Source organism: Aspergillus neoniger, assembly GCF_003184625.1.
Source record: "Aspergillus neoniger CBS 115656 unplaced genomic scaffold BO87scaffold_46, whole genome shotgun sequence".
Taxonomy (NCBI): Eukaryota; Fungi; Ascomycota; class Eurotiomycetes; order Eurotiales; family Aspergillaceae; genus Aspergillus; species Aspergillus neoniger.
In genome coordinates, this window is record NW_020291174.1 from 1 (window position 1) to 217,954 (window position 217,954).

Consider the following 217,954-nt stretch of genomic DNA (forward strand, 5'->3'; position numbering starts at 1 on the left):
CTTATAAAGAATTGTAGAAATATGATTTTTATTATATAAACTAGCATGCATTTCAGCAAGAGTAGAAACTTAATATTTTCTGCAGAACTCTTCAAGCTGTGGATTTCTTAAAAACTGTACTTTAAAGTAATTATTAAGTAGTTAGTAAGTAGTTAAGAAGTAGTTAAGAAGTAGTTACCTGTTATCATTATAGAATCATTAATCCAAGTAATAATCTGTTTAAGTCTTTGCAAAATCCGTTCTGGTGGCTTATTTAGTAGTGGAGATAGATATTTATAAATTTCATATGATATAAATAAATAATATAGATACTGTTTAATATCCACAGGAACCAGTGCACTGAATATAACATCACATTGTAGATGTTTTAGTTGTCCAGGTCCTTGGGAATGATCTCTATCTTTTATAAATAAGTAAATATTTAATAAGTAATTATAAACTAGTTACCAAGTACTTACCACACTATTTTTATCTTGTTATTAATGGCTCTATACTTCCACATTCTTCCTGCGGAGGAATAATATCATTATTGAATAGATTTTCTAAAAAGGTAAGATTCAAAGTTGTTATTCTTTGAATAGTACCTCGGTAATGTTTTTTAAGAAAATCAAAATTATTATTAATATATCTAATATATAAAATTGCTTCGCCCTGTGGACCCTTTAAAAAAAGTAAGTATTTACTAAGTACTTATCAAGTGCTTGGAAAATAATTAGTGATTTTAAAAACTTACTGGCTGTGGATATCTTTTAAAAACTGGTTTGCATATTGGTAGCTGGTTAATATAAGCCAGACCTCTTTTGAAGTACTTTATTTGAGAACAATAGAACCTGAAAGTAAGATATAATTAGTTATAAAGTACTTGCCAAGCACTTTATAATCACTTAGTAAGTACTTACGCAAAAGCATTTCTTTTGCTTAAATCCGTTTTTAGGATTTTAAGATTTTGGCAGCTAATACAAATCTTCTTCCAGAATTCATCATCAACGGAAGTATGATGATAGTTAGCAATTTCTAGATTTAAAAATTCATAAGCTAAAACTCTAGAGCATTTCCAAGTCCATCGTTTAACTAGACAGTTAAAAAATGGGCAGAAGATTAGACATTTTTGACCTTTGACTAGTCGCTGATTATATTAAATCTTGAGTACTTGTCAGCTAATTGTAAAGTACTTATCAAGTACTTATATACTACTTCTTGAATCAACTGTTCTACCTCCTCCTGTGTTTATTGCAATGCTGAAATAATATAAGTATATCCTTGAAGATGGGTTGTCGGATATTCAGGTAGATCATCAATATATTCAAAATTTAGAGATGTAAGTGGCGAGGCTTTAGCCTGAATTAAAGATGTTGGAACTGTATTATTCTATATAAATTTAATTAGTTTTTAAGTTCTAGATAAGTAGTTATTAAGTACTTAAATATCTCTAGTTCTTGTATATCAAATCCTCCATTAGAATTCATATATAGAAGCTCTTCGAAATCCATAATATTCGAGTACTTAGTAAGTACTTAGTAATTACTTGCCGTTAGACTGTAAATTATGAATTAAAAGAAAAGTTGAAATTCAGCGGGAAGATACAGTAATTATAAAGATCATGCGACTTGTTATTGATGACTAATGCTTGTTTTGATCACGTGTAAAGGGTAAGGATCACGCGACCCTTCCCGTAGGGTCACGCGACCTGTAGCCACCCTGGCCGACTCGCTTGCCGGTTACGTTAATATAACGTAATCAACGGTCGAACGGGCCACACGGTCAGGCGGGCCATCCTGAAATCCCATATAAAAGATGTCCTTTTAATTCTATTATATATCAACCAGTACTATATCTATGAAGCTCTAACTTTGTAGATAGATTATATATATAAGAATAAGTATTCCATCATTTTTTTCAGACTTTTAAAATTTTTACTATGATAATGAAAACAGATTTTTATATAATACATATAAAATACATATATCGTATTATGATAAGATACTGAATAAACTTATATTAATTTTTGAGGGGTATTAGGTGGTTTTTTATACTATTCATAATTTATATAGAAGAAATCTAATTCTTCTAGACCTGGGTGGTAGAGATAGATTATGTTTAAAAAGATATCTTTTGTATAGTATTACCAGATGGCCCGCCTGACCGTGTGGCCCGTTCGACCGTTGATTACGTTACTTTTTCCAACCGTTCACAACCAGCTGCAACCCCCCGACAACTTACGCCAGCGGCCTACTATAGTACCTGTCAGTAAACCACAATATACAACCTATATATAATCATTAAGTCAGTACTCATAGCTTGAAATGTAGTACGCATAGTATAATAAGCTTGCATGAAGTCGGCCAGGGCTATGGACGATGAAGTCTTTGTAATAAAATTCCAGAAACTGAACCTGGACTCTCTTCCTCATGGTTATCCTCAGAATTTCGAAAGCACACTTGTGAATGGGCCTGGTCACATGACCCGAGGTCACCGCATCGTCGTCCTAACTCCTCGATACTTCCCTCTTGCATGTTATCGAGCCATCCGGTAGCCCTCATAGCTGAAAGTAACAAACGGCGCGTCTGACAGTGGTGGAAGGCACAGCGAGGGTGGGAATGGAGTTCATTACTGCTTCCCTGGAATAGAGTGGTGGGAACCGGTGGAACCCCTTAGTGTGATCGACATCGGAATAACACCCGTCTGCAACCATTTCATAACAACAGGAGAACCTTATTTCAACATCACGGGTATTTTCGCTACCTTGTTGAGGGACAAACCTTACCGTGACAACCCAACAAGTTCGAGGTCGGCGGGATAATCACGTCTGCTCACAAATAATCAGCCCAATGGCGCAATCTGTTGAGTTGACTCACGCAACACCCACCCACATCCCCTCAATCGCCGAACCTTTGGCACCTTACATCAAAAGCCGCCAGGATGCCCTGCTGATTCGGCAAGCTTTGACCATATATCTTCGCTCGCATATCGAGTTCGCAGAGAATAATACCGAGCACCCAGAATGCCACAGTCAATCCCATTTGTCGTTATCAGTGCCTCACGAAGCGGTGGTCGATGTCAAGCGGCTTCCATCAGAGTTGACAGGGTTGCGAAGACAGTACCTGGAAGCGCTCCAATCGAACGTGGCTGCGAGAAGGGAATATCAGTCAGTTGTGGAGAAGGTGACTTCTGTGGGCCGTGAAAGGAGCAAACCACAGGCGGAAAAGTTACCAGTGGATTCGTCCGCGGAGTTACAGGAATACCTGCGGCTTCTCCGTGACCGTCGTCGGCATGCGAAGCTTCAGGTTTTTGAACAGTACATCAAAGAGCTCAAACAACGTGATACGCCCAAACCAGCGGATTTAGAGGATAGTGGGATTCATTATCAGCAGCTTGCGCCACCACCAGAAATCGAAGTTACCCGACATGGCTCTACCACCGGGCTTACCGTCGAAGAGCAGATGCATAGCCTGGAAAAAGCCGTTATCCGGGCCAAAGCTCAGCTGGAGAGAGAGAAAGGGTTATTAGAAGAACTTCAGGCGCAACAAGCGCCCGTAGAGGCCCAAGATATTCCACGCGCAGTTAAGGGCGTGGCGTTACAGCGGACTCGTAATGAGTTGGTGCGTTGGGTGGAGGAGAAATTAGTAAGTGCTGGAAACAATGAGAACCGTTCGGCCTCCCGAGACTTTCATCCCGAAGACATGGATGAGTCTGTGCGTCTGCTTGGGGAGAAGAAAGCACAGATCGCACAACAATACGCTGCATATGCAGATGCTCGCAAGCGTCTGCTCGATGCGGCCTCCAGAGCTTGCCAACCAGTTACTCTCCCGGCTGGAAAGCCCTCATCCCGGCCTACTAGCTTGGTGCAAGGAAAGAATGCATCAGAGGAAACACAATCTCCGGATGCATTGGGTGTCCTTACTTTTGCTAGCGATGTCCTTCAGCCGTTGGCCAGGAGCCAGCGCGCACTCGCACTACAGAAATTCTACCTATCGGGTATGCTTGCGAAGGAGAAAGCCACCACTCTTCGCATTCTGAGCAGGCTGCGAGATGAAAGCCACCTTCTCCCAGAGTACCCGATTCTGGCACGCCAGCCACGGTTTAAACATGCGACAGCAACTCTAGCTTCGCACCAGGCCACGAGTACAGAGTCTGCCAAGCCAGACCAACTTGTTGACCTGGCCGAGGCATGGGCATCTGCTTCGGATGCAGCAGGTATGACTGAACAAGAATACGTCGGGTACCGACTGGAGGAAGGGATAGAGACAGCGCAGGATGCGCTACAGGCGCTGGAAGATGTTTATAGAATACTTAACCAGGACCTGGAGGATACCTTACGTGACCGGCAGGGCAAATCGGGCGAGGACAGTATGTGGCCGTCGGGGGCACGATTGACTAGGTCACGGGCCAAAATGCAGCAGAGCCAACAGCCAGCGAAGGGTCCATGGAGTGGACTCCATGGTCAAGTGGCTGTTGGAAGATGATCTTTGAAGGCGAGCAGCTACTGATGTTACATAATGTTATTTGTTTTTTAAATTTTGATAATACTCGTAGATTGCTTGTCTCCTGTGATAGCGCCCCGTTCATGCCACATTCTGTCCTTGCACACTAGAAAAATTCAAAGATGGCACCAATATAACTTGTTCATCTAACGACTGTTCCGATCGTGTTGTGACGGAGGGATGATCGTCTGATGGTCGAGATAAAATTTCACTGTGAAGAGCCGTTTCCACCCAGGAAACAAAATTCCTTTCAGACACAAGCCGTGCTACCCGGGAGAGAAGATGACAGTCCAATTCAGTATGACTTTTTCTCCCTGCAGCATGCGCTTGTCCCTGTGTTGGGGCATGGATCGAGGCATTTGACGGCGCGTTCAGGTAGATATTGAGGTGGTGATAAAGACCTCTTCGCGCCCGTTCCGCTGCGCGATCTAGATAGCCAATACAACCGTGTCATCTCCAAAGGCAAATCAAATAACACTGCATGGAACCACATGATCACTGACCCCGAAGCGCTGGTAGGGGTGCAGGAAAAGGGAGACAGCAATACACAACATGCTTTGAACTGGTTGGAGAGGATCTTTATCCCGCAGACAGCAGTACAGCAAGAAAACACGATCTGGCCATATAAATAAGCAGGAAGACCGTATGCTGTTGTTGGATGGCCATGATTCACATATTTCATTTGAATTTGTCCTGACATGCCAGGAGAATTAAATTGTATTGATTTGTTTACTACCACATACCTTGGACCTGCTTCAACCGCTAGGTGTTAGTGTTTTTGCCTCCCTAGGCAGTCATTACAGTTACCACCTATGGGAGAGCTTACAAATTGGCCAAGTCAACATCACAGAGCATAGTTTCATACCTTTGTGGTGGCAAGCACGGGAGGATGCCATGACTCCAGAGAACATAGTATCAGGTGGCAGTCATCAGGCCTCTGGCCCATTAGCAAAGAGCGGATATTTAAGCGAGCAGGCTTTGATCTTGCTAATCTTCCTCAGGCAGCTGGTATTCCATCTGATGCTGCAACACCTCCTCCACAGCCTGACCAGTATAATACGATCCTACGCTCGCTCGAGTCGGCCACGCCTGAACGCAGGGAGAAGCTATACAAATACCTCAAGGACTGCTACCTGCATAAATGCTGCAGTACTGATCTACTCCGCCACGAACTACTTGAACTACGCAAAAAGACTAGAGTTCCGCAATGCTCAACGTCAGCTGCATGAGAAAGGTGCATTCGTCCGGGCAGATGGCGTGGTTCTTGACCTCACAGAGGTTGATAAGAACCAACGTGCCTCTATACAAAAGAAGGCAGAAAGGGAAGCGAAACAGCAAGCAAAACCAGCAAAATCTGATGCTTTGAAGCAACGGGCGGATACAGATCAGGATACGCCTACAGTGCCTGCAAAAAAGCGTCGTATTCCTGCAATCACTACACCTGTTCCAACGCGTGAGCCGCTTAACCAAACACCTAGTCTGCCACCTCGTCTGCCAAGTCAACCTATACAGACATCCTACACACCTGCTCACGCCGGTCTCCAGACACAGCTAGAGAGTGACGTTGAAGGAAGACCTCGAATGGCACCTTTCGTGCTTATCCCTACACCTGCATACAGTGTTCCTGGCTATACAGGTCCGATCCCTTCGGGATCCCAATACAAGGACTGAGCAAGCAGTTGGTGGCGCTACGAAGATGACCTCTCTCGATTAGGAATGGCCCATACGCAGCATCCTGCTCAGAGACTCTAATCTCTAATAATTCCTGAATAGCATCATTGTACATAACGAATTTGTATGATACGTTGATAATCGCTTGATTTTAAAGTAAATTGAAATCGTTGTATGCAAATCGGTGGCAGGGCCGTGTGGGCGGGAGCGCGCGTTGCGGGTGTTCCGGAAGTGCGGTGTGTTCCACATTCCCGGAGACCCCTCAAGGGTGGGAAAAAAAAAAAGAAAGAAAGAAAGCCCCTGGTGGGGGTCACCCACGGCCTTAAGATCTCAAGGATAGCTGCAGAGATAGTTAGCAACGTGTTTGATGTAAAGGGGTCCTCGGGAGTACTTGCAAGTCTTACGCGCTACCGATTGCGCCACAGGGGCCCGCCTGGCTGAGGTTAGTCTCAGTATCATGCAATATCAGCTTGCTTTTGTGGCAACTTGTGCCTCACGTGAGACTTGGGGAATAACTATTTACGTATGATCTAAGCCCTTTCAGATTAGCTGTGGCCCCATGTTTTCAGAAACCACCTCTCCTACTCTAGTACGTTCGGCAGAAACCGATAGCTTTATCAGTGGATCTCTTGAATCCTTGTAATACATCGGCTGTGTGGTCGACATCGGTCACCCCATGTCATACCACGTGACGTATCAGACTCCGAGAATGACCTTGATCAGGATGACATGACAATGATTAATCATCATTCCTAACTAGGCATGCTCAACAGGGCTCACAGTAATAGTAGCCTTAAGAGTGGTCTCAATCATATAATGATGACGCCACGAGAAAGTCACATGAGGCATGTGACACACGATGTGTAGATGCAGTTGGCAGCTGCCTATTTTTGGTGCAGGATTCACGGGGAGTCACATCTCGCTGCACCCATAGTAGTGGGATATTAGTCGTCGCTCCGTGAAGCATCGGCGAGTGAAAGCTAATACTGTAAGTGTTCTATTACTTGCCAAATCCACACACACTGGTATAGGGAGATTTCCTTATCCCATACTACAGCCATACAGGAAAGAATAGGAAACCATTTGCACGGTACGAGCTCACACTGCCTTGGAATCATGTCCTATAACCCGGAACGAGCGTGTCAATACTGCAAGTCTTTGGCGCATATTGATAAATACTGTCCTAAATTCAAGAGTTGCATCTACTGCAAAGGAGACCATAACATCATCAACTGTACGAAGATTACGTGCAGAAGATGCAAAACTAAAGGGCACCATCAACTTATCTGCCCGAATACGCCAGACTGTATGTTATCACGCAGAGAGAAAGCTCTTGTATACTATGCATATCTGCTAACTCTGTTGGAAAGCTTTAGACGTTAGCTTGAACTCGATGCCAGGGAGATCGAAGCAACATGGGATGTTCACCACTAAGAGACAGAGCTCAGTATCAGAATTGATCTCTTTTAAAAGACAGAGGCCATTGGACCGTTACACTTCAGTAAATCTGAATATATCTGTCCAGTCACCCGAGCATTCGGACAAGACGTGGTTTGCTATCGATGAAAGCGTGAGGGGTGTGAGTATATCACTTTACCAGGAACGATTGCCCTTAGTAATGACCAGTCTTAGGAGCTTTCACTGCAAGAAGAATTTATCTTTCCATACCTTAAGCCACTGTGCAGTGAAATGATCAGTGAAATCATACAGGGATTATTACCGGGATCATCATCGCCTCATTGCAATTACCCGGAGATCATTGATGAGCATGGTGGTGTGGAGAAAGTAACAGAATCTCTGATCCACCTTATAGGTCCACACATTATCCAGTTCCAGGGCCATGAAGTAACAAGAACTGCACTGAACGCAATTATCTGTCAACAAAGTGATAGTAATGAGCCCTGGAATATGCCTTTAGGTTACGCAAGCATTGTATGTGATGACCGAGATACATCATGGTGGAGGTTATATATAGGCCAATGCTCTTTATCATGGCGGCGGATTGTGTGCCAACATGCCCAGCAAATTATCAAAGGATCAACAGCAAGTCTCTACTACTTTAATCTGTGGATAGGAAACGGTCATCGATATGCTAGGTTTATCAAGCTTTGGGGTTTCCCTAAGAACACGGTGACTGATGGATGGTATCAAGCCTGCAGCAATCTACTTGAGGCCCTGTTCTGCAGAGCTTTCAGGACCCATCACGGAATGTTGAATCGACTGGGGTCAAAGTACCAGAATGATGGTAAGGCCTCAACCTTGGGATGGGGTCTTAATATAATGTCACCGCTCGTGCAGGGAAATTTGGCCCTGAACAAAGAACTTCGGACCAAGGCAAATATTGGTCCCAGTAAGGCACCAGATAGACAGATCCAATACTGGGCCGTTTTCAACTCACGACAGAAGGCAGCTGCTGAGAAGAAAAGACGGAAAGAAAGTATCAAGGCTGTGTTCGAGAAAGATTTCGACATTGCATTACAAATAGCTCTGAATAATGACGAAGAGGCCTTTAACAAGATCAGAGAATCACTCCAGCTACAACAAGAAACATCCAATTTCAGTGAAGATTTGGCTCATATACCCTTTTGCGGTAGTTTGACCTCCGAAGTGGCCGCAATCCTCGACTATGCTGCTGTTTCAGGGGCGAATGATACGCCCATGAGGGCTAGTAATATTGACGACGAGCAGCAAATGCTCACAATTCCATGGTCTCTGGATGGATGTGGCTTTACTGAGGAAAACATTCTCATCTGGACCTACGACTTTAAAAGTTTTACGAGTATAGGTCTTAAGCATCTTGGTCATGATATTCTGACATATCCTGATGCCAGAAAGTTCCATGAGACTTTGCTCGCAAACAGCCAAGCTAAGATTATTTTTCTATATGGGCCTCAATCAGAGAAGCTTATACGAGCCATTGTGAGGTCTTCGCGCCATACTCTGTCTCTACGCGGATTTGACTATCCACTCTATCATGATCCCTTACGGAATCGGCTTTTTATCTGCTGTCCTCCTCTACCTGCAGAGATCTGGTCCGTTAGCACAAGACATAGTATCAAGATAAGCGAGGCTTTAAGATTTGCAGTTAACTTTATCCCATCGTTAAAGTACGATATTAGACCGTTTTTTTGTGAAAACAGCAGGGTTATTGGTTATATCTTGCGCCAAGCAAGGAAAGAAAGACTCGGAGGAGAACCTTTGACTGCTAACACTGTGGACGAGGGTGTCCGGCTCTAGCTAACCAGAAGAAATATGGGCCAAGCTGAAGATATTAAAGAAATAGAGAAGATTGCTGGCTCACTTACTCGCGGCCTTTTAATGGTTTTGAAATTCCTTCCAAGGAGACCGAAAAGTGATGGGAATGAATCCAAAGAAAGAAGCCCGCAGCCCAGCAGGAGAGCCACTGAAAGGGTGAGGGTTCATGAATCCTTCGATGTGGAGCAGTATCAAAAGATAGGAGACTTTGTTCACAAGCATCTAGACGAGCGGGAGGTAGATTAGAGAAACCGATTATCTCGGCTGTGTGCGGAGTCACCGCGGCCTCAAGACAAGGAGAGATGTTCTACTAGCTCTGATAAAGGAGGAACTGATGCGCCATCCACTGATCCGGAGTCTATTGCAGCACTGAAATGCTTTTCACAATGGCAGGGTCAAGCATTTCAGACGGGCGCAGCAGAAATGAAAAGACTGGTAGAACAGTGTCAGGCCGAGGCAGGAGATAGGGACTACGAAGCTCCCATTGATATCCTTCATGGCCTCGCAGCCAGAGTTATAGGTGAAGGTTTTCTTGACCCCGTCGGTGTCACTGCTGCACATTCCGTCATCGCTGGGGCTAGTGACAAGAAGCGGCAGGGCGTGAAAAGTGTTGTGTGGAAAAATGAAGACGTCCGAAATCGTGAATATATCTATAAGCTTAAAGACCAGCTCAAGCGCCACATCTATATCTACTATTGCGAGATTCTGTTCCCGGCTAATATGGATATCTTAGATGAAATGGTCTTTATCAAACTAGAGCTTTGTCCTGCGGGAGAAATACATACAAGTCTATATGCAACCTCAAGCTCTGAAGCTCACGATGATCCGGCCCTAAGTCTAGCCTTCCGGGTTAGATACATCGATACTTTCAGTCGTGAAGTGGTATACTATGCAACAAATCCAGCCATTAATATGGTTTTCAGGGCGAACACCTTGGTGGAGGTTCTGGAGAAGAAATCATTGGAGGATATTTCGCAGTTCCCGAGACGGTTTATCCACATTGGTAGTCAAAATAATGCTCATCCCTTGCTTGAACGCTTTAGGCGTGGGGGGAATACCAGCCCACTTCCTCGTTAATTGTTTGATGATGTGCTGTCTATGTACCGTTCTCCCCTATCCCTTCCCTTACCTTTCTTGCAGTGTACATCAAGCGTCTATCTAGATTCAATTCGATTCATTCCATATCAGACGATCGAGCCCGCTAAGGAAGATGCTAGCTATGCATGTTGCTTCACCGTTTGAAGCTAAGAAGATAGCCCGGAATGCCCTCGAATTCCCCAAACTCGCAGTATTCACACTTAATTCACGAAGCAACACATGCTACGACGTAGGGAGGTCATCACCATAGCTGAACATATACTATACATGAATTGAGTAACTAAATAGTATTGTCATCCATCCATTAGAAAACGCGTGCGATCCATTGCATAGATCTTGGTACTAGTAGTACGAGGCCTATTACATTCATTGGTAAGTTCCATCAGTATACTGTAACTACTAACGAATACTATCATTGCAGTATGACACTTGTATCCTGTATTATATATACAATCAGACACCAAATCTAATCAATCACACTCCCTAGAGGAGAAACCGCGCAAACGAAATTGGGTATATGAATAAAAAGCTTCACAAAACCACACACACCATCCTATGTCCGATCCATACGTACTGTTGTTGAATACAACCATTGTAACCGGTTAGACCAAATACAAACAATAAAGAAGAAAAAAAAAAAATTCACTCCCAAGTCGAAATGAGGAGGATAATAGCAAGCAGCCAGATGATAATTATGACCTCTTTTGAGCGGCACCCTTATGTCAGATTAACATCCTGGAATACGGAAACATCCCAGATGCCTGTCATGTCGAATGGAAAGCCGTCCATCGTGCCAAATGTCCCGGAGATGCTCATCATGTCGTCGACAATATCGTTGTTTGTTTGTGTCTCTGGGAGGGCGATGGCGGCGGGGTTCACTAGTCGATGAGGGTGGGTGCTATCCGGTGGCTGGCCAAGATCTGTGAAAGTGGGCGGATGTTCAGCGCTGGTGGTGGTGCCGGTGCTATTGTTCAGGCGGTTGAGGAGACGCTCGCAGTGATCGAGACACATGTCGGCGACGTCCCAGTCTTCTTCTTCGCGAACACGGCGGAGGATGGATCGGAAGGTTTCGACGTTGGCTAGGCAAGAGCGGGCCACTTCGGGGTCGGTGGTTTCGAGGGCGCAACGGACGAGAAGGGTGGCGGTTGTGGTTAGGTGGAAGGCGCTGTCTGTGAAGTTGTTAGTGCCCTCTCATTTTCTATGCCGGATCATGCAGGATATCTTGGGGATGCGGCATACATGGGAGCCAAAATTCCTGGAAATTCTGCTTCTGGAGGGATGAGATGAATTGCACGATCTCTTCGGCGGATCGCCGACATTCGGTCTGGAAGTAGCGGCGCGCCTCCGGATTATCTGCTTCGGCGTTGTTGACCTCCTAGGCAAAGTGAGTAAAGATGCGAATCGAATAGATAGGGTCCAATGGTACACACGTTGAGTTCAACACGGCTGACGAGCATCTTCACTGCAAGGAAGCCGAGCTGCAGACTGCTTGTACCGGAGATGCGCTCCTTCGTGGTATTCGTGCTGATGGGGTTGCGGAGCCAGTCGGGGAGAGAGTCCTCCCACGCGTCAAGATCCGTGCGGATCTGTCGCACCTTCTTTGTCGTTTCGCGGTGCGCTCGAGACTGCAAGCCGTATACAAGGGGTAGTAGCTCGCCTAAGATCTCAGTGAGCCGGCACAGAGCAATGTGGCAATGCGCAGCTCGCACGCGCTCCGGGGTTCGAGAAGCCTGGGGAATCAGAACTTCAATCGTTGGAAGAGGAACATCATATTGATTTTTAGCAATCTGAGGAGGCACTCCGTGACCAAAACTCCCCCTGAGTGTATGTTAGTGAGACGCCAGATCCATATATGGGCGTAAGTCAAGTAGGCTTACCAGCGATCATGGATGACGACGCCCCACCACAGCCGCATACGGTGGTTTTTCTCAGGGCGGGATAGTTTCCAGTGACTTGGATCGCGGTTGAGTCCGAGACAATGTGCAAGGGAAATCATGCGCCCGCAGCTGATGGCATTCCCTGTCATTGAGAAGATGGGCCGACCGGTAAGATCGATGAGGGCTGCACTGACTGTTGAGAGCCCAGGCGCCGAGAATTCTTCGTGGAGCGCAGCGACAGTCATGTTGACCGCGTACCGGGGATCTGGCTTCGGATGACAGGCCAGCTTGGGAGTATGTTTCCAATAGACTAGCGACATTGAATAGACCTGGCATAAGAGCGACGCTGGCGGGTCTCCTGGGGACTCCGACAAGAATGCCTCCCAGAAAGTTTCCCCATCGAAGATCGGAAATGCTGCATTGAACCTGTCGATGAATCTGAGAAGGAGAATTAGCATGGGGTCTCAAACTACCTTCGGGATCCGTTCGAAGGGAAGGCGTACAGTCTGACTAGGTCGCGCTTGAAGGGGCCAAGGATCTGCTCGAGAATCTCCTTCTGATTTTCCCCGGGAGGAACTCCAACCCGCATACCCTGCCTCCGCCGGGATACAGTAGTGTAAAGAATGGGCTTCCGAGGATCGCTCGAGTAGACGTTGTATGGCTGGCTTTTTGGTTCGACCGATTTGCTGGTCCGTTCCGGCGGCATGTATCTCTCGATAACCTGGGCATCCTCGGCCACGACAGGACCAACAATCAAGACCGACTCATTATGGGGGTCATCGACCCCTTGGCTCCTGGAATCACTTCTCCGACGGTCTAGAGCTGAGTCTGAATGTGCGACGCTGGAAGCGCGGCGGCGGCTGGGGTGCGACGGGGAATCGATTGCGTCTGGGGTATGCTTCCGTTTCTGTCCTAGCGACGAGACGCGCGTGTGATCTGGGACCCACGATTTCGATTCATGGCCATTAGTGAGTGGAGGACCATTATTGGTCTCTTCTTGATAGTGACAATCCGCTCCTTGAACGCGGCACAATAGGCATGATTGACCAGGGATATCAACGGTGCATCGCGATTTGCGCTTCCTGCACAAGTCGCAGGCCCTAACCTTGTGTGACCGGTATGGTCTGGCGCCAGCATTAAAACCCGGAGAGGCCAGCTTTGGTGTGGCAGTGGTGGGAGCTGTGGTCGGCGGCATGGTGCGCCCCAATTGTTCCTTATGGTTGGCGCAAATCGAAGATCATAAGCGGTAGCGATGGCGATTGATTTCTTTTTTTATCGGGCGAATATGACAGGTCAGAATGCCGGACTAACACCGAGAGGTGGGTAGGATTTTAGATCGGGGGGAGCTGCAAGATGATCGGTGGTTTCAACAGTGTTTTGTGCCAAATCAAGTCATCCACACTCGTTGGACCCGGCTAGATCGCAAGGCCGAGGGAGAGCATTGAATCTCTCGGGACTGGGAGGGGAAGACGAGGGGGAAAAGAGAGAGGAGGGGGAGGAGAGGAGATGGGGATGCTAATCGCGAGGAAGCGCTGATAAGTGCATAGTCATTGAGAAGAATAACCCCACACCGTTTGATTTGGAAAGATGATGGAAGAAGCAAGCAGCTCTGTCTGGCTGGAGGCCGAAGATCTCCTTGCGTTTCTGGAAGCGCGCGATCGAAAAAGGCCAGGAGAGAGATTAATTGCCGAAATTCTTGCTTGTCTTATCGGAATCTGCTAAAAAATCCCTGTGGGGCGAAAGGGGCTTAGTCAGCCAAGGCGACCAACCATGTGTCCCCAATTGGTGTACGAAGACCTCCGCAAGAGTACTAGTCCGCTTTGGGAAGTGGTCCTCGGCATCCATGATGATGGATGGATCATTCATCCATCTTCCTCCCTCGTTTGATAGATGAAGTACTAAGTTCTTAGCCCCCCCAGAGCTGATAGAACTGACATGACAAGCACCATCAGCTCGGAGAATCTATTGATCATAACCTTACTCTTTGCTATTGTAGTATGCTCTTTATGATTCTCTCGATCGATCAGTAACCACTGCAGGGACGTAGACTACAGGTCCACGGTTGTTAATCAGTATATCGAGATCCTTTTGTATGTTACATCCGTATTGGCCGGTTGGATGCCGTGTAAGTCATTATTGAAGCAATTCCCGGTTCTACTCAGTTGATCACTTTCTCGTCGCGCTAAACATCATAATGATCCCACTTTAACACGGTCAAAGAATCTCCCTTGAAATGGATTAGGTTGAAATTGATGTAGCTCGTTACGAGAAGATACGAAGCACCTAGGTCCTCACTTCAAATGAACAAGCGGATAATGGGTATATAAATGTGTTAAGAATATGTTCAGGTAATCAATCAATCCACAACACCGGTGTCATCAGCCCAGCTCGGCTGGATACTGCGGCACACGGCCTCGTAATCCCGAAACTTTTGAGAATCGTCCGTCAGTCCTGGAGTAGTCCAGAACATGGTCCAATTCATATCTGATAATTTCCATGTCCCCTGCGAGCGCTCAAAGTACCACTTGTTCACGGGATTGTCCTTGCGGCTGCGCCAGCACACGCCATTCGGAAAACAAGAGCGGACCATTGCATTAAAGACGATATCGGCCACACCACCGGCACCTTGACTACGTTTCAGAACGGCAAACTTGTCCAGATAGGGAACCATGCGAGCTTGGCTCGCCTCACTCCCATCATCCTCTACGCCGGGAGGAAGCTCCCACGTCAAGATGGCGCCTCCTTCATACTCCCCTGCAATGATGAGTCCGGCCAGGCGACCGTTGACTCGGTTGAGGTAGTCTTGTACGTCAAGTTTGCGATTGAAGGAATCCTCGATGAGATGGACCAGTCGGGGCAGGTCGATCGAGGGATCATCGAGCCCCAGACGCGGCCGATCTCGGGCCGTCCAAGGTGAAAGCCATGGATTCGGGATGATGGTCAGCGGCATACCTCGCTTGACAAACGTGGTATGGGAGGCCTGTGTAGCAATCGAGTCCCCTCTGCCATTTAGGGCTGCACGTCGGCTTAGGGGCAAAGAAGACGAGAGCAAAGGTTTGTCGGTCAAAAGATTATGGATGAGCGGGTTCCTCTGTCTTCGGGTTCCAACAGCTGATACATCCGGACTAGCGCCTCCAGGGCTCTGTGCTGAATTTGCAACTTCGAGTGGGGAGGTGATGATACTAGAAGATGCCGAGGGTAGCATCGCCAGTGCGGCTTGGCTTAGTCGCAGATTGTTTATGTGCCCTTCCACCATGCTTGTATCCAGGGTCAGGTCCGACGAGTACGCTTTCTGACTAGGGGGCACTGGGACGACTTCCGTGTCGGTGAATTTGGAGAGAGGATTGCTATCAGCAATGGACGGTAAACCTTCTTCAGGAAGATTATTCTTTGCAGATGCTGCCGACTGCCACACCCGCAGCAACTCGTTCTCAATATCGTCGAATTCCTGTTCCATGTTAATGAAAACATGGGACGTCTGAGGCCCACTGAAAGCAGGAATCCCGCCCAAGGGGTCCAGGAGGATAACTCGATCCAAAGACACTTCCTCCTGCAGGGCCGCGATCCGTTGGGCCGTCAGTATTGGGTCTTCATCAGGGTCAGGATTTGTTGCCAGTCCGGCCAGCTCTTTGGTGAGGGCCAGGATGGCATCGCTGGCCGAGACTGTCACTGCTCGAGGGACGTCTTCTGTGTAAGCAATGGGGGCCAAGACCACGATGTGACCATCGCGCAACGGCCCGAGCAGTACCTTCCGGGATAGCACTTTGGGCGCCTCAGGGTTCAGCGCAGAAACGGATAGGACAGAGTCGATGTGAGCTGATTTCGAATCCGGCTGGGCATCCACAGCTGTTGAGATGCGATCTGCCTGCTCGGCCGCGATCCTCCGCAGTTTGTTAGGATCGCCTGCTGTGCCCGGGTCGACTACCACACAACAAGCCATTCCCAGACGATTCAGCTGCGAGAGGGTTTTGGCCACGCCGTTGACGGTCGAGTCATCGAGAAACTGCGGAGTGGTTATCTTGACCAGGGCCAGGTGCAGGCGCTCGGACACATCTTGAAGGGGGGGTGTTGGAGTTGAGTCATGTCTGAAGACGGGGCTGTCATAGACCGATCGGGAGGCGCCATAGAATGAGGTTGAACTGGTACCCGACGACACTGGTGCTGTCGCTTCCGATACTCCGGATTGCTTGGCGGACGGCTTCAGGGGAGTAGTTCCTTGGTGTTGAGCTTTGAGACGGGCCAAATAAGATTTGGCCTCACGCTTGGTTGAGGCTGAGTTCAACAAGCTGAGGAAGAATTCGCGGTCTAGGAGCTTCTCCTTGGCCCGGCGACCTAAACGATCCCAAGTTATGCTGCTGGAGGAGAACTCGGCACTCTGCTGCACTTGCCGACTGGAAGCCGAGGAAAGACATCGACGCGGGGCACTGCCACTACTACTAGTACTACTACTGCTGACGGCGGTAGCGGCAGCAACACCGCTGCGTTGCAGGTGTGTCGATGTAGTCGATCGCAGCCCGACAAAGGTCCTGGAGCTCATAGTTTCGGACCCGGAGGTGACTCTTTGAGGATGCGTCGGTCTGTAGATGGAGAGGTGGCCATCGATCGACTGGGCTGGAAAAGTCGCTAGGCGCCCACGTGACAGACACTAGGAGCTCCGATGGGGCCGCAACATGTCATGGGCATCAACAGTCACGTGAATGGGGGGATGGCTACATACAGAGTATATAATAGTAGCATTCATAGTGATGGATGGTGGGATTACTATCTATTTAATGTCTATCAGTGCGGTTTGCCAGTAGTAAGAACATTATGCACTCTTCATGATTCGTATAAGTCGTGTCGCCAGCCCAAGAAGTGGCCAATCCCAAAAAAAAAAAGACAAATCACACCAAGATATTTGACAGATTCATGCTTACCCACCAATAAGTATCATCGGCCTGTTCTTCATATCTTTGAGCTCACCCATGCCAGCATGCTTTGCCTTCTTCCTCTTAACCGCCACCCCGATGAGATCCAGCAGCTCCTCTCTCCGGACAAGATCATCCGATTCCAGCTCCTTCATCCTTGTTTCACTAATTGGCTCCCCGTTGTTTTCCTTCCTGAGTATATCTCGCAAGGATACTTCGGCGTTACCGAACAAACATACCTTGAGGTTCCCGTCACATGTAATGCGTAACCGGTTGCAGGTACCACAGAAGTTGTGCGTCATGCTGGTGATAAAGCCAATCTGGCCTTGGAAGCCAGGAACCTGATAAGTTTTGCTTGTGTTGTTCTTATGATCTGGCACCTTTTGAAGAGCGGGGTACTTCTCCTGAATGGTTGCCAGCATTTCTTGGTAAGACACCATTTTACCCTGGCTCCACTTATTGCCATCAAAGGGCATGTACTCGATGAAGCGTATTTCAATGGGGTTATTTCGCCCTAAATCGATGAAAGGGATGATTTCCCGATCATTGACCCCCCGCATTACCACGCAGTTGATCTTTAGCTTGATCCCAGCCCCGGCTTTGTTTAATTCCACCACCCGGTCTATACTCCGCATCACCGCATCGAAACCCTTTCGCCGCGTCATAATCTGGAACTGGAAGGGATCCAACGTATCAAGGCTAAGGTTGATCCCAGTCAAGCCGGCATCAACCATGGCGTCCATCTTCCGGTGCAGCGAGATGCCATTCGTTGTCAGACAGAGCTCACGAAGGCCATTGCGACGCAGTTCCCCGATCGACTGCATGAGGGGAACGATATCCTTGCGAACGGTAGGCTCACCTCCTGTCAAACGTATCTTGGTCACACCCTGCGAGACGAAGAGCGACGAAAGGTATATGATTTCGGGAGAGGTAAGGAGACGAGCCGGTGGAGATAATGGTACGCCTTCCTCAGGCATGCAGTAGAGACAGCGGAGATTGCATCGCTCAGTCACACTGATGCGGAGGTAGTCGTGCTGGCGGTTGAAGGTGTCTGTCAGAAATTCTGAGAAGGGCTTGGCTGATTTTAGGGCGGCCCATCGTGGCGGCACGGAGTTGGTAGAGGGGGCCGGTGAGGATAGCCCATCTTCGGATCGGGTAGCTGTCGCTATGGAATTGGTGCTGTGATTCCGGGTGGTCCAGATGGCTAATTTGGCGACGTGAGAGGCCGGCATAACTCGGCTTGTAATACTCATCTTCGCCGAGCTGGCGCAAGACCACGGTTTTGGCATCATGGAGGTAGTCAGGGTGGATTACCCGGTTTGAACTGAGCGTTAGATCGCTGAGTCAGGAGGAGAGTAAGAGAATCCTCCGCTTCTTGAAGAAGCTGGTTCAAGATGCCGTGTAGTACGGCGGGCATTAGCGGCCATCGAGTAAAAGCTTTTAAAGTCTTTTTAACTGCCAGAGTATAATCGATCAGGACTTCTGTGAGGGGGCGGGTCAAGTCCCTGGCATCACGTGAGGCTGCTTATCGGCCTGGTTTGCCTCCCGTCCCTTGTTGGGCCTATCTGCGGAGTAGTGTTATTAATCATTATCATTATTAGCACTTTAATTAATATTATTTGCGCGGAGATCATGAAGACCAGGTTGGGGCTCCCCATCGGTGATCTTCCGTCCAGCTCTCCATAAGGCCCCAAACAACGGGATGCATGATATAAAAAGTCGCGCGTTAGATCTAGTGGCTGCCACTTGATACATGAGGCATCAGAACTAAATCAAGCCCAAAGTATGCATATGTATCTACAAAGTATAAGGGACCCGCATGAACCCTCACTGCGCGTACAACACGAACACAACTGTCTAAAAACCAACCGCGACTTTTCTTAACATTTGCCCCTATTACATTCGCAACACGCCGAAGAAAGGCAGAAGTTTTCTTAGGAAAGCTGGAGAAGGACCATATCATCACGTGAATCGCGCCACTCACATGTCGATATGATAAGCAGGGCGGTGGAGGCCAGAAAATCTCCCGCTATCTCCGCATTTCCCCAAATCCTTATGATCACCTCAACTCAGCTATTATTTGTATCAATCGACCGTCCCGTGTCGATATCCATGCTGCTTCTATGTCTTTAATACTCGGGCGCGTCCCGCGCTTTCTGTCAGTACGGCTGGCTACTGTCGCACATGCTAAACCGAAACCAAAAGCGACATCCCTGGTCCGACTGATCTCCCAAAACGCAGCTGCATCATCGAGAAGCACTGAGGCTAAAGATCTTCCGTTGGCATATACCTGGCTAACAAGAACGCCGGGCCAAATTGTGAGAATTGCTATCTTCCTATGATCGTTCCCATTGACTAAGGGTTTCAAGAGACACCAGATGACGTCCTTTCGAGCGTATCCCCCATTCCAGAGTCCCTCTCGTTAAACTCCGTACCTGTCCTCCTAGTCACTTCTGCATTCGCCCACTGGATTGATGTGTCATCGAACCGCTTTCTGGAGCAATTGATCAACTCCTTATATCCATCTACACCCAACCACGAATCGTCAGGACCTCTCCATGCCATTGTTGCCGTGGTCGATAAGCTACCCGACCTCCGCGCCAGGCTCGAAGGGCTTGTCGACAGCAAAACTTCATCTGACTCTGATGGAGTTTCGTTCTTGCTGGTAAAGGCAGATAGTATACAGGGAACCATTGCTGCGCCTCGTCGTGTTCGGAATATGGAAGCTGCAGAGTCCAGTCTGGTCTTTACACTTCAACACAACACATACTCCAAGGCTTTGCAGAGGTCGACTCATGAACTCGGACTGCGTCTTGCCAATACAATATTCATCAACGGGAATGATACCACTCTTTTTGCCACGCGTTGGACCTATACGCCTTCTCAACAATATACCTTAGAGCAATCAGTGAATCTCTCGAATTGCACGGTGACCTCAGCGGTCGCTTCCGTCCAAAACTCATTTAATCTACCGCTCTATCCTGTTGGCCAACGAAGGAGAGTTATCTCAAGCATGGGAAATATCCTTCGTCAGTTGGCAAAACATCTGGATAGCCAATCAACGGAACCAATGCCAGCTTCATCTGAACTGGAAAAGGAACTGCCACGCTACATTGAGGAACACGGCATTGTTGATCGAAGGGTTTCTGTTTGGGCCCTGATTGAGAACTCCGAAAAGGGCTTTCAATTGGAAAACAACGCTAATATGCAGGAGAGCCTCGTAAAAGCAATCCGCGCAGGAGGCAAACTCCATCGGGTTATGAGTGGTGGCGGTGGATGGGGAAAGAAACAAGGCCTTCTATCTTTAGACCCTGAAACTACTTTCATTGAAACAGACAATAATCAGGGGCGCCTTGGCCTGGACGATATCTTCGCAGACCAGGAGACTCAAGCGCTCTCAGATATATCTACCCCGCCGCCTGCTTTTTTTGAGATGCCACAACTGGATGAAAGTATGTCAAATTTGTCTCAAGCTGCAGGACCGGGTGACTATATTCAATTCTTTGTTTCTGTGGAATCAGACCCTGCCCCGAATCCTTCTTGTCAAGAGGGGAGCATTCGGTTTAATTTCGGCATTGTTGCTGATTCCGAGGTCATTCCCAGCTCTTCCGATGGCGTGGTGAAGGACCTGGGTATTGTACCTCAGTTCTTTGGTGCGCTATCGGAGAAAGCAATCACTTATTCGCAGCCTGTGGTCGGACCAGAGGCCTCTAATTCCCTCAAATCAAGTGCTAAATTTGATATTCCCGGGTGCCACGTGGCGTTAGTGGTGGAATGATTGATTTGTGTGCAATATCACATGTATCATGGGAATATCATTATGCACAGGCACAGTACCCGATCTCCATGTCCATTGCCTCTTTTAATTTTACGGTCTCATCTTTCGAACCTGACTGTATCTACGGACTTATACTTCTACATCTCCTAATTAGATCGCAAACATGACCATCCCCGCCCATACATAGATTCCCGATACTGATTCGTCATAGAGTTATGTTCTTCCATTAAGGGGAATCAAGAACACACGCCCGATAGAACAAGACATACACCGTTGATCTACTGGTTTGCTTTTACAGTACGCCAAAGCACTTCATCAATCAAAGACCTCACCATCGCTCCAGGCTGGGCTGCCGTACCCTGTATCAGCAATGTCCGGGAGGGATTGTGACTGACTCCTACAGGCTGACTTGTAGACGGAGGGTTCACGGATTCTATCCTACAAATTTGAAAACGAACGTGAAACTGAGGGTCACCATCAAGATAAGTGGGGCTCATTTTTCAATCTTTGAACCAAACCAGAAAGGAGCATCGATTGAATCTGGAAAGACAAGCTGTAGGGCATAGTAGCGCACCCAGGTGGGAACCAACCAGTTGAATGGAAGCGCAAGGATAGAAGAGAGCCGGATTCAGAAGACATGAGTCCAGCAGAGTCACCACAGTGATCAGGGTTGTGGGAGAGCTACTTTTGCATGATCTAGATATTCCCCCACCATTGGCTTGCAAATTTTGCTTTTGACATACATTTATGAGAAATGCATCAGCCCCTGAAGCCATAGTGTCGGCTCCGGTCATATAATTCACGTGATCTGATACCAGGCAGTATCACGTGTCACAAAGTGTCCGATGACCTCATCGACGCCTCCCGACTGCAGTTGATCCGCGTCGTCCGAAGTCGTCAAAACAATCGCCTAGTAGGTTTCATCTCATACAACGTATATGACGTGTAAGTATTCGGTACTTGGGTACGGCTTCACAGCCCATAATATCGGGACTGCTGAAGCAGCATGGGTGTCCATGGGCTCTGGACGGTCGTACATCCTTGTGCACGGCCCATCAAATTGGAAACTCTCAATAAAAAGCGCCTGGCTGTCGATGCCTCGATATGGATTTACCAGTTTTTGAAGGCGGTACGCGACAAAGAAGGCAATGCCCTCCGGAACTCTCATATCGTGGGCTTCTTTCGCCGCATATGCAAGCTACTCTACTTCGGAATCCAGCCCGTCTTCGTGTTTGATGGTGGCGCTCCGGTCCTCAAGCGCCAGACTATAGCAAACCGGAAGAAACGGCGCGAAGGTCGGCGAGAAGATGCCGTGCGGACCGCTGGAAAGCTGCTGGCTGTGCAGCTGCAAAGGTCTGCTGAGGAAGAGGCGGCTATCCGCCGGAGGGGGAGAACGGAAAATGAAGAGGAGGTGCCGGACAACCCTGTTTATGTCGGTGATGCTTTCATAACCGAACAGGAAAAGAAGCAGACGCGGTCATTCAAGAAGAAAGACGCCTATCATCTGCCGGATTTACAAACCAGCCTTGAAGAGATGGGGGCCCCCAATGACCCTCGCATCATGTCACAGGAAGAATTGGAGGAATATGCGAGGCAATTTCATCAAGGAGAAGATATCAATTTGTATGATTTCTCGAAAATTGACTTTGATAGCCCATTCTTCGTCAGTCTCCCGACGACGGACCGGTACAATATCCTCAATGCGGCCAGACTCCGAAGCCGTCTCCGGATGGGGTACTCAAAGGAGCAACTAGACAGCATGTTTCCTAATAGAATGGCATTCTCGAAGTTTCAAATCGAGCGTGTAAAGGAGCGCAATGACTTAACCCAACGACTCATGAATATCAACGGCATGAATGGTGAAGATGCTCTGTACAAATCAGGACATCGTATTGCCGGAGAACGCGGGAAGGAGTACGTCTTGGTGAAGGATGATACCATTGAAGGGGGCTGGGTTCTGGGAGTTGTGGGAAACAAAGAAGGCCAGGAGGACAAACCTATCGATGTTGATCAGTATGGTCAGCAGCTTATATTCCCTGACAAAGAGGATAATTCGGATGACGATGATGGTGGCTTTGAAGATGTGCCTATCGAAGGATTGAACCGACTTCCTAAGCTGCCTTCCCTCCAGAAAGGGGTTTTCGACAAATCAAACAGGAATCAGATGCGTGATAGCTTGGATACAGGAGGCCCCGAACTGCAGGAAGTCAACGATGACTCCCTTTTCGTGGAAGGTGGTCAGAACGAACTAGCGAAGCATAACCACCATACCACAGATACATTGTTCGATGCCACTGGAGATGATGATGATGAAACGCTTCAACGAGCGATCGCGATGTCTCTCCAATCTGGTGTTGGTGCCGATGTCGATACCAACGATGATGATCTACCTGAAATCCAGCTTAACCAGAACTATATGCCTCCAACTATCCACGAGGCCCCCGCAGACCTTACTGATCATAGTGATGACGAAGGAATGGACTTTGTCGCCGCCTTAGCACAATCTAAGAGAGTAAAGAAAGCACCGCCCAAAGTGGCAGGTAACCCCTTCGATGGCCCGCTACCCTTTGAATCACTTAAACCGTTCAAAGCTGGAAAGTTAATCAACCGTGGTAAATCCGCTGAACAAGAAACTGGTGCAACCAAATCCGACAATGGATCAAGTAAGACGAAGGATATCCAGATACTGCCGCCGTGGTTCTCAGGGCCATCGCAAAGTGTCAAGGATGCTGAGTTCGTCAGTGATGAGGTTCACCATCGTCCAGTGGTGAAGCCGCCTAGTGAGCAGGATGTACCAGATCACGTGTTCATCGTTGGCGATGAAGAAACGATGGGGGATCATGATTCAGGGGCTTCAAAGGGCTCAAAACCATTCATTGACTTGGAGCCGACTCCTCAATCGAACGGTGGTGGTCAAGAATCTCAAATCAAACTCGAGGTTAGACCACAAGTAATTCCTGTCGAAGCACAAGCTACTGAAACAAAGGAGGCCGAAGCTTTGGAAGCACATACGGGAGATATCATTCCAGTGGATGCGTCCAATCTCTCCATGACGGAGAAACACATCTCCATTGATGATGAAACAGATTTGAGGCACCCCGAAACGTCGCCCTCGCCTGAGTTCGAGGATGTTGTCATACAGCCAGATAACATACCCACGGAACCGAATACCCTGGATCAATTAGACCAAGTGGAAGAATATTATGATGACGACAATTTTTCAGATCCTGAAGACGAGCAATTACTCGAACAGCTTGCGGCTGAAGGGGAAGAGCATGTACGCTTTGCAGCGACACTAAACTCTACTTCTCACACCGAACTTCCATTTGACTACGAGCAAGAGCTAAGACAGTTGCGGTATCAGCAAAAGAAGGACCGCCGAGATGCAGACGAAGTGTCACAAGTCATGATTACTGAATGCCAGCAGTTGCTGCGGCTATTCGGTCTTCCATACGTCACGGCCCCTATGGAGGCTGAAGCCCAGTGTGCAGAATTGGTTTCACTTGGCCTTGTTGATGGTATTATCACCGATGATAGTGATGTATTTTTATTTGGAGGCACACGCGTCTACAAAAACATGTTCAACCAAAGCAAGTTTGTGGAATGCTACCTCACAACTGACCTAGAGAAAGAGTACTCTCTGTTCCGCACCAAACTCATCAGGCTCGCCCATTTATTAGGGAGCGACTACACAGAAGGAATCCCCGGCATCGGACCTGTAACTGCTTTAGAGATCCTCACTGAATTCAGGACCCTGGAAGAATTCCGTGATTGGTGGACGCAGGTGCAGACAGGACTCAATATGGGCAACGATAGCCATGCAACATTCTACAAGAAGTTCAAAAAGCATGCTACAAAAATCTTCCTACCACCATCTTTCCCCGATCCCCGAGTCGATGCCGCGTACCTGGAACCAGAGGTGGATTCGGACCCGTCTCCCTTTCAGTGGGGAGTGCCCGACTTGCATGGTCTAAGGGACTTCCTTATGTCAACAATTGGCTGGAGTCAAGAACGCACTGATGAGGTGCTGGTGCCCGTAATTCGCGATATGAACCGCAGAGAGCAGGAGGGCACACAATCGAATATTACTAGTTTCTTCAGCGGTCCGCAAGGAGCAGGTGCTTTTGCACCGCGTGTCCGCAGTGGTGGACAGACAAGGATGGAGAAAGCATTTAGTCGACTCCGGCAGCAAGCTGTATCTGTGGAACAGGCTGATTCAATTGGCATAGATAGTCACTTGCATGATCCAGCTGCAGATGGGTCATTGGAGAGCCCAGTACCATCAAATCTGGCGACAGGGAAGGAGACGCGCCCCAAACGAGGGCGTCGTGGAGCACGAAATGCACCGGATGGGCACGATGATATGGCGGAGAGGACTGCTACCAACAAAAAGCGTCGGACCCGCGCCAAGTAGATAGTTGATCGCAGTGATGTCAGGACTATAATGATGTTTGACAAGTGGCTACACGCTGTTGCTATTGCTGTTCCTACTACTGAAAAATATATTGATGGTAGTGCGGCGGGTACCTTAGTAGTCATCTAAGGCCTTAGGATCTTTGTGTAGTATCGGTGTATTCTGTAGTAGTTGCTTCGAGCTGTTCTAGCATTCAATATGCGAGAACTAGTGAACTCGTCTACTCCGAGTAGCGAGATATCCACCTGCAAGACCCCTGGATGGTGGGGCAACTTGGCCTGACCGACACGATCTATTCATTGCCATGGATGACCGGAACTGCCAGAGTCGCTAGCTAGGTCAAGAGAAAGACTTTGCCTCATAGAGAAAGGTACGCACTGCAGTAACCGAAGTACCACTATTATTGCCGTGTAGATAGTGGGGATAGTCCCCGTTAGTAGAAGTGGGCCGGCTGGCCTTCCCCTTGGGTAGCTGTCGATTGTCAGCAAGAAAATAAAGCTTGTTATTCCGTACCCAACCCTGAAATGTTCTGCTTGTCATGAAAATGCGAGAAGAGAAGAAAAGAAAGAAAGGTACCTTCACCAGCGCAAACTGGGGCTATAGGTCAAAATCTACCATATTCAGCTTGTATATAAGACTAGTTCAAGTGGTCGATCTTTTAGGAAGCCAATAACACACGTTATCTGTCACGGTGTAACGAGCACTGCTCTATGCTACACAAATGGGGCTATTGCACAATCGATAGAACCCATATCCCAGCCACGGTAAGGTGGGTCGGATCTGATAGTCTTGTCTTCTAAGGTACCCTTCCGTAACCCGTTATAAGGTTTTTTTCAATCTCGGCTATATCTCATATGCCACTCGTCTCATCACTCGGCTATCGTAGGGTCGGTAGATGGCAGCTTCCCCGTGCGTGAAGCTATCCCCATGACACGATAAGCCCTGCCGACCAGCTGATCCTCCGGCACAACCTGCCGAATCGCGTCTAGTGGCTTGGCGATCGTCAATGGTGGACGATCTTGGGGATACGATTGGTGGGGAAGGAAGAGAGCAGAGCCGGGCGGCGCCGCATCGAACTACCAAACCAAGTTAGCGTGGCCTGTCACGGGGTCGGTGTAGGACTTGCCTATTTGGGAACGAAGGGAGGGTGGCAGCATGAATGAGAGGAAACCCAGATAAATATACCCTCTCACAGTCCGTCTCTCAGCTTCTTCTTCTTCATCATCATCTTCAAGCTTAATTGTCAGTTCCATCAAAGACCTCATCTGGTCGGTGTCCTCGCGACTCACCCGCGCTTTCCCTTCTCGACCTGTCCGTCTATCTCGGCTCCCATCAATAGATGGCGCTCTCTCTTTATCCCCTCCGTCGTCATTCTCACGCATATACTATTGCCCTTTCGCAACCTATTCGCAGAGCCAGTAGGAATTGAATGCACTTATCAAATACGTTTTTCGAATCATACATCATAAACTCAATATCTTCCCCAATCCAAGCCCAATCCAATCACGAGAACAAAGCAAACAAACAAACCCAATATGGCCATCGAGATCCTTCCCCTCACAAAAGAGGACATCCCCTCGGCCGTAGCATGCATACAGAAAGCGTTCGCCGACGACCCGTACTTTCACTGGGTATTCAACAATAAATCCGGGGTAAGTAGCCCTCCGTTCGAGGACCTTCCAATCTCGGTTAGAGATACCAGGTACCTCGAACGATGTACAGACTGAGCTAGACTTGTACATGTAGAATCCCGCTCCCTACTCTGCACTGTCAGTCCCAGCTCTACCATATAAATAAAACTAAACAAAATTATGAACAGTTCGACATTCACCGCAACGCTGCCTCTCTTGCTGCACACTTCCTCTACGGCCTTTCCTGCAACGAGCCTATTTTCGTGGCCAAATACACCACCAACACCCCCAGAGACAAGATTCCCACCGATTTCCCCGTCGTCGGAGTCTGCTGGTGGTACAGCCCGCAACCCCCGTCCGAGCCTGTCCCCTGGTCCGTCTGGGCGCAAGACTGGATCCTCTCCTTCCGCCAGCTGTACAATAACATCCGATTCGGTGGCCGAGGTGGCCTTAATGTCCGTCGTTACTGGCTCTGGAAAGCCCGACAACAGGAGACTCACGACCGAGTTTGGACTGATCCCCGCGGCTACTACTTCTGCAATGTGATCGCGGTCGACTCCTCGATGCGAGGAATGGGGCTGGGTCGGAAATTGGTCGAGGTAGTTAGTCAACAAGCTGACCGAGAGGGCATGCCTTGCTACTTGGAAAGTTCCAAGGGGTTCCCAAACCTGATAATCTATGAGAAATTGGGGTTCGAGATGGTCAGTGAGATTGAGTGTGTGGACGGCAAGGATAAATGCAAGGTATGTGAGACTTTTCAGCTCTTGTTGGGTTTCTTATGTCGCCGTGTGGGTGGGCTAATGAGCACAGCTGTATTGTATGATCCGTCAGCCAAAGATAAAGGCGTAGATGAGATCGTAGATGTATGCCTTATTATCCAAATAGCATGCAACATCCATGTCTACTACTACCATTTCTACAGTGAAAGGCGTTCAACTCCCAAGTATATCGACGCTATATGACTAAAATATCTAACGTGGAGGGGGAAGGGAGAGAAGGTGGCAGACATGATTTCCATAGTTCAGACTACCAAGGATTTGGAGCGAGTGACAGATACTTTTGTCTGGCTTGAGATGGTGGAAAGTCACCTTCCATCTGCTTGGATGACTAGCTCCGAAATATATTTACCCTGAGCCAAGTTGGTACTTAGGAGTAAGATACATCATAGGAAATCCTTCGATAGAAATGATTTTAATATGATTTATGTAGTTAAAGTTTACCTTATCTGTAAAGTGTGGCATCCGAATCAGGTCAACTTCAATTCAGATCGCGCAATTCTAGGATGCTCTCTAATAAGCATAAACACCATCCGCAACACGCTAGCGGTTCGTATAATCGCAATAGGAAATTCTTGGCGGAGGTGTTGTGAAATTTACAAGAAAATGCGGTATCCGTGGGTCATAACCCCATGCGGTGATAAGACAAATTTGTGAAACCATTTCAACACAAGTGGCCCTTGTGGCGCAATCGGTAGCGCGTAAGACTTGCAAGTACTCCCGAGGACCCCTTTACAGCAAACACGTTACTAACTATCTCCGCAGCTAGATTGAGATCTTAAGGCTGTGGGTGACCCCCACCAGGGGCTTTCTTTCTTTCTTTTTTTTTTCCCACCCCCCTTTCCCACCTTTTAACACGGTACAAGTTATATGCACTGTTTGCATTCTTTATTTTCTTTATTTCCTTTCTACCTCTTTCCATCGCGGGGGTGGCCTCTCTCAGATGCTTGTTCATCTGACTCCAATCACCAACCTGGTAAATGCAAGCCGAGTCTGCCCTGAAGTAGAGCCGGATTATCCAAGAACGCAGTAGCGAGTAGAACTTGTGCATACCTCCGACGAGTTCCGAAGAACCAACTAAACATTAAGATAACTAACTAACAATTAACATAAGTAATCTTATCGCTCTGAATAATACACTAGGGACTTAAGTTGCATTTCTTTATACTATGTACCTTAATGATGATTTATAAATCCCGATAAATATAATTGTCAATTCGTATAACCACGAAGCTAGCTTGCAGTTCTATTTACGCCGACTAGAACTGAGTGGATCAATGCATGGAATTACTGGCCGAGACATGATAGTGTTACTGGACAGAGAATATTCTATATTGTTTCCTGTATGGTGGTGTAATGATCCTATGGCTCGAGACCACTCCCAAGGCTATTATTAGGGCCATCTCTGATCCATCCCTAGGCGACCAGTTCCTCATTCATAAACTTAAAAGAAAGTCTTTTGTTGCTGCGGGGCTACCTTGGATCTCCACTACATCGTATCCATGCCGGAGTGACGATTCCCGTTTTCAGGAAAGATGCTTCTACGTACCAACCTGCCGTTCCTGAACAAAGAATGTGGATACAACCCAAAACGTCCAGCTTTTCTTTCTTAAGGTTTACCCATATAATCCCAAAATAGTGACCCATGATTACCAAGAGACTTCACGAGAAGGCGCAAGAAGTGTGCAGTTTGCTACATGCAAGATATTTCACCTTGTTCAATGTCTCCTCTCACTTTGTAGACCATCTTCAACTGGCGCCAGTTCTCAGCATGATTCGGGGGAAATCCAGATTTACGAAATACATTGTCGCTGCATTCGCCAGTTATATTATCCTCACTCTTTTATTCAGTGGTACGGGGGAAAAGTATTGGAAACAGGACTGGGTGAAGATCGCGCGGTCCACGTTAGAGGATCGGGCGCTGGAGCATATTCAAAATGAGACGCTTGGGGTTTGTTCCGTTTTACATTTCCTGATGATGTCCGTTACGTATTTACTAACGGTTTTCGACAGTTTGAACACATTTACGCCATTGGGCTGAAAGAACGAACAGATAAGCGCGATTTTCTCAACCTCGCCGCGTCGATATCCGGGTTTCGGGTCGAATGGATAGACGGGGTACACGCAGAGGACATGAGCGAGAAGGCTCTGCTCAATGTACGCTGTTTTGTGTCTGAGACCTATGACCCTAGTTGACAACTCTGTTAGGATAACTTATTAGCACCATCCGAGATAGGATGCTGGCGCGCTCATATGAACGCTTTGAGCAAGTCAGTATGCTCCTTCGTCATGCGAAAACCCTATCCTGTTATAAGCTGACATTATCATGATATAGTATGGTCCAAAACTCCTACTCAACAGCACTTATCCTTGAAGACGACGCAGACTGGGACGTTAGCATTAGGCAACAACTCCGCGAATTTGCCCGAGGCGTACGCGCGTTAACCAGAAATGCCAATACGACCAAGAGCGCTCCATACGGCACCAACTGGGACATCCTCTGGGTGGGCGGATGCGCTTCATCTGCCGCTCCCAACGAGACGCAATTCTATGCCATCCCAAATGACCCGACTGCCCCCAGTGTCGATCACCGTGGTACGTGGGGCGGCCCCCTCGACTCATGGAAGGAGATTTACCCTGAGACGTCGACTCGTTTCATTTATCGGGCCGATATGGGCTGCTGCACCTATGGGTACGCGGTGACCAAGCGAGGCGCAGAGAGGATCCTAGCAGCCTTAGCGGTCGATCGGCTCGTGGCTGCAGTGGATAACTCCATGGCTGATATGTGTGGTGGTAAGGATGGCCGTTCGCAGATCGAGTGTTATGCGCCGTTTCCCAACATCATCGGGACGTACAAGGCAGCCGGTCTTGCGTCGAAGGATTCGGACATCCGTGAAGGCAGCGACGAGTGGCACGAGGCACAGGCCTGGAACCTCATGTACAGCACCCGACTGAATATTCATCGACTGGTGGCTGGTAGGGATACTGTTTATGCCCAGTATGATGAGGGTTTTCCTTGGTCGCGGCGCGTGTTGGATTGGAAGGAGTTCGAGTACCCGAGGGGTTATCTAGTTTCTTGAGCTTGTTGGTACATATTTGCTAGCGTGACTTAAAGTTATTATATCCAAGAATGTATAGTCCCTTGTTTAACCCTTAGCTATGGCTTTCGTGTCTCCAATAGATAAGAAGAGCCCGGCCCAGATCGCTTTTGCTGCGCAGTCCATGGAACCTGACCCGTACAACAGACCGATCTCTCTTCCAACCACAACGACCCAGCCAAGTGAACAGAGAACCCCAAGCTCAATTTCCACGAAATTCATAGTTTAAGCTTACAAAGTCTGGTCCCTGACGGAAACAGGAGAACCACCCCCCTCTCCCAAGGTTTACAGGAGCCGTACGAACCCACATTCCAGTGCCCGCAACCATCCCTATCTTACTTCCGTTTCCGGCTTCGATCCAGGTTCTCCGCCCCCCCCACTGGCGCACATCACGAGTACGAGAAGTAACTATAAAGTGTAACATTGAGGTTCCTTTCTGACCCGCTCTTTTCTCAATCATGTGCCTTTGGATACGGTAGAGCACACTCGCACAAGTCTGGGTCGTGGGGCCTCATGATGTTTCAGTGCGTTCTTCTGTCTAGCACCACAACCTCTGGGTCACTCTAGACATCATGTACTTGGTAGACCTGTTGGACATGACCTGTAGCGCCACCCAACCAAGGTAGATGTCATTGAGAGAAAGTGGAGTGGATGGTGGTAGAGTTTCTTTCCTTCCTTGAAATAGAGATCCCTGGTGCATACATAGCTTTTAGGACCCGGGGATGATATGCTGTGTTTATTGCAGAGCCTCACCCTCTAGAAAGCAACACGATTCGCTGAACCGATCCAATTATACTATACTGGGTTTTCAACATGGTTGTTGCAGAAACGAACCCGAAGGACGATGAGTGCAAGGGTCTATTGACTTCGATAAGTTGCACTCCTGCAAGCCCACCACCACCACCACCCTCATCATCGGACGATGTGAAGCTGGAGCTGGGATATTATTCATATGAGGACGAAAAGAGGCCTGGGGCGTTGTCTGAAGAGCCGGAAAAGCAGATAGGAAGTGTTGGACTTCTTGTATGGATGACAATTAATATTGTCGCGACTGTTGCTATTGTAAGTTTCTGTCATGCTAGACATGAAGATGATTATTACTAGTTACTGACACACTCAATCAGGTCTTCACTAACAAATCCATCCTCTCCAATGCATCTTTCCGCAACTCACAAGTATCCTTCGCCGCCTACCATTTCACCATCACCGGACTCACACTATGGCTAGCATCGCGGCCATTCTGCGGCTGGTTCAAACCAAAGCACGTATCACCCTATCGAATCCTCCACCTTGTTGCGGCCATGTGCATCCAGGTCATTTTTCAGAACCTGGCTTTGGCTTATTCGTCGGTTATCTTTCACCAGCTGGCGCGGCTGCTCCTTACACCTGCTACGGCGTTGTTAAATTTTGTGCTGTTCCAGTCCAGCATCCCCAGATCGGCGTTCCTTCCCCTGGTCCTACTCTGCACGGGAGTTGGCATCGTCTCGTACTTTGATTCACTACCGTCCGCGAAAGGCAACGATACTACGACACCAGAGGGTATTTTCTTCGCTTTGTCGGGTGTGTGCGCTAGTGCACTGTACACGGTCTTGGTGGGCCGGTATCACAAGAAGCTGGAGATGAGTAGTATGCAGCTTCTACTCAATCAGGCCCCTGTCAGCGCGGCTGTCCTGCTGTGTGTTGTTCCGTGGATGGAGACGTTTCCGGAGGTTGCGACTGTCCCTGGTTCGTTGTGGACTTCGATACTTGCGGTAAGTTGACTTGGTCGTTTCTTTGTTTGACAATGAATAAGTGTAGAGAAGTGGCTGATTTATGCTTTGCAGAGTGGAATATTCGCTTGTCTGGTGAACCTGTCTCAGTTCTATATAATTGATGCTGCTGGGCCGGTTACAAGCACGGTGATCGGACAGCTCAAGACGTGCATCATTGTAGGGTTGGGATGGGTGCTGAGTGATCATGAGATTCTGCGGCAGAGTGTCGCGGGTATTTTGATGGCTTTGACGGGAATGAGCTTGTAAGTTACCTTGTCTTTCTGGTTACTCTGATATAACTGACTTCCTGTAGGTATATGAGGATAATTTTGAGGCACCAAACATGATAAATATGGAATCTGAAGGTGTATACTCCGCGGAGGTTGGCATTGGGTGGATTGTACTAGGATGGGAGTGGATTTGGGGTACATATGCTCGTGTTCGAATTTCTTTTTCCATTCACAGAAAATGTGGCATATAACTATACTGTTTGCAATATCCTGGACAAGCTTGGATCGAAGAGTGCTTAGAAGATGAGATATAAGTGTATAACATCAAATGCAATACTATCTACAGCATCTCAAACGAACGGTATCGATTGAGCCATTTGCTCGATCGAAGCTGTCGGAAAGAGAAAATGGCTCCCGAATTCCCTACCCTTATGCCTGTCGCTCGAAGTAAGTTTTCAAATTCTTTGAAAATCAAGGAACCATCCGCCCGGTCGATCAGTAGGTGCGAGTGGGTCGTATTCGTGTGATGAACGTTTTCGGCAATGGAGCATCAGTGGATGTGACGCTGAGGTACCTGGTCCAAGTAAGACATATCCGCCTTGACTCCATCACTGAATACGAAGATTGTTAATCCACCAATGCCCACCCTGCCATTGTACATGGGACCATGTCCATATTACCTGGCCCTGGTCCAAGATTCTATCTAGGGTGAGGCGAGAACAACTTCAGGGTGGTCTCTTCTATGACAACCCCCAAACCACATTATCGCCTGATCATTGCCCCGAAATTCGAAATCTTTGCCAAATCGCCCTGATGATACTTCAGTCATCTCCTCGAGGATCCTGCCTCCAATGGCTCACATCCCAATTTAACCGGCGTCGATTTCAGCTCTCGTTCGCCCTTGCCATTGTTCTTCTCCTCTCATACCTCTTCCATCTTGATGTCCTCCCAACCGACTATGAGGCCCCCTTCAAAGACCACTATGCTCGCACTCTTTCAGCACGAGAGCTCCTCGCCCGTCCGCTCTCCCAAGATCTCACCACCATCCCTAAGCTTATCCATCAGACGTGGTTCCCTGCCGGTAGCAACATGAGCGACGATGCCCAAACCTGGGTACGAACAATGCGCTCGCAGAATGCAGATTGGGAGTATGTACTATGGGATGACGAGACGAACCGGATGCTCGTGGAACAGTACTTCCCTTGGTTCCTGACAGATTACAACCGTCTCCCCAAGGAGATCCACCGAGCAGATGTGGTTCGCAACCTCTACATGTACCTATTCGGAGGGTAAGTCACCACCGAAACTATTAACCTCGCATTAGCTAACAGCAGTAATCTCTAGAATGTACGCCGACGTCGACACAGAAGCTCTCCGGCCCGTGGAGCCTCTCTTCACCAGCCATTCCACCACCCTTGCCAAGCACAGTCAAATCCTCTCCTCAGGGCCACGCAAGAACGACCATGAATGCACACAGCGCGGCTTTGTCGGCCATATGGCACACAAAGAAGGATTGGATGGCCCCGCCGCCGTCCCTAATGGCTGGATGGCATCACCCCCCGGCCACCCTTTCTGGCTCCTGCCTGTGATCCACGTGATTGAGAATCCCAACGGGAACGGCGATGGATCTGTTGAGTCACTTACGGGGCCTGGGGCACTTGGTACTATGCTACACAAGTATTACGAGGACTTCAAGGATAGTTCGGTGCGGACGCATGTGTGTCGAACGGTGCGGCGGTGGTCACCTGCGTGGGACCTGTACTGTGGACCAGAGGGCAGTGAAGATGAGGTTGGGGCAAAGGCTGATAAGATGGTGGTGTTGCCGCGACAGCAGATCTATCCGTATAGCTGGGCGGATGATAAGCACCCGGCGTGCCTGGCGGCGTGGGGCAATCCGGACTTCAATCCGGATGAGTGTAAGCGGTGGATTGATGTGGATGAGTGGCCGAGTTATTTCATTACATATTGTACGCATTCGTGGTGAGAAAGCATGGAAGTAAGTAGGATTTGATGTGCTGGTTTCTGGGCAATAGACCGATTGGTATTGTGGATTGGTGTTTTAGGTTGATAGTTTTCTTGTTTAACAATAGTTCAAGCTTTTATGGTTATGCTGATCGGAATGTATGGATCTGCGTGAAGAGAACTGCCATTGTATGGCTGGCACAAGCCATGTGTTGTCACTCTTACTATTTGACATACAGAGCCAAGAATCTTCGCTTGTGAATATGCTAGCTCCAACATAAAAGACTATTAGCCAATGTCTCAATAGTGAATAGATGTACGGACATAAAGACTGAAAGGTTTGACACATTAAGTTTTTGCAGGCTCCAGCTTAAGGATGCCCATTCCCAAAACGGAACAGTCACCCTTTCCCGTGCTCTGATTGGTCAATTGGGTCAATGTCCGCAAGCGTCAGCCCTACTCGATTAATAACTATACTACTACTAGACTAGTATACAGAATACAGTTAGAACATCTTCCGAGCTTCCGGTAGGCAAATGGGTTGCCCCGTCAAGGTTGGCCAACTTTCACCAGACATTCTGTTATTTTCTCATCCAGTCTCACCCCATCCCTGTTAGTCGGACAGTCTAGCTCAACGACGTAAGCATGGCCAAAGAATACTATCTAGTTAATCAGCTCAGCTTACGATCCCCTGTCTCATCCTAAAATCTATTTGGAGATCCACCCGCTCCGAAGTTCCCCCATTGCCCCTGAATCCGGGTGTTAATCATCATCGATACCCACAATGACTATATTATTGAGAGTTGGATTGCTACCCGGCCCCTGATCCACCAGCCCCATCCGAGATTCCTCAGACTCAGATCGTAGCAAATGGAACGTGTGCGCGACAACCTAAGCTAGTCCCTCGTAAGTAGCCGCCAATGGACCTGCTACACATAAACGCCCCCAAAACACTGGAGACCAATCAGATTCCCTTCATTTGGACCCCTGCTACGACCTGACCAATGAAAGCAGCTTTTAAATGGCCGCCTACGGACCTGCTGAAGCTTGATTGATGCAGCTGTGCAGTTGCAATGAATGAATCATGCAGAGTAGGGTTACACCCAAGCCTTCCTCCCACGGATGAGACCCCGTCAAAACCCGCAAACGTCCCAGGGTCACACTCTCTCCTTCGTTTAGCCCCAGACCCTGATTTTCTCGGTCCAGACTATCCCGGCGTTACAATGGTTGCCAGTTCCATGGAAATAGACCTAGCACCTAGCAGAAGGAAGTAGTGCTATCCACCACTACTAGTACTAGATATATCCAGGTTTGACCGTGTGATGGTTCTTTTGGCGGAGTGAAACGCCCCTAATGGCCACCTCGCGCTTCTTTGGAGACACTGTTTATTAGTATTACTTTTGTGTCAACTGGAAGGCCCGTTAGAGTCCCTCCCAATAATGGCGATCCTGGATATTCCGCCCAAGGAGGCTTCAGTATGGCCTGTTACTCTGGGCATTCTGTATGTAGTCACCAGTCAGCCAAAATCACCAGCGTTAACCATTAAATGTAGGTCGTGGGTGTTTTGGTCGAATTTGACCATTTTATTCAATAAATGGGTGATTGAGTCCACTGAATTTAGTACGTGAATTACTCCATTCCACTGTACTCATTATGGATCTGAGCATCCAACTAACATAATCCAGGATACCGTGAGTTTGTCTTTATGATGTGAGGGAGTGTATCAACACAGTCTAATCAACAATTCCAACCCAGCAATCATCCTAACAACATGGCATCTCGTCTTCGCAACCCTTGCTACTCAACTTCTCGCCCGAACCACCAGCATGCTCGACGGTCGCAAGAGAATGCGTATGGACGGCCGAACCTACGTCCGCATGATCATCCCCATCGGCATTCTTTACAGCGGTAGTCTCGTCTGCAGCAACATCGTCTACCTCTACCTGAATGTTTCCTTTATCCAAATGCTCAAAGTACACCTCCCATCGCCCCCAATATGATTTGTCAATACTAAGGAATCAAAAACAGGCCTGTGGCCCAATAGTAACCCTCCTCACCAGCTGGGCCTGGCATGTCAAAACCCCGTCGCTCGAATCCTTCCTCAACATCCTCCTTATTGCCTTCAGTGTCGCCCTCGCCGTCGCCGGTGAAGTCCAATTCTCCTGGCTCGGCGTCATCTACCAACTCGCCAGTCTTGTCTTTGACGCCAACCGTCTTGTCATGATCCAGATCCTGCTGTCAGACGAGGGCCAGAAAATGGATCCCCTGGTCACACTGTACTACTCTGCACCGGTGTGCGCTTTCACGAACTTTATGATCGCGTTTTATACTGAGCTGCGCGGGTTCAGTTGGAGTGTGGTTGGGGAGACTGGGTTCGGGGTGTTGTTAGCAAATGCCGCGGTGGGGTTCATGTTGAATGTGTCGATTTTTGTTTTGGTATGTATATCCCTTTTCTTATTGTTTTTGGCTGGTGATGAGGTGGTGATTGTATGTGAGTGCTAATGAATCTGCGTATGTCTAGATTGGGAAGACATCCGGTTTGACTATGACGCTGGTTAGTGTGCCGAAAAACATCCTGTTAATTGTCTGTTCTGTGGTGATTTGGGGCACGCAGATCACTTCGCTTCAGATGGTGGGATATGCGATTGCGCTGTTAGGGCTGTTGTATTATTCTCTGGGGTGGACGACTATTAGGAGGACATATGATTCCGGGTATGTCAGGCTGGTTGGGAGACAAGTAGAGAGGGTGGAGAAAGAGGAGGAAAATGTATAGAGTGGAGGAGATGCGGTTTCTTGATGGCTTTTGTTTTGGTGTTGTTGATTGAGGGTTCTAGGTTGGCGTTTAGAGAGGTATGTAATATAAGATAATATCATACTACTTGGGTATGTTGGAGTCTCTGAAATTATAAGACTATATCAGCCTTAGGTGACTACATTCTTGGGCTAATAAGCAGCGAAAGTCTATGAAGATCGGTATGGAAACCTTGACTAGAATCTACAGCAACTCGCAGAAAGAATGCTATGAATCAGCACACTACTAAAATCACCTCAGTACCCTATAGGTACTTCAGTGTACGCATCATGAAAACACTAAGTTGGGTTATGGCTTGTGCCGTCCGCACTTTCCTTGATCGTGTAGACTCAACTACAACTCGATGCGCTATAACCCTTTCAATGGTCCTATGGTAATGTCTTTCTATGTATATAGCCAGTTAACCATTGCGATCTAATAAGAATAGTGCTAACCTACAGTAGCTCGGCGCTGCACCGTCGGAACAAAGCCCGGGGAGTGGATCCATAATGTCGCGGGGTTGGGACCGGAATTGCGCCGACCAGCGGGGAAGACTCTACGAGTAAGCAGTTCTACTATATCTACCATCTTTTCCCAGAAAAATCCATTAGTAACATTTGAATATTCACATCTTTCTCACCCTCAAGTCTCCTTAAGAAACTTACCATGGACCAACTAAACGACATTGGTGGCCGATTAGCCCTTATCACCGGCGCCTCAGGAGGGTAAACTCTCTTCCACCCCTATCCATACCACACTTGAAGTCAACAAATCCATTATTAACAGACAAATACCATAGAATCGGCGCCGCCTGTGCCCGCCAACTAGCTGCCAAAGCCGTGCACTTAGCCCTCACCTACTCATCTAACCCGACATCCATAACCACCCTCCAGAAAGAGCTCCAAGCCCAACATCCCACCCTCGTCATCACTATCCACCAAGTCGACGTCTCCTCACCCGCCCAGATCACCACCCTTTTCACCGAGATCCAATCCCAACACAGCAACCGCTACCCAGACATCCTCATCTCCAACGCTGGGTACGGCAAACGCGTCCCGCAAGTATGGGACATCACGACGGAGGAATTCGATTACACTCTGACCGTGAATCTACGGGCCTCGTTCCTGCTCGTCAAGGGGGTAGTCGAGCACATGAAGGCGCAGCGCTGGGGGCGGATCATCTTCATGTCGTCGATTGCGGGGTATGGGGGTGGCATTAATGGGTGTCATTATGCGGCCTCAAAGGCAGGGTTGACGGGGATGATGAAGAACCTGGCAACGAGGTTAGCAGAGTACAATATTAGTGTCAATGATGTTGCGCCGGCGATGATTGGGGATACAGGGATGATCCCTAATGCTGAGTCCATTCCGGAGGTGGCAAGCACGATTCCCCTAGGGAGGTTGGGGTTGCCGGAGGAGGTGGCTAATGTTGTCACTATGTTAGTGAAGACGGGGTATATGACTGGGCAGAGTTTGTTGTTGGCGGGAGGGCTGAAATGAGCATGGATGGGTTTCTTCGGTTAATATAGATGTATGGATTCAATTCAACTTCATCTTCATGTTCTTTGACTTCATCGCGCCCGCTATGTATATTTGTATGGTGGATGTGGGCTGTTTCTCTGAGGATTGTGAGCACGAGCACTATTGTTTCTTTCTGGTTGCTAGCTCATCTACTGTATGGTTATCGCATGAGCAAAGGGAAGGTATACCTAGAGAATTTACCGTTCCACAACCAATAAATGAGTAACTTACTAGTAAACACACGCGAACATGATGATGAAAGCACGTACTACTTAGCTAAGGACCCATAGAACACAACCAGTCAGAGAGCAACAATAGCTCATCACAGCACGAGAAAGTACATTTGACAAAAACACAGACAAATGTCAGTCATTACTATTAGATTGTTAGATGTGCCCTTGATTCCTCAACTGTATCGTGAAATTCCAATGTTCCAAACAGGCAGTATTAATCCTATGTTACATCGTCTATTTCTATGACACCGTGAGTACTGAAACAATAACCAGTTATTATCTGTCAAGACGAAGGGACAAAGATATATGGATTTGATCTATCTAGATTTCAAGAAGATGGTTGGTCGGTTGGAAGAGGTGGTGGTCAGAGGCCACGCAGGAAGAAGAAGCGAAGGATCAGCTGACAGCTGCCTGGCTGCAGTAAATGTCTCAACATTATCTACTACCTCTTACCTTCCGGGCGAGAGGGGAGGTTGTGATCCTGGAGGGAGATGAGTATGTGTGGATGGGTAGTATATAGTATACAGCCATCGGGAAGCCGTCATGCTGACATCATTGCCGTTGCATCGCGACGATTTCGATCACATTTCCATCGCGAAGAAAAAGAAAATGGCTACAAACTCACAAGATCCAACAATTTGAACAGTAGCCAGAATGTTCGTTATTACATTTTTGCACTGGATAGCAGACTATCTGCTGTCTTTGGTAAAAATGGTAAGTCATCTCCCATGTCGCGTACCACAGCAATTAACGGGTCTTAGGTCCATAATAGAGAGGTTGGATGGATCACCATAGAGCGCAAGGTAACTTCCTCGCTGATCGCTCTAATACATGCGCCGTACTTACAGGAGACAGACCGGTAAACACATGCGGGAACAGCAGCCGCTATGGAAGAAGCTTAAACTGCTTCTCTTATTCAACCCATTAACAGAATGGCTGGATACCACTCACCTGATGCGATTATACTTGCATCATGCTGCTGTTGAAGAAGGTAGCATCATTATGTCCCTTTCTAAATGTTTTTTTTTTTTTTTTTTTTTTTTTTTTTTTCTCGGGACCCAGTGTTGACCCCAGCAGGCAAACAAGAAGCCACCCCTGCATCTCGGAAACGCATCAAGGCCTTTGTTGACTTCTACCGGATCAATATGAACGACTTCACCCCTTCCGACATAACAGCCTATGCAACATTCGAAGATTTTTTCGTACGTGCCCACAAGCCTGGCTCGCGCCCCATCTACCGTAAAGACGACCCCACGGCCGCAGTGATAGTTGCCGACTCGCGCGTTGTTGCCTACGAAGCCGTAGCCGAGAGCAAGAAGATCTGGATCAAGGGGAATGATTTCTCCATCACGAATCTGGTAATGGATAAGCAATTGGGGCCGAAGTTCGCGGATGGCCCGGTGGCGAGTTTTCGATTGTCGCCGCAGGATTATCATCGGTATCATAGTCCGGTTTCGGGGACTATCAAGCAGTTTCGAAGCATGCCGGGGGACTATTATGAGGTGGATCCAATAGCGTTGCAGAGTCAGGTGGACATCTTGACGAGGAATGCGAGGGATTATGTGGTTATTGAAACAAAAGAGTTTGGGGAAGTGCTGTTTGTGGCTATTGGGGCTTCGCAGGTGGGGACAGTCAGGTATGCACTTTATGAGTTGTGGGTGCCAGTTGAAGAGTGCTAATGGTCAATAGGATTCACCCGCAGTATCAGCAACCGGGGACTCAGATACACAAGGGTGATGAGCTCGGGATCTTCCAGTTTGGAGGGTCGTCCATTATTGTGGCATTCCAGAAGGGTCGTATACAGTTTGATGATGACATTTTGAAAGCGAGTAAGAACGCCATTGCTGTTGATGTTGAAGTGGGGATGAGTCTGGGTCGGGCTGTCGGTGAGAAGGTACATGACGAGCTATAGTAACATTGAGTAGCTAGTAAATGCCATAATGCCATGCTGGAAGCAGGACAATGTTAGTGTTAGTTTGGCTTGTACCTACCCAGTTCGGTGGGCGGACTAAGGGGGTGGACCCATGGTGAACATAAACTTATACCCATGATAGGATGATATATATCAAATGATGAGTACTACTAAGTAGGTGAGAATGACGATCCTGGATTGTAATTTTGGCGTAAGGTTCATCTACAATTAGTCTTTCACAGGCACCCGTCTCCGCGGTAGATGAACAGTGTTCGTCAACAACCCATCATGAAGGAAGCGGGTGCCACCGACAAACTAGGCGTGAGATACCTGACTCTGATAGGCATGACGACAGAAAGAAAGGAAAACAGCTCATGTGAGCTACTAGTAGTTGGATGATCCACTCAGCTATGTTGGTTGATCATCTACTACTTTGGTTATGTGGGGGCCAGTGACTATCACGTGACAACCCAATACCCACTTTCTCCAGCCCAGTCGGTGGCCACCTCAACTACTGCCTATCTATCTATCTATCTACAGAATGGCGCCGGTTATCTAGAGCGACCCTGTTTCCATCATTATTATCTCTCAGCATCATCCCTGCATCTTTGTCCATCACTGTATCGCCATGAAAGGCCTTCGAGGGCAGAATAAAAAGCCTTCTTGGGGGAACACAAGACTATCCGACCTGCTATGGTCGGTGACACTACTTCCAGGCCTGATCTCCGCTTATCAGCCCGTATACCTCGGATCCCGACCAGCGTCGCCCTTCCTCCCTCCTCAGATCCCGCTGGGTGACTCGCCCCCCCTCTCAGACACCCACGAATTCACGCTTCGCCATATCTTTCACCGAGGAACTTATCAAGATCCCGATCTCCACCGCAGACTAGATATCACGCCAGACACTCGTCTTCGGGCCGTCTCAGATGAAGGAGTCGAATCCGATGTCGTCACATCGAACACTCCGCTGGTTGCTTCGTCACAACCACTCACAATCGAAAGACTTGCAGACCGACGCCTGTCGGTCATTGAAGAACACCTAGTGACTGCACGATCTTCTGGCTCGGCAGCTGCGCTGTCGCCGTCCGATTGGGTCATGGATACGCTGCCGGGTCCGAATGTCACGGAGAAGAAGACCGTCGTTGCTTTGGCAATGATGACTGCGAATGACTACATCGAGGTACCTGGGACCGGGGATTGGCAGGATATTCATGGTCGGTTCAACCACTCTGGAAGTTTTGGGTGGCAAGGAGACGGGCTCCGAGGTCACGTATATGCCGATAAGACCAATAGCACGGTGGTCATCTCCCTCAAGGGAACTTCACCGGCCTTGTTCGATGGCGAGGGCACTACTACAAATGATAAAATCAACGACAATCTATTCTTCAGCTGCTGCTGTGGCCAGGGGGGCTCTTACCTCTGGCGGCAAGTCTGCGATTGCCAGACAACCCTGTACAATGGGAACCTGACGTGCATTGTTGAGGCGATGCTAGATGAGAACCGATATTATCGCGCCTCAATCGACCTTTACTCTAATATCACCGAGATGTACCCAAATGCCAACGTTTGGCTGACCGGCCATTCTTTGGGTGGTGCGGTGTCCAGCTTGCTAGGCTTGACATTTGGGGTACCAGTTGTTACCTTCGAAGCTGTTCCGGAAGCACTCCCAGCAGCTCGTTTGGGTCTTCCCAGTCCGCCAGGACATGACTCACGTTACCCTCAGTCACGTAAGAACACTGGATCATATCATTTCGGACATACGGCAGATCCGGTCTACATGGGAACTTGCAATGGAGTAAGCTCAGTTTGTACCTGGGGTGGCTATGCCATGGAATCCGCATGCCATACTGGTCAGATGTGTGTCTATGACACTGTTGAAGACAAGGGCTGGCGTGTTGGACTCAGCAAACATCGCATTAACTATGTCATTGCGAATGTTCTTGCTGGCTACGACGATGTGCCTTCCTGTGCGCCTGAAGAGGAGTGCTACGATTGTGAACTCTGGAAGTTTTTCCGCAGTAACGGCTCTGAAATCACTACTACCACCTCGGCCACCTCTACCTCCACGTCTACTACGACTAGCAGAACATCTACCTGCAAGACCCCAGGATGGTGGGGCTGCTTGGATCCAACCACGACTGGCGAGACAACGTCGACCTCCACCTCCACCTCCACCTGCAAGACTCCTGGGTGGTTCGGCTGCAAAGATCCAACAACCACCTCGGATATTACATCTGCACCAACAATCACCACAACTGAACCTCCCATGACCTCGACCACGACCTGCAAGACCCCCGGCTGGTTCGGCTGCAAGGATGAAACAACAACTCCAGTTATTATTGCACCTGCAGCAACCCTCACCATAACTGAGCCTCCCATGACCTCGACTACTGCCGGCAAGCACTTGGGCAGGTTGTGAACACCTTCAAAGTCAAGCGTCGATTCGACTCACCTTTTCGAACTTGCTTCCTCTGCCGTCACAGCCGCCCGAAGGGACGAGCTGGATGGCGGGCAGGAAGCCTCTTCATCGGCTTGAGGCATAAGCACCGATCATGCCGGCAAGCATAACAATAAACAGCTGCCGTGTCGAGCAACACCCGAATAAACTTTCACGCCGGCACTGGCCCCACGAGACGCCTTACCAGACATCCTCCACACCTGGTTTGACACCGAGGAATTCTTCTGAGCCGGAAAGTTGAACCGCCTTTTCACTCTTGCCAGTTTCGCGTGGCAACACGCTTCATGTGACATAACGCATCTTGGTACGACTATCAGCATTGCTAGACAAGCGTGATTTTGGCGTTTTGAGTTTCCTTTGATTCCCTTTCTTTTGGGCTATTTCTCAGTGGTCCATTTGGCATCGCTGTCATACCATTTTACATTGAGTACTCGCCGTGGCACAGAGAAGCTGGCAAACGGATTGTCCCAATTAATTGCGAGATCATCAGCGGTGAATTTGGGGGCCCATAAACGAGGCGTATCTACCAGCTTGTAAAAAGAATCTGCAACTTCTAGCTGACCGGCCTCTCGGTAAGCGAGAGCAAGGAACATAGCAGACAAATCGCTGCCCATGTTCAATCCCAGCTCCCACCACTCGAGAGCAAGATTATTGTAGTATTCGTGGGGTGCCAGACCACGGACAATGCTGGAGTAAAGAGACTCCAATCTACCCTTTTTGAGTACCTCGCCAGAGTCTTCTTCCGACCGCGGAACAAACGTCTTCTCTCCCCGACGGGGGAACAGTCCTCTCGCAGTAAGGTAGTAGAAATGTGCCAAAGAGGCGCAAGCACTGGGAACACCGGCCATTGCAGCCTGATGCATGTACTGCTCGTACTTCTCATAATCACCAGCCTCAAACATCGCTGAAGCATAACTCGACAAGTAGTTAGGCTCTTGGTAATCCACTCCTGCCAGACGGGCCAGCTCATCTCTGCTAACGCCCCAATTCACTCCCTTCTTCTTCAGCCCCTCTTGTAATTGGATATACGTCGGCCACACCTGGGGAATGTTGTAAAACGAAAGAGGCGTCTCCAGGCCCTCCACTCGTGTTGAAGGATAGATAGTCGACATGAGCTCATCCATAAACGGCACCGCGCTTTCATGTTCCCCGCGGGCAATCAACGTTCTCACATAAACATGCATAGCACGAGGATCACGTTCTTGCAACGCCCATTGTTCAACTTTATCCAGAAATTGAGTGCGTAGGGGGTAATTCGGATGCGCGTCGTCGAGGTTCCGTTCAGCGAGCATAAGGGCAGGGGATCTTGCGCCTGCGAGAGCACAAGCACTGTGGAGCCAAACTTCCAGGGCCCGATTATCGGGACTTAGAAGGCACCTCGAAACGTTCCAGATGACCTCGACATTGGTGGAAATTGCGCGAATGGCACGTGCTGATGGAGGCTGGGAATAGGCGGTGCGCAGCAGGGATTGTGCAATTTGTTTGTATTTGTCGAGGCTCAGCTTCGCGCGCCCATAACTTCCCTCATAGCTGTGGGTTTCCTTCCACCGGTCATAGTGTTCCTCCACGGTCTTTTCTAGCCTTTGTAGCATTTTCTCGACATCGCCTTGGACAGTGTGGGCGAATACTCCGTCAATTGTGAAGACGGCTTGTCTCCGAGTGGATTGAGCTTTCCGCGCGATGGGAGATCGTGGCGCTGCATAAGAGGGCGTCGTCGTATGGAAAGATTTGGCTTCATAGCGGGAGAGTCGGCGATGGCGGGTCGAATAGCTTAGGGGAGGGGAAGTGCGCGTCAAGGAGTTGAATTCCGGGTGCAATTGTAAGCGACATTGTCGCAGGACAGAGGAGGTCCGGGAAAGGGACATTATGAGGACGTTGATCAGCCGTAAGTGAGAGATATCGAGAGGTCACTTGCGTGGAATCCCGACCGGTGTTGATATGATAGCAGTAAGTTGGTCCGGTTGCGGTCACGTGTTACACAAGCCATTATGCACGGTCATGTGATAACTTAGTAATCAAATATTCATGATTTACTAGTTATTATGTTTTGTTTACATATTCTTCATGGCATGAAGTCGTGCTATCATTTCATGGATCTGTCTTCTCCAATATAGTCTACTGTGTTCGGTTTGCATGTGCTGCGGAAAGTGTTGAGTTCAATAGAATACACGGCGTCTCTTTCTGCTCAATGAAGCTGCCGCGATACGATATATTATCAGGGTTGGCAGCTATCGGGGAAATGTAAAAGTCTGAGACAGTGAGACAGCAGACATTTATCAGCATCCGAGAAAGCCCCGAAGTATAGGCTGCTACTACATAATTCAAAGCGCTTAATTACGAGTCAACGGTTCAACAACAACATATATCGGTGCTATACTCAATTAATTTTCCTGTGATGAGGGGGAATGAGAGAATATTTGGGGGGGGGGAGTGAGAGAACGTTGGGGAGGGGAGCGCGATAACACTAGACGAACCAGTGACAGGCGAACAAGTCAAACAAACAACATTATGTGGACCTTGATGAGTGCCTCGTTATCGCATTTGAAAGTATAACCGATAAACTCCGCGTGATCCAGCGCGCAAAATGGTATATAAATCAAAGTTTCCGGGTGTGGATGTAGGGACGGATGTGAGAGTAGAAGTAAGCGTGGATCCGATCTTAAGCCATCAATAACGAGCAAGTAACTGAGCTATGGAGCACGTGAATCCCATTACATGCTTAGCGATTGCCTCGAACAGCCTCCCTAGCCCTAGGTAGCTCCCTCGGCTTAGGTAGAGCGCAACGCGACTTAGTTCTCCCCCGCCTTGTTGGTCTGCACAAAGGATGTCTGGGACTGGGCTTGATGCCCGGAAAGTGTCTCCGCCGACACTTGGTGCATTGAGCGGCGAGGGTTCGGTGAACTGAAGTGTTGACGAAGTGGAAGATCCGCCGACGATACATCCGTGCTTCGAGTGATAGTCTTATGGAATGGTGCCTTGCCAGGCATGCCCGTCGGCATGGGCCCGGTTTGCCTTGGTACGGTCATAGGAATACCAGGCGACTTGAGAACGTAGTCTTCGAACTCTTTCATAGTCCTTCGTTCTTCGCGCAGCTCTTCCCGTTCTTGACGCTCTTCTTTCGTCATGACGCAGTTTTGCAAGCTGACGCCGAGCACGACAACGTAGTATAGGCTGTTAAGCAAATTAGCTGGCCGTTCCCAAGAAAAGGATATCAGAGAATAAGGGCGTCCTCACATGAGAATTATCGAAAATGCAAACAGTGCCTTGGCTTGCATACAGTAGTGAACGTCTGTTTTTACGGCAGCCACTGAGCATTTCTTCGTGATGTACCATGGTGCGCCCGGTTGAGGATGCTCGGGGTCAGACATGTCGGGACCGGCCTGATAACGAACGGAATAGATATACACGGCGATCAAGCCAGCGTGGACAAAGGCCGACAAGGGCGGAGTAAGCATGTGAAGGATGTGGACCGGAATCTTTGTAATCCACACGAAGACACTCAGAATTCCAAGGACGAGGTTGTACTCGGTGATACTGTTCCAGTGTCAGTCATGACATAGGGGGGTTCTGGACCAGAAGGCTTTCACATACAATGAACTCCAAACAATGGGGGTCTTGAAGGACCGATGGTTGGCCGCGGCGTAGAGCCTTTCATTTGGCGAACTGTTAAACCCATTGTCTGCGCCATCCTGCCAAAGCTTCGTCCGGTAGAGGTCATGAGAGGCGATACCCGTAAGCGTGAGGATGATGACCGTAAGAGGCAGTTCGATGGTCATCAATATATACATCAAGTTGTGATTACGCCATTTCGTCGGGAAGAGATCACGAAGCGGCGGCATGCGCATGCGCATCATGACTGATTGTGTTGATAAATTCGAAGTCGTCAAAGCCAGCTAGGAAAATGAAGCACGAAGAATCGTATCACTATAGAAAGTTACTCGCTCTGATGAGTGCCTGGGCTCGTGTTTCACCTGTGACTGATGTCCAGGTCGGTTATGGCTGTACGTTCAGCTCACTGGCATCAAACACCAAGTGCTAACACATAGATGAGAGCAAGAAGACAAAATTGGCTACCGGAGAGAGGAGCTTCGGATGATCAGCCGGGGCGATGGCGAGGATAAGAAGTCTGGCACCCCAGAAGCGCCGGCGTCCATCCTGTTGTGGTGCATGGTCCAGATGAGGAGAAGGGCGCTATCACAGCAAGGCACTGGCAAGCCAGGAAAGCGGGAAATGCAGTTGATGTTTCCCACGGGTTGCATCTGGCCAATGCTTGCCGTCTAGGAAGCGCCAGCATCGGCGCCAGGCCGGGGTCCATCACCAATGAGGCGGCAGAAGTAGCCGTTTGGCTGACAGCCGTCACACGCCTAGTGTGTGATGGGGAAGGCGATCTGCATGCTCCCAGCAACCCTCTACGCACCGAGACTAAGAGAAGAATCTGCCCGCCCGTTGGTGGGTGCGACCCATGAGAGTATCAGCTCTAATAGCTACTCCGTATTAGATGGCTCAATACCTTCGTGCTAGAGGGAAGAAATGTCGAGGCAGGGGGACGATGAATGAGGGGATATCAGGTCATGTGACCATGGCCATGCATTTTCATTGGAAGGGATGCTCGGGGATGTCCAATCAGAGTGCGAAGCGCCCAGGTGGAGCAAACTGGCAGACTGTAAGTACTAGTTGTGATTTACTAGTACAGTACTGTTGTGACTGCACCTGCATAAGAAGACTGGAGGAGGGGTTGACAGTCATTAGGAACACCATCAGTTCCCTGTTTATCTCACTGAGCCATTTCGTTGAATCAGTAGGATGTGATGTTGAAGCACAAAGATGGGAATGAGTACATACAAAGTAGTAGTACACTTCGCTGCAAACAAACCAAGAAGGCACATGACATGCCCCAACGTCATCCATCTAGCCTCGACTCAGCTACTTCGTACTTCTACCAAACCAGCAATGCGCTCTTGATAACTACAACACAGTCAATTTCAGGGCAAAAAATCACTTACTCTAATCCATGTAAAGGCACTAAATGTTTATCCCGCCAGCTGGCCCTGTGAATCCTCTAACTACTGCTGCTACCATCTCCAAGAAGCAACAGTCCTTCGCAACATTCATTGGATCTCCGGATGCGGAGACTCCGACTAGTACTGCAGTGCCATCAACTGCTCCCAGTCCAATCTCTCCATCACCCATCAGCTCTCTTCTCTAAGCGCCAGCTATCGGCTACCAACCAATTGTGCTGTTATCACCAAGCACACCACATGAGCTCCCCGACAAACCGGAAGGGCTCACTGCCCCATCAATTGCGCACCGCTGCCGAACCCCGCCAGAACCGACTGTACAATGTCCGGCTGTCGCATATCGAACAGGCCAATCCTTCCGTGCGACTGCTACAGCTGACCATCCCTCCGGAGGTCCAAAATATCGAAGATGAAGGCCAGGAAGTGGATGAAGTATGATTTTCTTTTCCATAATGATCTATGTCTCTACATGACATTTCCAACCGCACACCTATAATCTCTATACACTCAGCGACATATCCGCTTTCCGACCGACCGTATATACATACTACTATCATACTGACACCCAACAGTTAGCCAACCCCCAACAACCCCTAACATTCCTCCCGGGTCAATGGCTGGACGTCCATATTCCCTCCATCCCAAACGCAGGCGGCTTCAGTATTACCTCCACTCCAGCCGACGCACAAGTCCTCCCATCCCTAGAATTCCCCGCCGAGGCAATCACCACTGATGAAACCGACGTTCCCCCCATCGACCCGCGCGGTCGGCCACCCTACGTAGAGTTAGCCGTGCAATATGCGCCCTCCAACCCAGCCAGCGTATGGCTCTGGCGACCGGCGGATCAGATCCTAGGCACGGAACTTAGTATCCGCGTCGGAGGGAGTTTTGTATGGCCACCATCTTCCCGCGTGGACTTGACGAAAGTTCGAAATGTAGTCTTCGTGGCAGGCGGAGTAGGAATCAAGTGAGTGTTTTATGTCGACCCACCAAGCAGAAAAGATGGTTCATAACCAGATACTAACACAATCATAGCCCACTGATATCCATGCTCTCGCATCTTAACAATGGCGACGAGATATCTCTTCCTCACCCATCATTCAATATTCGATTTCTGTACTCAACGAAACTTCCACGGAAAGAAGAAGGAACAGTAACCGGGAATGGCACAAGTAGTCTGCAGCAGATCTTGTTTCTTTCACGTCTACGACAGATCATTGCGTCGCAGTCACAGATTCGTCGATTGCAGATTAGTTTAGATCTTTTCATCACCGATCCTGGTTTGGATCGAAGTTCTCTTACTGAATTTGCGGAATCTGGGGATCTGAACCTGCACACGCGGAGGATCAATCGGGATGACTTACGCAAGGCGGTCAGTAGAGCTGATGGTAGTATAGAGGCGGAAGAGACGGTGTGTTATGTGTGTGGTCCGCCTGGGATGACTGATGATGTGGTGAGCAGCCTTGAGGGCTTTCTCGGGGACACGGAGCGCGTCTATTATGAAAAGTGGTGGTGATAGAGCAGGAAGGAAGGAAAAGAAGATAAAAATAATCAATTTTCTCGAGAAATTGCCTGCTATCGCGGCCCACGCATCCTGAAGATGCTTGAATCGAATACTAATATGATACAAGGAAAAGAAGATGAATGCCCGCCGGTTAAGTCTCAAATAGGAACGAACGCCTCCCCAGTAATAGATGTAAGAGCCTCGAATAGATGATATCGTCCGAAAAGCAGCGCCAGATGCGTCTCGCGAGACCCAGCTCAAAAAGAAAGGAGAATTAATACCAATTGGCGCCTTGGAAAGGCATCAATCTCCAATTCACTTTTCTTGTTCGGGCCCTTTGACAATGCCACCGTCGATAATCATCATCTCATCAATTTTGGCTTCCGTCTCGCCATACTCCAGCCGCTTGTATGTCACCACACGGCCAGGGTTCATGTCAAAATCATAGAACCGCACGCGGCGCACATAACCCCCGTATCCTCCGTACCCGCCGAAACCAGCACCTCCTCCATAGCACATCCACAGGGACGGCTTTTCCTCGTTATCTCGATTGAGCATGCAGTAGTCATTGACATGGTCACTGAAGCGGGTTAGCAAAGAGTCATGGATGGGTGGGAAAGACATCGCTTACTGTCCGCAGCTCACAAACAGGATACCCTCTTCCTCGAGGGCATCCTTGAAGCCCGAGTTAAAGCCCGGCGCTGTTGGAGCTTCTGTCCAGTTACCCCAATAGTAGTTATTGGGATCACGATACTCCGGCAATGGAATGTGAATGAAAGCCATGTTCATGTGCATGTGGGTGTATTCATGGTGCTTGGTCTTCAGCCCTTGGGCCGTGTTCTTAAACCACCGAATCTGACTCGGCTTGATCCAGTCATACCCGCGATAGTTCCGCTCATCAGGAGAGTACGAGTGTGAGTCCAAAAGGTAAAGGGTTAGCGCGGAGTGGGTGGTGCTTCCGCGGCCAAGAATCTCGACATAATAGTTTCCGACTCCGTCGATTTCCTCGGGGCCTGCAGTAGATAAAGAGTACGGCAAATCCTCCAAGATAGTCATAAGCTCCGGTCGCTTCAGGTTACCCTCATCATCATGGTTGCCGAAAATGGCCGCGTAGGGTATCTTGCGATCAACAAGGAGTTTAACGGACTTGAAAAGAGCACTCTGAGCATCCCTCGACGTCTCACCATTAACCTGGTCGCCACTTAATACAACAAAATCAGGCTGCTCTTCGTCTAGAAGCCTTTCCACGAACTCTAGCGTCCGAGGATCGGCTTCACACTTCTGCCCTGGAACGGGTTCAGCCGGGACAGGTTCACGGCAAGCCCCTAGGCCGGTGCTCAGATGCAAGTCAGCCAGCTGCATGATCTTGAAGCGCCCATTCTCGTTTATCCTGGGCACTGGTTTCTTCGTTTTGGGAGGATCTCCCCGACGGACGCTGATTCGAGTTTCCAGTTCCTCCGTACGGCTATCCAGTAGCAATGGAGTATCCCTGACTTCCCAGCCAATTCGCGGATCGACTGCATCGGCACCGAAGAGGACATCGATAGCGGTGATTGCTTTTCCAGAGTCACTCGCGTGGCGCTTAGCGGTTCGCTTGAGCCAGATACCACCGGGTCTTTGCTCCCATGTCTCTGCCTGGGCCTCAGGGTCCTCCGAATACTCGGGAACAAGTCGGCTAATCTTAAGATCAATAACAACCTTGTCTGTAGGAAGCAGTTCTTCCTCTTTCTTTCGCTCAAATCGAACAAATGCGCTTGAGGTCCAGCCGGTGCGGAGGTAGAGGTCTTTCTCGACCTGGGACCAGGACTCCTGGTTCGGTTGACAGTTTGAGAAAACGTTGATGGAAGAACAAGACACAACGGTGACATCGGTGATGGCGAAGCCAGCATAGTGGGATGGAAGATGGCCGTGGATGGAGGCAGGAAGGACACGGAACCTGTTGTCCAAGGTCACGACGAGAAGAGCGATGAAAGATGCGAAAATCGCGAGCTGCACGCCCGCTCGAACCTATGGAGATATCCAATTAGTTCTAAATCTTCTGATAGGAGCACTCCATGATCAGAAGAGAAGGGACATACAAGTCGGCGTGTCATGCTAGGAATAGTTGATACCCCTGGCCAGTTCTAATCAAATAAGAAGTGGCCGAGCGCAGAAGCATATTGAAACACAAAGCCGCAAGAAAGTATTGGGGCTCACCACAGAGAAGACCTGATACTAGGTCATCTCAAGGGGCCATTAATTCGTAAGGAGGGGAAAGAAGGTGGTCAAGTACCGGAAGATATCCTTCCTATTCATTCATTCAGCTCGGAGCCAATCCCTTTGGGAAGGCGGTCGGTCACATGTCAGTGGCCAGCCGGGGTGATAGTCAGCGACTAACCTGTTAAGGTATAGCCACGTAGACCCCTACGCTAGTCCTATTCAAGATATAGATGGCACCTGCCACATAATATGTGTATCATTCCCTCGAGTAACCTACTCAAGGATACTGGTATGTAAATAAAATTATGCTACCGGTACGTATAGACTCAATTCGTCAGTATCCACCACCATGGCAACTATGAAAATCAAATCTATCGCGGCTGAAAAGCATCAGTTGTTCTTGGGACGGCCCGGGGGAATCTCCTGGACAGCAACACGGCGACTCGGGATTATCTTGGTTGTACTCCGTAATAAGAATAGATAACGAGTTATTAAGAAGCGTGAACAGCCTATGCCAGCATGTTTTGAATGAACCAAAAGAAGCGATCAGCTACGACAGCAAAGAGAAAAAAAAGAAAACAGATAGCATGTCCTGGTTTCGATCCAGGGACCTCCGGGTTATGAGCCCGGCGCTCTTCCCCTGAGCTAACATGCTTAGTGGATATTTTAGGTGTGCCCATTTTAATAAATAATCCAGCTACGAACTAGTCAAACCTACTGATCTATAGCATGTTTTGGATGGGGCTAATTTCCAATCAGCCCGTCTATTACATTTTGCACGCCGACTGCTAGTCGTACCAGCAATCCATGCGACTGAAACGACTGCTTATGATATCCTTATTCATTAGCCCATCATAATACTTTCCCCAGACGTTACAGGCTCGCCAGCTCCGTCTCTGCTGGCAGTAATCACGGTCACGTGGCACGGAGATTCCATCTCCTTCCCGATCCCGCGGATCTTCCTACTAGTACGCTTTCTTGAGCCAGCCCCTTTTAATCGTGTCTCCTCATTGCCTACGGAGTACGGAATCCACGTTTATGCCGGGGTAGGCAACCTTCTCCAACTACATAGCCATGTCCAATATGATTTCCTCGACTTTTGCCCCCAGTCTTTCGCGCCGGGACACCAAATCCAGCATCAGTCATGATCCATCGGTGGGGTCCATGCCACCCCCGTTAACGAGCGGTAGCGGATCACTTGGGCCTCAAAGCGCAGCAGCAATCTATCAGCACATCCACGATATGGCTGCTAAGCGGATCTCTACACTGGGTTATCTGCGGAAAGCGCACGAAGGCCGCATCTATTGGTTCAATACAGTTCACTTTTCCCGGACCGATATCAGTCGACTGCCATACTTTGAGCCCCGTAAACTCGCCCGTCGCGCCATCAATTACCTTCTTTTGGGCCTCTCCCTGCCTCCGATTCTCGATGTCAGCACGACACCCGTGGAATTCCTTCGCGCACTCAGCACCCTCTTAATTGAGTTCGAGGCTTTTCAGCAAGTGCATCCTCCCGACGGCACCTCCTCCTCCACCCTCACTCGCGCCCGTATCCCTCAGATGTTCAAGCGCGCCGCTCACGCCGGCACGAAAGCGCGCCGCACCAGCTCGGCTACAGAAATCGGCCTACCGATACAATCCAGTGACCCGTCAGATTTGAAGTCAATGGCGAGTAACTCAGCCAGCGCGGCGGCAGCGACCGTCTCGTTTCCGCATACGGAGGCCTCGGAGCTCCTCCCCGGTGAGGAATACACATATCTTCTGACGCCATTATTGCCATTTGAACCGGACTATTTCGAAACATTCGTTACCTTGTGTGATATTCTCATTGACTGTTACACGCGATTGGTGTCGCTAGTCTTCACACCTTCAGTATGTACTGTCGCACTGGGGGAAATGTTTTCCAAGGCGGATGCCAAGATAAGGAAGATTATGGTGGCGGGGATCATACGCGAATTTGAGGATGCCAGCCGTCACCAGGCCAAGAGCGAACTCAACAGCGTTGGTCGCGTGGTTTTGGGCGGGTTGATGGGCTGATCTGAAACGGTGACATGGGTTGTCAGGATTCCACTCTCAATTTCATTGCCTCCGCTGGTGACGAACCGAAATGCGGGCGCTGGCAGCTCCCTAACCTATAGCTACTCAAGGCCAATGAGAGGCAAGTGATTGAGTCAACTCAACATCCAGCAAGCGCTATCCCAGTCAATACGTACACCACCAATGTCGCTACCACAGTGCGCCTCAGTAAGGCGAATCGGCGATACTTGACTCAAACTCTCGTCCCATATATACAACACGGCATGCGACAATTACCAAGGAACCTGATATCGTTCTATTGATTCCTTGTCTGAGTTTGCCCGTTGAAAGCAAAACGATTTCATGCCTTCCTAACTCGCTCGCAGAGAGGAGCTGAATTGTGGGCTCCAGCTTCCTCTTAGCCCAGCAGCGAGCTGCCGTGATGGCAAGCGACACCGACCTGAGAAATCTCACAGGGTACCCTCCTATGCCCGCTCGGCGGCGATAGGCTCATGCCACCCTGAAGACCGAGGCTCTCTTCTTCCCCATTGTCGACCTTGTGTCGCCTCGCACGAAGTGCGACGTACTAACTGTTAGTGCGGCCGCTGGCATCGTTTGTATGGCTACCCAGAAGGAAATGCTGAAGACTGCTTGCGCAATGGTATCGATCTTTAATGAAATACAACTTCTATCTTGGCCTGATCGGGCTCGGTATACAAGGTGCTAGCTGTGCAGGTGCTTCACTGTCTGAAGCAAGGAAATGGCTCAGAACGCTGTGCCCGTTGATATGGCGCAAAGTTTACGACACACTAAGTAATGCAGTGTCGCATATATACAAACCGTCTATACCTCGGCTGAATACGAAGAAATTGAAGTTGGCGTCGGACCGGCGTCGCAGTTGGCTCACCAGTTACCTATAAACTACTATTGTCTATTTCTGTTCCTAGTTCCTTCCTGCTCCTTAAGTGCAAGTTCCCTGGTAGGCTTAAGGTTTCCTTCCCGGGTAACCCAGATGGGGCGTACTTGGGGCCTCTAGGCAGCGTCTCCCTGAATAGCATATAGGTCAAAGTGGTTCTGGCCTAGGTAGAATCCGCCTTCGATCTAGCCTTCCCGTCGGATCTCCAAGTGAAGATGCTTATATAGCTAATACCTACGTAACCGCACAAAGCGGAAGTACTCAGGTGCATGAGAGTTAGTCAAAAAGGATGTGTACCCACAGCCGTACGGCTGGCCCCTTCTTGATTGACCCACCTTCTCTGAAACTTGCTGCGAACGGTCCTCTTGGCAGCATATGCCAGCTGGCAGCTGTATTATCTTCTGGCCCAGCAGCGCCCGACAATCCGCAGTTTGCTGCACCTTCGAATTATGCAACTTTCAGGTTAATCCTGTTTACCCCTACCTGAGCAAGGTTTCAATAGGTAATGAGGCTCTTACCTTGCGACATCCTGGACTGTTGTACGTGCTCCGAGAGTGTGTGTGTGCATGTTGGAGGTATATCATCCTTAATTGTACTTTAGATGCTCTGGTTACATAGGGATATTGTGATTCCTTCTTCCAACATGTATTCCTGGAAGGAAATCCAAATGCCTAGTATATAGTAGGTAGACAGGTAGAGTCCCTCACTGTTCCAGAAAAGTTCGCTGATCCCGAAGTCCAAGATGATTGTGATATAGTACAGCAACTATATAGTGATTATACATACTATGAGATACTATATATCCCGAACTGAATACAAAGGGTAGTGGTTTGAATCATACATGCTTATCCATAGGATAAAGACTAAATTTAATTATATATATAATTGAAATTAAAGTATGATATGCACTGCTAGTATCATTAAACCTCTTGCTTAGGTCACTTTGTCTGGAAGCTCATCCAGGATAGTACTACTACCACTACTAGACCACTACTAAATGTACGATCATGAGTTTCGGGATTAACATGAGGCAAGCCACCCTTAGAAGAATGACCTAACCTCCGACAACATCGAACTTACCAGACAGGAGTACCTTGGCTTTCCGCTGTTCACATTAGCATTGAAATTCGCTTTCTAGGCCACGTAAAATTCCATGGTAAAACTATATACCTAAGAGGCAATCTAGTGACAAAATGCATATGAGGCCATGGCTCGAGAATGAGAGTGTGAGCAAGGATAAACACACCCAGAAAGTCTCCTTTATAATCAATCCAACCCTAGGAGGTCCCTCCAACAATACTCGGCATCGTCCCATGGATAGGACTCTCGAACATGTGCTTTCCAGTCAACAATATAGCTATAGCAGCAAGTAAGTATGGGTGAAGGGAATAAAGATTGGGAGATCCTGAGTCTTGAGAAGGGTACAATCAAATGAATCCAGAGAAAAGTCAAAATACATAGCCCTCTTGAATTGATTCATTCTAGTTAAATCAAGGACGAAAGGGTGGAATCATGGTACATGTTGAGCTTGTATCGTTTGGATAAAGACGTCCCAATACGTCGGTCTCATTTGATCACTGGGGTATAATTTAGAGGGAGAAAGGTCCCGAAAATTCTTTTCTTGAAAGGAAGTACACTCGACATCACCTCACAACCCTTTAGGAATTGTGAGGTAGTTGGAAAATGACTGGATGGAAGGTACCTAGACTGGTGACACAGTCGCATTCATCAAACACTATCACTATCACACAGGACTTGAGAATCCGATCTGGAACTCGGTACAAGTGGTTTATGAGAAGTGATCTCCTAATCAGCTATCAGCAAATCATGCATTAAACTTAATCCTCTTCATCTTGATCTTGACTTGTCAATAGCATTATTAGCATAAGCTGTGTACATTTGCTCATGCTGTGCTAGCCATCGCGGATGATTGATTCGTTGAATTCGGCGGTTGCTTATCAGATTTGATTATATAACATGTTACCTGTGTATTGTTTATTTTCTGGGATATTTTTGTTGTTATTATCTTCCATGATTGTTATCTATTTACACATTCTGCCGTGTATGACCGACTTTGCTGCTTCACTTCTCCAGGGCTCTGCGTAATACCTCCTGCTTGGGTCGTATACAATCTTATAGTACTTTGCTGACGTGACTGACTTATAATGATATCATTGACACCGCAGTAAAGCGCACGAGAGCGGATAGAAACGAGCCTGAACAGCTCCCTGGCAAGAAAGCAGCATATAGTAGGAGTGGACATTGCCCACCTAGCCCGGGATATGAAAACCCAATCTGCACATCACTGTTACTATTCAGGTGGCTTGGGAATGAAAGAAGCAGACTGCAGGATTGATGGGTGAACTGCACCGTGCTGATGGCTTGCAAGATAGCCTGGTGGGAGCTGAAAAAATGACAGCTCCTCTGATTATAGGCATTATCAGCGTCTGTGCTCTTTCTCGGATGGTGTCACTGCTAATATCCAAATCAATTGCCCTAGTATATACTCATTTACTCACAATCTAGCTACTCTAGGATAAACGGGGGTACATCCCGGCATCTTTCTGCCCGTCTTTTGCACCCGCCATTCTGACCGCCCTTAACAGGGAAACCCCATCAAGAAAAAAGCAAAAAGCAATTTAGTCAGACCGAGGTTCGACTGGGTGGCAGTAGCGATTCTCTCCCTAAGTGACCACTTCTTTCTGTTCGCGAAAGACTCCTTGGTGGCCTTCTTCCCCCAGGAAAAAAAAGTGCCGGCTGCACAATCGCAGAAGCAAGGCAGAGGATGCGACGTCTGACAGGAGCTTAGAACTATCAACCTTGACCGCCCTTACCAGGGAATGGATGGAATGTCTCTCCGCTAAAGAAAGCTTGAACGGCACCGCCAAAAGTCGCGCCGCGCCGCGCCGCTCGCGCCGCTCCAAAGCTTTTTTCGGCGACTTTTTCTGAATTTTTTTTGTCTGACAGATTGTTCCCCATTCACTCCCTTCAGATAATTTCTGCTGTCTCCACAGCTCTTTGTCAGGTCTTCAGTTTTCACTGGGAGACTGGTTTCTTTTATTTCACTCGACATGGGCGACTCCTCTTCGCAATATACTTCCCCAGGGCGTAAGAATGCCCCCGAAGATTCCGAAGAAGAGAATCGATCGGAATTGGAAATACCTTCGACCCCTATAACACCTTTAAATGGCGCCAAGCAGAAGCTACAAACCAACAATACAACCTCTGGACGGAAGAGGAGAGCTCTGGATAACACCACTGGAGACCGTAATATATCGCCAGCTTCACCGAAAACGTCTCTATCATCGCGGCATAATACATCCACTGATCGTCCGTCAAAGCGCAAGAAGGTCCGCGAGTCCAAAGGAAGTCAGACACAAAACGGCAAAGCAGACAAGGCCACGCACAAGCCCGACGTACTCACGCAGGATGTACCTTCAACTTCACCTTCCCCAGGAACAGAAGATTTGATCGCCCCAGACCCAGGAAGCAAGGACCAAGAGAAAGGATCTGCCCAGGAGGAATCGGAAGCAAAGTTGAACACAGCATCAAAACAACCTTCCGAGAATTTCAAAGGCCTGGTGGATTTCAAAAAGGGCAAACGCGGTTCGGATGCCAGCAAAGGGAAAGAAAATAAATCAACTGGTTTCTTCACGCCAGAAGAAGTTAAAGCTCTGGAATCCTTCAAGCTAGATTTTTGCACCACCCACGGCATGGCAAGCGACACCTTTGACCTCATGATTCAGCATTCAGAAAGGGACAAGTCGAATCCCTTCCCTTGTCCCACGGATATTACCACAAAAGTGGCTTTCTGGAAAAACATCTATGAAATTATCCCACATCGCGATAAGAGATCGGTTTATCGGTTCATGAGACGACATTTCCAATGCACAAACCAGAAGCCACATTATTGGACTGCCGAGCAAGATGACGAACTTATCTTGCTTCATGAGCGCCATGGGCCCAGGTGGGCTCACATCGCCAAAATGATTGGTAGAAGCGATGACGACGTGATACAGCGGTGGAGAAATCACCTCGAACATCGTCAGACGATGAACCGAGGGCCCTGGTCTGAATGGGAAGTAGGTGCACTACTACAGTATCTACAGGACTGGTGGACCCATATGAAGAACCTGGGCCACGAAGTTGGCCGCGATATCTATGAGATAGATGAATCTAAGATTTCTTGGGGAGAAATCAGCAACCGCATGGAAAACTGCCGTTCCAGGCAGCAGTGTGGAGACAAATTTCGCAAGATTAGGCGCAAGGTCTTGACTCGGCGTAGCATGGGGAATCCGGATGCTTTCTACGACCCTGTTGTGGAGGCAAAACCACCCAAGCGTCGAGGTAAATCGAAATCAATCACGCCTTCTCAGAGCCAATCAAACAAGCACTTCAAAAGTTCCGAATATGTTGATTCCGATGACGAATCAGGGGAAGAAGGAACCGAGACCGACAAAATCTCCAGTATGGATCGATCAACGTCCAAGACTGATGACAGTTCGTCTTTAAGGTCGCTTGAAACTGCACCGAAGAAACTGAACAATCCAGTTCATTCTCAGGAAGACAGCGATAGGCCCGACCCGGATACTTCCATCTCCGGATCAGAAGAATCAAATTCCGAGTCAGAAGCAGAGAAATCAATTTCTGATAATGACACCGGTAGTATTCGTTCAGTACATTCGTCTGGAAAGGAGCAGTCTTCGGGGCACAAGGGCATTGGAAGCCTTAAAAGACAACGGCGGTGATTGTGGACAGAAGCCTTGCCCGGGGGAAGTGAACAACGAAAGAACTCACTTTGAAACCGCTTCCCTCCGCTTCAAGAGGCGATCCGATCCGCAAGTTGCGATTTCTTAGCCTACCATCACACCAGCAAGCATACCGCGACACCAGCAGAAAAGCCAGCTAGCAACACTCGGACCGAGCAACATTTGAACCTGGCCTCTTGCCAAGCCCGACATCTCCGATTTTATCTGTGTCATTTGATGGATCCCTCATCGAATCATCAATGCTCACATTGTAGAAGATGTACTGGATCGGAAACGGTAGCGGATATTTGCGGGTGACCTGTATTGGGCCTGGGTTCCGTGATGCGTAGGGTCAATTTTTGGCGTTGCGGAACCAGGCAACATAACTTAGCCAGCGGCACGCGCCGTTTTCGGACGTCCTTCTAGAAATAGATAGTTGCCAAAGGGGCCCGGAGATGTCACGGAAAATGATGGGATCTGCGTCCCCTGCCGTCAATGTACGGTAGATTTTAGGAGAATAAAGACCTGTGTACATTAAGTAAACAAAGTTGTGTAGATTACACGGAGGGATATTGCTTATTTAAATTCCATTTGCTGTATCCAAATAGACAGGTAGTAGATAGTAGAGAGTAGATTGTAGATTGATCGATCGATCGATCAATGGCCGGCCGCAGAGAATTGGCAGACCTTCACGTGATCGCTGGTCCAGAACTAACCCGCGTTTCCTTTTTCCCCCCGTCACAAAAGTCAAGACAAGCCGTGTGCTACTCGGGACTAGTCTCAACGTTAAAACCTGCGAGATAGAGTCCAGAGATGCTGATTAGGCTCCAATGAAATTGTCCGTGGACAGCATGTCTCTTAATTCCGCGCTCGACCGATCGGCATAGCGCCTTTTTACCCTCCGGTTCTTCTGCTGATATTTTTTTTCTCTTTTCTTTGCTGCGCCAATCCGGCCTCCTTTGTCGAACTGTCAAGCTTCCAATCGAATTTTTATTTCCCCCCCCCCCCCAGCAACCACCATAAATCAAGTGGGTGCTCACCGACATAGTGGAGTTCTAGCAATCTCGGTTTCAAAGCTGGCCACTTTATCACCACCTCCCTCAAGACCATCTCATCCAACCGAGTCGTCATTCCCCCCCTCCGCCGCTGGTTTCGCCTGTCTTGTCTTCTTGCATCTCGGGGCTTCCCGTCCTCTCTTTCTTCTCCACGACCTTTCTGTGTCCCCTTATCTGCGCCCGGCCTCCAGCATCCTCTCTTTCCTTCCAACATAACTCTCCTCAAATCATGTTGATCCTCGTTTCCCCAGCTCAAAGTGCTGTTGCGATTGTGGGTCTCTGACCTGCAGCGACTTTGGCCTGGTCTGCGTCTTCTTTTCCTTCCGCCTAGTACATATTGATCGGCAACCAGCCGTCTTCATTCGGCAGCCCCTTCGTTCTTCGAACCTCCTATCCGTTATTCTCCTACCGATACAGTTTTCCTCCCTGCAAATCCAAAGTGTCCCAGTCGGTGCGGGTGAAACCGCAGGATGTTTTCCGCCGTGCTGCGGCGGGCGACCTCGGTCACTTCACGCTTCACCTCCCACATTCCATGGCTAAAGAATCTGCGCATGAATTTTGTTCTCATCCACTATGTCTATATCATCGCCACCGCTTTGCTTTCCTCAGTCATCATCTATCCAGGGGCTAATCTAGCTTACACCGATGCCCTCTTCCTATCGGCCGGCGCCGCCACCCAGAGCGGTCTCAACACCGTCGACCTTAACACCTTGCATACCTACCAGCAGATCGTTTTGTATGTGGTCTCCATGCTGACCACTCCCATCTTTATCCACACTGTGCTGGTCTTTGTGCGTCTCTACTGGTTCGAAAAGCGGTTTCAGCATGTCGTTAGCGATGCGCGCGCCCTTCGCCATACTCGCTCCCGCCTCCGTACTATAAGCGAAGATAAGGATGGTCAGTCTTCTTCCCGGGAAGAGGCTGGGGTCGCTGGTCGGTCCATCGTCGTCCTGCGCGACACACTAGGTCAGCCGGGGAGCCGACAGCAGGTCAAGGAGAAATCCGGCGAGGACTCACCTCCCGCCTCTCCCACCGCGCGGGATCCACCCGAAAAATTGGGCGAAGATGCGAACAATGCCCTCAATCAAAAGTTAGCAATTGGACTAGGAAATAGTCTAGGAAACCTTCGTGTTCCGGCACAGCTGAGCCCAGAACATCACATCGCATTCCTGGAGAATCAACGGAGGAACAAAGGCGCGCTGCGGATACCTAGCCCTCGGGAGTATGACAACGGTGGCGCACCCCAGGTATTGGAGGAAGAGGAGGAGACAAATCGACCTGTTCGCACGTCTAGCAACTCCTCGAGTTCCGAGCGCAGCCCATGTGATATGAGCAAAGAAGACGAGAATGGCAAGGATGAGGACGACGAGGACGAGGATAAGGACGAGGATAGGCCGCGCAGACTTGATGGGCCCCATATCACGATTAACGAGCCAGATATGATTCGAACGAGGACGCGGAACTCTACTTTCCCCCGATTAGATACACGTCCCACTTTCCGTGAAACAAAGAATGATAGCGATGCCTCGCAACTGGGTCGCTTGACATCGCGACGACCAACCTTACACAACCTTTTCCGCACTCTTACGCAGGAACGTGAACGGTCAACACAGCCGTATCTCAGCTGGAATGCCACGGTTGGTCGGAATTCAAACTTTGTCGACCTAACTGAGGAACAACGTGACGAGCTCGGCGGGATCGAGTATCGGGCATTGAAGACTCTGGCAGTAGTACTAATCTCCTACTATGCCTTCTTCCACATTCTTGGCATCCTGTGCCTCGTGCCTTGGATTATGACCACACACTGGGGCAAGGTGGTCGAGGAAATCGGACAGGGTCGCCCTTGGTGGGCCATTTTCATGGCTCAATCGGCTTTCAACGACGTCGGCTTTACTCTCACGCCAGACTCACTATCATCATTCCAGAAAGCGATATTCCCGCTCCTGCTCATGACTTTTTTGATCATTATCGGGAATACAGGGTTCCCTTGCATGCTGCGCCTGATTATTTGGGCTCTGTCCAAAGTGACTCGTGCCGAAACCCCGCTATGGGAGGAACTCCGCTTTCTGCTTGATCATCCACGTCGATGCTTCACTCTACTCTTTCCGAGGAATGCCACGTGGTGGCTCTTTGCGATTCTGGTGGCCTTGAATGGTATTGACTTGATATTTTTCATTATTCTGGACTTGAATGACTCGGTCGTCACATCCCTGCCCACTGGCATCCGTATCGTGGACGGTCTGTTCCAGGCCGCCTGTACTCGAACCGCCGGATTGGCTGTTATCTCTGTATCAGACCTACACCCGGCTGTGCAGGTCTCCTACTTGATCATGATGTATATATCCGTGTTCCCCATTGCCATCTCCTTACGGCGCACCAACGTCTACGAGGAGAAGAGTCTAGGCATCTACGCTTCTACCGAGGATGATGAGTCGGATGAGAACCAGACAGCGCCCAGCTATATCGGAGCGCATTTGCGCAAACAGCTCAGTTTTGATCTGTGGTATGTGTTCCTGGGCCTGTTCATCATTACTATTGTGGAAGGCAAGCGGCTCCAGCAGCAAGATGAGTATTCCTTCCAAGTGTGGTCCGTGCTGTTCGAAGTTGTCTCAGCGTATGGCACCGTTGGTCTTTCGCTCGGGTATCCCGGAGTCAATGCATCCTTCTCCAGCCAGTTTCAGGTTCTCTCCAAGCTGGTCATAATTGCGATGCAAATCCGAGGCCGTCATCGCGGCCTGCCCTATGCCTTGGACCGCGCCATTCTGCTCCCTTCGGAATCCTTGAATCAGAATGAGATCGCAGACGCAGAACGGCGCATGCGCCGTCGCACCTCTAGTCTTAGTCAGATGTCTATGGACCGCCAGCAATCCCAGGGTCGACCGGAGCACGGGGCTTCTACCAGTCTCGACCCGAAGGACCGCGCAAGCCAGACATGGAACCATGGCGACATTATCCGTCGCCAGTCGACCATGCGGTCACAGCGCTCGCAGCGCTGAAAAGTATTTTGGTTATGGTGGCATAGTTTTGCTTTTTAGACTTGGGTAGGAACTTGTCCGTTTGTCTGTTTTGTCTCGTCCTTCCATTTCGGCAGCTTGCGGGCCACGCCAGAAATCTCGTGATATATAGCAGTTAAGGGTCTGCTCTGCAGTCCGTACCTTACCGGTGTTCCAACCGAGGAGAAAAAGAGGCATAAATGGCTCGAAAGAATCTCGGTTCAGACCAAACTCTTTGACCTGATCGATTCTTCTTGCTATATAAGATGCTGTTCATGCAGGGTTTACTTGGCCACCTGAAGCAACACTATGATGCTAAAGACGATTGGATCACTGAGCAGACAGAATACAAACCTTTATGTACATATACGAAGTTGATAACATACCCAAACACAACACTAGAGAAAGATATAGAATGTAAATGCGTGTAACAACAGCCAGTTTCTACCTTTACTCCTTGCCACCGGCACACAGCCAGTTGCCTACAAGCTATCAGTCTTCGTCCTGGGTACTTGGCCCTGATGTTTCAGGAAAGTAAATAAAAGCACGCTTCGCGCCCGTCATTCAGCAGTCGAAAGTATCGAATTACTCGACTTCACCGAATACTGTTTCTGTTCATGCTGCTGTATTATTATATGGCGATTAATGCTGTCTCGATAGTCTCTATACAACCCTGGCAGTGTACTTGTATCAAAAACTGGGCCGTAAAATACAAAGGCTACGAATTTTTGTAAGTTGAACCATCCTTTTCCCAGATCATCAGTCAATGATGGAATCTACCATGTAGACTAACAGGTTGTGACGGTTGGAACGAACCTGGTGTAGTTATGTGACCGTTCTCGGACTATTGTTATTCCCTGCAGCCTGGGAACCATGGTTCGATAGCGGGGACATCCTCACTATCAACTATCTACTACTACTCACCATCTACTATTGGTATTGCTACGGGATCATCCCCCCTCAACTTCAGGAACAGCATCGGCAAGCCACCTACGTATCTCTATTTAGCTCTCCTTTGCTGTAATAATTTCAGAGCTCCTCAATCATGTCTGCCCAGGAACCAGATGATTATTACGACTTCGGTTCCTTCCGCCGACCGGTGACCACCTCCAGCCCTCAGGCTCAACTCTGGTTCGACCGCGGTCTCATCTGGACATACGCCTTCAATCACGAAGCAGCGGCCAACTGTTTCCAAAAAGCCATCACACATGACTCGGCCTGTGCGATGGCATACTGGGGCCTTGCATACACCTTGGGTCCCAACTACAACAAAACTTGGCAGTCCTTCGACGAGCAAGAACTCGAGGTCGCCGTGCAGCGTACCCACGAAGCTGTCGCAGAGGCCCAGACGCACGCCACAACCACCCAATCCGTGGAAGCAGCGCTTATCGCAGCCCTGCAACATCGATACCCTCAGAACGTGGCGCCCGATGACTTTAATGGCTGGAACAAGGAGTACGCTAACGCCATGGAATCTGTTTACTTACGCTTTCCCAATGATTTAGATGTGGTGGCTTTGTATGCGGATGCTCTCATGAACTTAACTCCATGGGCCCTCTGGGACTTACGAACTGGTCAGCCTGCAGCTGATGCGCATACTGTGCAAATCAAGAAAGTCTTAGATCTGGCGCTGACCCAGGACGAGGCGCTACGACACCCGGGAATCCTGCATCTATACATCCACTTAATGGAGATGTCCAGTGAGCCGGAAGCAGCACTCAGGGTAGCAGACCATTTGCGGGGGTTAGTACCTGATGCAGGCCATCTTAATCACATGCCATCGCATTTGGACATTCTCTGTGGTGACTATCGACGGGCGATTGCATCGAACTCTGACGCAATTCGAGCAGATGAAAAGTTCCTTGCCCGTGAGGGCGCAGTCAATTTTTATACATTATATCGATCGCATGATTATCATTTCAGAGTATATGCGGCGATGTTTGCGGGGCAGTCGCAAGTTGCGTTGGACACGGTCAAGAGTCTGGAGTCATCCATTCCAGAGCAGCTCCTGCGTATTGAATCCCCGCCTATGGCTGACTGGCTGGAAGGCTTTGTGAGCATGAAGGTGCATGTCCTGATTCGCTTTGGACGTTGGGAGGATCTCCTTGCCCTTGAATATCCGCATGACACGCAGCTATATTGCGTCACCACTGCAATGATCCAGTACGGAAAGGGAGTGGCGTTGGCTGCGCTTGGGAGGATAGAGGAAGCGAGTCAACAGAGCGCGCTGTTTAAGGAGGCTGTGAAGCGTGTACCCTGCAGCCGAATGTTATTTACCAACAAGTGTCTGGACATCTTGGCCGTGGCTGACGCTATGCTGGATGGGGAGCTCGAGTATCGCCGTGGCAACTATGATGTGGCCTTTACCCATCTACGGCGATCTATCACCCTGGATGATGGGTTACCATATGACGAGCCGTGGGGGTGGATGCAACCGACCCGTCATGCGTACGGTGCGCTCCTGCTAGAACAGGGACATGTCCAGGAGGCAGCCGCGGTGTACCAGGCCGATCTTGGGTTTGACGACACGCTGCCTCGTGCGAGGCAGCACCCGAATAATGTATGGGCGCTGCATGGATATTATGAATGCTTGAACAGGCTGGGGCGAACGGCTGAAGCTCAGATCGTGAAGCCATTCTTGAAACAAGCAGTTGCAACGGCCGATGTTCCAATTAGGTCGTCGTGCTATTGTCGTCAGGGAAATGCGGCATCATGTACTACGCAAGAAGCTAAACCGCCGGCCGCTCGATTCTAGACAGTATATCCATTGTTTTGTTCTATCTTTAGATTGATATACCCCATCAATTTGATTCCTCATGCTCATTAACTCGCTCGAAGAGACGAGGTTAGACGCAGGCTGCAGCTCCCTTTTAGGCCCATCAGCGAGTTACCGTACCTTGAAGCGACTCTGAGATCAGACCTTACCCAATGTCAGTCTTACGACTCTCGCCGGGTAGACTTTGACACCCACCTCGGTAGCGGGGGTTTATTATTTGAAACTGGAAGTCGCTTTCAACCTCATAAGCCTTGCGTCGCCATCCAGAAATACTCATTGAAGACGACCCTTCGTGCAGGGGTTGACACTACACCCGTACATCTTTGGGCAAGCCTGCAAATCGCATTCATTTTGCGTTTGTTTGCTACAACACTGCCATGGTCTCTCACATCCAACTCTGCTGCTCAGCATAAGACAAGGGCCGACTATCGAGATTAGCAACTTGGCTCCGTCATCACGTATATATACTTTATTCTCATTCACTGTCGGAGGCTCATCAAGCACGTGAAGGCTCACATGAAGCTAAAGGCGGAGGCTGCCTGAATTGAGACATTCACTCGGTAGGCCCTGGCGTAGGTAGCCAAGCTCATGGACAACTCCATGTTCTAAACAGGGAACCATACCAGACAGGTCGAGAGATAGTCTCGAAACTAGTAACATCAGGAGCCAGGGCGACCTTTAACTAGGTGCAGATTAAATTTGACTCTCTTGCTTAATTATCCTTCTCATATCTTGCCGCAATCCCCGGTTCAGTGACTGCAGTACTCATTCCTACCCACGTCGCCGGCCCGTATAATAAAAACGCGACATACGTCTTGTAACATAGGAATCTGTACAAGAGATACTGGACCCTGTTGTCAGTGATAGATGTTGGAACGTCTACTCGTAGGAAGCAAAGAAAGGGCAGAGAGTTGTTTTTGTGTGTTGTGTTCCTATCTAGGGGTTGCGCAGCGAGGGTAGAAGTAGGGGTTGTTTGGTATGTAGGGGTCACGTGACCGAGGCTACTAGTATTACTGCTTCAACAATAGATTCAAGCGTTCTTTAGTAAGGTCTTTAGCAACGTTCTCAGCTAAAATCGCTGCTATCAAGATTCCCTGATTTAGAGACTCTCGTCTTTACATGGAAGGCCAGTGAGGAACGTATGAATTCAAGTATGTACCATCATCCAACTCTATCCAACAACAAATATCTGGAAGAGACCTTAAAGTTTCCGAGGCGAATGAGGATATACAGACGATATATTCGTCAGGTATCATTAGTCTGTTGTTATGCTCATACGTGTTCTGCAAAGTAGACAGTACATGTGACTGTCTTTTGTTCAACACTTGAACGTTATTACTGCACGAAATACCTGTCTAAACGTGAGTACTCATTATATCTCCTGAATAATTCTACCTCTATGATTTTCTGTCTCTCTTCACAGAAGATTTTAGTCGGTCACGATTGTATGATCCAATCTAATATACTGGCCGGTGTCTGTACTTCTATTTCTGTCATAATAATGTATTAACTATAACAGGTGTCTATATTCCTTCCTAGTCTTGATCATCTCTGAACTGGTCATTTTTATAATAAATTCAATGGCCACTGATATTAGAATCGTTATCCCCTAACTGATGACCTTCCGTTATAGGATCATTGTACTCGTTTAGTGTAGAAGGAGTGATCATGTTAGCCTATGTTATTAAATTGATCATAATAGCAGCAAGCGACTCCTAATGGGACGGTCTGGTTACTGATGGATCACATGTGTACAATATCCTTGCTCAATATTCACTGGCACTGATTACCTAGTACCGATGGATATTCCCTTATTTTGGTTGCAAATATGCAGATCGTTTTATTGGTTCCAAATTCCACTTGACCTGGAATTAGTGGAGTGCTGTTAGTAGTGCTATCAGTAAATTTGTCTTTCGATTCTGCCAACACCTACATCCGAACCAGGCCTTGCTGTGATACGATAATACCATATCTGTCAAGAGGCGTTGGTGTCTTTTCGTTTCGCATATCTTCCTGTCGCCATCTATCTTTACTGCTGCTCCTACATCTCTCTTTCTGGATATAGTAACCTTTCAATAGTACTTATCTCAATCAACTTATTAGTGTTAAGACATTCACTGTAGCCAGGCATCACCTGATCCTCCGCCACCTCTTAAGCTTTGAAGGATGAGTACTGATCAGTAGTATGGCTTTGACTCTGACCATCTGACCATATGGCTGCTGGCGAGTTAGCTTGAGTGGTTGGCCTTTGGAAAGAGCGGAAGTAGGCAAGAATCAGATTAGAAGAATGTCAGCAGGGTCTCCAGCAAACCATTTTACATGAACAGGTATCGTTAATCACAGTACTATGTAACGACTGTCTAAAAACTGTCTAGTCATACATATCGTATCCAACTCGTTCGATGATCATCTCCCTCTCCTCCTGCCTCTTCTCTAGTATACACTGGGATAACCTCTCCCCAAGTTCCCAAACCCCCAAGCAAGCCCTCTGTCATACCCCCCTCTCCCCTTTCCCCCAAATCTCGTGGCTGGTACGGCCGGATGTACCACTAATGTGAACTACTCTTGGTGCTGGACTTCTTACCAGACTTGCTGCCAGACTTGTTGCCAGACGTGCTGCCGGTCTTGCTGCTACTAGCTTTAGTAGTAACCTTGGCAGTGGCCGTAGTAGTAGTCGTGGTAGTGGAAGGGCTTTCGACGTTTGTGCACTTCTTGAAAGCATTACTCACACCCGCGACGTGATATACTGATCCCATATAGTTGTATTTCTCATTCATGATTACACGGTATAAGCCCGGATGGACGCCATTCTCTGTCATGTTCCCGATCCATTAGTTCACGTGTGTTCTCTCTACTCGGTCGTATCGGGCAAAGGTAACCAAAAAGGGCTAACTTACTTCCACTAAAGGTCCCGGATACCAGAGGATACTCATAAAGTGCGCTAGTGGAACTGAAGAGGTTCTCGTGATTATTATTCACTTTGGGGTAACCATCGTAGTCAGTGGCTCCATCCTCTTTGGCTTTTTCGACGACCTTTGCCTGACGGAGGGCGTTGTTGATATCTGCAACAGTGAATTTCTGCCCATTACAGTCAACATCCTTCTTTTGGGCGCGGGTGACGAGGATATTGGTCTCCTCAACTATCGGATTGGTGATAGGGCTGGCAACCGCAGTGAGGGTCAGGGCTAGGATGATGATGGGCTTGAGGCTGAAGAACATCTTGAGACATCCAGTATACTTTATACTCTTTCTCCTTTCAACATCGATGACCAAAGGAATGAGTGACTGTGACTTCTTTGAAAGAGAGACTGGTATTCGATGAATTGACGGAATCTTTGAAGAAGGGAACGAGTGAGCTGATGGCGAGGTAAAATCAGTAACAGTGTTGGTACGAAGCAGGCGCTTTATACCTTGCTGCTTCGATGGGATTACATCCTTGACCATTGAGTTCGAATAGCGTGAGGCGTCAAATGGTGTGACGGTCCCTATCAAGAGTCTCAGCAGTTAAAGCGCTATACATCTCGTCTACATGACTTTGTCACTCATGGGGGCCAAGTAGGTGTCAAACGGGGGCCAAAAGGAGGCCGGGCGATCTTCGAGAGTATAAGCTTACGGGCCGAAGGGACCTCCCGCACACGTTAGGATCCTTTCAAATGAAAATCTCCGTCTAATGCGAGAATTTGATATTTACTCCGTGAGTTGGGGGCTGTCTCATATGCTGTGACACCAACACCCAAAACGCAAAGATGTCTTCCCACAGGGTGAAAGTGGCGTGTTGGGAACATGAAAGTTGTTATTTGTTGGCTGCTGAGTTGATCAGGTATCCCGGCTACTAGTGCTGACCGCCAGCCCAGCCTGCCCCAACATCCTTTATTTAAACTACTCAAATGGTGTCGTTGACCTTGCTTTCCTGAAGCCTCGAAACACCTTTTCATGATGGAAGGCTTCGGCGAAGTGTTCCTTGCGCGACCGGAATACCAAGTCATCAGTGAGCTGGTACAGAATCCTGATGTCTCACCAGCTGAGGCAGTCCAAAATCTGCTTCGGGTGCGCGAGGTCTTACACCAGGAGGGAGGGGAACCCCCGACTGAGATCGATGGCACACACACATGGATTGCCATGGTCACGGTTGTGAAAATTGTGAATCTTACTCCAGCTGCGCAGCAGCACAAGCTTATCGAATTCATTGCCCATCTTCAACGCACCAAGATTGTCGATCCTGACACGGGCCAAGAGCCAACGTCAGTGGGCATGAAGTTATGGACTGAACTCCCCTATCTCGGAGTCTACTTGAGGGATATGTATTCTTTCACATACGACCCCAGTACGTTACACCTATTCACTTATATACTTCTTCTTTTTCTTTCCTTCCTTCCTTCCTTCTTTCTTATTGGCGGTTGATTCCACGGCTAACTCTGCAATTGGCGTCACGTACAGAGTACGCCCAGCAGGTCGACGACGATCCCCGGATGGAGTATCCTCCACGCGAACTCCAGGATTGGGAGAATCGCAATGCGTTTATGGCGCAGCTGACCGCGAAAGCAGACCATCTCGGCCATGCCATTGACGCATCACTATATGCGCTGTGGGCGTGTCGAGAAACGTTTGAGGAATGCGATCCGCTGGTGGAAGAGGCCGTGCGTATTTCATGTCTCTGGTATATCTATGCCGGTCAGCGAATGTGGGAGAACTGTCAGGTCCAACGAACATTCGGGGACGCTGATGATCCTCCTCCGCGACCGCGCTTCACAATGGAAAAGTGGCATCTTTGGAAGGATGGCTTGAAGGCGGCACAGCTTCAGTTCACTCGAGTTAGCACGCAAGAGATGATACAGAAGGCGTTGGCAGAGATCGAGAAAGCGGAACGTGGGGAGTGACGATCTAGTTCCAGGAAGGTTGCCCTTATATCCAGTCGCATGTATTTAGGTCGAAGATCACTTCAGATCTACTGTTACTAGTTGACAAGACAATAGTCGCAAAGCATAATATGGAGCTTGCAGATTGGATCACATTTTTCTTCGGGAGGTATCAATGCATGGGGTAATGACCGTCTGATCAAGACTGTTGCATGCTGGGTTGGATGATGGTTACTAGTTGATCGGTTTATGGGGGTGATTGCGATCACGTGAAGCTCCTTGTCGCAAGTCGATCCCCCCACTCACCCGCGTCCGACGTCACTCACTACTACTTTGGTCGCCGTTTCGATCCTCTTTTCCCATAAGCGCTGCGCGCTAACAACCGAGAACATATATGATGCTGGTGCGGGATTTCACCAGCCTCTGCCTTCATCATGGAGAGTCTGGATGAAGTGTCCCTCTCCCGCGAGGCTGCGGAAGACAAAAGCCTCGGTCCACTGGACGACCAGTCCTCCAGAGCGGTGTCCTTGATAGATACCAGTTCGCCCAACTCCACCTCAGATCTCCACCTCCCTTACGCCGATGCCTCGTTTACCTCCGGCTCCAGCACCAAGGTCCCAGAAGAGCAGCCTGACTCGGCCCCTCGAAGCTTTATCGATCACGAAGATGGCCTCCGATCACCTCGCGCAGCCTCCCCATTCACCCCATTACATTACGCATCCCCAGTAGTACCTGCCCTGAGTGAAGATGGGGTGGAGGCAGGAGATGAAGAGCCCCAGGTTGCAACGTCCTTTGAGCGGGATTCTACGCCCACCTCGGCGCAAAAGCAACGCTCGGCCTTCTTCGACACCGGAGGAGAGGAAGGGATCAATCGCATGCACAAGTTCTCCTTGTACGAGACAGCCACCCGATTCTACATGGTGGGAATGGACTTGTCGGATACCCGCTTTAGGATTCTCAAGATCGATCGAACGTCGGAATCCGGGGACCTCAGCATTTCAGAGGATGATATTGTTTACAGCAAGCGGGAGATGAGCCAGTTGTTGGATACGATCGATGATGGGAATAAACGGTCGGGTGGGTTGAAGCTGAAGTGCAGTGCATGGGCTTTACTGGGGTTTATACGATTTACGGATGCTTACTACATGCTTCTGGTGACCAAGAGAAGCCAGGTTGCTATGCTTGGGGGTCACTATGTCTATCAGATCGATGGAACAGAGCTCATCTCGTTGACGACTTCAAGCTCGTCTCGTCTCCGCCCGGAGAAGAACCCGGAGGAGGCGCGATATATTGCCATTTTAAATAATTTGGATCTCACCCGATCCTTCTACTTCAGCTATTCTTACGATATCACCCACACTTTGCAGCACAACATTTGTCGGGAACGCACCGCCAATCAGGACGGACACCCGAAACACCTTCAGCAAAACTACAATACGATGTTCATTTGGAATCACCATCTTCTCGGGCCGGCCCTCGAAACTCTGAAAAATCCTTGGGAATGGTGTTTACCCATCATCCACGGATATGTTGAACAGGCAAAGATGTCAGTGTACGGGCGTTTGGTTTACATTACCATCATTGCGCGACGCTCTCGGTTCTTCGCAGGGGCCCGATTTCTGAAGAGAGGCGCGAATGATCTAGGCTATGTAGCCAACGACGTTGAAACGGAGCAGATAGTGTCCGAGATGACAGCCACGTCATTTCATTCTCCCGGTCCAAATCTCTATGCTAACCCGCTGTACACCTCTTACGTGCAACACCGTGGGAGTATTCCGCTCTACTGGACACAGGAAAACTCAGGGGTGTCTCCCAAACCAGATATTGAACTAAACTTGGTTGACCCCTTCTACTCCGCTGCTGCACTACACTTTGACAACCTTTTCGAGAGATACGGCGCACCAGTTTATGTGCTCAACCTGATAAAATCGCGAGAACGAACCCCACGGGAGTCCAAGTTGCTCAAGGAGTACACAAACGCCATCCAGTATCTGAACCAGTTCCTGCCCGAGGATAAGAAGATTATCTATCAGCCCTGGGACATGAGCCGTGCTGCAAAAAGCAGAGACCAAGACGTCATTGGAACATTAGAGCATATTGCGGGCGAGATTGTTCCAAAGACCGGCTTCTTCAAGAACGGGTATGATGCAGAGTCTGGCTTGCGTCTGCAAAATGGCATCGCGAGGACGAACTGCATCGATTGTTTAGACCGTACAAATGCTGCTCAATTCGTTATTGGAAAGCGCGCCTTGGGATACCAACTTCACGCTTTGGGAATCATTGATGGAACGACTGTGGAGTACGACACCGATGCTGTCAACTTATTCACTGATATGTGGCACGACCACGGTGATACCATTGCAATCCAGTACGGAGGCTCGCATCTGGTAAACACTATGGCCACATACCGCAAGATCAACCAGTGGAGTAGTCATTCTCGCGATATGGTGGAGAGTTTCAAACGGTACTACAACAATTCATTTCTCGATGCCCAGCGCCAGGAAGCCTACAATCTGTTCCTCGGGAACTACATCTTTTCCCAAGGACAGCCGATGCTGTGGGATCTGTCGACCGATTATTACCTGCACCACGCTGACCCGCGATCCTGGTCCAACAAAAGGCGTCCCAACTACATTTGCTGGTACACTCCGGACAATCTGAAGGAAAAAGAAGTGCCACCCCCTCCGCGACCTCCAAAGGAACCTCTCTCTCACTACGACGATTACTGGCTCGAGTACTATAGGCCATTAGCCGTGTCGTCATTCTCGAAAATATTCTCTTACAAAATGAACTCAACGCTCCGCTATCTTCCATTCCGGCCTGGTTCCGGCTCCCCCTACGATATTAGTCCGTTTGTTCCCCGGATCCCGCACGATCAGGTCAACCGAGAACGACACCCACCACGTAGCGTCAAGATCCAGGAACCGCTTAAGACCTCCATCGATCCAGCGGGCCGCCCACAACTCGGTAGCGCAACATCCCAGTCCAGCTACAACTGGATTCATCAGCCGCCTTCCGCTGATAAATTACCACCGTCTGCAGGTATTATGAAATCTACATCATTCGGACTGCCTCACTCCTTCAGTTCCATGCACTCTTCTCAGGAGTCGACGGTCACCACTCCGAGCAAAACGCAAATTGCGCAGTGGACTCTTGGCCAGCTGGTGACCGACTCGCTAAACCCGTCTGTGACCGCTGCAGAAGGAGAAGAATACGAACGCTACATTAACCATCCTTTGAAGGTTCCACTTGTTGTGACCTCTGAAGACGAGCGGACTGCCACTTCCATTCGTGAGCATGAATCCAGTCTGGATTTACTGGAATATGCAAATAAGTGCAACGTAGAAGAGGCCACTCTGGAAGCTAATGCCGAGGAGAACCTTGCGGATTATGCTGAGTTTTTGAATGTCTCGGAGGGAGGCCTGACTGTGGTGGCCGAGGATTATGAAAAGAAACGTTATAAGCGCTATCGACAATGGCTGAGGGGCAAGAGTCTCTTCAAACAGCGGGTTGATATGTAACCTCCTGTCATGCGTTGTTGTCGTTCATGATTATATAACGGATACATTCAAATCAATTCTATAGTCAATACAGAGCGTACTTTCTGGCTTTTCGGCCAATCGAGCCCGCCATACAGTTGTGCTAGCAGTGCATATAGACAGTCCTCACTGTCTTGAGGGTTTTGATAATTGCGTACATCATATATTCATGGAAGATTATTTAATGATTGGCGTCTGATAGGGCAGCTAATCCTCATCATGAGACAGACTGTCTGACCCTAGTGTCGACTTGAGCATATGCAAAGTTTCGTCATGTTCGGCATAGGGCAGCTTTCACCTGGCCGGTGAATAACCCGAAGACGATATGGCCTCATAATTATTATACAGTACTTATACCGTAGTAGTAGTAGTAGTAGCAGTAGTAGTAGTAGTAGTAGTAGCAGTAGTAGTAGTAGTAGTAGTAGTAGTAGTAGTAGTAGTAGTAGTAGTAGTAGTAGTAATAGTAATATTCTACCGATCTACCGGATCATCTATTGTCCCGGATCCGTCTTGGATTGGGGCTAGTCGGCAGCCTCACGTGCGCCGGTGCTTTCTCGCTCCCGCCCGTCGGCCCCCCTTAAGTCTACTATCTATCTAGCCTTCATTCCCGATAAGATACCACCTGGTTGTTGTACAAGGGAGTTCGCAGCTTCGATGCATCTGGCATTTGCAATATCTTGACAGCACGAGGTCTAGCCCCTTCAATTCTCTGGTACCAGCCAACCTCTGTTTGGATCCATGTGTCATCGACCCTTCCGACTGTCCCGTGGCCCCTCCCGGTCGCTGCATCACGTGCTACTCCGATAGTGACGTCGTACTGCTACTGCTTGCTCCTCGCGCTCTTACAACAGTCGAGGATCTCGCGAGGGCTGCCCGTCTCTGCGCAGCACACCAGAAGTTGGGCCTCCAGGAGCAACCCTCCTCCGTTCGATGTCCGCGATTTGTGGCCACCTATGGATCACCGCGGTTCTTTTTTCTTCTTTCTGGTAGTTTTCTACCTGCTTCTGAGCTCGCAGTCGCATTCACCTCTGGTCTCTCAGGATGAAGAGCACCAGAGAGAGCTTGTGAGGGAGCGGAACGCGCTTCACATGTTGAATGAGTCTAAGTATGGCGACTTCGATCCGGGAACCGACCGATGGCTCCCATTTTCGGGTGTCAGGAAGAACGATAGCTATGCTTGGGATCTTCTTCCAGATGTTCAGGATAGAGCTCGGTTTCAGCTGCGGTCCACCATGGCAGAAGCGGGCTTGAGGCCTCCCAAGGCCCTTGCCGTGCCTGACGCTTTCTCCGGTCTTAACTTGACCCAATTACTCCTCCCAGTCTATCGTAATGCGACCGGTAAGCTGCGCGGGGAATGGGTACGCCACAAACAGAACAAACAACATGCCCTGTTGAACACGACTGCAATTGCACTGGAGAACGAATACTTCGAGCATGAGTTCAGTCACAATGTTACGGGGGATAGTGGCACTTTTTACCTTGATCTCCGGGAGGGCGGTGGTGAGGAAGTCCAATTGCCCGAGGGCCAGGTTCGGGAGATCCGAGCAACTTTGGCTGTGGAGAGCGGCGATTTCTGGGGTAACACCTGGTATCTGTCGCTGTATGGTGTTCATTTCCCGGAGACGGGCGCTATTATCTTGACTACAACCAGCGAGAAATTTGGTGGCGTATTCGCATTACCGCATCTGATGATGTCGCCGGACGCATACAACCTCACCCACCAGCTTCTCGTCAAATCCCTCTCGGACACTATATCTGAGAAGCAGAATCGACCTCCTACCCTATTTCCTTGGTCCTCACTTGTCGGGACGGAGCAGGTGGAATACCCTGCTCCAAAATGTGAACATATCGTCTACCTCCAGCTGCATCCCGTCGCGATCCATGGCTACCTTACAGATAAAACGATCATCGAGCAGATAGAACAAGAGTTGAGATATCCAATGGGAGCCCCCATTCCGTCTCCTCCGCCCTTAGTTATGTCAGCCGTCGTGTTCTCGCCTGATTGTGGGTACATCCTAGAGACTAAGGGAGCTCCTGACTTCCCACCGACAGAAGCACTCTATCTATCGGGGCCGAAGATGGAGGAATTTGGCAAATTCTCTGCTCGCATCATTTTTATGATCTCTGCCTTTTCCGTTGGCCAGATCGCATTACTGTTGCGTCAAATCAAAGAAGCATCCACGCCATCTACTAGGAGCCGGATCAGCTTCTACACGATCGCGCTCATGGCGTTCGGCGATTCATTCGTACTTGTTTTCATGCTACTAGAGCTTTATCCTGCCGTTTCTTTCCTTGTTATGACAACAGCATCCTTCTTGACCTTCCTCTCGGTCAGTTATATCGGAATGAAATTCATGATGGAAATCTGGGCAGTTCAGGCCCCGGAGCGAAGAGAACAAGAACGTCGACCGAATCCTACTACGCGATCAGGGAACCTTCCACTCCCTGCTACTACGACTAGAGTGACTGATACTGGCGCAACGCCTATCATTTTGACCCCCGACCAGGACCCGCCAGCAGAGGAAAACGAGCCTCCTGCGAATCGGGGCGCTACGCCGACTGCGCAGGATACACGAGGTGATGTCGGTGCCATGTACGCCCGGTTCTACTTTATCTTGTTTGTCCTCCTTATCATATCTGTCTGGTCTTTCATTTGGCCAAACCGTATGGGGGCCATATATGCTCGGACCCTCGGATTTGTATATCTATCCTTCTGGGTACCCCAGATATATCGAAATGTTATGCGCAATTGCCGCAAAGCACTGCGCTGGGAATTTGTGGTTGGCCAAAGTTTCCTTCGACTCTTTCCATTCATCTACTTTTTGACTGCACGCGGGAATGTGCTTTTCATTCGACCCGACTCGACCACAGCCCTGGCACTGGCTGGCTGGGTGTGGGTTCAGGTCTGGGTATTGGCTAGCCAGGACATTCTGGGACCTCGCTTCTTTGTTCCTAGTGGGTGGGCGCCACCCGCCTATGACTATCACCCCGTGCTACGCGATAGCTCTGGATCCGGCGACGATCTTGAGTCTGGCGGAGTCCTTCCAATCGGGGCCTTGAGGGCTGACGAGCGGGAGTACTCCATGGAAGCCAAAGATGAAGATAAGCAACGGGCGAAAGATAAGAAGAAGGCAGTGTTTGACTGTGCCATCTGCATGCAAGAAATCGAGGTTCCCGTCCTTGCAGCTCCGGGCGGTGCTGGCAGTAGCAGCATGACGGACGGGGCCACGAGTCTCCTCAGCCGACGGACATACATGGTCACCCCATGTCGGCATATCTTCCATAGTACCTGTCTCGAGAGCTGGATGCGACTTCGATTGCAGTGCCCCATTTGCCGAGAGTCTATTCCACCAGTGTAGGCTAATGGGAAGCACGAACTGTACCTGTATAGTCAGCATGGCCGAATTTTTAACAGATCTCTGGTGCCCTGGTGGCGGACATACCGTGAGTGACAGGTCAGCTAGCAAGTGTATTGAGTGTCATAAAGCACCGATCCGATGTATGATTACGATCGAATATGAATACTCAGAGACTAGCCTACAAACTATCTTGAAGTGATTTTGAATGTCGGTCCAGGCAGAGTACTTGGTTCTTCTACTCACCTACAAACAGAAGTCCAATAGATCAACAGCCCGAGTGCGTAGATGTAGTATCTCACTCCAAGTCTTGAGTTCATTCGCACAGCATCCCGCGATAGCAGCCAATTGACATGGGCTCGGCATTATAGCTCGATTCGCTTACTTGGATGTCAATACTATCAAAAAGGCTTTATGATCAATTAGCTGATTGCTGGATTAATACACCTGTTATCTTAACTCCCGCCGGGGGGTTAAGTATAAAGCCGGTCAGTGGGGGTGATGATATGCAGGTGTACATGATACTAATTTGTAAATCTACCCATTACTACCCTGATGTCATCAATTAATCCGTCCTACTACTTCCCAGTATGAATGAACAACAACAATTATCATATGCTCGGAAGTGAAGCTCAACAGCCGGATTCTTCTAGTTCCTCTGATTGCGTAGTAGCGGGTTTCTATCCAGGGTCGGAAGTTCCCCGCGTTATCATCGCTTCAATCTTATTCTAGTCACCTTGCGCCATGATATGATTGATATGTCAGGTTACTCTAAGATCAGTGATAGCGGGGTCCTCATCGAATGCGGCGGGGTAGAAGATTCCGTTGCATTGATGAATAGACGGACCATCACATCCCGTCCGTCGGCCGGGATGGCAGACAACTCGGGATGTCCCACCCCGCATAAACTTGCCGATATACGGAGTGTTTGCATCCGAAACAGACTATATCCGATACATAAAGAGGGTCATGGTACAAGTTGACCACAAGATGCAAAAGCCATTGTTATAGTTACATGTTTTCCTCAATTTTCCGAGTTTCTTTCCCAAAATTTGTCCGCACCTATAGCCGGAAGAGGATGAGTGACACAACCAGCTTTTTGGACCGCCTTGCGGCTCTCGACACCAATACAGTATCCGATGCATTAGATGTCCTCCACCTTCGTGGAGCCACATACGGTCTCCGGCCTCTCTGGAACTGTCCGAAAATTGTCGGCCGCGCTAGCACGGTCGAAGTAGGCCCGAGGATCGGGACAGCCCCAACACCTCATCCTTTTGCTCCTACTATCGATGCAGTAAGCAGTGATGACCGGATCCTTGTCATTGCCGGCGGGCTGGAGGGTGTCTCCTGCTGGGGTGATATCATTGCAAACGCCGCAAAGGCCAAGGGAATCCGGGGTACCGTAATCGATGGAGTATGCAGAGATATCGACGGTAGCGTCGAGGTCCAGTATCCACTCTACGGACGTGCTGTTACGATGATCAGTGGCCGGAGTCGCATAGTCTCTGTCAGCGCCGGAAAGCCAGTGCGTGTCTGCGGCGGTGTGACAGTCGAGCAGGATGACTATGTTATCGCGGACGCGTGCGGTACTGTCTTCGTCCCTGCAGCACATATCTCGATCGTCCTCACCCTTGCGGAGCAGATCAACAACCGCGAAAACCAGATGGTTGAGGCAGTACGCTCCGGGCAGACGGTGTCGGCGGTCATGCGCGACTCGCGCTTCGAGCAACTCCGGCAAGAGACCGTGTCTGCTGCCGCTGCTGCCAGCCCGCTATCGCAAGAGAATCCCCGGAAGGCGAGTGCGGAGGATCAGGAGTTGGTTGGACTTTTGAGGGGTTTGGACTCGCCAGCAGTCTCGGACGCACTAGATTCCTTGGGAATCGCAGGACAGGCCTGGGGTATTCAGCCATTGTCTTCTTCGGGTTCGAGTAACCGGCGTGTTACTGTTGGTCCGGCATTTACCGTCCGTTATGTCCCTGCGAGCGACCCGCCTGGCAGTGTAGGGGATTTCCTGGATGATGTGGCGGTTGGAGATGTGGTTGTTATTGATAACAGTAGCCGCACAGACTGTACAGTCTGGGGCGATATAATGACTCACTATGCCGCGCTGCGGGGGGTTGCGGGCACGGTGATCGATGGAGTGTGTCGCGACGTGGATCTGGCCCTTGAGGAGGGATACCCATTATACACTGCAGGACGATGGATGCGTACAGGAAAAGATCGGGTCCAGGTCGGGGAGGTCAACGGGCCTGTTGGTATTGGGAAGGTCCGGGTAGAGTACCGGGACATCGTTGTCGCTGACTCCAATGGCGTCGTGATCATTCCTCGGAATCGCGTGCGTGAAGTAGCGGAGCTCGCCCGCAAGATCTCGGAGAGTGAAGCCCAGATCCGTGAGTTGTTGACGAAGAGGGGGGCTACGCTTGCAGAAACACGCCGACAACTCGGATACCACACACTGCAACGGAGAAAAGGAATAGAAAGAATACCCTAGAGGGGCTAATTTGAAGCGTTTCGGTTTCTTAGAAGAAATAGAAATGATTGAATCAGGTGCTGCCGTATAAGGCTTGGTTTGGCTCGAAAGACTGAAGGGGACTGTAAATTGCACGCCTACGCAGAGTAGTGTTCGTAACCTTCATAATAACGAGAATGTTTACCATTTCAAAGATATATCAACGGTCAAATAAGCAGCTTTTATTATCACGTCAATCTCAAATGAGTAATCGTCACGTTGGTAGAAGATACTACTATTAGTAGATGATTATATATTTTGTCTAATGCTAACTGTGGGTATCATCATATTATAGCCCTCATGTCAATACTAAATCACCATCAGCTGGGAGATACAACCTGTGTAGTACTAGTAGAGACACGAGTAACTCAACTAGTATATACATCGTGTGCAATCCATAGTACAAAACTGGTAGTAGTAACATATTTCGTACTGGACTCTCGGTTACTGGTAGACCATGACATCCAACCCCAGCCTGGATTTATCAGTCGTAATCAAGTGTGATCAGGTGTGACTGTCTAGCAGAACTCTCCAATGGTAGACACTCAGTCTAGATCTGCTTCAGGCTGCCTTGTAGTACTCCAGACTCCTTAATAGGCAGCAGAGGTGGGTGCCTGCAGTGGTTGCTGCCTAATTGGTACTAGTAGTGTTCTATCCACCCCCACATAGTGCATTCACGTGACATTCCACCGACCGGCGTTCTCCACATCTTTATCGTCTCCATAGCCAGCCTGGTCAGTTGCACTGCCTAGTACTTGGTCCTATAAATGCTTGGTCCTACCCGTTCACCGACAAACATCCTATACAGAGCACATCGATGAGCCATGGATGAGGAAGAGACTAGCGATCATGAAAAGTCCCACTCCTACAGTCAACCCTCACCACAAGACTCAAACCTGGACGAGAAATACCCAAACCGTCCCCACAATCACTCCCAGACATTGCCATTTCACGAGCTCTTTGAGACCCTGTTTAATCCATTGAGTGATCTCTCCAAGAAGCCCACAGGATATGCCGTTCCTCGGCGGAAAGTCGGGCCTCATGGCCAGTCGGCAGCAAACCTTACTCCACACGAAAAACGACGGGATGTCATTGAGCGGTTCATCTCACGATGGCGGAAGGAGGTGGGCGATGATATCTATCCTGTCTTCCGGCTCATTCTTCCGGACAAAGACCGTGACCGCGCCATGTACGGTATCAAAGAGAAGGCCATCGGTAAGTTACTGGTCAAAATCATGAAGATCGACAAGAACTCGGAGGACGGCTTCAACCTTTTGAACTGGAAGCTGCCAGGGCAATTGGCTACCTCGCGCTTTATGGCGGGGGACTTTGCCAGACGCTGCTACGATGTTATCTCAAAACGGCCCATGAGGACGGAGGTGGGCAATATGTCGATCGAGGAGGTGAACGACAAGCTCGACCAGCTTTCAAATGCCTCCAAGGAGGACCAACAGCTGCCCATCCTGTCGGAGTTCTACCGAAGAATGAACCCCGAGGAGATGCTGTGGCTGATCCGCATTATTCTTCGGCAAATGAAAGTCGGGGCTACAGAGCGAACGTTATTCAATGTATGGCACCCGGATGCTGCAAATCTCTATAGCATATCCAGTAGCCTTCGACGTGTTTGCTGGGAGCTGCATGATCCGAACATTCGACTGGGGGCTGAAAACAGTGGCATTTCTCTGATGCAATGCTTTCAGCCCCAGCTAGCTCAGTTTCAAATGCAGTCCTTTGATCGTATGATTGCCCGGATGCGGGGTACAGAAGAAGACCCTGTATTCTGGATTGAGGAGAAACTCGACGGGGAGCGTATGCAGCTTCATATGCAGTCTGACAGCTCGGTGGCAGGAGGAAGGAGGTTTCGCTTCTGGTCGAGGAAAGCGAAAGATTACACCTACCTCTATGGAAAGAGCCTCGAGGACCCCAATGGTGCCTTGGCCAGACATCTTAAAGACGCCTTTGCAGACGGTGTCAACAGTTTGATTCTGGATGGTGAAATGATTGCTTGGAATCCTGAGCAGGGCGCCCCTGAACCATTTGGCACGTTGAAGACCGCCGCATTAGCCGAACAGAGAAACCCATTCTCGAATGGATCACGGCCGCTGTTTCGTGTTTTTGATCTACTCCTGTTGAACGGGCACGATCTGACCAGGTACACTCTTCGCGATCGCCGAAATGCCCTGGAGAAGAGTGTAAAGTCAGTTCATCGTCGGTTCGAAGTCCATCCTTACGAGGAGGCTACAGATAAGACCCAGATCGAAGCGGCGCTTCGAAGAGTTGTTGCGGAGGCTTCAGAGGGACTAGTGCTCAAAAACCCGAGATCCCCCTACCGCCTCAATGAAAGACATGACGACTGGATGAAAGTGAAGCCTGAATACATGACAGAGTTTGGGGAGTCCCTGGATCTGATAGTTATAGGCGGCTACTATGGTAGTGGTCATCGAGGAGGGGGACTTGCAAGTTTTCTGTGTGGATTGAGGGTCGATAATGCTAGCTCTTCGCAAGGGAATACGTCCACCAAATGCTATTCTTTCTGCAAGGTCGGGGGAGGCTTTACGGCAGCAGACTATGCGAACATTCGTCATCATACTGATGGCAAATGGATGGACTGGAACCCCAAAAATCCGCCAACAGCATACATTGAGCTGGCGGGTGGCAGTGCACAGCACGAGCGTCCAGATCAGTGGATCAAACCAGAGGATTCGGTGGTCCTCTGTGTTAAAGCAGCATCAGTATCGATCAGTGATCAATTTCGGGTCGGTTTGACATTGCGCTTTCCGCGGTTCAAGAGATTACGCATGGATAAGGACTGGAAGAGCGCGCTTTCCATGCAAGAGTTCCTGGATCTGAAGTCAAATGTGGAGCAAGAGCAAAAGGAGAAGGAATTCAATGTTGAGAATTTCCGCAAGAAACGGGTGAAGCGACCAAAGAAAGCCTTGACGGTTGCAGGATACAGCCCTAGTGCAGAGGTAAAGTATGAAAGACCGTCAGGGCATATCTTCAACGGGTTCAACTTTTTTATTTTGACCGACTCGGTAGCCCCGATCAAGAAATCAAAGGCGGAGTTGGAACAGCTTGTCAAATTGAATGGAGGCAAGATATATCAGACAAACAAGGCTGCTCCCAACACCGTATGTATCGCGGACCGAAGAACTGTGAAAGCAGCTTCCTTGCAAAAGAATGGCGATGTGAGCATCATCCGACCATCTTGGATCCTAGACTGTGTGAGGCAGAATGAGATTGATGCGGGCCTGCCAGACCTGCTTCTTCCCCTGGAACCTCGGCACATGTTTTTCACTACGCCCACTAAGGAGGAGGAGGTATTGACGAGTGTCGACCAGTTCAATGACAGCTACGCTCGGGATGTCACCAGGGAAGAGCTGGTCAATTTGCTTGATAAGATGAGCACGGGCAAGAATAGTTCCGATGTGCCCCCGAGAGGCGAAGCCACCAAGAAGCTTAGAGAAGTTATCCAAGAGAGAGTGGACGCAGGATGGGATCTCCCATGCGGGTGGCTTTTTCAGAACTTGATGTTCTTCTTTCCCGACCAGATAACGCAGGTTCCAGACGCCGGGGGATCGGAAAATCCCAGCTGCGGCTATCGACTATCCTTGGCTCGCAATACGGCCAGATTTGCAGGTGCCACCGTTGTCAATGATTGTGAGGACCCCTCCGTCACCCATGTGGTTGTAGATCCGGATACACCATCCACGGAGATCGCCACGCTAAGGAAAACTTTGTCTGCCCGGGCAGATCAGAAGATCCCTCACATAGTTACCACTGAGTGGATTAAGGAAAGCTGGGAGCAGCAGTCACTGCTTGATGAAGATAGATATCAGCCAAGGCCTGCTTGATTTCGACTGGGCCGTGCATTGTTGTCAAGTCAAAGAGGCTCTGTGATGACCTTCCTGAATCAACCACTGGGACCCCAGAACTAAGCGAGTCAAGGGAAGGAATTGATAGGATAGCTTTCGCCCACTGAATCCGCCCGAGCGGAGCTGGACTGCATGGGATTTGAGATACGATACTAGCCGATTGGCAGACGCCCTCCAATATAAGCTTACAGGACTATAAGGGATGACAAACAACAGAGAAACGCTGTAGATACGTCTTCGCAAATGAGACTTCGTACGAGATAAGTAAATTTGCTGTAGATACTAGATAGACAAATGGCGGTTGACGCGGTTGAACGTACAGACGACCACGTGACTGTTGCGAAGGACCTTTGAGGGGGAGAAAAAACTTGGAACAAACAAACAACTGACGGCTGGTTCACCCTCAGGCCCAGAGTACTGGCAGAGTGAAAGATGTGTAAGGAGTCCTAGCTTTACGCCAACGCCACCGGCTAGCAAGCTCAATAATCATCGGCGTCGGACTTGGAATCCTCCTGCTAGGCCCCACCGCCATCGCCGCCCATGAGTCGGACTACGCGACGTCCGACAGAGCCACACGCGATCAATCCCTCAACTATCCCCGAGAAGATGACCGAAGACGCCGGCAAACTGGTTGAATCAAAGAAGGGGAAAGTATCAAGCGCGTCTATTCAACCTGGACCTTTTGGGAAAGATGCGATCTCCGAGTGAAGCTGAATAACCAAGCATGGGGTTAGAAGCTTGAGTGCCCTCTTCTCAGATGTGATTGTTCGGCTCTTCTGTTCGCTGCTGCACATTGTAAACTGGCTGCGGGGTAAATCCTGGATTGATCGCCTAACAAAATGACGCATAAGGCACCTGGTCTGGAATCAATATAGATCAAGATAACTACTGATGTGCTATCCCAGCCTAGCTCTAATAAACACTGGGAGACCATTCTCTGTGTGTACTAGGCAGTCGAGTCTAGAAAGAGTTCACCCCTCCCAAGGATATAACAATACCCGCTATAACCCGGGCATCAATACCACTCCGCTGGCCAAGACTCCGTGCATAAAACAGGAAGAATTCAAGCGGGATGGAATGCGTTTGACAGGCCAAAAGAGGCCGGGTTTTGCCGGGGATGTTTCATCAAAGGATGCTACTAGTTAGGTCGGAAGTCGAAGCAATTTACCCATCAGCTCCGATGTCCTATCTTGAGATGCAATTGCGCAAGCGTGGATGCAAAGAAGAGATTCGCTGTGATCCACGAAAGTTATCGAAGTTATTGACTTCTTTCTTGTTACCTTCCTTTTCTCCTAGACTTGATCTCAATACACATGTCTCGCCAATTTCAGCCCAGTCGGCGTTAAGACGACCGGAGGCCTGCAAGGAAATTACGAAGCTAGCATTGGCCATGGAAACCGAGCTGCCATGGTGGATCCGCTGAGAAAGAGGGATACGTACAGACATGAGCGTAGGAGTCAGAAATGTGAGGGGAAGCATTTCCCCGGCCAAAGCACTAGACTCGGAGTAATAGGTCAGAAAGAACCAATCAACCAGCAGGGTTCCTGCAGCGACATGATCAGAGCTGGGATTCGGATGCATACCATGACGCGTCCCAGGCAAACGCGGAGGGTCTTGGGTGGAATCTGCTCGATCCGTTGAGATGAAAGTTTCATTATCCGCATGATCATCACCGCTAGCCCGCAATAAGAGAAGAGTAGGATGGAAGACGGGAGAAGGAGGCTGGGAGGCGGAAGGCGAGAAGCAGAGGAAGGACAATAAGGGCAGCAGGGCAGGATGACTGATTACTAGTAAATAGCAATATTATCTCCGCGCTACGGGGTATGACTCCACCTCACGGGGTCTGTGCAAACCCGAATGGCTCATATCTGCAATCTATCTATCTAGTTACTGCGTATGATATCTCATCAAGTCGGCATTTACTACTCTTTATGAACTGAACCCTTTTTGCCGTCTCCAACTTTTAGCCATCCAATCCAGACTCCGACAGTAATATTGCGATGGACACTCTCATCCATCTGTTTGGCTGCTCTTAGGGCGGGTCAAGTTCGGAGCGGGTCAGTAGGAACCATCGCCGAAAACCCTCCTCGGGCGAAATAGCTGTAATGGGCTTAGCCAGCGCTCCTGCAGCATCATTTAGCCAAGTGAACAAGATTCTATTCACGGGGCTGCGGAGGGTCTGCTGCATCGTCCAGTTGCAGGCATGCAATTTTTAAAGCTGTGGGTACATGTTCACAATTGCTGGTGCTGCAGGACGAGGTCCCCCTATGCTTGCAGACTCACCCTGCGGGGACAGAACCAACAATGTCCTCACCGATGGTACGTACTCCTCCACTGTTAGCCCGCGCGGTATCTCAGGACGGATTTCTAATGTACAGAAACATATTGAATTCTCGGACAGGCCACACGCTGGCTGGGAGTATATAAAGCCAGTACGTGACCCGAGTTGAATCTCCTGGTTTAACATCAGAAACCACAGTACACTTTTCCATCTACAATCTTTTCTTGTATATCTCCCAGGCACCCTCTCTGCTTCTGGTCATTACAAACAAAATGTGGTCTCTTTCTTCGCAGGCCCTCATGGCCAGTGCAGCCCTCCTGTCCTTACTGCCTTCAACCTTCGCGACTTCGGCAGCCTGCAATACCACCGCCCTTAACACCACTGTGGGATTATACCCTATTACCGTGGAAAATACCACAGTCTTCGATGTTGCCAAGGCCACTAACCGGGGCGTCTGCGACATCGGCCGTCACAACCTAATGGCCGACGTGACGATCATCCCCAATGTCGGCCAGACTTTGATCATCCCCGCTGAGGTCTGCGAGCCCGATAATGAGACCTGCCTTCTGCCCAACATCACCCGCACCCGTACTTGCATCGACGGCGGTCCGCGTCTATACTATACCGTCAACGGGGATACCCTCGACATTGTCGCGAAACGATTGAACATTACGACTGAGTCGCTCATGAGTGACGATACCGGCTTCTCGGCCGATGAGGTGCTTGCTCCGGGTCAGTACCTCAAGGTGCCATTGTGTTCTCCAAGTGAGTGCGTAATTCGGCCGTTCACGTTGGAGTATGGTGTGTACAAGGACTATGCAGACAAGTACAACACCACTGTGGGCCAGATTATGATGCTCAGCCCAACCTACAACTACAGCACGTCGCCGCTGACTGGTGCTGGACGTCCGTCATTGGATCTTCCGTACAAATGTACGACACTGTCAAGCAACATCACTGTGCTGTCATGAGTTCTGCTGCGCTATTGATACTAGTTATTGGCCATTATGTGTCTGTCGATGTCCTCGTCTTTTGTCATGTAGTATAGTCTTTGCCTGCAGTGTGCCTGTGAGAGACTCAATGACTGTGAAAATACTCAATCATATTAATTTGAGCGCCTATTCTAGATTTCTTCTCGCCAAGTTTCAGTTTGTGTGTAAATGCTGTGGAAGCCTCTCTGGTGGATGATTCGCTAGGGCATCCCTGCATGCGACCAATGCTTTGATTCATGCAACCACATGATTAGGAGCAGTCATCAGCCTATTAAACTCTACTTGCATACGAGTCTTGCCGTTATAAATGCAAGTAACTCACAAATCCCCAGAAACCATTCTAACCATAACGTAATCGGCAGGGATGTGAAAATAAGCCATGACATAAGCCGTCCGGGTCTAACCCAAACAGGCATATCAATCAAATCTGATCTCCGCACCCTGAACCCTTCCATCGCTTCTCGCTGATTTCCCACTTGTCCGCCGCCATCTCCATCTCCATTGTCCCTTAATTCTCATCTAATCATCATCATCAAGATGACCGACCCTCCTCAGACCATCCCTCTTCACCACCTTCCCTCGTCCATCTCCTACAATGCTGCCACCACCACGGCCCTGGAGTCCCATCTCAGCACGTCCGACGAGGAGTCTAGCCCACCTCCGCGTTACACCCGCGAGAATGACCCCTTCCAACTAGCCTCAAAACTGAAAAGTCCCGAAGAAATCGCCCGGATGCAACCCCAAGCCAACATCTCTCGCAAGCGTCACACCTCCGGCTGCCTCCCCCACACCGCCAATCCCCGCAATGCACTCGCATCCTCCTTAGCCTCCAAACAACTGCAGACCTTCTACGAGTCCCAGAATGAGAACATTCAACGCATGCTCAAGCCCGTCGAAGAACACGTTCGCGATGCCCGTGAAACAAACAGCAGCAACCAGCTCAAGTACAAGATTGCCGTCTGGGGCTCCTTCGCCGCCAATGTCATCCTCTGTGTTCTGCAACTGTACGGAGCCATTTCCTCCAGCTCCCTCTCCCTGTACACAACCATGGCCGACGCCGTCTTCGATCCTCTCTCCAACATAACCCTCCTCGTTTCCAACAAGGCCGTCAACCGCGTCGACCCTCGTAAATTCCCCGCCGGAAAAGCTCGCATCGAAACAGCCGGCAACATCTGCTTTTGTTTTCTCATGACAGCCGTCTCTTTCATCCTCATTGCTTTCTCTATCCGCGAACTCGCCGAGGGATCTAACTCCGAGACCGGATCTTTCCACCTCCCTTCCGTTGTCGCCGTCATCGTCGCCTTTTGCACTAAATTCGTGCTCTTCCTGTACTGCTTCGCGCTAAAGGATCAGTATTCCCAGGTCATGATCCTCTGGGAAGACCACCGCAATGACCTCCTGATTAACGGATTTGGTATCCTTACCAGCGTAGGTGGTGGTAAACTACGCTGGTGGATTGACCCCGCGGGAGCTATTGTCCTCTCCGTGCTTGTCAGTTGCTTGTGGCTGTTCAGCGCGTATCGCGAGTTCCAGTTGCTTATTGGTGTTACGGCCGATACGAAGATGCAACAGTTGATTACTTATATCTGTGAGCTTATTTCCCTCTCTTACCTCCTCCCACTTCCTCTATAGGTGAATTATAGAAGCTAATGACGTTATAAACATAAAGCAATGACCCACTCCCCCCTCATCACCGCCATCGATACCGTCCGTGCATACACCTCCGGCCCTCGATTGCTTGTGGAAGTTGACATCGTCATGGACCCGAACGATTCGCTGCGGGCTACGCATGATGTCGCAGAGGAACTGCAGATGAAATTGGAGTCGTTGCCGGATGTGGAGCGGGCGTATGTACACGTGGATTATGAGACGACGCATAAGCCGGAACACTTCTTGAAGAAGGAGTTGTAAGTCTAGGTGACTGCTCGTTTGCCTATTCGTTTATGGCTGGATGGTATATGGTATATAATAATATAGTTGTATTTGGATGGGATATGGATATAGATACAAACTCAATAAATAGTATAGTATAGAGATCAGGAACATAGTCACGTCTATAATTTTAAGTTTCAGATAGAGGAATAGAACGTACTTCTTGACATTAGTCCCTGCTATCGAGCAACTCCGAAAGATAAATGCCAACGGCTATGGGTAATATTCCCTATCACTACAGTACATTCACTGGATACAAATACCATTGGATAAAATATTCCTCAGTAAAATCCCAAGTGTGAATGATGGTCCTCACATGACTCGAGGCCACCTCTTCTTTCTCCAGTCTCCATGTTTTCCCTCTATAATAGCTGCTAGGTTATGAGTTCGACTAGCTCATAAAATAGCCAGATACGCCGATTCCGTCAGTTCCATCATCTTGCAGACCCCCTGCAGCTGACCGACCTTCCGAGCCACAAGCAACGCCATAAAAGAGCCAAGCAGACCGCGGACTAGACCGACCTCCCGCATAATATGGCATACATTGGGGGACGACAATCAGCACCGGGTGTGGACCACAATTACCAGAATGGGCTAGTCCTAATTGAAAGCCCACCTGCTATGATTTCGGACCTCCGTGACCAGTTAACTGACATTGAAAATTATGACATTTGGCGATCTCAGGTAGCCAAAAAGCTCAAAACGATGGTCTGCGCTGAATCTATTGACATAGACATACCCCGACCGGCCCCGAATACTCCAGGCTACGAACCGTGGGAAGACTGGAGTATATTCTATCTCGTCCTGGCTCTTTGGCCAAGTCTCACCACAGATATGCAGGAAGCTATATGGGAAGGTCTCCGAGATCTATTATGCTGATGAAACCTACGAGCACATCAAAAGCGTAGTATTGGACGAGGTAGTCAGGAAATGCAAAGGATTTGCTATCAGGCTTTACAACATACGTCGAAGCCAGTACGCTACTGTTTCTCAATACATTGAGGATTTCGTGAAGGCTTTTGATCTGGCTCATCAATTAAAATGTGGATATGATCCATATTTTGCGGCTATTGTCCTGCTCATCAACCTTCGACCTGACATGCCGGAAGGGTGTGACATTGTTGATCAGCAACTTGAAGGATATAACAATTTTGATTACACTGCTGATCACTTCCATGATCTATGTATGGAAGCCTCCGCAAAAGCTGAAATAGCAGAGCTGCCTGCCTTTTCAGAGATATCATCACGAAACCGAGGAAGCAGAGATCGAACAAGAAAAATGTAGGCTTGTAAATCAACGAATGCTCTTTAGAACCATACATGCTAACCTCCTCAAGACTTGGGCCAAGGCGATCGGTTTGATAACATCCTATCCAGGATAAGGCCCCTGGCTAGCCACGCGTAACTAAGAATCAGATTTACAAGATAGTGAGACTCGCAGTGTTCAGCCTGCAGTGTTCTCACTCAGTTTCCTGGATGATACAACACTCGTATATTATGATATTATTAGGTAATTAGAGCAGTGACTGGGAGGTTTTATCTGATTCCCGAAGCCATATCTAAACTATTCGCTTATCTGCATGCTTCCGGCTCATAAGTGACGCCCTACGGTTTCTCAAGATATAGTAAATCTGTGAATAGGGTTAGCTGTTTTGCACAGGAAGGGGAACCTAGTCTGATTGTCGAATTTCGAAAAGGACCTAAGGGCGATAGACTTACTGTATTGGTTCTTCGATACCCATGCATCACCAACAGCCAATTCTGCTCTCCGGCACAACGCATCCCTGTCATCAGCATCGTACTTGTGGCTCTTGACTGCCAAGATACTCCGGCCCACCGGAATGGTTTCGCCTACCAGAGACACATCTTCTGAAGGGAGATAGTACTGGTTATGGCTTCCCTGCGCTGCATCCCAGCGGCCAATGACAGCCCATTTGTCGAGATCAAAGGTATCCGGCCCTAGGATCTCGTTGGCGCGTTCAAGGCCGTGCTTGATGAATCGCCGATTGATCCCCTCGGGATCGTTATAGGCTGCCAGAACCCGATCGGCGTCTTTGCATCCGTCCAAGCCAATTAGCAGTGACGAGTTACTTTCGGGGGTGACGAAGCTAGCTAAGAAGTCGGCTGCCTCCGGCCGCTGGAAACTGCCCAGTGTTGATCCCAAGGAGAGAATAGTCTTGGATCGCGAACGAATTTCGGGCAATTGCATCCAGTCCCGGCCGTCGTCGTAGGTTCCCAGCAAACCGAAGCAGCGGACATGGCGGAATGTACCCGGGGGCACGATGCTGAGAGTCCGGTGGAGCTCTTGATACGAAACATCCAAGGCGAAGTAGTCCACTTCCCGACCCATTTCATCTAGAGCATCTAGAAGGATCTTGATCTTGCGGAGGTTTCTGATTGTTCAGTCAGTGCGGATGCCACTGAACTACAGATAATTGGACGCTTACCCGCTGCCCAGCTCGACCAACATACTACCAGACGGAATGTGTTCTGCGATCTGGTATTTGTGCTTCTCGAGCAGACCAATCTCTTCATTGGTGAGGTAGTAGGATGGAGCATATGTCACGTCTTCGAAATAGCGTAGTCCCTTTCCATCCCACAGGAGAAGCTCCGGCATAGCAGCCTCCCCGTGACAGGCCGCATGGATGGACTCTTCGAGCGAATGGCGGAGCTGTGTCTCTGCTTTATCGCTGCGGATATCGATGATATTGGTCGCAACGGTTGGTCTTGCGACTGTCTGAACCTGAGTTACTCGACCACGGACCTGGGGTGGTGACACGGCACTTTCGAACATCTTGCAGAGCTAAACGAGCAGCAAAGTCTATGGGGTAGTCTATATGTAGTGAGTCCAAACGGCGGATGTATTCAGCGCTGATCTGCAGGCCAAGCGGCTATTTATGTAGTACTGTGCAAACTCCCCAATAGGAAGACCCTGATTGTCGAACGCATTTGAGACTCCGTGATGCAATATTGTGCTATGATTGCTCGATCGAGATAAGGATGACTTTGCTTCCATGATTGGCTTGATCCGCTGAGGTCATTGATCTGAACCACGGACCCTGACATTCTAGCCGCATCCAGCCACATGCGACAGCCAAAGTCGATGACCTTCGATACTTTTGTAATAGTGGGTCCTGCCGTCACTCCATAGAAGGAACGAGCCTACAACGTAGCACAGGTAGTAATTATGAGATTTGCAGGATGCTACGTGCTGCGGCAGCGGTGATCTACGACTCGTTAAACGAGTGGGCGTCAACGGGAATGCCAAGATATCCCGGAATGCCCAATAAGATCGACATGGGAAGTGGAGAGTAAACATGCGAATTCCAGCCTTGCCTATATTATTTACTCTTGATTCCGTACATTGTGCCCATTCAGGAACACAGTGACGCAGGTGGCATTGTCACTACTGGGTGCCTTTGAAGCTTTCTCGGTGATCTTCGCGGCCACTCTGTCAGCATCCATTCCCTCATGCTCGCTCCCTGCGATCTGATGCATGATAGTTTCGTCATCCATTGTATTGGTTACCCCATCTGTGGTTAAAGCCAAGAAGTACCGACGATCCGACTGCAGAGTATATCGTTTGAAAGAAGGGTAACTGGAGACTAAATCCCCCTTCTTTGTTGGTTCGACGCATGCTTTCTCCTGGCCGCTGGATAGTGATTGCTCCCCGATATCCTTTAGCGGCAATTTATACTGTAATTCGCCCAGCGCCCGCGATATATTCAAGCCCCCTGCAAAAGTTAGGTTCGCAACCTCGTGCGATATGGGACGAGAATAAACTAGCCGATTCGTGGCACACCGCTCTCGGTGTTGAGAGTTCCTCCGGTGGACTCAATGCGATGCCTCTCCCCAGCAAGTTCCGGCTTGTGGGATGTGGTTAATCGCTCATTTATAACAGTTAGAGGACGCGGGTACGATAAACAGGCCTGTGACTTCTACATACGACTCTCAGCGACGTGTGATTTGCCCCGTCGGCCTCTCCCAGCAAAACGTGCGAATCTCCCAGATTGGCGACCACTAAGATGCCCCTGGTTAGATTCACGACGACCAGGGCGGCAGTCGATCCGGCTATGGCGAATAATTCCTCGCCAGCCCAAAACCCTTGCAGAAGCTCCTTCTCCTCTGCTTGAATCGCTTGTTCAATGGCTGATTCATAGTTTCCCTGCCTCAACTCTCTACTGATAGTCAGAAGCCGACGGATATTCTTGCTTGCATGTTCTGCAACCTTATCTGAGGCACTTTTCCCTAAGTTAGTCCCGACTACCTTGCCAGAGGTGTGATGTGATTCCCATACTGTCCGTCATATACGGCAAAAAAAGCCAGACTGTCCGTGTGCCCGAAAGTTCGTCAGGCAGAAGGACGGTGTACCTGTCTTCTTGAGTTGGCTTGGATCCAAGGACCTAGGGTTGATAAATAGTGGGATTAGCTCTGAATTTCCGCATCTCTAGCGGGGAGCGTATCGTACACTGCTGGCCCCGGCTTTTTGAAGGGTGAAGGTACTTGTGGAATTTGAAGCATCTGCCATGGCGTGCTAGTACCCTTCAATAGAAAAATACGAGAATCAAGATGCCGTGGTCACCTACGACGGGGGCAAACCCCCTGACTGCCTTGCATGCGGATAGCTTCCGATCAGGTTCGGGGGAGCCAGGGCTTCGTGCCGTCATCGCCCCGTCAGGGTTCCACTGTCGGGTTCCATCAAGTGGAACGTAATTCTGAAGTAAGGTGAGCCACAACAATCTGACGGGTCTAGAAGTATAGATGAATTTCCACAGTAGGTCAGTAAGCTGCTAGATATGATGATTTAGTACTATGTAACTAGTCTGTTAAGTGTTCAGTTAGTTAATAACCTAGTTAACTAACTGTCTCTATCGTATGGCTGACTAAATAATTACAAAGCGAACATGGATCGGGATCACATGTTCATCAGCAAACCCCCCTCGTCCCACGACCAACAGAACGCCTGTAACCTGGAGAGTGCAAGTGGTTGTGCAGAATGTTTGTGGTCCATCTGTTACCACGGCAAACCTAATCTATAGGTCTTCCCGACGACGCAATGGGAAACTCGCATCCTGTGGGCCTTATCGCAAAGACAAGGTTCGTTGTTGATCATGCACAGCCTACGTGCTCACGTTGTCGAAAGCGTGGATCTGCACATCGATGCCTTTACCATCCAGCGCCATTAACACGCGCAATTGTAAGAGCGCCATAAGATTCACTAGACCGACTTCCAGGGCCTGCTAAGGTTGATGACCAGGTCGCAACAGCCTGCTGATGTCGGATCTGCCCCGGAAAGTCGAATCATAAACCGGGGATTGGTTCCCGCACAAATGTCACTTTACATGCTAGATATCTGGGCTCCATAAATTCCATAACATGACCATCATCGACGATGGCAATGCGATCAAGTCCCGTGGTCACCGTGAGGTGTCTGAGGCCCAGTCCAGCAGTTTCAGCTGTCCTGTGTCTTCTCAGGAAGTCGAGGGGCTTCTGGAATGCCTGCGAGCATTCCCTCTTATGAAGGGCTCTATAAGTTATCAATATACAATGAGTCTGGCTGCTGTGGTTCCTGCTCAGTTTGTACACCGAGCCCTTGATGAGATATAAGTCCCGTACGACACCATTATGGCACTGGGCAATCAGAATTGAGGAGAATATCACTCGGGGAAGAGGCATACTTAGGGTCACCTGGGAGACACATCGATTCCCCTTACATGCTCAAGTTCAACATATGGATTGTTAAACACCGATGTAGGTCCCTTTTCTCGGTGGTGGAGCGCCATAGAGTTGTATATTTTCATATGCCTAATTAACACTGGGCTCTTCCACAACGACTGTCTCACTTCTCCTCCCAGCCAACTATTTTCAAGATCCAATCCACCACGAGTTCCGGAGCACTTGCAACGGGAACATGGCCAGTGGGAATTCTTGTCACGTCTGCCTCCCGCCCACTCTCGCTTGCAACCGTATCGATCATCTTCTGCTGCACGTCTGGCGAGATAACCAAGTCGTCAGTGCACAGCAAATACGCGACGGGGACATTCTTGTACCCGGCATACGTCAAGGCATTAGCCAAGCTGGCTGCTGAATGGTGTGTGAACTGTCGAGCCCATGTCATGCCCTCGTCGTGGGGCATATCGGAGAAGGCTGTGGCTGCGAAGGCTGCGGTGTCGACGAGACTCATCCATCCTTGGTCATCGACGGAAATGTCCATAGGAAGACTACCCAATACGTCCGCAGTCGACCTACCCTCGGGAGGCGCCACGGCCGTCATATACGCTAGGCGTATCACCCCACCAGCGTCCTTACTGCCCTCCCTCTTGATCAGACCCTGGATGCTCTGGCTGGCGGGCGTCCCGCCATACGAGTGCGCCACCACAACGACCTCCTTTCCTTGTTCCACTAGCCGTTTAATCTCACGCGCAATCGCCGCCGCATCGTCATACATGGTACCGGGCTCTGGGAGGGGGCCATCGCTGGGGCCCACGCTGGGTAGCCGGACTGTGTGGATATCGTAACCCTGGCTTGCGATTCTTGTAGTCACCGGATCGTAGAGTTCAGGTAGAGCGCAGGCTCCTGGGACAATCACAATTGAAGGCTTAGGTTGAGACATGGTGTTTTAAACTGTAGTTGAGCTTGCTTGGAGTTGTTTCTCATTCTAGCCACAATACCTATTTAGCTGTGTACTTTATATATCACAATCACTGCACATAACCTGATTTCTAATAATGAACTAAGCAACAGAGCATTGTTAATAATCCAGATTATGCCGGTGATGTTAGTCTATCCTGCTGGAAGCTAGTGAGTACGCCACGAGGGATTCAATGGCTCTCTCCATTCCTTCCGACCCACCCGCGTCAGCACGCTTACACATGACAGTACTTCCTCTTCTGATGCAAGCTATCTGTAATTTATCAGTAACCAAGTTTCATTAGGGGAAAATTGGGCTACTCTCGAAATGATAATACAACAGACTTGATTTTGGGTTGATTCATTTGGTTTCTCTACTATTGCGAGCGATACAAGGCACGAAAGCCAACTTGGTTGTATGACGGCCCCTACTATGCTCAGGCAAAGCCCTTCTACTATAACAACAAGTACAGTCTCGTAGCCAGCTAACTCCAATGAGGATGGCTGCAATAGATTTATCAATATTTTTATTTGTTTATTTATTCGGAATCCATATTCTTCACATACCAAGGTGGTACATACATTCCAACTTCAAACATCCAAGTATAACCAAAGATCAGCCAGTAGCAACATCCAACTTCGGCTTGAAGAGAGAGTAGTGATAAATCTTGAATATACTATTTATGCAGTCATAGCCTTGTAGTACATATGCAAGTAGCCGCAATTGCAGAAAACGCTGCATGTAAACTAGTCAAGTGTAGAAAATGTTGTCAGCTCTCTACCTGATCGCGAGTGAGCAGCAAGGGTATGAATATTAGAGAAGCGATAGTCAGGAGAGCCTCGATGCAAGGGTATGGTGTTATATAAACTACGCGTCGCGAAGATAGGTCAACAAGGGATGGATGCGCGACGGTGGTTGATCCCTAGGTGTGATGGGTTAGCCCACCATAACCCGGAACTTGAATCAATGCACTATAAACCATTCCATACATGAATGAATAGGGTTACTGGTAATGGTAGATAATGTCGTCTAAGTTCCGATTATGAATGTTTGTTCTAGTTCTCCAACTTTAAAGTTTGGGACCGAAATACGAATGCACTGTACTAATACGGTGGTCAGGTCTGACTGAGAATGCACTTTATCAGTAATAAGCTCTCCTACAGGCGTTTTCAGCTGCAAGGAGGTTCCAAATTCTGCCTTCTGCCGGAACCCTTGATTGCTGTTCTCACGTGTGCATGCTTGTCTCAGCTCTCCCTTATAATCACCCAGGAATGTGGAATGCCCTTGCGGCTTTGCGGTCCGACCAGGTTTGACATAATAACTGTCAGCGCCTTTGCGATCGACTGTCAAGGCGATAACATTATGGAAAGCAACAACACCCATATCTTGACGATAGCGGTTGGAGCTGCTGTTGTTCTCTTCTTCTGCGTGGTCAGAAAATTGCGATGTATATGGATACAGTCACAGTTTGCTAAAGCACATCGATGTGAGCCTGTATTGCTAGCCTCGAAAAATATTCTTTTCGGCATCGATGTGCTTCTGGAGAACATCCAAGCAGCCAAATCCCACCGTCTCCTCCAACTCATCCAACACCGGTTCCAACGGTACGGAAATACATTCCGTGTAAAGCGATTCACAACCCCCTTAATTATAACCTGCGAACCAGCGAATCTAAAAGCTGTCTTATCCCTCAATTTTAGAGATTATGGTCTGGGAAGTCGTATCGCGACCTTCGGTCCGCTATTAGGCCATGGAATCTTTACCTCCGATGGCGAGCACTGGGCTCAATCCCGCGCCATGGTGCGCCCCAATTTCGTCAAGGACCAGATCGCGGATTTAGAGAAGCTTGAGGAGTTGATGCAAGGTCTGTTGGCGTTGATTCCTACAGATGGCTCAACCGTGGACCTGCAAGATCTCTTCTTCTGCTACACGCTCGATTCCGCCACTGAACTTCTCTTTGGCCACAGTGTCCAAAGCCTGAATCAACATCTGTCTGGTGTGGTGCCTAGTGAGAATGACTTTGCTTCAGCTTTCAACTATGCGCAGCATGCTGTTGCTAGGAACACCCGTCTCGGTTTCTTGGGGCGGGTTATTCCCGACCACAAGGCGACGCGATCCAACCGTATCTGTCATAGCCTGGTGGAGCAGTTCATCGATAAGGCGCTCAAGTACCGTGAAGGCTATGCCAAGAAGGGCTCGAACGATGAGGGAAGGCATACCCGCTATTTGTTCTTGCAGGGTTTGGCTGAACAGACAGGTGACCGCGACCGCATCCGTGATGAACTCATGAACATTCTCCTTGCCGGCCGTGATACCACAGCATCACTACTGAGCAATTTGTTCTTCATGCTGGCTAGGAGCCCGTACATCTGGAAGAAGCTGCGCGAGGAGGTTGCGACTCTGAACGGTCGCGCACCCACATACCAGCAGCTTCGGAATCTAACATACCTTAAACACTGTCTGAATGAGTGTAAGTGTCCAACGCATGCATTGTCATCAACTAGCAGGGTTCACCATTTATTTAACGTTCTGTGTATAGCGCTTCGTTGTCACCCAGTCGTCCCAGTAAATTCTCGTAAAGCACTGAGCAATACTGTGCTGCCAGTTGGTGGCGGTCCCAACGGGAGATCCCCCGTTTTCGTGCCCAAGGGTACCATCGTGTTCTACAGCGTGTGGGCAATGCATCGTCGCCATGATCTATATGGACCTGACGCAAATGAGTTTCGTCCGGAGCGCTGGGCAGATCTGCGCCCAGGATGGGAATACTTGCCGTTTAACGGTGGTCCTCGGATCTGCATCGGCCAACAATATGCCTTGACCGAAGCCGCATATGTTACTGTCCGTCTGGCACAGCAGTTCTCAACTCTGGAGACCAGGGATCCTGGCCCGTGGGAGGAAGCACTCACCTTGACTCTGTGCTCTCGGAACGGCACTAAGGTCTGTCTAAGACATTGAAGCTGGGCGTGAGGTCCAATTAGATATAGTTCTGGATTAACCTTTCAACTGATGATGTTAATCTCCTGTTCGGCATGGTTGGCTGCTTTCCAGATTCATTGAGCAATATAGTTCTCTGTGGAGGGAGCTTGTTCAAAGCATACTGGCAACTCCTGTGGCGAGAAACAGTGTCAAGAGATAAACGATGTTTTTCATATAGAATTGCTGCGCAGTCGGGGCCTGCAATCAACCAATGACTCGAATGAGATGAACATATGCTGATGGAGTATTGCAAGTACAATAGTATCATGTAGTATACCAGAAGGACATTTACTGCAGTGTACAATATCTTAACATCCGCATTTTCCAGAGATATTCAGACTGTCAGATTCAACCCGAAAAGCCCTGATGAGAGCACCGTTGGAGGGATCGAAGCACCATTGGCCGAAGGAAACCATTTGGGAACTTGGTAGCTATGCTCAAGTAGCGCAGTATTGACATCTTTTCTTTTCTTAGCTGGGGTGCAGGTCATGCTGGGATACTATTCGCCCCCTTAGTTCTCGACAAAAGATTCGTAGTTATTTGTTCATCGCATTACATGCAAATCTAATTGCCAGGATGCAAAGCTGTTTACAGGAACACAAATAACGGCGATCTTCAACCAGCATGTGCCGATAACGATTGTGCTGCCGGTCGTCAAGTTAGCCGCACTGCCACTATTATTATTATGGTGGCCACCTGAACGTGCTGGAGGCACGTAAAGAGATAGAAATTTTATCGACCAGGGATAACTTGCATGAAAATGTACAAATAAGTGGACATTGAGGTATGCTCATTACATCCTTGCTGGGATATTGTCCTGAGGGAGTCGAACTAGAACCTGCACCTCTAAGTTAGTTGAGAGTGGGAACAATGAACACCGCGGCTAGTAAAACAGCTTCTTGCTCACCTCTTGAGAGCAAGTTGCAAGTAAGACTCCATCTGATGACCATACGCGTGATATTACCAGGCCACGTTCGTGTCCAGCCCAAGGGCAATGCAGCTCTTCTGTCATCCAGTGGTTGACGCAGACATGATCCACGTTGTGAAAGTGAAGGGTATGAGCCACGGTGGACAGTGTCTTGAAGGCCACCTGTGCTCGAGGATTCCCGTCCTTCAAACCGGCGTTGAATCTAGTATATACTGGTATACCGTGGGCTCTCCCGACTGTTCCAGCAGTATACGTATCTGTCATACATACCAGGGCAAGCAAGTGCTCGTTGCTGCCACTTGGTTTAGCCAAGCTACTTTGTGCGCGAACAATGCGTCTGAAGTACTTCGTCTCGGGATTGGAGTCACCTTTTATGGTTATACAAATTAGCACTAAGTCAAATATTTATCGTTTCTCGGGCTTACCGATGGTAGCCGTTGCCATTTCAAACTCAAACAGAGATCTCGCAGTGCCTTCACCATAGCGATGGGGTTGCGTCTCGTCATCAAACACTAATTCAGGCTTTGGAACTGCATGTTTCAAGACATTCCCAACTGGAGCTGAAGCCCGTCTAAAGCTCACGGTTGCGATGAAGACATCGTGATCATTTTGCCTTGCAGATATAATGTACACACTGGATGCTTTGCCCTGACTCACTCGGCTCACATGATAAAAAACAGGGGTCCCAACCCGGGTGGCCTTGATAAATTGGCAATGCATGCTGTGGACGACAAAGGAAGGTGACGCTCGCTGCATTACCGCGTTAAGGGCTTGAGACATGAGGACGCCCCCAAACACGGCATTCAGTCCGAGCGGACACCATAGAGGATTTACATTAGTGAAGATGTCCTATAAAAGGAAGGCTTGGTTAGAATGGTCGCGATGGAGCGCTTAGATTGCGATGATCTCACATCGTTATCGTCCGAGGCCGGCCTCACAGCAAAAGCTCTCTCTAGTCCAGGGACTGCTTGGCATCCATTTTAGAATCTGGATATTCAACTGACAGTGCTAGTGGGGTAGACATTAGTTAAATCTCAGTCAATATTATGGATGACACGCGCCTATATCAACAAGGTGACGTGTCGCAAATCCACATATATGGACTATTTGACTGATCAGCCATTGGAAAAGGACTGATCACACACATCGAACGTATTAGAGTTATTTGAGTTACCCTATGCTGCATAATGCGAGCGCGACACGTGTCGTACGTCATGAAGATGTAATTTTGAGTTGTCATTGGGTTAGTAAGTCTGCATATTGTACAGATATGATGCTTCGTTGTACATATGAGATGGGGGTATGCCTCCAAACTCATAACGCGAGCCTTACCGCCAATAGCCTTTCTCGGATCGACAGATTGGTGTTTGAAAGTAGGCAACGTTGCAATAGTAGCACTGCCCTTCTTTCGGTGTAGTATCCACCAGTCTTTGCACAAATTCAAAATATAGGCACTGCTAGCCACGATGCCGAAGACCCTGTCGCTCTTTCGAGTGGCTATTCAACTCCCAAGCCCAAGGACTATCATCTCCTGACTTAGGCCATGCAAACTATATGGTGCATCAGGCATGTATTAGCCCATATCACGATAGTAGCCAAGCACAGCAAGCTTCTACAAAGATGCATGAAGGGAGGTCGAGCGAAAAGGCCTCTTTGTACTCAGAGACGGCAGTCCCAAGACCAGACCTCATATCGATGTGATCAGAGAATTGAAACGATTAGAAGGGATTGGGGGTCGACTTATACTCGGATACTAAAGATAAACTGTTACTGCAGTCTATGTTTTCAAAGTATCGCCATTGACCTGGACATAGAGCCATGGCTGTAGTTCGGACTAGTGGCATCTAAAGATTTTCGGTAGATCGGTACTTTTTACACTGCCGAAAGACCCCGTCTAGTGGGTAAAACAATTGGACTACGGGAAGGTAGGATGCCCAGACAAACTACTGGAACCTATCACTAAGATACTCGAGATCATTCAATTAGTATGGACATGCTCGTACTCCGTCGGGTCCACACACTGTCAGGTTACTCCAGCTAGTCTGATTGGCTACCTCTTCCTCAGCATCCTATTGGTCTGATCTTCCGGGACGGTGGAGTCAGGTGACTGAGGTTTCACTTAGTACTCCTACCTAGCACTATAGTAGTAAGGTGAGTAGAGTAAATAATAGTAGTGATCCTGGATTCTCCGAACTCCATCCACACTACTACCTACTACTCCACCCTCCTCACTTCCATCTATCACTCAGTCCGGAATGCTTTACAACGTTGTTTCTTTACGATCAACACCACTGGTCAAACGGAAGAAAGTGCGCCGAGCATGCGAGTTTTGCCGTCAGCACCGGGTTCGCTGCGATGGTGGATTACCCTGCGGCCAGTGTCGTGCCAACAAGATCCAATGCAGCAAGCCGACCCAGCACTCAAGACCACCTTCTGGCACCCGGAAATTGCAGCCGGCTGCTCTACGCAGTCCCCGGCCATCCCAGTCTGCGCCGCCATCTACCCCGATTCAAGAAGGCCCCAACCAACAAGTGAGGCCAAGATCCAGTTCACAACGGAGTCTATCCACAAACCATGCTGCCATCGCTCCTCCGCGCCCGCAGTTGGATTCATTTGCTGGCTTTATCTCTCGAATGAATAATTTCTGCTCTATGGTATCGCAGATGTCAGCACGCCCATCCCCTCAACCTATTGACCCGGCTCCTTCAGACGCTCAGTATGCCTCGCCAAACTTGCTGAGGACAACCGAGTCGGATGTGACATATCTGACGCTGGACAGCTTACAGAAACTTGAAAAATCGCTGTTTGATGTCTTCTGGACTCGGTATCATCCTCTAATGCCGATTATTAGCCCGGAGGACTTGACGATCACGTCGGGTCAAAAGTCTGAGCCATTGCGGCAAGCGCTGATGGCCTACTGCTTACAATCAGTCCATTATGCTGGGCTTCAGAACCGCTTGCTAAGCATTCAAATGGGCTCAGTATCATTACACGCAGGGGAGCATTCCCATCAAGCCCCTTCGCTAGCTAGCCTATATGTTGCTTTTTTCCAAAGGGCTCTTGGGACGAACAGCGACTATCTCTTGTACGCAGAGCCTTCTTTACTAGACGTGCAGCGACATCTCTTCATGGCCGCTTTTCTACAGAACTCTGGAGAGTACCAAGCAGCATATAATATTATTGGCGTGGCGATGCGACTCGCACAGTCGCTGGATTTACAGCACCCCCTGGTAACTCGTGCGACCACACATGAGGTTGAGACGCGTCGTCATGTTTGGTGGACATTGGTACACCTCGACTTCCATTGTTCACGACTTCTGGGAAAGCCTATGGCTATCTCTCTAGATGATGCGATACTCAACACGCCACATTTAAGCCCGCAGGATCCTTGGGGTACCCCAGAGCTCGGATTCCATTCGGCATCGATATCGCTCACTGTTGTGGCAAGGAAGATGGCCGAGGATCTGGAGCGTCATGTGCGTGATGCGTCAGGGACAATAGATCCATGTGATCAAATCGAGCGCCATGCGCACTTTTTGTCGCGGGAAATCAAGGGTCTGTACCGATGGAGAGATCAAATTTTGGACGCGAACCTATACACCAACATTACACTTATATGTAATGTTTATCAACCAGACGAGGTTACCTCTTCCATGAGTCGGCTGAAACATGATCAGAATGCAACACTGTCGTTTCATGAGGCCCCAGCGCTCACCTTAGAAAAATCGCTTCTAGAGCTTCGATACCATGACATCATACTCTGGGCTCACCGACCATTTATCCAGTTCCCAAGTCGAGGCTCAGTTCCGCAACGGAGCCCACAAGCCGATATACACGCTACCACGGCACTACAACACGCGCTAACCGTCACGGACCTCATACACACTCGCATGCTTTACAATGATGCTCTTTATGGATGTCCAGAAATCTACCAGTACGTGTGGAATGCCGTTCTGACCCTTGTAGGGTTTATGCTGGCCTACCCCCTATGCTACTGGTTCCCACTTGCTCAGCAACATGTTGAGCGATCACTTCCGATATTTGAGGGGCGGGAGATAATCCAATTGCATCCCGAGCAGCTCAACGGACACGGTATCTACTAGGGAGAGTTAGTGCCCTCATAGACTTGTTGAGTTCTCAATCGTCAGCGTTCAGTGATCGCAATGATTATCGGAGGGTGCAGACCGACGAACAAATGGAAGCAGAGAACCAGCAATCTTTGCCCTTCGCATCCGAGGAGAATGCTTTGTGGTCATTTGCAGATACTGTTGGCCCTAATACCTGGTCTGATTACTGTCATGAAATCAGTGATATGTTGATGGACGTGCCTGAGATACATTTGGGAACTAAATTTTGAACCTTACAACCACTATCGTCCTCGTTACATATGCATGTGCGCATATCGAATATAACTGAGTTTCAAATGCCTACTACAAGATATATACTAGCCTATCACATTTGGACATACCAATGATAGGGACTGCTAGTTTCATTTATAGACAACGGGAACGCGAGGCCTTTGCGTGAAAGTAGCTCCCCACCAGAGGGTTGTAGTGAAAGCTCATCAGATGAACTGACCCACTTTCAGTAAATCTGATGAGGACAACTCAGTTTTCCTGTCTTCAAGCTCTGCCAAATCCCAATTGGAGGATAGGTGACGTCCATTAAGGTATTGTGGCCGTTTCGTGGCCAAGTAGACGGTCACGGCACCTGGGAGTTCCGCTATTACAGACCAAGGGAATTTGCCCTGGTTAGCCTAAGGGCTCTTGAATTGCCAGTTGTGATGTTTGTGAACATACCAGTGTCTTTAGCAAATGGCTTAAATGAATCCAGGGTCATGCTGGTTTGTACGATACCCGGAGAGAGACTGTAGGTGGCAACCTGAGGGTTCTCGGCTGTGACGAACTCGGTGAACTTTGCCACAGCCAGTTTACTGATGAAGTAACTGCTCAGTCCAGGCGGCGTCAGACCAATCATGGAAATGAGGTTGACTACAGTGGGCTGAAAATCAGCGCTCTCAGCGGCGATCAGACGCAGGTATGCCGCGGTGACAAGGTATGTCCCCCGTACGTTGACCTCAAAGTCCTTCCACCATGTGTTGGAGTCTGATTGGGCAACGGGCGCTATCGAGGCAAAAACACCGGCGTTGTTGATCAAAGTGTGAGCGATGCCGAAGTGGTTCCTGATAGTGTCGAAAGCCTGCGCTATTTCCTTCTCATTGGTGATGTCCGTGGGCAGAGCCAGCACATCAACAGAGGGGAATTCAGCTTGCAAGACTGCTTTGGTCTCTTCAGCCGACTGAGCCGACTGAGTCATCAGGACTAGCCCTTTGACGCCGGACTGGGCGTGAGCTCGCGCAATAGTCTGGAGTATCACGGAGGTCAGTCGTGATTGCATCTGTGAAGGGGTCGGGCCTGTTCTCACTCGACCAATTCCTTTTCCTGCGCCCGTGACGATGGTTACTCTATCTTTTTGGGATAGCTCTGGCTGTGATGGATCAATCGTGGAATAGACATCGCGGTAGTATTTCCGCGTTATGCAGCCCGCACGAGTGAACTGATCGGGATCAACCTGGGAGCCTGACATGGTTCTTGCGAAAACACTTTTAATTATTTTTGAGTGAGTGATAAAAACAAGAATTCTTCATCTTTTCGTTTTCCTACGCCTTCGTGTCTGCTATTTATCTCTACTTCCCAATGCTGTCCACCAAGTCGGCCAACTCCGCTGAGAGTGGAGCTGGCCCTTGGTCTAACCATAAGGAGCAACCATTACCCCATTTGGTAATCCGGCACATTCTCCTATGGTTCGGTGCTTGAAGGCTTCTTGGGAGCTCCTTTAAAGTCCTAGCAGATCGCGCCCAAGAGATGACTATAGAGCGTAGCTAAGCACATTACCAGCTTGATACGTATATCATGGAGACATTGGGCTGCGAAAATAATGAGTACAATGGAAGTCAAGAGACACATCAGGATGCAGAGATCGATCAACTGGTTGCCAATTTTCTTGATCGCCAGACTACCAGTGAGTCAGAGCGCTTGGGTGGCATCATATTTAAGGAATTGTCAGTCATAGGCGCAGGGGTTGGGGTTTGTTTCCGACACATGAAGGTGACAAGAGATTCCATAACACTGACTTGAAACCAGCGCCAACGGATGTCCGATGTTCCCGACACTCTACGACGTCTAACAACGCTCGCCAACCCGGTGACCTGGTTTACGCGAAAGGAAATTCCATCTCGACCCATTCTGCAGCGTCTGACGGACACAATCCGCGAAGGAGAAATGTTGATGATTGGGGGACGCCCGGGCAGTGGGTGCACCACCGTGCTGAAAGCCTTGTCAAACATGAGGGACGAGTATCTAAGAATGGAGGGTGACGTCTGGTATGGCTCAATGGATGCCTTGACAGCGAGGCGAATTAGGCCCAACCAGGTGGCCTTCGTTGGTATGATTTTCCCACACCCAAAATTGAATCATGCACTAGCTAAGATGGCTATGCACGTTTACAGGGGAGGATGACATCCACTTTCCAACTTTATCTGTCAGCACCACGCTTAGGTTCGCTCTCAATGCCCGGCATTCAAACTCTGATCCGAATAGAGCCTCCAGGATTGAAGAAGACCTACAAAACCTTCTGCAGCTGATGGGTCTTGCTCATGCAGCTCAAGTCCGAATTGGAACCGACCATCTTCGTGGAGTCAGCGGCGGCCAGCGTCGTCGTGTCTCTCTCGCTGAGGCCCTCTGCACGCGTGCAAGGTAGATCATCCAGTACTTCTCACAACAGACCAAAGAAGCTGATCATGTCCCTTAGTCTGTTCTGCTTTGACAACCCTACTCGGGGGTTGGACTCATCAACTGCCATCCGCTTTCTCACTACCATGCGCAAATACACCACCCGCAGTCGATGCATGACCGCCATGTCTTTATATCAAGCTAGTGATGTTGCAGTTTCAATGTTTGATGAGATCTTAGTTCTAAATGACGGCCATGTCGCCTACTATGGCCCGGCGTCATCGGCAAAAGCCTACTTCGAGTCCCTCGGATTTCACTGCTCTCCAAGGATCTCGGTTTCCGACTTCCTTGCATCTATGTCAGGGCCTCCGGCAGGTCGGCAAACTTGGGAAAACCCCCAGAGGCCGGTTCCCGTTCAACCCGCTGATTTTGAGGCCCGGTTCAGAGAAAGCAGCTTCTACCAGCAGACGGTGCGTGAGGCTGTTGAGCCACCTCAGTCAGCAACAAGTAAAGATTCTAGAGCATCAGAATACGCTTTGCCTTTGTACCGTCAGGTATATGAGTGTACAGTACGCCATTATCAGGTCTTTTTGACTGATCGGGCTGCCTGGATTGCTGAGGCGGCCGGGACAATCATCCAAGCTCTGCTTCTAGGCACTCTGTTCCGAAATCAGAGAGCCGTGACAGAAGGGCTTTATACACGCGCATCGGCCCTCTTTTTCTGCGTTTTGATTATGGGGTTGCAGGCTTCTGCCGAATTTGGGAATAGCTTTGTCCAACGCCCGATATTGCTCAAGCAGAAGGCGTTGCGATTCTACCGACCCGCGGCCTACGCGCTCGGTCAGATCCTCGCCGACGTACCCTGGAAGTTGATCTTCATCTTGTACTCGCTTCCCATCTACTGGATGATTGGCTTCCAGCGTACGGCGGGGAACTTTTTCACATGGCTAGTGTGTCTCTACATGGGCCTGATGGCACTGAGTGTTATGTTTCGAGCCATAGCTGTCTTCACAAACTCTATCACTCGGGCCATTCTCCCCGTTGGGCTCTTACTCAATGTGCTGATCATCTACACGGGGTTTTATATCACACCTCCAGGAATGAAGGTCTGGCTATCATGGATCCGCTACCTTGATGTAAGTTGAAACGGAAGGTCACCGTAAGACTTCCATACAGAATGTGCTAACCTCCTCAATACTTGTATAGCCCATGTACTATATCTTCGAGTCCATCGCCCTCAACGAGATTGGGAGCAACTTATATGCATGCAGCCTGCAGAACATCGTCCCTCGGGGAGCATCATACAATGAAACGGGTCTTCAGGCCTGTGCAGTGTCTGGGTCCGTAGCAGGCCAATTGAATCTTTCCGGAAGACTCTACCTGATGGTCGAGTATGGATTCAACTACTTCCACTTGTGGCGAAATGTTGCAATAAATGCAGCCTTCTTCGTCTTCTTTTCAATTGTGGTAACGTAAGTTTCTTTTCCCGAGAGTATCCATCTTCAGCTATAAAATGACTCTAGTTATTGTTTAGAATTGGAATGGAGCGATTTCGTCATGCATCTGAGCAAATAGCAACGGTGTTTTACCGCAAGCTGCCATCGTGGGCGAACGCCTCACCCAGCCGTCCGACGGACATTGAGAAGCCACCATATGTCACTGACTCCAAAGAAATCAGACCCATCTCCAACGGTGAGATCCCTACTATCGGTTGTCTGGACAACATTCAAAATGTGTTTGCTTGGCATGAACTGTCACTTGAACTTGACGATGGAAGGAACTTGCTTCACCAAGTTTCAGGTAAGACCTAGTTCTTTGTCCTCTATAAAGTATAAGTCTTACCAGGCTCTATGGTACAGGATGGCTTCAACCAGGAAAGATGACTGCGTTGATGGGAATGTCGGGAGCTGGCAAGGTAAGTCGAGCCGATTCTATGATGTCGGTCGCTGAAATAGACCCAAAGCCTGACAGACCTCCTGTATGAGTAGACTACGCTTCTTGATACCCTAGCTCAGCGTATCCAGATTGGCCGCATATCTGGCGGACTCTATCTGAATGGGCAGACACTTCCGGCGTCGATGGGGCGGCGTACAGGATTCGTTCACCAGAATGATATCCATCTAGCATCGTCCACAGTGCGTGAAGCACTCCAGCTGAGCGCATGCCTGCGCCGCTCAGAAGCGGTCGCCTGGGAAGAGAAGATGCATCACGTGGAGTTTCTCATCCGGCTTCTGGAAATAGAAGATATTGCCGAAGCAATTATCGGGGTACCAGGGGCAGGATTGAACCTCGAACAACGCAAGCGGGTCAGCATAGGGGTTGAGTTAGCTGCAAAGCCAGACATTGTTCTTTTCCTTGACGAGCCGACGTCCGGGTTGGATGGCAATTCAGCACTCTCCATCGTGCAACTGATGCGCAGGCTATCCGATGCCGGGCAGACCATTCTCTGCACGATTCATCAACCCTCTGCGCAGATGATCGAACAGTTTGATAATTTGCTTCTGCTGGTTCCAGGTGGGAAAACTATTTATTTTGGTCCGTTAGGGTCTCAGTGCCAAACTATAATCGATTACTTCTCTCGGTATACGCGATGCTGCCGGGAAACGGAATATCCAGCGGACTACATTCTGGAAGTCAGCGGAGAGCCCGACGTAGACTGGTTCAAGGTATGATTCCTCATCCCCACCTCAACGAATTACCCTGCTTTTACGCAGTTCATTTCTCATCTCCCGAACATGGTAGACTTGGCAGCAGTCGCCCGAGTATGTCTCCACCCAAAAGCAGCTTCAACACTTCCTTCAACCACGAGAAGGAAATACTTTGTTGTCGTCAGGCTCTGATCGAGCATATGCGGCCTCCAATCTCGAGCAGATTCGAGTGGTCACCCAACGGGCTTTCACGAACTACTGGCGCGACTCAGACTACGTGTTGGGCAAGATCCAGCTTAACATCTGGATGGGGCTGATGAACGGGCTCACATATCTCCAGCTGTCCAACGATCTCACTGACTCCCGCGGACGCATGTTTTCTATCTTCGTCGGAGTGATCACCGGACCCGTACTCAGCCTCCAGATCGAACCTCGCTTCATCCTCCTGCGCGATCAATTCCTGACACGGGAGAATGAGTCACGTGTATACCATTGGAGCGTCTTTACTATCAGCGCGCTTCTCGTGGAGATTCCGTTCACGCTCTTGGGAGGACTTTTATACTGGGTTCTGTGGTACTACATGGTCGGATACTTCACCATCTCAACGCGCGCTGGTTATGCTTTTCTCATGTACGAGCTCTACTCATTGTTCGTCGCGAGTATTGCTCAATTAATGGCCGCATTATTTCCCACCGTGCTGGCCGCACAGGTGGCCACTGGCTTCGTCTGGCTGGTGATAAATACTTTCAATGGACCTCTCTCACCCCCACCTCTGACACCTCGCGGATGGCGCTGGTTCTATAATATCTCCCCGTTGTTCTATTTCATTGAGGGGATTGGTACCAACGCCATGCATTCACTGCAGATTACCTGCCGTGACTCCGAACTGACCACATTCCATGTGCCCGTCGGGGAGACATGTGCCTCGTATGCAGCTGACTTCTTCGCTTCAGAGGATTCCACAGGTTACCTAGTAAACCCTGACGCAACTGAGGAGTGTCGCTACTGTGCCTATGCGGATGGTGATCAATATGTAGGTTTTTATTCCCTCCATTCCTGTTCACTTCCGTTCGTCCACATAAGAACTGCTAACACGCCCTCTTGGAAATATAGGTCAAGCAATATGCCATGAGCTATTCACAACGGGGTGACAACGTCGGAATCTTCATTGGATTCATTCTTTTCAATTACACGATGGCCGTGTTGGCGACCTATTTGATCTTCATATTCAAATGGCGGAAACAACGGAAGACTTGATTGTTGATCATTCTGGAGTATGTGCTTGGTTTCCACGTTGAAGTTAGATTTTCGTGAAATGAGGATTGGTTCGAAAGATAGAGATGAGATCGGATATCTGAGCATAGGGAAGGGGATATTAAAACACGCCCAATCCCTAGTGTGATAGGTCATCGCTGTGGTGCATTGGCCATTGCAAGGGTACTGACATTGTCTCATTCAATGTTGAGGATAAGGAATTCGATAATTTCCCAACCACCGTACAGGTTAGATATCGACCCTTATTTCTCTGCATTTTCTCTTTCTCACATCTTGGGTTATTATTCTCTCGAAAGGCACAAGTGGAAGAAATCACCCGCCTCTCGCAACCCCAGAATTCCTTTGATTCAACATATCATCTTGCTCTATTACCATGCGACAGGCTTTGACAAAGTCAAGCGTCAGTATAATCGGTCACCGCATCTTCAGACAAGAATAATGACACCGTGGCGACCCAATGCGGAAGATCTAAATCGAGTTCACCAAGGATCGCAATCAGTGCGGTGTAGGGACTAATACCGCAATTCAACTCCTTCGCGTCAATATATGCTCGCTGAAAACTGGCAACGTATTGCGCCACAGTAGTGTAATGAAACCGCCGCATGTTAATGAGCTTGAACCACGTGGCCTTGCATATGGCGTGGTCGTAGTGCGAGCCAAGATCTCGGATGACATTGTAGGCATCATCCGCGTGTTTTTTTACCACAGCGAGAGGCCCCCAACTTCGCTTTCATTTTGCGAGAGAGCTGGCGACTCATCCATCTTCGGACAGTGATTGACCAATGGCGCCAGAGTGCAAATTTGGCGTGAGTTTTGTCGGGGCGAGGTAGATCGCTTCGAAGAAGATGCTCCAAGCCGAGACACTTGAGCGTATGCTGAATTTCCCAGTCCCATATCCGCAAATTGAGCCTGCCTCTCAAGCGCTGCGATACGGCTGAGATCAGGCCCGACAAGGTCGTCGGAATGCAATCGGCTTGGGTGGCAGGTTGTGAAGAGGCAGATTTTACGAATTCCGGTATATGGCGCAACGAAAGTTATTCTCCCGGGGCCATGTTGACGGACTAGTATACAATCGAGAGATGTTTTATGTTTTGAGAATGAACTGATTGTGGTTGGACACTGTGTTGGACTTGGCGGAACGCGTCCGGTGACCGACCACTTATCTGGCACCTGTTGGATACACGGGGGACTAGTGGCTCTTTTGGGTGTGTCAATTAGTTATAGAGAGAGTGTTGGACAGCTTCAGCAGTCAATGTGATATCCTATCTCAGCAGCGCTGAGCAGCAGAAAGAGACTGCGACGTGCTGGGGCCGCGACCGACACTTTGCACGTGACCTCGCCTACGCGGGATCACAGTATGAAAACATTCGTTCCTTCGGCATTCTTTTCACAATCATCCATTATTCTGACAGAAAATATATATGCCTTATATCAGCTCCTCATAACAGATAGAAACAATGCATCTTCTCATAGACCTGATATTAATGGTTTTGGTGAGATTACTCACTTATTAATTAGTATTGACAGGGCAATGTACCAAGATAGATCATAGCTCCGTCCTCTCCAACTCCGTTTGGGAAATTCCATCTGACACTTCCTCCACCCCAAATGGGCGTATATCTGTCTCACATCGCGTGCCTGGTGCTGGAAGCTCCCCGGTCTGAAAATACGTGCGGATATAATTGTCTGTACACCTCGAACGCGAAGCGAAGGAGCAATGCTACAATGACGTCCGGTTAGAACATACATCTCTGAATAAAACCGAAAGCATAGGTAGAGAAATTGTACTCACACCTTCAGCATGCTGTTCTAATACGGCAGACTGCTTGAACAGAGCGGACATGGCGTGGGCGCTGATACTATCGTTAATAGGCCGTAGATGCAAGTACATAGACAGATAACAGGGTGACGGGACACTTACTCGCCAAGTGGAGTCACTGGATCCAAAGTATTGCTGACGAAGAGTATAGGTGTGGACGTATTCTGAGCCCCGGTAGGTCCTTCTTCAGGTTAGTACTTAGGCAGCACCTAGGAGCAATGAGACTAGAACGAACCTTTGAAATCCCCCGGTCCCCGACCGTTCCACCTAGCACACGGCATCAAAAAGTCTGCAAACGTATCCCCCATCCAATGGCTGCTCTCAATGGAAGGCCGAAGATACTTATCCCAATATTTTTCGCGGGTGGTATTCAGTAGCTTCTGGTTCAAGTCCAGACATACGGTACCGGCAGTCACTTCTACGCGGAACGAGTAATGGCATGCTTCACGGCACGGAGCATGAGACTGACATTCTGGATCGAGGCAGTGAGTCGGCTGCATTTCCTCGCGTAGCATGGTTTTCCATCCGGCCATGCTCGTTGCGTTGCGTTGTTCAAGATCTGCTAGGATGGTAGCGAGAATGGGGAAAAGGTCGAGCGGTGCGTACAACGCGAGTTTTAGGAGACGTCTCACGTCAGAATAGGTGATTATGTCTGGGTTTGGATGAGTAGTCCAGACGGGGGATGCTTTCAGATCAGACAGTATATACGTGAAACGCTGTTGGAGGTCGCTTATTGCGTTTCCATAGTCTTCTCCGTTGGCGGATGGGCTAGCAAAAGCACATCTCGGTTGGCCTGCCTGATGACAGTAGCGGAAGAAACTTTCTAGTATATAATCCGCATCCCGGAAAGATGTTGACATATCACCAGAGTACCAGCTTAATGCATCTACTACCCCGTCTAACACCATCCGGTGGACTTGGTTCGGGAAGAGAGTTGCATAAGTAACACCTAGCAGAGTCCCGTACGAGTAACCCCAGTATTGCAGCTTTGCGTCTGCGTGAGGGTCCGGCTGGAGCAGTTGAGCAATATGATGCAGATCGTGTGCCGTACTCCATGTATTCATGTACGGACCAATATCCGCACCATCCTTATGGGGATCCGTACACGATGTGGCTAGGGCTTGCATGCGGGCCCAGAGATGATCAGCTGCATGGTCGGAGCTACCTACCAAGCCATGAGCTTGCACGGCCTCACTCCAGAGGTAAGTAGACAGCAGATCAGGAAAGCATGTCAAGGGAGGGAGGGTATTTCCCACGCCACGGGGGTCAAAGGAAACAATGTCGAAATAGCGAGAGTGCTGTCTATCATCGGAGCTGTCTACGATCCGCTGAATCTCTTTCCCTCGGTCAAGTATTTCCTGCACGCCGGACCCGCCAGGACCACCTGTATTTGTAGTGAGCAACCGTGGTGGGGGCCAGAATGGTAGCGGTAATGACATTGTTGCCCGTACCTGGGTTCACGATTATAGAGCCACCGTAACGCTCGTCGGCAGGGTCTACCTGTGCAGGCAGTTTTATGACGGCCAAGGTGGCCGTTGTATTTTCAGTGGCACTGGCTGACCAGTCTAGGGGAACTTCAAGACGTGCACACAGATAGTCCTGGTAGCAGGGGACGAAATTCAGGGCTGGGTCTGGCGCAGTCTGGTAGAGCGGGTCAGAATGTGAAGAACCTAATGGGGTGGAGGAGATCAGTACGCTACTCCAGGAAAAGTCCACGGCTTGCACCGCAGAAGGCATATTATATTGGTGTCGCAGAAGAAGGGTGAGTTGAACAAGACAAAATCTATGGTAAGATGAGATAGCCGTCAATATAAGTATTGGATGAAGTGAGCGAGTTAGCGTCAGCCACGACACGCTGACATGCATGCAGATCGGGGCACCGCCGGCAACCTACACAGCCTCAACTCGAGGCTAGAACGTGGTTACCTGGACTCGGGAGATAAGAATACAAAGTATCGTTGGTGCAAATCACATAAATGCGACACAATCTATCTATTAGGCAACAATCGATCGAGGGCAAAGTATGCGACTGGTAGGTTCCTATGGAGGGTTGCGGAGGATGATTCATTGCCGAGCTGTCGCTTAATGCCACTGTTATGCTCCCAACGGGGAGAGAATTTCAGACCGTTCACAAAGATAGCATCCTTCTCGACCACATACCCTTATAGAAGCCAGCAGGATTCTATTTTGATAAAGTTATAATTTATTGCTTATTCTTTATTCTAATATATCTATTTGGGTAAATTTTTCTTTCTCGTCCTTCTCTCCGTTAATTATTCTCCCATGCTGGACTCCGGCTTTCGATCGCCATGGTAAAGAGCGATGTGGATACTGGAGCGACAAACCAGCGATCGGATCTGCATCCGAACCGGCTTGATATGTTTAGTACTTTGTATTTTATTCTTGGGAAGGACTCGAATGTTTTGAAGATCACGCAGATTATCACCTGCTACAAGGTACTGTGATTAAGGGCCTTTCGGACCAACCTAACCCAAGACGAGGAATGCGATTCCAAGCTACCTATATAATGTTAGTGCGACGGAGGTGGCTAATTTTACCTTGCCAGTATGAAATTCACGATATGACGGTAGTTCTCCATCAAATAACGGCAATTTCTATGGAACAGCAGTGGAATTTTGGGAATCGCGTACCATCTGAGTATGACGCAACGGGGGTGAGCACCGGCATCCATGTGGTGGACACATCTCCGGGACCATGACGCATGAAGACCCTGATCTGTTCCTGATCTGTCCCTGATCCAGAAATCTGGTTTGTCGCCCGAATATGTTAATTAACTGCGGGTCAGAGTCTTGCCGTCCAGACCCAATGGATGAATCGCTTGTGTGGCCCTGGAGTTCCAGTGATCTGCACGGCTATGACGTTGGTGGATGTTCTATTTGTTATATAACAATACAGACAGCCATGTTACTCTTATTCCTGCGCCAAAAGGTCTATCCCCACTACTTTGAGAATCAAAAATGAGCAGGTCAAGCTTTGCCTGTCAGGCCCTGCTCCAGGCAGCTCTTCTTACAGTTGTCTCCGCGATCCCAGCGCCCACAGCGTTCGTCAAAAATGTCGTTCCGCCCGAGCCCGTCATCACACCTTCGCCGGTTCAGCATCACCCTTCACGAGTTGCTGGTCGAAATATTTTGAGTGACGTCGATTCTGATATTAACAGCATCCTTTCTGGCCTGGGATCCGACCTACCCTCCTGGGTCGCATCGGGCGTGCCCAACTACTTCCAGGGTTTCCCCACTGGAGATGCAGTGGTGAGCTCCTTGGGCTTGAACAGCGCTGAGTTGGCAGCCTTGCCCACCAATGTATTGAATATCGACCCATATGCCAACTGGACCAGCTCGGGCTGGAACGTTCGCTTCCACGGAAATGTCTACAAGCAGCCCAACACCTCCATCTCCGATCTGAATGATTTGGCTGATGTATTCCTCGGCAATACAAGCATATCCGACCTTTCTGAATCCGAGCAGAAACAGGCCCGGAATCTAACAGCCGAAATATTAGTCGTCCAGCAACCTGACGTGGCTGTAAACACGATCCACTTAGAGCCTGCCCCGAGTCAGGGATCCAGCGGACAGCCAGGCGGCGGTGGATCCTCTAATACCACTGGCGGCACCCAAGACCTCACTCTGCCCTACAACACCACGGTCGAAGGTGACTTTGACACCTTCGTGCCAATCTCCAGTAACGGCTTGACGGCAGGTAACGAAACCTCGGCGATACAACGGCTTAACGTTCATGTGGAGGGCGCAACCATTGGAAACAGCACCGCCTATCTTGTGCCTCCGACCGGGCTCACTGTCGTTTCGGACATCGATGACATCCTACGGGTCACCAAAATCTATGAGCCCGAGCAAGGATTACTCAACTCGTTCGCACGCCCCTTCCGGCCATGGGAGAATATGCCGGACATCTATCGCAATTGGTCTATCAGTCTCCCCAACCTGCACTTTCACTACCTAGTTAGTCTACCAAATGTCCCTTATTGTATTGTTCCTGCGTACTCACCACCACACTACAGACGACGACTCCCGAACAAGTCACCCGAAACTACATGCAATTCATCTATGACAACTACCCCGGCGGGTCTTTCGACACCCGTCCCCTCAACTTTAGCGACGTCTCCGCCACCCTGTCTATCCGCAAATTCCTGCTGAAAAAGGTGTTTGAGACATTTCCGCATCGCAAGTTTCTCCTCATCGCCGACACCAGCAACAGCGACGTCATGCGTGACTACCCAGAAATGGCGACCGACTTTCCAGGCCAAGTGCAATGTATCTTTCTTCGGAACACGAGCGCCACTGACTCCGGTGACAAATTCCCATACGATACGTCTGGGTTTGAAAAGCTTAATCAGTCGAACTACATGTTCTTCTTGCATCCTGATGACTTGACGAATCTAGACATTGCGAATGGCCAGTGCTACAACACATCCATTCCGCAAAATCTAACGTTTAGTTATCAGGGTTTGCCATTGGGGCTGGGCGACGAACCCACTGCTGTCAATGGGTCTGCCAATCATACTGCTGAGTCGGCGGCCAGTTTGTCGATGATGGGTGGGACTAATAGGCAGGGTTTAGTCTTTCTTATTGTCCTGGCTACGGTCTCTTTCATGATCTTGTAGATATACATTACGATGTATGAAAAATTACGAACTTATGACTTGGTTTTCTTTCCAAAATCACGTACAGCGGAGGCTCATTCTCTATGTGGGGACTATCACCAGAGTAAAGTATCGTAAAATTATCTGCTACTGGATCTATTAATGTTTGTTCAATTAGAGCTCACTCAAGATTGCGGTGCTACTTTTATGTGTCACTTCTAAAAGCTACCTCGTCCATGACTGGCTGGAGCACGCTTCGGCTGAACTCCGGCGCTTATCTACCCCGCGGCTCACCACGCCCTCGTCGTCACTTGTCTGGAAGGTTCAACAATTATCTTTTGTCCATCTATCGTGGTCATAATTAAAACCAGGTCAATACAATAGACTCTTTCGAGGCTACTCAAATTTCTCCACGGCTATCCGATACATCCGCGAAACCATGTCTCTCCAGCTTTCCAACCTGTTCGGCGTTAAGGACAAGGTACGTATAAACCATCCACGTTACTATCCTTGTCTAATGGAGACATAGATCGTCGTAATCACCGGCGGAGGCACCGGACTCGGCAAAGGCAAGCTAGGATCATATATTCCGGAGTCTAGGATCTAACTTTGAGTCTATTGCAGCGATCGCGGAGGGCTTTTCTACTAATGGTGCCAAAGTCTACATCACGGGACGTCGTGTTGAAGTCCTTGAGAAGGCCGCGGAAGAACTACGTGGAAGGGCGACACTCGGTGGACAAGTTATACCGTTAGTCGCTTCCCTGGTCTACAATCACCATTGAGGCTGGAATGAAAACTGATGACACATCTCTATAGAATCAAGGGCGATGTGAGCACAAAAGACGGCTGTGCCCAGCTTGTTGAACAAATCAAGCAGAAGGAGAACCATGTACGCAGATGATGGATTTGATGAGGTCAGAAGGATGTGCTAACTAGTATGTCACAGGTTGATGTGCTTATTAGTAATGCTGGTCTGCCTGGGAAGACGGACTATCCTCCTTGGAACCCCAATGATCGTATGGCCACCTTTCCCGTGTGTTTGGTGGCTGCTTGTTTGCTCATGGATGAATAGCGGACGCTGTTGAAAAGGGGCTGTGGGAAAGTGTCGACGAGTAAGTTGCCGCATTCTTCACTTCGATGAGGTGCAATGCTGATAAAATCAAGCGAATCCTTTACCACAACCAATAATGGTGTGTAGTTCTGCCTATAGAATATCGGAAAGGACTAATGTGTGATGTGGACAGTTAATATCAGTGGTGTCTATTTCACCACTGTGGGATTTCTTCCGCTGCTGCGAAAGTCTTCGGACCCCAGCGTGATTGTGATTGCTTCCTTGGCAGGGCTTGCCAACCAGAGGTGAGTTACGCTATTGACATGTCCTATGGAAAGCTAGTGCTGGAAACTAAGAGATAACTAGGACCGTGGGAACGGTGACTTATGGTGCTTCAAAAGTAAGTGCCTCCATGACTAACAGTACATCGGGTCAAATTGCTAACAATCATTTTAGGCTGCAGGTACGCTTAATTGCCGGTCATTCGTCCCTTCTACGCTAGCTAACTCTGTCTCAAAGCTCTTCACGTATCGAAGCTCCTGGCTGGTAGATTTTCTCCGTATGTGTCTATTTTCTGCTTATCCATTGCTGCAACAGACTTGGAACTATGATGTTTTTGATTCCAAAGTGCTCTTCCTAACGACGACATTAGTATGAAAGTCCGCGTTAACTGCATCTGCCCCGGAATTTTCCCCAGCGAGATGACGTTCGCTGATACCACTGGCAACGCGGAAAACCTCAATCCCGTCTCAGAAGGTGCTGCTAAGCGGGCTCCTGCTGGTACGTGACTTGCCCAACACCTTGCATAATGCAGCTCTAATAAAACAGGGCGCCCTGGATATCCCGAAGAGATTGTCGGACCGTGTCTGATGCTGAGTTCCAAAGCCGGGGGCTACATGACCGGAGGCTACCTCTTGGTTGATGGTGGTAGAGCGATGGTATGTATTCCGGCTTCAAATCTAGACACAAACAGAATGCTAATTCTAGCCAAAAGAGCGCATCCATCAACGATGGAATTCACATGCCAGAGGACACTTACGTGTGGTAAATTCCCATGCGCCCAAGACCTCAACTACAGCTACCACCCAACCCGAACTCTAACATAGTGATAAGATAGCGATCACATAGAAGAGACATGATGAAATGATTAGCTTTCTCTACTTCAACCTGGTAGTCAAACATTTATATTTCTATCATTACCGGATCCCAAATTACCGCCCCTCCGTAACAGTTCTCAACTCACTCAACATCCCCGCCCTGAAAACCCCCACATCCGTAACTACGGAAATCATATCAAATCCCTGCTCCGCGCGCACGCGGGAATCCTTGCCATCCGTACAAAAGATAGCGGCCTTCTTCCCTGCCGCATGCGCAGCCTTCAAAATCCGCTGAATAGCCGCTTCATGCTCCTCCCCGCCCCTCGTAACACCCATCTGCTTCGCCAAATCGAAGGGGCCAATGAACAGGACATCGATGCCTTCCACAGCAGCGATCTTCTCTACATTCTCAACACCAGCCTTCGACTCAATCTGCACAACCACAATGGTGCCTGTTTGTGAGCCCTCGTCGTACTCTGCACCGGGCGCGACGCCGGGGAATGCGTGTGGCGCGAACATCGGGCCGTAGCCTCGTGTGCCGAGGGGTGGGTATTTGGTCCATTGGACGATTTTGGCGGCTTCAACCTATTCCAATTATCAGATTTAGTCCTTTCCAATGATTTACAAGAGATATAGGGATTGGGATACGCACTTCTGAATGGCACATGGGGGTCATGACCCCGTGAGCACCGGCGTCCAGCGCCCGTTTGATCATCCATTCCTCTGCGCAGGGAACCCGTACAATCGGGCTTACGTCTTCGGAGCCAATGGCGTTGAAAAGCTATTATCGGTTATTCGAAGCACTACATCGGATAAAAGGCAGATTTACTAACCTCATAATAATGGCGGTCGGAGATTAATCCGTGCTCGGCGTCTACTAGGACCCAGCTGAAACGGCCTGGGCTAGGAGGCTGGCCGTGCAGAATGGTTTTTGCGACTGCTGCGCTGGGGAGGCTGAATTCATCGAATTGAGGTTAGTTCATCTTGGTACGAAGTGCTAAGAGTACTGGTTGTGGATGAACATACGTGAGCCAGAATCCAAGGGCCGTGGAAGAGCCCCGGAGGGTGGAGGTAATGGCGGTTTCGAAGGGCATATTGGAGATGATCCTGGGCGTGGTGTTAGAATATGGTTCCTCTTGGGGTGCTTCAGGCTACAGCAAGCATACGTACCTTTACTAGGATATGTTCGAGGTAGACTTCAGTTGAATTAAGTATAAAAGAAGGTTGAAGTCCATTTTAATAGAATTCGGTTGTCCGCTTAATAGCTCGGTGTTCTCTGCCCCGCCGGTTAACGTCCTCGGCTAACCGATCGCATCAACTCCGACCGCAACGGGGTAGTTGACCCCGAAGCATACATTAATTGTCTTGAAACAACAACAACGGAGACCATATAAGTTGCATGTAATGTCCTTGGGTATATTCAAACTCCTCTACAACTTGTAAACTGTGCATTGATCTTATCTGGAGTATTCAACGTCGTTAAAGTGATTTGCCGAGATAACCATAGGTGACAAGTTGGATACGTCAGAAAAGAATAAGCTATTGAACTGGCACCGAAAGGGTCTAGTCTGAGGCTCAATAGCTCATTGATGTCATTTGCGAGCTACATTTGTATTATGACTAGCCATACAGCTGCCGCGTGTCTATGCAGGTGAGTCATAGTGGCCCGTGACGGTTGTAAGAAAACGGGTGCCTGGTGCAGGATCATCTGATATCGTATCAAACGAGGCTAGAAGTATCTTTCTTTTCAAACTTATCAATCTAATATTTGTTCACAAAGATAATTTCTGATTCTGAGCAAACTCGCCCCACTCTTGACATCACCACGTGTATAAAGACCTGCTGGGACCTTAAACCCGGCTTATCACCGCACTTTATCGCGCACTCTATAACCCAAAGACCGATATATCCGTTGCTGGTAATGATCTACATGTTGCTCGCGTCTTCCATCATTCCATAATATCACCACCATACCACCTTTATATACCATCCACCTCTGCCGCAATTCATCACCAATAATCATCACATTGAAGCAACAATCGAAATGGCGACAATCCTCTACAATCAACTCTTCGTCACCCCCTCTCTCCCACCCCTTCCCTTGCCCTTCCACAACCGCACCGTCATCATAACAGGCGCCAACACGGGTCTCGGCCTAGCAGCAGCCCATCACATCGCCTCCGGCACTTTGGGCAAACTCATCCTCGCCGTCCGCAACCTCTCCGCCGGTGAATCCGCCCGTGCCGAGATCCTCAATGCCCATCCCACCTGCGACCCTCAAACCATCGAGGTCTGGCCCCTAGATCTGGCCTCCTACGACTCCGTCCGCGCCTTCGCTACCCGCGCAACCACTACGCTCGACCGTCTTGATGTCCTTCTCTGTAACGCGGGTCTCGCGACGTTTCAGTACTCCAAGGCAGAAGGTCATGAGCGCACGATCACGGTCAATGTGATTTCGACGTTTCTGTTAGCGGTGCTACTGGTGCCGAAGTTGAGGGAGACGAGGAGGCTGTGTCAACAGAAGGGAGAAGAAGGACACACTCCTGTGTTGTCGGTAGTGGCGAGCGAGGTCCATGCATTCACCAAGTTTCCTGAGAGGAATGCGCCCACGGAGAAAGGCGTGAGTGTGTTTGAGGCGCTGGATGAGCCGGATCGGTACTATGGGACGATGGCAGAGCGGTACCGCACGTCGAAATTATTGGATGTGTTGTTGACGAGGGAGTTGGCGGATCGCATTGGGGATGATGATATTGTGGTGAATTGCCTGAATCCGGGACTTTGTCAGTCGCAGTTATCCAGGGAGATGGATAATGTGGTCGTTAGGATTGTATTGCGGTTGTTGGGGAGGACGTTAGAAGTGGGGAGCAGGACGTTGGTGACGGCTGCGGCGGCGGGGAGGGAAAGTCATGGAGAATATATGTCGAATGGAGTGGTGTGTCCGCCGGAATTATCGTCGTTTGTGACGAGTGAGGAGGGGAAGAGGACGCAGAAAAGGGTGTGGGACGAGTTGAGTGATATTTTGGAGGAGATTCAGCCGGGGATTATGCGCGGAGTGGTGTAGTTTGGTGTATGTATGATTATGACTGAATTGTTTGTATTTGTATACTTATAGTGACCGATTCCACTTAATGCTAATATCTAATGATGACCGTTTCGTAGATGTGACATCTTGATGCATAGGTTCGCGCATAAGAACAACTATTATGTAGTTTGGCACCCAGATAGCACCACTCATGGTTTCGAGTGGGGTTTGAATATAATATGCGACGTGTATAAATGGGAGAAGCGCAACCATGCAAACAAGGAAGGCGCAGTAAGAAATACATTTAAGGTCACATGCACACATCAACGGTTCATGATGGGTAGCGGGATCGTAAAAAAATGACAAAAAGGAATGACCTACGCAGGATTCGAACCTGCAATCTCTTGATCCGTAGTCAAGCGCCTTACCATTGGGCCAGCAGGCCTTGTTATGGGCAGTTTTATTATTTTGGTAAATAAACCAAAGGTCAATTTTTCTGCACTTGCTCCTACAAGCTTTGGCATGTTCTGTCTGTCAAAGTGCATTAGCCAAGGCAGCAAGTAGCTGGTAAGCTCAAGACAAAGTTCCGACCGATAAATTGAACACTTACTGGGTTTCCACGGCTATGAGTATGTGTTAAGTGTATTCATACTAATGAAGATGAACACTCATTGCGCCATTACCATCTATCTATCTATATATATATACAACTTGGGTTCTACATCCTGCGACCCAGCTATATGTCATGGATGCTGTCAAGTTTCGGGCGCAATTGAAAACCGACTTCACATCATCGCTAGGGAATGAGGCCTGCGACCAACCGGCTTGCAACTATCATCAACACTGCTGGGCTGATTTACGTTGGCTCCGATATACCTCCGATACTTACCGGATGAGCGATAGGTCGATGACACTGTTTCACGTTCCTCCTGGATATATGCATATATTGCAATTATTCCTTCAGAGAGAGCCGTCTAGAGTTTATTCCCTTTGAGCCGATTTTCCATTCTGTCCCACTGTTGCATAGCTCTGATAGTTAGAACCACCCAATCCGTCCGAACCCCTAGCCGACATCAGCGCATGAGGCAGGATTCACTGGCAGGTCGAGAAAAACGAAGCGATGCATTTTCCCGTGGAAAAGATCCGTCTATAAGTAAGTGAGCGACATTCCCAAGCTAGAAGAGATTTGCTGTAGTCGCTGGGCGAGTTCACCACTATACTTGTCTGCGTTTCAAGGGAAATATGATATGCGATTTTATTTCACTGGACTGAAGGAAATGTACGTTAGCTAAAATTCATTTCTAGCGCTGGAGTGAAGGATATGGAGCATTCCTGTTCCTGAATGGTTGTGATTCCACGGTTAGTCCTAAGCTGTCTGCAGACGGTTTACCCAATTGCCCCCTCATGGTTAACGCGGCGAACTGTCGGGGAACACTAGCATTGCAGAGGTCCCCGAATTGCATTGCGCAATGTTCAGTAAGCTGATCGTAAGATAAGCCATTCTGCTCTTTCGGCCAATGAGAAGCCGACCATCGTGCATATTAACGCTGCAGTAGTTAGTTCAAACATAGATAAGGTCCATTGTAATAGCTGAATCGTTTTTAGCAAGTAGCCAATGCAGTTTGCAGCGCTAAGGCATTAGTTTGATATTAGAGAGGGGAATAGAACTCCAGCAGAGTAACCCATGAGGCCTTTGAAGAGGTTGAATTTGTAGTCGATATGGATAACCTCCAGTAGCCCTTCTTCTGTTGTGCACATATTTTCCGCTACTGTTCATATCTACTACTATCTAATCTTCACCTCCGAATAAACATGACGGATGTTGCAGTTTCAGGATGCATAGCATCTTCGCAGATCATGGGCTGACTGGCTAAAGGAGCGATTGTCACTTAAGCGCGCTATCCTTCCCCTTCGCCGACGTTTCCGACAATTTTTTCCTCTCCTGTCCTCTTCAAAAATCTCATTACCGCCGATCAGAAAAAATGGATAAGGCTGTAAAGCACACTTCCCCTTCCTGTGGACCCACAGACCAACTCACCATGTATCATATGTGACATACTATTATACTGTCGTTCCCTGCTAGACTGCCCTACCAACTAAACCACGGATCTAGAACCCGACGCGGAGCATTCGCCATCTTTGATGGTATGCCAGTTACCACTGAATTTGCATGACAGGAGAGTTGAAGCTGTATAAAATATCCCACGAAAAGCATGTCTGTTCGACAGGTACATTACACTCGGGAAGGAAATGTTTGCTTTTTGGAGGGTGGCTGTACTAGATACTAACCAGTAGGCGCGTCAAGACAGCAGCTGCATGTTGACGCAAACATTGGCCTGTTCATTCTCTTTTTCCCATTCCTCCATGCCCATATCAGATTACTACGTTCTTGTGGTTTACAAACCTCCTTTAGAAGTGGATATGCTTATAACTCTTACTATAGGCCGTGACAATTACTTCCCGATGTCGCACCACATACCCCGCAGGTTCTCGGGGACCAAGGCTTATCGGGCATAAGCACGACGTGGACGATCACGGACCACAGGATCTTTTCCTACTCCCCCCGAACTGCAGCTACTCCTGCACGTAGTTGGGATCCACGCTGTCAGACTGAAAGCTTACGTGCGTGTGAGATTCATTTGGGAGATAGCACGACATCAGCCATGTATTCTTTGCCCTCCTTCGGAGCAATCTGCACCGCAGAGGACAAAATCCGCATACTATTGACTATTTTGACATGTACTGAGTGGCCAGCAAAAGGCCAAGCTAGGCTGGTATCATAATATGCAAAACTACAGACAGTACAGTCGGGCGCCTCCAGCTCGTTTTGCTTTTGTCACCTCTTTCTCATTCAGCTACAAGGAAGTAAGCATCCCTGCAAGCTACGCAGGAAGAGGGGTTACTGTGTTGTCACTCAACTGAAAAGGACCCAGAATCCGAGAGCACTCTCCAGTTTCCCATCCTTTTCCTCACACAAGCACAAGATCTTGTTTCTCTTACAATTACTTTGGACACCGGTCCTTCGCCCGAAGAGCCTAAACAGGTCATCCCTACCCAAACCCCCACAAAATAACGAAATGGATACTATGACAATTGCCGAGCCAGCCCCGGAGACTGCAATTTCAGCTGAGGCTGTACAGCCAAGCCTCTCATACTCGGGAGCTCAGGAGAAGAGTGAAGTTTCTGGTGTGGACAGCACTGCTACTCCCACTGAGGCTGAACTTGAAGGTCTCCGGCCAAACCTTATCACTGCCATCGAGGAGCCGGACCTTTCTCGCTTCAGGGAGCTGCTCACTCACAAGGGAGCAATTGAAATTGATCTTAATTATCGATTTCCCGACGAAAGTGAGGACAACACTGGCCTCTCTTTGTTGATCCTGGCATCTGCGCTTGGGAAAGAACCTATTGTGGATTATCTGTTGGATGAAGAACGCATCAACGTTGAACTTGGTGCTTCATATCCAGTTGGGTGGACGGCACTGCATATGGCGGCTTGGGGAGGCCACGAACGAGTTATCAAGAAGCTTCTGACGAAAGTTGCCGACGTTGATTCAACGAACGATTATAGGGAAACGGCACTTCACTGTGCCTGTCAGTATGGTCGCTTAGAAGCGGTTAAGACGCTGATTGATAAGAAGGCTGATGTCAACCGAAAGAACAGACTGGAAGAAACACCTTTGCATTATGCCTGCGACAATGGTCATCTGAAAGTGGCTATAACGCTTATTGAGAAGGGAGCCAATGTCCACTCAAAGTCTGGAAGAGGATATACACCGCTACATTATGCCTGTCGCAGTGGCCATAAGGAGGTGGCCGAGATGCTGATCAAAGAGAAAGCCGAGATTGACGCAGAGTCTGCAACTGGACACACACCACTACATCATGCCTGCTTGAATGATCAGCTCGAAACAGCCAAGATGCTAATTGATAAGGGAGCCGATGTCAATCACCCCACGGAGAATAAATATACGCCATTACACAATGCTTGCTGGGACGGTTATCTTGATGTGGTACAGATGCTCATTGAGAACAAAGCCGATGTGCATTATACTGATGAAGATGGTTGGAATGCCTTGCATTTTGCCTCCATGTTAAAAAATGACAGTGTACTAAGACATCTTCTTTCACTCACCGGGGAATTAAAGCTTGACCGGAATCGTCGAAGCACAACGGGGCAGACACCTCTCATGGTAGCCATCAACTCGGAGTACGAAAGTTGTGCCAACGTCTTATTGAATGGTGGTGGTGTTGACGTTTCTTTGAAGACTGAAAGGGGTGATACAGCACTGGTGTTCGCAGCTCGTAAGGGAAAAGCTCATATCGTGCAGAAGATACTGGAATCAAAGGCGTTCTTCCCCGACAACCTGATTGAGGGGAAAATCTGCCTCTCCTCACCTTATGAACTGGAGCAGTTAGAGCCAGTATTTGTGGAATGGCTTACCAATGGAACAATATGTAGGAACTGGGGCAACAAGGTGATGTGTTGGGCTGTTGTAAATGGGAGTGTGAAGGTCATGAAGAAGTGTGGTGAAAAATTTCCCGATGCGAAGGGAAGCCCCGACGGCAAAACGACCTGGCTACACCTGGCATCCAAGTACGGTCGCCAAGTTCTTATAAAAGATCTTATATGGAACTACAATATTGACGTCACTGCTACTATCGCACAGAAAATGACGGCTTTACATTTGGCGGCACAGGGGGGTCACATCATGACGGTGCAGACCTTGTTACACTATTTCAATGAGAAGTACCCTGGGAACAAGGCCACGGATATCAAAGCTGGAACTCCTCCGTCACAAAGAAAAAACACCTCTCATAGCATGAAGTTGGTTGATTTGATCTTGAGCAAAAACGAGAAAGATGACAACGCAATCACCTTGGCTCGAAAGAGCAACCACCGAGCCATCTGTGACATCCTATGGAAAGAACTCAGTGATCAAATTTCCAACAATGAACTACCGTCTGACAATTCGGCTAGTGCCAAGGAGCATTTGGTTGAGATAGCAGCTCAGTACGGAACTCCTGGCAAAGAAGAGGTTGTTAAGACTATCCTTCAGCACAGCAAGACAACCAAGGAAGACCGGACACACTGGACCACCCTTCATTGGGTTATCGATGAACCCTGCGTGGCGCCTACTTGGTGGTTATTGTCAAACGGAGCTCACCTCAAGAGCAGTGAGATCTCGATGGCTCAAGATTTACTGACGAAGAAATTGAATGATGATCCCACCAGGAAGAATAACCCCAACAGGAAGGATGAGACCACCAGAAAGTTGATCGGAGTACTGCTTGAAAACCCACCAAAGATCAAAAATCCTCCACAGACAGATGATACTTACCACGTACCACAGTTGCCAGAGTGGATTAGTGAACCACTGGAGTCTTTCGGCAGCCAGAGCACCATCGTGGATTTTTATTGCCCGAAAAGCAGCGTCGAGTTTCAGCTCAAGAGACGACCGATGAAGGAACTGATCTATGAAGGCAACAAAGGGCCGAATGGTATCATGAAAGACGTACAAAATGACTTCAATGAGTTGGCCAAATTCAAGGAGCGACTTGATTCTGAGCTTAAGAAGATCGATGGAAACTCCTCGTCAAAAGACCCCACAAAACCCCTTGCCCCAGACCCGGACAGTCGTACAAAGACTAAAAGCCAAGATGTGAAACCAACAGCATCGGTGAAGCAACCAAATAATAAAGCCCCAGGGAAAACCGACCAGCCTTTATCAAAGGAAGGCAATACAAAGAGCAAGGCAGGGGAAGAAGAGAAACAGAGTCCCCAAGATTTCAGATGGATACACGTCCCCGCAACATGTGTGAGTAAACTCCACTATTGTGCCAAAGTATGACTGAGAGCTAATAACCATGTTAATCCAGAGAAAAGTGATTGAGGTTCGTCTTCCTACACCATGTGCTCGTCAGCGCGCTGAGTGCTTACTCGTAATTTGAATTCAGCACCTCATGACGAGGATCGCAATGGATTCCAAGAAAACACAGCAGGATCTGGATAGCATACTTGGCTATCTCAAGCGAAGCTGGATTGAGGTTCCTGCCGGCGGGGGTAGGCGTTATCTTCAACCACAATATCAGGTATGGCGGAACATCACCACGAGTTCAACATTTCTTCTGAACCACTCCATATAAAAGGAAAACGGGAAGTGCTGGTCGAGTAAAAAGGATCAAACCTTGACCAAGAAAGCCACTGCGAGCGACATCCAGCCAGATACTCCGCAAAGCGCTGAAACGGCACAACAGACCAATATGAACCCAGAGAGCCAAGCCAGAATCAGAAATAAGCTGATTTCACTATATGTTAGTTACTAGGAACGGAGACATTTACACAGACTAACACTATCGCCTAGATACCATTTCTCACAGTATCTGAAAGGAACTTTGAACAGAGTCAAACTCAAGACACGGATGAACAGAAAATCGAGAGAAACAGGCAACACAAGGAACACAAGGCAATTCACAGACATGAGCCTATGACACTTCACGAATATTACTACACAACAATAGATGATAGTGTCTTGAGAGACAAAAAACAGGTGCTTCGAGAATACTTGCAGGGGACATCGAACAAGAAAAACGTGAGCAATTCCGACCAAGAGCAGTGTCCGAATATGAAGGATGTGAAGTCCGAACAAGAGCAGTGCTCAAATATGAAAAACGTGAGAAAGTCCGACCAAGAACAGGTCGCGAAGAAGACGAAAGGCAGAGGCCTCTGTCACTGGTTACCATGGGTACAGCGCCCATCGGCCCCCCCAACTAAGGACACACAGGAGAAGAGCTTTATCTATACTGTTGACCAGCTTTGGCTTTGGATTGTTAACGACGGCAAGTGCTAGCAATGCTTTGAAAGTTCAACCCGGGATTGCGCTAATCTGTAATAGACACAATTGTCACCGCCACAACAGGTGGCTCAGACGGATTAGTCGACGCCATATTGGACAATCTGTCTCCTGATTCAACTGGGGAAGGGGTCCAACGCCCTAAGTCCGCCACAGAAATGATGGAACTAATCATTGGTATCGCAACAGATCCCTCATCGCAGAGGGTTCCCATTACGGATGGTAGCCAATCTGTTACAGAGCAAAAAGATGCACTTCAAGTCTTTCAAGAGTCCACGCGTGATGTGGTAAGTATGGGCGTTTAGATCCGACATCTAAGTACTGATCAACGATTGTCAGATTGATATTGAAGCCAGCATATCGGAAAACTTTATGACAGCCGTCAAACAGAACCATTTTCAAAAATTACCGGAACGGGATTTCGGCGAAGAATTTGATCTTCTGTATAAGATCAAAGAAATCCGTGATGAGCTTGGTATTCTCAAAGACATTTCGAATCACCAGGAGATTGTGTGGAATCAGGCATTTCCACCTAAGAACAAGAAAACCCCCTACCCGTTCAAGTATCCGCACCCTCATAAACCGAGTATAGTTCAAAATGAACTGCGAGATATGATGGACGAAGCAAAATCCGCTCAAGATTCTGTTAGTTTCTCCTGGCTTATTGGAGAAGCAAGGCTGACACAGAATACAGATCAACCTGTTTTTGGACCTCAAGGAGAAATATACTGCAAGTCAGGATGCCGCATTTGGACGACAACAGGCCTATACCACTATGGTCTTCACCATTGTGACTATTGTATTCGTGAGTGCCACCAGTGCACCTTGTACCTGTCCACAAGCAAAGTCTGATAATGGTTTTCAGCTTCCACTTACCTTTTTATCTTCCATCTTTGCGCTCGATATCGCCCAATTTCCTCACGGGCCTTCTGGCCGTCCGCAGTTTCAAAGCTGGTGGATCTTTCCTTTGATCTGTATGTTATGTCTTATTGGACTTTCCTGCTTATGCAGTTTGGATTTGTTCTCACTGGATGCAGTTGGACCATCCGCAGCCGTTGCCATCCCATTGATCGTCGTCGCTTTCAATGTAAATGACTTCATTGTTACACCCTACTACAAATGGAAAGTTGGGATGGCCTCTTCCCACGCCGCTTCTGATCCCGGACGCCAACCCTCCAGAGGGTCAGATGATGCCAGTCAAAACGGTCATGAACGGTCCCGCTCTATGTTTCCTAGGAGAACACCGAACAAGCCTGAAGATGATAAAGTGTAAGATGGCTAACAATTATCGGGTCAATACGATGGATATAACGTAACCCACGGTTAAACGGCCCACACGGTTAGGCGGCCCAGCTGGTAATACTATATAAAAGATCCTTTTTGAACATAAGATATCTCAACCATTAAAAGTCGAAGAGACAAGAATTCTGATATATAAGTTTAAAATAGTATAAAGAATCTTTAGCTATGTTCTAAAAATCCTATAAATATATAAAAGATTATCATAATACAATACCTGTATTTTATATGTATTATGTAAAATAAGATCTATTGATATGGATAAAAATCTTAAAATTCTGAAAAATGTATAGGATATATATTTTTATATATATAATCTATCTATAATATTAGAACCACTCAAATACAGTATTCGCTGAGATATAATAGATCTGAAAAGCATATTTTATATGGGATAGTAGGATGGGCCGCCTAACCGTGTGGGCCGTTTAACCGTGGGTTACGTTAGTGGCCTACTTGCTGAAGTCAGTTCCGGATGTTGCTAGAGAATTTGACACATGATTAACGGAACTGCGACTACATCTAGATTTGTGACTGATTATATCTAAAGTTCACGGGCACTGTACAAGGGACTAGAGCTGCTGGTCAGAGTCAACTTATCATTCATTCTCAATGGATGTAATGCATCATGTGATAGCGTGAGACAACCATGGTGCACACCACGGAACCCTATCTGCCATACATAGTTTATTCCCATCCATATCTTTCAAGACCAAATACTAATTTATTTTACGGGTGTATGCTAGGCGACCTCCCGTGAGAGACCACACAAAGACCAAATATTCCCACCGCGATCATGCTAGGCGGCCTTGTTCCATTCCAGTCGCCTTCCCTGTCTGCCCAGCCGTTGACATACTCCATGAAGACTATTTAATTAGCCTAAAAATAAGTATAAAAGTTAAAACTATTTTATCAAACGCTAAAATTAGGAGAGTGGATGGATTTTGGGCAAAAAAGTACGTGTGAAATATTTTCGAAAAAAGAATGACAAGGATGGGATTCGAACCCACGCTCTTTCGAACTGGTGTTTTGGTAAACCTAACTGAGGGGTTGTTAGTCGGTGAAATGCCAAGAAGGTCTGAAAAGGGTCACTAACAACCAGCGCCATAACCACTCGGCCACCTTGCCTCGCTTGCTTATATTTGGCTTGCAAGTATCTTATGACAAACAGACCGCCCTCCTCACCCCGGCCACCCTTCTTGGGGTGCTTTCCCCCCGGGGTCTTTGAGGTTTTGCATCATCCATTTCTTTTAACTATACCAGTGCGAGTAACTCTTCCACGATGTCTACCACAGCCTCAGTGTCGCCACTTGCATTATGGTACAAGTCTGAGTCTACCCTTTGTCCTTGCTTGGCTATGATACTCCCATGAACGGTCACCAATTTCAACGATGGCCAAGCGAACTGGAGAACCTTCCGCGAAATACCAGAAAACGGCTCGCTCGTTTCTTGGACTGGCCGCGCACCCCTCATCCAAGTCAGGAAACGAATGTGTAACCAACTAGTTACAGACGACTACGATTAAGCTACTGACTCATAAATGTGGACCGTTAGTTTTCTGTCCTGTTCTTTTCGATCGTCAAGTAAATGGAAGTCCAACTGGGCAACCCTCAATTCGGGGAACAAACAAAGCATCTTTTGCGCCAGTCAGATCAAGGTAGGCAATGTGCTGTGGTAGTTTCGGTGTGCGACACTAAACCTTCGGTAATCTCGGAAGGGGCTTATTGTACTCTATTTCTAATTCTATCTCCATCCCTTCCCTTCCCATTAAGGGATGAGAGGGGCTGGCTGACCGGCTGTTGGCGAGTCAGTCGGATGGAGGGATGCGTGGCCTTAAATCAGGTAAATGAATTCAAGTTGGTAGTAATGAGTAGTTAGTATCTTTTGAGTTATCTGTTGCTTACTGCTGCACTCTGCAGCATGTCATATCTAAGTTTTCATTCAATCTGTCGGTGCAATCTGGCGTGTCAGACATATCGCACATACATGCGTCAAGCCAAGCAATGATGATTTGGATTGGTTACGTGTTCTTGATGCCGGAGGATTGGTATGCAGATGATAAAGACAAAGGGTGCAGGTCATCTTGCATAAGGATTAGTGGCGACCGACCGTGTGATTGATGCCAAGAATTATCTATGAGCTTGGGCGGTCAAGACCTGGGGATGATTCATCCGATTCCAGGGTTAACTATGGTCCTAGGTGATGGACGAGAATTGTGGTAACGGCGTTAGTTAGCTAGCAACCTACTGCGGCGTAAGGTTTGTTGAGGCGATGGGATTGTTCGTGGTGGTTGGTAACGGGAAGTAGATGGTCGGTCGGGAAGCTCATTGCTTGAGAGCTACAGAGTACACGTTGCTATTACTATAGTAGCATTCCTTGAGTGGCTCGGACGATGAAGTCACCTGGATAGCATACACATCTGTAGTAGGGTTTGAGTCTACGGAGCATTGTATCTTTAGGATTCTCCATCATCTCAGGGGAAGGAATAAAATGTCAATAGAATGAAGTGAGTACCATAACCATTGGCCCGTCAGTTTATGACGTGGCCCGAATTCCAAAACATAGCATTAGATCAATCTATCATTATCTATCCTTTAACATCCCTTTTTGTGAAAACCGCACCCGCATGACACATGTAAACCAAGAAAAAGTATAAATATCGCTTGCAGTCCCAAACATTCCCTAATCGTAGAAATTCAACACCGGCAAGGAGATTAATTACACCGCTCCGATCTAGAAGCGATTAATTAATGTACTTGGGAAGCGTCTTTAAGATGCCGTCCCGAGCAATGTCCTCCATAGCATTGGTGATCTCCTGCATGAAGCGCTTGTCGTTACGCAGATCGTCACCGAACAGACTCGTGATGCTCAGCAGCTCAGAGGGCTTAGTACCACCAGCACGGGCCTTGGCCTGGAGCTCCTCACGCATGGGGTCCTCGACGGCGAAGGTGTTACCCTTGTCATCAACACCATTGATGTAGCGGAACCAAGCAGCAGCGACGAAAGCCAGACGGCGGAGGGGGCCGTTCACCCAGATAGCCTCGGCAATCGAGGGCATGATGAACTGGGGGATCTTGCCGGATGCGTTGAGACAGATACGGGGCAGCTGGTCCATGATGGTGGGGTTGGAGAAACGTTCCATGAGGGTCTTGCAGTACTCATCGATGTTGACACCGGGGATCTCAGGCAAGGACGGTTTGACCTCTTCCTGCATCATCTGCCAGACGAACTTGTTGAAATCCGGGTTTTCCAAGACCTCGTGGACGTAGTTGAAGCCTGCCATCTGACCGGGGTATCCAATGGCGGAGTGACTGCCATTAAGAAGACGGAGCTTGTGCTTCTCGAATTCCTCGACCGCATGCACGTCCTTGACCACTTGAACGCCGACCTTCTCGAAGGGCGGACGACCGTCGGAGAACTGATCCTCAATGACCCACTGCATGAACGGTTCGGTGACGACAGGCCAGGAGTCCTCGATACCCATGGTGTTCGCGAGAGACTCCTTATCGGCGGGAGACGTCTGAGGCGTGATACGGTCGACCATAGCGTTGGGGAAAGCACCTTTATCAGTAATCCATTGAGCGACTTCGGGGTTGCGGAGACGGGCGAAAGACTCGAGCATGTGACGGGTGATGGAACCATTCTTCTGCATGTTATCGCAGGACATGACGGTGAAGGGCATGAGACCTTGCTGGTGACGGCGGGCGAGGGCAGCGTAGAGGAAACCGAAGGTAGTACGGGGGGCCTTTTCGTTGGCGGGGTCCAAGTCGAATTGAATGTCCGGGTGCTCACTCTGAAGCTCGTGGGTGTTCTCGTTGTAGTAGTAACCGCTCTCAGTGATGGTGAGAGACACGATGCGGGTATCCGGGTGTGCCATCTTAGCAATGACGGCTTCGCGATCATCAGGAGCAAAGAGGTAGGAATTGATGCTGCCAATGACATTGGCAAAGCTGCCCTTGGCCGAACGTTCAATGACGGTGTAGAGGTTGTCCTGGGAGCCCAGGGCATCACGCATGGCGGAATCGAAGGGTTGAAGGCCAACACCGCAGATAGCGTAGTCAGTCACGCCATGGTTCTGCATCAGCTGGTCAACGTAGACCGCCAGGTGCGCGCGATGGAAACCGCCCACGCCGACATGGACAATTCCTTCCTTGAGGGCAGGACCGCGCCGGTAAGTCGGGACCTTAACGCGGCCGGCACCTGCCGCCACGATTTGCGACAAATTCGCGGTGTTAAGCTTGAGGGGACCCATTGTGTATGGGAGGATGAAGGAGAAAGGAGAGGAGGAGAGGAAGAAGGAGGAGACGAGGGTAGAAAAAGGGGAGGGAGAGCAAGGGAAGTTATTTCAAAGCTGGCCGGGGAATGAGAAACAAAATGTTGGAGAGCTTCTGGAGCTTTGCAGGGTCACCGCCGGTTTTGACCGCCGATCGCTCTGATCGCCGCCGAGTCTGCCGGGAATAGTATTACATCATGCGGTGGCGTTGTAAACTTCCAATAGCCTCGAATAGATGGGTTATGGACCGGTAGCCTTGCTTTTTCGGACCGGTGCTGTCCAAGCAAGCCGCGGACTGGATCCATGGTGGATCGGGGGGGTGTGGCCCCAGTTGGATGGAGCACAAAGAAGGAGGGAGGAGTCGACGAGCAATTGGCTCCATTCCGACCCATTGGAAGATGAACCGCGGTGGCGGGAATTCCAATGAAGCTCCAGAATAATAAAAATTCAAATGGTCGGCGCGTGGGGGAGGAGAAGACACAGTAGCAACATTGAACAACAATACGCAGTAGATAGAATCATGATGCAGGTGAGCCAAAGCAGATTAACCAGATCTACTCTTTCGGTCGCGCCGCACACGCGGGCTGCCGGCATCACCGGACACGCTCTCGGACGAACCTTAATCCCTGCACATTTTTAATTTAATCAAGCAAGTCCACTTGTACAAAGTAGATAGCTAGATAGCTGCGGAGTACAGTGAGTATTACTGTACTGTATGTCGGACCAAGTGAATAAGGGCTATGAAGCAGAACAATTCTAGACCATCAGGTGATCGGTCGGCAGCCGCGGGATGCTCCAGGATTTCTCAGCCCCTGACCAGTCCAATTTCAATCCCGACCAAGATGCATAACGTACTTTGTCCGGGGTCAGCTTTTAGTGCGGGTGGCCATCAGAGATTTTTTTTTTCTTTTTTCCTTAGGTCTTGGGAGATTTTCTGATACTTCATATCTCACCTTGCCCTTTTGATACCGAACATGTGCCACCTGACTGCATCACCTGACCCCCTTTAATTGCCCCAACCCTCCATGATCTGGCTGATCGGGCTGTTCTGGCTTATTCTGCCTGTTCTGGCCCCTCGAGGACCTGGTCGGTTTTGTTTCAATGACTCTCGGTGAGCTTGGAAATATTCCTCTTCTTCTCTGAGGTGTACAAAGTACAAGGACTGCGGTGGAAATGAGCCAACATACCCAGCTCAACGTCTTCCCTACTGTTACTTTTAGTCCCGCTCATATTACTCATTGAGGAAGCGATTATTTACGAAGCTCCTGTTGAACCAGGCATTATCAGGCATCACCAGGCATCCAACCTTATTAAAACTCCGAAATTCAATTGAAGAGGGTGTCAGGTGACTGACTATCCCTACACAATTATTAATAGAAAAATCTTTGATCCTTTTGCCCACCTGCTTGAAAGAGTAGCTGACACGAAAAGCTATGGAGTAGACCGATAACCCCTAAACAGTATCGGCCGACTTCAACCCCGCGGAGTTTCCCCTAACCCCGTCGGAGCTGTAAGCCCACATCCAAGGGGAAAGTCATTGCGGAAAACGTGGGGTGTCCACGATAGTCCCAACTCTGGTTCTTATCATAGAGATCTTCAAGACCCACCACCACAAGTCAAACACAAAAACGGAATTTATAACAAGATTATTAACTATCACGATTGACAACTGAAGAACTTCGCTGATCACTTCAGCCAATCACATACTTTGGCAGATGACAAGTAGCTTGTCTGTGGTTATGAGGGGGTAAACTTGGTGCTTATTGATGGATGCTTATAATGTTTGTCGGCATCTCAAGGTCCTCATCCGATTAGTCTTGTGGCAATTCATCTATACTGTTCACTAGCATCATACGCTTGTCCTGCAGAAGGAACACAAGACTACGAGTCTGTCTACTATCGTTGTTCATCCCACATCAGATGGATGTGCTTCTTAAATGACATTTTGATTTCCACTTCTATAGTAGCGGCAAATCCGATAATCTTCAGCATCATCAATTACTAAAGTGCAAAGGTTTTGTAAATCACCAACCTTCGCTTTAGCTGTGGCAATGACCAACAATGACAAGGCCACTATGTCACAATGCTGCCTCTTTGGAAATGCCTATAAAGACCGTTGGTACTCCGTACTTTGGGGTTGTATCAGTGGGCCCCAGCATTCCGTCAGTCCCCCAATATCGCAAAAAATTCCTACTTTGGCACAGTGCGAAACAAAGCGCTAGCGTTATCAGCGGATCTCTGAATTCTGCCAGCCCACTGCTTCTGTGATCGCAAAATATTCCTTCTTTGTCCTTTGTACTCCGCAGGGGCTGCGCGGGGCGCAGTGAATCCTGTGTTATCCCCTTGTTGCTTTTATCATTTCGTTGACAGATTTATTCAAGTACAAACAGTTGGCTGATAGAGATGTTCGATAATAGGTCAAGTGCGCGATTTTGATGGGGTACAAACGGGGCAGAAAGCTGCAGGCGGTGAAATTGCCGATCAATGAGATAGGCGGAGGCAAGATTCGGCCCATATAAGTAGTATCCATCCTCTACAAAAGACACCTCCACACCCCCGGCATCCGCTTACGCCACTTTTTGCCACACTTCGCCTCACAGGGCAGCAGGAAGACTTTTCTGAGAGATTCTAGAGAAGCATGGTGTATATGAAATCATCATGATATTTACTCAACCTTTCCACAGCATTCGAGAAAGACTTCTTCCCCACGACGCCCTTTTTGCAGCCTCAGGCACATAAAAGACGTACGTCTTAGACATCACGTGGTGCTGAACGTTAAAGCCTCAGGCACCAAACATACAGAGGTCATCAAATGAAGCTCGTGTTTGGTGAAGCAGAGCGAAGGGTGCTGCTGTATAATCTCTTAAAAATCAGAACTTAGTGCCTAGTAGTCAGCTTATATATCTGTACGCCGATACCCTGAATACTACTTGAATCATATCAATACCTCAGGCATGCATAGACTGCCAATGGGATAGTTAAATAGTCTACTCAATGCCAAAACCACACTTCCCATGAGAGATGAGCCTAGCTGTTATTCATTTGTCTATTGTCAAGTCCTAACATATTCATTTAAATGATCTGCAGTCGTGCGATACGAATAATGTCTCCCTCTGTTCCTGTTGTGAGAATATATTTTCCTGGACAGGTACACTATCCAGGCTCTACCACTATATACAAAGCATAATCAGTATGTGTAGAGTTGAAAGAACTGAGGGGTTCAATCACGTTTCTCGTACTGACAAAGAACAGACATGCAGAGATGATTTAGTAGTTGAGTTCGAAATAGAGCATGTACCAAGTAGTATTACTGAATATATATATATATGCAGTATATTATTTCCACTCTGATATTATTATTATATATGACACCAGACATATTATACCAAGAAAAAGCTTTCGCGAATATTCAAAGATGTTTGGCTATAACAGGTTGTATCTCAGTGGTGTTCTATAGCTCACAAGGCAAATTTTGTCTGCAACCAAAGAAGTGTGACCTTTCGATGATGTAATAGCAACTGCTAGATCATTATTACTACTGCCGAGTTGTAAGTACTTATTGAAGTATCTTGAATTAAAGCTATTACATTACACAAAAGAAACCGAGGCGACGTCCATGCATTACGAATGCTCTCTAAGATGTGATCTCATTCAATACAAGTATCCAAGAAACAGAGATTACTAGAAGCACATATAATTGAGACTAAACTAAAGTGACAATTCCTCATAAGAAATCGCACCATAAACTACTCTAAAGCAATCTTTATCTAAACAAAAAATCGATTCCAATCGACACTGGCACAGCCCAACAAGACACTTTTCTCGGGAAAGAGCAAAATCTGGAGTTGAGCTTGCTTCATATTATTCCTGAGTCGAGTATGTCAGTCACCGAGACTGAAACCGTATATTAGACAAGGGACGTGAGCCCGCTTAGTCGCTGTAGCCGGAGCCAGAGCCAGAGCCGTCACCGATGGCGACACACTGTACGAAAACAGCCACGTTAGTCTTGAACAGTCACCTTCGAGATGGAAGAGAGGAACATGTTTGGGAAGGAAAGGAATATGAGAACAAACGTACCTGAGCACCCTGACCGGGGCAGCAAGCAATGACGTTCTCGCAGACAGGTCCATCGGGGGTATCCTTGACGAGGGCTGTTACATGCGTTCATAAATGTCAGTGATGCATCTTCCAAGGCTAAGGTTGGATTTGGATGTAAAGGATCAGTCATACCCAGAATACCAAGCTCATCAATGAGGCTGACCGGAGCGCAAGCGCTTCCCTGACCGTTGACCAGACTGCCGACGACACCCCACTCGAGTAGGTTGTTGAGGAAGCCATCAGTCTTGTCGACGTTGGTTGGGTTGCAGCAAGACACGTTGCCAATATCGCACTTGCCCTCAGTCTGTTGCTTGATGGCCTGGGAATCAGCGACAGCGCCAGCAGAAACGCCGGTGGCCACCGCGAGGGCGAAGGCAAGAACTTTGGTGAGAGTGAACTGCATTTTGGCTTGGTGATTGAAGAAATCGGAATTGAAAGAGAACTGTGAGGAAGGCTTGATGTGATGACTTGGAGTGATGGATGATTGATGGATGGATGAGAGACTGACTTGACCGGGATACTGGGACCCTTTTATAACCGTTGACAGAGGTCTCTGGATCACAATTGCGAGGAAGAGAGGTCGATCCAACAATGCAACGTTCCTGAAGCCTGGTCTGTTCTCGTTCTCTTCTCCCAGGGAGAACCTAGACCTCCATTCCAAACCTCCTTCGGTTGGAATAGATTCATCTGCTCCCTTCGGCTCTGGTGGAGATATGTTACAAGGGGTCCTCGTTGCTGTGTGCAAAGTAGGTCCTCGACCGAAAACGGTTACTCCTAGTTTGGGAAGACTTCATTCTTTCTCCATGCTCTGAGATTCTCCATGAGAACTTGATTCTGATGACGAAGACTCCAGGGATGGATAGTGGAGCGTTCGAGTAAAGACAGGAACGATGTGACTCAGGTATGGATGTAAAAGGCCCCTGAATGTTACCGGGCTTCTGAAATGGGCCTGAGACAGTATGTTCTAGGTCTATTCAGGCTAGATGTTGGTGGCTATTTTCTCATGAGTTCGGAAAATGGTATGGATAATCAACGTAGCCTCATCCCGCGGAGAAACGAGGACTAGAGTGATAGTCGAGCGTTGTCTTGCATTCATTTCTGTTCTCAATTGTGGAGAGACAAGAGAAAGTTTACGATAAATGTAAGCATGCTACATTTCGTACGTGGGTTATTTCGTACGTGGTGCAGGAAATCCAATGTGGAGTAGAATACTCCGATGGCAGGAGGAAGAATAGCCAAGATGTTGAGTTGATCCCAGTAACCTGCCAACCCTCCACCAGCACATTTCTTGTGCTGCACACCCACAAGAGCTAAGTTTGAGCCACAGTGGCGATCTATTAGATTGGCCTTACTGAAGCGAAGGATCGCAGGGGGTGGTAGCTGCGGGCAGGCATGCAATGGGGCCAAGTATTTGAGATAGGATCTGGCGAGCCATGACAGCAAAGATATGAGCACAGGCAATCTTGACATCGAGACACTTGTGGAGCTGGGACTATGACCTCCTCTGGCACTCAAGGGGGAACGCAACCGTAAGCCCTAACTGGCAGGAGCCCGATAGACCTTGGGGGTATTTTGGCAGTTGCCTATTACGGATGGAAAGAAGAGTGGACCAATGATAGTGGCTGTGGGCTTGGGGAAACTTTAGACGGGCCGATCTGGCCAATAGGAATCTTGGAGTTCGTGACGTATAGAGTTTTACGTCGTTTTCCCACAGTACCGTTTCCAAACCTCGTTTGACGAAGTTCATCGTAACCGCCTTAGACTCAGAGCATTAAAGATGCTAATAATGAGTAAAGTCTATCTCATCACGATTGAGTCATATATATTGACGTTTGGACAAGGTTCGATTTCGCTGCTGTCATTGTTGGGAAGGCCCATCCCTTCCCTCGATTTGAAACTGACACGTTCCGTACTCGGCCGGCGGATAACGGCCGGCTTACACCATACGGTAAGAACGGTAACATGAAATTTACAAGATGGTAACATTACAACAGAAATGGCATTCTTGTAACCCTTACACTTGTTTACAGTATCATATCTCCACTGCTTGGAAGGCCACTGCACGATTCTAAGTGGCCCCCACGCTCAAATGTAGAACATGGTATCCCTGACATTTTCATGCAAAGATAGTTGCAGCTGATCCGGAGATAACACGTACCCAGTGTCCCGGGAGGATCGACGAAGCAACTCTTCCACATAGAACCGCGCTCGGAAGCAAGCAAGATCGGCGTAGAACACAGGTGGGCAGATGCTGGATGCCCTCGTTGCGCGGCCAGAGACGTAGCATATATTGTGGGTCAAGGCTTGGATGGAATTCACCGGATTAGGAGAGGCTCTAAATTGCAGATCGTTGGGAGAGGGCTGGAAAATTTCGTCGAGCAGCACAACATAGTGTGCAGGGCGAGCAGTTCCTCGACTGGCAGTATGAGACTGTAAGTAAAAGTCCCAGACCTTACTGCTACTGGCTGGGCCGTGATCAACGATGGTGCCGTTGGGAGGATTAGTGTCTTGAAATGACCGGCCATTGCGCTGACCTGTCCTCGTGGGCGTGAAAAATCGGGTGTGGTGTCGTTTTCCCACAATGACAATGGTGACTCGAGGCTCATCAAGACCCAGACTACTGTATAAGTCTCTGCATGCTTTGCGTAGCTGAGGGAGCTCCACGCTGAGGACACTCCCATATTGTGTATCTGAAACGCCATCGCGGTATAGCAGGATGTTTTCAGGGAGCTTTCCATGGTTCCGCCTCTGCCATGCATGCAGCCTTGAGGTGAGAAGTGCACCAAGCTGCGTGACCAGCTCCTGACGGGCGGGTTGAGTGCATATCTCTGCTGGCCATTGCGCCAAGTAGCGATCCACAGAGGCTACCATGGCGGCCACGCTGGGAGCCCGTGCTGGAAGGTTCCCTGAATTTGGATGCGTTACATCAACCCCAATTACCATAGTTTTGCCGTCACTTATTATGTCAAGGCTTGGAGAAAGCAACTTCTGATTAATCCCTCCAAGCTTTAAGTTGAGCTTCAGAGCAACATTCGACAGGAATTGATCATTTGATCGAAGGAACTTGTCCGCCACCACGCACACGTTCCTGATTCCAAATTGGACATCGCAAAGAAACTTGATCCTGCTGTACAGACCTTCTGCAGCTTGTGGGAGGATAATCAGTAGGAATGACATTGTTGACTCGACTATGGCCGCGAGAGCATGGGCTAGCTTGTCAGCGTCACTTTCGCGTCGTAAAGCACTATCAGTCACGCTGACATTGATACCCGGACAACTAGGCTCAGGAATAATGAGGCCGAGTGACTTCAGATGTGTGCGGAACTTTCGTATAGCGACTTCAATGAGAGCTCTTTCTGGACCTATACCATGGGCGCGACCGGGCGTCGAAAGCCATAAATAGGTCCACTGGGAGACTGACGTGCTCCCGGCAAACCTCATCCCACGTAGATTCCAGCCTCCTGCGCGCACAGAGGCTCGCTGTCCCTGACGATATTCTAAAGCAGGGGAGTCTAAAACGCGACCAGACACTCTCGCCATGCTCGGTGCAACAGTAATCCCGAATGAAGTCTAAGTAATACATAATAGAAAGCTTGAGTTAGTGCTGGTCATTAACCTTGTCAGGTCATTCAAACTTCCAACTTACCAAGTTCGCTCCTCTATTGGGGTGAGACATGCCCAAGATATCTGAGAGCTCTGTCTCTATTGAGGTGATCTGAGAAGCCAAAGTGCTTCTGGTCCCGCGACGAGCTGTATCGATACGGGCGCCTTGACGGGACTGAGAGGCGGCTATAGATGTAGCCACAGACTGACCAGGAAGCACCCGACAGACTTGAGCAGGCAAATAGGAAGGATTTGAGGGGGTCCCAACGTTGACAACGGGAAGCCATGGATCGTTTACAGTAATATTATAGACTATGAGATAAATCAGTCGGAACCCAAGCTAGTGACGGCGGGAATAATAATTTTACCTGACCGAAAGTATTCAAAAATAGTGATATACCCTTCAGGCGAAGGTCGCTTTCTTTTCCGGCTTCCCAGAACCGTTACTTCCCCTACCTCGTGGCCCTGTGAGCGTAATTCGCGGAAGAACTGGACCTCCTTAGCTCCTGCCCCGAGGCATGGCACCTTAGGGGGATATGCCAGACTGTAACCATCTCCTGGTGCTGCCAAACCTACTACTGTCTTGAGCCGCGGCGCGAATTTTCCAGCACGTTTGCGCATACCCAGGTGCGTAAGCTGGACGCGGAGATTCCGAAGCAGTGCAACAACTTTATTCATGTCTGGTCCGTTTTGGCGCATGTGCATCAAGATAATTTTGTCGAGCGAGCAGTCATCGTAGCAGATTGCAATTTTTGGCGCTGCATTGACAAACAACCGGCCCTGCGCTTCACGAGCGACGATGAAAAGTCCCCGGAGAATATGTAGCCCTGCACCCAGGCTCATCCGCGAGTCGAGGTTGAGATAAGTTCCCGTACCGGCAGATCTGATGTGTGGTGAGAACTTAGGTTGGTGTCCCAGAATGATATTCAACGCATGGATATGCGCTTCGGTCAGCGGCGGCCCTTGGTCCCTCGTATCACCCTTGAGCATCTGATAGATTCGGGGAAACTGAAGAATTCCAGCTGGTATTAGAGTGACTTGATAGCAATCATGCTGATATACCACGTTATAGGGACCGCCACAGCAGGGTAAAATGCGACTTGAGATGAGGTTCTGGTAGCCATCGGAGGCAATGCTCTCTTGGAACCGCACAAGCTCCGTCTTGAGAAGCTGGAGGATTACCTGGGTCACTACTTGTCTGCTCACAATCATGACCGCATCTGGCTCTGATCGTGAAACGCGCACTTCATACCGGTGTAATTGGAGATCAGGCTGGAGGTTCATCTGAAAATAATTTGCATAAAGATTGATTGGGTGACCCAGAGTACCATACCCAGGCCTTTTGGATGGCCTGACGCAATTGTCAGTCATTATATCACGATGACTGCTGCTATAAAAAGAGCAGTCAAACTTCGTCTTCTGCTACTATATAGGTAAGAAACAGTGCCAAACTGCTAGTCGGTTAAGATCGTTCAGGAACACCCTGAAATGGCGGCTTTCTCACCCAACTGAAGGACATATCCAAGGCACCAAGGGGCAACGATTCCTCCTGAAATCAATGACATTAGTCTCGGTATGCTATGCCTGAGAAGTGTCTACCAGTAAGTAAAGAAAAAAAAAAAAAAAAAAAAAAAAAAAAAAAAAAAAAACCACGTCCGGGTCCTATTAACCACTGCAACCAAACCGTGACAGCCGGCACAATCCCTACGTTGAAAATTACATCGTATTATAAATACAGACCATTGTGGTAAGGTATGTAAGATATGTAAGGTCGTATGATCCGTGGCGGCATTACATACGCCACCATCGATAGCCCTGATGCGGCTTAGCTCACTAGCGATCTGTTTCCTGATCTGAACAAGATGCGAGTCATTTGGGGAGTGAGACATTGCTGCATGCAGCTAAGATCGATTCTGGGAAGCGAATACAAAATTAGGGCTGGAAATATGGGCTAGAACGTTTTTGAATGTACCCCCCCCAAGGACGCAGAGGTCAGTGCGCAGTAGTATGGCAGTCTAACTTGGTCAAAGATACCCCTTCAGTCTGTTTGTCATGCTTTTGAATCCCCCTGTAATGCAAGCCAATCTAACATCCCAGTTGAGATTCCCTACTTGCGTGAAAAAACGCGCAAAATGCTGTCAAACCCCCAAAATTCATCCCTTTTGACTTGTTCAGATACTCAATAGGTATTGCCAATTTATCTCATGACCTATTCCGACATCGTTGGGATAATAGAAAGCACTATATGGAGACTGGCTATCGGAGGATCCCGGACTTGCGAGAGCAACGAAGTTAGGCTGCCGTTTCTGCTGGACGAAAGTTCGCAGCAAGGTCGCGCAGACGTGAAGTGCTCGACACGGGACTTTGTAGAGCAGTCTGAATCTGAAACCATGGATTGGGGTACAAGATCGTGGTATGAAATTTACTTGTGGTTTTCTTCGAGGTATACAGAGGGGCTTCCTTTCTGGACCCTCAAAGGCGTACTAAATCTATCGGTACACCGAGCAAGCTACAATCCTGTTGAAGTTGTATGCGAAACGGACGAAACCCTTTCTTTTTACTAAGCTAAGCTAAACTCTAGTCTAAAAAGACACAAAATCCAAAAGTACATGGGCCGACCAAGGACTTGGATGCCTGGGCCATTAACACGAAATCAATTAGCAGATGGAGCTGATATGAAAGCTCCACGAAGCTTGATCCCAAGCAAATTGATGCCGTTGAACCTGCGTCATCTGCACGAGGCCAGTGGGGCTGATTAAGCATCCCTCTAGTATCCGTCAAGGGCTGCGCACTTTTGATGTAAGATTCCAAGTCAGCAAGCTTTTACTTTCTAACAGAGGTCATAGTAACTGATGATGGACTTACGCTTCCGTTGGGGCAGCAGGCGATGGTGTTTTTGCAGTAGGACTTATCGTCATCCTGTCCCTCTTCGAAAAAGGCTAAGGATTGTTAGTTTGTTCTTTGTTGTCTCTCTTGAAATTTGATCAAGCCTTACCAAGCAGGTTGAGATTCCCAATGAGCGAAGTGGGAGCACAGGCAGATCCCTTGCCATTGACGAGACTTCCAATAAGAAGACCCTCCTCGAGTGCATTGTTCAGAAGACCGTCAGTGTCCTCACTGTTGCTGGGATTGCAGCAGTAGATGTCCCCAATCGAGCATTGGCCGGAAGCGTCGTCGATGGACAGCTTCTTCTGGCTTCCCTTAGCGGCCGGGATAGCAACGGCAGTCATGGCGAAGCCAAGGATAGCAGCGACAGCGAACTTCATTTTGAAAGGTAGTTGGAAGATTGAACGAGTGTTCTTGTATAGAAACGAGTGTTCAGAGAGAGAGACAGAGAAGGATTGCTTTGATGAGCGAGTGAATGGTTGATGATGAATGATAATTTTAGCAGGGGATTTCGACGAGATTTATAGCTTGAGGTGGAGACTACTCTCTCTCATTCTCCTTCTATGTTTAGTACTTGGATTGCTGCGAGCCCCTACGAAATTCTCGAGTTATGGGTCAATGTGACTGAGACAAATCTCATTCTCGCTCTCCCATACCAGATAACGACGATCATCTGAACCTCGATGTCTTCACAGAATTGTGTCTTGAACTATGACCCTCTCAAGGATATGAAGATAGGTCTACGATGATTGGAACGGGAATGTACGCGTGTGCCTGGACGCAAACAGCTGATATTTTGACTTGGCGGATGAATAACTAGAAAGATTCCTTGCTCAGCGTGGATCAAGGAGTATCAATGTAACCAGTTCATGACTCTGATTGCATCCCTTGTATCGTACCAGTGTAGTATATGGGTCTGTTGAACGAGACTTTGATAGGTTGGCAAAGTACCCTTTGTCTACACTTCACCTGCTTTCGTTAGAGATATTTTTTTTCTTAGCCCAGCTGTGGGGAAGCGAAGGCTAGAATGGTACCTTGCAGTCCTCCCACCCGCAGTGCATGTATGTGCTTGGCACGTTTGCATGAGCTTCATCCATGCTTTCTGTACAGAAGCTTGTTGGTGGCAAGTGAATCCACTCCAGCCTATGGTAACAATTCAAGTCGAGCCGGGAATATCAAGGAATCAGGTTTCATTGAGCCTAATTCCGTATGTTTCGGGGTTACGTCGCACTATCAGTCAAACTCCCTTCATTGTTGGGTCTCAGCCACCGTTCCGGTGAGTTTCTGTAAACTATCCTCAAGGTTTGCCTCCCTAAGTCCTATACAGGGACTAGACAGTATCTAGATTGCCCCTTCGCCAAGATTGATTGCTAAAAATGCTAGGCGATACTAAGATTTTTTGGTGTCTGTAGACAAGAGGTACTGGATCTCAGCAAACCATCTCATATGACCCTTAGCAAGGCAACAATTTGCCTGCCCTGAAAATTGTCAGACACTCGATTAGCCTTTGAGAATTTGTCTAATGATGTCTCTCGAAATTCCAAATTGCCCTGGGGTATTCACTGTGCACCCCTTGGAAGCAAGAGAGTCAGTTCGCATTCGTGTTAGTTTACTTCACGACTACGGACTACCGTCTGAAAGCGGGCAAGGAATGCGAAGTCTTGGAGCCTGCGAGGTACCAGGGGCGCAGTAGGGCAAGTAATTAAGCACTTCGAGAGATATATAAACCAAGCACCCTCGAGTTTCGATCTCTCTTTTCTTTTCTTCCCCAGAGCTTCGCTTGGCTGCGAGTTGTAGTTTGGTTTCCGGCTCCATCTACCACGTCTCTTCTCTTCGTCTCATCCACGAAGCCACGGCGAAGTATACATGTTTTGCGCTTGGCAAACGGGTATACTTCATTGTGACTTTGTGGCCGGGTTGTAGGGGAAGATGATTTCGGGGCTGGATAATACCTACGGTAACTGTAGCACAGGGAAGCTCATGATGCTGAGCTTTCTGTGTTATCAGGGACCTATAATTATGGGAAAAGCTAGACCTTGACGTTTATCGTGGGATTATCCATAGCTAGTCATGAAGAAATTATAGTAGATTACAATGACAACGAACACAATGCTTCTTAACATCACCTCTTCACCTAGAAAGCTTCATTGGAGCTCTTGTACTCACTCACACAATCTTAATCTGCTCATACAATTACCAAAGTATATGTGTGAGATTTCAACAGCATAAGTCCGCGAAATCCTAGAGCATGCTACGTGCAGGTCGATATACCCGTAATATTAGGCAGTATATTGCATATTATTATCTAGTGTATGGCTATTACACACGTTTGGTTGCGATATATACATTGTAGTATTCAGATCTCTAATCACCTATAGTAAATTTGAGGAGCAATATATCAAACATAGCTAGCTTGTGCTGAGATTGTAGTACTATATGTAGTGGAATACATACTAGGAAGGGGTTTATATATATATATTTATATAAATATCTCTGCACAAATAGTAGTTGTGTTCCGTCGTTAGATTATGGTGATTTGGACAGAAGAGGCCAATAATGACAGAAGCTACTTGATATCGATCAAAATCAGACAATAATCAAATATAAAGAGCATTTATGATTCAAAAAACTATTTGGGTCAACTGTAAGACTATAGGGTAGAGTAGGAAGAACATGAAGGCTATAAGTTGATGAATATGATCATTAGTCACAAATGCTACGGCAATTGATATGGCTTAATGGACGCAAGTGGTACAGTTTACCCTGCAGGTACTAATATAAGCTATCATTTATGTCTATAATAATGGGGTTCCATCACAGTGATCTAGTAATCACAGGGCAGTAGTATATCCGATAACTGAGGTCATATTGGCCCTCCGAATCAGACTCAATCATCAGAAATCTAACCCCAAGTAACGCAGGCACCCGAAAAAAAAACAAAAAAATTAACAAAGGCTGAACCACACGGGTGACACTGGAAAGGCTTGCTGTATCCATTGCACAGATAACCAAGCCCTCAAACCCTTCGAATCATGGCAGGTATTGCCACCAACCCCTCCAAGCCACCAAGAAAAAGAAGAAGCCAAGGGCGCCATCATGCCAGGCACGAGATTCGAAATAGTTGGAATGAACCCTAAGTAAGCAGTGGTTAATGCGAATTCTAATTGATATGACTTGTCTATCACTTACCTAGTCCGTAACTGGCAACGCAAGGGGGTTCTTGGGGGATTTGGGGCCCCGCCTGTCTCCTCGACGATAAGGTTCGGTCATTTCTTAGCGCCAAATTCCGGTCGGTTACCGATCCAAATACCTTGGTAATCTTTCACGTTTGAATATAACGAGCCTTGTATTAATGAACCGCCGTTTTATTACACGTATATGGAATTCCTGCCCTCAAAGGCGAGTGTCTAGGCAAGGTAGAAGCCAAGTGGTTTCAACAGAAACAGGACCCCTATTAGCTGTAATCCAGGGGAGTGTAGGTTTCAAGGGGGTTTTCACTATTTCATCACCTAGACATCCCTTTCTTGAGAGACAGGGTTATCGGTGCTGGTAATGCCAGCAACATGAAGACGATGGATGCCTGATAGGTGGAAGCATGTCACTGAATTTATGTTCTCCCTCATTCGGGCTTACTATATTCGGCTAGGGAGCTGCAGGCTACGCTTCCGTCAGTGGCCAGGACATTGCCCAGCCTATCTCGCAAAAGGTTGACTACACATTCCTATTCACATAGTGACCTAAAAGGGTATAGCAAACCCTCAAGGGCTTTGCGAACATGAATACTACCATCTAGCATTTGATATCATGACTCCAAGTATGTAGCATCAACTATGTCATAGCATTCGACTATCCTTCGGAAGAACATGGTCAGGAGATCTCGGAGAATGGTTGGTACTTGCGACGAATGTGCCGCTACAGTTTGCGATGGCCAAGGGCATTTGTGCGTTTGCCGGAAACAGAATCACATGTGGGGATATCGTATAATAACAGGAAAATGAGGGACTGATGATGCTATATGATTACATGCTATCATACTCAAAAGGGACATGCCTGCCCATTTTCCGTTTCTATGAGTGAGAAACAGACTTTTTGACCACTAAATGCACTAAACTGGATATTCAGGACGTAATACTAACAATCAAACTATCGGTTCATCTATTGCCCACCCAGGACAGATGCTGCAACAGTACAGTCTGCATGCGGTATCATAACAGTGCTTCCCAGAGTTCCTCCACTTGCGATCGTTACATACTCTCTAACGCCAAAGAGAGGTCCACTTAGACACTCAGCCATTCCAGACATCATTAAGAATATCCCCAAATAGGAGACCTTTGCAAATTCTCTTCTTTTTTCCGTCTTAGTAGCAATTAACAGTCACAGCACCCGGCCAATGATGAAGTTATAGCATTTCATACTACTGGGGAGTTAGTCCTAACTGCCTTCATCCAAATACCCCAATCATTACATCAAGATCATGACTCCCATTGTTTTGTTCCGTTCACGGACATGCGCGTACTACGGTTGCCTCAAGCTTTGATGGATATCTTCTTGGCATGACACTGCCTTCCTGCATGTAATTCTAGATTAAAATTGAGTACTTTCCCAAGAGTTCCCTTAGAGGGAAGACCACTGAATTGTAAGAGACCACAAGGATATATTCTCGAATTTGAAGAAACCGAAGTAGATTGTTCCCGGTGCGGGCAAAGGCTGTTTATCTCATTGGGTAGGACGCATTGGTGAGCTATTTCGCCACACCACACCACACACAATGCAGACTCATAGATGTTCCGTACATCAAAAATATACCCGAGAGAAGCAAGCAAACTAATTCTAGGTAAAATAAAACACAAAAAGCAAAAACATACAACAGAAGGGATTCGCTGGTGGTCACCCACCCAACTACTAACCTCCCGGCGTGTGGCTTAAGTACGGCTGAGCGGACGGGAAGCCCTGTTTTCCACACCCTATGGTCGTATGTGCTTGTTTTCAGTATGAAACGGTATATATCTAAACTATCCTAGTCGATGATTTAAGAGCATAGTATGATATCGAGTCACATCAGGAAATGGTTGTTGCACAGTCGCGAGCTAACGGCTGTTCTGTGACTGGGTCTTACTAGCAATCTACAGATGCTATCATTAAGATCACTCAAGATAGGTCTCATGATCTACTCGTAAATACCTATCGACGACGCCTACGTAAGGTGTAGCTTAATTCTCCCCCAAAGCCGTTCAAAGCTTAGCAGATCTGCTCTTATCGAGAGTAGAACGAGTCAAAGTCCCCTTTACCAACCCATTTGGTGCCGATTGCGGCAAATACACCTCTGCATCTTTGTCTGTGTTTTGAATGCCCTTGTGCCAGCTCAGGTCTATCAACATCCAATGTTAGTATGTCAGAAGAAAGAAGTATGCAGTCAAGATGCCGAAGCATTGCGGAAGCTTACCTATCTCCACATAGTGCTTATTAGGCCAAGAATACTCCACAGCATCAGCGAGAGGAACACAGTCCAAGAACTTCTCAGCCATCTTGTACAGTGTCGCCTGCGCGCTCATGCTATTGTCTTCCGCGAACGCCTTGAAGGATGCGTCTCTCGCCTTTGCGAACGCCTCAACGAAATGCGAGACATTCGCTTTAACGTCCGAAACATCTTCGAAGTGCTTCCACCTCCACTTGATATCAACATCACTACTCAGAATGCGGTCCCACGTCTCAGGCAATGTCGTGTATTCATCTTTGATGTATCCCCAGAACCCAGACCTGGTGCTCTTCAAAACACTGAGGCCAAAAATAGCCGACGTGATATCAATGCCAGAAGCTTTGGAAACATCCACGCGGATCTGCCGTTTGACGTTCCCGTCCTGGAAGAATGAATGCGGGTGTGGCTCGTTCTCGATGGTCATTCGTTCCCAGGTATGGCAGATAATGTCGATGTGGGCTGTGTGAATGTGTTTGTATTGAGTGACGAAGTGCTTCCCGAGGATGGAGCCGTATAGTTCCGGAGGGTGGACGGGGTTATGTTTGGCAATGATGTAACATGTGTTTTTGATTGCGTCTGTAGTGACAAGGACGCTGTTGTCTTCTTTGGTGTAACTTATTGCTTGATTGTTAGTTGGAATTTTTGATATCGTGAGATATCGTGACGAGAGTCTCACGAAGATTCTATGTCTCCCTCCAGCAAAACGCAGACCGTCAGTTCGTATACTGTTTGCACACCCGTTCCTGCATCACGATGAACTTTGTATAGTCGAACGTTGTCTTTGCCATATTGTGCATCGGATAGGCCGTACATGTTGAAGATTTGATTATTAACAAAGATACTTGTTCCAAGACGAGATGGTACGGTTCGAGAAACGCGGTCTCAGTTGTTGATATATCACTCAGGCACCTCCTTGTTGTCTGTGCTGCAGTCGGGCACCTCCGACGTCCGGAGAGGCCTGAACTCACGGATGGTGCCGCTATCTCTTCAATGGATAAGCTTCAGGCTGTCGGATAAGGCCACATACAGGGGTACTGATAGCGATGTGACGTGATGCGTCATTTTGAAGATCTATGATAGATGCCATTCTCTCGATAAATATAGTGCGTCTTCTCTCGAGACCGGTGGTCGTACATCATAAATATCGAGCAAATGCAGGCAACCCTTTCTCCATTTGTCAGAGACACGATAAAGTCCCGGGTCTTGTGAGTTACGCCATGAGAACACAATTATTTGCAGTGGAATTCAATACTGAGCAACAATCAATCCATAGAAGGCTATGATATTGAACCTGTGTTGTAGGATATTTAGCTGGCCGTTGCCGGCATCTTACAAAGACTTGTTTTGCCCTTTCAGCGGTTTCTTGTCATCACTAAATGCGCCGGTGCATGAAGCCATCGAAATAAGACGTCACATCCTCAACATTGTCCAAGCCAGTGACAAGTCCAATATAGCCATCTGGTCTCACCACCACCAAAGCACCGGAGTCGTCAGAGACACCGAGCTGGGTTTTTGCAGCTCCTGAAAAGTCAGAATATATGTTCATGGGCCAATTAGAGGAAAATGGAGCAGGGATATCTCCCAGTTGAATATCAAGGTGGTTCTGTGAGTGAATCAGAAAAAGATCAAGCACATATGCCTTGTTGGTGAATGGAACTGAGTCCGTTGTGATGTCCTCATGACGGAAACGTTGCATAAGTTCCAGTGGCAGAAGATTGAAGAGACTCATTGGTGAATGAGGTGAGTCCAAAGCATTTCCGAGATTCTGGAGGGTAGACGAAGATAGGTCATTGCCGGCAAAAATGAAGAGATGAAACCTGCCGATGGATGGCATGATGTCGAGCATGCGAACATGATTGCCGTCGATGTGTCGAATCAGATCGATAGGTAAAAGACGCTTGCCCGGCGTGAGGGGTTCCACTACTTGGTTGTTGATTGAAGTCCGGACATCGCGGTTAACAAGTAGGTTAGGAGGGTACTCATACCCACACCCGCTTGTGAAGCCATGTCCCATTTCCCATGTCTCGCGGAGGTTCTGACTGTCGAGTTTATCCTTTTGTCCAAATTGACGGGCAAACAAGGCGTCGAATTCAATAAGCTGTTGGGCAACCCAAAGTCTTTCTTGTTCGTACGTTTCGAGCAAAGATGCCTTTGCAACACCTTTCATAACCAGTGCCAGCTTCCATGTGAGGTTGTATGCGTCTGAAATGCTGACGTTCATTCCTTGTCCCGCTTTAGGACTATGTGTGTGACATGCGTCTCCAAGGAGGAAAACTCGCTTGGTCGTATCACTGAAGTTATGAACAACCCGCTGGGCCACACGATACTGGCTAATCCAAACGATGTCTGTGATATTCATCTTGTAAGGATGAATGACCTTGCTGATGTGGGACTGGACGGTCTGGGTGAGTTTAAAAGCGCTATTTCCTGTAAGGGCATCTTCCGCCGAAGCTCCGTTTGCGTTGAGATGCTCCTGACTTTTCTCATCCACCTGCAGGAAAATCCGGAGTCCCTCATCCTTGCGAGGGATCAACATGCAGCCACCATCTGGAGTTCGGATGGCACAACGTCTTCTGTAATCGGGAAAGTTCGTATCAACATAAACGTCCGCGACAGCCCAAACGTCCTCGCCGCCCTGCGAGGATGATTGCACACCGGTAGCTCGGCGTGTAGCGCTACGCGCGCCATCGGTACCTAAGATGTACTTCGTCTGCCATGCTTCAATGGCCCCGCTAGCATTATTCTTGATGTACGCTGTGAGTGGCCATTCGGGTTCTGAGCTGTGTTCATAATGAATAAGTTCCATGAATCGCTGAACCTTCTGCCCCTTGGTGTTCAAGTACTGTTCAAAGACATCTTCCGTCATGCCTTGGTCGGTATTGAAAAGGTACTGGTAAGGCGTGGCTTTTACAAAGTCAGCTACGTCGGATGTCATATAACTATCTCATAGTCTGCGAAAGAACTTACCATGGACCACCTCAGCGCCGGTGAAGTTACTGACTAGGGCGCCCGTGCTATCACGCATCCAAAAAGAAGTTTCGGTAAGACGATGCCCTCTCTTGTCAAGATCATGAAGTAGATTCATCGTCTGCAGGATCTCTTGGGTTCGAGGTTGGAATGCTTGGTGGTATGATCAGCTTTCTCGTCAAGTCAACAAGAGGGAAATTTATTGGCGTACCACTTGCATGCCCAGTTTGTGTTCTCGTGGCCCTTTTGTCAATCAGGCAAAAATCGATGCCGTATCTTTGCAACGTTGCCGCGGCCATGCATCCAGCGGGACCAGCGCCAACAATAAGAACATCCGTCCTCTGCGACTTGAAGGCGCCAAATTGATACGTTTCAATAGTCATGGTGAAATAATGATGATGAACGAAGCTTTCTGGGTTTTGAAGTGAGATTGCCAAAGAGACTTAACGGCCTGGCATGAGGGGCTGTATGCCGTGGATTTCCCATCCTCTTTATACCTCCACCGATGTGATATTTGGCCCCAGGTAAAGCCTCATGGTAGACCTCAAGGTGAACTACCAAAAGTACATCAATAGCACCGTCACTATCACAAGAGGTCTGGTCTCTTCAAAGTCATCCTTCCATGAATGCCGAATTGTCTGACGAATTTTCGCACGCGCTAATGCACGTTGCCACTGATATTCAACGAATCCAGAATCAGGTTCCGGTCAGGAAATCGAGCTGAACGGGCCACTGTTTCGAATACGACCGTGCGAGTATTCCTTTGGCATCATTGTTGAGCCGCTCAGCTGTGAGGAAGGATGCTCATTCGTATCCTACTATGATGACGGGCGCCGGAGACCAACATCCTAGGAATAGCGTGAACTTGCAAATAGGAATTGGGTTCGCACACGAATTTTCCTCGCCACTCGTTGTTCAATGTACTTAGTTGAGAGTCGGAGATGACTTGAATGGCCTGGGTGAGAGCCATCAGCGGGAAGACTGAAGGATGCGAAGGAATGAATGGGGGCCGCTTTGTTAGCCTCCATGCCGTCCGCCGGTTTATATGAGGCTAGACACACAATGTAACCCTGCTAGGCCGTTCTCGGGGTCAGGCCCGACGATCGAATCCTTCAACTCGGCATAGGTGCAAAATCAACAAAAACGTGAAAGGTGTGTGTTGGTGTCTTTCAAAACAAGTCAAAAGTGCTGGTATGAAGTGTCTGCGGCCTGCACGCGAAGTGTATCCCGAAAAACATTTTAACATTGGTCCAGAAGAGCCCTGAAGTCTGATCATGAGGGCACCCAGTGCAGCTCTCCACCGACCCATGTCTAGTGGACGCCCTGGCTGTTTCGGCATGATCCACAGCGGAAGCAGTGGGCCAGGATCTGACATCTGACCGTGCCCTGGTCCACTCCGCACGCCTTCCGTGAAGAATCGAGTAATCAAGCATAATCAAGCACTCAACTGTTAGATCTGAGGCTGTCGGCGGTCGCCGTTCCCCGTGTGCCTGGAGAAGACGTCTTGATCTGCGTTAACAGATTTATCGCGAGGAGGAAGGATCTACATGGCGGAAGACGGGAGACGGGAAGTGATAGACCCCTCCGCAGGACCGTTCAGGGTCTCGATGGTCTTCCCCGCAAGGTCCATTGCAAGGGCCAGTGGTTGATCAAGGGTCTGAGTTCCTACTTGCATCGGTAGTGGTCATCAGATATCGGTCAACTCCGTCAAATAAAGGAATATTAGGGACGGTGGCTGCCGAAGTCTCACATATCCGCAGAAGACATGGATTAAAGTGGAAGAATGAGAACCGTATGAGTCAGTCACTCTATGCCCCGAGCAAGTCAGCTTGTTTGCATATACTGGTGATGAATGATAAGAGTTATCTACTGGGGAAGAGATAACATTGGTAATGGTTCATGTTCTGGTTACCAAATCCACTTTTAGCGGTGGGGGCTGAAAGGGTTAAATATTGCAGCATCTGGAAGAAAGATAAGACCCACTCTGATACCAAGGTAATGCCTATCTACATATGATTTCCCGTTTCCCCCATTGATCAAAAGCACATCCTAAATAAGAAATGTCGAAATATCAGCCAGCATCTTAAATATACTCAAAAGACACACCTCGAGCTCTACTGTTGAAATCTTTCTCTGGTTCAAAGTGAGCCTGACGGGAATCCACTTCTGAATTCGGTTGCAGATATTGTTCTTGGCATGCAGGCATATTATTGCCAGATCCATGGTTTTCTCTACGAGAATGCGGCTCTCTTTGAGTTAATTATCTTTTCTACTGCCAGATTAAATTCCACTATGCTGCACTAAATGAAAGACTCTGTGGCAGGCCAACTACGGTAGCAAGTCTGTCCTTTCAACGCTTTCGGCACATACAACTCCAAATCATTCATACTTACTCTTAATCTAAACCTGAAAGTGTACTCGATAGAGTTACGGTGTGGCATGCAGAAGCACTTAATTGAATAATTGTAGTCTGTTGGTAGTAGAACCTCTATCACAAGAACGCTATCTATTGAACCTTCCCTCTAGCATCCACGGACCAGATCTCCTCAATGACTCCACCCCGATGAGCATAATAGAAGTCATGCAAATTGATCGTCGGATCAATGTGACTCGGGACCATCTCCACTCTATCCCCAACTTTCAAATCCGGCGTCCCCTCGTCCCAACTCAGCGCACCATGCTCATCACCCAGATTCTGATGCGTGTATCTGGAATCCTTACACTCCGCCAACCCACTATCTGTAGTCAACGACTTCAACCCCGCATCAATTGTAACCTGTCTCTCCCCCTGCTGACTCACTACCGTCGACAATATCGTCAGACTGTTCGAGTAATCCCTCCCGATCGCATTCCGGTAATCCGTATCCATAAAAATGAACGACCCCGGCTGCAACTCCGTCACACCGGGCACAGAGGAACAAAACTCCACCGTTCCCGTCCCACCTCCAGTCACCACATCGATCTGGAAGCCTTCCTTGCGCAGCGCCTCCGCCGTCTCCGTCAATATCTTCATGGATGCCAAACATTCCTGTCGTCTCTCCTCATAACTATGCATATGCTGCACATGTCCCTCATACCCCTGCACCCCGATCAACTTCAGATACTTCAGCCCAGACAGATGTCTCGCGAGCGCCAATGCCGCCTTCGCATCAGCCACGCCCGTACGGTGCAGCCCCACATCCAAATCAATCAACACCGCCAAGGGCGTCGTTATTCCCTCCCTCTCCAATGCCTTATTAATGGCAGTAGCCCCGGTTTCACTATCCACCACGGTGCGCAGTCGCCCCGGATGTTTCTTCACCAATTCAACGAGTCGCTGGACTTTCGGTGCGCCGATAATCTCGCATGTAATCAGAATGTCGTCGAACCCGGCGGCTGTGATGGCCTCGGCTTCTGAAACCTTAGCAACGCAGCAGCCTTTGGCACCTGCGGCGACGAGCCTCTTTGCTAGGGCAGCGCACTTGGTGGTTTTGAGGTGCGGACGAATGTTCAGTCCTGTGGGGAGGAGAGCGGAGAAGAGTTTCTGGATGTTAGATTCCATTAAGTCCAGATCCACGATCATTGAGGGAGTATCCAGGCTCGAGAGCCGGTCGCCGATTCGGGGAGTATACATGATTTGCGTTTCAGAGGGGAGGTGAGTAGCGGGAGGGTGAGTGATGAGAGTGTATATTGGTGAAGAAAGGACGTGGGAATGGGATTTTAAAAGAGGGGATGGTGCCCCTCCTTGGCGATGAATGTTCAGGCCGTGCGCCCTTGCAGATGGAGATAGGCCGAGATCCGAGAGCGATAAGCAGGACCATCCCTACTTATCTTCAACCCTCACCACCTTCGAACATATTAAGTAACTAATGATATGCCCCTTGTTATGTCACAATGCCGATTGATGTTCTTCCTGGATCCTGGAAAATTGACTGCCAACGAAGACTTTGTGGTAGGAAGAAAGAACAAACAAACATGCGGAGGGATGTGTTCCCCGCACGCAGGCGATCATTGCTATTTCGGGACCAGCGCAACACCCCTCACGTCTCTACTGAACATACCCCCCTGACCGACTTCTCCAGATCCCACTTACGCCTGTCAAAGCTGTCACAAAAAAGAAACAGCCTTGAGAGTGTAGATTTATGGTACTTCCCTGAGAATACTCAATCTCCACCATCAGTCGTACTATCCTCGTCAACACCACCAACAATAACCAGAAGAAATAATGGGTTAGGAAGGTATCTGGAAAACGATCTCGCCCTATGATTCATCATGCCTATGTATTGCAATTTGAATCCATTCATGTTCATGTTTCCTAGCCGATCTCGGTCCTGATATAAGATACTAGCTGTTCCATCCACTATCTTGATACTGCAGACAATTACTGCTCCCTGCCTGCCTGTTCCAAATGTACCGGGCTGGACAGCAGCGTAATCCTGTCTATACCATCTATTTAGCGATGTAGTAAATTTTCTGCCGATGGTCTATGAAAATGCTGTCATTCCGTCAGTTGTTTGATGATCTCCCATCGTTGTTCACTTCCGGTCAACTTCAGGACGCAAATTGGGGGACGTTTCCCGCCTAGACGTACTCTGAGAAATGTGACGCATGTAAGTGGAGGGGTGTTGTAAGCATAGTTTCGGATTGGGACCATTGAGAAGAGGTGATATCTTATCCGCACGCGCATGCCATTTTTAATAGAGATACAGTCGCACTATGGCTCTTCAACCGAGAACACGTATCCCCGGATGTCCTTTCTACTGTCCTTCCTGTCTCTGCTGCTGCTCCTGCTGTTCTTGCAGCTCCGAATACTCCTGCGCTTGCTGTTGGGCCTGCTGCTGTTGGGCCTGCTGCTGCTGCTGGTCTTGGTGCTGCTGGTCTTGGTGCTGCTGGTCTTGGTTCTGCTGGCTGTGGTTGTGGTGATCTTGGTGATGGTGATCTTGGTAATGGTGGCCTTGGTAGTTCTGACTCTGGCGCTGATACTGCTGGCGGTGCTGCCGTAACAATAATCAGTCTAATGCCATCCAATGTATCGAAAGGCAGAGTACTAACACGGTAGTGGCGCCGCCGAATCCTCTGTTGCCATTCGATCTAGTCGTACAAGTTAGTTTTCTGCATTATATGTTTCCCATATAGCTAACCTCGACGCGTCTAGCTCCCTGTAAGAAGTGAGATTGGTATGAGCCACACATCTAGGGTAAGAAGCAATACGGATGAATCATACCAGTATCTCTAACCCCCGGTATAGATAGCAGTTTGCGATTAAATGGCCCCCGCGGCCACAGAACCGGCACTGCATTCGAGCCTTGTTAGCAAATTGGCATGAAGCTGGAATGACTTAGTTTCATCATAGATAGGTTATAACACGTACTCTTCTGGGTCTCCAGCCACCGCGTCTGCCACGGTCACGGTCACCACCGCGACCACCGCTACCGCCATTTCCATGTTCTTTCGTGATAAGTAGAAGCTCCAGTGTTGCTATCCGATGGCATGATGTTTACCGGAACTTCTATATATCAAATTAGAGGAGAACTCATCTCCCGAAGAAATGCGACTATTTGAAAGGAAGATGAAATTGTGCGTCGGGAAACTTTGATTGAGCCAGGACAACAACCTTCACTGAACAAAACTACCAAACGTGGACTAGTACGTATGAGCATCGTCCATTTTGGGTCTAGGTCCAGTTTCTTTATTTTGATTATTCTTGCATTCAATGTGCAATCAGTGTCTAACATCAATGTGGCTGAGCCACTATAACAATTCATACACATCGGAACTTTACCTCGAGAATTAGTCCATTACCATTGTACCTGAAAGTAGCCTTAATATCCTCTGGCTTCAGGTCGGTGAGATAGACTTCATACCCAGTGCAGCTGAGCTATCCATATAGGCCATGGCCTCGAACAGATATAATCCGCAAGCGTAAATCCCGGTAAGGGGCATAGATAGTCCTCTCGAATAGACAAAGATGTATACTCGTCCCCTATGATAATTGCGTGATGGGCCACTATCCAGCACAGCACCTGCTGATGGTGGGAATTGTAAGCATTATCACGCATCATAATCCAGGGAGTATATATAATAAGTAAAACATAAGATAGCGTCCGGTATATCCGAAATCAGATAGAATCAGCCAATAATGCTTAATGGTATGGCTTAATAAACTTTGGACTGTCAAGCTTAGACTTTCCATAGGGGATGTATGTGCGCGCCGATGGCCCGATCCCTCACAGCACGTCCAGTCAGAAGAGTCTACCAAATGGTGTCAATCATCTATCCTGAGTTGCATAATGCCATTCCAGAATGACGACTTCCACAACATCATCTGTCCACTCGGATGTGTGAAACTGCCGACCGTTATCGGCCATGTAAGGCGTGATCGCCTAGTGTCTCGCGTCATCTCAGTGCACCGCAGCACATCCCATGCGGGGTTCAGGGCAAGAAGTACAGCCCCCCCCCGGAAGATTATAAATGCTACTAGTATGTTCATCCTGATCAGTGCCTCCATGTCATTGCATAGACCATAGATCATCTTTCATCATGCCTACTGAATTTATCAGCCTTACCTTTCCCAACGCCTCGACCGAGGTCGCGCCTATCCCCAACGCCCGTATTGACCCTGACTACCTCGTCCGCTATGCGAGATCACTAGACGACTATGGCTTCAACTACACCCTCGTGCCATACGATTCGTCTTATTTCGATCCCTTCACCGTCGGAGCCACCATTGCGTCGGTGACCAAGAACCTCAAGATCATCATCGCCCTCCGCCCCAACACCCTGTACCCGACCGTCGCCGCCAAAGCCCTCGCTACCCTAGATCAACTCAGTCGAGGACGCGCCGTAGTCCACCTTATTGCCGGCGGCAGCGATGCCGAGCAAGCCAAAGAAGGAGACTTCCTCACCAAATCCCAACGCTACGGCCGACTAGAAGAATACATCCGCATTCTCCGCCGAGCCTGGGAATCCGATGAGCCGTTCGACTGGGAGAGCGAACATTACACCTTCAAGCAATTTAGCAACCGAGTCCGTCCTGCCAACCCCAACGGAACCATCCCCGTCTCGGTGGGTGGCTCCTCCGATGAAGCCTACCGCGTAGGCGGCTCACTGGCCGATATCTTCGGTCTCTGGGGCGAACCGCTCAAGGAAACCAAGGAACAGATCGATCGGATCTATGCCGAGGCCGAACGCGCCGGTCGTGCACCAAACGATCGCCCCCGTATCTGGGTGACCTTCCGGCCTATTATTGCCGAGACAGATGAGCTGGCCTGGGCTAAGGCATATCAGACGCTCGATAAGTTGAAGGAGCATCGCGCGAACGGACAGGGCAAGGCGCCGCCCAATGCTCCGCCGCCGCAGAATGTTGGGTCCCAGCGTCTGTTGGATATCGCGGCGCGTGGGGAGGTCCAGGACCGCGCGCTCTGGTATCCCACTGTCACGGCGACGAATGCGCGCGGAGCTTCCACAGCATTGGTCGGATCGCCGCAGACTATCTCGGATTCGATTTTGGATTACGTGGATTTGGGCGCCGAATTGATCTCTATCCGCGGGTATGATAATCTCAATGATGCGATTGATTATGGGCGGTATGTGCTGCCTAAGGTGCGTGGGGAGTTGAAGGCGAGGGAGAATGGGAATTGAGGATGTCGCATGATGAACTCAAGCTTCACTCTTCAGGTAGTCTGAAGAATATGGATAGTAACTGTCAGATAAAGTTGATAGAAATTGATCGAAAGGGTATGCTTCCCCAACCTGACTGAAGCTGTATGCGTTAGTAAATAAGACACACAAGGCATCGAACTGGTAGTTGGCTACGGTGAGAAAAACCGACAAGGAAAAAGTAAAGTAGGAAAAGTAAACTTATCAACAAAAGCAAGCATATCACTCTAGATTTAGAAGAAAACATATAGGTCTGATCGAGTCGATGACCACAAGTTCTCGAGCATTTTGACAAACAGGGGGGGGGGGGATGGATTCTAAAAATGTAGTCTCAAATCAAACCAAAGGACTCTACTACATGTCTAGGCATCCAAACTCACCACCTGAAAAGCAACGCCAAGAACTGCACCACACTGCATCTTGAAACACGATAAGCTTTCCTCCAGCCAGCGGAGCAGCAAATAAAATCTCACCACGCGACCGTCTGGATAGTTCATCTACCCGGACCACCCGATCGCTCCACCCATTCAAGCCACTTCTCCCCCATCAAAACAATCTCATCTTTTCTCCATCCTCCCAACCTCACCCATCTTCAACAAGAAAACACCCCCACGAAAACAAAGACCATGCGATCTCCAAGCGACCCTCTCCTCGCCTCCGAAACCCAACCACTCCCTCCAGGCCAGATCTATCTCCCTGACGGCGAGGAAAACACACCATCCACCGAGCCCCTCATTGCGCGCTGCCGCCGGTCGGCCCGCAACTACCTCTCCTCCCGATTCGGTCACTACCTCGTCCTATTCCTTGTGTCTGTAGATGTTGCCTGTGTTTTTGCCGATTTCTTGATTGAAATCCATGTTTGCGAACTCGAGAAGAAGTACAAGCATGTGCCTTCCGGGTGGGAAGATGCTCAGGAGGCGCTGAGTATTACGGGTTTGGTGTTTTCGTGTCTGTTTATGCTTGAATTGGTTGTTGCTGTGGGGAGTTTTGGGATGAAGTAGGTCTTTTGCCATACTTTTCCCTACACTTTTGTCACTTTGCGGAGCTATAGTGGTTGTGTTTCTCGAGGTATGGGGCATTGCAGCTAGCTAACGGTATCATTGCAGTTACTTCTCATCCAAGTTCCACATCTTCGATTCAGCAGTCATTATTGTCGCGTTCGCCATAGATGTAGCGATGAGAGGGTTGGTTGAGGAACTGGGTTCCTTGGTCGTGGTTCTGCGGTTGTGGCGCGTGTTTAAGATTATTGAGGAGTTGGAATCCGCTAGTGCAGATTCTTTGGAGGAGTATGAGCGGGAAATTGATCGGTTGAAGGAGGAGAACTACTTGCTTCGTCGCAGGGCGGAGTTTGGGGGTGATGGGGTGAATTGAGCTTGGCATGGTGCTAAACTACCTAAGTATGTATGTGTGTTTAGCGTGTGGGGTAGACTGGCTGGTGAGCTGAGTGGATGATCAGAAGTGTTCTTTGTAGATGGTTTGTGGTTTGCAGTAGGAGGTGATCTGCATGGGAGATTCCGGGTATATAGTCCTTGGTTGTTGTTCGGAGATCTTCTGGTAGCGGTTCGAACATAGACAGTGATTTGATGGCGATTCGAGCGTCCAATTTCTTATATCTGTACCATTTTCTTGGAGACCGCACCAGGGCGCAATATCCCTGGTAAGGCTGAGAAGATGCAGGAAGCTTACCACTTCTCCACCTCATCCTGCACGATTCTCCACCTACACCCCGCACTGAAAGCGACACACGATCGCATTTCCATATAACTAGGAAATCTTTAGGAGTGAATGTGTCGCTACGCCATACATATAAATCATGCGATTTTTCAGGCACCATTATATTTGCAGTATACACCTTCATATGAGGAATTAGCCATTTCAACAATCCAAACATTTTCATCGAAATAAATGCAGCCGTTAACCCGCGTCAAACCTTTTCTGCATGAGAGCATATGTATTGGATACTCTACACGGTATGTCTGTACTAGACTCATAATCATCTATGCAACTTCATGAAAGGCCTTGCCAACCCAGAAGCTCTAAGCTCGACCAAAAACCTCATCAATAAACTCCAACCCCCTGTTATACGCCTCCACAGACCCCTTCGCCGGCTTGGGTGGAAATCCCTGACTGAAATCCATCAATCCATGCGCACCCCCCTCAACAAGCAACAATTCCGTCTTAACACCCAACTTCTTCAACTGCTCATAATGGTTGATACTCTCTTTATCGGGGACAACATCATCCGCAGTTCCATGCACAAACACCGCAGGCGGATGCTCCTCAGTCACATGCAACTGCAAAAACGCCGGCTTCAAGTCCTCCGGAATAGCAGCCGCTCTTTGCGAATACTCCACCTTATTCAACTCCGCACCTAGCCCAGGCCGTCCCAGACATCCGTCCAGGAACGTCCCATCCAATTCCCACCGCACCGTCAGCGCAAACCGATTCGTCATCATACCCCCGTCTTCGGGCATGTCGTCGCTGACGACGGTCTTGTCGGCCAGTAGCTTGGGGACTTCGTCCAAGTTCACCATGCTAGCAATGGAAGTGGGAGGACGGCCAGTCGTCCAGTGATCGAGGAGCCAGTCGCCGGCGCTACCGAACCCGGTTAGCATGGCGGCGGGCTTGGGGGTCGCGTAGATGCAGGCAGCGCGGGCGGAGTATCCGCCTGCTGAGAAGCCGGTTACGGCGACGCGGGTGGTGTCGAGGGTTGTGCCTTCTGGAAGGGAGTTCTGGAAATCTCCTGCTAGGAAGCGGAACATGGCCTTCGCGTCTTCAATCTGGTCGAGCGCTGTGGTGGGGTGGCAGAGACGGTAATCTGCAGAGATGAAGATGTAGTTCTTTTGCTGGCAGTGGTCTGTTTACTGTGTTAGATATTCTGCTTGTCTGGTTCGGTATCTGAGATAACAGGTGGAAGGACGTACTGTATAGCCAGTGCGGGAATCCCATGCCCCGGCGGGAGCCTGCGGTCATGCCGCCACCGTGGTAGTAGATGATGGCGGGGAGATTTCCGCTCGCATGGGGTGGTAGGTAGTAGTCAAGTTTGACATCATGGCCATCGACAGTGAAGTAGACCAGGGTTTTACCTCCTTCAGGGAGACGTGGCGGCATGTTTGCTAGTTGATGCGGGGTTGAGATGTTCAGCGTAGGGACTATGGCCGTGTTAGCGACGCGGTGACTGAGTGAAGATTAAGGAAACGTTACCGGTATATACAGATTGCTCTAGTGGGATAGTGTGTGAAATTTCCTATAATACTTTGCCAATGATGCGCAATTTGTATCCAAGATCAGGCAGCAGCGGAGACTGGAGATTCTCAAACATGATGATGTTGAGCCGGGTGAGTATATAGCCGCTGACCCCACCATGCCGGCACGCCGAGATTCGGCACTACCTCGGCTTTAAGTCTATCGCAAATAGACTCGGTGGAGACATTGATTGCAAATGTCCTGGAAAGGCTGTGCAGACCCCGTTAATTCTATTTATGGAATTGAGGTGAAGATTGGCCGAAAGCTCGATGACATCACACGATACTGTGTAAAGTCAATACCCATGTGTCCCTGGTCTAGTATTCAGACACGACAACATGCCTCTTCTTTAGGGGTCAAATTGACGAGACAGTATAGGTCTTCCTTATTGTATCCATCATTATCCGTTCCTTTCCTCATTCAAGTTCCTTTCAACAAAGTTCTTCGATTTTGACACAAGTCTCAAGTTGATTATATCTGCGGTTGCATCATGCATCCAGCACTTAATACTTTCTACTAAAATTCCGTCGTTCACTCTGGACAGGCTCTGTTTTAGGTGCATATATTCCTGTTTCGATAAGCTAAATTAAGGACAGACTAGACACAAAAGAATCGAAACACAATTTTTGCGCAGGTTGACTGCCATCACCCGGGTATCGGCCAAACCCAGACAAACATTGACAAGAAGCACTACAAGCCCGCGGTGAAAAAAAAAAAAAAAAAAAAAAAAAAAAAAAAAAAAAAAAAAAAAAAACGAGCGAAACAGGACCAATCGAAGACCCGTAGGCAGGGACAATCACTCCCACCCCACGATCTCAACATTCAGTTAGTGGCAGTATCCATTGGACATCTGGTAAGCCTGAAGACAGCTATTGCATCCATTCTGGCGACAGGTGTTCTGCGAGGTACAATCGGCCGTTCTGCACATATCCTGGCTTGGCATTCCAGTACCCGTGGGCAGTGACTGGGACACGCTGCTGGGCGCCCTGGATGGTAGCTGGTCAGAACCAGGGTTGAGCAGCTGGTCAAGGTCCGTAACTTCGCGGCCGTCAACGCCCTGGAACACGCGTTGAAGACGGGCTGCATCCCGCTGTGGCAGATTTTGGATGTACTGGCTGATTTGCTGCGGGCTCAGTTGCTGGTAGGAGACCACCCGGTTGGCTGCGTCAACGGATCTCAAAACGCCGTCGTTGCCGAGAAACAGGACTCCATTGGACGACTGAGGGATGTTGTTGATGATGTCGGTGACATTCTGGGTGCTCTTTGGTGGGTTAGTAGGTTTGAGGTTCTGTTTGCTAGAGAAGAATCTACTTACATTGGACGTGGTGGGTACGGCGGGAGCGAGAGCGAATAGAACGCTCAAAACAGCCAGGATCTGAGCCTTCATTTTGTTGACAAGGTTTGAGTGCTTTTTGGATATATTGGAATGTCTTATTTGTTCCTTGGCTGAGTGTGGTTGCTGGTGATGGTAGAGATATGGTAGGCGAGAAGGACGTATTTATATTAGATTGCTTCCTGCAAATGTGATATAGCCTTAGGCATCTGTATATATTTTGCCAAGCTGGCTCCGACATGTTCCCAGGTGTAAGCTCATGGCAGCACAAAGATAATAACGGTGCTGCATGATGGACTGTGCAACTCTCGGGTAGCATTGCTGACAGCGAGACGGTGAAATGAGCAGGTAGTGGTAGTGTCATCACCTTGTTATGAAAACGGGTTTCTTTGTCAACTAAATAGAAGCTACTAACAAACTTGTCCTCTAGCATAATTTGAGAAGCAATTATGTAACGTTGGGTTGACCTCCAGGAGAAGAGCGTTATACCGCAGGGCGTCCAGACGCAAAAATTTCATACATAAATTGTCCAGCGGTTGATGTCTGACAACGAGGAAAGCCTGACAAACTGTGACACAAATCATGATAGGCCGCAGTCTTATTTTCGTCGATTAGAGTTATTATATCAGAAGCTTCATCAGCTTTTTCTCCAGCTTCAGCTGTTTTACCCAAAATCAAGCAGCGCTCATTTCACAAGGCTTCTAGGGAGTGAGGCGGTAGCATGATCTTGTGTTCCGAGAAGAAAGGTCTGGATTCTTTATTCCACAGTAGCCGGGCACGTCTTGGGGTAATCAGATCAAGTATGAGGCGTATGTACCATCTAAGCTGACATACCATTTCACTTGACATATCACCAAATGCATCATGTTCGCGCAACATGGTAGAACTTCCCATTATAGCCTCGCTTACGACAGTTCCATATATAGATACCCCAGCTAGGCAGTTTTGCTTGAGATGTTGCGTCCCTACGGCCAGGTCGGGGTGGGATCGTGATGACGGCGTCCCGATCAATGCAGGTGATGTCGGTCGCATTATCGCTCTCAGCTAGAACGCTACTCACTCATTTGACTATGTGCAACTAACATACGTATGGAGGCAACTAGTCCGTAATGGTATGACGCGATAACCTCTCCTGTTCAAAAATAATCTCACGATTCCTGTCCGATATGCCACGAACCTCAGGGAAACCAGGAATATCAGTATGATCTAAATGTTGAAATATGGTCATTGATACATGCTTGACAAGAACAGACTCCCTTAGGAGTCAATCTATGTGGGACTCATGAGAATCCTCATCGTGCTCCTCCTCCCCAACTGATTCAAAACTGATCCCTCCAAAGGGGTCAAACAAATCCCTATTGTCACGGGAAGCAGAGCACTCCCGCAATTCATACTGGCCCCGTAACAGCGCATCACGAATTGCTAGCTGATGTTTCCGAAACGGAATTGTACCAGTCTCCATTCCTGCCAACACATCAAAGTGAAACTGACGATGTTCAAGTCTCAGCTGCTCGGCAAACGACTTCTCTTTCAAAGCTGGAACATGCGCGTAGAGATAAGAGATTTGGCAAGCCAAAACGAGTGATAGCATTTCATAGTTGCTGGGACATTCTAGCCAGCTCTCGATTAGCGCATCCAGGAAGCTTGCCAGTGGCGGAAATGGCACCTTGAGCGACGGCATGATCTCTAAAGGCACCCATTCCAATCGAGCGTTGTGTGTTAAATAAAACCTCCAGTCTGCCGCAGGAAGGAGGACAGTTCTCGTCTGGCCCTTTGGGGATATCAAGCGCTGTTGAGGGAAGTCCACCAAGTCCACTTTGCATTTCCAACGAGATGTGGTAATTGCATATCGGAACTCCACCCGGCCTTAGCCAGAAGATTGGCAGCCAGCTCAATATCTTTGACCAGAATATACAGATCAAACACAGCAGTAGGGACACCGTAGTGGACGAGAGTGTCTTCAAACCATACAACGTGGGGAACTTGATGTTCAATAAGCACTTGGCAGACACTGTATCTTATTTCGTCTCCGCCTTCTCCCGTGCCAAGATGATAGTTGAGCCTGATTTCCTCAGGTATTAGCAGTACTTACCCCCAATTGCCATCCCTGCATCTGTCCTGGACCGTGAAAAGCTGCCCTTGACTCTCATTGTTATCAAGAGAGTCTCATATAATTCTATCCTTACAAATAAAGGTGGAATGGTACTCAATCTTGGCCATATCCTTACTACAACTTCATACAAACACGCGCGGCACAGTCACTATGACCAAGAGTATATATAGCTCGTTAACATTGAACGGTATTCTACAAAAGGGTAAATGGGGACTATACTCAGTGGGCGTTACGCTAGGTTGATTACATATATGACTACGTATGCCACATATCTAATCCTAGCTTACCTGGTTGAATATCAGTCACGCCTTTGCCTTGTTATCTGCATCTGAGTACGATGACTTTTCTGAGAGGCAAATTGCCATGGTACCAAGTCTTTCTTGACTTGGATAATATATTCAATTTGTTCATAGCGGGTGCAATTTTATTATATTTCTTGCATCTTCTTTTTATTGTTCTCCAAATGACTTAGGCAAATGAATGGGACTTTGTTCTAATTAGTAGCAAGCATGGAATGTCACATCGCTCGATGGCCAAGTCATTCCCGTCATTCGGTGATCGACATCTTGGCTATTGCGCTTTTATACAGTTAAAAGTAACTCCGTCAGACACTGGCTTTAGCAGCAGCAGCATCATCATCATCATCATCATCGAAATAGTATATCTGGTCCGCAGAATAAAATTATACTATTACTCCTTGAGATATCTGATATTCGGTCTTCTCCAGATCATCGCAAGGGCCAATAACTGAGCGACAGAAAATACCGCCGAAAGCTTGATCGGTGCGCTGTAAGCCATTGCGAAAACCTCGCGGACACTAATTTGGATCTCTGATGGAAATGACAGAATTACTTCGGTTGTTTCTAAAAGAGCGCTCAGCTCTTCAGGTGGGAGGATGGATGAGAGCCGGCTTTGAAGATAATGATTGAGAATAGCAGCCGACGCTGCCACGCCCAAAACACCACCGAGCATTCGAAGCTGCAGTCCAATTCCCAAGGCGATGGACTGATCCTTTTTATTTACCACAAGTGGCGCGATCATGGTGAATGTAGCCATAGATAGACCTACACCCAGCCCACCCAGTGCCAGATATCCAAATTGGCCCGTCCAAAGCTCCGTGGTAGACGCGATTCCCGAGAAAAGAAACAACCCTATAGCCTGAAAAATAATACCAAACAACGCAATGTAGCTAAACGGCACTTTGAGACGGCCAGCTGAAAATGAACAGGCCATGATTCCAATAGGACAGCTCAGCGCAAATGCCAATAGCTTGTCGCCCGCTCCAATCGGTGAGCTTCCGTTAACGGTTTGAAATCTTTGTGGAAGATTGAGAACACAGGCTGTCAAGGCTAGACCCGTTGTAAAGAATCCTCTAGAAGTCGGCTCGTCAGTGGATCTGTTTAGCTTGGAAGAAGAGGAAACATACAACGCGGCACCCATGAAAGCGCGGTTCATTGTCAGCCTCCATGGGAACATTGGAATGATTTCGGAGTCAAGCCGATGAATAAACCACTCCCACAAGATAAATACAATCCAAGACAGTCCTGAAATCACGAGGAAACGGATTACCATGGCGGAGGACCATGGGAGCCTGAAATTTCCCTCTTGGAGAGCTGCAATGATAAACAAACATGCTGTAAAAATAAGAAAGGAACCAACGAGGTCTAACTGTCGGAAAGAAGTCACGATCTTATTCCATATTCTGATTGACTTTGGTCTGGACTCGTCAGTTGACGCTTCGGGTTGATGTGGGAAACGGGCCGGTAGAACAGAGAATATTAGAACAAAGGCAAGACCGCCTGCTGGAACACTATGCAGATTATCACAGCAAGTATATTCAACAGTAAGATGTACCTACTTGCACAAGAATACCCAGTGCCAGCTTCCACCGCTTGTTAACGCGGATCTTGACTTCTTTGTTATGTTCAGCTCCCTCTCTGGTGGTATTGGACAGCCTGGCCAGATTAACTACGCGGGCGCCAATACCTTCATGGACGCCTTTGCGCAATACCGCTCGAACCTGGGGCTTCCGGCCTGTGCCATCCAGATAGGTGCAGTCGAAGAAGTGGGATACGTGGCGGAGAATGGGGGAGTCATGCAACAGTTTACGCATACTGGTGGCCTAGAAAGTGCGGTTTCCGAGCAGGAGCTTCTTGAGGCCGGTGACTTCGACATCGAGGAACTTCTATCTTGGAGTTCGCTCCAACATGTGCTTAAGTACCCCGGGTGAGCGTTCTCTGTGGAAGGGCGATATCCGAATGGCAGCCTACCATAGGAATGAAGATGCCAATCCCAAAGTAAATGCATCCTCCAGCAATGATCTACAGTCCTTCATCACTAAGGCGAAGGGCGACGCTACTTTGCTGGGTCAGTCTGAGTCTGCTCAGTTCCTCGCTCAAGAGATCGGCAGGAAGGTATGTGATTTCCTGTTGAAACCAGAGGAAGAGTTGCAGACATCGTCCTCTCTGTCGGATTTGGGATTGGATTCCCTTGTTGCTATTGAGTTGAGACAGTGGTGGAAGTTGGTTTTCGGGTTTGATATTAGTGTGCTCGAAATGATGGGGATGGCGAGTCTAAAGGCTCTTGGAGCGCACGCTGCCAAAGGCATGCTGCGCTTGTTTCATGGTGTTGAGGAATGAGTCAACCGACGGTTTGAGGATGTTTTCGCCTCTGATTTTATGTACTTGGTGAGGTGACTGCATAATACTACACCACTCAATGTTGTCTGGCCGGAACCTTTTTGAATGAACATACATAAATATTGGTCTCGCTAGTTGATTTAATGCACATTGTATACATAGCTTTTTCCAATTCTCAGATGTTCTCTCGGTGGTTCCACGCAGTATTGCAATATACCATATAACTAGTTGTAGGTTACCTCGGCAAACCATGTTTAATTTCCACGGGATTTATACGGGATAAGATATCCAGCTACTTAGTCCGAGTGGCACCCTAGCTACTTATCAAGCAGAGATAATCCCAGAGTAACAGAGGGTATGGGCGAGCTGTCCACGGCAAGATCCACAGACCATTGTTCGAGTGAGCGGGAACTCGGCATGAAAGAATCCGCTATTGGCAGCACCAGCTATCGTCTATCTTTACTACAAGCAGGTGAGACGTGGTTAGTAGAATTCAGGAAAGCTTATACTTACTTTGTTAGCGTACCAAAGAGTCCAGTGCTTGATACTTCCATGGACTCGGGTACTTGGTATATTCCCATGGTAAAACGTCGCTCGGGGTTTTGGTACCCCGGTCGGAAGCTTGTCGTTGGAATTGAGGAGACGACTTCGACTAAGTCCGTCAATTTAGGCCATAAGAAAAAAAGATTTCTTGAGAGTGCTGGTGTCAACGGTCGCACAATGCTGTGTGATACAATTAAAGAGTTAAATTAAGAAGGTGGGCATGTCCGACCGGACGGAAGGGCGCAACAAGGGTGTGTGAGTCAATATGAAGGGGAAAAAAAGAAGGTTGGAGCTGCGGGGAATCGAACCCCGGACCTCTCCCATGCTAAGGGAATATTATACCACTAAACCACAGCCCCGTTTCTTGTTGAAGGACTGCAATTCTTTTGGCTACACAAATCAATCCTTAAAGATTCTCCCCTTTTCTAGAATATGGTCTGTATTTCAAAATCGCCTCTTATGTTGACTCCAATGGTCTCTGGCTTGAGACTAAAGGTAAGCGCAAGAAAATACTAGTTATCAGCATACATTTGTCATCTTGACCTCTTGGAGTTCCCTAGTTAGAAGTTGTATTTGCGATCAGTTGATGTTCATAGTCACTTACTACCGATGATGACCCGCTTGATTCACCTTTTACTTACTATTACGGCGGCATTCCATAGCCCGTATAGACCGGATGTTACCTCCGCATGGATTTCGCACTTCAATCATTCCCTCATGGGTCAATCTCTTCACTACCAGATACTATGATCATGCCCTGTTTATACTCTATCTATACTTTGCTTACTTACTAGTAGTTCTCCCGGTGTAGTGTTTCTACCCGTCTCACCTGCCCACGCCTCTTTTCCGCCCGATTCTGTTGCCTCTAGCAGCAGATCCTGTGCGCTTTAGGGATGTCCTATCCTCCAGATATAAGTAGTACCGCTAGGGTGGTATCTGGTAAGAGATTAGAATTCTCTGTAGATACACTCAGAATACCCATGGCTACCACTTCCCCAGATAAGAGAAGCCATTACGATCATCCCCTAGCCTAGGTTGTGTTCTCCCTTATATTAGCGACCTTCCGCAGTGCCAGTACACTTGATTCATGCTACAATACCATTTGTGGCTGTTAATCCGTGTTATAAGCAATATACAAGCCTCCCTTTACGTTGACTGCAAACGGAAAGTGCCGTGTAGGAGCCCGAGTAATGCTACTTCCTACCAATCAGGTGATGTCGGACGGGACCGACGCGTCGCCGCGTTTTAACTTCACCAGCTCATTTCAGTCACCAGCTCCTGGCAACCTTCTTGGAGATAATAGCAGTCCAGATGTCATGATTTTGAATGTGTTTATCAAATAAGAATTGTCAGAGCTAATACTACAGTACCTTGAATTCTGGTTTACTTCTGTCGGATTCCGACCAATCTTCAGCTAAGATGATAGCAGGCGCCACGGCGTGCAGATATTAGTTATAGCATCGCGGAGCAATCAACCGCCCTGAGCACAAGCACCCGAGTTGCCGGACCCCGTGTCAGCATCCCACTGATGACAATCTTCCACCACAAGTACACAGTCGAAGTTGACATACAAATCCCTACACCCCCTCCTAAGATGAGTCGCAAATCATAATCAAACCCGGCGGGGACTCCGGCTATGAGGTCGACCTTGCAGTGGCCAGTGCAACGCTGTTCAACCCAAATATCGATCATGCCATTCAGAACGCCGCAAGAGGTACGGGGCCATAAAAGCATGTTACCGATGGTTCGTCGGTCAAAGGACATATGACGAGAATCAAAAATGTACCGAAACGCGCGGGGAAGGCTTCAGACGTAGGCCAAGACCCCAGATCCCGAGCTTTGGCGGACCGATTTTGAGCCATGGAACCCAGGTGGCATTCACACAGCTGCCATTGGATTGTTGCAAGTCAACCTGTCATATGTGCCGGGGTAATTTCCCCTCTGAGTGATGACATAAGAATTGACTTTCCCCGGATCCCAACCAGAGATCGGTCTTCCCCATCAAAATGCATGCAGCATGACATGTTCGGTATGACCGAATTCCCCGAACCCCAGAGTTACAATCTCGGCCCATGTCAGAACATCAGTGGCTGATGCGGAGTCCCATGGGCCAGAGTTCAGGACCACCACGTGAGCAGCTGAACACTCATGCTGGGGTACCCTTGTCCGAACAAAGTATTGGAGACGAGTTCCTTTTCGCCTGACAGACAACCAGACAAAGAAGCAAGCGAGTCCAGTCTAATTGATGACATCACGGACCCATCATGCGGAATTGCTGCCAATCCTCCCTTCGTCTATATATTTGGAGCTTCATGCCTGACTCTCACAGCTCAGTACCGCAGGGAGACTGTGCCATTACGGTCTGAAAATTCGACACCTACTTTAAATGACAAATATGAGATTGCCAAAGGTCAAAATGCCTCGTAAGAGGCCGCAAGACGAATTCAATGGTGATGTGTTGCAGCAAGAGGCGCAAGCCACCGGCCCCAATGGCCAGAAATCTGAAGAGGAGACAGTGGATACACCTATCCCTCTGCTCACGTGGCGCTCTTTCTTAATGGGTATTTTCGTGTCAATGGGTGGTTTTCTTTTTGGCTACGACACTGGCCAGATTTCGGGCTTCTTGGAGATGCCGAACTTTCTCCAAAGGTACGGACAACAGCATGCCGACGGAACATACTATTTCTCCAATGCCCGTTCGGGTCTGATCGTCGCGCTGGTAAGACACGCATGGACAGCTTGACCCAAGTTCAAACTTGCTGATAAGCGCAGCTATCAATCGGTACCTTGATCGGCGCTCTTATTGCGGCTCCCATCGCAGATCGCATTGGCCGGAAATGGTCCATCAGCGGCTGGAGTGCCATGGTGTGTGTTGGTATAACCATACAAATCTCTTCTCCATTCGGCAAGTGGTACCAGGTCGCCATGGGTCGTTGGGTAGCTGGTCTCGGCGTTGGGGCTCTATCATTGCTTGTTCCCATGTATCAAGCAGAAACTGGACCTAGGCACATTCGTGGATCACTTGTTAGGTATGCCTACAAACCTGTGGTATTATTATAATATGGAGGCTAACGTAAACAGCACCTATCAGCTTTTCATCACACTTGGAATATTCGTCGCTAATTGTATCAACTTCGGAACAGAAGACCGGAATGACACTGGATCCTGGCGTATTCCCATGGGCGTCACTTACATTTGGGCCATCATCCTGGGCTTCGGAATCGCACTATTCCCAGAAAGTGCCCGATACGACTATCGTCATGGAAAGGAGGCTAAAGCAGCCCGTACCCTCTCGAAAATGTACGGGATTCCTGAAAATCACCGAATGCTGAAGCTCGAGATCAACGAAATCCGGCAGAAATTCGTGGAGGAAAAGGAACGCGGACAGATAACCTGGTCCCACCTATTCCATGCACCCCGCATGACATATCGCGTGGCAGTTGGAGTCGCCCTTCAAGCACTGCAACAGTTAACTGGTGCGAATTATTTCTTCTACTACGGAACTACGATTTTCCGAGGCGCCGGTATCTCAAATTCCTACGTTACACAAATGATCCTAGGCGGAGTAAATTTCGGAACAACATTCCTAGGGCTGTATTTGATTGAGAACTATGGTCGTCGACGATCCCTGATAACAGGAGCATTGTGGATGTTTGTCTGCTTTATGGTTTTCGCCTCAGTGGGCCACTTCTCCCTCGACCACGAAAACCCCGAACGGACCCACACAGCAGGTGTGGTCATGGTTGTCTTCGCCTGCCTGTTTATTCTTGGTATGTCATCAATGGCATTTCTCCACTCTAGTCCAGTTAGTCCCAGCTGCTAACCGCTACAAAGGTTTCGCATCAACATGGGGTCCCATGGTGTGGACCATTATCGCAGAGCTGTATCCCTCCGAATTCCGTGCCCGCGCCATGTCGCTCGCCACAGCATCCAACTGGCTCTGGAACTTCCTTCTCGCCTTTTTTACCCCCTTCATCACGAGTGCCATTGACTTCCGGCTCGGCTACGTCTTTGCCGGCTGCCTCTTCCTTGCGGCGGGCCTGGTTTACGTGGCTGTCATTGAAGGCCGTGGCCGTACACTGGAGGAGATCGATACAATGTACGTTATGAAAGTACCGCCCTGGAAGAGCTCCAAATACGTGTTTCCCGACATCGATCCGTACGATCGCCGCGGCTCGACTTCATCCAAAGCAGGGGCTTCTCATGTTCCGCAGGTGAGCGGTGGAAACGAGACGTTCAGCCCTCACACAACTGAAGTGTAATTCTTGATTGCTCCGCCTGTTAGGAGATATGTGTGGAGCTCCGAAGCACTTGGAAGCCGGTAGTACACTTCTATGATAGGCTCCATCGGATTTCATGATCACGCTCAGGAAATGATGTCTCTTGTTGTTTATAGGAGTTGCATCATTGTAATACTTGGCTGAGAGACGTTTTTTGTATACCATCCCATTTTGTTATGTGTTATGATGCGACGTTATGTACGTATGAGTGATGAACTATTGCTATGGCTTTTTATGATCAATTCAAATTCAATCAACTTTGTGCCACACAGAACATATCCAAAAACAACTCAAAAACCGCACACTAAAGAAGTAAAGACCCAAAGAATCGTGATATTTGATGCATACTCTATAATTCATAGAACTCCGGCGTCTGCTCCACCTGCACAAGTTCCGGCCTATCCGCGCTGTACTCAATGATGAGAGCCATTTGTGCTTGTCCAGGTTATGCACTAGCACATAGCCATGTGGGAATAGAGATGTTAGCCTCAAGAATGGCTGCTTTTAACAATGCGTAGCTTGTTGTATTATGCGATCACGGTTGACATATTCATATCCTACATTATCTCTCATGCTCTAAGCTTCTTGATGAACTAGCGTACAGTTTTGCATTATTGACAACCGTACGTTGACTGGTCTAGTATGGCGAATAATAAAGTCATGCTTCCATTCTTATCCCAAGAAGACTGACTAGCTATATACAGAATTATTACATCACGCCTCTCGTCCCACAGGAAGGAGAGTAAACCACTGATAAATTTACTCATCTTTCAGGCCGACCAACTCCAAGCTCAACTTCCAGAACTTCCTCTCTCCGTCCACATCATACGCCCAAGAAGCATACCCCGGACCCCAGAGACCATTACTAGGGTCATATGGCTCAGAAATCTGACAGTCCTCCAAGTACTTCCCTCCCTGGCCCTCAAGTTCCTTGGCGACAGCCGCCAGCACAGTCGTGGCAGCACCCTGTTGCGGACTCTTGAAAATCTTTATCAGTGTTTCATCTTGACTCCAAGCTGTCTGCTGCTCCTGCGAAGTATGGCGCTGGAGATCCGTATTGATGCCACCCGGATGCAAACTAAAAGCATGAAGGCCCTGAGCACCGTACTGTCTCTCAATCTCGTTAGCGACCCAGATCCCTGCAGTCTTGCTCTGGCCGTATGCCTTCCAGGGCTCGTATTCGCCCTCGAGACTGAGGTTGTCGAGGTGGACGCTTGAAATTCTGTGAGCGGCGGAGGAAAGGATCACGACACGGGAGTTAAATTCGGGTGTTGACGAAGCCAGCAGGGTGGGCTTCAGAAGGTAAAAGAGAAGGAAGTGCGCGAGGTGGTTGCTGCCGATTTGAGTCTCAAAGCCGTCTATTGTTCGGCCTTCCGGGCACGCCATGACGCCAGCATTCTCGATGAGGATGTTGAGCTTCTTGCTCTTAGACTTGAAGTCTTCTACTCAGGCGCGCACGGAGTCCAGGGTGTTCAGTTCCAAGTGAAGAAAATGGACTCGAGGGCTCTTGGCTAAGTCGCCGAGATTGGCCTCTGCCTTTTTGACATCGCGGACGGTTAGGTAGAGGGTTGCACCGGTGATGTGGAGTGCGCGCGCGGTCTCGACACCTAGTCCGGAGGAGCAGCCGGTGATTAGGATGGTTTTGTCGGAGAGCTTGTCTTCGAGGTTTTGGTCTTTGATGATTTGGAGAGCGGTTGGGCGGGCGTCACCGGGTCCTTGAGGGGACTGGTGGGCTGCAGCGTATTTGGAAGACATGATTATGGTGTTGGATTGGGAGTGGATAAGTGGAGTTGATCGTGTATGTTGTTTAGCTGATGATAGATAGGCGGGGGTGAATACTGCGCAGTATTTGTAGGTTCTCCTGCTCGGCGATATGGCAAATTCATCATGGATGACATCAACCAGTGGATCAAAGACTCTCATTAAGTCCGACCAAGTCCCGGATGGGCATACATTGTAGGATCATCATGGCCTGCCATACTCGAAGCACCCTAATGACATTCATACTGAACCCCCACCTGTTTGCATAGGGATGTACTGCCGCCTTGTACAATGGCATTAAAGCTTAAAGTGCTTACTGGAATATGGTGCTGACACCGGGCTCGTGCAGCAATGTCCGAAGAGAATCAATCCATCCTCTTGCTAACAGGGTTAAACTTTCAAGGACCTTTGGAGAACCGCCTATGGATGAGTTATTGAACTAGGGGAAAAACTGTCATTTAGCCAATTCGTCAAGTGGGTCCAGGGGCATGTCAGCTTGTGCGCGATCCGATGTGATTATCCTGGGATGTCGGACATGACGGTGTTAAGGCACGGATCGGACCGTGGTTCATTGTCAGCTCGCTAAGTTATGCCTCAATAATTCAGTATCCATGGAAATACCTCAATGCAACTTTCATTGTGTATTAAACTTCAATAATCTGGAATGATGTAACCGCTCATTTCCGAAAGTGTGCCAACAAGGGTGCGCAACCGTCTAGCTGAGATAGGATTATTTCGCGGGGGATGATTGTAAGGATTGGAACTGATGCGGGTACACTGATGGCAGACGATTATCCGAGTATGCCAGGAAGCATTAGCAGTTTTGAAAGGAGTAGAATTTATTCTGTTAGCAATAAATAGAAGGTACATACGACCACAGGGTGTGGAAAACAGGGCTTCCCGTCCGCTCAGCCGTACTTAAGCCACACGCCGGGAGGTTAGTAGTTGGGTGGGTGACCACCAGCGAATCCCTTCTGTTGTATGTATTTTTGCATTTCTACTGATTCTTTCATATTTCATCTACTTAACATGTGCATTTCCTGTTGATCCCTATCTATATCCTACTTGATTGCTTTGGGGTATCTCTCCTTAGAAGGATACGGCAATCTTGCTTTGAGCAACACCATTCACATTGTTCTTGCCATGGACTCTTGTCAAATAATCAGGGAAAGTGCCATCTCTATTTCGCAAAGAAAATGAATGTTAACCTCCTTGAATTCATGAGATCGAGAATATGGATGTGCATGTGACTCCCCATACCCATTCCGACAATCAAACCAGTCGGACCATGATCGATGGAAATTAGTACCTTGATCTCCCGCATCTTCCTCAAAATAGCCTTGGACTGCGCTTGCGGGGAGAAAGTCCTGATGAACTCTGTTCTTGCAGTACTCAGGGTCATGTCTTCTGGGAGTCATAAGAGAGAGTTACTTGCGTCTTTCTCTTCGTGCGAAGAGCGTAGTCCAGGAGCGGTCGCAGTCTGCCACATTTCTTGCCATTCAAACCGGCATTCTCATGAAGTTTGGCCCGAGCATATTGCACCAGATGCTACTGAATAACGAGCTAGGAAATTGCAGTTGTCCCTTTATATGAATATCTGTGGAGATACGCTCGCTGGCGGGTTTCGGTATGAGAGTACTATATCTCTTTTAATTCAATATTTCTTGCGGTATATATTAACATGATTACACAATGCGTACTCGGAATACCGAAACAATTGTCAAATATTATACGGTATCAGCAAACAGAAATGCTAAAGAATCAGTAAGATAGCTCTTAAATTGATAGACTATATTGATTTCCTTTCATTGTCATTATTTCTGCTGCCTATCAAAAAGGAAGGAATACTACTAATCCGCCAGATTTGCCTGGAAAATTTTGATTTACTAATATAGTTTAACCTTGTCTTACATACTGGTAGCAGCTGAACTCTATCTTCGTTTAGCTAATTTGATTTGAAGTCAAGTCTCTGAAATCATATCAATAAACACCGAATCTTATATAGGCCAAAAGCTATAGATCCACTGCCGCCATTCAGACTTTTATAGCAAGAATTATGGGGGGATCTCGTATTATTCCTTCAACTCAAAATTTCTTAAAGACCCGATTCAACTGTGTTTTTAGGAAGATACTAGGCATTTGGAAACAATGGTACGAATGACACGAGAGTAGCTAAATCGGATGGCGATGAAGGGAGTAACTTATATACTGCCCTCGCGAAATCTTTTTGTCTGTCATATAAATTTACATTCTATAAGCCACTTGATAGTAAAGACGTAAGCTATGATGTATTCATATCACCATAGTGCCCCTACTGCTACACATCGGTCCCGGTCCGAAAGTCCTGCCGTCAGATCTTCTTTGTTTAGAGCAAGGGAAACATAGCTGTAGAAATTGAGAGATATTCAAAGTATATGTTGGTAGCCCCCTAGAGAACTGAAACGACGTCCACGATGCGAAGCTCTTTCACGTGGATTTCCGGTGCCAAGTGGTCTTACTTAATAGCTCGTGCGGAAGTCTAACAACAGCCTATCAACGATCGGAAAATGCCGACACAGAGCTTCCGAATGACTCACATGCTTTAATGTCTTAGAATACCCGCACATAAACAAGGTTTGATAGAAATAATCTCGGGAGATTCGGGCCTCAAAACAGATCCTTCTCTGGAAATACTAAGCGTCCCTACGAAGTATTTTGAGGCCCCATCTGGCGTAAGCCACCGCCCACGGAAACTGTATCATTCCAGGATATTTGTTAGGTGCCAGCACTTGCGAGATGTCCTCAGAGTACGACGTTCTTGTCACTGGCTCAGCTGGCCATCTGGGCACGGCTCTATTGCTTTGCCTACCTTCGATGGGCTACAAACCTCTGGGGATCGATATCCTCTCCTCTTCAACTACGACAGTCGTGGGGTCAGTCTGCGATCGCACTTTCATTGCATCCATCTTCGGCGAAAATCCCATTAAGCATGTGCTTCATACAGCGACATTGCATAAGCCGCACATATGCAGTCATACCAAGGAGGAATTCATTTCAACCAACATTGCGGGCACTCTGACCCTTCTTGAAGAATCTTCCAAGTTCAAGGATAGGATTGAGAGTTTTGTTTTCTTTAGTACAACCAGCGCCTTTGGTACGGCTCTAAACCCGAAGCCCGGCTTCCCCGCCGCTTGGATCGATGAGTCTGTCGTACCCCAACCAAAGAATATCTATGGCGTAACAAAAGTCGCAGCCGAGGATATGTGCGCGCTGGTACAAAAGGAAAGCGGAATGCCCGTTCTAGTTCTGCGAACAAGTCGCTTTTTTCCAGAGGAAGACGATGATGAAGACCGTCGTACGGCCATGAGTGATGAAAACTTGAAGGTTCTGGAACTAGCCTACCGCAGATGCGACATTGAAGATATTGTCAGTGCATCAATCTGCTCAATGAAAAAGGCCAAGGATATCCGCTGGGGAAAGTATATCATAAGCGCTCCACCGCCTTTCAATAATAATGAAAGCACGCTCGATGCGTTAAATCGAAATCCTGCTGAGGTGGTTGCGAAAGCCTTCCCCGAAGTCGACGCTATTTTCAAGCAAAAAGGGTGGAAGCAACTTGCGAGGATCGATCGGGTCTATGATTCCAGCAAGGCTGTGAGAGAGCTAGGGTGGCATCCGAAATATACCTTTGGAAAAACCTTGGAGAGGTTAGCGCGTGGCGAGCAGTGGAGGAGTGATCTGACTGCTAGGGTGGGTAAGAAAGGATATCACGCCGTGAGCACCGGAGTATATACCAAGAGATGATAAGAGTCAAAATACAAGATTTATGCGGTAATTTTGCTAGTGGCTCATGATTTTTCAGAGCACGTAGAAGGTATATGCAGCAAGACTGCTTGATTGAGGGTAGTAGTTCCCGAAGGACGTCAGATAGACAGCGAGCCACTTTATTCACCATGCTTGTGAGGAAATAGCGGACGGGCTGAACCACCCAGGTCCTGCAGACTTGTTCAATAAACAGCTCAAATGACTCTAGATACATGCCATAGACACCGGGCAGCGATATTAGCTGGGGGTTACCACAGAGGCAGAGGCAGGTATCCATGCTTATCAGCACACAAGGCGGCAAAACGCCATGCGACGTCATCGTATGCAAAATATTGACAGCAAGCGTGGATAGCCAAAACCAAACAGACAGACAACTATAAAAAGCTTCATCAGTCACCGGCGAATTCGGCGAAGAGGAAACATAGCTGACATACTATTGGGCGAAAGGCTGATTATCGGATCACCCGGAATCCTTCGAAGGGGGCAGTGCGCAGACTGACAGAAGCAGGACAAAATCTATATACATATTGACTCTCAGATATAGATACAAAGTAAGCTGATCATATGTAAGGCAGTTAGCGCTAAGCTACGATCGGCAATAAAACGCAGAAATAAGCAGTGGCACCGAATGAGGTTATTTTAGGCGTTCCGCTTACCGAGACATTCTTCGTAAGCTTTTGATGGACAAACTTAGGACAAGCTTTCAATGCTTCCATTGTGATTATTATTGGGGTTGTCGAATAGTTTGAAATTGGCTGATCGTGCTCAGATAACGACATGGCTACGCCCAAGTCACTCGTTGGGCTATATAAACCTGCTTGGGATAATGACAATCTAACATGACAGAGCAGCATATTTCGCAAGTACATTACATAGTATATACTTTGGCTGAGAATTAGGCCTAACTCTACTATATGACCTGTACTAATGAAAGCGTAAGAACTATTTCATACGTGTGGTCAAGTTCGTTTGCTGAACAGTGATCGTGCAGAATCAAATTCCAGACATCAGCCCTAATACACCTACTCGGCAATGAGGCTGTGATAACATACCACCTTCTAAAATCCAACCTCGGGGCAGGAGTTCTTCTATACTTATCCGCCGCTTGCATTCGGCTACTACCACCACCGGATTTCTCAGCGTTCACTGTTGTCGCCAAAATCTTCTGCATCTCATTGAGCCACCAATACTGCTGGGACATCGTTAACCAGCTTACCTCGGTTGATGAAGACCGAATCAACAAGCCTAAAAGGCCCATCCCAGCCGGCCGTCTCACTGTAATAGGAGCCAAATGGAGATGGTTTATCAGTTGGACTATATCTCCTGCTATCTGCTACACCCTTCTTGGCGGCGAAGCCTTGGTCATATTTCTCTTGTCTGAAGCCTTGATTTACATATGCTACGTATGGCCCAGACTTGATCACTGGGCATCCCGCAATACCTTCCCAGCCCTTTGGACATTCCTCTCATTCCGCCTTTTGAACAGTGTCGTCTGCAAAACCTACCCACAACTATCAGCACAGCCAAAGGTGGATGTGATTCTCTCGCTATGGGTCCTCGGAACTATTCATATTCAGGAGTTTCATGATATCGATGGCGATCGGAAGATAAAGCGCAGAACACTTCCTGTGCTTTGTTCAAGTGCTTCTTCTATGAAGATGCTGAGGGGCATCACAGCTGGCCTGATTGCTGCTAGCGGGTTGGTTGTGGTCCTGTGGGGATGGATACAGTGCCTTGGGCCTTCCGACTTGCGGAGTTTTGGCCTGGTGATTACGGGAATATTCCATCTTCTCGGTGCGTTGGCGGTTGGTGTTCGTTGTGTTTTTGCGACGTCGGTGGGTATGGATGAGAGAACGTATAAAGTGTATTATATCTTGACAGCGTACTGGCTTGTGTACTTCTTATCGCTGGTCAATAAGTAAACCACCATGAGGGGAGTGGCAGGAAACATGTGATGAAAGAAGGGAAACAGCCGATATAGATAGAAGATATGTAGTAGTGTCCGGACTGATTTGCTTTTGCAATAAACCAGCATTTGCCCCCTTATTGATGATGATCTGAAGGCTACTGATTGCGATATCCAGAATGAGAGGGTGGAAGGGTAAATGAAGGGCCATAGTATAGATGAGGATCATAAGCTGATTCAAGGCATTGACATGGATATGGTTGGTTTTGACCATTCAAGAGACGTTTCACCTCCCATGTCACCCCCATTGTATGGGGATAGGATGAGCAGTTAGTTCCGGTAGATCCTTCCCGCCAGTCTCAATGCACTTATCGATATTTGCAGAACATGGCCTCCAAGTATTGAGTTAAGGCCAGGGGACATACGTAGGTGGATGACCGCCAGTCCTGCCCTACCCAACCATGCTGTTAGTCAGGAGTGCTAATGCGGGTAAAAAGCACTCTCTTACTTGGAGACTCTACACCTTCCTACATCCGCTTCTAATAAAAATCCTGTCTGTTCTGACCCTCATCATTTAGTCTCAAAAATCATCGAATACTGCTAAGTGGCTTCTCCTTCCCCGCACTGTAGCTTTCTAGCGACGGGTAGAACAAACTGGCCTCTCTGGGAGAAACAGCAACTAGACTAGCGGGTTGACTGCCGGCCATGTAGCCGAGGATATAGAGTTGCGCTACTGCCCCCCGCATGCGGATCCCAACCTTTATCAGTGGCCACGACTCCCGAGTGCACTGATATCGTATCCATGCGCCATCCAATCGTCGGCCTTTTCCGCTTATCGAACCCCTCTCCGTCGGCTTTGCGCTGATAACTCCTTCGACCTAATCCTCTCCGTCGCTTCTGTTCTCTCCTCCAAGATGCTTCGGTATCATGGCTGCTCCTGGTCGCGTATGCGCTCGGTGCGCAGTGATTGTAAGTCTTGACCTCTCCTTCGAGAATTGATCACCATGCTGACTTCGGATAGAAACAACGCTGTGATGGCGCATCGCCCTGCTCTCGTTGCGCACGTATGCTTGCACTTCTAGTTTCCTGGGTGCCAATATATGCTGACCAACTAGGTCTGGGCCACATCTGCGAGCCTCAAAAGCCCGGAAGACCTGCCTCTGAAGTCCCGTCGCTAGCTTATCGCCGACCTAGGGCTTCCCGATCGCGCGGTGGATGTACCTCATGCAAGGCGCGGTAAAGGACACCCATGAGATCCTCGATAATCACTACATTGCACTAGCTGACAGCCAATAGCAAGAAGAAGTGTGATGAAAGCCGACCTCGATGTAGCGACTGTCGTCGTTTAAACTTACCATGCCACTGGAATAATCCGAGGGAGAAGTCTTCGTCACCAGCCCTCGCCTCTCCGCAGCCGTCGCCTACGTCTTCCTCTTCCGAAATTGCTCACGAACCCATCCTATCTTCCGTTTCGGATCCAGTCTCAAAGATCGGTCCGATTTCTCCTTCCGAGAATCTGTTATCATCCGTCAGCGATGATCTGCTATCTCCATTCTCGCCCCTCTGGATTGATGTGGAGATGATCCTCGGACCCATTCAGTCTCCAGATGGCACATTTAATCCCCATCTCCACAATGACGACGATCGTAGTCTATTCAATCACTATGTACATATCGTGTCACGAGCACTATCACGTTCCACAACTACTGACTCCATGACCAACCCATTTCTAGCAACTCTGCTACCCATGGCCGCCGCATCGGAGACGCTAACTAGCGTCATACTGGGCCTTAGCGGCTGCCACTGGCGGCGCATCTATCCCCAAATTTGGGACCGTGCCCTAGCGCGTCAAGGAAAAGGTACATACTCGACAAAATTCCATAAAATCACAAAAGTCCTAACCATAACAGCCTTAGCACAAGTGAGCAACTTACTCCGTCGACCGAACCAAAACAGCCAATCATTCCTCGAGGCCTGTGCCACCATTCTCCTGCTCTGTCTCACAGAGCTATTCGAAGGCACCTCTCGCGTCTGGAAATGGCATCTCAAAGCGGCAGGGAACCTTCTTAGCACTGCAGCAGCTGCCACCGATCTGCACCGCCTGTCATCAACCCCAGAAGGAAACTTTTGTCTCCAACTCTTCCACTACCTCGACGCCATGTCCACCATATCCCGCTGCAAACCGCCGTTATTACGCGCAGGCGAGCGACTCACTGATCTCACCTCATCAACATCCTCGTCTTCCCTCCCAGTACCCCTCGGAGATAACTCCATTTCCGGGATCCCCCCACCCCTACTAGAATACCTCGGCCGGGTCAACCTCCTCGCCGCCCACCGCAGCCGACGCGTCGACGACCTCTCCGAGATCGGATTCCGAACAGCCGCTGCGCACGTACGCGCACAGCTCAATACCTGGCGAGTGGATTACGATGCGACCAGCACTGCTCTGGTAAACAGCGACGCGAACAGAGCAACAACAGCCTTCGAATGGGCGATCCGATTACGACTACATCAGATTGTGGACGGATATGATCCACGCCATGCAGACGTGGAGAATGCTCTCTCTCACATTTTGACAGCCGTGGTGGCGATTCCTTATGGTAGTCCTGTGGAGGGTAGTCTGCTGTTTCCGTTGGTGATTGCTGGCGCTAGTTGTAGGGATAGTGTGGAGCAGAGGATGATTGTTAAGGAGCGGTTGATGGTGATGGAGAATACGTTGGGGTTTGGACATATTTCGCATGCGAGACGGTTGCTGGAGACGGTGTGGGCTGATGAAGGCGGGGATGGGAATTGGGCGAGGATAAGGTATAGTTCGTTTCCTGGGGTGGTGTTTGTTTAGTATCGGTTAGTATGTAGTGCTTCTGTGGTGTAGCGTTGCGTGTATATAAATGTTGAGATTTGCTTTACTGAATAGTGGTCTATTTTCAATCTGTTGGTGATCAGTTCTTGCTGTTTTGGCTGGGGCTTTAGGAATTTCTTCTACAGGCAGGTTGTGTGTTGTCGTGATATAGTCCTCGACGACTGGGCAACAGGTAGTCATACAAACAATGGCGAAATTCCAATTGCTGCCATAATCATTGAATAATAAACATGAAAGTAACTTTTCATTATCGGCATGCACATTTAGCATTGAACCCAATTTCGTCGATATCAAGTCATTCGTAGCATTTTTCATTCCAACCGAAGCTACCCCCCTTAATGAACCAACCTAATACAAAGATATTGGGACTAGCCATAACAAGTTTCCTATCTCATCACATCTGATCATGTGATATTATCTTATCGGGACAATGCTATTATCTCGATTCCTCGTTCACCGGGGTGAGATCTTTCTTATCTTTACGCGCCACAATCACAGTTCCGCCCAAAACATCTGCTTAACACCCTTTCCACAACGTACAGCATGAATATCACACTCAATAAATCTGTTGCTTTGGTGATCGAAAGGTATAGATTTGTCGTATAGATTTGCGAATTCCTGCTCCGCGCTCGACTGAGCATTCGTCTGACCAGATAATTCGTAGAAAGTCTTCAGCAGCGTATTAAGCATATTGTTGGGCCCATCTCAATCTCTTTTCTGCGTGTTGAGAAGTGATTTCTGGCCGCTCACATTGTTTCCCTGCATGTGTAGAGTATGGAATAGACGTTGAACCGTTCTGATTGAAGGACTGCTCTGTACAGCAGTAGAAAGTTTACGCATTTTTATATGCTGATCTTGCTCAACTAAGTTCAATAACTGCTGCTGTTCTTCAGGAGTAATCTTTTTAGGTCGTCCGGAGCGAGGTGCAGTGTGTTGCTGCTTTCGAGTACTCTCACGCTTGATTGTAGTCTGTATAGTAGAATAAGGAATATGAGGATAGCGTTTATGAATCATAGTAAAGGTCCATCCAATTGCTTTCAACTCACAGAGTCTAGCACGGATCTCCGGGGTCAGCTCTTTGCGTGGTGGCATCTTTGTATGGCTTGCTTGCTTGCTTGCTTCAATATTCAGGGCTCCGTACGTGTTGTTTTGGTAGGCAGAATAGCTGTATTCTAACCTATTTAGGAAGGCGGAAGTGAAAGCAAGGTAGTGTGGAATGTGGGGCAACGCAAACTTTTGACATCCCACTGTAAGCCTCCACGGGTGCCTGCGTGGATTGATGGCCATTTTATTTGTTGGTATTTGTTCCCAATAGATTAATTCAGTGGAGATTTGGTCACATAACACAATATAGATATCGCGTAGGAGCTTTAATGATACTATGCCCTACGCTATATTTGTGATTGAGATACGTGACTTCGCGTCAGTACATTTCCACGAAAACCTTTTGCAAGAATTTCTATACTTCGTATAGCAGCATAAACAGCGTCATGTTGCTAATCAATGACAAGGAACTACTTATATACACACAGCCTCCTAAAAACCAGATCTACTATCTATTGGGACTTCAGCTCTTCCAAATGCGTTCGCATATTATACCCACACACCTCCTCGATAGTCAACTTCCCCGGTCGATCTGTCGACGAGCTCCATCCAATGCGCTCGCTCAGGTCCTCGCGTGCGCGAAAACTCGCCTCTTGGACTTTCGTGGCTCGTGGCTTCCGTAGCCGCTCGTACAGCTGTAGACCTTCTGCGACACTATACTCTTCCCGGAACGTGCGGTGGAAGATCAACCCTAACGCACCGGCATCCTCAAAGGCCATGCAGGAACCCTGCGACTGATCGGGCATCATGGGGTGGGCGGCATCACCAAGCAGGCATACTTTGCCTTTGGCCCAGTAGGGGTATGGTTGGTGACGGTACACTATCTATCATCAGCAGAGTGAATCAAACACAGGGTAAGGGATCATACAACGCCACATCTTAATATCCTCCGCATTCATCATCAACAGCTTCATGCGTTCATCCAGTCCCGGGAAAGTATCGACCAGCTGCTCCGGGGTAGCCGCGATATTCCAGCCATCGCCACGCAAATTGTTGTACTCTGCCGGATAGAAGCAGTAACAGCTTACAACTTCGCCGTTACTGCAAGGTGACATGACGATTTTGTTGATTCCAAATCCACCCCAGTATTCGATCGCCTCGTTGTCAATGTAGTCGTCTAGCCCGAGGCTGCGGAGTTTATCGGCGCTAATAATGCAACGATAGCAGCATGAAGTCGACATGGAGAATTCGGGGGTGATTCCCATTTCAAGTCGGCTTTGAGACTGTATTTTGTTCATGTTAATATAAAACTAAAGCTTATTGAATATTTAGGAAATGGGGAAGGGATAGTTACGCGAATACCATCCGCGGCGACGATAAGGTCTGCCGACGCCGTCTCTCCATTCTCGAACACAATGCGACCGGCCTCTGCGTCTAGCGACACGGCCTTGTGATTGACCTTCAATGTGCAGGGGGTGCCTTCGCCTGGCTCGTCAAAAGCAGATTTGAGTAATTGTTGGTGGATGTCAATGCGGTGGAAGTTGTTGTATTCCTGAGAATCGGCCACGTCAATCACAAATTGTAGAGTGAAGACTGAATCCCAGACTGACCGTTCCAAATTTGGCCTTGTAGTCCCCCAAGCCATATTCGTTCTGTATCGCCCCAGTCTCCCAATCATGCATGATAAGCTTCTTCAAGACCACCGGTTTCGCGGCCTTGACATCGACACCCCATTGCTCCAGGAACCGGGATCCATTGGAAGCTGCGCTCAAGGAAGCGCCCACTTCGCCAGCAAAATCGTATCTCTCGTAGACGGTGATTCGATGGCCTTGGCGACGTAAAGCCACGGCTGCGCTCAGGCCGCCTAGACCGGCGCCGATGATGACAATGTCGAGGGGAGAGTCGGTGCGCGAGGGCATTCTGTATGGTTTGACGAATCGACAATCAATGGGATTTTGGCTTTCTCTGTGTCTCGTTTTCATGTTCAAATATTTGTTTATATACCTATCCGGCGCTTTCCTATGGTCCATGTTGTTCTGACACACATCCGATCCACTTATCGTGCATCCGACGGGGCTCGTATCTATGCGACGGGTGCAGCAGTAGTGCAGCTTATCGCACTGATCGCCCCGGCCAGTGATAGGACATTGTAACCCTCACTCTGTACAGGGACAGCCTCTTTAAGACAGCACATCATGCCATTCCGCCGCTTCTCGACGGCCTTCTGCTGGAACATGCCATCCCTGCTGCACAAACACCATGTCTGATACTAAAGAGGAAAAGCTGGCCACTATCGACTATGGCCTTGGCGATCTGCACGATGATTCGGCACTGTTGTGTCGGATCGATTGGCGCATACTGCCGATTATGTTCTTAACGTACTTTTTGCAGTTCCTGGATAAGGTGGCCTTGAATGTATGTCCCGATATCCATCTAATGACTTGCACGGATGCCGATGCTGATGGTGATAGTACGCTAATGTCATGGGCATGCAAGACGATCTTGGAATGAAGGGCAATGACTTCTCCTGGCTGGCTACGGGATTCTTCATTGCTTATGCTGTGGCCGAGATCCCTCAGGGTATGTTCCATTCGTTCCTCCACCGTGCCCATATCACTGATCATTGAAAGGGTTCTTACTCCAACGATACCCCATCACCAAAGTCCTCGGATTCAACATCCTCTGCTGGGGGGTGCTCCTCTGCTGCTCTGCCGCAGCCCAGAATTTTGCCGGCATGATGTCTCTACGAGTGCTTCTTGGCACACTAGAAGCTGTGATCGGTGCGATTTATACTATCTATCTACTATGCCCATTGCTAATACTCCACATACAGCCCCCGCCCTAACCATGTACACAAGCATGTGGTACACCCGGGCCGAGTCCACCCCTCGCTATGGCCTCTGGTACTGCGGACTCGGCACCGGGCAGATCATCGGCGGATTAATATCCTTCGCGGCGCAGCATGCACCGGCATCGATGTCATTCCACGGCTGGCGGATCATGTTTGTAGTGATCGGAGCAGTAAACGTCCTCGTAGCGCTTCTCGTCCTGTTCGTTCTACCCGACACACTATCAGAAGCGCGGTTCCTGAGCACATCCGAGAAGGTTCGCGTGGAGGAGCGCCTCCGGCAAGACCAAGCTGGTGTGGGCGAGAAAATCTTTCGCGCGATATCGCTGCTCGAGGCATTTGCAGATCTCCAGACTGCGCTTTTGGTGCTTCTGACTATTCTCATCACTATACCCAGTGGAGTTATCACGACTTTCTCATCCATCCTGATCAAGGACTTTGGATATGACTCCAAGGAGAGTGCGCTGCTTAATATGCCCTCTGGGGTGGTTAGCATCGTTGCTACTATGGCGTCTACGATGGCCATTGCGCGGGGATATTCGCGCTGGCTGGCGATTAATGTTCTCCTGATTCCTACTCTGCTCGGGGCGTGTCTGATGTCTTTTCTGCCATCTTCGAATCAAGGGGGTTGTTTGGCTGGGATATACCTCGTAAACACGGTAGGTTGCTCCAGACGTGAAAAGAAGGTTATACACTGACTGTAATAGACTGTCGCACCGCTAGCATTGATTTTTGCGTGGACTGGTGCGAACTACAAGGGGTATACCATGAAGGTAAAAGAACCATACTAGTTTCAAATCAATACAAGCAGCAGCTAACATGAACTGCCACATAGGTAGCAGGAAGTACCCTCGTCTCGGCCGGTTTCAGCATCGCCAACATCATCGGGCCGCAGACGTTTCAATCCCGCGACGCTCCAGGGTATGCATATCCCTGAACTGCCACATTCAATATCCTTACTTATCTGAACAGGTACATTCCCGCCAAGATCACGATCGTCGCCGTCAACGCCGGCGCAATCATCATCTCCACCATGCTGCGGGTGGTCTACGGCCGTCGGAACGCGCGGGCTAACCGATTAGGTCGGGCAGCGGGGAGTCGCATGGAGGGACGGCTGCGGAGTGAGGGCCATGATGAGGGGGTAGCCAATTTTCGATATGTGTATTAGTTAGCAGTTTAGAACCGCTGAGTCTAATCTATGCGACGGCTCCACTCGAGTAGAAATTTCGATATACTACACAATGTATATAAACCACCTTAACCCATATCTATTACACCCAACCCTATCCATTATCCTCTACAGCTATTCACACTAAGACTACCATCGCCAAAATGCTAACTCTCATAACCGGCGCCAACGGCTTCATAGCAACGCATTGCATCGCCACACTCCTCCGCGCAGGCCACTCCATCCGAGGCACCGTGCGCAGCGCCGAAAAAGCCACGGCGACGCTTTCCGCCCTCAACGCCGCAGGAATCCCCCACCTTGAGACATCCCTGGACCTCGTGGTCGTTCCCGACCCCACAGACCTAACGCAGTTTCTCCCCGCAGCGGCAGGCTGTGACGCTATTCTGCACCTCGCGTCGGCATTTACCTATGATGCGGAGCCGGGTCAGTTCGAGGAGCGATTGCTTCGTCCGGCAATACAGGGGACGAGTGTTGCGTGTGAGGCTGCGCATCAGTGTGAGAGTGTGAAGAAGTTGGTGATAATGTCGTCGTTTGCGGCGGTTTATGATGCGGCGTTGGGATTGCAGCCTGGGAAGGCTTATACGGAGAAGGATTGGAGTCCGTTGGGTTTTGAGGAGGGGAAGAATACTGATAATGTGGTGAGTTTGTGTTTCAATGTGATGGTGGTGGTTGTTGGTTGCTGACACGGGGGTGAATGTAGGCTGTGGCATACCGCGCGTCCAAGGTCCTAGCGGAACGGACGGCGTGGACATACATCAAGGAGAATGATGTGGACTTTCGACTTGTCACACTTTGTCCTGGGATGGTGTTCGGGAAGATGATTCATCTCATTTCATCGCTTGAGTATTTGAACGCCAGTAATAAGATTGTGTGGGAGGTAGCGAAGGGCGGGAGTGAAATCCCGCCGACAAAGGCACCTGGTAAGTAACTACTCCACATAAGCAACGTAGTAGGTCACCTAACTAACAAATTATTACTAGTCTGGGTGGATGTGCAAGATCTAGCAGAGACATGCCTGCGCGCGTTGACGGTCCATTTACCCTCCCATCAGCGGTTTCTCGTCACGGAGGGTCCGTACGATACGCAGGAGATCGCGGATGTGGTGAGAGAGGATATTCCTGCTGCTTCGAAACGGATTGCGGTTGGGAGTCCGGGGGCGAGAATCAGAGATACGCATTATACGTGCGATTCGGGCGAGGTGAAGAGGATGTTGGGGGTGCGGTTTCGGGGGTTGAGGGAGTCGATTGTTCCTTTGGTGGAGCAGTTGTATGCTATGGAAGAGGGAGAGAGGAGAGATGGTCTGTCTGCTGCGGTACTTTAAATAGCACTATATATCTAGAATCACTCCTCTAAAAATGGGACATTCTTTACCTCCATGCGTCTTAATCGAGCAACGGCCTCTCATCGTCCCACGATAACGCTTCTACGATGCATAAGTTATTCGACTTCGCCAAGCTTACGAGCATTCTGCATGAGCCCTCTATATGCTATAATATGGTTCATACCTACTTCATTGGGTTTCACTGGGCATAGTCATTTAGTATAATTCATTCCCTCTTAGAGAATATAGCCTGGCTTCAAGACTTGAGACGTGGGGTATCGTGCAAAATAAACGGATTTATTAATGCTTCGCTGTAGTACTATCATATAAGACGACCGTGTAAATAAAATAAACATTGGGTATCAATAGTACTATAAATCTTCACTCCTCTACATCAATTCTCCTGCGCGTTGCTGATGCTTGGCTCCCAACTTCCTTGAGTACAAAGCAGTCATCTCGTGTGAAATTCTTGGGGATTGATGCTAGAGTCACTCATCAATATAGTAGGCCCATCTCTGGCCATGGAGATCCGGGAGACGAAGGCTCAGAGTTGGAATCGGAATCAGATGCAGTTGACTGCTCCGCTGAATTCGTGGTAGTGCTGTCGTCAGGATCAGTCTCCGATTCAGTTTCTGAGTATTCCGGCTCTGAAGGATAGTCTTCTTCGAAGGGCCACTCTGACATTGAGTCGTAGTTGGGAGCTTCGGTGCGGTCAGACCTCCTTCGTTTTTCAGGTCGTCCCGAGTTATTGTTGCTTTGTGCGCTGGTGAACTCGGTTGAGTCAGGCGGCAGAGATCGCTTGGCCAGACTGGGCTTGACCTGGCCCTCAGCCGGGGGAACCGGGGCTGCCTCTGCTTTTGTCATGGGGTAAAAAAAGTTCTTGTGTTTCTGTAGTTTCCTGACCTTCTTCACAGCAAGCTTCCGCAATCTGCAGACTTTACTATCGGCAGGGTGTAGACCACAGCAATTGGCGCAGCGATAACATTGTGGCCTCGGGCAGTATCTCTCACGGTGTTTGTGCGAGCAGTATCGACAGCGGGTGGGCAAAGTGCACTGACGTTTTAAATGTCCGAACCCCTGGCATTGGGTGCACTGAAGAAACTGATGGTAAATAGCAAATTTTTCCGCTTTGAATCGACAACCGTTCAGATCAAGCTCCCCAATCTGTAATATTGCATTTGCATCTTCCGGCCGGTCAAAACTGACAAGCAACGCGTTTCTAAAAGTTGGGTTTCTCGAGACGGAGCCATCCCCGGCCCATACGTAGGGTATGTATGCCTTGGACACTCGTGGATTCTGAAGCTTAATCTGTCGCGCAGCATCCGTTCGGGGAAGCAGTAACACGGAACACGGTACACCAAAATAGAACCAACGGCTATCGATAACACGTGCCCATTTCCCTCCCGGGAGGTCCGTTATCCACTTGTCACTATATGCCACAAGCACATCGGCGCCCTCGCGGCTCGATGTGTAGACGTTCATGTCACCCGTTGGAAGCATTTGGATGCGGGAAATTTGGACATTTAGCCCCGCATCGTAAACCAGACTCTGCACCTGTTCAATCGCGATCGGGATGGGTCCGTTCAGATAGGACGGCAATTCGTCCCAGTGAACGCGGACCCGTTTATGATTGTCGGGGAAACTTAACTCGTGGAAGAATTGTGGTACTGGAGGCCAATCTCCAGCGCTGCTGTCGGTGGACGGTGATTTGGGCGACGAAGATGAAGACTGGTTAGAGATATCGTCGAGAGGTGTGATCGGGGCGGTACCACTGGCAGGCAAAGTCTCCGTCTTCGCTTCCAGACGCGCATTCATAGCCTTTTCCATCTTCATGTTTTTATTTAGAGCTAAGTCGCCATTTTCCCGACTGACCTTACAAGCCGTCGACAGGTCTGAAATTGCTTTGAACGCTGCTATCGCCAACTCTTTAACTGCTGATGCTTGCAGAAACGACTGGGGGTTTGCCATGGCGTGAGCTGCCATGTCCAGGCAGTGCATGCGAATGTAATTTATTTCATTGGAACTATCATAGTAGTACGCATCTGGCAGTACAGGCCAATTATTTCCAGCCATTTTGAATTATGGAGCTTCAACGTGTTGGTATTTGCGTGAAATGCGTTGGATTACAGAGATTGGTAGAAAGCGACGGGATAAGAGGGGGGAAGTTAACCAACTTGAACGCGTCGGGTGCAATTCATAGTAACGCGTCTGGAGATCAAGAAAGGGATCTGCATGCAAATCCCCTACATTAATAGTACGGAGTGCACTCCCAGTCAGGGGCACAGAGGCCATGATTGGTGGGTCCCGTGCTAGGAGCTTAGTACTAGTAGTGTGAAAGCTTAAGCCGGCATGTTTGATGAAAGACACATCAGATCCAGATGTGATACATCCTGTCACAAGTTAGCGGTCGGCAATATGGATTTTACATGTCGGAGTGGTTCTCAGTGGCTGAGGATGAGAGCCACCATCTTGACTCCGTACTATTCACTCGTAACGCTGTTAATTGGAGAAGAACGCAAGGATGCGACCGCGTTATTATCTTTGATCCCGGTTCAAGGGATGCGTCGAGACAATTGTAATGTAAGGACGGCGCCAAATGGTGATGACCCGGCGCTAGTACTTCCCTAAGTGACGAGTCATTTAGCAGCTGAAGTCTTTTACTTTCAAGAGACATTTATTGTTGAGGCTATTCAGACATTTAACCTCCTACTATCTATCTCTAGCATGCCCAGGACTTCGAGCGAAACCGCTACTGAACTTTCTCCGCCTGCCAAAGCATCTCTACCCTATACCCCTACCTAGGCATTCCTACCAGTAACCCTCTTTTATCATGCCTGCCACCGGCTATTAGAGTTGTACGGGCCCTATCTTGACCCTTCGGACACATGGCATCCCTACTTAGGAGATCCCTATTGATATATTTGACCCTCTTGCGTATTATCCACAGGAATTTGTCAAGCGAGCGAAAGAGCGGGAAGATAATCCGCAGGTAGATTTCCGCATTTGAAGGGAATATATAGAGGATGGCAAACGATCCGGTCGTCCCAAGGAAAGTCCTATTCAACTGGATGTAGGCAGTAAACATACAAACGATGTGTCTGATACGCAGTTGAGAGAACTCAACTTGATCAAGTCTACCTCTCTTTCGGGCGCTACCGTCAATGACTCGGGCACGTTGATTGTCCTGCCCGGCTCTCTCGGGAAACAACCTCGTCTTATCATGAAGTCTAATAGATGTTCTCCGTTTGTGCTCCTCCTTCTGGGCCCCTCACATGTCGAAACAGGGACTGACACTCCACAGTTGTCGAGGTGATCCGCAAACTAAAGGCTATCATGACCTTGTTTCTGCTACTATGAGCCCGTCCATCAGCTTTGTCGGCCAGGTTCGTCGTGATATTGTGATGCATGGAAGCGACGGCAAGCATGTAATGTTCTTCGTTGACCTGAACGTGTATTCGGGGAACTTTCATGATTGTCCTGCAGAGTACACCCACTTTAACATCGCGGTTGACATGCCGCCTGGTCCTCGCTGGCAGAACTTCTGGATCGCACGACTCACCGGTACGGTGTTTGTATCCGGGGAGATGGTCGGTTACTACAAGTATTGTGGAACATTCATTCCGTGTGTGATGCTTTAGACTATATCTCTCATGACTCCTTCGATTCGCGAGGATACGCGGCTTTTACCTAGAAAGAGACGTGCTCTCGGTGAGCCGTACATGATACATTACAGCATTCCTACCTCTACCGCCGACGACACTGCCTTCTCAGAGGTATGGCCATCAACGCCGAAAACACCTTTCATTGCCACGGATACTAACTGCAAAATGCAGCCACCCTCCCAGTCCGTCTCTACACTCGTTCCTCAGTCACCCTCACCTGGGGCGCCTGATTTACCGGGTTCGCCCTCAACAGATGAAGAGAGCGACGAAGGGGACGAAGGTGAAGATGGCGAAGATGGCGAAGATGGCGAAGATGGCGAAGATGACGAAGATGACGAAGATGAAGAGAAAGAGTAAAAGGTTAAAAGAGCAGTAGGAGGAGAAGGAAGAGAAGTTGAAGAATGAAAAGAGGATGAGAGAGAATGAGAATGAGAACATGGAATACATGGAGAACACAGAAGATTAACTGGAACAACAAGTGACTAAGTGCATTTTGTCACAGCGACTAGCCTGAGCCGAGCGCAGTGAGGAGAGGAACTAGTTGAAGCGCAGGGCATCCTCCAGTTAACTATAACGGGGCCAATATGTTGTAGATTCTGTTTTTGATACCTTCTGGCGTTGCCATACTCTTTTGCTGTATTTTTAGTGCAAGCACATTATCGCGAGATGATTCTACACTTGCGGTGTGGTATACGAGGATCTCTAGGGACGTTCCATACGTCTTGCCAGAGTTATGGCGCTTGCAGCGTTTCCCTTTCAATTTTTGTGGCACGCACCTATCGTTTACGACTGAAGGATTCAAACGATTTTCATCTCCGGTTTCATAGGAGACGTCAAGCAGATTGCTCTCTTGACTGATTCTTTCTTCTTCTTCTTCTTCTTCTTCCCTTCGTGACGGGGTATGAATCGCTAGCCCGATCCCCCGTTCCTGAGTATTGAGATAATTCTATTCCACAGCTCTGGGGAACGTGACCATGCTTCCAGAGTCTTGTTTTAAAGTTCATTGAGCTGTATTGATGCGCAACATGGAACTTAACGGAGTGTTCGGTCTTGTTCGGGTTGATTACATATAAAGTACTAGTGGTCAGAGCAGATAGAAGCTACAGTCCGAAGACATGCAGCGAGGGTTCAGCATGGGTTTCAGGCGCAACACGGTACCTCAAGTGTGGTGCAGAATCTGACACTTCTGACTTCTCGCCATGCGGAATCGGAGCTGGGACATCTTTTCAAGGGTGTGAGTCCGAGAGTAAAAAGATACAATGCTTTGTGCAGGTCAGGACTGCTATGCCATATATGTATTAAACTGTCAGCCGGCTTTTCAACGAGTAGTCTCGGTGGCGCAATTGGTAAGCTTGCCCTTCATCAAATTCATCCAATCAATCAGTTACTAATTCCTCAATAAAGGTTAGCGCGTACGACTGTTAATCGTGAGGTTGAGAGTTCGATCCTCTCCCGGGACGCATCTTTTTTGCTTTTTCTTTTTGGTTCCCGCTTCTTCTTCACCGCACCACACAATCTTGGAGCCGTGGCGTGCATTGGCTTGTCAGAGCCGTTACTTGGTGGGCTAGGCAAAACCTTTTTGCCTACAAAGGTCCGAAATTACACCATTCCAACTGTTCTTTGTTGGGTTGGGCACTCCCGAGTCAGCCACAACCGCCCCAGTCCAATCGCTTTATTGTCCGTCAAGGTTGGCAGTTCGTGTTGAAGTGGATGAAACAACCTGATGAGCCTAATTTATGGTGGAAGGTCAGATTCGAAGGAGGATCACTCCTGGTCCCATTCCGTGAGAATAAAACACCCTTGATAGTTAGTGCTCAGTGGCCCACAATAGATACTTCGGATCCTCATCCAACGCATGGGGAAATTGCAGGAGCCATCCATATCCATTCTGAACCGAACAAACAATCCTGCTCATGACCGAGCCACTATTCTGTAGTAGTCCTAGTCATTAACGTCTCGGTCATGAACCACCTGCCTCGAGTCTTTCTGGAATTCCGGAGCAGAACATGTTCCTGACCTGAGCAGACCACGTGTCCAGAACACCAGCCCTTGCAAAGTCTCATCTCAAGATCAGTTTCCCTGAGCTCAATGGCCCCCACTGTTTGCTTGTCACAGCATACAGGGCGGGTGCAATGGTCAAGTCTCAAGAGATCCTCGACATCCTTTGAACAGATGGTCCGGCGAAATTGGGAAAGCCTTACGCCCCGACGGTCAAGCGCGTAAATCCGGGCGTTTATTGTTGACGGCAAGGGGTCAGTCATTCAGCAGCCGAACTCTATCTCCATCACCACCGCTGCAAATCTCACCTCATCCCTTCGCTGTCTTCACATGTCAGTCCGTCTGTCAAGGAAGCTCATCGGAGACCGTCGTCCATCCGACCAGCCGATAAGGCTGCAGTTCTATGCTAGGTAACATGCAACAACGCAGTCGATGTCCACATGCTATCTAGTTCTTGTAGTCGCAGGATCCACGCCCCTGTACGATTATGCATCAAACTAACCCTGTCACCTGTCTGACTACCGAGCTCCTGCAGGCACGCTAGCTGGTTATCCGAAATCACACCCACTTCTTCACCCGAACTAAGCTTTTAACCTCCTATTTACGGCCCCTTCTCTGTTTAAACCTAGTTTCATTTGTACCCCTATTTTGATTGGCGGAAGCAGACGGATCAATATATGGCCCCCGCTTGTTAAGCCCAACTCAGCCAGGCGCAGGTGGGGTTGAATACAGAGTAGCGGTAGGGGCTTTCTAGAAACACTGCGGGTCGTGGACTTTTTACGTCCAGTTTTGTCCGGCACACGCGGCCGAGCGCATGGCGGCACTCTGCAAATGTCTGTTCTCTCCCTGCGTGACTGAGAGCCAGAGGGCCATTGGTTCCTTAGCCCCTTGCAGCCTGACATGCCAGCACGGATTCCTCACGACCATGGCACGCCCCGGGCCAGACATGCCTGTTGATTGGCTGTTTATAGAGCACATGGGGGCTAAATCCTGGCTTTTCCTTTCGCAGCGCCAGGAGCTTTAGTCACAATTGCTTTTGTTTGCGACTCTCCTATCACCAGTCGGTGTACCGAGTCTAATTCATTTCGAATACCCTCTCGGAGACGTTGGTGACAACGATGGGCCGTTGGCAGCCGTCGGATCCCCAGTTCATTTGATCTATAAAGGGGGCCACGCCACCGTAGGTAAATCTTTAGAAAGTCGCAGATCTTTCCCAAGAGTATCAAGCGCTGTACTACCTGGCTCTCAAGATGTTCTTCCGCAGGGAATTCGGGGCTGTCGCAGCCCTATCTGTTCTGGCCTATGCTGCTCCCGCACCTGCTCCGATGCAGCGTAGAGGTAACACTCTCCAATACATCTTGTGAACCGTGAACCCACTAACCTTGCTCAGACATCTCCTCTACCGTCTTGGACAACATCGACCTCTTCGCCCAATACAGTGCAGCAGCTTACTGCTCCTCAAACATCGAGTCCACCGGCACGACTCTGACCTGCGATGTAGGCAACTGCCCTCTCGTCGAGGCAGCTGGTGCCACGACTATTGATGAATTTGACGAGTAAGCCAAGTTACATCAGCGTCTCTTGCCTAGTTGTCATCCGCTCACACCCCCCTAGCAGCAGCAGCTATGGCGACCCGACTGGGTTCATCGCCGTTGACCCGACAAACGAGTTAATCGTTCTGGCTCTCCGGGGTAGTTCCGACATCTCCAACTGGATTGCCGACTTGGACTTCGGCCTCACCTCTGTAAGCAGCATCTGTGACGGCTGCGAGATGCACAAGGGCTTCTACGAGGCCTGGGAAGTCATCGCCGACACCATCACATCCAAGGTGGAGGCTGCTGTCTCCAGCTATCCGGACTACTCCATCGTGTTCACTGGACACAGCTACGGCGCTGCATTGGCGGCCATTGCGGCCACTGTGCTCCGCAACGCCGGATACACTCTTGACCTGGTAGCCTACCCCCACAACACTCTATTTATCTCCCGTTCCCTTCATTTTCAGAATAGTCATCTAACATAATGGACAGTACAACTTCGGCCAACCTCGTATCGGCAACCTCGCCTTAGCCGACTACATCACGGACCAAAACATGGGCAGCAACTACCGCGTCACCCACACCGACGACATCGTGCCCAAGCTTCCTCCCAAGCTGCTGGGCTACCACCACTTCAGCCCGGAGTACTGGATCACCAGCGGCAATGATGTGACGGTGACTACGTCGGACGTGACTGAAGTTGTGGGGGTGGATTCGACGGACGGGAATGACGGCACCCTGCTTGACAGTACGACAGCTCATAGATGGTATACGATCTACATTAGTGAATGCTCGTAGAGCATTACTGGCGCAGTACAGTGGCAATGTGGACTGGATATAGTTAAGACGGAATGAATTTGTACATAGTTTTTATATAGTAACCGGCAAAGTACATATGCTAGCCTGATCATGAAACTGTTCGTGAGGCATTTTCTGACGTGTGTGAGTCTTGAAGAGTGTGGCTAATGAGGGTGAGAGCAGCAGTAGCACCGAAAAATCCCCGACCCGTCCATCCATCCCACTCCAACTTCAAGTTCAGTTTGAACTGATTAGATTAAATTTCCTTCTCCCCCACTGATAATCCCAAGAACGTTTTCTACTGACCGGGACAGTCTCTGCACGGCTCGTTCCACCATGCCGTGGCGTAATAAAATCACGTAAAACTCACCACCACGGGAAAAGCACGTCCTTGTCAACCACGAATCAACTCATCTACTTGAATCACGCGGGATATATAGATAACTCTTTACGGTAGTATTTTAAGCAATTTTACTACCAGGAGCTTGGCCAACCTTAGCCCGATTAGAAGCGGAGTAGTTAGTTACTTATCAAGTTGATTAGATTATTAGCGTAACGGTTGCCAAGGTCGTAAGTACGTACGTAGGGTAGTTACCACCACCCCAAGGAAAACAGTTTCCCCACCACCAGCACCACCTTTTCTGACGTGATTGTCCTATACTACAATATGTATCACTAGTTAGTTATCGGGCATACTATCTCCGCTTACTGTACTTCACATGCGAAAGAGGGGTATTTGCGACCGGGGAAACTAATTGGGGAATCAATGTCCGGGATATCCGACGGAGATCTGCGCTCTGCTTGCTCTGTTTTGGGTTGGGGCAGGGGGATATGAGAGGGTGGAGGTGAGTTCATTCATGGCTTCACATGTTTCTGATATTATCTCGGGTTGCTCGTTGATAAGGCAATATGCAGAAGGATAACTAACATGCGTTTCACGGTGTGGAGGTATGTGTGATGGGATAGTAGTTAATCCTGCCCTAACTAAAAGAGCAGCTGCTCCGAGCTTTGCTCGCTCCACCGAAAGCTACTATTGCTTAGTTGGTTAGTGAGTGGATTTGTCTGATAAGGTAGGGAAGTACTAGTAGTATAGTACTATCATTCTCGATGAACTGATCGTGTTGTCTCATTCTGATCATATTCTGTCTCTATAAGGAAAATTGTTTCTGACTTGCATTAGAGATACCTTTTATACAGCACAGTGCTTGGTCTAGATGGCCTTTGTCATGTGGTGGTGCACATGGGAATATAATGGATTCATTTCTTCTTTTCTCTCACTACGGTGTACCAAAGTAGCTCCCGGGTTAAGAAAGGTGCGGAAAGGTGAAGGATACCATTCAATGCAAATTTGGTCAATGGGTAGTATTGGGTATCTATTTGTGATTCTTCCCTGGACCTAGGTAGGACAGCTTCTGAGACATATATCATTGTGTTGTGGTAGTACTAATGTCAGAACTCAGCATGAACAGTTCACTATCATGTCCAGCCTAGATTCCACAAGGGGAGTTACGTTGTGATCTCTACCTCTCGACTCAATCGCCAATATTCCACCCTAATGGCTATCCTCGGCACATGCCGTAGTACCACATCTACTCATCCAAACACTCATACTCATCCAATTCCAAATCATCTGTCACCAGCTCATCCGCCAAACTCAACTTCCCACAAACAACCCCCCTCAGGAACGCCTTAGCAACGACGTTCGCCCCGGCCGCACTGGTATGCGTATGATCGATCGGAAAATACGCATCCACGGTATCCGCCCCCAACGCCTCATACACCTGATCCGTGTAATCAAAATGATTCACGTACGACGTGTCCGCCGTATCTGCGGCGATTTCCGCGTACCCGACGAACCGTGGCGGGTCATTCACGAAAGTGCCCGTTTCCCACGGGTTATTGGGCGTCTGCGAGGAGATGATGACGGTTGCACCGATCTTTTTAAACGTGTTGGAGGCGTTCTCAATGTACGCGGGGAAGGTGAGGATGGTTTCGTTGACGCCATCGTATTCCGAGTAGCATACTTCGGAGCCTGTGCCGGAACAGTCGGTGCGGCCGTTGTCGCTGGTTGAGCTGAGCGTGCCACCGTCATTGTGGCCGAACTCGATGATCACATAGTCGCCCGCTTCCAGTGTGCTGGCGATGTCGTCGAAGCGGCCTTCGCGCGTGTAGGACCGAGCGCTGCGCCCGGCTACGGCTTGGTTGGAGACGGTGATGCCGCTTGAGCTGCTCAGGTATTGGGCGACGTAGTCACCCCAGCCTGATTGATTGTTAGTTGAAAGAAGCGGTGATGGGTAGGAGGGAGGTACCAGCTGTGTCGGAGCCACCACCACCGCTGGCCATGGTAGAGTCCCCCGCCAGGTAGATGGTTGTGGCGAGGGAGGCTGGAAGAAAAGTCAAGATTGGGAGGCTGGAGACCTTCATCGTGGTTGGATATCCGATAGACTAAAGTGGGTGATTGAGTTTGTCTGAAGATCACAGAGCTTGCAGAGTAGGGTTGATATGAAGCGCCAGCGCTTGACGAGCGCATCCATCCATACGTGGAAAAAAAGTGTAACATCGGGCTTTGATGCACCGAGACTTGTCCGAGTCATCCCGTCTGCAGCAGCCATGAAAACGGAGCTGAAGTGGTATGTCCGTGATCTGCAGGGACGAGATCGACATGAGTTGAGTGATTGATTTAACTGCAGGATGCGGAGTGGGTGAGGGGAACTGGTCAGCTGGATCCCCGCGATCTGACACGCAGCAAAACCCGTCACATATTGTCCACATATATTGCTGCATCTGCGATTCCATAGGAAAATTTCCCTGTTCGGAGAAATCGTCAGGGTGCAAAGTGAATAGGCCGCTGGGCAACTGCTCTCGCAAGCGGGGCTCTATGTAGGTTGACATCATGCGTTGGCAAAGCCATGGAGAAAATTCAGCGAAGAGAGGAGGTTCTCATTAAGGTATAGAATCACGCAACACCAAATCCATGTGTTCAACACGCTAGCTCCTGGTCTATCGCTGGCAACGGGTGATCCCATTTTACGGCCCCCAAGAACGGCTCCGTAGCAGGGGCGTACCCCAGCACAGGGCACTGCTTTATCGCACGTGCGCCCAGAAAGTTGATCAGAAATCCTTCGACGACCTCCCACGACAGGATGTACCGCGATGCAAGGAAGTACAGCGTGTTGGCCCACGCATGCAACCGCGTTGTTCTCGCAGATTGTCCCGCATCCGAACGAACTGGCCCGGCGCGTTCTTCTTTATATTCGTCGAATATCTGACCGAGCGTGACAGCGTCTAGCGATCCACCCGCTGCGCTCTGCAGCGCCTTGTGCAAACCGTTGCACAGTACCACCACGTCCTTGATGCCATTATTGAAACCCAGTCCAGCGTTGGGGGTGTAATTATGGCATGCGTCTCCTGCGAGAACAATCCGTCCCCACCCCCAGTGCTGGAGAATGCCTTCCTCCAGATTGGCCATGCCCGAGTTGAACCGCTCCGTGTACACGTCGCTAACCTTCAAAGTATCGGTGATAGGGAAATCGGCAAACCGTGCCGCCATTGCCTCAATATCTTCCGTCGTGTAATCTACCCGATCGGATGTTGGCTGTGGCAAGCGCTCGTAAAGGAAGATCCATCCACGATCGCGCCCGGAGAGGTACATGACCGAATAGTCCTTGCTTTGGGTTTCAGTGGCTTGCCCGACGTCAGTCCTTCGGGGAAAACTGCACCACAAGCATTTGTACTCGGCTTTGAAGGGTTTTGTGGCATCCCAGCTCCGTGTGGGGTCCGTGGCCAGGGCAAGTTGGCGCATCAACTGCCGGGTTTTGCTGTGAACGCCGTCGGCTCCAAGGACCATAGATCCTTCGAATGAGGTCCCATCAGCGCAGGTGACTCGAACCCCGGAGTCGCTTGACTCGATATCGCTGACCTTTTTACTGAGTAGGTAATTTGCCTTGGCCTTGTCCGGAAGCAAATCGTACAGGGTCTGGATCAAGTGTGCGCGGTGAAACGCGACCGGGGCGATCCCATGACTGTTAGTGTCAGTATCCCGCCGATATCATCGAGCGATCTGTCAGATAGAGCGGAACGCAGTACGTACTTTTTCCGCATGATTTGGAAGGGGTTGGTGTTGCGGAATACCTGTCCCTCTCGTGTATACGCCTGGACCTGGCGAAGTTCCGCCCCAATGGCTAGCAACTGGTCGAGCAGACCTAGCTGGTGCATAATGCGCAGAGATGGGGCCTCAAGGACCAGACTGGCACCTTGATCGTGGAGTACCGAGTCTCGGCGTTCAAGGACGACAAAGTCGATGCCAGCGCGGGCGAGTGCATGCGCCGCAGTAAGGCCGACCGGGCCACCGCCCACGACAATAACCTTGAAAGGAGAGATGGACATTATAAAGCCAGAGGAAAAGAACCGATGTTTGTCTTGATTCATGGGGAGAAGTGGCCAGGAACGTGGACATCTGTGGAATTCATATACGGACTACCAGGATGTCGGATCGGCTCTCGTCAATTCCGGACACCCAGACATGGCTACGTAAGGTCCATCCGCTTGGTTTGGGAGATAGCGGCTGGTGCTGGAATACTAGGCATATGGGGAGCAGACAACCTAGAGTCATCCCGCGGGACCCGACCACCACTGCCTACCCGACCACCCCAACCAAACGCGTTCCGACCAATCCGACCCTGCTGCCGATTTGCACACAACACGTTTAATTTCTTTAAAAATCAAGCGTTCATCGATATATCATGTTAATTTATATGTAGAATGATGCTATTCAGAGTAAATATTAAAGATCAGGGTCTCTGAGCAGATTATACAAGAGATCCTGAGCAGAATACTGTATATGTGTGATAGAACGGGTCGGTAAACCGGTGACCGCAGCCAAAGGCATTGGAATGACATATTAAAGTGATCATGAGAGTCGTGAGGTCATTGATACAATGGTTCTATATTCTATTAATATCTAAAAGATATCAATTCCCCTGTAAGGGACTACTGATCCCTCAAGGATCAGTTTATTCCGTGGATATAAGCTATCTTTATTATTAATATCTAATTCCATTGTAATTAATAGTTAATTTCTTATCTAGTTAATAGACTTTCTATCTTAATAAATAAATTCTATTATATTCTAATTCTTTCCATTTTAACTACCTAAGGAAGATACCATCTTTTAAAAATAGTAAAAAAAAAAAGATATCTAGCAATTATATTAATCCAGAATTATTATTAAATATTATTTCTACTGCTGAAGAAATTTAATAGTTAAAAGATTATATTTACTAATTAGAACAAGTTACTAATCTGCAGAAAAGAATAGCCTATCTTTAAAAAAATAATTCCCCGGATAAAATCTTCTTTAGATATTATCAATCCTCCTCCAAGTCAGAAAGAAATAAGAAAAAGATTAAGTTTAAAGATATCCCCTGCTTTACTTTAAACTTTAATCTTTAAAAATATTAAGAATAAATTATTAATCTGGAATATATATTTCAAGAGACTTTTAAAAAATGTTTCTCAGAAAAATATAAAATTTTTATTATTATTAGTTATATAAATTCTACATGTAGACAGAGATAATATTATTTTATTAATAATAAAAATCCAGAGATAAGATAATTTCTTAAGAAAACATAATCTCAGTTTAAGAATTAAATTTTTATTCTAATCTAGAATACTACTATTCTCTAATTGTCAAGGTGCGGGCTGGCAGGGGTGGTAGGAAGGTAGCTTGAACAGGAAACAGGAACAGGCGGGAGACTGGCTGGCTAACTACAGTCAGGCTATATACAGGGAGATAGATAAGACATAGCTTAAAGCTATGAACAGGGTCTGGAAGACTGGTGAGTTTTGTGTCTCTTTAGGTCATGTACCCAGGTAGTTAGTCCTGGCAATATTCTACAGCTAGTATTATAACAGTATTCCTCTTTTTCTTAAGCTGAGCTTCTGTGAGAAGAAGGTCTGGGCTTGTCTGGGTAGTAGTAATGGAAGTTCTTAATAATTTAGTAAGTATTTTCTAGATATTCAGTAGGTTCCGCGGTAGAGTCGGTATATTCTTTCTATTTAATAAGATAAACCAGCCGGGATTGGCCTTGTGACCTTGTCCACGGCAGTTCTAGAAAAAATTCAATATATTCTTAACTTCTTATTTTTTAAGATTATCGACTTCAACATAGGGAGAGAAAGACTGGTGCTGGCCTGGTAATAGATTATTATTAGCAGAGATAAGTAGACTTATATAAAATACTAGATAGATCTTCATGCTGGATAGGAGTATCAGGTAATAAGTATATAAGTTAATAATTTATTTAATCAGGTACAGACCTAGAATATTTTAGTCAAGTTTTTTATTAGATTATAGAATCTTGATGAATTGGATATCTAGTCAGATTTTCTAGTCTTTCTGGAATCTTAGATTAGGGCAGTATCTCCTATTTATCTGCTCTATGTGTCTGGCTTGGACTGTAATTATCTCAGTTTATATAAATTTAGTAATTATTTATATTCTAGTAGTAAATTATTCTGTATCTCTGGTAGCAGATCAGTTTGGTACAGGTATAGATTTAAATTTTATACAGGAGTGGAAACTGTAGTTAATAAAAAATAAGATAATCTTGATTATATTAGAGTAGATGATATTTAAAGTAAATTTAGTTAAAAGTAACTAGCTAGACTAGTTATCTTGCAGGTAGTTTATGTAGGTATAGAAATATTATTTAAGTATAATATTTATCTGCTCTGTCTGCCTGTTGGTTTCTGGATAATAAGTTATTAATAGCTTATTCCTGATATCCAAGTACTGGATTAAATGTCTTTAGAAGTTAGTAATAAACTGGAGGTTTCTGTCAGAGATAATAGAATAGGATAATTTATGTAGTTTCTATATATACTGGATATATATAAGAGCCACGGCGGCAGTATTAGCTGTGGTATTATAAAAGATTAAATATTTTATCTTAATCAGGTAGTCAATGATTACTAGTACTGTGTCATAATTTCTATTCTTTAGTAAGTAAATAATAAAATCTATAGATATATCTTGCTAAGTGTATTCTGGAACTGGTAAAGATTTCAGAATATCCTGTTTAACTTTTTATAAGAGGATTATTCTTCAGCAGGTATAGTAGTTCCTTATCTATCATTTTATATAATAGTACTGGTTTAGCCAGTAGTATTCTTAGATTAAGAGTTTATAGATACAGGATCTTCCAGGGTATCCTGAGAAGGGCTTATTATAGATTAAGTAAATCAGATTAGTTTTCAGATTAGCATGGTTAGAAATCTATAAATAATTCTTATAATATAGTAAACTTTCTCTTCTTTTACAGGAAATTAAGAAAATACCTGGGTATTGGTCTCTGCCTGTTACTAGTATTTTTAAAATATTTAATATTTATTTATTCTTCTTATATATATCTCACAGAGTAGTCTGGATTTCAGGAGATAGTTATAAGTCTTATTTATCTTTAAAAATAACCCGGGTTAATTATCAGATTACTAGAGTTAAGATGAGTTTATGGAAGTTTTCTACAGGATTTTCTTAAGTAACTGGTAGATCAGGTTCTTGTAAATATTCAGATTTATTACTAGTAAAATAGATAGAATCTAGAGGAGGTCTGTGAAAGCTTTTTACAGGATCTCTATATATAAGTAGCAGGTCAGGATCTTTTTTCATAGAATAGACAGAATCTAGATTCTTTTATTTAAATATGATCTGGTTCTGGTATAACAGTTATTTATTCTTCTTTTTAGAAAGATTCTCTGATCTTCTAATTAGATTATTAGGCTTAGTTTTATGATATCCAGAATAATAAATAATACAGAAATTAAAACAGGATAGAAATTCTGATTATCAGGCCTGGTGGTGGTTCAGAAGTTTAGTAAATATAAAATATTCTAGATTACAGTAATCTATAATAATCTGGATTAGAGATATGATTCTTTCAAGCTCTGGATACTACTTCTCAAAGTAGTAGATAATTATAAGGAGTTCTTTATTATAAATCTTATAATTATATTCTGTCAGGGTGTATTTCTTAGAGAAGAAGATAATAAAATATAACAAGTTATTATTACTATACTGGGATAAGACTCTGGTAAAGATATAATCAGAGACATCAGTTTTAAATATTATTTTATAAGTCTAATTAAAGGACTAGAGTACAGGGATATCTATAAAAGCTTTCTGTAGATAACTAAAGATATCTTAGTAAATTATATCTTATTAAAAGAGAATATTTTTTTTAATAAGATATACAAGCAGGGCGGTCAACTTAGAGAAATCTTAGATAAAATAATAGAAGAAATTACTGAAGTCTAGAAAGACTTATATATCAGTAATACAGGTTAGAATAAACTAGTTAATAATAGTCTTAATCTTTTTAAGATCTATACAGAATCTGTCACGGCCTATAATAAGGCCCAGGAACTTGGTTTTAGAAATAATAAACTTATATTTAAATAACTTAGTAAACAGGCCGGCTATACAGAGCTTCTAGAGAATCTTTCTAATATAGTCTAGGTGCTTGCTTCTGGTTCAGTTATAGATAAGAATATTATTTAAATAAATTATATAAAATATATCCAGGTAATCTTGCAGAATATTATTAATATAATACTAGAAGATAGTAGAGGCTCCTGATAACCTGAACAGTATGATTAGTAACTTATAGAGACTGAGTCTTATACAGAATATTATCAGGTATTCCTGGTTCTTAGTAATCTAGAAATTATTAAAGATACTGATAATATTAATTTTAATAAAGTATTACATTTTCTTTAGATTATTCAGAATCTCCTTGACCAGCGGCAGTGGATAGTAGTTCTTAACTAAGATAGTATTTAAAATACAGTAATCTATACAGAATCTCAGGTCTCTATCTGGCTTCTTAATAAATAGAATTAGAAAGACTGTTGGAGAGGAGCTAGAATAGATAAATTTCTTTTATAAATTCTTAACCAGCTACTTATAAAGAATTATTAGTTTTTCTTGGAATATTTTATATAAAGATCCGAACAGCAGGGCCTTTTCCTTCTCTAGGATAATAATATAATTATAAATATAATAAAACAGGAGTTTCTCTGCTTCCTGGAATAAAAATATATCAGTGAATTCCCGGAATTCCTTAGATAGTTCAAGCTTTTCCTGGTCAGGGATAGTATGGAGTACTGTATTAAGCTAGGCCATAATAACTGTATAGATAAAATAATTTCAGCGGGTATATACAGTATATATGTTCAGGAAGACAGGCTGGATATCCTTATTTCTCAGGAATTCAGGTGGATATATATTTACTGGTTAGGCACAGGCCGGGATGTTATAGAGAGTACAGATCTTAATTAACTAGATTAGGATATTATAAAGTTTCTGGTAATAGAGACTAGTGAATTAGAAAATATAATTAGTAAAGTTTATATAAGGATTATAGAGCTTTAGCTAGGATAGATTAATTATAATCAGAAAATAGGCTAGCTGGATGATTAGAAAAGAGATATCTTTTTTAATATAGTTATATATCTTCAGGATAACTCAGATATAATAGATAATTATCCTAGCCTTATTCTCACGGCTGTTGAATCCTATAATAGATTTAGAATATCTTAAGAAATATAATAATAGCTATTAGATCTCAGTTTAATTTCTGTTTATAATACAGGACATAGCACAGCTAATATTAAATATAATATAGATAGAGATCTGTTCCCCTTCAGGGTTCAGTATAATAAAAATTATTATTAAATCAGTTCTTTAGAGTTTCTCTTCAATTAAAAGTCCTCTAATAATAATTTTAGATAAAATATAAATTCATGCTGGAAGTATAGCCTAGCAGTAGCTTAAACTAGATAAACTTCTTTTAACTACTTACTCAGGTCTGGAGAATATAGGTATTCTGGGTATAGTATTCTAATAAATTAGAATACTAGAAGAGTTAGAAAGCAGGCTGAAGCCGGGACTATAGATAAGAAATAATAATAAGATAGTAAATATATTTCTAATAGTAAGATTAGATATACAGAGTAGCCGGTACGCTGGGCATAGATATCAGACTCAGGATAATCTCAGATTAAGTACTAGCTAGAGCTGTAGTAAAAGCACTCTTCTCTCTCTCTTTAGATAGACCTGGGCCGGGATAATAAGTAGTAGAAAATAAAGAGATCTATGGGATTATAGTCCAGAGTAAAGAATTTCTTATTAGCAGGATCTGTGGAAAGCTTTTATAGGACTTTTCTAGAAGAGATGAGATTAGCTAATCCAGTAAGCAGCTTCCAGGACTTATTATAGAAATCTAGAGTATACTGCAGTCTCCTGTTATCCAGGAACTAGAGAATGTAGACTAAGATATAGTAATCTCTTTCAGACAGGATATTATTTAAAAGTATAACTTTCAACTCGCGGTTAATATCTTCTTCCAGTATTAGAAGTAACGCGTCTGGGTATATTCTGGCTTCTTAGGCTAGGTACTAGAATTCAGTAAAATAAATACTAAATTCCTGGTTATCCTGTTTTAAGCAGTATAGTTCTAGTCAGATATTACAGATACAGTCAGAATCTTTAAAAATATATTATAAAAGTTCTAAGATCTTTATATAGTCCGCCAAGGTACAGATTCTATTTTTAATATAAGACTAGACCTGGTTATACAGTATCCTTTCTAAGTAACTTATAATATAGGATATATAGACTTACAGAATCAGATAATAGTTATAGTTAATAAATATATTTTCTTAGATCTGGAAGATAAATTAGATAAGATTAATACAGTTGCCTTCAAACTTATCAGGATCAGGAACATACTTAAAAAAAAAGTTAAAGACAGAAGAGTCAGGATTAATTAATAAAACTGCTCCTACTGGAGCAGCTGTTATATTCTTAATAAAAGATTTAAGTATTTAATCAGAAATACTAATTACAGATATAATAGCTTAGATAGTCCTGATATATTCTTCTAATATCTGATTTCTTTTCTTAATAATAATTTCCTTGATAGTAAGTATCTTGATAAACTAGTAATTAATATTTACAGTTTACTGGATTTAGTAAATTATTACAGTATTTTTTATAATAAGATCCTGTTAAAGCTGGGAGTAGTTATTATTTGTCTCTATTACAAAGACTGAGTTTTTATTATAATAGTTATACTATTCTTCAGGATTCTCTGTGATATGTTATGCAAATTCTTTAAGTTTATTAGAATTAATCAGAGGTCATGGGATAACAGGTATCTAGTCAGCTATTTATCTTAAAAAAAGGAGTTATATAATATCAAGATACAGACTGGCAGGGGTGGTAAAAAAATAGCTTGAACAGGAAATAGAAATAGATAAGAGACTGGCTGGCTAATTATGGTCAGGCTATATACAGGAAGATAGACAAGACATAGCTCGAAGCTATAAACAGGGTCTGGGAGACTAGCGAGTTTTGTGTCTCTTCAGGTCATGTGCCCGGGCGGTCAGTCCCGGCAGTACTCCACGGCTAGCACCGTGACACTAATCTAATATTATAGCTTAATTTAAACAGGCTTACTAGTAATATAATCAAGATCTAAGAGAGTTTTATATTTGTTGGTGCTGGCCACCAAAAACTTGGGCGAACCTGCTAGGTTCCGCCGCGTGGTTCTGCCACCAGCGGCCGCCTTGCGAGGAAGGCCAACCTCCCCACTGATAGTTTAGAGTAAAGAGAGACAACTAATAAGATATAATATAATATTTATTCATTATTTACACTGGTAGTATTAATATAGTAGTATATCCTAGTTTTTAATCCAGAGACTATTCATCCGTACAGAAAAACTGAACAGAGCAGAATAACTGCAATTAATCTCTTATTTAGTAGTCTATCTAGTATAATCTAATAGACTTAAATGCTATTCTCCTAGTCTATTAATTATAAATCTTTATTAATACTAAACATAGTTTTATGAAACGGTGGCTGTCTGATCTTACTTCCTACTTGAATAAAATATTATAATAATACTTTCTCTCTCTGAACTTTACATGATCTAATATTATCTCGGGTGGTGGTGATAATTAAGTTTATAAAAAAAAGCTATTCTTATAGTATAAAATAATAATAAATATATATATTTACAGTTTTATTTTAATTATATACTGCTAGTAAATTATTAATATCCTCTAAATTATTCTTCCAGGCTGGTAAATCTCTCTGAAAATTATCTTATATAATAATAAATAGATTTATTATTTTTTTTATATATTTAAAATACTGTTTAAGCATTTATAATAGATCTAAAAACTATAAATTATCTGTATTATTTAATTATGATATTCTGTGTGACTCTGTCTACTTAATTTATTTAAAAATCTGTATTTTCTGTAATCTGTTAATGATAAATATAAAGACTCAGGTAGTATTCTCTAAGTAAGGTCTGTAAAAGACTTTTATAGACTTTATTAATAATATTATTATAATAATTATAGAATAACTAGAGTGGTTAACGGCCAGGGTAGGGTAGGTTAATGGAAAAATTTATACCTGCCGTCAGGTTAACAGTTAGGTATAAGATTTCCTTATACCTAACCGCGGAACAGCCAAAAATAGGACAGTTAACTGTCTTAACTGTTCTTGGCGCCAAGACCTACCTATTATACTCTTTTAGACCTTAGCACAGGTAAGATATACTCAGGTTAATAACTGTCTATCCTGACTATTTATATCTTTGCTAATAACTAATGCAAGACTAATTTTCTTGATTCTAAAAATAGTTAGAAAAAAGAAAACAGCATGCTCTATCTTATCCTTATCTATTTAATCTGATATTATCTCAGGTGGTGATAATAATCAAGTTTATAAAAAAAAACTGCTTTTATAGTATAAAATAGTAATAAATATATATATTTACAGCTCTGTTTTAGCTATATACTGTTAGTAAATTATTAATATCCTCTAAACCACCTCCCCAGGCTGGTAAATCTCTCTGAAAATTATTCTATATAATAATAAATAGACTTACTATTCTTTTTATATACTTAAAATGCCGTCTAAGCATTTATAATAGATCTAAAAACTGTAAATTATCTGTATTATTTAATTATAATATTCTGTGTAACTTTGCCTACTTGGTCTATCTAGAAACCTGTATTTTCTGTAATCTATTAATTATAAATATAAAGACTTAGGCAGTATTCTCTAAGTAAGATCTGTAAAAGGCTTTTACAGACTCTATTAATAATATTATCATGATAATCATAGAATATTTTTATAGAACTTCTTCTTGTATTACTTAATTAAATCTGACTATTTATTATATCAGAGATATTCTATATAATAGTTACTGGATGCTGCAAACTCTCACCTGTAAGTAAAATTAGAAGATATTTCTAATAAAAACTTATTATTATTAAATATTTCTAATACATGTAAATATAATAGATTATATTTATATTAATATATATTTAGAAGTAAAATAATACCATACCAGTTAAGTTTTTCTTATTCTTTATTCTCTTTGATTTCTTGTACAGATGGATAGCCTACTATAAATTAATTATAATTATTAAATTTATTCTCAGAGAATACTATTAAACCTTCTTTCTCTATTTTATAAATCTTTATAAATCATGATAATAGTTGGACAGAGAGTAGCTTTTCAGTCTATATTATCTTTTCTTTTTTAAATCTTGATATTAAGTATATTATAAAGTATCAGAAAATTATTTTATATTCAGCTCTCCCAGAAAAGACTCTTATCTTTTATAACTAGTGGAAGATAACTATTTTTAACTAGATTTATATATAAGATCAGAAACCATTCTTTTATTTTAGTTAAGAAAAGATAGTAACAGTATAAACTTACTTTCAAAAAGATATATTATTTTTTGATGATATCTCTTATATTTCCTGTATTATATATTTATATATTTTATAATATCCAGCAGTTAATAATTTTAGAATTAGTTTTATAAGCTACTATCTTTACAAGAGCTGTAAGAAATAAATATTCCAGTATATCTTTAAATAAATTATTAAACAGATACTGGAGAAAAGATTATTACAGGTATATAATTACTAGTAATATTTCTATAAATAAATCTTTTAACAGATTATTATTATTAATATCTGTTATATTATCTCTAGACTCCCACTGTCTATAATAAAAGGAATTTTCTTGATTAAATATTATGTTTTCTTATTATCTACTATCTGTTGTTTTATATATTAAGTATATTTAGTTTAAATAAATAATTAATCTTACTGCTCTAGTACCTTCCTAAATACCTATTTTTTTCTATTAGATATAGATTAAAGAGTGTTTCTTAAAGCTGTTAGAAAAGATATATATCTAGTTATTATCAAAGTTTCCAGACAGCAGGCATATATTAATTACAGTTAATTATTAGATTAGTCCAGATTAAAAAGTATTTCTTACTTTGACTGGATACTTTCTGACAGAGAATATAGACTATTATAAGGTTCTGTTAGGCTTCTGACCAGTATCTAGATCTTATATTAATAAGAATTTAGCTGAGATTATCTTGGAGATCTTATAAAAGTATTATTTTATTTACTGGCTGTTGGGTGTGACTACTGATAATACTAGTAATAATAATATTATATTTAATATTATTATATCAGAACTCTGAGCTCAACTCAGCCAGGGTACCTATTTTTATAATATTTTAGTAGATTCTAATCTTATAAAGATTATTTAAAGCTAGTATTATATCCCCTGTCTGGCTTATATTATTCAGTTTTTTATTAATATTTTTCTTCAGAAACTCTGAATTAAGACTGTTAATGAAGCTGTTAAATATATATAAGAGAATAATAATAAGAAACTAGAGATCTCTTCTGGTATCTTTTAGATAATTAAGAAAGTATATAATAAGAGCTATCTATAAAAAACTTCTGCAGAATTCTCTAGGAATTATTTATAAAAGTTTTATATATCTTATTTTATGGTTTATAAAAATTTTTTTTAACTGGAGCTGAGTCTTGATTCTGACTCTGGGAGTTCTTTTTAACTGGAGCCAGAATTAAGACTTAGCTCTGGTTGAAAAGTAAGACTTGGTTCTAGTTAAAAAGGACTTCTGGAGTCAGAATTAATTAAGACTCCAGTTGAAAAGGACTCTCATGGACTGTGAAATAAGATATATAAGATTTTTATAGATAATTTCTAGAGTATTTTATATAAGATTTTTACAGATAACTTCTATATTTTATTTATTATCTCTTATCTATTTCTCTGATTCTTGATTATAGATTTAGAAGATTATATTTTTTATAAATATGAGTTCTTAATACTAGAAGAAGTTTTAGCTTACTCAGTAACTGGAATTTGTTTCAGTATATTATCTTTTTTTTAACTGTAAAATCTGATGGAACTTGATTTATCTTATACTTTGTTATGTAATTAAATTATATCTAGTTATTAAAAGCTTTATCTAGTACTGGAATCATGATAATATTAACTATTTTTATTCTATTTTAATAGAATAAAAGCAGTTAAAATACCTGCTTAAGCTCTTATATCTCTTTTTTCTCTTTATTTTCTACTTGTCAGAGAACAGTAGGCTTATAGTTTATAAAATCTATAATATCTATAATAATCTCTTTGATTATCTTGATTAATCTATTAATTAACTGGCATAGAAGCGGGTATCCTGGAAGAAAGAGATCTTCCAGAATCTAGAGGATATATATCAGAAGCTTTATAAGTATTATTATTAAATTTATTAGGCTGAAGGCTATATCTATATAATTATAATAATTCTAGATCTTATATTAAAACTTAAAAAATTCAAGAAGGGTACCTGGCTAGATAATAATACTAATTAGTATCTTGAATACTGAATTATCTTTAAAAAAATCTTTTATTTTTACTGCTAGTAAAATTCTATTATTAATATATTATCTATAGTCTCTAGCACACTCTTAAGTCTGGATAAGATTTTTTATAATATCTTAAAGTACCAGAAGCTCTTATCTTCTACAGTAACTTTTAAAGAGCTTAAGATTTATCTTAATATTAAAAATATATAGGCTATCAAAGACTGGAATAATGAATTAACTATATTAAAAATTATACTTATATTAACAGTTATCTAGAAATTACTGGATATTCTGATATTCTTATCTACTGGAAGTTTTATTATGATCAGTTTTCTATTCTTTATTACATGGCTAGAGACTTCCTAACTGTTGTAACTAATAGTATCAGTATTAAATATTTCTTTAATAATTCTTGGAATATCTGTTATTATTACTGGAGCTATCTGTATCTTGAGATTATTGAAGCTCTTATACTCTAGATATATATTAATTACTTTACTATTACTGAAGAATATTAGAATATTCTTGATAATCTTTCTCTAGATTCTATTATATTCACAGCCGAGGATCAAGAAGATGATGAGCTAATAATAATTTTTTATATTAGTAAGAATAAGAATATAGATAATCTTGATAATAATTCTGAAAATAGAATATTATTAGAAAGAGAAGATCTAGCTCTTTCTTAATTTAGTAATATTATATATATCCAGATATAGATAAATACTTAAACTGTATAATTTCTTTGCTATCATGACTACTGATCAGGATAATATAAAAAATAATTTAAATAGTAATTAATATATTTCTCTCCAGTAGTCTAATCTAATTATATTCAGATTTTTAGTATTATCTATAAAAGCCTAATACAGGAGCAACTAGGCTGCTGGCTGCTAGCCAGAAAATCAGATTATTATTAATTAATAACTAATCTAATACCTGTTCTAATAATATAGTAATTAAAAATATATTACCACTGGTATATTATTCTT

The 217,954-nt window shown here is 47.6% G+C and overlaps 73 protein-coding genes and 5 non-coding genes across 78 annotated transcripts, besides 1 other annotated feature; 41 read left to right on the forward strand and 37 right to left on the reverse strand.

Annotated features, from left to right (window-relative positions):
- Positions 1–2,356: 2,356 nt before the first annotated feature.
- BO87DRAFT_368593 (uncharacterized protein) lies at positions 2,357–4,493 on the forward strand. The gene has a single exon (XM_025621940.1). The coding sequence runs from the start codon at positions 2,829–2,831 to the stop codon at positions 4,461–4,463; it is 1,635 nt and encodes a 544-aa protein (XP_025475060.1). The 5' UTR covers positions 2,357–2,828; the 3' UTR covers positions 4,464–4,493.
- Positions 4,494–5,234: 741 nt separating this feature from the next.
- On the forward strand, positions 5,235–6,264 carry BO87DRAFT_380438 (uncharacterized protein). The gene has a single exon (XM_025624301.1). It carries the CDS (start codon positions 5,376–5,378, stop codon positions 6,150–6,152), a length of 777 nt encoding a protein of 258 aa, XP_025475061.1. The 5' UTR covers positions 5,235–5,375; the 3' UTR covers positions 6,153–6,264.
- On the reverse strand, positions 6,205–6,701 carry BO87DRAFT_177407 (uncharacterized protein). Its single transcript, XM_025618380.1, has 2 exons — positions 6,548–6,701; positions 6,205–6,492 (listed from the first exon to the last, which is right to left on the reverse strand). Exons 1-2 carry the CDS (start codon positions 6,609–6,611, stop codon positions 6,257–6,259), a joined length of 300 nt encoding a protein of 99 aa, XP_025475062.1. The 5' UTR covers positions 6,612–6,701; the 3' UTR covers positions 6,205–6,256.
- Positions 6,702–6,711: 10 nt separating this feature from the next.
- BO87DRAFT_410362 (uncharacterized protein) lies at positions 6,712–10,484 on the forward strand (the record flags this gene model as incomplete). Its single annotated transcript, XM_025626322.1, has 7 exons — positions 6,712–6,741; positions 7,228–7,462; positions 7,523–7,731; positions 7,863–9,071; positions 9,261–9,375; positions 9,415–9,644; positions 9,684–10,484. 7 exons carry the CDS (start codon positions 6,712–6,714, stop codon positions 10,482–10,484), a joined length of 2,829 nt encoding a protein of 942 aa, XP_025475063.1.
- A 461-nt stretch (positions 10,485–10,945) lies between these two features.
- On the reverse strand, positions 10,946–14,037 carry BO87DRAFT_344309 (putative C6 transcription factor). The gene is made up of 5 exons (XM_025620817.1): positions 12,886–14,037; positions 12,383–12,820; positions 11,936–12,323; positions 11,745–11,880; positions 10,946–11,674 (listed from the first exon to the last, which is right to left on the reverse strand). Exons 1-5 carry the CDS (start codon positions 13,575–13,577, stop codon positions 11,223–11,225), a joined length of 2,106 nt encoding a protein of 701 aa, XP_025475064.1. The 5' UTR covers positions 13,578–14,037; the 3' UTR covers positions 10,946–11,222.
- Positions 14,038–14,738: 701 nt separating this feature from the next.
- arg2 (acetyl-CoA:L-glutamate N-acetyltransferase) lies at positions 14,739–18,521 on the reverse strand (the record flags this gene model as incomplete). The annotated part of the gene is made up of 2 exons (XM_025619840.1): positions 14,739–17,005; positions 17,303–18,521. The coding sequence occupies 2 exons, from the start codon at positions 18,519–18,521 to the stop codon at positions 14,739–14,741; spliced, it is 3,486 nt and encodes a 1,161-aa protein (XP_025475065.1).
- An 891-nt stretch (positions 18,522–19,412) lies between these two features.
- BO87DRAFT_319340 (uncharacterized protein) lies at positions 19,413–21,067 on the forward strand (the record flags this gene model as incomplete). Its single annotated transcript, XM_025619843.1, has 2 exons — positions 19,413–19,607; positions 19,661–21,067. 2 exons carry the CDS (start codon positions 19,413–19,415, stop codon positions 21,065–21,067), a joined length of 1,602 nt encoding a protein of 533 aa, XP_025475066.1.
- Positions 21,068–21,950: 883 nt separating this feature from the next.
- BO87DRAFT_462885 (ssDNA endodeoxyribonuclease RAD2) lies at positions 21,951–25,508 on the forward strand. Its single transcript, XM_025629194.1, has one exon. The coding sequence runs from the start codon at positions 22,074–22,076 to the stop codon at positions 25,479–25,481; it is 3,408 nt and encodes a 1,135-aa protein (XP_025475067.1). The 5' UTR covers positions 21,951–22,073; the 3' UTR covers positions 25,482–25,508.
- An 842-nt stretch (positions 25,509–26,350) lies between these two features.
- BO87DRAFT_401137 (uncharacterized protein) lies at positions 26,351–26,863 on the reverse strand (the record flags this gene model as incomplete). The annotated part of the gene is made up of 2 exons (XM_025625585.1): positions 26,351–26,557; positions 26,675–26,863. The coding sequence occupies 2 exons, from the start codon at positions 26,861–26,863 to the stop codon at positions 26,351–26,353; spliced, it is 396 nt and encodes a 131-aa protein (XP_025475068.1).
- BO87DRAFT_410369 (LPS glycosyltransferase) lies at positions 26,707–30,968 on the forward strand (the record flags this gene model as incomplete). The annotated part of the gene is made up of 6 exons (XM_025626323.1): positions 26,707–27,133; positions 27,301–27,855; positions 29,546–29,839; positions 29,902–30,045; positions 30,097–30,158; positions 30,224–30,968. The coding sequence occupies exons 1-6, from the start codon at positions 27,017–27,019 to the stop codon at positions 30,966–30,968; spliced, it is 1,917 nt and encodes a 638-aa protein (XP_025475069.1). The 5' UTR covers positions 26,707–27,016.
- Positions 30,969–31,799: 831 nt separating this feature from the next.
- Positions 31,800–35,004, forward strand: BO87DRAFT_447542 (uncharacterized protein; the record flags this gene model as incomplete). Its single annotated transcript, XM_025628264.1, has 5 exons — positions 31,800–32,048; positions 32,111–32,737; positions 32,810–32,969; positions 33,806–34,256; positions 34,312–35,004. The coding sequence occupies 5 exons, from the start codon at positions 31,800–31,802 to the stop codon at positions 34,949–34,951; spliced, it is 2,127 nt and encodes a 708-aa protein (XP_025475070.1). The 3' UTR covers positions 34,952–35,004.
- A 1,113-nt stretch (positions 35,005–36,117) lies between these two features.
- On the forward strand, positions 36,118–39,358 carry BO87DRAFT_368616 (SDR family oxidoreductase). The gene is made up of 10 exons (XM_025621942.1): positions 36,118–36,430; positions 36,482–36,549; positions 36,615–36,620; positions 36,685–36,902; positions 36,958–37,365; positions 37,451–37,696; positions 37,756–37,779; positions 38,185–38,282; positions 38,368–38,445; positions 38,520–39,358. The coding sequence occupies exons 1-10, from the start codon at positions 36,369–36,371 to the stop codon at positions 39,217–39,219; spliced, it is 1,908 nt and encodes a 635-aa protein (XP_025475071.1). The 5' UTR covers positions 36,118–36,368; the 3' UTR covers positions 39,220–39,358.
- Positions 39,359–40,184: 826 nt separating this feature from the next.
- Positions 40,185–43,804, forward strand: BO87DRAFT_390844 (uncharacterized protein; the record flags this gene model as incomplete). The annotated part of the gene is made up of 8 exons (XM_025624947.1): positions 40,185–40,187; positions 40,329–40,464; positions 40,536–41,109; positions 41,163–41,367; positions 41,399–41,437; positions 41,528–41,559; positions 41,655–41,761; positions 42,021–43,804. 8 exons carry the CDS (start codon positions 40,185–40,187, stop codon positions 43,802–43,804), a joined length of 2,880 nt encoding a protein of 959 aa, XP_025475072.1.
- Positions 43,805–44,012: 208 nt separating this feature from the next.
- Positions 44,013–45,752, reverse strand: BO87DRAFT_177652 (uncharacterized protein). Its single transcript, XM_025618381.1, has one exon. The coding sequence runs from the start codon at positions 45,706–45,708 to the stop codon at positions 44,221–44,223; it is 1,488 nt and encodes a 495-aa protein (XP_025475073.1). The 5' UTR covers positions 45,709–45,752; the 3' UTR covers positions 44,013–44,220.
- Positions 45,753–46,632: 880 nt separating this feature from the next.
- BO87DRAFT_319424 (uncharacterized protein) lies at positions 46,633–47,694 on the reverse strand (the record flags this gene model as incomplete). Its single annotated transcript, XM_025619850.1, has 3 exons — positions 46,633–47,014; positions 47,078–47,377; positions 47,435–47,694. 3 exons carry the CDS (start codon positions 47,692–47,694, stop codon positions 46,633–46,635), a joined length of 942 nt encoding a protein of 313 aa, XP_025475074.1.
- Positions 47,695–48,051: 357 nt separating this feature from the next.
- BO87DRAFT_319398 (uncharacterized protein) lies at positions 48,052–48,396 on the forward strand (the record flags this gene model as incomplete). The annotated part of the gene is made up of 2 exons (XM_025619847.1): positions 48,052–48,296; positions 48,342–48,396. Coding segments are annotated over 2 exons (300 nt in total), but the record flags the coding sequence as incomplete, so codon positions are not given.
- Positions 48,397–49,101: 705 nt separating this feature from the next.
- Positions 49,102–50,377, forward strand: BO87DRAFT_368632 (FAD-dependent oxidoreductase; the record flags this gene model as incomplete). The annotated part of the gene is made up of 3 exons (XM_025621943.1): positions 49,102–49,293; positions 49,434–49,828; positions 49,897–50,377. The coding sequence occupies 3 exons, from the start codon at positions 49,102–49,104 to the stop codon at positions 50,375–50,377; spliced, it is 1,068 nt and encodes a 355-aa protein (XP_025475076.1).
- An 11-nt stretch (positions 50,378–50,388) lies between these two features.
- Positions 50,389–52,628, reverse strand: BO87DRAFT_380452 (metallophosphoesterase family protein). Its single transcript, XM_025624302.1, has 3 exons — positions 52,444–52,628; positions 50,997–52,372; positions 50,389–50,945 (listed from the first exon to the last, which is right to left on the reverse strand). The coding sequence occupies exons 1-3, from the start codon at positions 52,456–52,458 to the stop codon at positions 50,681–50,683; spliced, it is 1,656 nt and encodes a 551-aa protein (XP_025475077.1). The 5' UTR covers positions 52,459–52,628; the 3' UTR covers positions 50,389–50,680.
- A 519-nt stretch (positions 52,629–53,147) lies between these two features.
- On the reverse strand, positions 53,148–53,219 carry BO87DRAFT_t244. The gene has a single exon. It is a non-coding gene; the product is annotated as a tRNA-Met (tRNA).
- Positions 53,220–53,547: 328 nt separating this feature from the next.
- Positions 53,548–54,928, forward strand: BO87DRAFT_177699 (uncharacterized protein). Its single transcript, XM_025618382.1, has one exon. The coding sequence runs from the start codon at positions 53,639–53,641 to the stop codon at positions 54,599–54,601; it is 963 nt and encodes a 320-aa protein (XP_025475078.1). The 5' UTR covers positions 53,548–53,638; the 3' UTR covers positions 54,602–54,928.
- A 3,322-nt stretch (positions 54,929–58,250) lies between these two features.
- On the forward strand, positions 58,251–60,420 carry BO87DRAFT_177710 (MYB DNA-binding domain protein). The gene has a single exon (XM_025618383.1). It carries the CDS (start codon positions 58,568–58,570, stop codon positions 60,242–60,244), a length of 1,677 nt encoding a protein of 558 aa, XP_025475079.1. The 5' UTR covers positions 58,251–58,567; the 3' UTR covers positions 60,245–60,420.
- Positions 60,421–61,530: 1,110 nt separating this feature from the next.
- On the forward strand, positions 61,531–64,301 carry BO87DRAFT_177718 (potassium ion transporter). Its single transcript, XM_025618384.1, has one exon. It carries the CDS (start codon positions 61,770–61,772, stop codon positions 64,293–64,295), a length of 2,526 nt encoding a protein of 841 aa, XP_025475080.1. The 5' UTR covers positions 61,531–61,769; the 3' UTR covers positions 64,296–64,301.
- A 1,036-nt stretch (positions 64,302–65,337) lies between these two features.
- BO87DRAFT_401153 (TPR domain protein) lies at positions 65,338–67,047 on the forward strand (the record flags this gene model as incomplete). Its single annotated transcript, XM_025625586.1, has 1 exon — positions 65,338–67,047. The coding sequence occupies one exon, from the start codon at positions 65,338–65,340 to the stop codon at positions 67,045–67,047; it is 1,710 nt and encodes a 569-aa protein (XP_025475081.1).
- A 2,570-nt stretch (positions 67,048–69,617) lies between these two features.
- On the reverse strand, positions 69,618–70,287 carry BO87DRAFT_430387 (uncharacterized protein; the record flags this gene model as incomplete). The annotated part of the gene is made up of 2 exons (XM_025627540.1): positions 69,618–69,880; positions 69,966–70,287. The coding sequence occupies 2 exons, from the start codon at positions 70,285–70,287 to the stop codon at positions 69,618–69,620; spliced, it is 585 nt and encodes a 194-aa protein (XP_025475082.1).
- Positions 70,288–71,004: 717 nt separating this feature from the next.
- Positions 71,005–71,945, forward strand: BO87DRAFT_430388 (DUF3632 domain-containing protein; the record flags this gene model as incomplete). Its single annotated transcript, XM_025627541.1, has 2 exons — positions 71,005–71,392; positions 71,506–71,945. 2 exons carry the CDS (start codon positions 71,005–71,007, stop codon positions 71,943–71,945), a joined length of 828 nt encoding a protein of 275 aa, XP_025475083.1.
- Positions 71,946–72,111: 166 nt separating this feature from the next.
- BO87DRAFT_177730 (phosphatidylinositol-3,5-bisphosphate 5-phosphatase) lies at positions 72,112–75,574 on the forward strand. The gene has a single exon (XM_025618385.1). The coding sequence runs from the start codon at positions 72,359–72,361 to the stop codon at positions 75,443–75,445; it is 3,087 nt and encodes a 1,028-aa protein (XP_025475084.1). The 5' UTR covers positions 72,112–72,358; the 3' UTR covers positions 75,446–75,574.
- Positions 75,575–76,071: 497 nt separating this feature from the next.
- Positions 76,072–79,228, forward strand: dscA (ubiquitin-protein ligase dscA). The gene has a single exon (XM_025629195.1). The coding sequence runs from the start codon at positions 76,417–76,419 to the stop codon at positions 78,820–78,822; it is 2,406 nt and encodes an 801-aa protein (XP_025475085.1). The 5' UTR covers positions 76,072–76,416; the 3' UTR covers positions 78,823–79,228.
- Positions 79,229–79,568: 340 nt separating this feature from the next.
- BO87DRAFT_447551 (RraA family protein) lies at positions 79,569–81,310 on the forward strand (the record flags this gene model as incomplete). The annotated part of the gene is made up of 2 exons (XM_025628265.1): positions 79,569–79,677; positions 79,785–81,310. 2 exons carry the CDS (start codon positions 79,569–79,571, stop codon positions 81,308–81,310), a joined length of 1,635 nt encoding a protein of 544 aa, XP_025475086.1.
- Positions 81,311–82,082: 772 nt separating this feature from the next.
- Positions 82,083–85,419, forward strand: BO87DRAFT_380461 (DNA ligase (ATP) DNL4). Its single transcript, XM_025624303.1, has one exon. It carries the CDS (start codon positions 82,153–82,155, stop codon positions 85,180–85,182), a length of 3,030 nt encoding a protein of 1,009 aa, XP_025475087.1. The 5' UTR covers positions 82,083–82,152; the 3' UTR covers positions 85,183–85,419.
- A 2,337-nt stretch (positions 85,420–87,756) lies between these two features.
- On the forward strand, positions 87,757–88,455 carry BO87DRAFT_410390 (uncharacterized protein; the record flags this gene model as incomplete). The annotated part of the gene is made up of 1 exon (XM_025626324.1): positions 87,757–88,455. The coding sequence occupies one exon, from the start codon at positions 87,757–87,759 to the stop codon at positions 88,453–88,455; it is 699 nt and encodes a 232-aa protein (XP_025475088.1).
- A 494-nt stretch (positions 88,456–88,949) lies between these two features.
- On the forward strand, positions 88,950–90,526 carry BO87DRAFT_462907 (cation diffusion facilitator family transporter). The gene is made up of 2 exons (XM_025629196.1): positions 88,950–90,064; positions 90,146–90,526. Exons 1-2 carry the CDS (start codon positions 89,014–89,016, stop codon positions 90,385–90,387), a joined length of 1,293 nt encoding a protein of 430 aa, XP_025475089.1. The 5' UTR covers positions 88,950–89,013; the 3' UTR covers positions 90,388–90,526.
- Positions 90,527–92,013: 1,487 nt separating this feature from the next.
- BO87DRAFT_447558 (uncharacterized protein) lies at positions 92,014–94,936 on the reverse strand (the record flags this gene model as incomplete). The annotated part of the gene is made up of 8 exons (XM_025628266.1): positions 92,014–92,039; positions 92,128–92,801; positions 92,856–93,211; positions 93,772–94,142; positions 94,211–94,295; positions 94,355–94,641; positions 94,706–94,811; positions 94,877–94,936. The coding sequence occupies 8 exons, from the start codon at positions 94,934–94,936 to the stop codon at positions 92,014–92,016; spliced, it is 1,965 nt and encodes a 654-aa protein (XP_025475090.1).
- Positions 94,937–95,664: 728 nt separating this feature from the next.
- BO87DRAFT_177806 (uncharacterized protein) lies at positions 95,665–96,165 on the reverse strand. Its single transcript, XM_025618386.1, has one exon. It carries the CDS (start codon positions 96,082–96,084, stop codon positions 95,710–95,712), a length of 375 nt encoding a protein of 124 aa, XP_025475091.1. The 5' UTR covers positions 96,085–96,165; the 3' UTR covers positions 95,665–95,709.
- A 33-nt stretch (positions 96,166–96,198) lies between these two features.
- Positions 96,199–97,048, reverse strand: BO87DRAFT_380466 (alpha/beta hydrolase). Its single transcript, XM_025624304.1, has one exon. It carries the CDS (start codon positions 97,019–97,021, stop codon positions 96,248–96,250), a length of 774 nt encoding a protein of 257 aa, XP_025475092.1. The 5' UTR covers positions 97,022–97,048; the 3' UTR covers positions 96,199–96,247.
- A 1,353-nt stretch (positions 97,049–98,401) lies between these two features.
- Positions 98,402–99,994, forward strand: BO87DRAFT_430398 (cytochrome P450; the record flags this gene model as incomplete). Its single annotated transcript, XM_025627542.1, has 2 exons — positions 98,402–99,509; positions 99,579–99,994. 2 exons carry the CDS (start codon positions 98,402–98,404, stop codon positions 99,992–99,994), a joined length of 1,524 nt encoding a protein of 507 aa, XP_025475093.1.
- Positions 99,995–100,808: 814 nt separating this feature from the next.
- Positions 100,809–102,183, reverse strand: BO87DRAFT_447572 (thioesterase family protein; the record flags this gene model as incomplete). Its single annotated transcript, XM_025628267.1, has 6 exons — positions 100,809–100,853; positions 100,923–101,311; positions 101,369–101,792; positions 101,855–101,910; positions 101,948–101,951; positions 102,118–102,183. The coding sequence occupies 6 exons, from the start codon at positions 102,181–102,183 to the stop codon at positions 100,809–100,811; spliced, it is 984 nt and encodes a 327-aa protein (XP_025475094.1).
- Positions 102,184–103,157: 974 nt separating this feature from the next.
- Positions 103,158–105,344, forward strand: BO87DRAFT_380467 (uncharacterized protein). The gene has a single exon (XM_025624305.1). The coding sequence runs from the start codon at positions 103,199–103,201 to the stop codon at positions 105,044–105,046; it is 1,848 nt and encodes a 615-aa protein (XP_025475095.1). The 5' UTR covers positions 103,158–103,198; the 3' UTR covers positions 105,047–105,344.
- A 102-nt stretch (positions 105,345–105,446) lies between these two features.
- BO87DRAFT_410396 (SDR family NAD(P)-dependent oxidoreductase) lies at positions 105,447–106,585 on the reverse strand. Its single transcript, XM_025626325.1, has 3 exons — positions 106,368–106,585; positions 105,743–106,307; positions 105,447–105,665 (listed from the first exon to the last, which is right to left on the reverse strand). The coding sequence occupies exons 1-3, from the start codon at positions 106,527–106,529 to the stop codon at positions 105,508–105,510; spliced, it is 885 nt and encodes a 294-aa protein (XP_025475096.1). The 5' UTR covers positions 106,530–106,585; the 3' UTR covers positions 105,447–105,507.
- A 270-nt stretch (positions 106,586–106,855) lies between these two features.
- On the forward strand, positions 106,856–111,579 carry BO87DRAFT_319343 (ATP-binding cassette transporter; the record flags this gene model as incomplete). The annotated part of the gene is made up of 10 exons (XM_025619844.1): positions 106,856–107,029; positions 107,087–107,387; positions 107,452–107,698; positions 107,754–108,810; positions 108,881–109,146; positions 109,209–109,474; positions 109,534–109,589; positions 109,663–110,340; positions 110,417–111,355; positions 111,436–111,579. 10 exons carry the CDS (start codon positions 106,856–106,858, stop codon positions 111,577–111,579), a joined length of 4,128 nt encoding a protein of 1,375 aa, XP_025475097.1.
- Positions 111,580–113,066: 1,487 nt separating this feature from the next.
- Positions 113,067–115,171, reverse strand: BO87DRAFT_368677 (alpha/beta hydrolase). Its single transcript, XM_025621944.1, has 6 exons — positions 115,112–115,171; positions 114,868–115,057; positions 113,652–114,800; positions 113,519–113,597; positions 113,390–113,450; positions 113,067–113,317 (listed from the first exon to the last, which is right to left on the reverse strand). Exons 1-6 carry the CDS (start codon positions 115,151–115,153, stop codon positions 113,144–113,146), a joined length of 1,695 nt encoding a protein of 564 aa, XP_025475098.1. The 5' UTR covers positions 115,154–115,171; the 3' UTR covers positions 113,067–113,143.
- A 518-nt stretch (positions 115,172–115,689) lies between these two features.
- BO87DRAFT_319296 (uncharacterized protein) lies at positions 115,690–115,866 on the reverse strand (the record flags this gene model as incomplete). Its single annotated transcript, XM_025619839.1, has 1 exon — positions 115,690–115,866. A coding segment is annotated over one exon (177 nt), but the record flags the coding sequence as incomplete, so codon positions are not given.
- Positions 115,867–116,271: 405 nt separating this feature from the next.
- BO87DRAFT_368680 (phosphatidate phosphatase App1 family protein) lies at positions 116,272–118,064 on the forward strand. The gene is made up of 2 exons (XM_025621945.1): positions 116,272–117,393; positions 117,453–118,064. Exons 1-2 carry the CDS (start codon positions 116,395–116,397, stop codon positions 118,053–118,055), a joined length of 1,602 nt encoding a protein of 533 aa, XP_025475100.1. The 5' UTR covers positions 116,272–116,394; the 3' UTR covers positions 118,056–118,064.
- A 409-nt stretch (positions 118,065–118,473) lies between these two features.
- On the forward strand, positions 118,474–120,133 carry BO87DRAFT_319400 (SDR family NAD(P)-dependent oxidoreductase; the record flags this gene model as incomplete). The annotated part of the gene is made up of 12 exons (XM_025619848.1): positions 118,474–118,515; positions 118,649–118,782; positions 118,851–118,923; positions 118,981–119,050; positions 119,107–119,146; positions 119,199–119,224; positions 119,279–119,390; positions 119,452–119,485; positions 119,542–119,648; positions 119,714–119,865; positions 119,914–120,023; positions 120,080–120,133. The coding sequence occupies 12 exons, from the start codon at positions 118,474–118,476 to the stop codon at positions 120,131–120,133; spliced, it is 954 nt and encodes a 317-aa protein (XP_025475101.1).
- A 125-nt stretch (positions 120,134–120,258) lies between these two features.
- On the reverse strand, positions 120,259–121,417 carry BO87DRAFT_419544 (HpcH/HpaI aldolase family protein). Its single transcript, XM_025626950.1, has 5 exons — positions 121,353–121,417; positions 121,209–121,289; positions 121,016–121,136; positions 120,835–120,963; positions 120,259–120,767 (listed from the first exon to the last, which is right to left on the reverse strand). Exons 2-5 carry the CDS (start codon positions 121,274–121,276, stop codon positions 120,297–120,299), a joined length of 789 nt encoding a protein of 262 aa, XP_025475102.1. The 5' UTR covers positions 121,277–121,289; positions 121,353–121,417; the 3' UTR covers positions 120,259–120,296.
- Positions 121,418–121,955: 538 nt separating this feature from the next.
- BO87DRAFT_380474 (short-chain dehydrogenase/reductase) lies at positions 121,956–123,437 on the forward strand. The gene has a single exon (XM_025624306.1). The coding sequence runs from the start codon at positions 122,227–122,229 to the stop codon at positions 123,241–123,243; it is 1,017 nt and encodes a 338-aa protein (XP_025475103.1). The 5' UTR covers positions 121,956–122,226; the 3' UTR covers positions 123,244–123,437.
- Positions 123,438–123,577: 140 nt separating this feature from the next.
- On the reverse strand, positions 123,578–123,649 carry BO87DRAFT_t243. The gene has a single exon. It is a non-coding gene; the product is annotated as a tRNA-Arg (tRNA).
- A 4,669-nt stretch (positions 123,650–128,318) lies between these two features.
- BO87DRAFT_177952 (uncharacterized protein) lies at positions 128,319–129,306 on the forward strand. Its single transcript, XM_025618387.1, has 3 exons — positions 128,319–129,018; positions 129,082–129,096; positions 129,160–129,306. Coding segments are annotated over exons 1-2 (630 nt in total). The 5' UTR covers positions 128,319–128,390; the 3' UTR covers positions 129,084–129,096; positions 129,160–129,306.
- Positions 129,307–131,468, forward strand: BO87DRAFT_177957 (uncharacterized protein). Its single transcript, XM_025618388.1, has 7 exons — positions 129,307–129,516; positions 129,567–130,041; positions 130,098–130,342; positions 130,395–130,700; positions 130,750–130,860; positions 130,921–131,029; positions 131,093–131,468. The coding sequence occupies exons 1-7, from the start codon at positions 129,466–129,468 to the stop codon at positions 131,326–131,328; spliced, it is 1,533 nt and encodes a 510-aa protein (XP_025475105.1). The 5' UTR covers positions 129,307–129,465; the 3' UTR covers positions 131,329–131,468.
- Positions 131,469–132,339: 871 nt separating this feature from the next.
- BO87DRAFT_t242 lies at positions 132,340–132,482 on the reverse strand. Its single transcript has one exon. It is a non-coding gene; the product is annotated as a tRNA-Asn (tRNA).
- Positions 132,483–133,783: 1,301 nt separating this feature from the next.
- On the reverse strand, positions 133,784–136,106 carry BO87DRAFT_344403 (mannitol dehydrogenase family protein). Its single transcript, XM_025620818.1, has one exon. The coding sequence runs from the start codon at positions 135,604–135,606 to the stop codon at positions 134,098–134,100; it is 1,509 nt and encodes a 502-aa protein (XP_025475106.1). The 5' UTR covers positions 135,607–136,106; the 3' UTR covers positions 133,784–134,097.
- A 3,201-nt stretch (positions 136,107–139,307) lies between these two features.
- On the reverse strand, positions 139,308–140,387 carry BO87DRAFT_368692 (hydrophobin family protein). The gene is made up of 3 exons (XM_025621946.1): positions 139,858–140,387; positions 139,705–139,778; positions 139,308–139,608 (listed from the first exon to the last, which is right to left on the reverse strand). Exons 1-3 carry the CDS (start codon positions 140,126–140,128, stop codon positions 139,558–139,560), a joined length of 396 nt encoding a protein of 131 aa, XP_025475107.1. The 5' UTR covers positions 140,129–140,387; the 3' UTR covers positions 139,308–139,557.
- A 1,423-nt stretch (positions 140,388–141,810) lies between these two features.
- BO87DRAFT_447643 (argonaute/piwi family protein) lies at positions 141,811–144,699 on the reverse strand (the record flags this gene model as incomplete). The annotated part of the gene is made up of 3 exons (XM_025628268.1): positions 141,811–143,295; positions 143,372–143,640; positions 143,697–144,699. The coding sequence occupies 3 exons, from the start codon at positions 144,697–144,699 to the stop codon at positions 141,811–141,813; spliced, it is 2,757 nt and encodes a 918-aa protein (XP_025475108.1).
- A 1,160-nt stretch (positions 144,700–145,859) lies between these two features.
- BO87DRAFT_380478 (hydrophobin family protein) lies at positions 145,860–146,723 on the reverse strand. Its single transcript, XM_025624307.1, has 3 exons — positions 146,324–146,723; positions 146,194–146,267; positions 145,860–146,119 (listed from the first exon to the last, which is right to left on the reverse strand). The coding sequence occupies exons 1-3, from the start codon at positions 146,592–146,594 to the stop codon at positions 146,096–146,098; spliced, it is 369 nt and encodes a 122-aa protein (XP_025475109.1). The 5' UTR covers positions 146,595–146,723; the 3' UTR covers positions 145,860–146,095.
- Positions 146,724–146,934: 211 nt separating this feature from the next.
- BO87DRAFT_401180 (uncharacterized protein) lies at positions 146,935–149,081 on the reverse strand (the record flags this gene model as incomplete). The annotated part of the gene is made up of 8 exons (XM_025625587.1): positions 146,935–147,030; positions 147,249–147,350; positions 147,666–147,733; positions 147,833–147,882; positions 147,943–147,998; positions 148,034–148,191; positions 148,845–148,894; positions 149,050–149,081. 8 exons carry the CDS (start codon positions 149,079–149,081, stop codon positions 146,935–146,937), a joined length of 612 nt encoding a protein of 203 aa, XP_025475110.1.
- A 1,874-nt stretch (positions 149,082–150,955) lies between these two features.
- Positions 150,956–151,180: a sequence feature (Protein overlapping with rRNA (BO87DRAFT_319442, PYH29633.1) was converted to a misc_feature.).
- Positions 151,181–151,423: 243 nt separating this feature from the next.
- On the reverse strand, positions 151,424–152,526 carry BO87DRAFT_344413 (urate oxidase). Its single transcript, XM_025620819.1, has 3 exons — positions 152,367–152,526; positions 151,658–152,304; positions 151,424–151,582 (listed from the first exon to the last, which is right to left on the reverse strand). Exons 1-3 carry the CDS (start codon positions 152,501–152,503, stop codon positions 151,446–151,448), a joined length of 921 nt encoding a protein of 306 aa, XP_025475112.1. The 5' UTR covers positions 152,504–152,526; the 3' UTR covers positions 151,424–151,445.
- A 536-nt stretch (positions 152,527–153,062) lies between these two features.
- BO87DRAFT_319367 (FAD binding domain-containing protein) lies at positions 153,063–155,040 on the reverse strand (the record flags this gene model as incomplete). Its single annotated transcript, XM_025619845.1, has 3 exons — positions 153,063–154,594; positions 154,658–154,810; positions 154,869–155,040. The coding sequence occupies 3 exons, from the start codon at positions 155,038–155,040 to the stop codon at positions 153,063–153,065; spliced, it is 1,857 nt and encodes a 618-aa protein (XP_025475113.1).
- A 2,085-nt stretch (positions 155,041–157,125) lies between these two features.
- BO87DRAFT_410409 (DSD1 family PLP-dependent enzyme) lies at positions 157,126–158,547 on the reverse strand. Its single transcript, XM_025626326.1, has one exon. The coding sequence runs from the start codon at positions 158,268–158,270 to the stop codon at positions 157,164–157,166; it is 1,107 nt and encodes a 368-aa protein (XP_025475114.1). The 5' UTR covers positions 158,271–158,547; the 3' UTR covers positions 157,126–157,163.
- Positions 158,548–159,393: 846 nt separating this feature from the next.
- On the reverse strand, positions 159,394–160,081 carry BO87DRAFT_430415 (uncharacterized protein; the record flags this gene model as incomplete). Its single annotated transcript, XM_025627543.1, has 4 exons — positions 159,394–159,630; positions 159,685–159,727; positions 159,778–159,795; positions 160,008–160,081. 4 exons carry the CDS (start codon positions 160,079–160,081, stop codon positions 159,394–159,396), a joined length of 372 nt encoding a protein of 123 aa, XP_025475115.1.
- Positions 160,082–161,137: 1,056 nt separating this feature from the next.
- BO87DRAFT_447651 (LLM class flavin-dependent oxidoreductase) lies at positions 161,138–162,371 on the forward strand. The gene has a single exon (XM_025628269.1). It carries the CDS (start codon positions 161,177–161,179, stop codon positions 162,275–162,277), a length of 1,101 nt encoding a protein of 366 aa, XP_025475116.1. The 5' UTR covers positions 161,138–161,176; the 3' UTR covers positions 162,278–162,371.
- A 480-nt stretch (positions 162,372–162,851) lies between these two features.
- On the forward strand, positions 162,852–163,886 carry BO87DRAFT_344422 (uncharacterized protein). The gene is made up of 2 exons (XM_025620820.1): positions 162,852–163,292; positions 163,402–163,886. Exons 1-2 carry the CDS (start codon positions 162,922–162,924, stop codon positions 163,664–163,666), a joined length of 636 nt encoding a protein of 211 aa, XP_025475117.1. The 5' UTR covers positions 162,852–162,921; the 3' UTR covers positions 163,667–163,886.
- A 319-nt stretch (positions 163,887–164,205) lies between these two features.
- BO87DRAFT_344425 (alpha/beta hydrolase) lies at positions 164,206–165,586 on the reverse strand. The gene is made up of 3 exons (XM_025620821.1): positions 165,500–165,586; positions 165,220–165,447; positions 164,206–165,152 (listed from the first exon to the last, which is right to left on the reverse strand). Exons 2-3 carry the CDS (start codon positions 165,404–165,406, stop codon positions 164,332–164,334), a joined length of 1,008 nt encoding a protein of 335 aa, XP_025475118.1. The 5' UTR covers positions 165,407–165,447; positions 165,500–165,586; the 3' UTR covers positions 164,206–164,331.
- Positions 165,587–166,367: 781 nt separating this feature from the next.
- BO87DRAFT_419556 (uncharacterized protein) lies at positions 166,368–166,928 on the reverse strand (the record flags this gene model as incomplete). The annotated part of the gene is made up of 2 exons (XM_025626951.1): positions 166,368–166,802; positions 166,857–166,928. 2 exons carry the CDS (start codon positions 166,926–166,928, stop codon positions 166,368–166,370), a joined length of 507 nt encoding a protein of 168 aa, XP_025475119.1.
- Positions 166,929–168,138: 1,210 nt separating this feature from the next.
- Positions 168,139–169,352, reverse strand: BO87DRAFT_401188 (uncharacterized protein; the record flags this gene model as incomplete). The annotated part of the gene is made up of 3 exons (XM_025625588.1): positions 168,139–168,663; positions 168,705–168,944; positions 169,350–169,352. 3 exons carry the CDS (start codon positions 169,350–169,352, stop codon positions 168,139–168,141), a joined length of 768 nt encoding a protein of 255 aa, XP_025475120.1.
- A 325-nt stretch (positions 169,353–169,677) lies between these two features.
- BO87DRAFT_319338 (uncharacterized protein) lies at positions 169,678–170,889 on the reverse strand (the record flags this gene model as incomplete). The annotated part of the gene is made up of 3 exons (XM_025619842.1): positions 169,678–170,359; positions 170,414–170,797; positions 170,846–170,889. Coding segments are annotated over 3 exons (1,110 nt in total), but the record flags the coding sequence as incomplete, so codon positions are not given.
- A 4-nt stretch (positions 170,890–170,893) lies between these two features.
- BO87DRAFT_319389 (beta-ketoacyl reductase) lies at positions 170,894–171,626 on the forward strand (the record flags this gene model as incomplete). Its single annotated transcript, XM_025619846.1, is given in 2 exon segments — positions 170,894–171,104; positions 171,118–171,626. Coding segments are annotated over 2 exon segments (720 nt in total), but the record flags the coding sequence as incomplete, so codon positions are not given.
- Positions 171,627–172,456: 830 nt separating this feature from the next.
- BO87DRAFT_t241 lies at positions 172,457–172,528 on the reverse strand. Its single transcript has one exon. It is a non-coding gene; the product is annotated as a tRNA-Ala (tRNA).
- A 2,057-nt stretch (positions 172,529–174,585) lies between these two features.
- On the forward strand, positions 174,586–176,431 carry BO87DRAFT_319327 (sugar porter family MFS transporter; the record flags this gene model as incomplete). The annotated part of the gene is made up of 4 exons (XM_025619841.1): positions 174,586–174,888; positions 174,942–175,198; positions 175,251–175,939; positions 176,004–176,431. 4 exons carry the CDS (start codon positions 174,586–174,588, stop codon positions 176,429–176,431), a joined length of 1,677 nt encoding a protein of 558 aa, XP_025475123.1.
- Positions 176,432–177,208: 777 nt separating this feature from the next.
- Positions 177,209–178,204, reverse strand: BO87DRAFT_430423 (short-chain dehydrogenase; the record flags this gene model as incomplete). Its single annotated transcript, XM_025627544.1, has 2 exons — positions 177,209–177,865; positions 177,908–178,204. 2 exons carry the CDS (start codon positions 178,202–178,204, stop codon positions 177,209–177,211), a joined length of 954 nt encoding a protein of 317 aa, XP_025475124.1.
- Positions 178,205–180,864: 2,660 nt separating this feature from the next.
- On the forward strand, positions 180,865–182,018 carry BO87DRAFT_380486 (NAD-dependent epimerase/dehydratase family protein). Its single transcript, XM_025624308.1, has one exon. The coding sequence runs from the start codon at positions 180,986–180,988 to the stop codon at positions 181,991–181,993; it is 1,008 nt and encodes a 335-aa protein (XP_025475125.1). The 5' UTR covers positions 180,865–180,985; the 3' UTR covers positions 181,994–182,018.
- A 773-nt stretch (positions 182,019–182,791) lies between these two features.
- Positions 182,792–183,936, forward strand: BO87DRAFT_447671 (UbiA family prenyltransferase; the record flags this gene model as incomplete). Its single annotated transcript, XM_025628270.1, has 2 exons — positions 182,792–182,805; positions 183,006–183,936. 2 exons carry the CDS (start codon positions 182,792–182,794, stop codon positions 183,934–183,936), a joined length of 945 nt encoding a protein of 314 aa, XP_025475126.1.
- A 772-nt stretch (positions 183,937–184,708) lies between these two features.
- Positions 184,709–186,786, forward strand: BO87DRAFT_462929 (uncharacterized protein). Its single transcript, XM_025629197.1, has 5 exons — positions 184,709–184,889; positions 184,942–184,984; positions 185,036–185,156; positions 185,217–185,779; positions 185,831–186,786. Exons 1-5 carry the CDS (start codon positions 184,848–184,850, stop codon positions 186,757–186,759), a joined length of 1,698 nt encoding a protein of 565 aa, XP_025475127.1. The 5' UTR covers positions 184,709–184,847; the 3' UTR covers positions 186,760–186,786.
- A 1,550-nt stretch (positions 186,787–188,336) lies between these two features.
- BO87DRAFT_447676 (salicylate hydroxylase) lies at positions 188,337–189,743 on the reverse strand (the record flags this gene model as incomplete). The annotated part of the gene is made up of 4 exons (XM_025628271.1): positions 188,337–188,704; positions 188,753–189,134; positions 189,179–189,376; positions 189,435–189,743. The coding sequence occupies 4 exons, from the start codon at positions 189,741–189,743 to the stop codon at positions 188,337–188,339; spliced, it is 1,257 nt and encodes a 418-aa protein (XP_025475128.1).
- Positions 189,744–190,083: 340 nt separating this feature from the next.
- BO87DRAFT_410416 (MFS general substrate transporter) lies at positions 190,084–193,182 on the forward strand (the record flags this gene model as incomplete). Its single annotated transcript, XM_025626327.1, has 10 exons — positions 190,084–190,239; positions 190,296–190,404; positions 190,455–190,604; positions 190,658–191,331; positions 191,380–191,445; positions 191,508–191,593; positions 191,645–191,793; positions 191,976–192,499; positions 192,562–192,781; positions 192,842–193,182. The coding sequence occupies 10 exons, from the start codon at positions 190,084–190,086 to the stop codon at positions 193,180–193,182; spliced, it is 2,475 nt and encodes an 824-aa protein (XP_025475129.1).
- A 3,272-nt stretch (positions 193,183–196,454) lies between these two features.
- BO87DRAFT_390894 (uncharacterized protein) lies at positions 196,455–197,201 on the forward strand (the record flags this gene model as incomplete). Its single annotated transcript, XM_025624948.1, has 3 exons — positions 196,455–196,804; positions 196,916–196,955; positions 197,016–197,201. The coding sequence occupies 3 exons, from the start codon at positions 196,455–196,457 to the stop codon at positions 197,199–197,201; spliced, it is 576 nt and encodes a 191-aa protein (XP_025475130.1).
- A 971-nt stretch (positions 197,202–198,172) lies between these two features.
- Positions 198,173–198,304, forward strand: BO87DRAFT_t240. Its single transcript has one exon. It is a non-coding gene; the product is annotated as a tRNA-Sec (tRNA).
- A 1,744-nt stretch (positions 198,305–200,048) lies between these two features.
- Positions 200,049–201,283, forward strand: BO87DRAFT_410417 (lipase family protein). The gene is made up of 4 exons (XM_025626328.1): positions 200,049–200,180; positions 200,233–200,398; positions 200,457–200,793; positions 200,870–201,283. Exons 1-4 carry the CDS (start codon positions 200,093–200,095, stop codon positions 201,173–201,175), a joined length of 897 nt encoding a protein of 298 aa, XP_025475131.1. The 5' UTR covers positions 200,049–200,092; the 3' UTR covers positions 201,176–201,283.
- A 1,481-nt stretch (positions 201,284–202,764) lies between these two features.
- Positions 202,765–203,599, reverse strand: BO87DRAFT_390896 (rhamnogalacturonan acetylesterase RgaE; the record flags this gene model as incomplete). Its single annotated transcript, XM_025624949.1, has 2 exons — positions 202,765–203,435; positions 203,485–203,599. 2 exons carry the CDS (start codon positions 203,597–203,599, stop codon positions 202,765–202,767), a joined length of 786 nt encoding a protein of 261 aa, XP_025475132.1.
- A 556-nt stretch (positions 203,600–204,155) lies between these two features.
- BO87DRAFT_319418 (FAD-dependent oxidoreductase) lies at positions 204,156–205,561 on the reverse strand (the record flags this gene model as incomplete). Its single annotated transcript, XM_025619849.1, has 2 exons — positions 204,156–205,197; positions 205,266–205,561. The coding sequence occupies 2 exons, from the start codon at positions 205,559–205,561 to the stop codon at positions 204,156–204,158; spliced, it is 1,338 nt and encodes a 445-aa protein (XP_025475133.1).
- Between the last annotated feature and the right edge of the window lie 12,393 nt (positions 205,562–217,954).

Excerpts from the sequence above, each read along its gene's own strand:
- BO87DRAFT_368593 (XM_025621940.1), top strand. The coding sequence starts at position 2,829 with ATGGCGCAATCTGTTGAGTTGACTCACGCAACACCCACCCACATCCCC.
- BO87DRAFT_380438 (XM_025624301.1), top strand. The coding sequence starts at position 5,376 with ATGACTCCAGAGAACATAGTATCAGGTGGCAGTCATCAGGCCTCTGGC.
- BO87DRAFT_177407 (XM_025618380.1), bottom strand. The coding sequence starts at position 6,611 with ATGATACTGAGACTAACCTCAGCCAGGCGGGCCCCTGTGGCGCAATCG. Across the intron at positions 6,493-6,547 it reads ATCGGTAGCGCGTAAGACTT|CTATCCTTGAGATCTTAAGG; the intron begins GCAAGTACTCCC and ends CTATCTCTGCAG.
- BO87DRAFT_344309 (XM_025620817.1), bottom strand. The coding sequence starts at position 13,577 with ATGCCGCCGACCACAGCTCCCACCACTGCCACACCAAAGCTGGCCTCT. Across the intron at positions 12,324-12,382 it reads GTCGTCATCCATGATCGCTG|GGGGAGTTTTGGTCACGGAG; the intron begins GTAAGCCTACTT and ends ACATACACTCAG. Across the intron at positions 11,881-11,935 it reads TCAGCCGTGTTGAACTCAAC|GAGGTCAACAACGCCGAAGC; the intron begins GTGTGTACCATT and ends CACTTTGCCTAG.
- BO87DRAFT_462885 (XM_025629194.1), top strand. The coding sequence starts at position 22,074 with ATGGGTGTCCATGGGCTCTGGACGGTCGTACATCCTTGTGCACGGCCC.
- BO87DRAFT_368616 (XM_025621942.1), top strand. The coding sequence starts at position 36,369 with ATGGCGATCCTGGATATTCCGCCCAAGGAGGCTTCAGTATGGCCTGTT. Across the intron at positions 36,903-36,957 it reads CCTTTATCCAAATGCTCAAA|GCCTGTGGCCCAATAGTAAC; the intron begins GTACACCTCCCA and ends AATCAAAAACAG. Across the intron at positions 37,366-37,450 it reads ATGTGTCGATTTTTGTTTTG|ATTGGGAAGACATCCGGTTT; the intron begins GTATGTATATCC and ends GCGTATGTCTAG.
- BO87DRAFT_177652 (XM_025618381.1), bottom strand. The coding sequence starts at position 45,708 with ATGTCCCTTTCCCGGACCTCCTCTGTCCTGCGACAATGTCGCTTACAA.
- BO87DRAFT_380452 (XM_025624302.1), bottom strand. Across the intron at positions 50,946-50,996 it reads CTGTTTGTGAGCTGCGGACA|TGACCATGTCAATGACTACT; the intron begins GTAAGCGATGTC and ends AACCCGCTTCAG.
- BO87DRAFT_177699 (XM_025618382.1), top strand. The coding sequence starts at position 53,639 with ATGTCCAATATGATTTCCTCGACTTTTGCCCCCAGTCTTTCGCGCCGG.
- BO87DRAFT_177710 (XM_025618383.1), top strand. The coding sequence starts at position 58,568 with ATGGGCGACTCCTCTTCGCAATATACTTCCCCAGGGCGTAAGAATGCC.
- BO87DRAFT_177718 (XM_025618384.1), top strand. The coding sequence starts at position 61,770 with ATGTTTTCCGCCGTGCTGCGGCGGGCGACCTCGGTCACTTCACGCTTC.
- BO87DRAFT_177730 (XM_025618385.1), top strand. The coding sequence starts at position 72,359 with ATGGAGAGTCTGGATGAAGTGTCCCTCTCCCGCGAGGCTGCGGAAGAC.
- dscA (XM_025629195.1), top strand. The coding sequence starts at position 76,417 with ATGGATCACCGCGGTTCTTTTTTCTTCTTTCTGGTAGTTTTCTACCTG.
- BO87DRAFT_380461 (XM_025624303.1), top strand. The coding sequence starts at position 82,153 with ATGGATGAGGAAGAGACTAGCGATCATGAAAAGTCCCACTCCTACAGT.
- BO87DRAFT_462907 (XM_025629196.1), top strand. The coding sequence starts at position 89,014 with ATGACCGACCCTCCTCAGACCATCCCTCTTCACCACCTTCCCTCGTCC. Across the intron at positions 90,065-90,145 it reads ACAGTTGATTACTTATATCT|CAATGACCCACTCCCCCCTC; the intron begins GTGAGCTTATTT and ends ATAAACATAAAG.
- BO87DRAFT_177806 (XM_025618386.1), bottom strand. The coding sequence starts at position 96,084 with ATGCCTCTTCCCCGAGTGATATTCTCCTCAATTCTGATTGCCCAGTGC.
- BO87DRAFT_380466 (XM_025624304.1), bottom strand. The coding sequence starts at position 97,021 with ATGTCTCAACCTAAGCCTTCAATTGTGATTGTCCCAGGAGCCTGCGCT.
- BO87DRAFT_380467 (XM_025624305.1), top strand. The coding sequence starts at position 103,199 with ATGCTTTACAACGTTGTTTCTTTACGATCAACACCACTGGTCAAACGG.
- BO87DRAFT_410396 (XM_025626325.1), bottom strand. The coding sequence starts at position 106,529 with ATGTCAGGCTCCCAGGTTGATCCCGATCAGTTCACTCGTGCGGGCTGC. Across the intron at positions 106,308-106,367 it reads CAGGAAAAGGAATTGGTCGA|ACTATTGCGCGAGCTCACGC; the intron begins GTGAGAACAGGC and ends GTGATACTCCAG. Across the intron at positions 105,666-105,742 it reads GCCATTTGCTAAAGACACTG|CGGAACTCCCAGGTGCCGTG; the intron begins GTATGTTCACAA and ends GGTCTGTAATAG.
- BO87DRAFT_368677 (XM_025621944.1), bottom strand. The coding sequence starts at position 115,153 with ATGCCTTCTGCGGTGCAAGCCGTGGACTTTTCCTGGAGTAGC. Across the intron at positions 113,598-113,651 it reads GGGACCGGGGGATTTCAAAG|GACCTACCGGGGCTCAGAAT; the intron begins GTTCGTTCTAGT and ends AACCTGAAGAAG. Across the intron at positions 113,318-113,389 it reads TAGAACAGCATGCTGAAGGT|CATTGCTCCTTCGCTTCGCG; the intron begins GTGAGTACAATT and ends ACGTCATTGTAG.
- BO87DRAFT_368680 (XM_025621945.1), top strand. The coding sequence starts at position 116,395 with ATGAGCAGGTCAAGCTTTGCCTGTCAGGCCCTGCTCCAGGCAGCTCTT. Across the intron at positions 117,394-117,452 it reads ACCTGCACTTTCACTACCTA|ACGACGACTCCCGAACAAGT; the intron begins GTTAGTCTACCA and ends ACCACACTACAG.
- BO87DRAFT_419544 (XM_025626950.1), bottom strand. The coding sequence starts at position 121,276 with ATGCCCTTCGAAACCGCCATTACCTCCACCCTCCGGGGCTCTTCCACG. Across the intron at positions 120,964-121,015 it reads CCGACCGCCATTATTATGAG|CTTTTCAACGCCATTGGCTC; the intron begins GTTAGTAAATCT and ends AACCGATAATAG. Across the intron at positions 120,768-120,834 it reads CCCCCATGTGCCATTCAGAA|GTTGAAGCCGCCAAAATCGT; the intron begins GTGCGTATCCCA and ends TAATTGGAATAG.
- BO87DRAFT_380474 (XM_025624306.1), top strand. The coding sequence starts at position 122,227 with ATGGCGACAATCCTCTACAATCAACTCTTCGTCACCCCCTCTCTCCCA.
- BO87DRAFT_177952 (XM_025618387.1), top strand. The coding sequence starts at position 128,391 with ATGGCTCAAGATTTACTGACGAAGAAATTGAATGATGATCCCACCAGG.
- BO87DRAFT_177957 (XM_025618388.1), top strand. The coding sequence starts at position 129,466 with ATGAACCCAGAGAGCCAAGCCAGAATCAGAAATAAGCTGATTTCACTA. Across the intron at positions 130,343-130,394 it reads AAGAGTCCACGCGTGATGTG|ATTGATATTGAAGCCAGCAT; the intron begins GTAAGTATGGGC and ends AACGATTGTCAG. Across the intron at positions 130,701-130,749 it reads CAAAATCCGCTCAAGATTCT|ATCAACCTGTTTTTGGACCT; the intron begins GTTAGTTTCTCC and ends CACAGAATACAG.
- BO87DRAFT_344403 (XM_025620818.1), bottom strand. The coding sequence starts at position 135,606 with ATGGGTCCCCTCAAGCTTAACACCGCGAATTTGTCGCAAATCGTGGCG.
- BO87DRAFT_368692 (XM_025621946.1), bottom strand. The coding sequence starts at position 140,128 with ATGCAGTTCACTCTCACCAAAGTTCTTGCCTTCGCCCTCGCGGTGGCC. Across the intron at positions 139,779-139,857 it reads TGATGAGCTTGGTATTCTGG|CCCTCGTCAAGGATACCCCC; the intron begins GTATGACTGATC and ends CGCATGTAACAG. Across the intron at positions 139,609-139,704 it reads GCCCCGGTCAGGGTGCTCAG|TGTGTCGCCATCGGTGACGG; the intron begins GTACGTTTGTTC and ends GTTTTCGTACAG.
- BO87DRAFT_380478 (XM_025624307.1), bottom strand. The coding sequence starts at position 146,594 with ATGAAGTTCGCTGTCGCTGCTATCCTTGGCTTCGCCATGACTGCCGTT. Across the intron at positions 146,268-146,323 it reads TGGGAATCTCAACCTGCTTG|CCTTTTTCGAAGAGGGACAG; the intron begins GTAAGGCTTGAT and ends AACAATCCTTAG. Across the intron at positions 146,120-146,193 it reads CCTGCTGCCCCAACGGAAGC|TGCGCAGCCCTTGACGGATA; the intron begins GTAAGTCCATCA and ends TTACATCAAAAG.
- BO87DRAFT_344413 (XM_025620819.1), bottom strand. The coding sequence starts at position 152,503 with ATGTACGGCCTATCCGATGCACAATATGGCAAAGACAACGTTCGACTA. Across the intron at positions 152,305-152,366 it reads GAGGGAGACATAGAATCTTC|TTACACCAAAGAAGACAACA; the intron begins GTGAGACTCTCG and ends TCAAGCAATAAG. Across the intron at positions 151,583-151,657 it reads TAAGCACTATGTGGAGATAG|ACCTGAGCTGGCACAAGGGC; the intron begins GTAAGCTTCCGC and ends GGATGTTGATAG.
- BO87DRAFT_410409 (XM_025626326.1), bottom strand. The coding sequence starts at position 158,270 with ATGTATACTCCCCGAATCGGCGACCGGCTCTCGAGCCTGGATACTCCC.
- BO87DRAFT_447651 (XM_025628269.1), top strand. The coding sequence starts at position 161,177 with ATGCCTACTGAATTTATCAGCCTTACCTTTCCCAACGCCTCGACCGAG.
- BO87DRAFT_344422 (XM_025620820.1), top strand. The coding sequence starts at position 162,922 with ATGCGATCTCCAAGCGACCCTCTCCTCGCCTCCGAAACCCAACCACTC. Across the intron at positions 163,293-163,401 it reads GTGGGGAGTTTTGGGATGAA|TTACTTCTCATCCAAGTTCC; the intron begins GTAGGTCTTTTG and ends GTATCATTGCAG.
- BO87DRAFT_344425 (XM_025620821.1), bottom strand. The coding sequence starts at position 165,406 with ATGCCGCCACGTCTCCCTGAAGGAGGTAAAACCCTGGTCTACTTCACT. Across the intron at positions 165,153-165,219 it reads ATTCCCGCACTGGCTATACA|ACCACTGCCAGCAAAAGAAC; the intron begins GTACGTCCTTCC and ends CACAGTAAACAG.
- BO87DRAFT_380486 (XM_025624308.1), top strand. The coding sequence starts at position 180,986 with ATGTCCTCAGAGTACGACGTTCTTGTCACTGGCTCAGCTGGCCATCTG.
- BO87DRAFT_462929 (XM_025629197.1), top strand. The coding sequence starts at position 184,848 with ATGGCTGCTCCTGGTCGCGTATGCGCTCGGTGCGCAGTGATT. Across the intron at positions 185,157-185,216 it reads TGTACCTCATGCAAGGCGCG|CAAGAAGAAGTGTGATGAAA; the intron begins GTAAAGGACACC and ends GACAGCCAATAG. Across the intron at positions 185,780-185,830 it reads CCTAGCGCGTCAAGGAAAAG|CCTTAGCACAAGTGAGCAAC; the intron begins GTACATACTCGA and ends TAACCATAACAG.
- BO87DRAFT_410417 (XM_025626328.1), top strand. The coding sequence starts at position 200,093 with ATGTTCTTCCGCAGGGAATTCGGGGCTGTCGCAGCCCTATCTGTTCTG. Across the intron at positions 200,181-200,232 it reads TGCTCCGATGCAGCGTAGAG|ACATCTCCTCTACCGTCTTG; the intron begins GTAACACTCTCC and ends AACCTTGCTCAG. Across the intron at positions 200,794-200,869 it reads CCGGATACACTCTTGACCTG|TACAACTTCGGCCAACCTCG; the intron begins GTAGCCTACCCC and ends CATAATGGACAG.